General features: G+C 38.6%; 1 protein-coding gene across 1 annotated transcript; it reads left to right on the top strand.

Moving 5' to 3' along the window:
• Positions 1-155,151: 155,151 nt before the first annotated feature.
• On the top strand, positions 155,152-277,601 carry serbp1b (SERPINE1 mRNA binding protein 1b). Its single transcript, XM_079819485.1, has 9 exons — positions 155,152-155,545; positions 159,118-159,295; positions 192,373-192,513; positions 192,593-192,664; positions 192,830-192,904; positions 193,007-193,193; positions 193,272-193,328; positions 261,109-261,333; positions 276,254-277,601. The coding sequence occupies exons 1-9, from the start codon at positions 155,290-155,292 to the stop codon at positions 276,311-276,313; spliced, it is 1,251 nt and encodes a 416-aa protein (XP_079675611.1). The 5' UTR covers positions 155,152-155,289; the 3' UTR covers positions 276,314-277,601.
• The last annotated feature ends 10,757 nt before the right edge of the window (positions 277,602-288,358 follow it).

The following is a 288,358-nucleotide window of genomic DNA, read 5'->3' as shown; positions in this document are numbered from 1 at the left end:
CAATGGCTATAGCAAGGTGATTTAGAAGAGGTACATAGCAAAACACACTCAATAGCCTATAAATCTTAAAGGAAAACTCAAAACTTCACGAAAATTGGTGGGCATGTGTGACATTAGATCCTTAACAAGCATACAAAGCTTTATAGAGATCGGACCATAGGTGGCGCTATAACTTTTAAAAACCATATGTTTCCTATGGTGAATTGCCTATATTGCCTGTAATTTGAGTTTTCCATCTATTATTTCAGTGTTTAAAATCTTGCTAAATAAAACTTAATGTATTTTGATGCTTGTGTGCTTAAAGGCCTTAAAGGCTTGAACCCCGCTAAATGCTGCTTGCAGCTTTAATTATTAGGGGTTCAAGCACGAAGTGCTGAAACCCTATTGTAATTGTATTGATTTTTATTATTATTATTATTATTATTATTATTCTCCGCTAAAACGCATCGTGCAGCCCAAACCGTAAGGGCTGGAACTTTGAAACTTTGTCAGATGGTAGTACACAAATCGAGGAGAGGTTATCAAATTATGAACCAGATTGGCCTATAGGTGGCGCTATAGCAATCAATTGCGCGAAACTGCTCATAACTCCTAAACCGTATGTCGTAGACTCAAGTGTCTTATATCATTGGAAAGGTGAGTCCATGACGAACAAAACGTATATCTCCGATTTCATTTCCGCCATGATGGATTTTCCGCCATTTTGAATTTTGTCAAAAAACTACTTTTGCGAACTAGTCCTAGGTTTTTTGCCCGATCGGAACCAAACCAGTGCAGAAATTTTCTCTGGAGTCTGAATATCAATAATTATCGAAAAAAAGTTGAAATTTCTATTCACGGTTGCCAAGGGGCGGAAAACGAATGTTGTGGGAGGAGCCTATTTTACTAAAATGGCTATAACTCAAGAACAAAATGAGATATCTTCATCAAACTTGGTACACATGTGTATGGGCTCAGTTTTTGGTCACGCTAAAAAAACCGCGATGATTGAACACATGGTGGCGCTATAACACGAAAAAAACATGAAAATGGCTATAACCACCCGACCGCTAGTCCGATTGACTTGAAAAATGGTATGCAGTGTCTTGGTCCAAGGTACCATGTATGTCTATAAGGACATTGGCGTATCTCAAAAAACATGGCCGCCACAGCCAATTAAATTTGAGCACCTATTAGACAAGGTTAACAGAGGCCGATCAGAACGAAACTCAATGGGCATGTTTGACTCATGGCCCTAGAGGTCTATAAGAATTTTGAAAGAAATCAGCCACTAGTTGGCGCTAACGAGTTGTATGGCTCTGTAATCACGTGGTGTTGCACACATCCACAAAATATGCATATCATTTGATAGATCTCCTCATATTGAACAACTTTGCCTCTAGAACCATTGCTGTCAATCAAATTGTTCATTAAATATTTGCAATTATGTTAAAAACCTACTTTTGCAAACTAGTCCCTGGTTTTTTGCCCGATCGGACCCAAACCAGTCTAGGACAATTCTCTAGACTCTCTAGATCATTAATTATCAAAAAAAAGTTCAACTTTTGCATTTGAATGGCTATAGCAGGGTGATTTAGAAGAGGGACATAGCAAAACACACTCAATAGCCTATAAATCTTAAAGGAAAACTTCAGGAAAATTGGTGGGCATGTGTGACATTAGATCCTTAACAAGCATACAAAGCTTTATAGAGATCGGACCATAGGTGGCGCTATAACTGTTAAAAGACTCCTGAACTCAGTCACGTGACTCACTTCACCCCCGCACACACATAAACATCCAGTCTTTTAACATTAACATCCACATACTGCAATTGCACTGCACTTTACGTCCCTATTGTTACTGCGTAACAACCTGTAATAAACCTTGCACATTATACTTCTTTATATATACATATTATATATTTTATGTTAACCACTTATTTTTAAGTCTACAGTTTATCTCACTTATCATATCCACATATTTTTTATATTTTTATTTTTATCTTATTTCCTATTTTTATCTTAACTTGATTTATTTATAATTCTACTTATGTTAATACTTTTTATTCTAATTTTATTCTATTTCTATTTAATTTCTTGTAACTGTTATTTGCACTGTCCATGGAGCGGACCTGTTTACATTTCACTGCCAGTTGTATATTGTGTATATAACTGTGTATGTGACAAATAAAACTCTTGAATCTTGAATCTTGAATCTAAAAACCATATGTTTCCTATGGTAAATTGCCTATATTGCCTGTAATTTGAGTTTTCCATCTATTATTTCAGTGTTTAAAATCTTGCTAAATAAAACTTAATGTATTTTGATGCTTGTGTGCTTAAAGGCCTTAAAGGCTTGAACCCCGCTAAATGCTGCTTGCAGCTTTAATTATTATTATTATTATTATTATTCTGCCGTAAAACGCATCGTGCAGCCCAAACCGTAAGTGCTGGAGCTTTGAAACTTTGTCAGATGGTAGTACAAAAATCGAGGAGAGGTTATCAAATTATGAGCCAGATTGGCCTATAGGTGGCGCTATAGCAATCAATTGCGCGAAACTGCTCATAACTCCTAAACCGTATGTCGTAGACTCAAGTGTCTTATATCATTGGAAAGGTGAGTCCCTGACGAACAAAACGTATATCTCCGATTTCATTTCCGTCATAATAGATTTTCCGCCATTTTGAATTTTGTCAAAAAACTACTTTTGCGAACTAGTCCCTGGATTTTTGCCCGATCGGAACCAAACCAGTGCAGAAATGTTCTCTGGAGTCTGATTATCAATAATTATCGAAAAAAAGTATAAATTTCGCTTCAAGGTCGCAAAGGGGCGGAAAACGAATGTTGTGGGAGGAGCCTTTTTTACTAAAATGGCTATAACTCAAGAACAAAATTAGATATCTTTACCAAACTTGGTACACATGTGTATGGGCTGAGTCTTTGGTCACGATAAAATAATCGCGACGATTGACCACTTGGTGGCGCTATAACACGAAAAAAACATGAAAATGGCTATAACCACCCGACCGCTAGTCCGATTGACTTGAAAATTGGTATGCAGTGTCTTGGTCCAAGGTACCATATATATCTATGAGGACATTGGCGTATCTCAAAAAACATGGCTGCTATCGGCGAATGAAGTTTGAGCACCTCTAAGACAAGGTTAACGGAGGCCGATCGGAATGAAATTTGGTGGGCATCTTTGACTCATGGCCCTAGAGGTCTGTAAGAATTTTGAAAGAAATCGGCCACTAGTTGGCGCTAACGAGTTTTATGGCTCTGTAATCACGTGGTGTTGCACACATCAACCAAATATACACATCATATGATAAGTCTCCTCATGCTGAACAACTTTGCCTCTATAAGCATTGCTGTCAATCAAACCGTTCATTAAATATCCGCGATTATGTTTAAAACCTACTTTTGCAAACTAGTCCCTGGATTTTTGCCCGAAGGGAACCAAAGAAGTCTAGAACAATTCTCTGGACTCTCTAGATCAATAATTATTGAAAAAAAGTTGAACTTTTGCATTTGGATAGCTATAACAGGGTCATTTAGAAGAGGGGCGTAGCAAAATACACTCAAAAGCCTATAAATCCTAAAGGAAAACTCAAAACTTCACGAAAATTTTTATGTATATGTAACATAACATGCTGAAAAAGCATGCAACGTTTCATGGAGATCGGACCATAGGTGGCGCTATAACTGTTAAAAAGCTTTGAAAACCATGTATTCCCTATGGTGAAATGCCTGTATTGGCTGTAAATGGTATTTTCCATCTCTGTAATCAGGTGGGGTTAAAAACATCCACATAATATGCATAAATTATGATAGATCTCCTCATACTGAACAACTTTGCTTCAAGAACCAATACTGTCAATCAAATCGTTATTTAAACATTCACAATTATGTTAATAACCTCATTTTGCAATCTTGTCCTAGTTTTTTTGCCCGATTGGAACCAAACCACGGCAGTATGATTCTCTGGACTCTTTAGAGCAATAATTATTTAAAAAAAAGTTAAACTTTTGCATCTGAATGGCTATAACAGGGTTTTTTCAAGATGTGGCCTTGACCAAGTGTCCCCAAATGCCTATATCTATTCAATGAATGCTCAGATATTCTTAAAAACAAGTCAGAACATGTGTATTATGCCTCTAAACAAGCATGAACAATTTCAGACAGATAGGACAATATTTGCCTCTATAGAGTTAAAAAGCTGAAAATTATGAAAATAATGGTATATTAAGCCAATAAGTGGTCGTTTGCTGCCCCCCGCTGTTCATTTTATTGTACTACACTCTAATATTGATGTATAAGTAATATTCAGACTTTAAATAAATCACTATTTTAACATTTACAATCACATTTAGTTAAAATTAATCTATTAAGTATTACTATTGACAACTGTCACATTGAGAAATGTGAATCTTGAAGGAGACTTGCAGGAAACATTTTGTTTACTGCAACATCATATAGTTAAAATGTCTGTATCAACAACAAAATGTGTTGTGTGTGTGTGTGTGTGTGTGTGTGTGTGTGTGTGTGTGTGTGTGTGTGTGTGTGTGTGTGTGTGTGTGTGTGTGTGTGTGTGTGTGTGTGTGTGTGTGTGTGTGTGTGTAGTCCTATTTTTCTGAATACATTTTTAATAATCTGATTAATAGTTACAAAGAGCTATGTGAAATGATTATAGACCATAGTTTGTGAAAAAGTGTGTCTGTGTGTGTGTGTGTGTGTGTGCGTGTGTGTGTGTGTGTGTGTGTGTGTGTGTGTGTGTGTGTGTGTGTGTGTGTGGACTGGTAATCATCACGTTATGGGGACAAAATGTCCCCACAAAGATAGCAATATCCGAAATCCTCATCCTTGTGGGGACATTTTTAGGTCCCCATGAGGAAAACATCTTATAAATCAGACTAAGTGATGTTTTTTGAAAATGTAAAATTGCAGAATGTCTCCTGTGAGGGTTAGGTTTAGGGGCAGGGGCAGTGTAGGGGGATAGAATATACGGTATGTACGGTATAAAAACCATTACGCCTATGGAAAGTCCCCATAAAAGATGAAAACACTACGTGTGTGTGTGTGTGTGTGTGTGTGTTTGTGTGTTTGTGTGTCTGTGTGTCTGTTTGTGTGTGTGTGTGTGTGTGTGTGTGTGTGTGTGTGTGTGTGTGTGTGTGTGTGTGTGTGTGTGTGTGTGTGTGTGTGTGTGTGTGTGTGTGTGTGTGTGTAAGCATGTATAATGGAATTAACATGGAAGACCAATTTGATATATAAGTGAAGCAACTGTGAAAATACTTTATTAATAGTAGAATGTCCAGCAGAGGGCAGCAGAAGACCACTTATTGACTCACTTTCCTTTTAAAGTTTGATTTTCCACAGTATTTTGCACTAAAGCAATTACTATTATAACACAATCATATTTTGTCAGAGTTGACACTTCACAAAATCACTAGCAATGTGGTAAATCATTGTAAATAATACTAGAACATGGTATATCATGGTAAATTATGCTAGAACAGGGTAAATCATGGTAGACTATGGTAAATCATGCTAGAAACATGGTTAATCATAGTAAATAATACTAGAACGTGGTGTATTTCACAAAAAAAAATTTGACATGCTCATAGACCATTAAAAGATATTTTCACAATTACATATCTCAAAAACATTTTGTGTGTGTGTGTGTGTGTGTGTGTGTGTAACCATGCATAATGGAACAACTGGTTTGAAGCCTGTTTTAGAGACTATTTTACTAAAAGGGCTATAACTCAGGAACGAAATGAGATATCTTCACCAAACTTGGTACACATGTGTATGGGCTGAGTCTTTGGTAACAGTAAAATTAATTGTGAGGACTGAACATTTGGTGGCGCTATAACATGAAAAAACATGAAAAGGGCTATAACCACCCGACTGCTAGTCCGATTGACTTGAAAGTTGGTATGCAGTGTCTTGGTCTAAGGTACCATGCATGTCTATGAGGAAATTGGCGTAAATCAAAAAACATGGCCGCCATTGGCCAATGAAATTTGAGCAGCTATTAGACAAGGTTAACGGAGGCTGATCGGAACAAAACTTGGTGAGCATGTTTGACTCATGGTCCTAGAGGTCTGTAATATTTTTTTAAGAAATTGGCCACTAGTAGGCGCCAACGAGTTTTACGGCTCTGTAATCACGTGATATTTCACATATTCCAACAATATTGATATCATTTGATAGATATCCTCATACTGAACAACTTTGTCTCTAGAAACATTGCTGTCAATCAAATCGTTCATTAAATATTCGTGATTATGTTAAAAACCTACTTTTGCAAATAAGTCCCTGTTTTTTTGCCCGATCGGAACCAAACCAGTCTAGGACAATTCTCTGGACTCTCTAGATCAATAATTATCAAAAAAAGTTTAACTTTTGCATTTGGATGGCTATAACAGGGTCATTTCGAAAAGAGGCGTGGCAAAAAACCCTCAAAAGCCTCTAAATTCTAAGGGAAAGCTCAAAACTTCACGAAAATTGGTGGCCATGTGTGAGATTAGATCCTTAACAAGCATTAAACGTTTTATAGAGATCGGACCATAGGTGGCGCTATAACTGTTAAAAACCTTTTAAAACCATGTTTCCTATGGTGAATTGCCTGTAAATTGAATTTTCCATCTATTATTTCAGCGTTTAAAATCTTGCTAAATAAAACTTAATGTCTTTTGATGCTTGTGTGCTTAAAGGCCTTAAAGGCTTGAACCCCGCTAAATGCTGCTTGCAGCTTTAATTAGGGGTTCAAGCACGAAGTGCTGAAACCCTATTGTAATTGTATTGATTTTTATTAGGGGTTCAAGCATGAAATGCTGAAACCCTATTGTAATTGTAAGGATTCGTAAAACGTATCGTGCAGGCCAAACCGTAAGGCCTAGAGACATGAAACCTGGCCAGATGGTGGGCCTCAGTTTGGGGACAACCTATCAGAGTATGACCCCGAATGGCCCATAGGTGGCGCTACAGCAACCAAAAGTTCAAAATTGCTCATAACTCTTAGACTGTTTGTCCCAGGATCAAGTGTCTTATATCGTTGGAATCCTTGGCTCAGGGCGGACAAAATGGCTATCTCCGATTTTGATGTAGGCAGGGAAAATTTTCTGCTATGTTGAATTTTGTCCAAAACCTACTTTTGCGAACTAGTCCCTGGTTTTTCGCCCGATCGGAACCAAACCAGTCTAGGACAATTCTCTGGACTCTCTAGATCAATAATTATCGAAAAAAAGTTGAACTTTTGCATTTGCGTGGCTGTAACAGGGTCATTTAGAAAAGGGGCGTGGCAAAATACACTAAAAAGCCTATAAATCCCAAAGGAAAACTCAGAACTTCACCAAAATTGATGAGCATATGTGTTAGAACATGATGAGGAAGCATGCAGAGTTTCATGGAGATCGGACCATAGGTGGCGCTATAACTGGCAAAAAGCCTTCATTCTTATTAGGGGTTCAAGCATGAAATGCTGAAACCCTATTGTAATTGTAAGGATTCGTAAAACGTATCGTGCAGGCCAAACCGTAAGGCCTAGAGACATGAAACCTGGCCAGATGGTGGGCCTCAGTTTGGGGACAACCTATCAGAGTATGACCCCGAATGGCCCATAGGTGGCGCTACAGCAACCAAAAGTTCAAAATTGCTCATAACTCTTAGACTGTTTGTCCCAGGATCAAGTGTCTTATATCGTTGGAATCCTTGGCTCAGGGCGGACAAAATGGCTATCTCCGATTTTGATGTAGGCAGGGAAAATTTTCTGCTATGTTGAATTTTGTCCAAAACCTACTTTTGCGAACTAGTCCCTGGTTTTTCGCCCGATCGGAACCAAACCAGTCTAGGACAATTCTCTGGACTCTCTAGATCAATAATTATCGAAAAAAAGTTGAACTTTTGCATTTGCGTGGCTGTAACAGGGTCATTTAGAAAAGGGGCGTGGCAAAATACACTAAAAAGCCTATAAATCCCAAAGGAAAACTCAGAACTTCACCAAAATTGATGAGCATATGTGTTAGAACATGATGAGGAAGCATGCAGAGTTTCATGGAGATCGGACCATAGGTGGCGCTATAACTGGCAAAAAGCCTTCATTCTTATTAGGGGTTCAAGCATGAAATGCTGAAACCCTATTGTAATTGTAAGGATTCGTAAAACGTATCGTGCAGGCCAAACCGTAAGGCCTAGAGACATGAAACCTGGCCAGATGGTGGGCCTCAGTTTGGGGACAACCTATCAGAGTATGACCCCGAATGGCCCATAGGTGGCGCTACAGCAACCAAAAGTTCAAAATTGCTCATAACTCTTAGACTGTTTGTCTCAGGATCAAGTGTCTTATATCGTTGGAATCCTTGGCTCAAGGCGGACAAAATGGCTATCTCCGATTTGCTCGCCCTTCAGGCGCCAATTTCGAGTAAATTGCATTTTTTTGAAAAACTTATTTTTGCAAACTTCTCCTAGGTTTTTGGCCTTATCGGAACCAAACCACTGCAAGACTATTCTCTGGAGTCTGACAATCAATAATCACCCAACAAATTCAAAATTTCAATTAACGGTCGATAAGGGGAACCAAAATCTTTGATGGCACCAGGGCAATTTTTACTAAAATTGTTATAAATTGTCAACGGAAAGAGATTTTTTTGCTAACCTTGGGATACATCTTCGTGAGCTCAATCTGAGATCACTTGAAAAAAATCGCAACAATTGGCCACTAGATGGCACTATAAAATGGTTATAACTTGTGAACGGAAAGAGATATTTTCGCAAAACTTGGGACACATGTTCATGAGCTCATTCTGAGGTCACGTGAAAAAAAATCATGACAATTGGCCACTTGGTGGCGCTATAAAATGGTTATAACTTGTGAACGGAAAGAGATATTTTCGCTAAACTTGGGACACATGTTCATAAACTCAATCTGAGTTGACATGAAAAAAATCGTGACAATTGGCAACTTGGTGGCACTGTAACAGTGGAAAAAATCATGAAAATAGCTATAAGCGCACCCAACCGTTAGTCTACTGAAAATTGGCATGCAGTGTCTTTGTCCAGGGTGCCATGATAGTCTATGAGAACATTGGTGTATCTAAAAAAAACTCTGTATACGTCATTGGCACAATGCCTTGAAGGAGCCTTAGAAGTTTCAAGCCCGTGTTTTTTTCACAGGAGTGACCTCCTAAGAATCTTTGCCGAGTTCAACAATACCAAACATACCAGGTTTCGCCTTATGGTTTTAAGTGTCATTTAGAGCTTTAAAAAATTGTGGTTATCTTCAAAGCCGTTAGTCTGATCGAGACAATAACAAAAAAACTAAGGAAATTTGAAAACATAGGTAAATGGCTAAACAATAATGCCAAAATGTTAAAATTATGATCGGAACTGACAAAAAAATAAATTAAATCCAATCAATTTCACCCATGGATCATTTTGATGCTCTCACATGTTTGAAACGAACAATGATGGATTGTGATGAAATTTGTTTTGAATTGGGACTGGCGAATCCCCGTCCATACTGTCAATAACCGTTTGCAAAGACCCGCCCACTTTAGTTACTGTTGCTATGTCTGACAAGCGACGCCACTCTCACACCACACCAAGTTTTCACGCAGTGAAAAATACATTGCGGATCAGAGAAAAGACTGCGCGCTGACAGACAAGTACTTTTGATATGAAACAAAGTCTCACCTTTCAAATGTAGTCATTTTTTAGAGACATTTAAACAATAAATACCATTTTGTGTCTCTTTAATGTGTCTGAGAGATCGTTGTAGACTCGAGGCTCAGTTAAAGCTGCTTGTGAACCGATCATCTCTTCCTTCTAGTTAATTTATATAATTAAAATAAACATGAAGGAACATAAAAGGAATGTTGTTTTAAAGTTCTAAGACGTCAGTACACTTTGTTTTTCAAATTTAAATCCTCCTATGTTAATCTACTAACTCTCCTGACTGCTTTGTTGGACAAAATGGCGGATTATGATTAGTCAGATCACCTGTCAATCAAACTCCCTGCGAAGGGTCAATTGAGAATGCCCGTGCGCACAATCCTGATCTAATCGACAACTTTGCAGTTGCACATAGTAAAGCCCGGAAAATCCCGCTATATTTTAAGAGAGCATCTTTTTCATGTATTTGGACCTAGGTCTAACAATGTGTTATGGTGCGCTGTCACCAGTGGGGTTTTTTTTGTTGTCTTTTTTTGGTGAGCGTAGGCTCCTCCTGATTTTGTTAGTCATCTCATCTCTTATATGCTGTGTATGATCATATCCTGTCCTATTCATGGTAGACTACTCGCGGACATTGCTTCATCAAGGGGCCCGCCTTGATAATCCTACTTAAGGGCCCGGTGTTGGCTCGTTACGCCACTGAATATAATTGTCTAAACTCCTAATCAAAATTACATATTTACAACAAATTTGACACATATATATGGGCACACTTTGAGTACTACTAATAAAAGTGGTGGAGATCAGGCAAGACTATAAGAAGACTCAGGCAAAACGTGCTATAACTGTAAAAACGCTTTAAAACCATATATTTCCTATGGTAAACTGCCTGTATTGGCTGTAAATTGACTTTTTCATCTATTACGGCAGTTGTTAAATGCTTGCTAAATAAAACTTAATGTCTTTTGATGCTTGTGTGCTTCAAGGCCTTAAAGGCCTTAACTGCTTGAACCCCGATAAATGCTGCTTGCAGCTTTAATTATTAGGGGTTCAAGCACGAAGTGCTGAAACCCTATTGTAATTGTACTGATTTTTAGGGGTTCAAGCACGAAGTGCTGAACACCTATTGTATTTGTGCTGATTTTTATTATTATTATTATTATTATTATTATTCTGCCATAAAACGCATCGTGCAGCCCAAACCGTAAGTGCTGGAGCTTTGAAACTTTGTCAGATGGTAGTACAAAAATCGAGGAGAGGTTATCAAATTATGAGCCAGATTGGCCTATAGGTGGCGCTATAGCAATCAATTGCGCGAAACTGCTCATAACTCCTAAACCGTATGTCGTAGACTCAAGTGTCTTATATCATTGGAAAGGTGAGTCCCTGACGAACAAAACGCATATCTCCGATTTCATTTCCGTCATAATAGATTTTCCGCCATTTTGAATTTTGTCAAAAAACTACTTTTGCGAACTAGTCCCTGGATTTTTGCCCGATCGGAACCAAACCAGTGCAGAAATGTTCTCTGGAATCTGAGTATAAATAATTATTGAAAAAAAGTAGAAATTTCGATTCACGGTTGCAAAGGGGCGGAAAACGAATGTTGTGGGAGGAGCCTATTTTACTAAAATGGCTATAACTCAAGAACAAAATAAGGTATCTTTACCAAACTTGGTACACATGTGTATGGGCTGAGTTTTTGGTCACGATAAAAAAATCGCGACGATTGAACACTTGGTGGCGCTATAACACGAAAAAAACATGAAAATGGCTATAACCACCCGACCGCTAGTCCGATTGACTTGAAAATTGGTATGCAGTGTCTTGGTCCAAGGTAGCATATATGTCTATGAGGACATTGGCGTATCTTAAAAAACATGGCTGCTATTGGCCAATGAAGTTTGAGCACCTCTAAGACAAGGTTAACGGAGGCCGATCGGAATGAAACTCGGTGGGCATGTTTGACTCATGGACTTAGAGGACTGTAAGAATTTTGAAAGAAATCGGCCACTAGTTGGCGCTAACGAGTTTTATGGCTCTGTAATCACGTGGTGTTGTACACATCCCCAAAATATGCATATCATTTGATAGATCTCCTCATATTGAACAACTTTGCCTCTACAACTATTGCTGTCAAACAAATCGTTCATTAAATATTTGCAATTATGTTAAAAACCTACTTTTGCGAACTAGTCCCTGGATTTTTGCCCGATCGGAACCAAACCAGTCTAGAACAATTCTCTGGACTCTCTAGGTTAATAATTATTGAAAAAAGTTGAACTTTTGCATTTACATGGCTATAACAGGGTCATTTAGAAGAGGGACGTAGCAAAATACACTCAATAGCATATAAATCTTAAAGGAAAACTCAAAACGTCACGAATATTGTTATGTATATGTGACATAACATGCTGAAGAAGCATGCAAAGTTTCATGGAGATCGGACCATAGGTGGCGCTAAAACTGTTAAAAAGCTTTGAAAACCATGTATTCCCTATGGTGAATTGCCTGTATTGGCTGTAAATTGAATTTTCCATCTCTCTATTCAATGAATGTTCAGATCTACTTAAAAACAAGTCAGAACATGTATCCTATGCCTCTAAACAAGCATGAAAAATTTCAGACAGATCGGACAATATTTGCCTCTATAAAAGTTAAAAAAGGTTAAAATTACAGAGTTCATTTGATAATAATGGTATATTAAGCCAATAAGTGGTCGTTTGCTGCCCCCCGCTGTTCATTTTATTGTACTACACACAAAATAATATTATTCTGCAGTAAAACACATCGTGCAGCCCAAACCGTAAGGGCTAGAGACTTGAAACTTGGCCAATAGGTAGTACAAACATAGAGGAGAGGTTATCAAATTATGAGCCAGATTGGCCTATAGGTGGCGCTATAGAAATCAATTGCGCGAAACTGCTCATAACTCCTAAACCGTATATCGTACACTCAAGTGTCTTATATCATTGGAAAGGTGAGTCCATGAGGAAAAAAATGTGTATCTCCGATTTCATTTGCGCCATGATAGATTTTCCGCCATTTTGAATTTTGTTAAAAAACTACTTTTGCAAACTAGTCCTAGGTTTCTTGCTTGATCGGAACCAAACCAGTGCAGAAATGTTCTCTGGAGTCTGAATATCAATAATTATCGAAAAAAAGTTGAAATTTCTATTCACGGTCGCTAAGGGGCGGAAAACGACTGTTGTGGGAGGAGCCTATTTTACTAAAATGGCTATAACTCAAGTAAGAAATGAGATGTCTTCACCAAACTTGGTACACATGTGTATGGTCTGAGTCTTTGGTCACGATAAAAGAATCGCGACGATTGAACACTTGGTGGCGCTATAACACAAAACAAACATGAAAATGGCTAAAACTACCCGACCGCTAGTCCGATTGACTTGAAAATTGGTATGCAGTGTCTTGGTCCAAGGTCCCATGTATGTCTATGAGGACATTGGCCTATCTCAAAAAACATTGCCGCCACAGCCAATTAAATTATTTCAGTGTTTAAAATCTTGCTAAATAAAACTTAATGTATTTTGATGCTTGTGTGCTTAAAGGCCTTAAAGGCTTGAACCCCGCTAAATGCTGCTTGCAGCTTTAATTATTATTATTATTATTCTCCGCTAAAACGCATCGTGCAGCCCAAACCGTAGAAGCTGGAGCTTTGAAACTTTGTCAGATGGTAGTACAAAAATCGAGGAGAGGTTATCAAATTATGAGCCAGATTGGCCAATAGGTGGCGCTATAGCAATCAATTGCGCAAAACTGCTCATAACTCCTAAACCGTATGTCGTAGACTCAAGTGTCTTATATCATTGGAAAGCTGAATACCTGACGTAAAAAATTTATATCTCCGATTTCATTTCCGCCATTATAGATTTTCCGCCATTTTGAATTATGTCAAAAAACTACTTTTGCGAACTAGTCCCTGGATTTTAGCCCGATCGGAACCAAACCAGTGCAGAAATGTTCTCTGAAGTATGAATATCAATAATTATTGAAAAAAAATACAAATTTCTTTTCACTGTTGCTAAGGGGCGGAAAACGAACGTTTTGGGAGGAGCCTATTTTACTAAAATGGCTATAACTCAAGAACAAAATGAGATATCTTTACCAAACTTTGTACACATGTGTAAGGGCTGAGTCTTGGGTCAAGATAAAACAATTGCGACGATTGAACACTTGGTGGCGCTATAACACGAAAAAAACATGAAAATGGCTATAACCACCCGACCGCTAGTCCGATTGACTTGAAAATTGGTATGCAGTGTCTTGGTCCAAGGTACCATATATGTCTATGAGGACATTGGCGTATCTTAAAAAACATGGCTGCTATTGGCCAATAAAGTTTGAGCACCTCTAAGACAAGGTTAACGGAGGCCGATCGGAATGAAACTCAGTGGGCATGTTTGACTCATGGACTTAGAGGACTGTAAGAATTTTTAAAGAAATCGGCCACTAGTTGGCGCTAACGAGTTTTTTGGCTCTGTAATCACGTGGTGTGGCACACATCAACCAAATATACACATCATATGATAGGGCTCCTCATACTGAACAATTTTTCCTCTAGAAGCATTGCTGTCAATCAAATCGTTCATTAAATATTTGCAAATATGTTTAAAACCTACTTTTGCGAACTAGTCCCTGGATTTTTGCCTGATCGGAACCAAACCAGTCTAGGACAATTCTCTGGACTCTCTAGATCAATAATTATTGAAAAAAAGTTGAACTTTTGCCTTTGGATGGCTATAACAGGGTCATTTAGAAGAGGGGCTTAGCAAAATACACTCAAAAGCCTATAAATCGTAAAGGAAAACTCAAAACTTCACGAAACTTGTTATACATATGTAACATAAAAGGTTGAAAAATCATGCAAAGTTTCATGGAGATCGGACCATAGGTGGCGCTATAACTGTTAAAAAGCTGTGAAAACCATGTAATCCTATGGTGAAATGCCTGTATTGGCTGTAAATGGTATTTTCCATCTCTGTAATCAGGTGGGGTTAAAAACATCCACATAATATGCATAAATTATGATAGATCTCCTCATACTGAACAACTTTGCCTCAAGAACCAATACTGTCAATCAAATCGTTATTTAAACCCTAACCCTAACAATTATGTTAATAACCTACTTTTGCAAACTAGTCATAGATGTTTCAACCTGATCAGAACCAAACCAGTGCAGTACAATTCTCTGGACTCTTTAGAGCAATAATTATTTTTTTAAAAAGTTAAACTTTTGCATCTGAATGGCTATAACAGGGTTATTTCATGATGTGGCCTTGACCAAGTGTCCCCAAATGCCTATATCTATTCAATGAATGCTCAGATATTCTTAAAAACAAGTCAGAACATGTGTACTATGCCTCTAAACAAGCATGACAAATTTCAGACAGATAGGACAATATTTGCCTCTATAACAGTTAAAAAGCCGAAAATTATGAAAATAATGGTATATTAAGCCAATAAGTGGTCGTTTGCTGCCCCCCGCTGTTCTTTTTATTGTACTACACTCTAATATTGATCTATAAGTCATATTCAGACTTTAAATTTTTTTTACCATTTTAACATTTACAATCACATTTAGTCAAAATTAATCTATTACCTATTACCATTGACAATAATTGTCACATTGAGAAATGTGAATCTTGAAGGACACTTGCAGGAAACATTTTGTTTACTGCAACATCATATAGTTCAAATGTCTGTATCTACAACAAATTGTGTGTGTGTAGTCCTATGTTTCTGAATACATTTTTAATAATCTGATTAACAGTTACAAAGAGCTATGTGAAATGATTATAGACCATAGCATTAAAAAAGTGTGTGTGTGTGTGTGTGTGTGTGTGTGTGTGTGTGTGTGTGTGTGTGTGTGTGTGTGTGTGTGTGTGTGTGTGTGTGTGTGTGTGTGTGTGTGTGTGTGTGTGTGTGTGTGTGTGTGTGTGTGTGTGTGTGTATAAGCATGCATAATGGAATTAACATGGAAGACCAATTTGATATATAACTGATTTTATAGTGTTTATTGCAAAGCAATTGTGAAAAGACTTTATTAATAAGTAGAATGTCCAGTAGAGGGCAGCAGAAGACCACTCATTGGTTCATTCTGTCCACTAAGCATATATATATACTCTAAAAAAACATTATAATAGCATTGAAAATGACATTTTGTCAATGTTTATCAATTAATTTGTTCATTTGATTAATGTTTTTACAATAATTATTAAATTACAATTAAAATAATGCCTGAAAATATGTTTTAAAGGGGAAAACCTGGAATAAGCTATTTGTTACCCATCATTTATTTCAAATATCTATATCTCCAACAAAATGTGCATGTGAGTTAAGCACGTTTGAAGACATTAACTTGGAAAATGTGCCCATTAAATGAAAAACAGACATTTAAAATGAAAATGAGCCAATGAGTGGTTCTCTGCTGCCACCTGCTGGGCATAAATAGTCATTTTTTCATACTATTTACTTATCATGTTCTATAATTCCTATTTATACATTATAAAGTCACTATTACAATATTTACAATCACATTTTGTCAAATAAATTTATTTCAAATATATTATGGCGTATTACCTAAAATTGCCACCAGATGGCAGCAGAAGACCACTCATTGGCTTATCCTCTAAACTAATATTGTTCAATCATATTTAAACTGTGATCGTGCAGACCAAAGCGTAAATGCTAGAGACTTGAAACTTCATCAGATGATAGTACAAAAATCGAGGAGAGGTTATCAAATTATGAGCCAGATTGGCCTATAGGTGGCGCTAAAGCAATCAATTGCGCGAAACCACTCATAACTCCTAAACCGTATGTCGTAGACTCAAGTGTCTTATATCATTGGAAAGGTGAGTCCATGACGAACAAAATGTATATCTCCGATTTCATTTGCGCCATAATAGATTTTCCGCCATTTTGAATTTTGTCAAAAAACTACTTTTGCAAACTAGTCCTAGGTTTTTCGCTTGATCGGAACCAAACCAGTGCAGAAATGTTCTCTGGAGTCTGAATATCAATAATTATCGAAAAAAAGTTGAAATTTCTATTCACGGTTGCTAAGGGGCGGAAAACGAATGTTGTGGGAGGAGCCTATTTTACTAAAATGGCTATAACTCAAGAAAAAAATGAGATATCTTCACCAAACTTGGTACACATGTTTATGGGCTCATTCCTCGGTCTCGATATAAAAATCGCGACGATTGAACACTTGGTGGCGCTATAACACGAAAAAAACAGGAAAAGGGCTATAACCACCCGACCGCTAGTCCGATTGACTTGAAAATTGGTATGCAGTGTCTTGGTCCAAGGTACCATGTATGTCTATAAGGACATTGGCGTATCTCAAAAAATATGGCCGCCACAGCCAATTAAATTTGAGCACCTATTAGACAAGGTTAACGGAGGCCGATCAGAACGAAACTCAATGGGCATGTTTGACTCATGGCCCTAGAGGTCTATAAGAATTTTGAATGAAATCAGCCACTAGTTGGCGCTAACGAGTTGTATGGCTCTGTAATCACGTGGTGTTGCACATATCCACAAAATATGCATATCATTTGATAGATCTCCTCATATTGAACAACTTTGCCTCTAAAACCATTGCTGTCAATCAAATTATTCATTAAATATTTGCAATTATGTTAAAAACCTACTTTTGCAAACTAGTCCCTGGTTTTTTGCCCGATCGGACCCACACCAGTCTAGGACAATTCTCTGGACTCTCTAGATCATTAATTATCAAAAAAAAGTTCAACTTTTGCATTTGAATGACTATAGCAGGGTGATTTAGAAGAGGGACATAGCAAAACACACTCAATAGCCTATAAATCTTAAAGGAAAACTCAAAACTTCACGAAAATTGGTGGGCATGTGTGACATTAGATCCTTAACAAGCATAAAAAGCTTTATAGAGATCGGACCATAGGTGGCGCTATAACTGTTAAAAACCATATGTTTCCTATGGTAAATTGCCTATATTGCCTGTAATTTGAGTTTTCCATCTATTATTTCAGTGTTTAAAATCTTGCTAAATAAAACTTAATGTCTTTTGATGCTTGTGTGCTTAAAGGCCTTAAAGGCTTGAACCCCGCTAAATGCTGCTTGCAGCTTTAATTATTATTATTATTATTCTCCGCTAAAACGCATCGTGCAGCCCAAACCGTAAGGGCTGGAGCGTTGAAACTTTGTCAGATGGTAGCCCAAAAATCGAGGAGAGGGTATCAAAGTATGACCCCGATTGGCCAATAGGTGGCGCTATAGCAATCAATTGCGCGTAACTGCTCATAACTCCTAAACCATAAGTTGTACACTCAAGTGTCTTATATCATTGGAAAGCGGAATACCTGACTTAAATAATGTTTATCTCCGATTTCATTTCCGGTATGCAAATTTTTCCGCCATTTTGAATTTTGTCAAAAAACTACTTTTGCGAACTAGTCCCTGGATTTTAGCCCGATCGGAACCAAACCAGTGCAGAAATGTTCTCTGGAGTCTGAATATCAATAATTATCGAAAAAAAGTATAAATTTCGCTTCAAGGTCGCAAAGGGGCGGAAAACGAATGTTGTGGGAGGAGCCTATTTTACTAAAATGGCTATAACTCAATAACAAAATGAGATATCTTTACCAAACTTGGTACACATGTGTATGGGCTAAGTCTTTGGTCACGATAATACAATCGCGACGATTGACCACTTGGTGGCGCTATAACACGAAAAAAACATGAAAATGGCTATAACCACCCGACCGCTAGTCCGATTGACTTGAAAATTGGTATGCAGTGTCTTGATCGAAGGTGCCATATATGTCTATGAGGACATTGGCGTATCTCAAAAAACATGGCTGCTATCGGCTAATGAAGTTTGAGCACCTCTAAGACAAGGTTAACGGAGGCCGATCGGAATGAAACTTGGTGGGCATCTTTGACTCATGGCCCTAGAGGTATTTAAGAATTTTGAAAGAAATCGGCCACTAGTTGGTGCTAACGAGTTTTATTGCTCTGTAATCACGTGGTGTTGCACACATCAACCAAATATACACATCATATGATAGGTCTCCTTGTGCTGAACAACTTTGCCTCTAGAAGCATTGCTGTCAATCAAACCGTTCATTAAATATCCGCAATTATGTTTAAAACCTACTTTTGCGAACTAGTCCCTGGATTTTTGCCCGATGGGAACCAAACCAGTCTAGAACAATTCTCTGTGCTCTCTAGATCAATAATTATCGAAAAAAAGTTGAACTTTTGCATTTGGATGGCTTTAACAGGGTCGTTTAGAAGAGGAGCTTAGTAAAATACACTCAAAAGTCTATAAATCCTAAAGGAAAACTCAAAACTTCACGAACATTTTTATGTATATGTAATATAACATGCTGAAGAATCATGCAAAGTTTCATGGAGATCGGACCATAGGTGGCGCTATAACTGTTAAAAAGCTTTGAAAACCATGTATTCCCTATGGTGAAATGCCTGTATTGGCTGTAAATGGTATTTTCCATCTCTGTAATCAGGTGGGGTTAAAAACATCCATATAATATGCATAAATTATGATAGATCTCCTCATACTGAACAACTTTGCTTCAAGAACCAATACTGTCAATCAAATCATTATTTAAACATTCACAATTATGTTAATAACCTCATTTTGCAATCTAGTCCTAGTTTTTTTTGCCCGATCGGAACCAAACCACTGCAGTATGATTCTCTGGACTCTTTAGAGCAATAATTATTTAAAATAAAGTTAAACTTTTGCATCTGAATGGCTATAACAGGGTTTTTTCAAGATGTGGCCTTGACCAAGTGTCCCCAAATGCCTATATCTATTCAATGAATGCTCAGATATTCTTAAAAACAAGTCAAAACATGTGTAATATGCCTCTAAACAAGCATGATCATTTTCAGACAGATAGGACAATATTTGCCTCTATAACAGTTAAAAAGCTGAAAATTATGAAAATAATGGTATATTAAGCCAATAAGTGGTTGTTTGCTGCCCCCCGCTGTTCATTTTATTGTACTACACTCTAATATTGATGTATAAGTCATATTCAGACTTTAAATAAATCACTATTTTAACATTTACAATCACATTTAAATACAATTAATCTATTAAGTATTATTATTGACAATTTTCACATTGAGAAATGTGAATCTTGAAGGAGACTTGCAGGAAACATTTTGTTTACTGCAACATCATATAGTTAAAATGTCTGTTTCTACAACAAAATGTGTTTGTGTGTGTGTGTGTGTGTGTAGTCCTATTTTTCTGAATACATTTTTAATAATCTGATTAATAGTTACAAAGAGCTATGTGAAATGATTATAGACCATAGTGTGTGAAAAAGTGTGTCTGTGTGTCTGTGTGTGTGTGAGTGTGTGAGTGTGTGAGTGTGTGTGTGTGTGTGTGTGTGTGTGTGTGTGTGTGTGTGTGTGTGTGTGTGTATAAGCATGTATAATGGAATTAACATGGAAGACCAATTTGATATTTAAGTGAAGCAACTGTGAAAAGACTTTATTAATAAGTAGAATGTCCAGCAGAGGGCAGCAGAAGACCACTTATTGACTCACTTTCCTTTTAAAGTTTGATTTTCCACAGTATTTTGCACTAAAGCAATTACTATTATAACACAATCATATTTTGTCAGAGTTGACACTTCACAAAATCACTAGCAATGTGGTAAATCATGATAAATCACATTAGAAACATGGTAAATCATGGTAAATAATACTAGAACATGGTATATCATGGTAAATTATGCTAGAACAGGGTAAATCATGGTAGACTATGGTAAATCATGCTAGAAACATGGTTAATCATAGTAAATAATACTAGAACGTGGTGTATTTCACAAAAAATTTTAACATGCTCATAGACCATTAAAAGATATTTTCACAATTACATATCTCAAAAACATTTTGTGTGTGTGTGTGTGTGTGTGTGTGTGTAACCATGCATAATGGAACAACTGATTTGAAGCCTGTTTTAGAGACTATTTTACTAAAAGGGCTATAACTCAGGAACGAAATGAGATATCTTCACCAATCTTGGTACACATGTGTATGGGCTGAGTCTTTGGTAACAGTAAAATTAATTGTGAGGACTGAACACTTGGTGGCGCTATAACATAAAAAAAATGAAAAGGGCTATAACCACCCGACTGCTAGTCCGATTGACTTGAAAGTTGGTATGCAGTGTCTTGGTCTAAGTTACCATGCATGTCTATGAGGAAATTGGCATAAATAAAAAAACATGGCCGCCATTGGCCAATGAAATTTGAGCAGCTATTAGACAAGGTTAACGGAGGCTGATCGGAACAAAACTTGGTGAGCATGTTTGACTCATGGTCCTAGAGGTCTGTAATAATTTTTTAAGAAATTGGCCACTAGTAGGCGCCAATGAGTTTTACGGCTCTGTAATCACGTGATGTTTCACATATTCCCACAATATTGATATAATTTGATAGATCTCCTCATACTGAACAACTTTGCCTCTAGAAACAATGCTGTCAATCAAATCGTTCATTAAATATTCGCAATTATGTTAAAAACCTACTTTTGCAAACTAGTCCCTGTTTTTTTGCCCGATCGGAACCAAACCAGTCTAGGACAATGCTCTGGACTCTCTAGATTAATAATTATCAAAAAAGTTGAACTTTTGCATTTGGATGGCTATAACAGGGTCATTTAGAAAAGAGGCGTGGCAAAATACACTCAAAAGCCTATAAATTCTAAGGGAAAGCTCAAAACTTCACGAAAATTGGTGGGCACATGTGACATTAGATCCTTAACAAGCATTAAACGTTTTATAGAGATCGGACCATAGGTGACGCTATAACTGTTAAAAACCTTTTAAAACCATGTTTCCTATGGTAAATTGCCTGTAAATTGACTTTTCCATCTATTATTTCAGTGTTTAAAATCTTGCTAAATAAAATGTAATGTCTTTTGATGCTTGTGTGCTTAAAGGCCTTAAAGGCTTGAACCCCGCTAAATGCTGCTTGCAGCTTTAATTAGGGGTTCAAGCACGAAGTGCTGAAACCCTATTGTAATTGTAAGGGTTTTTATTATTATTATTCTCCGCTAAAACGCATCGTGCAGCCCAAACCGTAAAGGCTGGAGCATTGAAACTTTGTCAGATGGTAGCCCAAAAATCGAGGAGAGGTTATCAAATTATGAGCCAAATTGGCCTATAGGTGGCGCTATAGCAATCAATTGCGCGAAACTGCTCATAACTCCTAAACCGTAAGTCATAGACTCAAGTGTCTTATATCATTGGAAAGCTGAATACCTGACGTAAATAATGTATATCTCCGATTTCATTTCCGGTAGGCAAATTTTTCCGTCATTTTGAATTTTGTTGAAAAACTACTTTTGCGAACTAGTCCCTGGATTTTAACCCGATCGGAACCAAACCAGTGCAGAAATGTTCTCTGGAGTCTGAATATCAATAATTATCGAAAAAAAGTTGAAATTTCGATTCACGGTTGCTAAGGTGCGGAAAACGAATGTTGTGGGAGGAGCCTATTTTACTAAAATGGCTATAACTCAAGAACAAAATGAGATATCTTTACCAAACTTGGTACACATGTGTATGGGCTGAGTCTTTGGTCACGATAAAACAATCGCGACGATTGAACACTTGGTGGCGCTATAACACAAAAAAAACATGAAAATGGCTATAACCACCCGACCGCTAGTCCAATTGACTTGAAAATTGGTATGCAGTGTCTTGGTCCAAGGTACCATATATGTCTATGAGGACATTGGCGTATCTCAAAAAACATGGCCGCTATCGGCTAATGAAGTTTGAGCACCTCTAAGACAAGGTTAACGGAGGCCGATCGGAATGAAACTCGGTGGGCATGTTTGACTCATGGCCCTAGAGGTCTGTAAGAATTTTGAAAGAAATCGGCCTCTAGTTGGCGCTAACGAGTTTTATGGCCCTGTAATCACGTGGTGTTGCACACATAAACCAAATATACATATCATATGATAGGTCTCCTCATGCTGAATAACTTTGCCTCTAGAAGCATTGCTGTCAATCAAAGCGTTCATTAAATATTTGCAATTATGTTTAAAACCTACTTTTGCGAACTAGTCCCTGGATTTTTGCCTGATCGGAACCAAACCAGTCTAGGACAATTCTCTGGACTCTCTAGATTAATAATTATTGAAAAAAAATTGAACTTTTGCATTTGGATGGCTATAACAGGGTCATTTAGAAGAGGGGCGTAGCAAAATACACTATACAGCTTATAAATCCTAAAGGAAAACTCAAAACTTCACGAAAATTGTTATGTATATGTGACATAACATGCTGAAGAAGCATGCAAAGTTTTATGGAGATCGGACCATAGGTTGCGCTATAACTGTTAAAAAGCTTTGAAAACCATGTATTCCCTATGGTGAATTGCCTGTATTGGCTGTAAATGGTATTTTCTATCTCTGTAATCAGGTGGGGTAAAAAACATCCACATAATGTGCAGAAATTATGATAGATCTCTTCATACTGAACAACTTTGCCTCAAGAACCAATACTGTCAATCAAATTGTTATTTATTTATTCACAATTATGTTAAAAACGTATTACCTAAAATTGCCACCAGATGGCAGCAGAAGACCACTCATTGGTTCATTCTGCTTACTAAGCATATTTAAACTTTATAAAATCATTATAATAAATGTTGCAAATGACATTTTGTCAATGTTTATCAATTAATTTGTTCATTTGATTAATGTTTTTACAATAATTATTAAATTACAATTAAAATAATGCCTGAAAATATGTTTTAAAGGGGAAAACCTGGAATAAGCTATTTGTTACCCATCATTTATTTCAAATATCTATATCTCCAACAAAATGTGCATGTGAGTTAAGCACGTCTGAAGACATTAACTTGGAAAATGTGCCAATTAAATGAAAAACAGACATTTAAAATGAAAATGAGCCAATGAGTGGTTCTCTGCTGCCACCTGCTGGGCTTAAATGGTCATTTTGTCATTCTATTTACTTATCATGTTCTATAATTCCTATTTAGACATTATAAAGTCACTATTACAATATTTACAATTACATTTTGTCAAATTAATTTATTTCAAATATATTATGGCGTATTACCTAAAATTGCCACCAGATGGCAGCAGAAGACCACTCATTGGCTTATCCTCTAAACTAATATTGTTCAATCATATTTAAACTGTGATCGTGCAGACCAAAGCGTAAATGCTAGAGACTTGAAACTTTATCAGATGGTAGTACAAAAATCGAGGCTAATGTTGTCAGAGTATGAACTTGATTGGCCAATAGGTGGCGCTACAGCAATCAAAAGGGCGAAATGGCTCATAACTCCTAAACCGTATGTCGTAGACTCAAGTGTCTTATATCATTGGAAAGGTGAGTCCATGACGAATAAAACGTATATCTCCGATTTCATTTCCGCCATGATAGATTTTCCGCCATTTTGCATTTTGTCAAACAACTACTTTTGCAAACTAGTCCTAGGTTTTTTGCCGGATCGGAACCAAACCAGTGTCAAAATGTTCTCTGGAGTCAGATTATCAATAATTATCAAAAAAAGTCGAAATTTATATTCACGGTTGTTAAGGAGCGTAAAAATAATCGTTCAGGGGGGAGCCTATTTACTAAAAGGGCTATAACTCAGGAACAAAATGAGATATCTTCACCAAACTTGGTACACATGTGTATAGGCTGAGTCTTTGGTCACGATAAAAAAATCGCGACGATTTAACACTTGGTGGCACAATAACGTGAAAAAACATCAAAATGGCTTTAACCACCTGACCGCTGGTCCGATTGACTTGAAAATTGGTATGCAGTGTCTTGGTCCAAGGTACCAAGTATGTCTATGAGGACATTGGCGTATCTTAAAAAACATGGCTGCCACAGCCAATTAAATTTGAGCACCTATTAGACAAGTCTCATGGCCCTAGAGGTCTGTAAGAATTTTGAAAGAAATCGGCCACTAGTTGGCGCTAACGAGTTTTACGGCTCTGTAATCACGTGGTGTTGCACACATCCACGAAATATGCATATCATTTGATAGATCTCCTCATACCAAACAACTTTTTCTCTAGAACTGTTGCTGTCAATTAATATGTTCATTAAATATTCCTGAGTATGTTCAAAACCTACTTTTGCGAACTAGTCCCTGGTTTTTTGCCCGATTGGAACCAAACTAGTCTAGGATAATTCTCTGGACTCTCTAGATCAATAATTATTGAAAAAAAGTTGAACTTTTGCATTTGAATGGCTATTACAGGGTCATTTAGAAAAGAGGTGTGGCAACATACACTCAAAAGCCTATAAATTCTAAGGGAAAACTCAAAACTTCACGAAAATTGTTTTTGCATATGTAAGATAACATCTTTAACAAGCATGCAAAGTTTTATGGAAATCGGACCATAGGTGACGCTATAACTGTTAAAAGCCTTTTAAAACCACGTATTTCCTATTGTAAATTGCCTGTATTGACTGTAAATGGTATTTTCCATCTATTATTTCAGTGTTTAAAATCTTGCTAAATAAAAATTAATGTCTTTTGATGTTTGTGTGCTTAAAGGCCTTAAAGGCTTGAACCCCGCTAAATGCTGCTTGCAGCTTTAATTAGGGGTTCAAGCACGAAGTGCTGAACACCTATTGTATTTGTGCTGATTTTTATTATTAGGGGTTCAAGCACGAAGTGCTGAAACCCTATTGTAATTGTATTGATTTTTATTATTATTATTATTATTATTATTATTCTCCGCTAAAACGCATCGTGCAGCCCAAACCGTAAGGGCTGGAACTTTGAAACTTTGTCAGATGGTAGTAAACAAATCGAGGAGAGGTTATCAAATTATGAGCCAGATTGGCCTATAGGTGGCGCTATAGCAATCAATTGCGCGAAACTGCTCATAACTCCTAAACCGTATGTCGTAGACTCAAGTGTCTTATATCATTGGAAAGGTGAGTTTATGACGAACAAAACGTATATCTCCGATTTCATTTGCGCCATGATAGATTTTCCGCCATTTTGAATTTTGTCAAAAAACTACTTTTGCGAACTAGTCCTAGGTTTTTTGCCCGATCGGAACCAAACCAGTGCAGAAATGTTCTCTGGAGTCTGAATATCAATAATTATCGAAAAAAAGTTGAAATTTCTATTCACGGTTGCTAAGGGGCGGAAAACGAATGTTGTGGGAGGAGCCTATTTTACTAAAATGGCTATAACTCAAGAAAAAAATGAGATATCTTCACCAAACTTGGTACACATGTGTATGGGCTCCGTTTTTGGTCACGATAAAAAAACCGCGATGATTGAACACTTGGTGGCGCTATAACACGAAAAAAACATGAAAATGGCTATAACCACCCGACCGCTAGTCCGATTGACTTGAAAATTGGTATGCAGTGTCTTGGTCCAAGGTACCAAGTATGTCTATGAGGACATTGGCGTATCTCAAAAAACATGGCCGCCAAGGCCAACTAAATTTGAGCACCTATTAGACAAGGTTAACGGAGGCCGATCAGAACGAAACTCGATGGGTATGTTTGACTTATGGCCTTAGAGGTCTATAAGAATTTTGAAAGAAATCAGCCACTAGTTGGCGCTAACAAGTTTTATGGCACTGTAATCACGTGGTGTTGAACACATCCACAAAATATGCATATCGTTTGATAGACCTCCTCATATTGAACAACTTTGCCTCTGGAACCATTGCTGTTAATCCAATTGTTCATTAAATATTTGCGATTATGTTTAAAACCTACTTTTGCAAACTAGTCCCTGGTTTTTTGCCTGATCGGAACCAAACCAGTATAGGACAATTCTCTGGACTCTCTAGATCAATAATTATCGAAAAAAAGTCCAATTTTTGCCTTTGGATGGCTATAACAGGGTCATTTAGAAGAGGGGCGTAGCAAAATACACTCAAAAGCCTATAAATCCTAAAGGAAAACTCAAAACTTCACGAAAATTGTTATGTATATGTAACATAACATGCTGAAAAATCATGCAAAGTTTCATGGAGATCGGACTATAGGTGGCGCTATAACTGTTAAAAAGCTTTGAAAACCATGTAATCCTATGGTGAAATGCCTGTATTGGCTGTAAATGGTATTTTCCATCTCTGTAATCAGGTGGGGTTAAAAACATCCACATAATATGCATAAATTATGATAGATCTCCTCATACTGAACAACTTTGCCTCAAGAACCAATACTGTCTATCAAATCGTTATTTAAACATTCACAATTATGTTAATAACCTACTTTTGCAAACTAGTCATAGATTTTTCAACCTGATCAGAACCAAACCAGTGCAGTACAATTCTCTGGACTCTTTAGAGCAATAGTTATTTTTAAAAAAAGTTAAACTTTTGCATCTGAATGGCTATAACAGGGTTATTTCATGATGTGGCCTTGACCAAGTGTCCCCAAATGCCTATATCTATTCAATGAATGCTCAGATATTCTTAAAAACAAGTCAGAACATGTGTACTATGCCTCTAAACAAGCATGAAAAATTTCAGACAGATAGGACAATATTTGCCTCTATAACAGTTAAAAAGCTGAAAATTATGAAAATAATGGTATATTAAGCCAATAAGTGGTCGTTTGCTGCCCCCCGCTGTTCATTTTATTGTACTACACTCTAATATTGATCTACAAGTCATATTCAGCTTAAAATAAATCACTATTTTAACATTTGCAATCACATTTAGTTAAAATGAATCTATTAAGTATTACTATTGACAATTTTCACATTGAGAAATGTGAATCTTGAAGGAGACTGGCAGGAAACATTTTGTTTACTGCAACATCATAAAGTTCAAATGTCTGTATCTACAACAAAATGTGTGTGTGTAGTCCTATGTTTCTGAATACATTTTTAAAAATCTGATAAATAGTTACAAAGAGCTATGTTAAATGATTATAGACCATAGCATTAAAAAAGTGTGTGTGTGTGTGTGTGTGTGTGTGTGTCTGGCCTTGACCAAGTGTCCCCAAATGCCTATATCTATTCAATGAATGCTCAGATATTCTTAAAAACAAGTCAGAAGATGTGTACTATGCCTCTAAACAAGCATGAAAAATTTCAGACAGATAGGACAATATTTGCCTCTATAACAGTTAAAAAGCTGAAAATTATGAAAATGATGGTATATTAAGCCAATAAGTGGTCGTTTGCTGCCCCCCGCTGTTCTTTTTATTGTACTACACTCTAATATTGATCTATAAGTCATATTCAGACTTTAAAAAAAATCACAATTTTAACATTTACAATCACATTTAGTCAAAATTAATCTATTAGCTATTACCATTGACAATAATTGTCACATTGAGAAATGTGAATCTTGAAGGAGACTTGCAGGAAACATTTTGTTTACTGCAACATCATATAGTTCAAATGTCTGTATCTACAACAAATTGTGTGTGTGTGTAGTCCTATGTTTCTGAATACATTTTTAATAATCTGATTAATAGTTACAAAGAGCTATGTGAAATGATTATAGACCATAGTGTGTGAAAAAGTGTGTCTGTGTGTGTCTGTGTGTGTGTGTGTGTGTGTGTGTGTGTGTGTGTGTGTGTGTGTGTGTGTGTGTGTGTGTGTGTGTATAAGCATGTATAATGGAATTAACATGGAAGACCAATATGATATTTAAGTGAAGCAACTGTGAAAAGACTGTATTAATAAGTAGAATGTCCAGCAGAGGGCAGCAGAAGACCACTTATTGACTCACTTTCCTTTTAAAGTTTGATTTTCCACAGTATTTTGCACTAAAGCAATTACTATTATAACACAATCATATTTTGTCAGAGTTGACACTTCACATAATTACTAGCAATGTGGTAAATCATGATAAATCACATTAGAAACATGGTAAATCATGGTAAATAATACTAGAACATGGTATATCATTGTAAATTTTGCTAGAACAGGGTAAATCACGGTAGACTATGGTAAATCATGCTAGAAACATGGTTATTCATAGTAAATAATACTAGAACGTGATGTATTTCACAAAAAAATTTGACATGCTCATAGACCATTAAAAGATATTTTCACAATTACATATCTCAAAAACATTTTGTGTGTGTGTGTGTAACCATGCATAATGGAACAACTGGTTTGAAGCCTGTTTTAGAGACTATTTTACTAAAAGGGCTATAACTCAGGAACGAAATGAGATATCTTCACCAAACTTGGTACACATGTGTATGGGCTGAGTCTTTGGTCACAGTAAAATTAATTGTGAGGACTGAAAACTTGGTGGCGCTATAACATTAAAAAAACATGAAAAGGGCTATAACCACCCACCTGCTAGTCCAATTGACTTGAAAATTGGTATGCAGTGTCTTGGTCCAAGGTCCAAACATGGCCGCCATTGGCCAATGAAATTTGAGCACCTATAAGACAAGGTTAAAGGAGGCCGATCGGAACAAAACTTGGTGAGCATGTTTGACTCATGGTCCTAGAGGTCTGTAATAATTTTTTAAGAAATTGGCCACTAGTAGGCTCCAACGAATTTTACGGCTCTGTAATCACGTGATGTTTCACATATTCCCACAATATTGATATAATTTGATAGATCTCCTCATACTGTACAACTGTGCCTCTAGAAACATTGCTGTCAATCAAATCGTTCATTAAATATTCGTAATTATGTTAAAACCCTACTTTTGCAAACTAGTCCCGTTTTTTTTGCCCGATCGGAGCCAAACAAGTCTAGGACAATTCTCTGCACTCTCTAGATCAATAATTATCAAAAAAGTTGAACTTTTGCATCTGGATGGCTATAACAGGGTCATTTAGAAAAGAGGCGTGGCAAAATACACTCAAAAGCCTATAAATTCTAAGGGAAAGCTCAAAACTTCACGAAAATTGGTGGGCATATGTGACATTAGATCCTTAACAAGCATTAAACGTTTTATAGAGATCGGACCATAGGTGGCGCTATAACTGTTAAAAACCTTTTAAAACCATGTTTCCTATGGTAAATTGCCTGTAAATTGACTTTTCCATCTATTATTTCAGTGTTTAAAATCTTGCTAAATAAAACTTAACGTCTTTTGATGCTTGTGTGCTTAAAGGCCTTAAAGGCTTGAACCCCGCTAAATGCTGCTTGCAGCTTTAATTATTATTATTATTATTCAGACCTAAAACGCATCGTGCAGACCAAACTGTAAGGGCTAGAGACTTGAAACTTGGCCAATAGGTAGTACAAAAATCGAGGAGAGGTTATCAAATTATGACCCCGATTGGCCTATAGGTGGCGCTATAATAATCAATTGCGCGAAACTGCTCATAACTCCTAAACCGTATGTCGTAGACTCAAGTGTCTTATATCATTGGAAAGCTGAATACCTGACATAAAAAACGTATATCTCCGATTCCATTTCCGGTATGCAAATTTTTCCGCCATTTTGAATTTTGTTAAAAAACTACTTTTGCGAACTAGTCCTAGGTTTTTTGTCCGATCAGAACCAAACCAGTGCCAAAATATTCTCTGGAGTCTGAATATTAATAATCATTGAAAAAAAGTCATAATTTGGATTCACGGTTGTTAGGGGGCTTAAAATTGATGTTCAGGGCGGAGCCTATTTTACTAAAAAGGCTATAACTCTAGATCAAAATAAGATATCTTCACCAAATTTGGTACACATATGTATGGGCTCAGTCTTTGGTCACGATAAAACAATCGCGACGATTGGCCACTTGGTGGCGCTATAACATGAAAATAACATGAAAAAGGCTATGACCACCTGACCATTAGTCCAATTGACTTGAAAATTGGTATGCAGTGTCTTGGTCCAAGGTAGCATATATGTCTATGAGGAAATTGGCGTATCTCAAAAAACATGGCCGCCACAGCCAATTAAATTTGAGCACCTATTAGACAAGGTTAACAGAGGCCGATCGGAACGAAACTCAATAGGCATGTTTGACTCATGGTCTTAGAGGTCTGTAAGAATTTTGAAAGAAATCGGCCACTAGTTGGCGCTAACGAGTTTTGAGGCTCTGTAATCACGTGGTGTTGCACACATCCCCGAAATATGCATATCATTTGATAGATCTCCTCATACTGAACAACTTTGCCTCATGAACTATTGCTGTCAATCAAATTGTTCATTAAATATTTGTGATTATGTTTAAAACCTACTTTTGCGAACTAGTCCCTGGATTTTTGCCCGATCAGAATCAAACCAGTCTAGGACAATTCTCTGGACTCTCTAGATCAATAATTATTGAAAAAAAGTTGAACTTTTGCATTTGGATGGCTATAACAGGGTAATTTAGAAGAGGGGCGTAGCTAAATACACTCAAAAGCCTATAAATCCTAAAGGAAAACTCAAAACTTCACGAAAATTGTTATGTATATGTGACATAACATGTTGAAGAAGCATGCAAAGTTTCATGGAGATCGGACCATAGGTGGCGCTATAACTGTTAAAAAGCTTTGAAAACCATGTATTCCCTATGGTGAATTGCCTGTATTGGCTGTAAATGGTATTTTCCATCTCTGTAATCAGGTGGGGTAAAAAACATCCACATAGTATGCAGAAATTATGATAGATCTCCTCATACTGAACAACTTTGCCTCAAGAACCAATACTGTCAATCAAATTGTTATTTATTTAATTATTCACAATTATGTTAAAAACGTATTACCTAAAATTGCCACCAGATGGCAGCAGAAGACCACTCATTGGTTCATAAAGTTTAAATTCATATTTAAACTTTATAAAATCATTATAATAAATGTTGCAAATGACATTTTGTCAATGTTTATCAATTAATTTGTTCATTTGATTAATGTTTTTACAATAATTATTAAATTACAATTAAAATAATACCTGAAAATATGTTTTAAAGGGGAAAACCTGGAATAAGCTGTTTGTTACCCATCATTTATTTCAAATATCTATATCTCCAACAAAATGTGCATGTGAGTTAAGCACGTTTGAAGACATTAACTTGGAAAATGTGCCCATTAAATGAAAAACAGACATTTAAAATGAAAATGAGCCAATGAGTGGTTCTCTGCTGCCACCTGCTGGGCTTAAATTATCATTTTGTCATACTATTTACTTATCATGTTCTATAATTCCTATTTAGACATTATAAAGTCACTATTACAATATTTACAATCACATTTTGTCTAATTAATTTATTTCAAATATATTATGGCGTATTACCTAAAATTGCCACCAGATGGCAGCAGAAGACCACTCATTGGCTTATCCTCTAAACTAATATTGTTCAATCATATTTAAACTGTGATCGTGCAGACCAAAGCGTAAATGCTAGGGAACTTTATCAGATGGTAGTACAAAAATCGAGGCTAATGTTGTCAGAGAATGAACCCGATTGGCCAATAGGTGGCGCTACAGCAATCAAAAGCGCGAAATGGGTCATAACTCCTAAACCGTATGTCGTAGACTCAAGTGTCTTATATCATTGGAAAGGTGAGTCCATGACGAACAAAACGTATATCTCCGATTTCATTTCCGCCATGACAGATTTTCCGCCATTTTGCATTTTGTCAAAAAACTACTTTTGCAAACTAGTCCTAGGTTTTTTGCCGGATCGGAACCAAACCAGTGTCAAAATGTTCTCTGGAGTCAGATTATCAATAATTATCAAAAAAACGTCGAAATTTATATTCACGGTTGCTAAGGGGTGGAAAACGAATGTTGTGGGTGGAGCCTATTTTACTAAAATGGCTATAACTCAAGAACAAAATAAGATATCTTCACCAATCTTGGTACACATGTTTATGGGCTCATTCCTCGGTCTCGATATAAAAATCGCGACGATTGAACACTTGGTGGCGCTATAACACGAAAAAAACAGGAAAAGGGCTATAACCACCCGACCGCTAGTCCGATTGACTTGGAAATTGGTATGCAGTGTCTTGGTCCAAGGTCCCATGTATGTCTATAAGGACATTGGCGTATCTCAAAAAACATGGCCGCCACAGCCAATTAAATTTGAGCACCTATTAGACAAGGTTAACAGAGGCCGATCAGAACGAAACTCAATGGGCATGTTTGACTCATGGCCCTAGAGGTCTATAAGAATTTTGAAAGAAATCAGCCACTAGTTGGCGCTAACGAGTTGTATGGCTCTGTAATCACGTGGTGTTGCACACATCCACAAAATATGCATATCATTTGATAGATCTCCTCATATTGAACAACTTTGCCTCTAGAACCATTGCTGTCAATCAAATTGTTCATTAAATATTTGCAATTATGTTAAAAACCTACTTTTGCAAACTAGTCCCTGGTTTTTTGCCCGATCGGACCCAAACCAGTCTAGGACAATTCTCTAGACTCTCTAGATCATTAATTATCAAAAAAAAGTTCAACTTTTGCATTTGAATGGCTATAGCAGGGTGATTTAGAAGAGGGACATAGCAAAACACTCAATAGCCTATAAATCTTAAAGGAAAACTCAAAACTTCAGGAAAATTGGTGGGCATGTGTGACATTAGATCCTTAACAAGCATACAAAGCTTTATAGAGATCGGACCATAGGTGGCGCTATAACTGTTAAAAACCATATGTTTCCTATGGTAAATTGCCTATATTGCCTGTAATTTGAGTTTTCCATCTATTATTTCAGTGTTTAAAATCTTGCTAAATAAAACTTAATGTATTTTGATGCTTGTGTGCTTAAAGGCCTTAAAGGCTTGAACCCCGCTAAATGCTGCTTGCAGCTTTAATTAGGGGTTCAAGCACGAAGTGCTGAAACCCTATTGTAATTGTATTGATTTTTATTATTATTATTATTATTATTATTATTCTCCGCTAAAACGCATTGTGCAGCCCAAACCGTAAGGGCTGGAACTTTGAAACTTTGTCAGATGGTAGTACACAAATCGAGGAGAGGTTATCAAATTATGAGCCAGATTGGCCTATAGGTGGCGCTATAGCAATCAATTGCGCGAAACTGCTCATAACTCCTAAACCGTATGTCGTAGACTCAAGTGTCTTATATCATTGGAAAGGTGAGTCCATGACGAACAAAACGTATATCTCCGATTTCATTTGCGCCATGACAGATTTTCCGCCATTTTGAATTTTGTCAAAAAACTACTTTTGCGAACTAGTCCCTGGATTTTTGCCCGATCGGAACCAAACCAGTGCAGAAATGTTCTCTGGAGTCTGAATATCAATAATTATCGAAAAAAAGTATAAATTTCGCTTCAAGGTCGCAAAGGGGCGGAAAACGAATGTTGTGGGAGGAGCCTATTTTATTAAAATGGCTATAACTCAAGAACAAAATGAGATATCTTCACCAAACTTGGTACACATGTGTATGGGCTCCGTTTTTGGTCACGATAAAAAAACCGCGATGATTGAACACTTGGTGGCGCTATAACACGAAAAAAACATGAAAATGGCTATAACCACCCGACCGCTAGTCCGATTGACTTGAAAATTGGTATGCAGTGTCTTGGTCCAAGGTACCATGTATGTCTATGAGGACATTGGCGTATCTCAAAAAACATGGCCGCCAAGGCCAATTAAATTTGAGCACCTATTAGACAAGGTTAACGGAGGCCGATCAGAACGAAACTCGATGGGTATGTTTGACTTATGGCCCTAGAGGTCTATAAGAATTTTGAAAGAAATCGGCCACTAGTTGGCGCTAACAAGTTTTATGGCACTGTAATCACGTGGTGTTTAACACATCCACGAAATATGCATATCGTTTGATAGACCTCCTCATATTGAAAACTTTGCCTCTGGAACCATTGCTGTCAATCCAATTGTTCATTAAATATTTGCAATTATGTTAAAAACCTACTTTTGCGAACTAGTCCCTGGTTTTTTGCCCGATCAGAACCAAACCAGTCTAGGACAATTCTTTGGACTCTCTAGATCAATAATTATCAAAAAAAGTCCAACTTTTGCATTTAGATGGCTATAACAGTGTCATTTAGAAGAGGGATGTAGCAAAATACACTCAATAGCCTATAAATCTTAATGGAAAACTCAAAACGTCACTAAAATTGTTATGTATATGTGACATAACATGCTGAAGAAGTGTGCAAAGTTTCATGGAGATTGGACCATAGGTGGCGCTATAACTGTTAAAAAGCTTTGAAAACCATGTATTCCCTATGATGAATTGCCTGTATTGGCTGTAAATGGTATTTTCCATCTCTGTAATCAGGTGGGGTTAAAAACATCCACATAATATGCATATATTATGATAGATCTCCTCATGCTAAACAACTTTGCCTCAAGAACCAATACTGTCAATCAAATCGTTCATTAAATATTAACGATTATGTTAAAAACCTCTTTTTGCAAACTAGTAATAGATTTTTCGACCTGATCAGAACCAAACCAGTGCAGTACAATTCTCTGGACTCTTTAGAGCAATAATTATAAAAAAAAGTTAAACTTTTGCATCTGAATGGTTATAACAGGGTAATTTCAAGATGTGGCCTTGACCAAGTGTCTCCAAATGCCTATATCTATTCAATGAATGCTCAGATCTACTTAAAAACAAGTCAGTACATGTATCCTATGCCTCTTAACAAGCATGAAAAATTTCAGACAGATCGGACAATATTTGCCTCTATAACAGTTAAAAAGGTGAAAATTACAGAGTTCATATCAAAATAATGGTATATTAAGCCAATAAGTGGTCGTTTGCTGCCCCCCGCTGTTCATTTTATTGTACTACACACAAAATAATTGATCTCTAAGTCATATTTAACTGCTCATAACTCCTAAACCGTATGTCGTAGACTCAAGTGTCTTGTATCATTAGAAAGGTGAGTCCATGATGAACAAAACTAATATGTTAAACGAATGTTGTGGGAGGAGCCTATTTTACTAAAATGGCTATAACTCAAGAACAAAATGAGATATCTTAACCAAACTTGGTACACATGTGTATGGGCTTAGTCTTGGTTATAATAAGCCAATAAGTGGTCGTTTGCTGCCCCCCGCTGTTCATTTTATTGTACTACACACAAAAAAATTGATCTATAAGTCATATTTAGACTTTAAAAAAATCACTATTTAAACATTTACATCACATGTAGTCAAAATTAATCTATTAAGTATTACTACTGACAATTGTGTCACATTGAGAAATGTAAATCTTGAAGGAGACTTGCAGGAATGTTGTTATGTTTACTGCAACATCATATAGTTATAATGTCTGTATCTACAACATAATTTGTGTGTAGTCCAATGTTTCTGAATACACTTTTAATAATCTGATTAATAGTTACAAAGATCTATGTGAAATGATCATAGACCATAGCATTAAAAAAGATGTGTGTGTGTGTGTGTGTGTGTGTGTGTGTGTGTGTGTGTGTGTGAGTGTGTGTGTGTGTGTGTGTGTGTGTGTGTGTGTGTGTGTGTGTGTGTGTGTGTGTGTGTGTGTGTGTGTGTGTGTGTGTGTGTGTGTGTGTTTGTGTGTGTGTGTGTGTGTGTGTGTGTGTGTGTGTGTGTGTGTGTGTGTGTGTGTGTGTGTGTGTGTGGGCATGTTTTTGTGAAATATCAGGACACAAATGTGTATAATGACATGGGTATGACATAGGTATTACAAAAAGAGGTTGAAATATGAGGACGTTACCCATGTCCTCACTTTTCAAAATGCTTATAAATCACACAGAACAAGTTTTTTTTCACAGAAAGTGAACTGCACAGTCTCTTGTGAGGGTTAGGTTTAGGGACAGGGGCAGTGTAAGGGGATAGAAAATACGGTTTGTACGGTATAAAAACCATTACGCCTATGGAATGTCCTCATATTTCACAAAAACAAACGTGTGTGTGTGTGTGTGTGTGTGTGTGTGTGTGTGTGTGTGTGTGTGTGTGTGTGTAAGCATGCATAATGGAACAACTGGTTTGAAGCCTGTTTCAGAGCCTATTTTACTAAAAGGGCTATAACTCAAGAACGAAATGAGATATCTTCACCAAACTTTGTACACATGTGCATGGGTTCAGTCTATGGTCACAGTAAAAATAATTGTGAGGATTGAACACTTGGTGGCGCTATAACATGAAGGAAACATGAAAAGGGCTATAACCACCCGACTGCTAGTCCGATTGACTTGAAAGTTGGTATGCAGTGTCTTGGTCCAAGGTACCATGCATGTCTATGAGGAATATGGTGTAACTCAAAAAACATGGCCGCTATTGGCCAATGAAATTTGAGAACCTATTAGACAAGGTTAACGGAGGCCGATCGGAACAAAACTTGATGGGCATGTTTGACTCATGGCCCTAGAGGTCTATAAGAATTTAAAGAAATTGGCCACTAGCAGGCGCTAACGAGTTTTATGGCTCTGTAATCACGTCATGTTTCACATATTCCCACAATATATATATCATTTGATATGTCTCCTCATACTAAACAACTTGCCTCTAGAATCATTGCTGTCAATCAAATCTTTCATTAAATATTCACCATTATGTTAAAAACCTAATTTTGCAAACTAGTCCCTGTTTTTTTGCCCGATTGGAACCAAACCAGTCTAGGACAATTCTCTGGACTCTCTAGATCAATAATTATCAAAAGAAAGTTGAACTTTTGCATTTGGATGGCTATAACAGGGTCATTTAGAAAAGAGACGTGGCAAAATACACTCAAAAGCCTATAAATTCTAAGGGACAACTCAAAACTTCACGAAAATTGGTGTGCATGTATGACATTAGATCCTTAACAAGCATGCAAAGCTTTACAGAGATCGGACCATAGGTGGCGCTATAACTGTTAAAAACCATATGTTTCCTATGGTAAATTGCCTGTAATTTAAGTTTTCCATCTATTATTTCAGTGTTTAAAATCTTGCTAAATAAAACCTAATGTCTTTTGATGCTTGTGTGCTTAAAGGCCTTAAAGGCTTGAACCCCGCTAAATGCTGCTAGCAGCTTTAATTATTATTATTATTCTCCGCTAAAACGCATCGTGCAGCCCAAACCGTAGAAGCTGGAGCTTTGAAACTTTGTCAGATGGTAGTACAAAAATCGAGGAGAGGTTATCAAATTATGAGCCAGATTGGCCTATAGGTGGCGCTATAGCAATCAATTGCGCAAAACTGCTCATAACTCCTAAACCGTATGTCGTAGACTCAAGTGTCTTATATCATTGGAAAGCTGAATACCTGACGTAAAAAATGTATATCTCCGATTTTATTTCCGCCATTATAGATTTTCCGCCATTTTGAATTTTGTCAAAAAACTACTTTTGCGAACTAGTCCCTGGATTTTTGCCCGATCGGAACCAAACCAGTGCAGAAATGTTCTCTGGAGTATGAATATCAATAATTATCGAAAAAAAGTTGAAATTTCTATTCACGATCGCTAAGGGGCGGAAAACGAACGTTGTGGGAGGAGCCTATTTTACTAAAATGGCTATAACTCAAGAACAAAATGAGATATCTTTACCAAACTTTGTACACATGTGTATGGACTGAGTCTTGGGTCACGATAAAAGAATCGCGACGATTGAACACTTGGTGGCGCTATAACACGAAAAAAACATGAAAATGGCTATAACGACCCGACCGCTAGTCCGATTGACTTGAAAATTGGTATGCAGTGTCTTGGTCCAAGGTACCATATATGTCTATGAGGACATTGGCGTATCTCAAAAAACATGGCTGCTATTGGCCAATGAAATTTGAGCACCTCTAAGACAAGGTTAACGGAGGCTGATCGGAATGAAACTCGGTGGGCATGTTTGACTCATGGACTTAGAGGTCTGTAAGAATTTTGAAAGAAATCGGCCACTAGTTGGCGCTAACGAGTTTTTTGTCTCTGTAATCACGTGGTGTTGCACACATCAACCAAATATACACATCATATGATAGGGCTCCTCATACTGAACAACTTTTCCTCTAAAAGCATTGCTGTCAATCAAATCGTTCATTAAATATTTGCGATTATGTTTAAAACCTACTTTTGCGAACTAGTCTCTGGATTTTTGCCTGATCGGAAACAAACCAGTCTAGGACAATTCTCTGGACTCTCTAGATCAATAATTATCAAAAAAAAGTTGAACTTTTGCATTTGAATGCCTATAACAGGGTCATTTAGAAGAGGGGCGTAGCAAAATACACTCAAAAGCATATAAATCCTAAAGGAAAACTCAAAACTTCACGAAAATTATTATGTATATGTAACATAACATGCTGAAAAAGCATGCAAAGTTTCATGGAGATCGGACCATAGGTGGCGCTATAACTGTTAAAAAGCTTTGAAAACCATGTATTCCTATGGTGAAATGCCTGTATTGGCTGTAAATGGTATTCTCCATCTCTGTAATCAGGTGGGGTTAAAAACATCCACATAATATGGATAAATTATGATAGATCTCCTCATACTGAACAACTTTGCCTCAAGAACCAATACTGTCAATCAAATCGTTATTTAAACATTCACAATTATGTTAATAACCTACTTTTGCAAACTAGTCATAGATTTTTCAACCTGATCAGAACCAACCCAGGGCAGTACAATTCTCTGGACTCTTTAGAGCAATAATTATTTTTAAAAAAAGTTAAACTTTTGCATCTGAATGGCTATAACTGGGTTATTTCAAGATGTGGCCTTGACCAAGTGTCCCCAAATGCCTATATCTATTCAATGAATGCTCAGATATTCTTAAAAACAAGTCAGAACATGTGTACTATGCCTCTAAACAAGCATGAACATTTTCAGACAGATAGGACCATATTTGCCTCTATAACAGTTAAAAAGCTGAAAATTATGAAAATAATGGTATATTAAGCCAATAAGTGGTCGTTTGCTGCCCCCCGCTGTTCATTTTTTTGTACTACACTCTAATATTGATATACAAGTCATTTTCAGCTTTAAATAAATCACTATTTTAACATTTGCTATCACATTTAGTTAAAATTAATCTATTAAGTATTACTATTGACAATTGTCACATTGAGAAATGTGAATCTTGAAGGAGACTTGCAGGAAACATTTTGTTTACTGCAACATCATAAAGTTCAAATGTCTGTAACTACAACAAAATGTGTGTGTGTAGTCCTATGTTTCTGAATACATTTTTAAAAATCTGATTAATAGTTACAAAGAGCTATGTGAAATGATTATAGACCATAGCATTAAAAAAGTGTGTGTGTGTCTGGCCTTGACCAAGTGTCCCCAAATGCCTATATCTATTCAATGAATGCTCAGATATTCTTAAAAACAAGTCAGAACATGTGTAATATGCCTCCAAACAAGCATGACAATTTTCAGACAGATAGGACAATATTTGCCTCTATAACAGTTAAAAAGGTGAAAATGACAGAGTTCATATGAAAATAATGACCAATATGTGGTCTTTTGCTGCCCCCCGCTGTTCATTTTATTGTACTACACTCTAATATTGATCTATGGTTATAGATACATGGTTAATCATAGTAAATAATACTAGAACGTGGTGCATTTCACAAAAAAATGTGACATGCTCATAGACCATTAAAAGATATTTTCACAATAACATATCTCAAAAATATTGTGTGTGTGTGTGTGTGTGTGTAACCATGCATAATGGAACAACTGGTTTGAAGCCTGTTTCAGAGCCTATTTTACTAAAAGGGCTATAACTCAGGAACGAAATGAGATATCTTCACCAAACTTGGTACACTTGTGTATGGGATGAGTCTTTGGTCAAGGTAAAAAGAAGTGTGAGGATTGAACACTTGGTGGCGCTATAACATAAAAAAAACATGAAAAGGGCTATAACCACCCGACTGCCAGTCCGATTGACTTGAAAGTTGGTATGCAGTGTCTTGGTCCAAGTTACCACGCATGTCTATAAAGGAAATTGGCGTAGCTCAAAAAACATGGCCGCCATTGGCCAATGAAATGTGAGCACTTATTAGACAAGGTTAACAGAGGCCGATCGGAACAAAAGTTGGCGAGCATGTTTGACTCAGGGTCTTAGAGGTCTGTAATAATTTTTTAAGAATTTGGCCACTAGTAGGCGCCAATAAGTTTTATGGCTCTGTAATCACGTGATGTTTCACATATTCTCACAATATTGATATAATTTGATAGATCTCCTCATACTGAACAACTTTGTCTCTAGAAACATTGCTGTCAATCAAATCGTTCATTAAATATTTGTGATTATGTTAAAAACCTACTTTTGCAAATAAGTCCCTGTTTTTTTGCCCGATCGGAACCAAACCAGTCTAGGACAATTCTCTGGACTCTCTAGATCAATAATTATCAAAAAAAGTTTAACTTTTGCATTTGGATGGCTATAACAGGGTCATTTCGAAAAGAGGCGTGGCAAAAAACCCTCAAAAGCCTATAAATTCTAAGGGAAAGCTCAAAACTTCACGAAAATTGGTGGCCATGTGTGAGATTAGATCCTTAACAAGCATTAAACGTTTTATAGAGATCGGACCATAGGTGGCGCTATAACTGTTAAAAACCTTTTAAAACCATGTTTCCTATGGTGAATTGCCTGTAAATTGAATTTTCCATCTATTATTTCAGCGTTTAAAATCTTGCTAAATAAAACTTAACATCTTTTGATGCTTGTGTGCTTAAAGGCCTTAAAGGCTTGAACCCCGCTAAATGCTGCTTGCAGCTTTAATTAGGGGTTCAAGCACGAAGTGCTGAAACCCTATTGTAATTGTATTGATTTTTATTATTATTATTATTAGGGGTTCAAGCACGAAGTGCTGAAACCCTATTGTAATTGTATTGATTTTTATTATTATTATTATTATTATTATTATTCTCCGCTAAAACGCATCGTGCAGCCCAAACCGTAAGGGCTGGAGCGTTGAAACTTTGTCAGATGGTAGTACAAAAATCGAGGAGAGGTTATCAAATTATGAGCCAGATTGGCCAATAGGTGGCGCTATAGCAATCAATTGCGCGAAACTGCTCATAACTCCTAAACCGTAAGTCGTAGACTCAAGTGTCTTATATCATTGGAAAGGTGAGTCTATGACAAACAAAACGTATATCTCCGATTTCATTTCCGCCATGATGGATTTTCCGCCATTTTGAATTTTGTTGAAAAACTACTTTTGCGAACTAGTCCCTGGATTTTAGACCGATCGGAACCAAACCAGTGCAGAAATGTTCTCTGGAGTCTGAATATCAATAATTATCGAAAAAAAGTTGAAATTTCGATTCACGATTGCTAAGGGGCGGAAAACGAATGTTGTGGGAGGAGCCTATTTTACTAAAATGGTTATAACTCAAGAACAAAATGAGATATATTTACCAAACTTGGTACACATGTGTAGGGGCTGAGTCTTTGGTCACGATAAAAAAATCCCGACGATTGAACACTTGGTGGCGCTATAACATGAAAAAAACATGAAATTGGCTATAACCACCCGACCGCTAGTCCGATTGACTTGAAAATTGGTATGCAGTGTCTTGGTCCAAGGTACCATGTATGTCTATGAGGACATTGGCGTATGTCAAAAAACATGGCCACCACAGACAATTAAATTTGAGCACCTATTAGACAAGGTTAACGGAGGCCGATCGGAACGAAACTCTGTGGGCATGTTTAACTCATGGCCCTAGAGGTCTGTAAGAAGTTTGAAAAAAATCGGCCACTAGTTGGCGCTAACGAGTTTTACGGCTCTGTAATCACGTGGTGTTGCATACATCCATGAAATATGCATATAATTTGATAGAACTCCTCATACCAAACAACTTTGCCTCTGGAACTATTGCTGTCAATTAATATGTTCATTAAATATTTGCGTTTATGTTCAAAACCTACTTTTGCAAACTAGTCCCTGGATTTTTGCCCGATTGGAACCAAACTAGTCTAGGATAATTCTCTGGACTCTCTAGATCAATAATTATCGAAAAAAAAGTTTAACTTTTGCATTTAAATGGCTATAACAGGGTAATTTAGAAAAGCGGCATGGCAAAATACACTCAAAAGCCTATAAATTCTAAGGGAAAACTCAAAACTTCACGAAAATTGTTATGCATATGTGAGATCACATCTTTAACAAGCATGCAAAGTTTTATGGAAATCAGACCATAGGTGGCGCTATAACTGTTTAAAACCTTTTAAAACCACGTATTTCCTATTGGAAATTGCCTGTATTGACTGTAAATGGTATTTTCCATCTATTATTTCAGTGTTTAAAATCTTGCTAAATAAAACTTAATGTCTTTTGATGCTTGTGTGCTTAAAGGCCTTAAAGGCTTGAACCCCGCTAAATGCTGCTTGCAGCTTTAATTAGGGGTTCAAGCACGAAGTGCTGAAACCCTATTGTAATTGTAAGGGTTTTTATTATTATTATTCTCCGCTAAAACGCATCGTGCAGCCCAAACCGTAAAGGCTGGAGCATTGAAACTTTGTCAGATGGTAGCCCAAAAATCGAGGAGAGGTTATCAAATTATGAGCCAAATTGGCCTATAGGTGGCGCTATAGCAATCAATTGCGCGAAACTGCTCATAACTCCTAAACCGTAAGTCATAGACTCAAGTGTCTTATATCATTGGAAAGCTGAATACCTGACGTAAATAATGTATATCTCCGATTTCATTTCCGGTAGGCAAATTTTTCCGTCATTTTGAATTTTGTTGAAAAACTACTTTTGCGAACTAGTCCCTGGATTTTAACCCGATCGGAACCAAACCAGTGCAGAAATGTTCTCTGGAGTCTGAATATCAATAATTATCGAAAAAAAGTTGAAATTTCGATTCACGGTTGCTAAGGTGCGGAAAACGAATGTTGTGGGAGGAGCCTATTTTACTAAAATGGCTATAACTCAAGAACAAAATGAGATATCTTTACCAAACTTGGTACACATGTGTATGGGCTGAGTCTTTGGTCACGATAAAACAATCGCGACGATTGAACACTTGGTGGCGCTATAACACAAAAAAAACATGAAAATGGCTATAACCACCCGACCGCTAGTCCAATTGACTTGAAAATTGGTATGCAGTGTCTTGGTCCAAGGTACCATATATGTCTATGAGGACATTGGCGTATCTCAAAAAACATGGCCGCTATCGGCTAATGAAGTTTGAGCACCTCTAAGACAAGGTTAACGGAGGCCGATCGGAATGAAACTCGGTGGGCATGTTTGACTCATGGCCCTAGAGGTCTGTAAGAATTTTGAAAGAAATCGGCCTCTAGTTGGCGCTAACGAGTTTTATGGCCCTGTAATCACGTGGTGTTGCACACATAAACCAAATATACATATCATATGATAGGTCTCCTCATGCTGAATAACTTTGCCTCTAGAAGCATTGCTGTCAATCAAAGCGTTCATTAAATATTTGCAATTATGTTTAAAACCTACTTTTGCGAACTAGTCCCTGGATTTTTGCCTGATCGGAACCAAACCAGTCTAGGACAATTCTCTGGACTCTCTAGATTAATAATTATTGAAAAAAAATTGAACTTTTGCATTTGGATGGCTATAACAGGGTCATTTAGAAGAGGGGCGTAGCAAAATACACTATACAGCTTATAAATCCTAAAGGAAAACTCAAAACTTCACGAAAATTGTTATGTATATGTGACATAACATGCTGAAGAAGCATGCAAAGTTTTATGGAGATCGGACCATAGGTTGCGCTATAACTGTTAAAAAGCTTTGAAAACCATGTATTCCCTATGGTGAATTGCCTGTATTGGCTGTAAATGGTATTTTCTATCTCTGTAATCAGGTGGGGTAAAAAACATCCACATAATGTGCAGAAATTATGATAGATCTCTTCATACTGAACAACTTTGCCTCAAGAACCAATACTGTCAATCAAATTGTTATTTATTTATTCACAATTATGTTAAAAACGTATTACCTAAAATTGCCACCAGATGGCAGCAGAAGACCACTCATTGGTTCATTCTGCTTACTAAGCATATTTAAACTTTATAAAATCATTATAATAAATGTTGCAAATGACATTTTGTCAATGTTTATCAATTAATTTGTTCATTTGATTAATGTTTTTACAATAATTATTAAATTACAATTAAAATAATGCCTGAAAATATGTTTTAAAGGGGAAAACCTGGAATAAGCTATTTGTTACCCATCATTTATTTCAAATATCTATATCTCCAACAAAATGTGCATGTGAGTTAAGCACGTCTGAAGACATTAACTTGGAAAATGTGCCAATTAAATGAAAAACAGACATTTAAAATGAAAATGAGCCAATGAGTGGTTCTCTGCTGCCACCTGCTGGGCTTAAATGGTCATTTTGTCATTCTATTTACTTATCATGTTCTATAATTCCTATTTAGACATTATAAAGTCACTATTACAATATTTACAATTACATTTTGTCAAATTAATTTATTTCAAATATATTATGGCGTATTACCTAAAATTGCCACCAGATGGCAGCAGAAGACCACTCATTGGCTTATCCTCTAAACTAATATTGTTCAATCATATTTAAACTGTGATCGTGCAGACCAAAGCGTAAATGCTAGAGACTTGAAACTTTATCAGATGGTAGTACAAAAATCGAGGCTAATGTTGTCAGAGTATGAACTTGATTGGCCAATAGGTGGCGCTACAGCAATCAAAAGGGCGAAATGGCTCATAACTCCTAAACCGTATGTCGTAGACTCAAGTGTCTTATATCATTGGAAAGGTGAGTCCATGACGAATAAAACGTATATCTCCGATTTCATTTCCGCCATGATAGATTTTCCGCCATTTTGCATTTTGTCAAACAACTACTTTTGCAAACTAGTCCTAGGTTTTTTGCCGGATCGGAACCAAACCAGTGTCAAAATGTTCTCTGGAGTCAGATTATCAATAATTATCAAAAAAAGTCGAAATTTATATTCACGGTTGTTAAGGAGCGTAAAAATAATCGTTCAGGGGGGAGCCTATTTACTAAAAGGGCTATAACTCAGGAACAAAATGAGATATCTTCACCAAACTTGGTACACATGTGTATAGGCTGAGTCTTTGGTCACGATAAAAAAATCGCGACGATTTAACACTTGGTGGCACAATAACGTGAAAAAACATCAAAATGGCTTTAACCACCTGACCGCTGGTCCGATTGACTTGAAAATTGGTATGCAGTGTCTTGGTCCAAGGTACCAAGTATGTCTATGAGGACATTGGCGTATCTTAAAAAACATGGCTGCCACAGCCAATTAAATTTGAGCACCTATTAGACAAGTCTCATGGCCCTAGAGGTCTGTAAGAATTTTGAAAGAAATCGGCCACTAGTTGGCGCTAACGAGTTTTACGGCTCTGTAATCACGTGGTGTTGCACACATCCACGAAATATGCATATCATTTGATAGATCTCCTCATACCAAACAACTTTTTCTCTAGAACTGTTGCTGTCAATTAATATGTTCATTAAATATTCCTGAGTATGTTCAAAACCTACTTTTGCGAACTAGTCCCTGGTTTTTTGCCCGATTGGAACCAAACTAGTCTAGGATAATTCTCTGGACTCTCTAGATCAATAATTATTGAAAAAAAGTTGAACTTTTGCATTTGAATGGCTATTACAGGGTCATTTAGAAAAGAGGTGTGGCAACATACACTCAAAAGCCTATAAATTCTAAGGGAAAACTCAAAACTTCACGAAAATTGTTTTTGCATATGTAAGATAACATCTTTAACAAGCATGCAAAGTTTTATGGAAATCGGACCATAGGTGACGCTATAACTGTTAAAAGCCTTTTAAAACCACGTATTTCCTATTGTAAATTGCCTGTATTGACTGTAAATGGTATTTTCCATCTATTATTTCAGTGTTTAAAATCTTGCTAAATAAAAATTAATGTCTTTTGATGTTTGTGTGCTTAAAGGCCTTAAAGGCTTGAACCCCGCTAAATGCTGCTTGCAGCTTTAATTATTATTATTATTCTCCGCTGAAACGCATCGTGCAGCCCAAACCGTAGAAGCTGGAGCTTTGAAACTTTGTCAGATGGTAGTACAAAAATCGAGGAGAGGTTATCAAATTATGAGCCAGATTGGCCTATAGGTGGCGCTATAGCAATCAATTGCGCAAAACTGCTCATAACTCCTAAACCGTATGTCGTAGACTCAAGTGTCTTATATCATTGGAAAGCTGAATACCTGACGTAAAAAATGTATATCTCCGATTTCATTTCCGCCATTATAGATTTTCCGCCATTTTGAATTTTGTCAAAAAACTACTTTTGCGAACTAGTCCCTGGATTTTTGCCCGATCGGAACCAAACCAGTGCAGAAATGTTCTCTGGAGTATGAATATCAATAATTATCGAAAAAAAGTTGAAATTTCTATTCACGATCGCTAAGGGGCGGAAAACGAACGTTGTGGGAGGAGCCTATTTTACTAAAATGGCTATAACTCAAGAACAAAATGAGATATCTTTACCAAACTTTGTACACATGTGTATGGACTGAGTCTTGGGTCACGATAAAAGAATCGCGACGATTGAACACTTGGTGGCGCTATAACACGAAAAAAACATGAAAATGGCTATAACGACCCGACCGCTAGTCCGATTGACTTGAAAATTGGTATGCAGTGTCTTGGTCCAAGGTACCATATATGTATATGAGGACATTGGCGTATCTCAAAAAAAAATGGCTGCTATTGGCCAATGAAGTTTGAGCACCTCTAAGACAAGGTTAACGGAGGCTGATCGGAATGAAACTCGGTGGGCATGTTTGACTCATGGACTTAGAGGTCTGTAAGAATTTTGAAAGAAATCGGCCACTAGTTGGCGCTAACGAGTTTTTTGGCTCTGTAATCACGTGGTGTTGCACACATCAACCAAATATACACATCATATGATAGGGCTCCTCATACTGAACAACTTTTCCTCTAAAAGCATTGCTGTCAATCAAATCGTTCATTAAATATTTGCGATTATGTTTAAAACATACTTTTGCGAACTAGTCCCTGGATTTTTGCCCGATGGAAACCAAACCAGTCTAGAACAATTCTCTGGACTCTCTAGATCAATAATTATTGAAAAAAAGTTGAACTTTTGCATTTGGATGGCTATAACAGGGTCATTTAGAAGAGGAGCTTAGCAAAATACACTCAAAAGGCTATAAATCCTAAAGGAAAACTCAAAACTTCACCAAAAATGTTATGTACATGTATCATAACATGCTGAAGAATCCTGCAAAGTTTCATGGAGATCGGACCATAGGTGGCGCTATAACTGTTAAAACGCTTTGAAAACCATGTATTCCCTATGGTGAAATGCCTGTTTTGGCTGCAAATGGTATTTTCCATCTCTGTAATCAGGTGGGGTTAAAAACATCCACATAATATGCATAAATTATGATAGATCTCCTCATACTGAACAACTTTGCTTCAAGAACCAATACTGTCAATCAAATCGTTATTTAAACATTCACAATTATGTTAATAACCTCATTTTGCAATCTAGTCCTAGATTTTTTTGCCCGATCGGAACCAAACCACTGTAGTACGATTCTCTGGACTCTTTAGAGCAATAATTATTTAAAATAAAGTTAAACTATTGCATCTGAATGGCTATAACATTATTTCAAGGTGTGGCCTTGGCCAAGTGTCCCCAAATGCCTATATCTATTCAATGAATGCTCAGATATTCTTAAAAACAAGTCAGAACATGTGTACTATGCCTCTAAACAAGCATGAAACATTTCAGACAGATAGGACAATATTTGCCTCTATAACAGTTAAAAAGCTGAAAATTATGAAAATAATGGTAGATTAAGCCAATAAGTGGTCGTTTGCTGCCCCCCGCTGTTCATTTTATTGTACTACACTCTAATATTGATCTACAAGTCATATTCAGCTTAAAATAAATCACTATTTTAACATTTGCAATCACATTTAGTTAAAATTAATCTATTAAGTATTACTATTGACAATTGTCACATTGAGAAATGTGAATCTTGAAGGAGACTTGCAGGAAACATTTTGTTTACTGCAACATCATATAGTTAAAATGTCTGTATCTACAACAAAATGTGTGTGTGTAGTCCTATGTTTCTGAATACATTTTTAAAAATCTGATTAATAGTTACAAAGAGCTATGTTAAATGATTATAGACCATAGCATTAAAAAAGTGTGTGTGTGTGTGTGTGTGTGTGTGTGTGTGTGTGTGTGTGTGTGTGTGTGTGTGTGTGTGTGTGTGTGTGTGTGTGTGTGTGTCTGGCCTTGACCAAGTGTCCCCAAATGCCTATATCTATTCAATGAATGCTCAGATATTCTTAAAAACAAGTCAGAACATGTGTACTATGCCTGTAAACAAGCATGAACATTTTCAGAAAGATCGGACATTATTTGCCTCTATAACAGTTAAAAAGGTGAAAATTACAGGGTTCATATGACAATAATGGTATATTAAGCCAAAAAGTGGTCGTTTGCTGCCCCAGGAAACATTTTGTTTACTGCAACATAAAGTTCAAATGTCTGTATCTACAACAAAATGTGTGTGGGTGGTCCTATGTTTCTGAATAAATTTTTAATAATCTGATTAATAGTTACAAAGAGTTATGTGAAATGATTATAGACCATAGAATTAAAAAAGTGTTTGTGTGTGTGTGTGTGTATAAGCATGCAGAATGGAATTAACATGGAAGACCAATTTGATATATAAGTGATTTTATAATGTCTATTGCAAAGCAACTGTGAAAAGACTTTATTAATAAGTAGAATGTCCAGCAGAGGGCAGCAGAAGACCACTTATTGACTCACTTTCCTTTTAAAGTTAATAATTTTCAACAGTGACAAAAGCAATTACTATTATAACATACTCATATTTTGTCAGATTTGATCTCTTCATTTGTACTGTCACTTCACATAATTACTAGCAATGTGGTAAATCATGGTAAATCACATTAGAATCATGGTTAATCATAGTAAATAATACTAGAACGTGGTGTATTTCACAAAAAAATGTGACATGCTCATAGACCATTAAAATATATTTTCACAATAACATATTACAAAAACATTGTGTGTGTGTGTGTGTGTGTGTGTGTGTGTGTGTGTGTGTGTGTGTGTGTGTGTGTGTGTGTGTGTGTGTGTGTGTGTGTGTGTGTGTGTGTGTGTGTGTGTGTGTGAAAGCATGCATAATGTAACAACTGGTTTGAAGCCTGTTTCAGAGCCTATTTTACTAAAAGGGCTATAACTCAGGAACGAAATGAGATATCTTCACCAAACTTGGTACACATGTGTATGGGCTGAGTCTTTGGTCACGGTACAAAGAATTGTGAGGATTGAACACTTGGTGGCGCTATAACATGAAAAAAACATGAAAAGGGCTATAACCACCTGACTGCTAGTCCGATTGACTTGAAAGTTGGTATGCAGTGTCTTGGTCCAAGGTACCATGCATGTCTGTGAGGAAATTGGCGAAGCTCAAAAAACATGGCCGCCATTGGCCAATGAAATTTGAGCACCTATTAGACAAGGTTAACAGGATCGGAACAAAACTTGGTGAGCATGTTTGACTCATGGTCCTAGAGGTCTGTAATAATTTTTTAAGAAATTGGCCACTAGTAGGCGCCAACGAATTTTATGGCTCTGTAATCACGTGATGTTTCACATATTCCCACAATATTGATATAATTTGATAGATCTTCTCATACTGAACAACTTTGCCTCTAGAAACATTGCTGTCAATCAAATCGTTCATTTAATATTCGAAATTATGTTAAAAACCTACTTTTGTAAACTAGTCCCGTTTTTTTTGCCCGATCGGAACCAAACCAGTCTAGGACAATTCTCTGGACTCTCTAGATTAATAATTATCAAAAAAGTTGAACTTTTGCATTTGGATGGCTATAACAGGGTCATTTAGAAAAGAGGCGTGGCAAAATACACTCAAAAGCCTATAAATTCTAAGGGAAAGCTCAAAACTTCACGAAAATTGGTGGGCACATGTAACATTGCCTGTAAATTGACTTTTCCATCTATTATTTCAGTGTTTAAAATCTTGCTAAATAAAATGTAATGTCTTTTGATGCTTGTGTGCTTAAAGGCCTTAAAGGCTTGAACCCCGCTAAATGCTGCTCGCAGCTTTAATTAGGGGTTCAAGCACGAAGTGCTGAAACCCTATTGTAATTGTACTGATTTTTATTATTATTATTATTCTCCGCTAAAACGCATCGTGCAGCCCAAACCGTAGAAGCTGGAGCTTTGAAACTTTGTCAGATGGTAGTACAAAAATCGAGGAGAGGTTATCAAATTATGAGCCAGATTGGCCTATAGGTGGCGCTATAGCAATCAATTGCGCGAAACTGCTCATAACTCCTAAACCGTATGTCGTAGACTCAAGTGTCTTATATCATTGGAAAGCTGAATACCTGTCGTAAAAAATGTATATCTCCGATTTCATTTCCGCCATTATAGATTTTCCGCCATTTTGAATTATGTCAAAAAACTACTTTTGCGAACTAGTCCCTGGATTTTAGCTCGATCGGAACCAAACCAGTGCAGAAATGTTCTCTGGAGTATGAATATCAATAATTATTGAAAAAATGTAGAAATTTCTATTCACTGTTGCTAAGGGGCGGAAAACGAACGTTGTGGGAGGAGCCTATTTTACTAAAATGGTTATAACTCAAGAACAAAATGAGATATCTTTACCAAACTTTGTACACATGTGCACGGGCTGAGTCTTGGGTCAAGATAAAACAATTGCGACGATTGAACACTTGGTGGCGCTATAACATGAAAAATACATGAAAATGGCTATAACCACCCGACCGCTAGTCCGATTGACTTGAAAATTGGTATGCAGTGTCTTGGTCCAAGGTACCATGTATGTCTATGAGGAGATTGGCGTATCTTAAAAAACATGGCTGCTATTGGCCAATAAAGTTTGAGCACCTCTAAGACAAGGTTAACGGAGGCCGATGGGAATGAAACTCGGTGGGCATGTTTGACTCATGGACTTAGAGGACTGTAAGAATTTTGAAAGAAATCGGCCACTAGTTGGCGCTAACGAGTTTTTTGGCTCTGTAATCACGTGGTGTGGCACACATCAACCAAATATACACATCATATGATAGGGCTCCTCATACTGAACAACTTTTCCTCTAGAAGCATTGCTGTCAATCAAATCGTTCATTAAATATTTGCGATTATGTTTAAAACCTACTTTTGCGAACTAGTCCCTGGATTTTTGCCTGATCGGAACCAAACCAGTATAGGACAATTCTCTGGACTCTCTAGATCAATAATTATCGAAAAAAAGTTGAACTTTTGCCTTTGGATGGCTATAACAGGGTCATTTAGAAGAGGGGCGTAGCAAAATACACTCAAAAGCCTATAAATCCTAAAGGAAAACTCAAAACTTCACGAAAGTTGTTATGTATATGTAACATAACATGCTGAAAAATCATGCAAAGTTTCATGGAGATCGGACCATAGGTGGCGCTATAACTGTTAAAAAGCTTTGAAAACCATGTAATCCTATGGTGAAATGCCTGTATTGGCTGTAAATGGTATTTTCCATCTCTGTAATCAGGTGGGGTTATAAACATCCACATAATATGCATAAATTATGATAGATCTCCTCATACTGAACAACTTTGCCTAAAGAACCAATACTGTCAATCAAATCGTTATTTAAACATTCACAATTATGTTAATAACCTACTTTTGCAAACTAGTCATAGATTTTTCAACCTGATCAGAACCAAACCAGTGCAGTACAATTCTCTGGACTCTTTAGAGCAATAATTATTTTTAAAAAAAGTTAAACTTTTGCATCTGAATGGCTATAACAGGGTTATTTCATGATGTGGCCTTGACCAAGTGCCCCCAAATGCCTATATCTATTCAATGAATGCTCAGATATTCTTAAAAACAAGTCAGAACATGTGTACTATGCCTCTAAACAAGCATGAAAAATTTCAGACAGATAGGACAATATTTGCCTCTATAACAGTTAAAAAGCTGAAAATTATGAAAATAATGGTATATTAAGCAATAAGTGGTCGTTTGCTGCCCCCCGCTGTTCATTTTAGTGTACTACACTCTAATATTGATCTACAAGTCATATTCAGCTTAAAATAAATCACTATTTTAACATTTGCAATCACATTTAGTTAAAATGAATCTATTAAGTATTACTATTGAAAATTTTCACATTGAGAAATGTGAATCTTGAAGGAGACTGGCAGGAAACATTTTGTTTACTGCAACATCATAAAGTTCAAATGTCTGTATCTACAACAAAATGTGTGTGTGTAGTCCTATGTTTCTGAATACATTTTTAAAAATCTGATTAATAGTTACAAAGAGCTATGTTAAATGATTATAGACCATAGCATTAAAAAAGTGTGTGTGTGTGTGTGTGTGTGTGTGTGTGTGTGTCTGGCCTTGACCAAGTGTCCCAAAATGCCTATATCTATTCAATGAATGCTCAGATATTCTTAAAAACAAGTCAGAACATGTGTACTATGCCTCTAAACAAGCATGAAAAATTTCAGACAGATAGGACAATATTTGCCTCTATAACAGTTAAAAAGCTGAAAATTATGAAAATAATGGTATATTAAGCCAATAAGTGGTCGTTTGCTGCCCCCCGCTGTTCTTTTTATTGTACTACACTCTAATATTGATCTATAAGTCATATTCAGACTTTAAAAAAAATCACAATTTTAACATTTACAATCACATTTAGTCAAAATTAATCTATTAGCTATTACCATTGACAATAATTGTCACATTGAGAAATGTGAATCTTGAAGGAGACTTGCAGGAAACATTTTGTTTACTGCAACATCATATAGTTCAAATGTCTGTATCTACAACAAATTGTGTGTGTGTAGTCCTATGTTTCTGAATACATTTTTAATAATCTGATTAATAGTTACAAAGAGCTATGTGAAATGATTATAGACCATAGCATTAAAAAAGTGTGTGTGTGTGTGTGTGTGTGTGTGTGTGTGTGTGTGTGTGTGTGTGTGTGTGTGTGTGTGTGTGTGTGTGTGTGTGTGTGTGTGTGTGTGTGTGTGTGTGTGTGTGTGTGTGTGTGTGTGTGTATAAGCATGCATAATGGAATTAACATGGAAGACCAATTTGATATATAACTGATTTTATAGTGTTTATTGCAAAGCAACTGTGAAAAGACTTTATTAATAAGTAGAATGTCCAGCAGAGGGCAGCAGAAGACCACTCATTGGTTCATTCTGTCCACTAAGCATATATATAAACTCTAAAAAAACATTATAATAGCATTGAAAATGACATTTTGTCAATGTTTATCAATTAATTTGTTCATTTGATTAATGTTTTTACAATAATTATTAAATTACAATTAAAATAATGCCTGAAAATATGTTTTAAAGGGGAAGACCTGGAATAAGCTATTTGTTACCCATCATTTATTTCAAATATTTATATCACCAACAAAATGTGCATGTGAGTTAAGCACGTTTGAAGACATTAACTTGGAAAATGTGCCCATTAAATGAAAAACAGACATTTAAAATGAAAATGAGTGGTTCTCTGCTGCCACCTGCTGGGGATAAATAGTCATTTTTTCATACTATTTACTTATCATGTTCTATAATTCCTATTTAGACATTATAAAGTCATTATTACAATATTTACAATCACATTTTGTCAAATTAATTTATCTCAAATATATTATGGCGTATTACCTAAAATTGCCACCAGATGGCAGCAGAAGACCACTCATTGGCTTATCCTCTAAACTAATATTGTTCAATCATATTTAAACTGTGATCGTGCAGACCAAAGCGTAAATGCTAGAGACTTGAAACTTCATCAGATGATAGTACAAAAATCGAGGCTAATGTTTTCAGAGTATGAACCCGATTGGACAATAGGTGGCGCTACAGCAATCAAAAGCGTGAAAGGGCTTATAACTCCTAAACCGTATGACGTAGACTCAAGTGTCTTATATCATTGGAAAGGTGAGTCCATGACGAACAAAACGTATATCTCCGATTTAATTTCCGCCATTATAGATTTTCCGCCATTTTGAATTTTGTCAAAAAACTACTTTTGCAAACTAGTCCTAGGTTTTTTGCCCGATCGGAACCAAACCAGTGACAAAATGTTCTCTGGAGTCAGTTTATGAATAATTATCAAAAAAAAGTCGAAATTTATATTCACGGTTGTTAAGGAGCGTAAAAATAGTCGTTCAGGGCGGAGCCTATTTACTAAAAAAGCTATAACTCAAGAACAAAATGAGATATCTTTACCAAACTTGGTAGACATGTGTATAGGCTGAGTCTTTGGTCACAATAAAAAAATTGTGACGATTTAACTCTTGGTGGCGCAATAACGTAAAAAAACATGAAAATGGCTTTTACCACCCGACCGCTAGTCCGATTGACTTGAAAATTGGTATGCAGTGTCCAAAAAACGTATATCTCCGATTTAATTTCCGCCATTATAGATTTTCCGCCATTTTGAATTTTGTCAAAAAACTACTTTTGCAAACTAGTCCTAGGTTTTTTGCCCGATCGGAACCAAACCAGTGACAAAATGTTCTCTGGAGTCAGTTTATGAATAATTATCAAAAAAAAGTCGAAATTTATATTCACGGTTGTTAAGGAGCGTAAAAATAGTCGTTCAGGGCGGAGCCTATTTACTAAAAAAGCTATAACTCAAGAACAAAATGAGATATCTTTACCAAACTTGGTAGACATGTGTATAGGCTGAGTCTTTGGTCACAATAAAAAAATTGTGACGATTTAACTCTTGGTGGCGCAATAACGTAAAAAAACATGAAAATGGCTTTTACCACCCGACCGCTAGTCCGATTGACTTGAAAATTGGTATGCAGTGTCCAAGGTACCAAGTATGTCTGTGAGGACATTGGCATATCTCAAAAAACATGGCTGCCACAGCCAATTAAATTTGAGCACCTATTAGACAAGTCTCATGGCCCTAGAGGTCGGTAAGAATTTTGAAAAAAATCGGCCACTAGTTGGCGCTAATGAGTTTTATGGCTCTGTAATCACGTGGTGTTGCACACATCCACGAAATATGCATATCATTTGATATATTCTAAGGGAAAACTCAAAACTTCACGAAAATTGGTGGGCATGTGTGTCATAACATCATTAACAAGCATGCGAAGTTTTATAGAGATCGGACCATAGGTGGCGCTATAACTATTAAAAACCTTTTAAAACCATATGTTTTCTATGGTAAATTGCCAATATTGCCTGTAAATGGACTTTTCCATCTGTTATTTCAGTGTTTAAAATCTTGCTAAATGAAACGTAATGTCTTTTGATGCTTGTGTGCTTAAAGGCCTTAAAGGCTTGAACCCCGCTAAATGCTGCTTGCAGCTTTAATTAGGGGTTCAAGCACGAAGTGCTGAAACCCTATTGTAATTGTATTGATTTTTATTATTATTAGGGGTTCAAGCACGAAGTGCTGAAACCCTATTGTAATTGTATTGATTTTTATTATTATTATTATTATTATTATTATTCTCCGCTAAAACGCATCGTGCAGCCCAAACCGTAAGGGCTGGAGCGTTGAAACTTTGTCAGATGGTAGTACAAAAATCGAGGAGAGGTTATCAAATTATGAGCCAGATTGGCCTATAGGTGGCGCTATAGCAATCAATTGCGCAAAACTGCTCATAACTCCTAAACCGTATGTCGTAGACTCAAGTGTCTTATATCATTGGAAAGCTGAATACCTGACGTAAAAAATGTATATCTCCGATTTCATTTCCGCCATTATAGATTTTCCGCCATTTTGAATTTTGTCAAAAAACTACTTTTGCGAACTAGTCCCTGGATTTTTGCCCGATCGGAACCAAACCAGTGCAGAAATGTTCTCTGGAGTATGAATATCAATAATTATCGAAAAAAAATTGAAATTTCTATTCACGATCGCTAAGGGGCGGAAAACGAACGTTGTGGGAGGAGCCTATTTTACTAAAATGGCTATAACTCAAGAACAAAATGAGATATCTTTACCAAACTTTGTACACATGTGTATGGACTGAGTCTTGGGTCACGATAAAATAATCGCGACGATTGAACACTTGGTGGCGCTATAACACGAAAAAAACATGAAAATGGCTATAACGACCCGACCGCTAGTCCGATTGACTTGAAAATTGGTATGCAGTGTCTTGGTCCAAGGTACCATATATGTCTATGAGGACATTGGCGTATCTCAAAAAACATGGCTGCTATTGGCCAATGAAGTTTGAGCACCTCTAAGACAAGGTTATCGGAGGCTGATCGGAATGAAACTCGGTGGGCATGTTTGACTCATGGACTTAGAGGTCTGTAAGAATTTTGAAAGAAATCGGCCACTAGTTGGCGCTAACGAGTTTTTTGGCTCTGTAATCACGTGGTGTTGCACACATCAACCAAATATACACATCATATGATAGGGCTCCTCATACTGAACAACTTTTCCTCTAAAAGCATTGCTGTCAATCAAATCGTTCATTAAATATTTGCGATTATGTTTAAAACCTACTTTTGCGAACTAGTCTCTGGATTTTTGCCTGATCGGAAACAAACCAGTCTAGGACAATTCTCTGGACTCTCTAGATCAATAATTATAAAAAAAAAGTTGAACTTTTGCATTTGAATGCCTATAACAGGGTCATTTAGAAGAGGGGCGTAGCAAAATACACTCAAAAGCATATAAATCCTAAAGGAAAACTCAAAACTTCACGAAAATTATTATGTATATGTAACATAACATGCTGAAAAAGCATGCAAAGTTTCATGGAGATCGGACCATAGGTGGCGCTATAACTGTTAAAAAGCTTTGAAAACCATGTATTCCTATGGTGAAATGCCTGTATTGGCTGTAAATGGTATTCTCCATCTCTGTAATCAGGTGGGGTTAAAAACATCCACATAATATGCATAAATTATGATAGATCTCCTCATACTGAACAACTTTGCCTCAAGAACCAATACTGTCAATCAAATCGTTATTTAAACATTCACAATTATGTTAATAACCTACTTTTGCAAACTAGTCATAGATTTTTCAACCTGATCAGAACCAACCCAGGGCAGTACAATTCTCTGGACTCTTTAGAGCAATAATTATTTTTAAAAAAAGTTAAACTTTTGCATCTGAATGGCTATAACTGGGTTATTTCAAGATGTGGCCTTGACCAAGTGTCCCCAAATGCCTATATCTATTCAATGAATGCTCAGATATTCTTAACATGAACATGTGAACATGTGTACTATGCCTCTAAACAAGCATGAAAATTTTCAGACAGATAGGACCATATTTGCCTCTATAACAGTTAAAAAGCTGAAAATTATGAAAATAATGGTATATTAAGCCAATAAGTGGTCGTTTGCTGCCCCCCGCTGTTCATTTTATTGTACTACACTCTAATATTGATATACAAGTCATTTTCAGCTTTAAATAAATCACTATTTTAACATTTGCTATCACATTTAGTTAAAATTAATCTATTAAGTATTACTATTGACAGTTGTCACATTGAGAAATGTGAATCTTGAAGGAGACTTGCAGGAAACATTTTGTTTACTGCAACATCATAAAGTTCAAATGTCTGTAACTACAACAAAATGTGTGTGTGTAGTCCTATGTTTCTGAATACATTTTTAAAAATCTGATTAATAGTTACAAAGAGCTATGTGAAATGATTATAGACCATAGCATTAAAAAAGTGTGTGTGTGTCTGGCCTTGACCAAGTGTCCCCAAATGCCTATATCTATTCAATGAATGCTCAGATATTCTTAAAAACAAGTCAGAACATGTGTAATATGCCTCCAAACAAGCATGACAATTTTCAGACAGATAGGACAATATTTGCCTCTATAACAGTTAAAAAGGTGAAAATGACAGAGTTCATATGAAAATAATGACCAATATGTGGTCTTTTGCTGCCCCCCGCTGTTCATTTTATTGTACTACACTCTAATATTGATCTATGGTTATAGATACATGGTTAATCATAGTAAATAATACTAGAACGTGGTGCATTTCACAAAAAAATGTGACATGCTCATAGACCATTAAAAGATATTTTCACAATAACATATCTCAAAAATATTGTGTGTGTGTGTGTGTGTGTGTGTGTGTGTGTGTGTGTGTGTGTGTGTGTGTGTGTGTAACCATGCATAATGGAACAACTGGTTTGAAGCCTGTTTCAGAGCCTATTTTACTAAAAGGGCTATAACTCAGGAACGAAATGAGATATCTTCACCAAACTTGGTACACTTGTGTATGGGATGAGTCTTTGGTCAAGGTAAAAAGAATTGTGAGGATTGAACACTTGGTGGCGCTATAACATAAAAAAACATGAAAAGGGCTATAACCACCCGACTGTCAGTCCGATTGACTTGAAAGTTGGTATGCAGTGTCTTGGTCCAAGGTACCACGCATGTCTATAAAGGAAATTGGCGTAGCTCAAAAAACATGGCCGCCATTGGCCAATGAAATGTGAGCACTTATTAGACAAGGTTAACAGAGGCCGATCGGAACAAAAGTTGGCGAGCATGTTTGACTCAGGGTCCTAGAGGTCTGTAATAATTTTTTAAGAATTTGGCCACTAGTAGGCGCCAATTAGTTTTATGGCTCTGTAATCACGTGATGTTTCACATATTCTCACAATATTGATATAATTTGATAGATCTCCTCATACTGAACAACTTTGTCTCTAGAAACATTGCTGTCAATCAAATCGTTCATTAAATATTTGTGATTATGTTAAAAACCTACTTTTGCAAATAAGTCCCTGTTTTTTTGCCCGATCGGAACCAAACCAGTCTAGGACAATTCTCTGGACTCTCTAGATCAATAATTATCAAAAAAAGTTTAACTTTTGCATTTGGATGGCTATAACAGGGTCATTTCGAAAAGAGGCGTGGCAAAAAACCCTCAAAAGCCTATAAATTCTAAGGGAAAGCTCAAAACTTCACGAAAATTGGTGGCCATGTGTGAGATTAGATCCTTAACAAGCATTAAACGTTTTATAGAGATCGGACCATAGGTGGCGCTATAACTGTTAAAAACCTTTTAAAACCATGTTTCCTATGGTGAATTGCCTGTAAATTGAATTTTCCATCTATTATTTCAGTGTTTAAAATCTTGCTAAATAAAACTTAACATCTTTTGATGCTTGTGTGCTTAAAGGCCTTAAAGGCTTGAACCCCGCTAAATGCTGCTTGCAGCTTTAATTAGGGGTTCAAGCACGAAGTGCTGAACACCTATTGTATTTGTGCTGATTTTTATTATTATTATTATTATTATTATTATTATTATTATTCTGCCGTAAAACGCATCGTGCAGCCCAAACCGTAAGTGCTGGAGCTTTGAAACTTTGTCAGATGGTAGTACAAAAATCGAGGAGAGGTTATCAAATTATGAGCCAGATTGGCCTATAGGTGGCGCTATAGCAATCAATTGCGCGAAACTGCTCATAACTCCTAAACCGTATGTCGTAGACTCAAGTGTCTTATATCATTGGAAAGGTGAGTCCCTGACGAACAAAACGTATATCTCCGATTTCATTTCCGTCATAATAGATTTTCCGCCATTTTGAATTTTGTCAAAAAACTACTTTTGCGAACTAGTCCCTGGATTTTTGCCCGATCGGAACCAAACCAGTGCAGAAATGTTCTCTGGAGTCTGAATATCTATAATTATCGAAAAAAAGTATAAATTTCGCTTCAAGGTCGCAAAGGGGCGGAAAACGAATGTTGTGGGAGGAGCCTATTTTACTAAAATGGCTATAACTCAAGAACAAAATGAGATATCTTTACCAAGCTTGGTACACGTGTGTATGGGCTAAGTCTTTGGTCACGATAAAACAATCGCGACGATTGACCACTTGGTGGCGCTATAACACGAAAAAAACATGAAAATGGCTATAACCACCCGACCGCTAGTCCGATTGACTTGAAAATTGGTATGCAGTGTTTTGGTCCAAGGTACCATATATGTCTATGAGGACATTGGCGTATCTCAAAAAACATGGCTGCTATCGGCTAATGAAGTTTGAGCACCTCTAAGACAAGGTTAACGGAGGCCGATCGGAATGAAACTTGGTGGGCATCTTTGACTCATGGCCCTAGAGGTCTGTAAGAATTTTGAAAGAAATCGGCCACTAGTTGGCGCTAACGAGTTTTATGGCTCTGTAATCACGTGGTGTTGCACACATCAAACAAATATACACATCATATGATAGGTCTCCTCATGTTGAACAACTTTGCCTCTAGAAGCATTGCTGTCAATCCAACAGTTCATTAAATATCCGCAATTATGTTTAAAACCTACTTTTGCAAACTAGTCCCTGGATTTTTGCCCGATGGGAACCAAACCAGTCTAGAACAATTCTCTGGACTCTCTAGATCAATAATTATCAAAAAAAAGTTGAACTTTTGCATTTGTATGGCTATAACAGGGTCATTTATAAGAGGAGCTTAGCAAAATACACTCAAAAGGCTATAAATCCTAAAGGAAAACTCAAAACTTCACGAAAAATGTTATGTGTATGTATCATAACATGTTGAAGAATCCTGCAAAGTTTCATGGAGATCGGACCATAGGTGGCGCTATAACTGTTAAAAAGCTTGGAAAACCATGTATTCCCTATGGTGAATTGCCTGTATTGGCTGTAAATGGTATTTTCCATCTCTGTAATCAGGTGGGGTAAAAAACATCCACATAATATGCAGAAATTATGATAGATCTCCTCATACTGAACAACTTTGCCTCAAGAACCAATACTGTCAATCAAATTGTTATTTATTTATTCACAATTATGTTAAAAACTTATTACCTAAAATTGCCACCAGATAGCAGCAGAAGACCACTCATTGGTTCATTCTGCTTACTAAGCATATTTAAACTTTATAAAATCATTATAATAAATGTTGCAAATGACATTTTGTCAATGTTTATCAATTAATTTGTTCATTTGATTAATGTTTTTACAATAATTATTAAATTACAATTAAAATAATGCCTGAAAATATATTTTAAAGGGGAAAACCTGGAATAAGCTATTTGTTACCCATCATTTATTTCAAATATCTATATCTCCAACAAAATGTACATTTGAGCTAAGCATGTTTGAAGACATTAACTTGGAAATGTGCCCATTAAATGAAAAACAGACATTTAAAATGAAAATGAGCCAATGAGTGGTTCTCTGCTGCCACCTGCTGGGCTTAAATGGTCATTTTGTCATACTATTTACTTATCATGTTCTATAATTCCTATTTAGACATTATAAAGTCACTATTACAATATTTACAATTATATTTTGTCAAATTAATTTATTTCAAATATATTATGGCGTATTACCTAAAATTGCCACCAGATGGCAGCAGAAGACCACTCATTGGCTTATCCTCTAAACTAATATTGTTCAATCATATTTAAACTGTGATCGTGCAGACCAAAGCGTAAATGCTAGAGACTTGAAACTTTATCAGATGGTGGTACAAAAATCGAGGCTAATGTTGTCAGAGAATGAACCCGATTGGCCAATAGGTGGCGCTACAGCAATCAAAAGCGCGAAATGGCTCATAACTCCTAAACCCTATGTCATAGACTCAAGTGTCTTATATCATTGGAAAGGTGAGTCTATGACGAACACAACGTATATCTCCGATTTCATTTCCGCCATGATAGATTTTCCGCCATTTTGAATTTTGTCAAAAAACTACTTTTTCAAACTAGTCCTAGGTTTTTTGATTGATCGGAACCAAACCAGTGCAGAAATGTTCTCTGGAGTCTGATTATCAATAATTATTGAAAAAAAGTTGAAATTTCTATTCACGGTCGCTAAGGGGCGGAAAACGATTGTTGTGGGAGGAGCCTATTTTACTAAAATGGCTATAACTCAAGAACAAAATGAGATATCATCATCAAACTTGGTACACATGTGTAAGACCTCAATTTGTGGTCATGATAAAAAAATCGCGACGATTGAACACTTGGTGGCGCTATAACACGAAAAAAACATGAAAATGGCTATAACCACCCGACCGCTAGTCCGATTGACTTGAAAATGGGTATGCAGTGTCTTGGTCCAAGGTACCATCTATGTCTATGAGGACATTGGCGTATCTCAAAAAACATGGCCGCCACAGCCAATTAAATATGAGCACCTATTAGACAAGGTTAACGGAGGCCGATCAGAACGAAACTCAATGGGTATGTTTGACTCATGGCCCTAGAGGTATGTAAGAATTTTGAAAGAAATCGGCCACTAGTTGGCGCTAACGAGTTTTATGGCTCTGTAATCACGTGGTGTTGCACACATCCACAAAATATGCATATCAATTGATAGATCTCCTCATATTGAACAACTTTGCCTCTAGAACCATTGCTGTCAATCAAATTGTTCATTAAATATTTGCAATAATGTTAAAAACCTACTTTTGCAAACTAGTCCCTGGTTTTTTGCCCGATCGGAACCAAACCAGTCTAGGACAATTCTCTGGACTCTCTAGATCAATAATTATCAAAAAAAAGTTCAACTTTTACATTTAGATGACTATAACAGGGTGATTTAGAAGAGGGACGTAGCAAAACACACTCAATAGCCTATAAATTCTAAGGGAAAACTCAAAACTTCCCGAAAATTGGTGGGCATGTGTGACATTAGATCCTTAACAAGCATACAAAGCTTTATAGAGATCGGACCATAGATGGCGCTATAATTGTTAAAAACCATATGTTTCCTATGGTAAATTGCCTATATTGCCTGTAATTTGAGTTTTCCATCTATTATTTCAGTGTTTAAAATCTTGCTAAATAAAACTTAATGTCTTTTGATGCTTGTGTGCTTAAAGGCCTTAAAGGCTTGAACCCCGCTAAATGCTGCTCGCAGCTTTAATTATTATTATTATTATTATTCTCCGCTAAAACGCATCGTGCAGCCCAAACCGTAGAAGCTGGAGCTTTGAAACTTTGTCAGATGGTAGTACAAAAATCGAGGAGAGGTTATCAAATTATGAGCCAGATTGGCCTATAGGTGGCGCTATAGCAATCAATTGCGCAAAACTGCTCATAACTCCTAAAGCGTATGTCGTAGACTCAAGTGTCTTATATCATTGGAAAGCTGAATACCTGACGTAAAAAATGTATATCTCCGATTTCATTTCCGCCATTATAGATTTTCCGCCATTTTGAATTTTGTCAAAAAACTACTTTTGCGAACTAGTCCCTGGATTTTTGCCCGATCGGAACCAAACCAGTGCAGAAATGTTCTCTGGAGTATGAATATCAATAATTATCAAAAAAAAGTTGAAATTTCTATTCACGATCGCTAAGGGGCGGAAAACGAACGTTGTGGGAGGAGCCTATTTTACTAAAATGGCTATAACTCAAGAACAAAATGAGATATCTTTACCAAACTTTGTACAAATGTGTATGGACTGAGTCTTGGGTCACGGTAAAAGAATCGCGACGATTGAACTCTTGGTGGCGCTATAACACAAAAAAAACATGAAAATGGCTATAACGACCCGACCGCTAGTCCGATTGACTTGAAAATTGGTATGCAGTGTCTTGGTCCAAGGTACCATATATGTCTATGAGGACATTGGCGTATCTCAAAAAACATGGCTGCTATTGGCCAATGAAGTTTGAGCACCTCTAAGACAAGGTTAACGGAGGCTGATCGGAATGAAACTCGGTGGGCATGTTTGACTCATGGACTTAGAGGTCTGTAAGAATTTTGAAAGAAATCGGCCACTAGTTGGCGCTAACGAGTTTTTTGGCTCTGTAATCACGTGGTGTTGCACACATCAACCAAATATACACATCATATGATAGGGCTCCTCATACTGAACAACTTTTCCTCTAAAAGCATTGCTGTCAATCAAATCGTTCATTAAATATTTGCGATTATGTTTAAAACCTACTTTTGCGAACTAGTCTCTGCATTTTTGCCTGATCGGAAACAAACCAGTCTAGGACAATTCTCTGGACTCTCTAGATCAATAATTATCAAAAAAAAGTTGAACTTTTGCATTTGAATGCCTATAACAGGGTCATTTAGAAGAGGGGCGTAGCAAAATACACTCAAAAGCATATAAATCCTAAAGGAAAACTCAAAACTTCACGAAAATTATTATGTATATGTAACATAACATGCTGAAAAAGCATGCAAAGTTTCATGGAGATCGGACCATAGGTGGCGCTATAACTGTTAAAAAGCTTTGAAAACCATGTATTCCTATGGTGAAATGCCTGTATTGGCTGTAAATGGTATTCTCCATCTCTGTAATCAGGTGGGGTTAAAAACATCCACATAATATGCATAAATTATGATAGATCTCCTCATACTGAACAACTTTGCCTCAAGAACCAATACTGTCAATCAAATCGTTATTTAAACATTCACAATTATGTTAATAACCTACTTTTGCAAACTAGTCATAGATTTTTCAACCTGATCAGAACCAACCCAGGGCAGTACAATTCTCTGGACTCTTTAGAGCAATAATTATTTTTAAAAAAAGTTAAACTTTTGCATCTGAATGGCTATAACTGGGTTATTTCAAGATGTGGCCTTGACCAAGTGTCCCCAAATGCCTATATCTATTCAATGAATGCTCAGATATTCTTAAAAACAAGTCAGAACATGTGTACTATGCCTCTAAACAAGCATGAACATTTTCAGACAGATAGGACCATATTTGCCTCTATAACAGTTAAAAAGCTGAAAATTATGAAAATAATGGTATATTAAGCCAATAAGTGGTCGTTTGCTGCCCCCCGCTGTTCATTTTATTGTACTACACTCTAATATTGATATACAAGTCATTTTCAGCTTTAAATAAATCACTATTTTAACATTTGCTATCACATTTAGTTAAAATGAATCTATTAAGTATTACTATTGACAATTGTCACATTGAGAAATGTGAATCTTGAAGGAGACTTGCAGGAAACATTTTGTTTACTGCAACATCATAAAGTTCAAATGTCTGTAACTACAACAAAATGTGTGTGTGTAGTCCTATGTTTCTGAATACATTTTTAAAAATCTGATTAATAGTTACAAAGAGCTATGTGAAATGATTATAGACCATAGCATTAAAAAAGTGTGTGTGTGTCTGGCCTTGACCAAGTGTCCCCAAATGCCTATATCTATTCAATGAATGCTCAGATATTCTTAAAAACAAGTCAGAACATGTGTAATATGCCTCCAAACAAGCATGACAATTTTCAGACAGATAGGACAATATTTGCCTCTATAACAGTTAAAAAGGTGAAAATGACAGAGTTCATATGAAAATAATGACCAATATGTGGTCTTTTGCTGCCCCCCGCTGTTCATTTTATTGTACTACACTCTAATATTGATCTATGGTTATAGATACATGGTTAATCATAGTAAATAATACTAGAACGTGGTGCATTTCACAAAAAAATGTGACATGCTCATAGACCATTAAAAGATATTTTCACAATAACATATCTCAAAAATATTGTGTGTGTGTGTGTGTGTGTGTGTAACCATGCATAATGGAACAACTGGTTTGAAGCCTGTTTCAGAGCCTATTTTACTAAAAGGGCTATAACTCAGGAACGAAATGAGATATCTTCACCAAACTTGGTACACTTGTGTATGGGATGAGTCTTTGGTCAAGGTAAAAAGAATGGTGAGGATTGAACACTTGGTGGCGCTATAACATAAAAAAACATGAAAAGGGCTATAACCACCCGACTGCCAGTCCGATTGACTTGAAAGTTGGTATGCAGTGTCTTGGTCCAAGGTACCACGCATGTCTATAAAGGAAATTGGCGTAGCTCAAAAAACATGGCCGCCATTGGCCAATGAAATGTGAGCACTTATTAGACAAGGTTAACAGAGGCCAATCGGAACAAAAGTTGGCGAGCATGTTTGACTCAGGGTCCTAGAGGTCTGTAATAATTTTTTAAGAATTTGGCCACTAGTAGGCGCCAATTAGTTTTATGGCTCTGTAATCACGTGATGTTTCACATATTCTCACAATATTGATATAATTTGATAGATCTCCTCATACTGAACAACTTTGTCTCTAGAAACATTGCTGTCAATCAAATCGTTCATTAAATATTTGTGATTATGTTAAAAACCTACTTTTGCAAATAAGTCCCTGTTTTTTTGCCCGATCGGAACCAAACCAGTCTAGGACAATTCTCTGGACTCTCTAGATCAATAATTATCAAAAAAAGTTTAACTTTTGCATTTGGATGGCTATAACAGGGTCATTTCGAAAAGAGGCGTGGCAAAAAACCCTCAAAAGCCTATAAATTCTAAGGGAAAGCTCAAAACTTAACGAAAATTGGTGGCCATGTGTGAGATTAGATCCTTAACAAGCATTAAACGTTTTATAGAGATCGGACCATAGGTGGCGCTATAACTGTTAAAAACCTTTTAAAACCATGTTTCCTATGGTGAATTGCCTGTAAATTGAATTTTCCATCTATTATTTCAGCGTTTAAAATCTTGCTAAATAAAACTTAATGTCTTTTGATGCTTGTGTGCTTAAAGGCCTTAAAGGCTTGAACCCCGCTAAATGCTGCTTGCAGCTTTAATTATTATTATTATTCTCCGCTAAAACGCATCGTGCAGCCCAAACCGTAGAAGCTGGAGCTTTGAAACTTTGTCAGATGGTAGTACAAAAATCGAGGAGAGGTTATCAAATTATGAGCCAGATTGGCCTATAGGTGGCGCTATAGCAATCAATTGCGCGAAACTGCTCATAACTCCTAAACCGTATGTCGTAGACTCAAGTGTCTTATATCATTGGAAAGCTGAATACCTGACATAAAAAATGTATATCTCCGATTTCATTTCCGCCATTATAGATTTTCCGCCATTTTGAATTATGTCAAAAAACTACTTTTGCGAACTAGTCCCTGGATTTTTGCCCGATCGGAACCAAACCAGTGCAGAAATGTTCTCTGGAATCTGAATATCAATAATTATTGAAAAAAAGTAGAAATTTCGATTCACGGTTGCAAAGGGGCGGAAAACGAATGTTGTGGGAGGAGCCTATTTTACTAAAATGGCTATAACTCAAGAAAAAAATTAGATATCTTTACCAAACTTGGTACACATGTGTATGGGCTGAGTTTTTGGTCACGATAAAAAAATCGCGACGATTGAACACTTGGTGGCGCTATAACACAAAAAAAACATGAAAATGGCTATAACCACCCGACCGCTAGTCCGATTGACTTGAAAATTGGTATGCAGTGTCTTGGTCCAAGGTACCATATATGTCTATGAGGACATTGGCGTATCTCAAAAAACATGGCTGCTATCGGCTAATGAAATTTGAGCACCTCTAAGACAAGGTTAACGGAGGCCGATCGGAATGAAACTTGGTGGGCATCTTTGACTCACGGCCCTAGAGGTCTGTAAGAATTTTGAAAGAAATCGGCCACTAGTTGGCGCTAACGAGTTTTATGGCTCTGTAATCACGTGGTGTTGTACACATCCCCGAAATATGCATATCATTTGATAGATCTCCTCATACTGAACAACTTTACCTCATGAACTATTGCTGTCAATCAAATCGTTCATTAAATATTTGTGATTATGTTTAAAACCTACTTTTGCGAACTAGTCCCTGGATTTTTGCCCGATCAAAATCAAACCAGTCTAGGACAATTCTCTGGACTCTATAGATCAATAATTATTGAAAAAAAGTTGAACTTTTGCATTTGGATGGCTATAACAGGGTCATTTAGAAGAGGGGCGTAGCAAAATACACTCAAAAGCCTATAAATCCTAAAGGAAAACTCAAAACTTCACGAAAATTGTTATGTATATGTGACATAACATGCTGAAGAAGCATGCAAAGTTTCATGGAGATCGGACCATAGGTGGCGCTATAACTGTTAAAAAGCTTTGAAAACCATGTATTCCCAATGGTGAATTGCCTGTATTGGCTGTAAATGGTATTTTCCATCTCTGTAATCAGGTGGGGTAAAAAACATCCACATAATATGCAGAAATTATGATAGATCTCCTCATACTGAACAACTTTGCCTCAAGAACCAAAACTGTCAATCAAATTGTTATTTATTTATTCACAATTATGTTAAAAACTTATTACCTAAAATTGCCACCAGATGGCAGCAGAAGACCACTCATTGGTTCATTCTGCTTACTAAGCATATTTAAACTTTATAAAATCATTATAATAAATGTTGCAAATGACATTTTGTCAATGTTTATCAATTAATTTGTTCATTTGATTAATGTTTTTCCAATAATTATTAAATTACAATTAAAATAATGCCTGAAAATATGTTTTAAAGGGGAAAACCTGGAATAAGCTATTTGTTACCCATCATTTATTTCAAATATCTATATCTCCAACAAAATATGCATGTGAGTTAAGCACGTTTGAAGACATTAACTTGGAAAATGTGCCCATTAAATGAAAAACAGACATTTAAAATGAAAATGAGCCAATGAGTGGTTCTCTGCTGCCACCTGCTGGGCTTAAATGGTCATTTTGTCATACTATTTACTTATCATGTTCTATAATTCCTATTTAGACATTATAAAGTCACTATTACAATATTTACAATTACATTTTGTCAAAATAATTTATTTCAAATATATTATGGCGTATTACCTAAAATTGCCACCAGATGGCAGCAGAAGACCACTCATTGGCTTATCCTCTAAACTAATATTGTTCAATCATATTTAAACTGTGATCGTGCAGACCAAAGCGTAAATGCTAGAGACTTGAAACTTTATTAGATGGTAGTACAAAAATCGAGGCTAATGTTGTCAGAGAATGAACCCGATTGGCCAATAGGTGGCGCTACAGCAATCAAAAGCGCGAAATGGATCATAACTCCTAAACCGTATGTCGTAGACTCAAGTGTCTTATATCATTGGAAAGGTGAGTCAATGACGAACAAAACGTATATCTCCGATTTCATTTCCGCCATGATAGATTTTCCGCCATTTCGAATTTTGTCAAAAAACTACTTTTGCAAACTAGTCCAAGGTTTTTTGTCCGATCGGAACCAAACCAGTGCCAAAATGTTCTCTGGAGTCAATATATCAATAATCATTGAAAAAAAGTCATAATTTGGATTCACGGTCGTTAAGGGGCATACAAATTGACGTTCAGGGCGGAGCCTATTTTACTAAAAAGGCTATAACTCTAGATCAAAATAAGATATCTTTACCAAACTTGGTACACATGTGTATGGGCTAAGTCTTTGGTCAAGATAATACAATCGCGACGATTGGCCACTTGGTGGCGCTATAACATGAAAATAACATAAAAAAGGCTATGACCACCTGACCATTAGTCCGATTGACTTGAAAATGGGTATGCAGTGTCTTGGTCCAAGGTAGCATATATGTCTATGAGGAAATTGGCGTATCTCAAAAAACATGGCTGCCACAGCCAATTAAATTTGAGCACCTATTAGACAAGTCTCATGGCCCTAGAGGTCTGTAAGAATTTAAAGAAATCGGCCACTAGCTTGCGCTAATGAGTTTTATGGCTCTGTAATCACATGGTGTTGCACACATCCACGGAATATGCATATCATTTGATATATTCTAAGGGAAAACTCCAAACTTCACGAAAATTGGTGGGCATATGTGACATTAGACTCTTAACAAGCTTGCACAGTTTTATAGAGCTCGGACCATAGGTGGCGCTATAACTGTTAAAAACCTTTTAAAACCATATGTTTTCTATGGTAAATTGCCTATATTGCCTGTAAATTGACTTTTCCATCTATTTTTTCAGTGTTTAAAATCTTGCTAAATAAAACTTAATGTCTTTTGATGTTTGTGTGCTTAAAGGCCTAAAAGGCTTGAACCCCGCTAAATGCTGCTTGCAGCTTTAATTATTATTAGGGGTTCAAGCATGAAATGCTGAAACCCTATTGTAATTGTAAGGATTCGTAAAACGCATCGTGCAGGCCAAACCGTAAGGCCTAGAGACTTGAAACCTGGCCAGATGGTAGGCCTCAGTTTGGGGACAACCTATCAGAGTATGACCCCGAATGGCCCATAGGTGGCGCTACAGCAACCAAAAGTTCAAAATTGCTCATAACTCTTAGACTGTTTGTCTCAGGATCAAGTGTCTTATATCGTTGGAATCCTTGGCTCAAGGCAGACAAAATGGCTATCTCCGATTTTGATGTAGGCAGGGAAAGTTTTCTGCTATGTCGAATTTTGTCCAAAACCTACTTTTGCAAACTAGTCCCTGGTTTTTCGCCCGATCGGAACCGAACCAGTCTAGGACAATTCTCTGGACTCTCTAGATCAATAATTATCAAAAAAAAAGTTGAACTTTGGCATTTGGGTGGCTGTAACAGGGTCATTTAAGAAAGGGGCGTGGCAAAATACACTAAAAAGCCTATTAATCCCAAATGAAAACTCAGAACTTCACCAAAATTGATGACCATATGTGTCAGAACATGGTGAGGAAGCATGCAGAGTTTCATGGAGATCGGACCATAGGTGGCGCTATAACTGGCAAAAAGCCTTCCTTCTTATTAGGGGTTCAAGCATGAAATGCTGAAACCCTATTGTAATTGTAAGGATTCGTAAAACGCATCGTGCAGGCCAAACCGTAAGGCCTAGAGACTTGAAACCTGGCCAGATGGTAGGCCTCAGTTTGGGGACAACCTATCAGAGTATGACCCCGAATGGCCCATAGGTGGCGCTACAGCAACCAAAAGTTCAAAATTGCTCATAACTCTTAGACTGTTTGTCTCAGGATCAAGTGTCTTATATCGTTGGAATCCTTGGCTCAAGGCAGACAAAATGGCTATCTCCGATTTTGATGTAGGCAGGGAAAGTTTTCTGCTATGTCGAATTTTGTCCAAAACTTACTTTTGCAAACTAGTCCCTGGTTTTTCGCCCGATCGGAACCGAACCAGTCTAGGACAATTCTCTGGACTCTCTAGATCAATAATTATCAAAAAAAAGTTGAACTTTGGCATTTGGGTGGCTGTAACAGGGTCATTTAAGAAAGGGGCGTGGCAAAATACACTAAAAAGCCTATTAATCCCAAATGAAAACTCAGAACTTCACCAAAATTGATGACCATATGTGTCAGAACATGGTGAGGAAGCATGCAGAGTTTCATGGAGATCGGACCATAGGTGGCGCTATAACTGGCAAAAAGCCTTCCTTCTTATTAGGGGTTCAAGCATGAAATGCTGAAACCCTATTGTAATTGTAAGGATTCGTAAAACGCATCGTGCAGGCCAAACCGTAAGGCCTAGAGACTTGAAACCTGGCCAGATGGTAGGCCTCAGTTTGGGGACAACCTATCAGAGTATGACCCCGAATGGCCCATAGGTGGCGCTACAGCAGCCAAAAGTTCAAAATTGCTCATAACTCTTAGACTGTTTGTCTCAGGATCAAGTGTCTTATATCGTTGGAATCCTTGGCTCAAGGCAGACAAAATGGCTATCTCCGATTTTGATGTAGGCAGGGAAAGTTTTCTGCTATGTCGAATTTTGTCCAAAACCTACTTTTGCAAACTAGTCCCTGGTTTTTCGCCCGATCGGAACCGAACCAGTCTAGGACAATTCTCTGGACTCTCTAGATCAATAATTATCAAAAAAAAGTTGAACTTTGGCATTTGGGTGGCTGTAACAGGGTCATTTAAGAAAGGGGCGTGGCAAAATACACTAAAAAGCCTATTAATCCCAAATGAAAACTCAGAACTTCACCAAAATTGATGACCATATGTGTCAGAACATGGTGAGGAAGCATGCAGAGTTTCATGGAGATCGGACCATAGGTTGCGCTATAACTGGCAAAAAGCCTTCCTTCTTATTAGGGGTTCAAGCATGAAATGCTGAAACCCTATTGTAATTGTAAGGATTCGTAAAACGCATCGTGCAGGCCAAACCGTAAGGCCTAGAGACTTGAAACCTGGCCAGATGGTAGGCCTCAGTTTGGGGACAACCTGTCAGAGTATGACCCCGAATGGCCCATAGGTGGCGCTACAGCAACCAAAAGTTCAAAATTGCTCATAACTCTTAGACTGTTTGTCTCAGGATCAAGTGTTTTATATCGTTGGAATCCTTGGCTCAAGGCAGACAAAATGGCTATCTCCGATTTTGATGTAGGCAGGGAAAGTTTTCTGCTATGTCGAATTTTGTCCAAAACCTACTTTTGCAAACTAGTCCCTGGTTTTTCGCCCGATCGGAACCGAACCAGTCTAGGACAATTCTCTGGACTCTCTAGATCAATAATTATCAAAAAAAAGTTGAACTTTGGCATTTGGGTGGCTGTAACAGGGTCATTTAAGAAAGGGGCGTGGCAAAATACACTAAAAAGCCTATTAATCCCAAATGAAAACTCAGAACTTCACCAAAATTGATGACCATATGTGTCAGAACATGGTGAGGAAGCATGCAGAGTTTCATGGAGATCGGACCATAGGTGGCGCTATAACTGGCAAAAAGCCTTCCTTCTTATTAGGGGTTCAAGCATGAAATGCTGAAACCCTATTGTAATTGTAAGGATTCGTAAAACGCATCGTGCAGGCCAAACCGTAAGGCCTAGAGACTTGAAACCTGGCCAGATGGTAGGCCTCAGTTTGGGGACAACCTATCAGAGTATGACCCCGAATGGCCCATAGGTGGCGCTACAGCAGCCAAAAGTTCAAAATTGCTCATAACTCTTAGACTGTTTGTCTCAGGATCAAGTGTCTTATATCGTTGGAATCCTTGGCTCAAGGCAGACAAAATGGCTATCTCCGATTTTGATGTAGGCAGGGAAAGTTTTCTGCTATGTCGAATTTTGTCCAAAACCTACTTTTGCAAACTAGTCCCTGGTTTTTCGCCCGATCGGAACCGAACCAGTCTAGGACAATTCTCTGGACTCTCTAGATCAATAATTATCAAAAAAAAGTTGAACTTTGGCATTTGGGTGGCTGTAACAGGGTCATTTAAGAAAGGGGCGTGGCAAAATACACTAAAAAGCCTATTAATCCCAAATGAAAACTCAGAACTTCACCAAAATTGATGACCATATGTGTCAGAACATGGTGAGGAAGCATGCAGAGTTTCATGGAGATCGGACCATAGGTTGCGCTATAACTGGCAAAAAGCCTTCCTTCTTATTAGGGGTTCAAGCATGAAATGCTGAAACCCTATTGTAATTGTAAGGATTCGTAAAACGCATCGTGCAGGCCAAACCGTAAGGCCTAGAGACTTGAAACCTGGCCAGATGGTAGGCCTCAGTTTGGGGACAACCTGTCAGAGTATGACCCCGAATGGCCCATAGGTGGCGCTACAGCAACCAAAAGTTCAAAATTGCTCATAACTCTTAGACTGTTTGTCTCAGGATCAAGTGTTTTATATCGTTGGAATCCTTGGCTCAAGGCAGACAAAATGGCTATCTCCGATTTTGATGTAGGCAGGGAAAGTTTTCTGCTATGTCGAATTTTGTCCAAAACCTACTTTTGCAAACTAGTCCCTGGTTTTTCGCCCGATCGGAACCGAACCAGTCTAGGACAATTCTCTGGACTCTCTAGATCAATAATTATCAAAAAAAAGTTGAACTTTGGCATTTGGGTGGCTGTAACAGGGTCATTTAAGAAAGGGGCGTGGCAAAATACACTAAAAAGCCTATTAATCCCAAATGAAAACTCAGAACTTCACCAAAATTGATGACCATATGTGTCAGAACATGGTGAGGAAGCATGCAGAGTTTCATGGAGATCGGACCATAGGTGGCGCTATAACTGGCAAAAAGCCTTCCTTCTTATTAGGGGTTCAAGCATGAAATGCTGAAACCCTATTGTAATTGTAAGGATTCGTAAAACGCATCGTGCAGGCCAAACCGTAAGGCCTAGAGACTTGAAACCTGGCCAGATGGTAGGCCTCAGTTTGGGGACAACCTATCAGAGTATGACCCCGAATGGCCCATAGGTGGCGCTACAGCAACCAAAAGTTCAAAATTGCTCATAACTCTTAGACTGTTTGTCTCAGGATCAAGTGTCTTATATCGTTGGAATCCTTGGCTTAAGGCAGACAAAATGGCTATCTCCGATTTGCTCGCCCTATAGGCGCCAATTTCGAGTAAATTGCATTTTTTTGAAAAACCTATTTTTGCAAACTTCTCCTAGGTTTTTGGCCTGATCGGAACCAAACCACTGCAAGACTTTTCTCTGGAGTCTGACAATCAATAATCACCCAACAAATTCAAAATTTCAGTTAACGGTCGATAAGGGGAACCAAAATCTTTGATGGCACCAGGGCCATTTTTACTAAAATGGTTATAAATTGTCAACGGAAAGAGATTTTTTTGCTAAACTTGGGATACATCTTCGTGAGCTCAATATGAGATCACTTGAAAAAAATCGCTACAATTGGCCACTAGGTGGCACTATAAAATGGTTATAACTTGTGAACGGAAAGAGATATTTTCGCAAAACTTGGGACACATGTTCATGAGCTCATTCTGAGGTCACGTGAAAAAAAATCATGACAATTGGTCACTTGGTGGCGCTATAAAATGGTTATAACTTGTGAACGGAAAGAGATATTTTCGCTAAACTTGGGACACATGTTCATAAACTCAATCTGAGTTGACATGAAAAAAATCGTGACAATGGGCAACTTGGTGGCACTATAACAGTGGAAAAAATCATGAAAATGTCTATAAGCGCACCCAACCGTTAGTCTACTGAAAATTGGCATGCAGTGTCTTTGTCCAGGGTGCCATGATAGTCTATGAGAACATTGGTGTATCTAAAAAAAACCCAGTATACGTCATTGGCACAATGCCTTGAAGGAGCCTTAGAAGTTTCAAGCCCGTGTTTTTTTCACAGGAGTGACCTCCTAAGAATCTTTGCCGAGTTCAACAATACCAAACATACCAGGTTTCGCCTTATGGTTTTAAGTGTCATTTAGAGCTTTAAAAAATTGTGGTTATCTTCAAAGCCGTTAGTCTGATCGAGACAACAACAAAAAAACTAAGGAAATTTGAAAACATAGGTAAATGGCTAAACAATAATGCCAAAATGTTAAAATTATGATCGGAACTGACAAAAAAATTAATTAAATCCAATCAATTTCACCCATGGATCATTTTGATGCTCTCACATGTTTGAAACGAACAATGATGGATTGTGATGAAATTTGTTTTGAATTGGGACTGGCGAATCCCCGTCCATACTGTCAATAACCGTTTGCAAAGACCCGCCCACTTTAGTTACTGTTGCTATGTCTGACAAGCGACGCCACTCTCACACCACACCAAGTTCTCACGCAGTGAAAAATACATTGCGGATCAGAGAAAAGACTGCACGCTGACAGACAAGTACTTTTGATATGAAACAAAGTCTCACCTTTCAAATGTAGTCATTTTTTAGAGACATTTAAACAATAAATACCATTTTGTGTCTCTTTAATGTGTCTGAGAGATCGTTGTAGACTCGAGGCTCAGTTAAAGCTGCTTGTGAACCGATCATCTCTTCCTTCTAGTTAATTTATATAATTAAAATAAACATGAAGGAACATAAAAGGAATGTTGTTTTAAAGTTCTAAGACGTCAGTACACTTTGTTTTTCAAATTTAAATCCTCCTATGTTAATCTACTAACTCTCCTGACTGCTTTGTTGGACAAAATGGCGGATTATGATTAGTCAGATCACCTGTCAATCAAACTCCCTGCGAAGGGTCAATTGAGAATGCCCGTGCGCACAATCCTGATCTAATCGACAACTTTGCAGTTGCACATAGTAAAGCCCGGAAAATCCCGCTATAATTTAAGAGAGCATCTTTTTCATGTATTTGGACCTAGGTCTAACAATGTGTTATGGTGCGCTGTCACCAGTGGGGTTTTTTTTTTTTTTTTTTGGTGAGCGTAGGCTCCTCCTGATTTTGTTAGTCATCTCATCTCTTATATGCTGTGTATGATCATATCCTGTCCTATTCATGGTAGACTACTCGCGGACATTGCTTCATCAAGGGGCCCGCCTTGATAATCCTACTTAAGGGCCCGGTGTTGGCTCGTTACGCCACTGAATATAATTGTCTAAACTCCTAATCAAAATTACATATTTACAACAAATTTGACACATATAAATGGGCACACTTTGAGTACTACTAATAAAAGTGGTGGAGATCAGGCAAGACTATAAGAAGACTCAGGCAAAACGTGCTATAACTGTAAAAACGCTTTAAAACCATATATTTCCTATGGTAAACTGCCTGTAAATTGACTTTTTCATCTATTACGGCAGTTGTTAAATGCTTGCTAAATAAAACTTAATGTCTTTTGATGCTTGTGTGCTTCAAGGCCTTAAAGGCCTTAACTGCTTGAACCCCGCTAAATGCTGCTTGCAGCTTTAATTATTATTATTAGGGGTTCAAGCACGAAGTGCTGAAACCCTATTGTATTTGTGCTGATTTTTATTATTATTATTATTCTGCCGTAAAACGCATCGTGCAGCCCAAACCGTAAGTGCTGGAGCTTTGAAACTTTGTCAGATGGTAGTACAAAAATCGAGGAGAGGTTATCAAATTATGAGCCAGATTGGCCTATAGGTGGCGCTATAGCAATCAATTGCGCGAAACTGCTCATAACTCCTAAACCGTATGTCGTAGACTCAATTGTCTTATATCATTGGAAAGGTGAGTCCCTGACGAACAAAACGTATATCTCCGATTTCATTTCCGTCATAATAGATTTTCCGCCATTTTGAATTTTGTCAAAAAACTACTTTTGCGAACTAGTCCCTGGATTTTTGCCCGATCGGAACCAAACCAGTGCAGAAATGTTCTCTGGAGTCTGATTATCAATAATTATCGAAAAAAAGTATAAATTTCGCTTCAAGGTCGCAAAGGGGCGGAAAACGAATGTTGTGGGAGGAGCCTATTTTACTAAAATGGCTATAACTCAAGAACAAAATGAGATATCTTTACCAAACTTGGTACACGTATGTATGGGCTAAGTCTTTGGTCACGATAAAACAATCGCGACGATTGACCACTTGGTGGCGCTATAACACGAAAAAAACATGAAAATGGCTATAACCACCCGACCGCTAGTCCGATTGACTTGAAAATTGGTATGCAGTGTTTTGGTCCAAGGTACCATATATGTCTATGAGGACATTGGCATATCTCAAAAAACATGGCTGCTATCGGCTAATGAAGTTTGAGCACCTCTAAGACAAGGTTAACGGAGGCCGATCGGAATGAAACTTGGTGGGCATCTTTGACTCATGGCCCTAGAGGTCTGTAAGAATTTTGAAAGAAATCGGCCACTAGTTGGCGCTAACGAGTTTTATGGCTCTGTAATCACGTGGTGTTGCACACATCAACCAAATATACACATCATATGATAGGTCTCCTCATGTTGAACAACTTTGCCTCTAGAAGCATTGCTGTCAATCAAACCGTTCATTAAATATCCGCGATTATGTTTAAAACCTACTTTTGCGAACTAGTCCCTGGATTTTTGCCAGATGGGAACCAAACCAGTCTAGAACAATTCTCTGGACTCTCTAGATCAATAATTATCGAAAAAAAGTTGAACTTTTGCATTTAGATGGCTATAACAGGGTCATTTAGAAGAGGAGCTTAGCAAAATACACTCAAAAGGCTATAAATCCTAAAGGAAAACTCAAAACTTCACGAAAGTATAAGTATATGTATCATAACATGCTGAAGAATCCTGTAAAGTTTCATGGAGATCGGACCATAGGTGGCGCTATAACTGTTAAAACGCTTTGAAAACCATGTATTCCCTATGGTGAAATGCCTGTATTGGCTGCAAATGGTATTTTCCATCTCTGTAATCAGGTGGGGTTAAAAACATCCACATAATATGCATAAATTATGATAGATCTCCTCATACTGAACAACTTTGCTTCAAGAACCAATACTGTCAATCAAATCGTCATTTAAACATTCACAATTATGTTAATAACCTCATTTTGCAATCTAGTCCTAGATTTTTTTGCCCGATCGGAACCAAACCACTGTAGTACGATTCTCTGGACTCTTTAGAGCAATAATTATTTAAAATAAAGTTAAACTATTGCATCTGAATGGCTATAACATTATTTCAAGGTGTGGCCTTGGCCAAGTGTCCCCAAATGCCTATATCTATTCAATGAATGCTCAGATATTCTTAAAAACAAGTCAGAACATGTGTACTATGCCTCTAAACAAGCATGAAACATTTCAGACAGATAGGACAATATTTGCCTCTATAACAGTTAAAAAGCTGAAAATTATGAAAATAATGGTATATTAAGCCAATAAGTGGTTGTTTGCTGCCCCCCGCTGTTCATTTTATTGTACTACACTCTAATATTGATGTATAAGTCATATTCAGACTTTAAATAAATCACTATTTTAACATTTACAATCACATTTAGTTAAAATTAATCTATTAAGTATTATTATTGACAATTGTCACATTGAGAAATGTGAATCTTGAAGGAGACTTGCAGGAAACATTTTGTTTACTGCAACATCATATAGTTAAAATGTCTGTATCCACAACAAAATGTGTTTGTGTGTGTGTGTGTGTGTGTGTGTGTGTGTGTGTGTGTGTGTGTGTGTGTGTGTGTGTGTGTGTGTAGTCCTATTTTTCTGAATACATTTTTAATAATCTGATTAATAGTTACAAAGAGCTATGTGAAATGATTATAGACCATAGTTTGTGAAAAAGTGTGTGTGTGTGTGTGTGTGTGTGTGTGTGTGTGTGTGTGTGTGTGTGTGTGTGTGTGTGTGTGTGTGTGTGTGTGTGTGTGTGTGTGTGTATAAGCATGCATAATGGAATTAACATGGAAGACCAATTTGATATATAACTGATTTTATAGTGTTTATTGCAAAGCAACTGTGAAAAGACTTTATTAATAAGTAGAATGTCCAGCAGAGGGCAGCAGAAGACCACTCATTGGTTCATTCTGTCCACTAAGCATATATATAAACTCTAAAAAAAACATTATAATAGCATTGAAAATGAAATTTTGTCAATGTTTATCAATTAATTTGTTCATTTGATTAATGTTTTTACAATAATTATTAAATTACAATTAAAATAATGCCTGAAAATATGTTTTAAAGGGGAAGACCTGGAATAAGCTATTTGTTACCCATCATTTATTTCAAATATTTATATCACCAACAAAATGTGCATGTGAGTTAAGCACGTTTGAAGACATTAACTTGGAAAATGTGCCCATTAAATGAAAAACAGACATTTAAAATGAAAATGAGCCAATGAGTGGTTCTCTGCTGCCACCTGCTGGGCATAAATAGTCATTTTTTCATACTATTTACTTATCATGTTCTATAATTCCTATTTAGACATTATAAAGTCATTATTACAATATTTACAATCACATTTTGTCAAATTAATTTATCTCAAATATATTATGGCGTATTACCTAAAATTGCCACCAGATGGCAGCAGAAGACCACTCATTGGCTTATCCTCTAAACTAATATTGTTCAATCATATTTAAACTGTGATCGTGCAGACCAAAGCGTAAATGCTAGAGACTTGAAACTTCATCAGATGATAGTACAAAAATCGAGGCTAATGTTGTCAGAGTATGAACCCGATTGGACAATAGGTGGCGCTACAGCAATCAAAAGCGCGAAATGACTTATAACTCCTAAACCGTATGACGTAGACTCAAGTGTCTTATATCATTGGAAAGGTGAGTCCATGACGAACAAAACGTATATCTCCGATTTAATTTCCGCCATTATAGATTTTCCGCCATTTTGAATTTTGTCAAAAAACTACTTTTGCAAACTAGTCCTAGGTTTTTTGCCCGATCGGAACCAAACCAGTGACAAAATGTTCTCTGGAGTCAGGTTATGAATAATTATCAAAAAAAAGTCGAAATTTATATTCACGGTTGTTAAGGAGCGTAAAAATAGTCGTTCAGGGCGGAGCCTATTTACTAAAAAAGCTATAACTCAAGAACAAAATGAGATATCTTTACCAAACTTTGTAGACATGTGTATAGGCTGAGTCTTTGGTCACAATAAAAAAAATCGCGACGATTTAACTCTTGGTGGCGCAATAACGTAAAAAAACATGAAAATGGCTTTAACCACCCGACCGCTAGTCCGATTGACTTGAAAATTGGTATGCAGTGTCTTGGTCCAAGGTACCAAGTATGTCTGTGAGGACATTGGCATATCTCAAAAAACATGGCTGCCACAGCCAATTAAATTTGAGCACCTATTAGACAAGTCTCATGGCCCTAGAGGTCGGTAAGAATTTTGAAAGAAATCGGCCACTAGTTGGCGCTAATGAGTTTTATGGCTCTGTAATCACGTGGTGTTGCACAAATCCACGAAATATGCATATCATTTGATATATTCTAAGGGAAAACTCAAAACTTCACGAAAATTGGTGGGCCTGTGTGTCATATTATCATTAACAAGCATGCAAAGTTTTATAGAGATCGGACCATAGGTGGCGCTATAACTATTAAAAACCTTTTAAAACCATATGTTTTCTATGGTAAATTGCCAATATTGCCTGTAAATGGACTTTTCCATGTTTAAAATCTTGCTAAATGAAACGTAATGTCTTTTGATGCTTGTGTGCTTAAAGGCCTTAAAGGCTTGAACCCCGCTAAATGCTGCTTGCAGCTTTAATTATTATTATTCTCCGCTAAAACGCATCGTGCAGCCCAAACCGTAGAAGCTGGAGCTTTGAAACTTTGTCAGATGGTAGTACAAAAATCGAGGAGAGGTTATCAAATTATGAGCCAGATTGGCCTATAGGTGGCGCTATAGCAATCAATTGCGCAAAACTGCTCATAACTCCTAAACCGTATGTCGTAGACTCAAGTGTCTTATATCATTGGAAAGCTGAATACCTGACGTAAAAAATGTATATCTCCGATTTCATTTCCGCCATTATAGATTTTCCGCCATTTTTAATTTTGTCAAAAAACTACTTTTGCGAACTAGTCCCTGGATTTTTGCCCGATCGGAACCAAACCAGTGCAGAAATGTTCTCTGGAGTCTGAATATCAATAATTATTGAAAAAAAGTTGAAATTTCTATTCACGATCGCTAAGGGGCGGAAAACGAACGTTGTGGGAGGAGCCTATTTTACTAAAATGACTATAACTCAAGAACAAAATGAGATATCTTTACCAAACTTTGTTCACATGTGTATGGACTGAGTCTTGGGTCACGATAAAAGAATCGCGACGATTGAACACTTGGTGGCGCTATAACACGAAAAAAACATGAAAATGGCTATAACGACCCGACCGCTAGTCCGATTGACTTGAAAATTGGTATGCAGTGTCTTGGTCCAAGGTACCATGTATGTCTATGAGGACATTGGCGTATCTCAAAAAACATGGCTGCTATTGGCCAATGAAGTTTGAGCACCTCTAAGACAAGGTTAACGGAGGCTGATCGGAATGAAACTCGGTGGGCATGTTTGACTCATGGACTTAGAGGTCTGTAAAAATTTTGAAAGAAATCGGCCACTAGTTGGCGCTAACGAGTTTTTTGGCTCTGTAATCACGTGGTGTTGCACACATCAACCAAATATACACATCATATGATAGGGCTCCTCATACTGAACAACTTTTCCTCTAAAAGCATTGCTGTCAATCAAATCGTTCATTAAATATTTGCGATTATGTTTAAAACCTACTTTTGCGAACTAGTCTCTGGATTTTTGTCTGATCGGAAACAAACCAGTCTAGGACAATTCTCTGGACTCTCTAGATCAATAATTATCAAAAAAAAGTTGAACTTTTGCATTTGAATGCCTATAACAGGGTCATTTAGAAGAGGGGCGTAGCAAAATACACTCAAAAGCATATAAATCCTAAAGGAAAACTCAAAACTTCACGAAAATTATTATGTATATGTAACATAACATGCTGAAAAAGCATGCAAAGTTTCATGGAGATCGGACCATAGGTGGCGCTATAACTGTTAAAAAGCTTTGAAAACCATGTATTCCTATGGTGAAATGCCTGTATTGGCTGTAAATGGTATTCTCCATCTCTGTAATCAGGTGGGGTTAAAAACATCCACATAATATGCATAAATTATGATAGATCTCCTCATACTGAACAACTTTGCCTCAAGAACCAATACTGTCAATCAAATCGTTATTTAAACATTCACAATTATGTTAATAACCTACTTTTGCAAACTAGTCATAGATTTTTCAACCTGATCAGAACCAACCCAGGGCAGTACAATTCTCTGGACTCTTTAGAGCAATAATTATTTTTAAAAAAAGTTAAACTTTTGCATCTGAATGGCTATAACTGGGTTATTTCAAGATGTGGCCTTGACCAAGTGTCCTTAAATGCCTATATCTATTCAATGAATGCTCCGATATTCTTAAAAAAAAGTCAGAATATGTGTACTATGCCTCTAAACAAGCATGAAAATTTTCAGACAGATAGGACCATATTTGCCTCTATAACAGTTAAAAAGCTGAAAATTATGAAAATAATGGTATATTAAGCCAATAAGTGGTCGTTTGCTGCCCCCCGCTGTTCATTTTATTGTACTACACTCTAATATTGATATACAAGTCATTTTCAGCTTTAAATAAATCACTATTTTAACATTTGCTATCACATTTAGTTAAAATTAATCTATTAAGTATTACTATTGACAATTGTCACATTGAGAAATGTGAATCTTGAAGGAGACTTGCAGGAAACATTTTGTTTACTGCAACATCATAAAGTTCAAATGTCTGTAACTACAACAAAATGTGTGTGTGTAGTCCTATGTTTCTGAATACATTTTTAAAAATCTGATTAATAGTTACAAAGAGCTATGTGAAATGATTATAGACCATAGCATTAAAAAAGTGTGTGTGTGTGTCTGGCCTTGACCAAGTGTCCCCAAATGCCTATATCTATTCAATGAATGCTCAGATATTCTTAAAAACAAGTCAGAACATGTGTAATATGCCTCCAAACAAGCATGACAATTTTCAGACAGATAGGACAATATTTGCCTCTATAACAGTTAAAAAGGTGAAAATGACAGAGTTCATATGAAAATAATGACCAATATGTGGTCTTTTGCTGACCCCCGCTGTTCATTTTATTGTACTACACTCTAATATTGATCTATGGTTATAGATACATGGTTAATCATAGTAAATAATACTAGAACGTGGTGCATTTCACAAAAAAATGTGACATGCTCATAGACCATTAAAAGATATTTTCACAATAACATATCTCAAAAATATTGTGTGTGTGTGTGTGTGTGTGTGTGTGTGTGTAACCATGCATAATGGAACAACTGGTTTGAAGCCTGTTTCAGAGCCTATTTTACTAAAAGGGCTATAACTCAGGAACGAAATGAGATATCTTCACCAAACTTGGTACACTTGTGTATGGGATGAGTCTTTGGTCAAGGTAAAAAGAATTGTGAGGATTGAACACTTGGTGGGGCTATAACATAAAAAAACATGAAAAGGGCTATAACCACCCGACTGCCAGTCCGATTGACTTGAAAGTTGGTATGCAGTGTCTTGGTCCAAGGTACCACGCATGTCTATAAAGGAAATTGGCGTAGCTCAAAAAACATGGCCGCCATTGGCCAATGAAATGTGAGCACTTATTAGACAAGGTTAACAGAGGCCGATCGGAACAAAAGTTGGCGAGCATGTTTGACTCAGGGTCCTAGAGGTCTGTAATAATTTTTTAAGAATTTGGCCACTAGTAGGCGCCAATTAGTTTTATGGCTCTGTAATCACGTGATGTTTCACATATTCTCACAATATTGATATAATTTGATAGATCTCCTCATACTGAACAACTTTGTCTCTAGAAGCATTGCTGTCAATCAAATCGTTCCTTAAATATTTGTGATTATGTTAAAAACCTACTTTTGCAAATAAGTCCCTGTTTTTTTGCCCGATCGGAACCAAACCAGTCTAGGACAATTCTCTGGACTCTCTAGATCAATAATTATCAAAAAAAGTTTAACTTTTGCATTTGGATGGCTATAACAGGGTCATTTCGAAAAGAGGCGTGGCAAAAAACCCTCAAAAGCCTTGACCAAGTGTCCCCAAATGCCTATATCTATTCAATGAATGCTCAGATATTCTTAAAAACAAGTCAGAACATGTGTACTATGCCTCTAAACAAGCATGAAAAATAGACAGATAGGACAATATTTGCCTCTATAACAGTTAAAAAGCTGAAAATTATGAAAATAATGGTATATTAAGCCAATAAGTGGTCGTTTGCTGCCCCCCGCTGTTCATTTTAGTGTACTACACTCTAATATTGATCTACAAGTCATATTCAGCTTAAAATAAATCACTATTTTAACATTTGCTATCACATTTAGTTAAAATGAATATTTTAAGTATTACTATTGACAATTTTCACATTGAGAAATGTGAATCTTGAAGGAGACTGGCAGGAAACATTTTGTTTACTGCAGCATCATAAAGTTCAAATGTCTGTATCTACAACAAAATGTGTGTGTGTAGTCCTATGTTTCTGAATACATTTTTAAAAATCTGATTAATAGTTACAAAGAGCTATGTTAAATGATTATAGACCATAGCATTAAAAAAGTGTGTGTGTGTGTGTGTGTGTGTGTGTCTGGCCTTGACCAAGTGTCCCAAAATGCCTATATCTATTCAATGAATGCTCAGATATTCTTAAAAACAAGTCAGAACATGTGTACTATGCCTCTAAACAAGCATGAAAAATTTCAGACAGATAGGACAATATTTGCCTCTATAACAGTTAAAAAGCTGAAAATTATGAAAATAATGGTATATTAAGCCAATAAGTGGTCGTTTGCTGCCCCCCGCTGTTCTTTTTATTGTACTACACTCTAATATTGATCTATAAGTCATATTCAGACTTTAAAAAAAATCACAATTTTAACATTTACAATCACATTTAGTCAAAATTAATCTATTAGCTATTACCATTGACAATAATTGTCATATTGAGAAATGTGAATCTTGAAGGAGACTTGCAGGAAACATTTTGTTTACTGCAACATCATATAGTTCAAATGTCTGTATCTACAACAAATTGTGTGTGTGTAGTCCTATGTTTCTGAATACATTTTTAATAATCTGATTAATAGTTACAAAGAGCTATGTGAAATAGACCATAGCATTAAAAAAGTGTGTGTGTGTGTGTGTGTGTGTGTGTGTGTGTGTGTGTGTGTGTGTGTGTGTGTGTGTGTGTGTGTGTGTGTGTGTGTGTGTGTGTGTGTGTGTGTGTGTGTGTGTGTGTATAAGCATGCATAATGGAATTAACATGGAAGACCAATTTGATATATAACTGATTTTATAGTGTTTATTGCAAAGCAACTGTGAAAAGACTTTATTAATAAGTAGAATGTCCAGCAGAGGGCAGCAGAAGACCACTCATTGGTTCATTCTGTCCACTAAGCATATATATAAACTCTAAAAAAACATAATAGCATTGAAAATGTCATTTTGTCAATGTTTATCAATTAATTTGTTCATTTGATTAATGTTTTTACAATAATTATTAAATTACAATTAAAATAATGCCTGAAAATATGTTTTAAAGGGGAAAACCTGGAATAAGCTATTTGTTACCCATCATTAATTTCAAATATCTATATCTCCAACAAAATGTGCATGTGAGTTAAGCACGTTTGAAGACATTAACTTGGAAAATGTGCCCATTAAATGAAAAACAGACATTTAAAATGAAAATGAGCCAATGAGTGGTTCTCTGCTGCCACCTGCTGGGCATAAATAGTCATTTTTTCATACTATTTACTTATCATGTTCTATAATTCCTATTTAGACATTATAAAGTCATTATTACAATATTTACAATCACATTTTGTCAAATTAATTTATCTCAAATATATTATGGCGTATTACCTAAAATTGCCACCAGATGGCAGCAGAAGACCACTCATTGGCTTATCCTCTAAACTAATATTGTTCAATCATATTTAAACTGTGATCGTGCAGACCAAAGCGTAAATGCTAGAGACTTGAAACTTCATCAGATGATAGTACAAAAATCGAGGCTAATGTTGTCAGAGTATGAACCCGATTGGACAATAGGTGGCGCTACAGCAATCAAAAGCGCGAAATGGCTTATAACTCCTAAACCGTATGACGTAGACTCAAGTGTCTTATATCATTGGAAAGGTGAGTCCGTGACGAACAAAACGTATATCTCCGATTTAATTTCCGCCATTATAGATTTTCCGCCATTTTGAATTTTGTCAAAAAACTACTTTTGCAAACTAGTCCTAGGTTTTTTGCCCGATCGGAACCAAACCAGTGACAAAATGTTCTCTGGAGACAGGTTATGAATAATTATCAAAAAAAAGTCGAAATTTATATTCACGGTTGTTAAGGAGCGTAAAAATAGTCATTCAGGGCGGAGCCTATTTACTAAAAAAGCTATAACTCAAGAACAAAATGAGATATCTTTACCAAACTTGGTAGACATGTGTATAGGCTGAGTCTTTGGTCACAATAAAAAAAATCGCGACGATTTAACTCTTGGTGGCGCAATAACGTAAAAAAACATGAAAATGGCTTTAACCACCCGACCGCTAGTCCGATTGACTTGAAAATTGGTATGCAGTGTCTTGGTCCAAGGTACCAAGTATGTCTGTGAGGACATTGTCATATCTCAAAAAACATGGCTGCCACAGCCAATTAAATTTGAGCACCTATTAGACAAGTCTCATGGCCCTAGAGGTCGGTAAGAATTTTGAAAAAAATCGGCCACTAGTTGGCGCTAATGAGTTTTATGGCTCGGTAATCACGTGGTGTTGCACACATCCACGAAATATGCATATCATTTGATATATTCTAAGGGAAAACTCAAAACTTCACGAAAATTGGTGGGCATGTGTGTCATAACATCATTAACAAGCATGCAAAGTTTTATAGAGATCGGACCATAGGTGGCGCTATAACTATTAAAAACCTTTTAAAACCATATGTTTTCTATAGTAAATTGCCAATATTGCCTGTAAATGGACTTTTCCATCTGTTATTTCAGTGTTTAAAATCTTGCTAAATGAAACGTAATGTCTTTTGATGCTTGTGTGCTTAAAGGCCTTAAAGGCTTGAACCCCGCTAAATGCTGCTTGCAGCTTTAATTATTATTATTATTATTCAGACCAGAGTCTGTCTATTAATAATCATTGAAAAAAAGTCATAATTTGGATTCACGGTTGTTAGGGGGCTTAAAATTGATGTTCAGGGCGGAGCCTATTTTACTAAAAAGGCTATAACTCTAGATCAAAATAAGATATCTTCACCAAATTTGGTACACATATGTATGGGCTCAGTCTTTGGTCACGATAAAACAATCGCGACGATTGGCCACTTGGTGGCGCTATAACATGAAAATAACATGAAAAAGGCTATGACCACCTGACCATTAGTCCAATTGACTTGAAAATTGGTATGCAGTGTCTTGGTCCAAGGTAGCATATATGTCTATGAGGAAATTGGCGTATCTCAAAAAACATGGCCGCCACAGCCAATTAAATTTGAGCACCTATTAGACAAGGTTAACAGAGGCCGATCGGAACGAAACTCGATGGGCATGTTTGACTCATGGTCTTAGAGGTCTGTACGAATTTTGAAAGAAATCGTCCACTAGTTGGCGCTAACGAGTTTTGAGGCTCTGTAATCACGTGGTGATGTACACATCCCCGAAATATGCATATCATTTGATAGATCTCCTCATACTGAACAACTTTGCCTCATGAACTATTGCTGTCAATCAAATCGTTCATTAAATATTTGTGATTATGTTTAAAACCTACTTTTGCGAACTAGTCCCTGGATTTTTGCCCGATCAAAATCAAACCAGTCTAGAACAATTCTCTGGACTCTATAGATCAATAATTATTGAAAAAAAGTTGAACTTTTGCATTTGGATGGCTATAACAGGGTCATTTAGAAGAGGGGCGTAGCAAAATACACTCAAAAGCCTATAAATCCTAAAGGAAAACTCAAAACTTCACGAAAATTGTTATATATATGTGACATAACATGCCGAAGAAGCATGCAAAGTTTCATGGAGATCGGACCATAGGTGGCGCTATAACTGTTAAAAAGCTTTGAAAACCATGGATTCCCTATGGTGAATTGCATGTATTGGCTGTAAATGGTATTTTCCATCTCTGTAATCTGATGGGGTAAAAAACATCCACATAATATGCAGAAATTATGGTAGATCTCCTCATACTGAACAACTTTGCCTCAAGAACCAATACTGTCAATCAAATTGTTATTTATTTATTTATTTATTCACAATTATGTTAAAAACGTATTACCTAAAATTGCCACCAGATGGCAGCAGAAGACCACTCATTGGTTCATTCTGCTTACTAAGCATATTTAAACTTTATAAAATCATTATAATAAATGTTGCAAATGACATTTTGTCAATGTTTATCAATTAATTTGTTCATTTGATTAATGTTTTTACAATAATTATTAAATTACAATTAAAATAATGCCTGAAAATATGTTTTAAAGGGGAAAACCTGGAATAAGCTATTTGTTACCCATCATTTATTTCAAATATCTATATCTCCAACAAAATGTGCATGTTAAGCACGTTTGAAGACATTAACTTGGAAAATGTGCCCATTAAATGAAAAACAGACATTTAAAATGAAAATGAGCCAATGAGTGGTTCTCTGCTGCCACCTGCTGGGCTTAAATGGTCATTTTGTCATACTATTTACTTATCATGTTCTATAATTCCTATTTAGACATTATAAAGTCACTATTACAATATTTACAATTACATTTTGTCAAATTAATTTATTTCAAATATATTATGGCGTATTACCTAAAATTGCCACCAGATGGCAGCAGAAGACCACTCATTGGCTTATCCTCTAAACTAATATTGTTCAATCATATTTAAACTGTGATCGTGCAGACCAAAGCGTAAATGCTAGAAACTTGAAACTTTATCAGATGGTAGTACAAAAAGTGAGGCTAATGTTGTCAGAGTATGAACCCGATTGGCCAATAGGTGGCGCTACAGCAATCAAAAGCGCGAAATGGCTCATAACTCCTAAACCGCATGTCGTAGACTCAAGTGTCTTATATCATTGGAAAGGTGAGTTCATGACGAACAAAACATATATCTCCGATTTCATTTCTGCCATGATAGATTTTCCGCCATTTTGAATTTTGTCAAAAAACTACTTTTGCAAACTAGTCCTAGGTTTTTTGCCGGATCGGAACCAAACCAGTGTCAAAATGTTCTCTGGCGTCAGATTATCAATAATTATCAAAAAAAGTCGAAATTTATATTCACGGTTGTTAAGGAGCATAAAAATAATCGTTCAGGGGGGAGCCTATTTACTAAAAGGGCTATAACTCAGGAACAAAATGAGATATCTTCACCAAACTTGGTACACATGTGTATAGGCTGAGTTTTTGGTCACGATAAAAAAATCGCGACGATTTAACACTTGGTGGCACAATAACGTGAAAAAACATCAAAATGGCTTTAACCACCTGACCGCTAGTCCGATTGACTTGAAAATTGGTATGCAGTGTCTTGGTCCAAGGTACCAAGTATGTCTATGAGGACATTGGCGTATCTTAAAAAACATGGCTGCCACAGCCAATTCAATTTGAGCACCTATTAGACAAGTCTCATGGCCCTAGAGGTCTGTAAGAATTTTGAAAGAAATCGGCCACTAGTTGGCGCTAATGAGTTTTATGGCTCTGTAATCACATGGTGTTGCACACATCCACGAAATATGCATATCATTTGATATATTCTAAGGGAAAACTCAAAACTTCACGAAAATTGGTGGGCATATGTGTCATTAGATCCTTAACAAGCTTGCAAAGTTTTATAGAGCTCGGACCATAGGTGGTGCTATAACTGTTAAAAACCTTTTAAAACCAAATGTTTCCTAGGGTAAATTGCCTATATTGCCTGAAAATTGACTTTTCCATCTATTTTTTCAGTGTTTAAAATCTTGCTAAATAAAACTAAATGTCTTTTGATGCTTGTGTGCTTAAAGGCCTTAAAGGCTTGAACCCCGCTAAATGCTGCTTGCAGCTTTAATTATTACTATTCTCCGATAAAACGCATCGTGCATCCCAAACCGTAAGTGCTAGAGACTTGAAACTTGGCCACAAGGTAGTACAAAAATCGAGGAGAGGTTATCAAAATATGAGCCCGGTTGGCCAATAGGTGGCGCTATAGCGCTAAAAACAAAAAACGGCACTATTTTGCTTATATCTCAATAACCATTTGTCCCATATCCAAGTGTCTTACATCATTGGAATCCTTGGCTCAAGCCGAACAAAAAATATAGCAGGTTTTTAATTTCCGGTATGCAAATTTTTCCACCATTTTGGATTTTGTCCAAAACCTACTTTTGCAAACTAGTCCCTGGATTTTTGTCAGATCGGAACCAAACCAGTGCAGAAATGGTCTCTGGAGTCTGAATATCAATAATTATCGAAAAAAAGTTTAAATTTCGATTAACGGTTGCTAAGGGGCGTCAAAACTTCAAAATGGGCGGAGCCCTAATATTTAAAAAAAGCTATAACTTAGGAAGTAAATGAGTTAACTTCACCAAACTTGGTACACATGTGTATAGGCTGAGTCTTTGGTCACGATAAAAAAAATCCCGATGATTGGGCTCTAGGTGGCGCTATAACAGGAAAAAAACATGAAAATGGCTATAACCACCAGACCGCTAGTCCGATTGACTTGAAAATTGGTATGCTGTGTCTTGGTCCAAGGTGCCATATATGTCTATGAGGACATTGGCGTATCTTAAAAAACATGGCCGCTATCAGCCAATGAAGTTTGAGCACCTCTAAGACAAGGTTAACGGAGGCCGATTGGAATGAAACTCGGTGGGCATGTTTGACTCATGGCCCTAGAGGTCTGTAAGAATATTGAAAGAAATCGGCCACTAGTTGGCGCTAACGAGATTTATGGCTCTGTAATCACGTGGTGTTGCACACATCAACTAAATATACATATCATATGATAGGTGTCCTCATGCTGAACAACTTTGCCTCTAGAAGCATTGCTGTCAATCAAATCGTTCATTAAATATTTGCAATTATATTTAAAACCTACTTTTGCAAACTAGTCCCTGTATTTTTGCCCGATCGGAACCAAACCAGTCTAGAACAATTCTCTGGACTCTCTAGATCAATAATTATTGAAAAAAGTTGAATTTTTGCATTTGGATGGCTATAACAGGGTCATTTAGAAGAGGGGTGTAGCAAAATACACTCAAAAGCCTATAAATCCTAAAGGAAAACTCAAAACCTCACGAAAAATTGTTATGTATATGTACCATAACATGCTGAAGAAGCGTGCAAAATTTCATGGAGATCGGACCATAGGTGGCGCTATAACTGTTAAAAAGCTTTGAAAACCATATATTCCCTATGGTGAAATGCCTGTATTGGCTGTAAATGGTATTTTCCATCTCTGTAATCAGGTGGGGTTAAAAACATCCACATAACATGCATAAATTATGATAGATCTCCTCATACTGAACAACTTTGCCTCAAGAACCAATACTGTCAATCAAATCGTTCATTAAATATTCATGATTATGTTAAAAACCTACTTTTGCAAACTAGTCATAGATTTTTCGACCTGATCAGAACCAAACCAGTGCAGTACAATTCTCTGGACTCTTTAGAGAAATAATTATTTTTTTTAAAAAGTTAAACTTTTGCTTCTGAATGGCTATAACAGGGTTATTTCAAGATGTGGCCTTGACCAAGTGTCCCCAAATGCCTATATCTATTCAATGAATGCTCAGATATTCTTAAAAACAAATCAGAACATGTGTAATATGCATCCAAACAAGCATGACAATTTTCAGACAGATTGGACAATATTTGCCTCTATAACAGTTAAAAAGGTGAAAATTACAGAGTTCATTTGAAAATAAGGACCAATAAGTGGTCGTTTGCTGCCCCCCGCTGTTCATTTTATTGTACTACACTCTAATATTGATCTATAAGTCATATTCAGACTTTAAAAAAATCACTATTTTAACATTTACAATCACATTTAGTCAAAATTAATCTATTAAGTATTACTATTGACAAATGTGTCACATTGAGAAATGTGAATCTTGAAGGATGAAGGAGACTTGCAGGAAACAATTTGTTTACTGCAACATCATATAGTTCAAATGTCTGTATATACAATAAAATGTGTGTATGTAGTCCTATGTTTCTGAATACATTTTTAAAAATCTGATTAATTGTTACCGTAAAACTTCAAATAATAGCCCGGGCTTCTATTTACCCAAATCACCGAACTGCACCGGCTTGTATTTGAAACAGGCGTCTATAAGAGACAGGCCTTTAATTTAGTGTTGAGATGTTCAAGCATGACGGTAGGAGGTTACATCATTATATTACGTTTTATTTATTATTAATTCGAATGTGTTTAACAAATCATTTAATGTAAGAAATGTCTTAGATTATTGGCAGCACAAAAAACGAAATGATGTGACAGCAATGGGCAGAACAATATAAGTTACCGCTTAAATCCATTGAGCGTATGAACTTGTTGCCCGAAACACATCAACAAGAAAGAATGAAGGCTACCCTGTAAAACAACTGCAATCATGTGATAGAAAATTACTCTATTCATCACTATCATCATCCCCGCGGTTCTCCACTTCTCTCTCTCCAGCCTCCGCTAACTCTGCCTGCCTTGCTTGCGCTAACAGATCCCGCCCAGATGCGCACGGCTCTCCCTCTTTGAAACAGTGGATAAGGTGATCCTCGCTTCCATCAGAAGCTACTGTCAGGCCACATACCTAAGGATAACATCCCGAAGTTAATGAAATATATCTCCTCCTTCTCCCTCGCACACACAAACACACGCGCACGTCTGCGCGCAAGCATTAAAGGAATTTTTCAGCCGCTCTGTATCCAGCTTTACCCACGCTTGAAATTTGATAACTGTCAGCTTAAATGTCAAATTATACTTTTCTCCATGGTGGTATTGAGAGAATTAAGAAAAACTGAAGACTGAAAGTTCGTTAACCTCTTTGTTATGTTGCCATAGTGATGAGTCGTTCATGAACGGTTCCGTCTGTCACGTGAAATCTAATCAAAACATAGAACAGACGATCTGACGGGTTTGAGAAGATCAAATACAGCCGATACTAAAAAACAGACCAGGCCTCTATTTGAGACCGGCCTTTATTTACCCAAACCTGTCGTCACACCAGGCGTTTAAAAGAGACAGGCGTCTATTTGGGACTCGGCTATTATTTGAAGTTTTACGGTACAAATAGCTATGTTAAATGATTATAGACCATAGCATTAAAAATGTGTGTGTGTGTGTGTGTGTGTGTGTGTGTGTGTGTGTGTGTGTGTGTGTGTGTGTGTGTGTGTGTGTGTGTGTGTGTGTGTGTGTGTGTGTGTGTGTGTGTGTGTGTGTGTGTGTGGGCATGTTTTCGTGAAATATCAGGACACAAATGTGTATAATGACATGGGTATGACATAGGTATTACAAAAAGAGGGTGAAATATGAGGACGTTACCCATGTCCTCACTTTTCAAAATGCTTATAAATCACACAGAATGAGTTTTTTTTCACAGAAAGTGAACTGCACAGTCTCCTGTGAGGGTTAGGTTTAGGGACAGGGGCAGTGTAAGGGGATAGAAAATACGGTTTGTACGGTATAAAAACCATTACGCCTATGGAATGTCCTCACATTTCACAAAAACAAACGTGTGTGTGTGTGTGTGTGTGTGTGTGTCTGTGTGTGGTGTGTGTGTGTGTGTGTGTGTGTGTGTGTGTCTGTGTGTGTCTGTGTGTGTGTGTGTGTGTGTGTGTATGTATAAGCATGCATAATGGAATTAACATGGAAGACCAATTTGATATATAAGTGATTTTATAGTGTTTTTTGCAAACCAACTGTGAAAAGACTTTATTAATAAGTAGAATGTCCAGCAGAGGGCAGCAGAAGACCACTTATTGACTCACTTTCCTTTTATAGTTTGATTTTCAACAGTATTTTGCACTAAAGCAATTACTATTAAAACACACTCATATTTTGTAAGAGTTTATCTCTTCATTTGTACTGACACTTCACATAATTACTAGCAATGTGGTAAATCATGGTAAATCACGTTAGAAACATGGTAAATCATGGTAAATAATACTAGAACATGGTATATCATGGTAAATTATGCTAGAACAGGGTACATCATGGTGCATTTCACAAAAAAATGTGACATGCTCATAGACCATTAAAAGATATTTTCACAATAACATATCTTGTGTGTGTGTGTGTGTGTGTGTGTGTGTGTGTGTGTGTGTGTGTGTGTGTGTGTGTGTGTGTGTGTGTGTGTGTGTGTGTGTGTGTGTGTGTGTGTGTGTGTGTGTGTGTGTGTGTGTGTGTGTGTGTGTGTGTGTGTGTGTGTGTGTGTGTGTGTGTGTGTGTGTGTGTGTGTGAAAGCATGCATAATGGAACAACTGGTTTGAAGCCTGTTTCAGAGCCTATTTTACTAAAAGGGCTATAACTCAGGAACGAAATTAGATATATTCACCAAACTTGGTACACATGTGTATGGGCTGAGTCTTTGGTCACGGTAAAAAGAATTGTGAGGATTGAACACTTGGTGGCGCTATAACAGGAAAAAAACATGAAAAGGGCTATAACCACCTGACTGCTAGTCCGATTGACTTGAAAGTTGGTATGCAGTGTCCTGGTCCAAGGTACTATGCATGTCTATGAGGAAATTGGTGTAACTCAAAAAACAAGGCCGCCATTGGCCAATGAAATTTGAGCACCTATTAGACAAGGTTAATGGAGGCCGATCGGAACAAAACTTGGTGAGCATGTTTGACTCATGGCCCTAGAGGTCTGTAAGAATTTTGAAAGAAATCGGCCACTAGTTGGCGCTAACGAGTTTTATGGCTCTGTAATCACGTGGTGTTGCACACATCCACAAAATATGCATATCATTTGATAGACCTCCTCATACTGAACAACTTTGCCTCTTGAACTATTGCTGTCAATCAATTCCTTCATTAAATATTTGTGATTATGTAAAAAACCTACTTTTGCAAACTAGTCCCTGGATTTTTGCCCGATCAGAACCAAACCCTCTAGGACAATTCTCTGGACTCTCTAGATCAATAATTATTGAAAAAAAATTGAACTTTTGCATTTGGATGGCTATAACAGGGTCATTTAGAAGATGGGCATAGCCTCAAAGACTCAAAAGCCTATAAATCCTAAAGGAAAACTCAAAACTTCACGAAAATTGATATGTATATATGACATTACATGTTGAAGAATCAAGCAAAGTTTCAAGGAGATCGGGCCATAGTTGGCTCTATAACTGTTAAAAAGCTTTTAAAACCATAAGTTTCCTATGGTAAATTGCCTTTATTGCCTGTAAATTGACTTTTCCATCTATTATTTCAGTGTTTAAAACCTTGCTAAATAAAACTTAATGTCTTTTGATGCTTGTGTGCTTAAAGGCCTTAAAGGCTTGAACCCCGCTGAATGCTGCTTGCAGCTTTAATTATTTCTATATTTATGTAATTGTAATGCATTCATTTGTATTCATTTCCCTGTTTATTTGTACATGCATGAAAGACAACAGCATTTACTTTTTAAGAAATCATAAATTATTCTGATTTTAATTCATAAAATTGTCTATGCAGGGGGATAATGAAGGACCATCCATGGATGTAAGTCAATTAATGCGTCAAGAACATGCAGCAGCACCAGAGGGGAGTGACCTGTTTGAATCTGCTGACTAAAGAACCGTTAACAAATACAAAACGTATAAAAATGTAAATTTTTGTTGTTTAATCATAGTTGTTTCTTGAGCAGTTTTTTTTTTTTTTATCATGGTACTAATACAAATGTTTAAAAAAATATATATTCATAGTTGTATTTCATGATGTGCACATTAATGTGTAAAAAGAACACAGCTTAACCACTTTCTTTCTGTTAAAGCTAATAAAGTTTAAAATGTTACACAACATTTGCATGTTATTGAAGCATGAAGTTCGACTCTAAATAAAACTGTCTGAGAACATTTAACAAACTAGAAAAAAAAACTTTATAACATTGTTAGGGCATAATGTTCCAACAATGTTATCACTAAAAACGTGTTTTTTAAAGTATATTATTGTATCTTTTAGGAGAACATTCTGGAAACGTTTTAAGACTGTTGGGATAGAAAATGTTCTAAAAATATTATCACTTAACATTTTAACAAGGATATTCCCAAACTGTTTTAGAATATCTTTTATAGAACATTATCATACCTCTTAGGAGAACATTCTGTGAACTACAATAAAACTTACCACTTTATAAAATGTTAGAGGATAATGTTCTATAAATGTCATGTCTAAACATTTAAGGAATATCACAAAACATTTATAATGTTTTTATAGAATGTTATCCTAACTTTCAAAAGAACATTCTAAGAACAAAAATAAAACTACCCGCTGAAAACGCTATAAGAACGTTATAATGTTATAAGAATGTTACTACTAAACATTTTTAGAATGTTTTCAAAAGAATGTTATCCTAAATTTTAAAAGAACATTCTGGGAACAAAAATAAAACTACCCGCTGAAAAAGTTATAAGAACGTTAGGGAATAATGTTATAAGAATGTTACTACTAAACATTTTTAGAATGTTTTCAAAAGAATGTTATCCTAACTTTTAAAAGAACATTCTGGGAACAAAAATAAAACTACCCGCTGAAAACATGTATAGAACAACGCATGGTAATGTTCTCAGAACATTCTTATAACAAAAAAATTCTAGCTGGGTAGCCGTGGGGCAATGACAGGATGGTCACTTTTTACTTATGGAGGAGTAGCAGCCTCACTGCTGAAAATAAATGGGTTAGCATGGCAAGTGTTAAATTAGCCAACGAAACTGAAGACGCTCTAGATAGCATCAACAGGGAATTGAAGGAAGTTAGGGAAGCTTTAACCCTTGTGCACTGTTCGATTTCTGGTTACACCCCTTATGGTCCGGGTCAAATTGACCCTAATTGGATTCAATACAATTCCCCAAAAATCACACTATTAAAAAACACATACAATCAGGTACAAACAATTAACTTTTAATATCAATACTTTTCACACATTACAAAGAATAAATATCTGAATTTACGATTTATAAAAATACTTTTAACCATTTTTATTTTTATTTTTAAGATTGGCCCTTAGGACACTTGCCTTTATACATTTAGAACAATACTATCTAAGTCTAAACCTAAAGTAATCTTGACCAACTCTATAGCATTTTAAAGCTTTCAGACTCTAATTTTAATATTTGGTGACTGATTTTCAAAAGAGATGACAGAGCAGGAGATAAATAGCGATAGATTCGTCATTTGTGATGCGGTACCAAACTATACACGGGTTTCCTGTTTACAAACATTACAGGGTGCGTGCGCATTCTGGAGGCAGAAAGACAGATCGCTGAGCTGGTCCGCTACTGCAACAACCTTAAGTATTGAAGCTTTCCTTATTGTTTGTATATAACTGCTGACTCAATAAAACGTGATTTTAGTTGGATCTGTTTGTCTGTCTTTAATTTTGCAGTGTTGCTGTGATACATGTATGAATGATCATGTTAGGCTAGTAATGTACTAGCCGCATCTACTGGACAGCGCGAATTTGTTTTTATTTACGTTAAGCTTGTTAACGTTACTTTACGACCTGCCACATTTCATGACTGCACATATATACACAAAATACTAAACTGTAAATAAAATATTTGACAATGGATTACGTGGGAAGCCTTAGTACCTCCGACCGTGCCGATTATATAAAAAAAACTTACTCTCAGCAATGGTGAGATCTTGCCAGATCCTTACGCTATACATGACGATCTGTGGATTGTGGATGACAAAAAATGGCCAGCAATTGAATGGCCTGATATATACAATTATCTAATTCAAGATTCAAGATTCAAGATTCAAGAGTTTTATTTGTCACATACACAGTTATATACACAATATACAACTGGCAGTGAAATGTAAACAGGTCCGCTCCATGGACAGTGCAAATAACAGTTACAAGAAATTAAATAGAAATAGAATAAAATTAGAATAAAAAGTATTAACATAAGTAGAATTATAAATAAATCAAGTTAAGATAAAAATAGGAAATAAGATAAAAATAAAAATATAAAAAATATGTGGATATGATAAGTGAGATAAACTGTAGACTTAAAAATAAGTGGTTAACATAAAATATATAATATGTATATATAAAGAAGTATAATGTGCAAGGTTTATTACAGGTTGTTACGCAGTAACAATAGGGACGTAAAGTGCAGTGCAATTGCAGTATGTGGATGTTAATGTTAAAAGACTGGATGTTTATGTGTGTGCGGGGGTGAAGTGAGTCACGTGACTGAGTTCAGGAGTCTGATGGCCTGGGGGAAGAAACTCCTCCTGAGTCTTTCAGTCTTTGCCATCAGGCTACGGAAGCGCTTACCAGATGGCAGCAGGGTGAAGTGAGAGTTTGCAGGGTGATTAATGTCTCTGATGATTTTAGTAGCTCTACCTCTGCAGCGTTTGGTGTAGATGTCCTGCAGAGACGGGAGAGCTGAGCCTGAGATGCGCTCGGATAAGCGCACCACTCTTTGCAGGGCTTTGCAGTCGTGACTGGTGCTGTTCCCGTACCACGCTGTGATGCACTGAGTCAGGACACTTTCTATCGCCCCTCGATAGAAAGTTTTCAGGATGGCTGGTGAAACCCTGAATTTCCTCAGCTGGCGCAGGTGGTACAGTCTTTGCCTGGCTTTTTTCACCTGTGTCTGGATGTGTGTAGTCCAGGTCAGATCCTCGGAGATGTTCACACCCAGGTATTTGAAGCTGCTCACTCTCTCTACCGGTGTCCCGCTGATCATGAGAGGGGAGTATGACCGATGCTGTCTCTTCCTGAAGTCCACAATCAGTTCTTTGGTCTTGTTAACATTCAGAGAGAGACAGTTGTCCTGGCACCATGATGTCAGTTGCTCCACTTCGTCCAAGTATGCCGTCTCATTGTTGTTGGAGATGAGACCCAGGACAACAGTATCATCAGCAAACTTGATGATCGAGGTGGAGCTGTGTGTGGACAAACAGTCATGGGTGTAGAGAGAGTAGAGCAGGGGACTCAGCACACAGCCCTGTGGAGCTCCAACACTCAGGGTGATGGAGGTGGAGGTGAACTGGTGAATTCAGACACCAAGTGTGTATACTAGAGAAATAGAGCGTACAAATCCCTCGATGCATAGGCAACTACGTACGGTCTTGTGCAGCTTGTTAAATACTTTGATGCTGCACCGGATTTTTGCGTGTTTAGGTCAGGTGTGCTCCCTAGTCAAAGGCAAGGGATTAAAGCCAAGCCTTATGATGCCTGGGTGTATGTCCACAAGGCCCTTGGGTACATCCTCACAGCTAACTGCAAATGCATGGCAGGGTACGTCTACCTATCAAAATGTACCTGCAATAACAAAAATAATTTTTTGGCAAACGCATGCTTCCCCCTAGGTATGTTAAACATCAGGCACCCAGCACTGGCTCTGTTGGTACAATTAACCACGCAGCAACTCCTTGGCATTTTGACTTACAGACACGCCGCTACTAACCTACAACACGAGAGGTCTCTTCTTTCTGCCTCTCGGGTGCGTGCGCAAGCAGTGATGACGTCGCCGAGAAATCCATGTATAACACACGTTTTGACTCTTTCCATGTTTTTTTATATGCATTTTAGAGATTGAATTCAAATCAAATATTAACATTACTGCCCAAACTACTTCTCAATAGGATGTCTACTTCATAGATACTTTGAAAAGTATGAAAATATAACGTTCAGATCACTCAAACCATATATGGAAATCGAAGTGTCTACATGTCATCTAGTGGAAAACGTTGGTACTGCACACAAAAACTTTTTTTTTTTTTTTTAAGATATCAACCTAAAATTTGGTACAGAATTTGTTCAGATATTTAGCTTTGATTTTCATGAGGTTTTAGAATTTAACATGTTTTGTAAAATGTATATTTTATATAAAATATAAAAATATATATGTTATATATTTTCATGTTCATAAACTTCTATAACTTGTTTTAAACTTTACTTTTACGACTTATACAGTGATGGCCGATTTCAAAACACTGCTTCATGAAGTTGTTAATAGTTGAAGAGCTCTGAGATACAACAAAGTGTTTTGTATTTTGTGTCTGTACAGTTGCTTTTGAACAGCTGTCCTATATGGGTCAAATTTACCCACGAACAGCAAGAGTGTATAAAATTTTGATATGCACATTTCACAACGCATTATCATGTTGAAACTTTGCATGCATGTTAATGACCCTAAATGAGAAAAGGTCACACAATTTCAAGAAAAACAATGAAGGTTAGATAGTATTTCAGATAGATTGAAAAAAGAAATTATAGCTCATTTTTACCATTTGTAGCATACAACAAATATTTCTATATTGAAAAAATGGGGAAAAACTATTTTTTTTAGCTTCATAGGTTAGTAAAAAACTAAAATAACAAAATATAACCAAGAAATGTTATTATTTTGGGTCTCTACAATTGCCTTAGAACATTAAAATATGCGGGTCAAATTGACCCGTCAACATCACGAACGTAACAGTAAATGTGTGTGTATATGTCAAAACACATCAGCGTGTTGAAACATGCATGCATGTTCATGACCCTAAATGAGAAAAAGTCACAAAATTTCAAGAAAAAAAACATAGGTTAACTGATATTTCTGACAACTTAAAAATCAAAACGGGTCAAACTGACCCGCAACATAACACAAGGGTTAATACAAAACAGACTGGTCTTGGACATGTTAACCGCTGAGAAAGGAGGGGTATGCAGAATGTTGGGAACATTGTGCTGTTTCAATCTGCCTGATGTCAGCAGAAACGTCAGCAATATTATTAATCACATGAAGAGAGCAATTCAGACCCCACCTGATATGACTAGTCCCTTTGATAGTTGGTTCACTGGATTAAATACATGGGTCAAGAACCTGTTGATGGCATTGTTACCAACACTCTGCATTATCCTCGGTTTAATCATTTTTATCCCTTGCCTGATAAAATGTTGTGGAAAGTTGCTAGAGAGGTTGTTACACAAACTATGTTGAGAATTGAACCTCGAAGATACAACACTATGGGGAAAGAGACAGCTTTAGACGAAATAGAGTCTGATGATGATGAACATGCTTACGATTGAAGTGGATAAGATTTAACATTTAACACTAGGTGGTTGTTACAAGCACGCCAGGCTCCACCCCCTCACTACCACAACAATCCCAATCACCAGAGTACTGAGCACACACACCTGCACGTCATCACCACAGTAATCACCATCTGCACTTAAGCTCCACGCTCACAGTCAGTCACTGTCCGGTATCGTTTGCACATGACCCTACATGCTTGCTTCCTCGGACTCACCTGATACCTCACCTGATCTCCAACGAACCCTGAGTGTCTCCTCATCTCGTCCTGTCTCCTGGTCCTTGTCTCCTTCGATCCATTGTTCCTTTGTTCAAGATTCCAAGACGTATCGTATTACCAACATATCCAGCACTTCCAGATACTCTCACTCTGACTCTCACCGCACCTGCTCACTTCCTGGTTCCGAAATAAACTCTGCTTTCACCTGCCTTTGTTTTCCGTGTCACCTCTGTTTGTAACAGAATACCGGACCGCACCTGCACCTTCACCGGCGAGCATTTCCGGGATCCACACAACCACTTCTTCGCCCCCCGAGTACGGCAGTCCCATGGCCAGACCGGTGCCCTTCTCTGGTTCGGCGGAGGATTGCAACGGATTCCTTCTGCAATGTTCGCTGGTCCTGGAGATGCAGCCTCGCCTGTACCCCAACGATCGCGCTAAGGTAGCGTTCATCACATCTCAACTCTCCGGTAAAGCGCTCCGTTGGGCGGAATCCATGTGGTCCACAGACAGTCCAGTGATCCAGACCCTGTCGGGGTTCCTGTCTCACTTTAAGGAGGTCTTTGGGAAACCATCACGGGATTCGTCGATCGGAGAATAGTTATATCATCTGAAACAAGGTACCTCCACAGTTAATGAGTATGCTCTACAGTTTCGAACCCTCGCTGCTGCCAGTGGATGGAACGAGCAGTCCTTGCTTACGACCTACCGACAGGGTCTGGATCCTCGGGTGCGGCTGCATCTCGCTGCATACGTGGATACCATCGGGCTAGAACGCTTTATCCAACTCTCCATCTGCTTCGCCTCTCGTATAAAGTCGTGCATAGAAGAGCACCAGGGCCAGTCGTCATTGTTCCTCCGCCGACCAGGTGATGTCAGCACTCCAGAACCAAACCCCGAGCCCATGCAACTGGAGAACACCCGACTGACATCAGTTGAACGGCAGAGACGGCTGACCCAGAATCTCTGTCTCTACTGCGGTCTACCTGGGCATTTCATCTCGGAATGCCCAGTCCGTCCTCCTTGACCCATGGTGAGTGCAATCATTCCTTCACTCTCTAAGATGAAGCCACTCACCACAACTGTGAACCTTACTGCTGCTGGAATCTCCCTTTCAGTTACTGCCCTCCTCGATTCTGGGTCAGCCGGGAACTTCATCTCGGGAACCCTCTGCCGTCAGCTCAAGCTCCGCACGTCTGCAGGTAGAGAGACGATCGGTGGATGTCCCTCCTGTTACGCCCCCTTCAGAGACGTCTTCTGTCCCCAACGGGCCTCCAAGCTGCCTCCCCATCGGCCATGGGACTGTGCCATCGATCTGCTGCCAGGTGAACCAGTGCCCAGGGGGAAAATCTATCCCCTTTCTCTTCCGAAGGAGAAGGCCATGGAGGAGTACATCAAGGAGGCGCTGGAGCAAGGCTACATCCTCAAGGCCGAAAACTGCTCATTCCACCAGCCCTCTGTGCAGTTCCTCGGGTACAACATAGATCACAGTGGCATCCGGATGGATGAGAGGAAGGTGGTCTTGGCCAACTCCCACTTCCGTGAAGGAACTACGTTTCCTGGGCTTCGCAAATTTCTATCGACGCTCCATTCAAAACTACAGTTCCATCGCCAGTCCCCTCACCAGCCTACTCCGCAACAAGCCCAAGTCTCTGTCCTGGACCCCATCTGCCACCCATGCCTTCCAGACCCTGAAGGACACCTTCACGACAGCTCCCCTCCTGGTCCATCCTGATCCCGAGATTCCCTTTGTCGTGGAGGTGGACGCCTCTACCACCGGGGTGGGTGGGGTCCTGTCTCAGCAGCAGGGGAACCCCAGCCGTCTCCATCCATGTGCCTTCTTCTCCCGCAAGCTCAGCACGGCGGAGGTTAACTATGACATCGGCAACCGAGAGCTCCTTGCCATCAAGCTCGCACTGGAGGAGTGGAGGCACTGGCTAGAGGGCTCCAAACATCCGTTCTTGGTCCTGACTGACCATAAGAACCTGGGGTATCTCCGAGAGGCAAGACGACTCAACCCCCGACAGGCTCGCTGGGCACTCTTCTTCACGAGGTTCGACTTCCACAATTCCTACCGGCCTGGGGCCAAGAACATCAAGGCGGATGCCCTTTCCCGCATCCACGGCCCAGAAGAACGTTCCGAGGAAGAAGAGGAACCCATTCTTCCCACGAAGCTCTTCCTTAGTCCCATCACATGGTCAGAAGAGACCCTGCCCTCTACCAATGCCTCCACCAATGTGCCGCCGGGCTGTCCTCCGGGCTTGCAATACATCACTCGAGCACGATTGCACATCACTCGAGCACGATCACTCGAGCACGATCATCCCTCTGATTCACTCCTCACATACATCACTGGGCACTGGTCACACTGGGGTCAATGAAACCCTCTCGCTGCTACGCCACACTTCTGGTGGCCACACATGCCAGCTGATGTCAGAAGGTTCATGCGGGGATGCCGGGAATGCGCCATGGCCAAGAGCCCTCGACACCTGCCAGCTGGGAAACTCCTGCCTCTGCCCGTTCCCAACCGTCCGTGGTCACACCTAGGGGTGGACTTCATCACAGACCTGCCCAATTCTGAGAACTGTACCTGTATCCTCGTAGTGGTCGATCGCTTCTCGAAGTCCTGCCGGCTGCTCCCACTACGAGGACTTCCCACAGCCCTAGAGACCGTCGAAGCCATGTTTAACCACGTCTTCCGGTATTATGGCATCCCCGAAGATATCGTGTCAGACAGAGGTCCTCAATTCATTTCTAAGGTATGGAAGGCCTTCTTCGCACTCCTAGGTGTGACCGTCAGCCTCACGTCCGGATACCATCCTCAGACGAACGGACAGACGGAAAGAAAGATCCAGGAGACTGGCCGTTTCCTCCGTACCTTCTGTCACAGCCACCAGGACTCCTGGAACCAGTTCCTAGGATGGGCCGAGTACGCACAGAACTCACTTCGACAACCCACCACCGGCCTGACACCTTACAGTGCGTACTCGGCTATCAACCGCCCCTCTTCCCCTGGTCAGGGGAACCCTCCGACGTCCCTGTGGTTGACTACTGGTTCCAGGAGAGTGAGAGGGTCTGGGACTCAGCCCATCACCAACTACAACGGGCACTCTGCAGACGCAGGTTGACAGCCGACCTTCACCGCTCCAATGTTCCAGGTGGGGCAGAAGGTCTGGCTGTCCACCCGGGACATCAGACTGCGTCTGCAGTGCAAAAAGTTGAGTCCCAGGTTCATTGGCCCCTTCGAGATCCTGCAGCAGATCAATCCGGTGACGTATAAGCTCCAACTACCCCCTCAGTACCGGATTCACCCCAATTTCCACGTGTCTCTCCTGAAACCTCAATACCCCTCTGTTTCTGTTTCCCCAGAGCCTGGCGTTACTCCAGAACCTCCCCCTCCATTTCTTGTTGACGACGGCGCAGCATATCAGGTCCAGGACATCTTGGACTCCCGGCGTCGTGGTGGTCAACTACAGTACCTGGTAGACTGGGAGGGGTACGGCCCTGAAGAAAGATCGTGGGTACCCAGGCATGACATCCTTGATCCGAATCTACTAGAGACATTCCACGCTACCTACCCTGACCCGGAGGGGGGGTAATGTTACAAGCACGCCAGGCTCCACCCCCTCACTACCACAACGATCCCAATCACCAGAGTACTGAGCACACACACCTGCACGTTCTTCCTGGTTCCGAAATAAACTCTGCTTTCACCTGCCTTTGTTCTCCGTGTCACCTCTGTTTGTAACAGTGGTAAAGACTCTACACGTATAGAAACCCATCTAGTTGGATCATACTAAGCATTAAAATGTTTTGTTTTATTTTGTTTTTGGTTGTTAAAAAATTTACAAAAGGGTGGAGTGTTATGGACATTTGAATGCATGCTTTAACATTCATTTTCATTAACCAATGTCTTATTAAGTAAAGCTTCAGAGAACATTAAGTTCTGTTTAGTTTTGATGCCTTATTAAAATAAACTTCAGAGAACATTAAGTTCTGCTTAGTTTCGCCGAAACTAGATAACAAGAAAAAGGTCCTAGTTCAGAGAAACTGTAAAAGAGGAAACTTCTGCCTGGCAAAAGGCAGATACAAAGTGTATTTATATTAAGGAATATGTCATGCTATGGTTATGAGTATTTGATACGTGACTTTTGTGAACCCTCCGTGTACAAGCTGCAAAAATAAAGAGGATGTTGAGAGCTTGTGTGCGCGAGGGTGGCGGGGTATAAAGCTTTCAGACACCAAGGGAAGTTTGCCTTCGCTCTCTGAATGCTCAGAGTGATGAATGCCTTTCTTGCAAGAAATAAACAATTGTTAAACCTTTCAATACTTCTCTGAATCCTAATTACTTTTAAAATAAAATTTCCACGACAGCATCCATACGCAGAGCTCTTCCGTGTCACAGGTGCTGCTCAGATTGTTCCTGCTGATGTCCAGCACCTGAAGAGCACTGGAATGCGAGAAGGCTTGAGGGTTAAACTCTGACAGCCTGGGGTTGTCTGTCAGTCTCAACATCACCAGGCTCTCCAGCGCTCTGAAGGTCTGCTCCTCAATCTTACTAAAGGAATTGAAGGACAAGTCCAGATATGCCAACTTTCTCAGGTTCCCAAACGTGGATTCAGATATGTGTGTGAGAGAGTTATCGCTGCAGTCCAGATACATAAGGTCAGACAAATTGAGCTCGAGCGGAGGTAAATCAGAGATTCGGTTGTTGGACAGGATGAGCTGGCGGGTGGTCAGCGGGAGTCCGGTTGGGAATCTGTGGAGATCCTGTTCGGCACACTGGACAACATGCTGGTCACCACACACACAGCGCTCTTGGCAGCCTGAAGGAATTGAGGACACAACATGCACCAAAAGCACTAGAAATATCTGTGTGGGTTCCAATACACATGCTGTGGCTGCAAGCTTCATGAAGCCTTCACAGGTTATGGATATGCCAAAGAAGTTCCACAGAGAAAACAAGACCCTCTAATGTCCCTTCAGTGTGAGTGAGAGAGAAAGAGAGTGAGCGCTCCGTCGCTGCGCTTCTTCCTTTCATCACTGTAGGACAGACATATTCCTGCTGTGTCAGTATGTAATTATGTGAAGATAACGTTTAAAATAGTTTAATATGCATGTGTCAGGAGTTCTCAAGTAATAATTTCAGGAGCTAAGTGATCAATTTATTTACAATACCATTTTCTACACATGTTTAGATTTAATGACTCTAAAAAATCAAGCTGTACCTTTAACCATCAAGTAAAAAGGATGAGGATGTGAATGCTTTTACAAGTTGAAATCATGTAATTGTGGTAATTACGACATGGCATGAATGCACCTTCCTATTTGTACCATGTGACTGCTGTACCACCTGACACGGCAGATTCATTTAGGCATTGATAATGTTGCAACAGAAATGCATAATTCCCTGTTCGAGGACGTGAACAGCTCCGAATACAACGTCACATGTTGTCATTTACGACATGGTGTGAACGCAGCATCTGACACCCCATTGAATGCGCTGCACATTGTACTTATTTTTGGTTGAAATAATAATTTAAGTCTGAAAATGTATAATGTCCTTTTCATTACTTTTTCATTTAAATTTGTAGTTATTATAGCCTTGCATTATCATGGTAAATGGTAAATTGACTGCATTTATATGGCGCTTTCAACAGCGCCTTACATATTGCCTCACATTCACCCATTCATACACCGACGGCGGTATCAGTCATGCAAGGCGCCATCCAGCTCGATGGGAGCAGCTGGGGTTAGGTGTCTTGCTCATGAACACCTCGACACTTGGTCAGGTGGAACCGGGGATTGAACCACCAACCTTCCGGTTTGTAGACAACCTACATGAACCACTGAGCCCCTGCCGCCCATCATGTTGGCAGCTTTGCAGTTAAAATGACTCCAAAGCACCATTTAGTGTCTAACCTACGCTAATAATGTTCTAACCTGTTTAAACGCAAGTACAGTAACTGCACTGGGGTGAAAATTATGATATGGCCAATCTAAGCCACACCACACCGCTCAGACTGTTCCATGAGTCATTTCTCCATATAGCCTACTGTTGCCAGTTTGGTTGTCTAAAACAATAATGGAACCGTCACTAGACTCTGGTCAGGGGCGGGCGGCGATGTGTGTGTGACACACATAGTAGCAGCCACATAAGGCTAGGACCATCTCTTTAATCCCACCAGGGCAGACAGGAAGGGCAGGTTCTCTCACAGGAACGGACTCAGGAACGGACACAGGAATTTCTCTCACGGGAACATACTCAGGAAGTTCTCTCACACTGGAACAGCCTCTCTCAGTCAGGATCTTCATGAGGTAGTCAAGTCAGGTCACGGCCAGCCAAGTCCAGATGGACTTGACATAACTGGGCATAACCCTCGTAGATGGGCAAATTCCTATATTTTTCCTGGGGCCCCCAAATCACTAAATCCGCCCCATCCAATGTGTGAACAATATGAATTATGCACAAAATCTGTCACTTTTTATGCATTTGATATGTTCCTTTGTTCAATTTCCGACCACTTCTTTGTTTCCATGGTCACTGTTATTATGAGTTCTTTGGTTTTAACTGTGTTTGATTAATTATCTTGTTTCAGTATGTTATTTAAGCTGCACCCTTGCCTGCACTCTTGGTCCAGCCAGTGTTGTGTTTGAAGTGTTTTCAACCTGTCTGCCTGTCTTTTGAATAAAAGTGAATAACATTTGACATTTTAATATATCCTTCTCACTTTACGACTTAAAATAGTCAAAAAATCTGAAAAATATTTGTTGCAGAATGCTGAACACATTAATTTAGTATTAATTCAGTGTTTAAAGAGGTCTATGTTTGGATGAATATTTTGGTGGGGTTCTACCCCACCTGCCCATACAGACGAGCCACGGCTGATACACCATTACAGATGACTGGACCTACCAGAATAAACTAAGAAGAAAGACCATCTACTCTCCCTCCGGCAAGATGGTCATCCTCTGGAGCGGTATGTCCAGCGGTATGGAGTTTGTGGATGAGGAGGTTATTCGGTTTCTGTTCTCTGGGCATTATTTTGCCCTTGGCCGTGTTCGTTGTTGGGTTTGAGTTTGTTGTTGAAGAAGTTAAGGAATATAAGAACAACTCCAGTCCCATCTCGAAAGTGCTTGTGCGCTCCAACTCACCCCAAGCCTGCAACTAAACCCTTCACATCCCTTAACATCGAGACCATCTCAGCTGCTCCAGAGTCCATTCCAGCCTCAGAATCCTCCACATTCTCCCAGTTGAAGACCATACTGAACCCAGCTCAAAAAAGGAGGCCTTAGCAGGAAGAAATCATCCCTTCCAATGTGTGAAATCTCAGAGTCTGTTTCAGTGTGTGAAGTCCCTGAGTCCGTTCCAGTGTGTGAAGTCCCCAAATCTGCTCCAGAGAGTGAAGACCCCGAATCCGATCCAGAGAATGAAGTCCCCGAATCGAATTTCCCCCATCCGCCCTTCCTGTCTGCCCCGGTGGGATAGAAGGAACCATTTATGTGGATGCCGTTATGTGTGTTTGGGCCACACACACAGCCACTCCAGCCACTGACCAGAGTCCAGTTATGGCTCCAGCCCCTGACCAGAGTCCAGTGATGGCTCCAACCCCTGACCAGAGTCCAGTGATGGCTCCAGCCCCTGATCAGAGCCCAGTGATGGCTCCAGCCCCTGACCAGAGTCCAGTGATGGTCCGCTCCAGTCCCTGAGTATGCTCTAGCCCATGTGATGACTTTCCAGGCCATTAACCCAGTCCAGACTCTGATTCAGCCCATGAGCCTGCTCCAGAGTCCCCTCCAGTCAATAAATCCACAGCTCCTCCCAAGAAAATTTTGGGGAGAGGGTGGCTATATACATTCCCGGCCATAGTGGCCAAGCCTGGCGTCCTGGGCATGGCCACTAAGGCCTCCTTGGTCTCTTGAACTTCCAGCACGGCCCTGGCTCCCTGAACTGCTGTCACCATCCTGAAGGCTTTCTGTTCTGCCAAAGCCATCCAAATCCCACAATAACTATGTTGTTTCTTAGTTTTCTCTTATCACAGTGTTTCCCACACATAGACTAATTTGTGGCGGTGCGCCACAGAATCAACACCGGCCGCCACATATTTAAATCTCACGCCAAACCTGCTTTTGATATGAAAATCTAAGCTTTTAGAATTGAATACGAAATTCAAACAATAAATAGCGTGTTGGCGCTAATGCGGCATAACAGTTAAAGTCAGAGGCGTTGAAAAACAGAGTTGCGACATGCTCTCATCTCCCGGCACGCGCGGTCACGTGGTTCACGGAGCTTCTAAACAAACCAGCGCTCTGTCAATGCATTTGAATGGCTTAAAGGGGTCATATAATGGTACATGCACTTTTACAAGTTGATTATACGGAAATGTGTGTTGGCAGTGCCTGTACACAACCATCCTATAATGATAAAAATACATCCAGTGTTTTTTTTTAATCTCCTTATATGTTTTCCCCTGTCTCAAATCGAGCCGTCTGACTGTGTGACGTTACACGGTGTACGCCCCTCCTACGATTGTTGATTGACAGCAGCGTTTCAACACAGACCCGCCCTGAGCGAGCTGTCATCAGTCCGCCATTGTTGATACTCTGGAGCAGAATGGCGTCTAAGTGATTGTGGTGTTGTGTTGATGGGTGTAATAATGAACACAGCAGTCATTTTGATGTTCCTAAATCCGAACCGCTGAAGACCCAGTGGCTGCTGAGTTTTGTTTTAGAAGGGAATATTCCCCCCGATCAACGTCAATGTTTGCGCGAATCATTTCTCAGCAGACTGCTTTATAAACGAGGGTCAGTATAAAGCAGGTTTTGCTAATAAGCTGCTCTTGAAAAAAGGATTATGTTCCTGCTTTACCTCAGGAAGAAGTGAGTGTAACTTTTTATTAACCTTTATATTAATCTTTGCAAATCGCTTGCACGCTTCACGATGAATGAGGCTAAAGTTTACAGGGTAAGTTACATTACGGCATGCTTTCTGTGTATGACGTTCTCAATATACTTCATAATCCCACGTTTATAATGAACAACGCGTTATGGTTGTTATTACAAACTGTGTACTCGGGTGATAAAGTTAACGTGGTAACACTACACTAAGCTTACTTTTGTACATGGTTTATAACGGTGTCTGTTACTGATTAAGAAGTAATGTCAAAAAAAAATCTTATAACATAACATCAATCTGTCAATGAGCTAACATATACATCAGTAAACACATAGCAACTACGCTACTCTGCCAGTACAAAGATAGATCAAAGTGACATGACGTTAATCAACCATTCAGAAACATCCTGTTCGAACTTCGTTGGGTTCGTCATCTTGTTCCTGGTCCGACTCCGCTTCAAATTGATAAGGTTGCTCAGATGCAGTGTTGGGCACGTTACTTTAAAAAAGTAATTAGTTATAGTTACTAGTTACTTCTTACAAATAGTAACTGAGTTAGTAACTGAGTTACATCATTATAAAAGTAACTAATTACCAGGGAAAGTAACTAATGTGTTACTTTTTTATTTTTTTTAAATGTTCAAATATGTGAAATAACTTGGATGCCCCCAATATTAAATATGTTAAATGAATGAATTGGACACTAAATAGAATAGAATATTATTATAAAACATTGTACATTAATGTACACTATTGTAATGTCGCTGTGGGACAATGTGAGAGACACCTATCAAATTCAATACATTATTGTAAATATTATCAGTAGACCTACTATAGTGTAAATATTGTGTAAATATTATCAGTAGACCTACTATAGAGTAAATATTGTGTAAATATTATCAGTAGACCTACTATAGTGTAAATATTGTGTAAATATTATCAGTAGACCTACTACAGTGTAAATATTGTGTAAATATTATCAGTAGACCTACTATAGTGTAAATATTGTGTAAATAGTATCAGTACTTCTTTACTACTCCTCTAGTAGTTGAGCTCACGTTATCACCTGGGTTTTTAGCCACTAGTTTTGTGGCGGCATGTGATGATGTGAGGCTTCATTAGATAAGAATTACTTGCCACCGCCGTGGAGAGATATGGGCATAAGCTGCACGTTACATAAACATTCTTACCTTTCACCTCAACGAGGGAAAAGTAGCGCTTATACTTCCAGTTTGCGAAAGCTACCTTTAAAGTCGTTGGACTGCCATCGTTTACTGTGCATATGCGTGTGCGTCATAGGTGTGTGTGTGTGTGTGTGTGTGAACTCAACCTATCAACCTCAACCTTGTCTCCCACCCACCAATCATCATCAGTTATGTGTACCACCCAACCCAACCCCCAACACGCATGGCTGGCGCGCGTGCACACGCACACACATACACACACACACACACACACACACACACGCACGTTGCAGGTCCGACTGACAGAGAGCCTGTTCGGATGAAAACCGCTTCAGTGAGCTCAATTATAGTAACGCCGCTTTTTTTTCTCAGTAACGCTAACGGCGTTGTAACGGAAGAAACAGTAATTCGTTTGATTACTCGTTATTGAAAAAAGTAATTCCGTTAGTAACGCCGTTTATCTATAACGCCGTTATTCCCAACACTGGTCCTGTGTCCTCAGAGACTCCCGTTGCCATTATTTCTCGAAAATGTACCCTCAACTGAAAAAAAAAAAAAATCAATTTTCATTTGTAAAGCCATGGTTTACCCACTAGGTGCTTGTATGGCTCTTTAATAAATATACATGTATCTAGTCAGGTTGCTCAAAGAAGTATTGCAGATCATAACTTCTTACTTATTTTTAGGTTTTGCATTTTGATAAAACACTAGATTTCTTTAAATGTGAAATTTAAAAAAGTTAATAACTTACATCCTAATATTTTTAATGATATAAGCACACACAAGTGAATATTAATGAATGCAAGCAAATATAATTTAACCCAATTTAATATATATATATATATATATATATATATATATATATATATATATATATATATATATATATATATATATATATATAAACCCAAGAAAAGTTTAAAATAGTGTTAAAAAGACAAACTTATTTTTCCTTATATGTGTACATTAGGATAAATACATGATATATACAAAATCGATATTTGTGCCAATCACATGCCCCCGCCTGCCCGCCACCACAAATTGGTTTCTTATCTGTGGGAAACACTGTATCAGTTATGTACAGTAGGGTTTTATGTTACAGTTAATGTTGTTAAATATTTTTTTTATTGCAGTATTTTAGTGTCATGTGTGTTACCATGATGGTGTTTTTACCATTTGTGTAAATGAGACTGTGCACCTTCTGTGCAAGAGCATTTACTTCCGATTGTGGAAAAGCTCCCCACCAAAAGTTTTTGGTGGTTGTCAATGTATTACAAAGGTACAAACAGATATTATTTTTTTCAACAGGTTGGTATATTAACATTATATCAGTTAGTATTTTTTTTTTTTTACTGTAAATTTAAGTTAAATCTATAAAACCTAAAATGTTGCAATTGTATTTTTTACAGTTCATTTCTGCCAACCACAGCTGCCGTTTTTTCTCGTTAATTTCAAGGAATTTGTTAGTGTGGAATATTTGCCAGCGAATAAAAGATTTTCATCAAGATCAGTGCCTGCATGTGCAACTTGTGAATGACTCGGGTTAAAGCATAGGCAACATGGGTCAAACTCTGTCTTGAAGGCAGGGCCGGCTCTAGCTCTTTGGTTGCCCTAGGCGAGATTGAGTTTTGCGCCCCCCCCCCCCCCCCCCAATTGTTAAGCCCACCGGCAACTATAGTTGCCAGTGTATAGTTGTCATTTTCCTTCTGTAAGTATTTTTCTAGATATTATCCATGTTTTATATCTTAATGACACACAAGCAGACAACCAAATAAAGGATTTCAAGAAAAAGAAAAAAAGTATTAATTTCCTTCCTGTCACATGAGACTGCCCACTTCCTACCCCTACTTCCAGGGAGCACAACGAAGGCAAACCCTCCCAAAGAAAGGATATTTTCATGTTACTAATAAGTATTTTTTGTTGACATATATCAACATAATCATGAAGGTCTCTAGAATCATCCAAACATAACAAATCTTACAACAGATCTATAGTTTTCAGTATACTTAGTCAAGCATAATAAATTTGATTATGAATACAGATTGATCTGTTGAAAGCAGTTATTTTGAGTTAGATGCTAAATGTTCTCCTCTTATACATATTTGACATTGAAGGGGTGCATAGGCTACAACATATTTGCCCATCGGCAACTATAGTTGCCACAGATTCAAATACGATTTTCAAGAAAAAATACAAAAACCTGGGGAAAATAAATGCAGGACATGCCATTCAGAAAAAAATTGGGCACAAATGGGTTAAGTATTTATAAAAACTATACAAACAAAAATGCTCCTATAGTTACTCCAAGACTTAAAAAGCTAATTATGACTTAAATGATACACTCTAATAAATTGCACATACAAAAATGTTACAAAGAACGTTGGAGGATATTTAACAAATTATGACTCAAACTATGGATGAACAAACAAAAAGGCTTTTATAGTCACTCCAACACTTAATCAAGAAAATTAAGACTTGAAGGATCAACTGCAATAAATTGTTCATACACAAATGCTAGAAAGAATGTTCAAGGATATTTACCAAATATTAACTTCATAAACTGTGCAAAAACTCTCTTAAGCACCTGTAAAGACACTTAAGCAAATTATGACCCATAAACTGGATTAACTATACCCTCTACAAACAAAAGTGCTATTATGGATACACTGTACTTACCACAACAAAATTAAAATATATAAGTTCTTGTAGCTCTATCCCTATCTTAAATAATAAAAGATGAACAGTTGTTTCTGGCATTTCTATTCACCTTCAAAATTGACGCAGCATTAAAATTTGGCTCGTCTGGATTTCCTTATTGTCAGTGAAATGCGTAGTAATATGTAGATAACTAGCTAGCTAGTGATAGCTTAATGACAGCAATAAAACGTCCAATGCCGTCCAATATTAGTTGATAATATCGATAATACGAAGTAAATTTATTTCGTTTGACACCTTTATGGCTGAGATGAGAAGACTTACCTCTATACTGGGCTTTCTTGTGATCGTCTGCCTTTCTCTTTTTCCGTCCCTGTGCACTCGAGGGTTTAGACCGCTTCATTTTTGAAGAACGCGCCAGTGATGAGCACATGCCTGACCAACCGCCTGAACGCCTGTGCTCGACAATACTCACTATCAATTCAATCTAATAATCAGGTTAAGTAATTAAACGTGCGGCTGAGGGGGCGCCCAAGGATGATCATGTTTAATAAACAGTATGTTTTATTTCGCTTGTTTTAATTCTATGCTTAATGGGAAGTAAGTTTAAGTGCGCCACAAGAGGGCGCCTGGCTGCGCCCCCAACACATTTGTCGCCCTAGGCAACCGCCTAGCTCGCCTATAGCAAACGCCGGCCCTGCTTGAAGGGTGACAGCAGAGGTGGGTAGAGTAGCCAAAATCTGTACTCAAGTAAAAGTACAAGTACTTACGGAAATATTTACTCAAGTAAAAGTAAAAGTAACAATCGTAATATTTACCTGAGTAAGAGTAAAAAAGTATTCAATGAGAAAACTACTCAAGTAGTTAGTTACTAGTTACTTTCGATCTGATTGATAAGAAGCGAAAACCTTGAATTTCAGACTACTTGGAGAGCTTTCACACACCTCTCTGTAACACTTTAAAACAAGGTTGTATTAGTTAACATTCCCCCTCTTTTGGGTCTGGCCTTGACGTGGCGAAGGGGGCTTGCGTGTTCCAGTGACCCTGGAGAGCGATACTGTCGGGAGCTTGCTCCTGGTAGGGTCACCCTAGGCGGGCCGGTCTACAGGGTAGGTTCCAGACAAACAAAGACCCCAGCATGTCAGAACGCTGTGAGGTGGCAGCCCCACCATCCGACTATCCTGCGGAGGGCTAACAACCCACCCAGGAGAAACCCTTTTGTTAAGAAACTGATCAGAGAAAGTAGCCAACATGGTAACGGACCCCAGCCTGCCCCCGACCAACGAGTACGGATCAACCTTCGTTGCAGGACCAGAGTCGCCACATGGAATGTCCAGACACTCCTTCGCCCCGGAGCAGCCACCCTGCTGTCCCGAGAGCTCTGCCACTATAACATCTCCTTGGCAGGGCTCTGTGAAGTTCGATGGCACGGCAATGGCGAAACAACAGCAGGCGACCATTGCTACTTCTGGAGTGGCCCCGAGAGACAGACAGGCCTTTGTGGCGTGGCACTTGCCATCCCAAAGGCACTCCGCAAGACCCTCATCAGCTGGACTTCAATGAGCGACAGATTACTGCTCCTTCTCTGCCACCATAGCAACCTCTGCATTTCTGATACCTGGTTTCCCCGGAGGCTTATCCATCACTGGACATGGTACAGCCCAGATGGCAGAACCAGGAAAGCGTTAGACCATATCCTCATCTCTCGACGCTGGAAGCTGTTTGTCACCAACTGCCGTGTGTACAGAGGAGCAGAGCTTGGCAACACAGGCCCAGCTCAAGTTAAAGCTGCGAGCTAACCAGCACACCAAGACACAGCCTTGCCTGGATTCCTCCCTACTCAGTGACCCAAACATCGCCACAGACCTCAGTCGCGCCATCCACAGCACCTTTGATAACCTGGCTACCGACAAGGTGAACGACTGGCAGACCTTCAAGGAAAGTGTCATCCAGTCAGCTCACAATGTCTTCGGATGCTTTCGACCTTCCCCGAAAAAGCCTTGGATATCGGAGAGGACACTTAACATCATCGACCGGCGGCGTGAGGCCCGGCTCCGAGGTGACCTGACGGAGTATCAGCAACTGAACTGCCAGCGCAATGTGACTATAGCTGAGGATAGGGAGAAGTTTTGGCAAACAGAAGCTAAACATCTAGAGTCCGCGGCCAATAACAACAATATGAGCCGTGTCTTTAGTCTGCTGCGCAAAGTTCGTAATGGCCCACGCATCAAGACAGCCCTGGTGAAAGATTCTGAAGGCAACCTTATAGCAACTGACGCAAACTGCCTCGAACGCTGGAAAGAGCACTTTAGCCTCCTTCTGCAGCACGGTACCTCCCCGGCTGATCCCGCCATCTCATCGGTCGCTAACGCTGCAGCCCCCAGTGCTGTCTGCAGTACAGACCCTGTCAAACCTGAGGAAGTCAGAGCCTCTCTGAAAAAACTTAACAACAGGAAAGCCCCTGGCATCTGTGCAATAACCGCTGAGATGCTAAAATCAGGCGGTGAAAGCATTGTCGAGTGGCTTACCCACATATTCAATGAGGTGTGGGAGACAGAGAGGCTTTCCAACGACTGGACCAGAGGAGTCATCTTGCCCTTCTGGAAACGTAAGGGTGACAGGCTAGTCTGCGGCAACCACAGAGGCATTACCCTTCTCTCCATCCCCGGCAAGCTCTTTACCAGGATCTTGCTCACTCGTGCTCTCCCAGCCATCAGAAGCAGCCGCTGTCCCCAGCAGGCTGGCTTCATGCCTAACCGCTCCACAACAGACCAAATCTCTACCGTTCACTTGCTGATAGAGAAGACCTATGAATTCCGTAAAGACCGACATATTTACATCGGGTTCATAGATCTGAAGGCTACCTTTGACACCGTTTGCCACACTTCACTGTGGAGTATCCTACATGCCATTGGAGCACCACCCAAGATCGTTGCCCTGTTCAAGTTGCTTTATAGCAACGCTCAGAGCTGTGTCCGCATCAACGGCAGAGACTCAGACTGGTTTCCCATCTCCAGTGGCGTTCGCCAGGGCTGCGTGGCTGCTCCCGACCTCTTCAACTGCATCATTGACCATCTGATGTCCAGGGTTTGTGAGCGGGTCCCCGGAGTGTCCTTCGGCAGTTACACCCTGACTGACCTGGAGTACGCTGACGACACCATCCTGCTCAGCACGTCCTACAGCCAGCTGAGAGACGCTCTGGGCATATACAGTGAAGAGTCTGAGAAGCTTGGCCTCCAGGTGAGCTGGACGAAAACCAAGTTCATGAACTTTTGTGACAGACCGCATCCACCTTCCCTGCGGCTTGGCAATGACATTGTAGAGCCTGTCAAGAACTTTGTGTATCTGGGATCCATAGTGACAGACAACGGGGACCTAAAACCAGAGATTACCCGCAGAAGAGCCCTGGCTGCGTCAGCCCTGCAGTCTCTCTGGAAACCACTCTGGCGGCACCAGACCATCTCACGCAAGACAAAGCTTCGGATTTACGACTCAGCAGTACTCTCCATCCTGGTTTATGGGTCGGAGACTTGGCCCTTAAATAAGACACTGACTGCAAGATTAGATGGCTTTGATAGCAGGGCTCTCAGAACCATCGAGAACATCAAGTGGCCCCAGCGAGTTTCCAATCAAGTGCTTAGAGCCCACATGTGCCAGCCCAGAGCATTCTGCCTAGCTGCGCAACGTCGCACCCGCTGGTTCGGCCATGTCCTCCGCCTCCCTCCTGACCATCCAATGAGAGCCATTCTCCAGTTTGATCCGAGAGCCGCAGGCTGGAGACGACCACGAGGTAATCCCCGCACCCAATGGCTTGACGTCCTTGCGGGCGACCTCCAACAACATCAAGTTGCTGTGGAGGATGCAGAGCAGCTGGCACAAGACCGTCAGCACTAGAAACAACTGCTTCATCTGGTCGACTCAACGCACAGGGATAGGACACCCCCCTACCCATTGCAGGAGCCAAAATAGAAATAGATAGAATAGAATAGAAATAGATAGTTAACATTAGTTAATGTATTAGTTAACATGAACTAACCATGACAGGGCTCGACATCAGTGATGCGCGGGTTGATCCAAAATGAGCGGGTGCCTGCGGTCACCCGCGGTTACCCGCGGTAACGAGTCATCCAAAATAATTTTTAATGATATTCGGGTCGCGGTCGGTCGGGTCATCCTTATTTTCCTTTTGAATGTTGAGCGTTATTAACTTTTTAATAAATACTGACGCGGGACAAAATGCCCGCTTTCCCAACACGAACTGAAGCAATGCCATTAATTGTGCCATTTTAATAGGCTACTTTTAAACGCATATAGCTCAGAAAAGTCAGTTTTATGTATTTTCTGAGAGGGGGCGGGATTTTTGTTGTCAGGGGAGAGACGCACACATCGATTAGACTGGATAAACACATGTAGCATCTTAATTGTAAGAAAATGAAACAAAATAAATGAATAAATCAATCCATTAGGAGCGCAAACTGTTCTTTTTCTGAATGCTGTATGATATAGTCTAGTGTTATGTAATAAACATGTAATTTAGTTGAAGCTTCTATTCAAAAGCAACTACATCACTCAGCTGGCATAAGAAAGTGAAACTAGCTCTTAAGGGCTTTCTCGCAGTTGACCTGCTGATGACCTTCAAGCCGGGTCGAAACATAAACATCGCGTTCATCAATAGTATGCATCTAGACAGCTGAAATGGAAAATGATGGGCCGCCTCAAGAACTGCCTGCTCTCGCCGCTGCACCTCTGAGCGCACCACGTCAGGGCCTGAAACATTTTCTCAAAGGCCCAATGAGCTACGATGAGCATTTATTACTTTAAAAAAATGCGGGTCTGGAAGCGGGTCGGGTACAATATTTTCTTCTTTTTTTTTTGCGGTCCGAGTTGCGGGCGGGTTAGTTGAAAACGTCGGTCGGGTGCGGGTTGTTTATACATTGACCCGCGCATCACTGCTCGACATTAACGCTTGTCCGCTTGTCCGCTTGTCCGGGGCAAGTGGATTTTTTGAAGGGGCAAGTGAAAGAGAATTTTACTTGCCCTACGGACAAGTCTGATAAAACGTCATTAACAAAATATAACTAAGGAATCATCAAAGTGCAAGAATGATTCGGCATTCTTTACTGTAAGTGGAGATCGATAGTGGATAATAATATATAATGTATAATGAACTGACGGTAACTATAACATTGTGCTGTTGACGCTCGCGCAGCCTCTCGAGGAGAAATCCAAACAAATGTGCAAATTAAGTCACATTTTAGATGCACTATTGTGTTTTTGTTCTATTACAGCAGCGAACATAGTTCCAAAAGATCACAGCAGAACCGTGTCACCGCAACAGCGTGTTAGTGAATGATTCAGCAGTTTGAACGAATCGACTCAATGACTCACTCATTCAGACATTCAACTGCGCCACCTACTGGCGTTTTAGTTTCATGTTTAAACATGCTTTCCAACTTATTTGTATATTCCAAAAATATTTAAAACAATCTCATTTTTATTTTATTATTTAATGCAGTTGTAATTTTTCAGTGTAAATTATTTAATTTGATAACAGCCAGTGTCGTCTTCTAATTTAATTTATTGATCAAATTTAAGAATATAAAGGAAAGCTGAAGCATAGCCTATATTTAAAGGGGTGGTAAAGCACATTCTTTTGAAGGCTTGACTGTGTTTGTGGGGTGCACTGTAACATGTGTTCATGCTTCTTTTTAAAAAAAATTGCCTTATTTTTCATATATTTGACCTTTATTCTACACTGCTCTGTCCCTCCTTGTAAAACGGTCTGATGCTTTCCGGGTTGTATGAAGCCCGTCCCTCAAAAATACGCAGTGGGCTCTGATTGGTTAGCTGGCCCAGTGTGTTGTGATTCGCTAACCGCAGTGCACGTCGGAAACGTCACACCCCATACCTGGAGGCTGTGCTTTGGTCTGCGTCAATAAAACCATATGAGAACATTTGAGTGAAGATGATCGAGCAGAACCTGTTCAGTCCTCAAGTGTAAAGACTGCGGATCTATAATGATCGCTACTGAATGGCACTTTAACTTTTGTATTTTTAGAACGATTATAGCCAAATATCTGTCGCAAGAACTATTAACCCAAAACGAACACAAAGCACTGGCTTTACTATAGTAGCCAAATCACACACAGAACCATGTTTAGCATGCCTGAAGATAAACAATACATAAAAGCTATAATCAAAGAATAATTTACACTAATGTCAGGTTCGCTGTTGAGATTTTAACGTTAGTGTTTGTAACGTTAGTGTTTGTAATGTTAGGTGTTCGTCGGATAACGTTAAGTATGAATGAGCATTTAACAGACTGGTTTGCAGAACAGTGTTGTCATCCGTTTACTTCCTTGCTACAACCTATTACAGGAAAACACATCGATGAAAAATAAATCAGACTTACAGGTTGTGGCCCGTAAACAGCTTCTGTTTGTAAATCCAGCTTTCAGGACAAGCCGTTGTGCATATCCTGTATTGAACTCGCGAAGTTTGTGGAAGTTTGTGTTGTCCTCCGTGAAATGTGCAGCGCGCGCGTCGTGCATCCACGCACCGGCAGTGTTTTTTTCACGCAGCTGAAGTTGTGCAAATCCGGCATTGAAATCGCGAAGACGGTTGATGTTTTCCTCTGTTGTGCTGCAGGAGCCCTGCGCGCCTGATTCCCCGCTGACTCAAACACACGTGCATATAACATGCTGTGTGTTAAACGCTCTGCAACGCACCCCCGTCCCTATGAAGGCTGAACAGAGCAAGTACCCCAGACCTGCAATCCGGATGAAAATAACAGCGTTTCCTCGTTATTGCGGCAACAACACTCCAGCCTAACTAACTTATACCACAACAGCGCCGCGATACAAAATGGCCTCACCCTCCCTTATTTAATATTCTCGGAGGAGGGGTTTATGTAAATATTGAGCCTGGTGATGTCAGCAAGCCCTGGAGGAATGTGTGTAGTCGCCTACTGGCCGTTTGCTGTAGTCCTTAGAAACTGATTTCTTTAAAAGCAAATATCTCCCTTTGCTTTAACCTTTGAACGTTGTGACTTTGCAGATGTTGTTTATGCTCAAGCAGCAACATTACACGCTAGCTAAAGTTAGAATAGTGAAATCGTGGTTTACCACCCCTTTAATAAGATTAGGGGAAAAATGGCCTTTATAAAAGGTAAAAATATCACAAATATCCACTGGTGAGAATATTGCTTCAGAATACATTTTATTTACAACACACACAAAAAATCAATTTTTTTTCCGGACAAGCACATTTTTTACTCGGACAAGTGAATGACAGATTTGAATGACAGGTGAACAAGCTTAATGTCGAGCCCTGTGTAGCAGTACGGTTTATTTCTGCCGGGTTATTTAATATGCTGGGGGAGTGCCCCTTTAATTGCGTTCCTTCTGTATATAAGGGTGTCGCTATGGGTGTGCGTTCTCTCTGCGTCATTTGAGCGAGACACCGTGCTTTCCGGCGGGACGCATGACTGTTTGTACGGTAAGAGCTGCTGGCAGTGACTAGTATGGTTTGCTCGTGGGTTTGTCTCTTTGTCTCTTTCTTGTTAAAGGTTGGACAGGGGAACTTTGTGGGATGCTGTCGAGCAGATACCGTCAATTTGATGCGTGTTTAATACAGCTCTGGTGCCGTGTGAATCGCACTACAGGTATGTTTAACAGTGACGAAAACATATGATTGCTAGTAGCTGGGCTGGCCAAATTTATATCTTGCATTATATTTTATATTTAAGGTGCGGGCCAACGTGCTGGGGACGTTACAGTGGGCTCTGGGTTCATCCAAAGCGGATGTTCCTTTTACTGTCTGCATTGTTTTGCTTCCGGTTTCGCCATCATTGGACTTGTCACTGTGACTTTCCTGTTTTCAGTGTTTAGGGACGGGACTACGAGTTTGTCTGTTCCATTGAACCGCCAGACGAGCATCATTAACTCAATTACTCACATTTCAGATCGAGTGTTGTTGACACGCTGCGTCTGATTTCTTTTTGTGATTAGTGTTGGTTGTTTTTGCCCATTTCTGTCCACTCCAGCATTGTCGGGTGACCGGACGCGGCGCCTCGATTCAATGAACCAAATTGCTGTGGCGAACTTTTAAAATTGTTTTAGATTGCCTGTTGCTCTGTTTATGTTTTTGATATACTTGGCTTACTGTGTGTGTTTGTTATTATTCTTATTTTTTTTCTCTCTTCAGTATTGGGGCAGCCAGTTACAGAGGATTAGCGTCTCTTTCCGGTTGTTGTGGTGGGTTCTTTTGCCTGAGTGCTGTGCTCACAGTGAGGTGTGGCGTGAGTGTGCAGTGAGTGTGCACGCATGATTGCTGTATCAATTCTGTCAAGGAGAGCCAGCGCCCCATTCTGAAGAGAGTGTATGTGTGTCATTTTGTGCATAGATTCGTTTTGATTTATTGGTGTTGTCGTGTTAAATAAAATGATATCTTTCTATTACTGAGAACAATAAAGTTTTTTATTGTTTTATACTCAACCCATGTCTGATACCTGACTCTGATATAACGAACCTCTGAGCCTTGCTCGTGGTTAAAGGGCATTGAAAATGAAACATATCCTCTCGCACATTCTCCCGGGAGATACCAAAACAGGATGCTACCCTTTGGTCTATCTCTGGCTCCCCGCACGTTTACGAAGTGCATGGAAGCGGCGCTAACCGCTTCGTTTCTGGGAACAGTGTTAGACTCACTGCAGATGAACGTGCGACTGACATCACAGCATGCGCTCTCTGTTCGGAACCGAGCGGTTTCCCTCAGGTCCGGTGCATACACTCCCCTCAAACACTTTCAGAGGATGTTGGGTCTCATGGCCTCGGCGGCACCAGTTCTCAGACTAGGTCTGTTACACATGCGCCCCCTACAGCGCTGGCTGAATCGCCGTGTTCCAGCTCACGCATGGCTCTCGGGCCGATTAAAAATCAAGGTAGACCACAGCTGTGTGTTGGCTCTGGCTCCTTGGAAAAATCCTGTCTGGTATCAGACGGACGTGAGTTTGGGCACTGTTACGAAGTGGAAAGTCATCTCAACAGATGCATCCAACCTAGGTTGGGGAGCCCTTCAAGAGGGCAGGCCAGTCTCCGGTCTCTGGTCAGACTCGGAAAAGAGCCTTCACATAAACTGTCTAGAGATGAAAGCGGTCACACTATCGCTAAGAGCTTTCCTTCCGTACATAAAGCACCACCATGTCCTGATCTGAACGGACAGCAGGTCAGTGGTAGCCTATGTAAAACGCCAGGGCGGTCTAAGATCTATTGGTCTACACACACAATGGTGGAAAAAGTCCTAATATGAGCGGTGCACAACCTGAGCTCGCTGAGAGCGACTCATGTGCCAGGCATTCTGAATTTGGGTCCGGACATGCTGTCCAGGGGCAAAGTGTCCCCAGCAGAGTGGTCTTTTCACCCACAAACGATTCAGACAATTTGGGGCATGTTTGGAGAGGCAAAAGTGGATCTTTTCGCCTCGCAAGACAATGCTCAATGCCTAATATATTTCTCCAAGCACAAGGATGCGTTGGCCCACGAATGGCCCAACCTTCCTCTTTATGCTTTTCCCCCAATCTCAATGTTACCTCAGGTCATAGAGAGGATCAGGGAGAGCAAATGCGCTGTGCTTTTAATAGCCCCGCTTTGGAGAAATCAACCATGGTTCTCACTGCTAAGTCGGATGTCAGATACAGCTCCGTGGCCAATACCGCTGAGGAGAGACCTCCTCATGCAGGCGAAACGGCAGATCTGGCATCCCCGTCCCGATCTATGGGCGCTTCATGTCTGGCCCATCAACGGGTACATGAGAACCTATCTGAAAATGTATTAAACACTATTTCTGAAGCTAGAGTCCCCGCAACCAGGCGGCTCTATTCAGGCAAATGGTCAGTCTTTTCGGACTGGTGTAACGCACAAAGCCTGACCCCACATAATTGTGAAGTGTCAGAAGTGCTCACTTTTTTACAAGAGCTAATGGACGCGGGTCGTTTCCCCTCCACGCTCAAAGTTTATGTGGCTGCTATAGCAGCGTACCACATTCAAGTGAATGGACTGTCACTGGGGAAGAACGATCTTATCGTGCGCTTCCTCAAAGGGGCTAGAAGGCTTCACCCACCTCGCCCCCCTTCAGTCCCTTCAGCGCCTCTTGTCTGGAATTTCGGCCAAACGACTCTAAAGTCGTCCTCAAACCAAGACCTGGATATGTACCTAAGGTGCTTTCAACTCCGTTCAGAGCACAGGTCATTTCACTTTCAGCACTCTCATCATCGTTAGATGAGGAAGATGCTAATTTGCTCTGTCCTGTCAGAGCGCTGAGAATATACATAGAGCGTTCCGCTGCTTTTAGGCAAACTGAACAGCTCTTTGTGTGCTTTGGCGGCCACACCCACGGGTGCGCGGTTACAAAGCAGACCTTGTTACGATGGATAGTGGATGCTATCTCGCTGGCTTATGAGTCTAAAGATCTCAGCTGCCCTATAGGCTTCAAAGCCCATTCTACTAGAGGCATGGCCTCATCGTGGGCTTGGTCTACTGGCATTTCTCTGAATGATATCTGTGCAGCAGCAGGCTGGGCCTCCCCGTCCACTTTTGTCAGGTTTTATAATTTGGATGTCCCTGCCTTACAGGCTGGGCTTCTCGCTGTGTAATACATATTAACCCCTTAAGGCTCGATAGTCTGGTCTGGGTTAAGTATTTGTATAAGTCATAAGCACATTCCTTATATGACTCGAATTGTCTGGTCATTCTATATTCTTTGGCCCGACTATGTCTGGTCTATACATACATATATATATATATATATATATATATATATATATATATATATATATATATATATATATATATATATATATATATATATATATATATATATATATATTAGGGCTGGGCAAGTTAACGCATTAATTAATTAACGCCGACAATTATTTTATCGCGCATTAACGTAGTTATTTATTATTATATTGAAAGCCCGTTGCTCACTGCCTCTGAATACACATACAGACAAACCATTGGTCACAGGAGTGGGATGTTGATCAGTACTGGCTTGGGATGGGCGTCATCACGTGTCTCAACCAATCAGAGCATTCGCGGTGAGCGGCAGCGCGAAACTAAAAATATCTGGTGCAGACAGAAAAATGGAAAAAGGTACCGAACTCTTAAATGGGCATTTTCATTTTAAATCTCTTCCACAAGGCGGAGATGATAGAACTAAAGTTATTTGTAACCACTGCAAAGCTGAATTTTCTTATCACCAGAGTACTTCGAGTCTGAAGTATCACCTAAATGCAATGCACACTGTCGATGCCAGCAAATCACTCACCCAAACAAACAGTGGAGGGAGGCTTCGGCAGACTACGTTGGATGCAGCGTGTGGGAGAACTATAGATAAGCAAAAGAAAGACAAGCTAACAAATGCCATAGCGAAGTGGGTAGCTACAAACTGCAGGCCGATTAGTATTGTGGAAGATGTCGGTCTGAAGAACGTTCTCAGGATCGCCACGAATGACGGCACGTATGAGCCTCCCCCAAGACGCACCATAACAAGAAGAATACATGAATTGTATGAAAAGGAGAGGACTATAAAGGCGACGGTGTTACAACGTGCACCAACTGTTGCCCTCACCGGAGACTACTGGACATTGCTGGGCAACCATAATTACCTCGGAGTTACAGTGCATTATATTGATGAACAGTGGGAACTGCATTCACATGCTCTGACTGTAATGAAAACACAAGAGAGACATTTTGCTGAAACGTGCGCTGAACATTTTATTTATGTTGCACAGCAGTGGAACGTTTCAAATAAAGTCAGCACACTTAGCACAGACAGTGCAAGAAACATGATCGCTGCTGCGCGACATCTGCCTTTTGAACACGTCCCCTGCGCCGCGCACAGTCTCCAGCGTTCTGTCACAGTATCTCTGCACAACAGTGCATTTGACAATGTCCTGGCCAAATGCAGAAAAGTAGTGGGCCATTTTAAACACAGTCCAGCGAGTGCTGCAGAATTAGAACAAAAACAAATTGAACATGGACAAAACAAGGAGTCGCTTATACAAGACATTCCAACCAGATGGAATTCGACTCTGGACATGATAAAAAGTGTCCGCAGAAACGAACAGCCACTGAGGGATGTCCTCACCACACACAACACCAAGATCGCCATGCCAACTACAGCTGAAATGGACAAACTGCAGCGGTTGGAAATGCTACTGGAGCCCTGCAGGTATATTTTGCGTCATATATTTCTCACTGTCCTGTCTGAGTGCATGTGAGAGAGAAATAGTGTGTCTGTATGTGTGTGTGTTTAAATAAAGCATGAATATGTAGAGGACATTTTTTTGTGTGTGTATAAGTGAATGCAAAACATGTGAGTGAAATGGGTTTGATTTTTTTGTAGGTATGTGACTGAACTTCTGGGCGGAGAAAAGTATGTTTCATGCTCTGTGGTTCTGCCTGCTTTATGCCATCTCTTTCGGGTGATGGAGAGCTCAGATGATGACCCTGCCCATGTGGTCAAATTCAAGTCTTCAATCAGAACAGACCTGGAGACACGCAAGGAAAATGCCAACATTGCATATCTGAAGATTGCTACCGCATTGGACCCGAGATTCAAGGACCTTAAGTGCATACCCAGAGCTGAGAGAGGTGAGGTGTGGGCCTCAGTCACTAACTTACTCAAGGAAAAGAGGGTTGTTGCAGAGAAACCTGTGGAAGCAACAACATCAAAGCCACCAAAGAGAAAGTTTGCCCTATTGGCTGCTTCATCAGAGTCTGATTCTGAACACGAGGAAGACTAAGTTGAGAACAGTGTGCGTCGATACAGAGCAGAGCCCACCATCAGTACAGAGGCCTGTCCGTTACAGTGGTGGTCCAAACACGCAGGCTCACACAGCAAGCTGGCCTCCTTTGCACAGAAGTACTTGGCCACACCTGCAACATCCGTACCCTGTGAAAGGCTGTTTTCTCTTGCCGGTCATATTGTACAGAAGAAGAGAGTTTCCTTATCATCTGAAAATGTGAATAACCTTGTGTGTCTTAGCAACTGGCTTGGTGCAGATGAGTAAGTAAAGTTATTTTACATACATTTTGTCATTGTATAACTACTCAACATGTATCACTGAAAGTGAAAGGGTTTACTTTTTTTTTTTTTGACTGAGAATGTCCAAAGGAGAATGCTGCTCCCTGATAAAAGAAAAATGTTTCTGCTGGTACCGGTTCAGAAAAACTCCCAAAAAAGATTTATGCTGTTGCTTGGAAGGGGCCTGTTATAATGTTATGATTGATGCTCTAGACATAACTTTTTTTTTTTCTTTTTTTTTTTTATACCAAACAAAACAAAACGTTAATGCCCTGGCAGTGGCAAATAGTTTTGGTTTTATATTTAATTTGATTACATTAATGTTTAAGTTGATATTTACAAGAAATATTGTAACTGTTACTAACTTTTAACTGCTGTAAAAAAGCACCTTATTTGTTTAAAGTGTTTGCAAACCATGTTATTGCACTTTTGTTCATACAGCAGCACTTTTAAAATAAAAGTATGCAATACACTACTTTTTTATTCATTATTGAATTTTGCGCACACTGCGTTTAATCACGATTAATCACAGAAAATCATGTGATTAATCGCGATTAAATATTTTAATCGTTGCCCAGCACTAATATATATATATATATATATATATATATATATATATATATATATATATATATATATATATATATACACTACACGTATCTTTGCGTGTTATTCTCATTAAATGGCCCGACTCTGAGGTCTGGCTCATATTGGGGACTTCTATAATATCATATTTACGGGCCCACTTAGGTCGGCCTGGGTATGGTGTCTCCAGGCTTTCAGAGCCGTTAAGCGAGCACGGCATTTTGCATTGGGTCCCCTAGCGTCTAGCTAAACGCAATACGAGAGTACTCTCGAAAGGGAACGCTTCGGTTACTAACGTAACCTCGGTTCCCTGAGAAGAGGGAATGAGTATTGCGTTTGCTTACCGTGCTTCAGTTGCTCAGGGAGTCGCTTCAGTCGATTAACCTGACGAACCTGGCGAGACAGGGTCTTTTATACCCTTGGCTATGCAAATTCTGCTGCCCCTTGTGGCAGGAATATTAGAGGGACCTGATTGGTCCTTCCCGCCCAGCGGGCTCGCCATAGGTTCCTACAGTTGCAGCGGCACAGCCAATCAGCACGCAGCTGCTTCCTGCTGACAGCTGTGCAGTTGCACTGCATTTTACATGGTATTTTAAGGATAAAAATTTGCTTCAAAATCTCGGGGAAAGGAAATACCCCTCTTTTCAGGGAACCGAGGTTACGTTAGTAACAGAAGCGTTTTTATTTGTATGTATTTTCTACACTTCAGACAGGTGTCTGTCCGGATTTGTGTATACATGTAAGACGTCACATTAGGCCAGGGGTGTCGAACTCCGGTCCTGGAGGGCCACTGTCCTGCATAGTTTTGCTTCAACCCTAATCAAACACACCTGAACAAGCTAATCATGGTCTGAAGGGTTACTAGAAAGCTACAGGCAGGTGAGTTTTATCAGGGTTGGAGCTGAACTCTGCAGGACAGTGGCCCTCCAGGACCGGAGTTCGACACCCATGCATTAGGCTATTCAATTTGTTTCGTTTTTTGAAGAAAAGGATATGTAAAAGTGCAAATGTGAACGTTTGTTCGTGGACGTGTGTTGTTTGGAGGATTCAAACGATTTGTCATTGCTTGCAGAAGAGCGCATATGAGGAAAACACTCGGACAGTGTGTGAAATAGTATTATAATAAGGGAAAATTTCCCATAGTTACCAAATGACCATTAATAGTGTTCAAATATAGGCATCATTGTGACACTTACCGCTACTATGTTCTTTTCAGGCGGTGGTGCTGGAGCGAGTTCCGGTGGGACGGGAGCTCGCTGCCTTGCCCCTGGGTCGAGGTGGGGTGGCTGCCGTCCTAGAGGGAGTGGAGGAGTTGCCGGCGTTCGCCGTGGGCCGGAGCCTGCGTCCATCCGCCGTGTAGGGGAGGAGCAGGGAGCGCGCGGGACTCGCTGCTGGCTGCCCTCGACAGGAGGAGCCACCGCCGGCCGCCAGGGGGCGGAGGAGGATCGACCCGTCCACCGAGCGTCCAGTAGTGATGTTACGTATGACACTGAAGCGTCGATGCGCGTATCGCGCATGCAACACATTTTGTAGTGAAGCTCCGTATCGGGGTGTGTATTGGTTTCCTAGAGTCACGTGATCGATGACAAATGAAGCCTCACTTTCTGTCCAATCACGTGCGCGTTTCACTTTGCGTGTCAGAAGCTTCGAACCCCCAGATCTTACTTAACAAGTCCTTGTTGCCTCAGTCTGGTTGATGGTTTTGTGAGGAGAGTGCTGTACTTTGAAAGTTAAACAATATTACATTTAGATAAAATGTATTCGTCACTATTTATTATTTTTTATTTGTTGGAGTTGTGTCTTTGTATTTTGGTAAAATATTTGCCTTACTGTCATTACTGTTACACAAGCACTATCACTGCCTAGTGTCATAAGCACATTTAATTACAGATGATCCTATCACACAATGTCCTTATTTTGTGTGTGTGTGTGTGTGTGTGTGTGTGTGTGTGTGTGTGTGTGTGTGTGTGTGTGTGTGTGTGTGTGTGTGTGTGTGGAGAGAGAGAGAGAGAGAGAGTAGGCTTACATTACATCTTATTGAATCATATAAGCTTATATTATATTTTATTGACACACTTTAATGGGTAAATTAATTTATTTACTGGACACATTAAACACAAACATATAAAGCTTTTATTTGTACACATAGCATTGAAACGATGGAGTGTGTTGTGGTTGCTTCATCTGACAGAGCTTCTTCCACAGACTTCTGCCTGCTTTATTTTAAATAAGCACCAGATGGCGCTGTTCTTGACACTCTCGAAGCTTTGAATCTTTTCCCGAAACAGTCAGGGTAAAGCCTCACTGCTTCATGAGGCTTCATTTCCACATCCCTAGCGTCCAGTGCCAGAACACACTTTCATTTTGTGTTCATTTATTTTATTAAAAGTATGTTGAATGTTCGCCGGTTCCCACCTCCTTCTTCCCACACGAACAGACATTACTACAACGTTTTTTGGATATGTACCAGAAAATATCATATTTTATTTAAGCTGAGTGTTATGTGGGAGTGTTTAATCTGTGTTTCATTGCAGTTTCCCTGATCCTCACCTGCAATCAACCGGCTAATTGGTGTCACCTGAAGGGAGCCTTTTTCAATCTAGGACCCATGCTCTCTCGCTCTCTCTCGTCTTGCAGCAAGCACTGCAGTAGCAGTGGCACTGTTTTGTCTCTACAGTCCCTTTTTTCTTCTTATATTTAATAAATTTACTTTTGATTGACAGTTTTCTGTCTTTGTGTCCTTTATGTTGCATCCCTAGAGCCAGGGTTGTAACATAATGGGGGCTCGTCCAATTTGGTTGGTAAAAACATTTGGTTTTTTTTTTTTTTTGATACTTTGGGACTGTAGGCTTATTTGTTTATTCCCTTTGGTTGAGATATTTTGGTGAGTATGGTTGTTTGAGTATTTTCGAATATATGCATGAGTTTTCCCGGTTAGGTAGGGTGAGTTCCAGCTGGGTTGAATATTCAATCCTTCCATCGGTTCACTCTTTTGTTATTTTTCCTTTTTTGTTTTCGAGGTTATTCTGGGTGGAGACTTGTTCTCTGTTGGGGGTAAGCATTCAGAACTGTGACCATTTGGTTCAGTTGCTGAGTTTTTGCTTTTAAAGTCGCCTCGAGCCCAGTACACATCAGAAGATAGATAGGAGTTAGAAATGTTAGGCAGGTATCCGGGGGTATCATGTGTTTTGTAATGTGTTTGGGCTCAGCAACCATGCTCACTTTTTTTTTCTGATGGGAGTGAAAGGGGAATACTTAAGTTAGGTGAGTTAAATTTGAGGTATATTCATGTTTATTTGATCCATGATCCTAGCTTTAGTCTGTTAGCCGTATTTGTGTGAAGTTCCTTAATGGACTTTAGTGTAGACTAATGCCAGAATTGTCTACGGTGAGTAGTCTTCTGTGTTTGGGTTAGTTCTACTTCTGTGTTATAAAGACTTCGTTTGAGGGTATTTTTGCTGCTATTTTTGTCATTTTTGGTTGCTGTGCTTCTGGGTCTGTTGTTTGGCTGAACTTCTGTGTAGGAAGTAGTGTTACTGCTTAAGTGTAGTTAGTGTTGAGTTTAGTAATGGCTTCTTTAGATGATTTCTTAGAGGAACCTTCAGAAGTTACTTGAGGGTTTCCCAAAAGATCAACTTTTGCAGTTGTGCTCTCATTATGATATCCCTATCACGAGTAGTGAGAAGCGACTGAAGGATAGTGTAAAGGAAATCATTAGAAGTGTTTTGATTGACAATGGTACTTTGAAAGTTAAGCAGATTTCCTCAAAATTCATGACTGCTCCTTTGTCTGAAGCTGCAATTGAGCTTAGGCTCAAAGAGCTAGCGTTTCAGGAGAAACAGCTAGAGGTTGATAGAAAATTAAGAGAAACAAATGGATCGTGAACATGAACTGTCTCTTAAAGAGTTAGAATTGAAAGCTGCTGCTAGAACTCCAAGAGGTGACGTTTCTCTATTTGATGTTGGCAGATATATTAAGTTAGTTCCTCCCTTTTCTGAGAAAGATGTGGAGAGCTATTTTTCTAATTTCGAACGGGTGGCAACCACATCAGAGTGGCCTAGGACTGTGTGGACTTTGCTTTTACAAAGTATCCTGGTAGGTAAAGCTCAAGAAGCTTATTCTGCTCTAAGCCTTGAGAAGAGTGCTAATTATGATGAGGTGAAATCCGTTATATTGAGGGCATATGAGCTGGTTCCTGAAGCTTACCGCCAGCGCTTTCGAAGTTGTACCAAATCTCCTCATGACACTTATGTTGAGTTTGCAAAACCGAAAGATCATCTGTTTGATCGATGGTGTACATCTCAGAAGGTGGAAAGTAAGGAACATCTTAGACAGCTCATTTTGCTTGAAGAATTTAAAAACTGTTTGCCTGATGTAGTGTCTGTTTATTTGAATGAGCAGAAGGCAGTGACTTTAGAACAAGCTGCAATCTTGGCAGATGAGTTTGTCTTAACCCATAAGGTAAAATTTGGTGACAGACCAACTGAGGTTCAGATCCAGAGTAGGCATAATAGGTCTCTGTTTGTAAAGTCTGTGCCCTTTGCCTCATCACCTGCCAATAAAACGAATATTGATGGTTTGATTACAGAGAGGGCTTGTTTTTATTGTAAGAGACCAGGTCCTCTTATCGCAGACTGTCCTGTTCTAAGTAAGAAACAGAAATCCGCAAATACTTTAGCATTTGTAAGTCCTGTGCCAAGTCTTCCTCTAGCATATTCAGTTGCTAATGTTTCATGCAAGAAAGATGAGTTGGCTGGCTCATCATCATTCTTGTTGGATGGTTTTGTGTGTTTGTCTTCCGATCCTGAAAACAGGCAGGCTATCAAGATCTGGAGAGATACTGGAGCTTTTCAGTCTGTGATTCTATGTGATGTCTTGTCCTTCAATGAAAAGTCAGATCAAGGTTCAGAGGTAATTGTGAAAGGGTTTGGTGGAGGTTTTTTGTCTATGCCTTTGCACAGCATTAATTTCCAGTCAGATTTCATCTCTGGGAATGTTGTTGTTGCACTTTGTTCCCAGATTCCCATAGACGGTGTGTCCTTTATTCTAGGGAATGATTTAGCTGGTGGGAAAGTGCTAACTGTTCCTGAAGTATCCTCTACGGTCCTCAAGTCAGATGGTCCAGATGAACTTGAGTTGGCATTTCCAGAAACTTTTCCTGTTTGTGCAATTACTCGTGCAATGTCGGCTAAGAGGCATGCTGATGATAAACCTTCCGACAGTAAATCTGTGATTCCACTTTATGATACCTTCATGGCCCATGGTGACCTCAACTTGGCAGGGGGTGGAAAGATGTTCCCATCTCGGGAAAAGTTAATCCTTGAGCAACAACAAGATCCCACTTTGTCACCGATGTTGGAAGATGTAGTGTCCGATGAAGTACTATTGAATGTTGCTTCTGGCTATTTTGTTAGTGATGGGGTTTTGATGAGGAAGTGGACAGGTCCAAAAATCTCATGTGAGGATGACTGGAGTAGTGTTTTTCAAGTAGTGGTTCCAGAAGTTTATCGATCTGACATAGTATCTTGCCCATGATCATTGCCTGTCTGGCCACTTGGGTGTTGGGAAGACTTTGGATCGTGTGTTAAAGCATTTTTTCTGGCCTGGGGTGAGGTCTGATGTGGCTCAGTATTGTAGGTCATGTCATATTTGTCAGGTTGTAGGTAAACCTAACCAGTGTATTCCTGCAGCTCCACTGCATCCTATTCCTGCCATTGGAGAACCGTTTGAGCATGTTGTGATTTGTGTTGGACCTCTTCCCCGTACCAAGTCAGGTAATCAGTATCTTCTCACAATTATGTGTGCTGCCACTAGATTTCCTGAAGCTGTCCCTTTGCAGAAGGTCACAGCCTCTGCCATTTCCAAGGCCCTTATTAAGTTTTTTACACTGTTTGGACTACCGAGAGTTGTTCAGTCTGATCAAGGGTCTAATTTTATGTCTCGCCTTTTCTCCCAGGTGATGAAGCAGTTGTCTATTCAGCATAACATTTCCTCTGCGTATCATCCAGAGTCTCAAGGGGTACTTGAGAGATTCCATCAAACTCTCAAGACTATGTTGAAGACCTACTGCAAAGAGTTTGAAAGAGACTGGGATGATGGCATTCCATTACTACTCTTCGCAGTTAGAGAGGTGGTTCAGGAATCCCTTGGTTTCAGTCCTGCTGAGCTTGTTTGGCCATACTGTGAGGGGGCCCTTGAAATTGGTAAAAGAGAAATGGTTAAATGTTGAGCATTCTACTCCTACTAACCTCTTGGACTGTGTCTAACTTTCGTTTCAGGCTTAGTAGAGCCTGTGAACTGGCCAAAGAGAATTTGAAAGTGGCTCAGGAGAAAATGAAGACTTGGTATGATCGAAAGGCTAAACATCGTGTGTTTTGTTCAGGAGACCAAGTGCTTGTACTCTTACCAATACTGGGTTCTGCATTGCAGGCTCAATATAGTGGTCCATATATCATTGATCGGAAAGTTGGTGAGTGTAACTATTTGGTTAAGACTCCAGATCGTAAAAGGAAAACCCGCATGTGCCATGTGAATTTACTCAAGCCTTACTTTGACCGTAATCAAACAGCGTTTACAGAGGTCAAGGCCTTGGCTGTGCTGAATGCTCCATCTGAGACCGGAGAAGGAAGTGTAGCTGTTCCTGAGATTGCTCAGAGCAGATTGCCAAATTCTGAAATTCTGGCTGATTTAGACTTTCACTTGTCGTATCTAAATCTTTCGGAGCGCCTTGATGTTGTTCAGTTAATTGGTCAATATTTGGCCTTGTTTTCTGATGTTCCTTCTTGCACCAATGTGCTTGAGCATGATATTGATGTGGGTCAAGCTAACCCCATTAAGGGGTTAAACGCCAACTCTTACGTAAAGAGGTAGAATATTTGTTAGAGCATAACCTCGCTGAACCAACTTCTAGCGCTTGGAGTTCGCCATGTTTATTAGTTGAGAAGCATGATGGTTCATTTCGGTTTTGTACCGATTTTCGTAAGGTAAATGCCATCACTAAGCCTGACTCCTATCCTCTTCCACGCATAGATGACTGCATTGATCAAGTTGGTTCTGCATCCTTTGTTTCCAAGTTAGATCTTTTGAAAGGCTACTGGCAGGTTCCACTTAGCCAGCGAGCCTGTGAGATCTCTGCTTTCGTGACACCGGATAACTTCTGCCATTATAACGTCATGGCCTTTGGAATGCGAAATGCACCTGCGTCTTTCCAGCGTCTAGTGAATAAGGTGTTGGAAGGAGTTGCAGGGTGTGAGGCTTATCTTGATGACTTGGTCATCTATAGTTCTACCTGGTCTCAGCACTTGGCCCAGCTTGAGGATGTGTTCAAGCGGTTAAAGGCTGCAAATTTGACCCTGAACCTTTCCAAGTGTGAGTTTGGGCAGGCCACAGTAACTTACTTGGGCAAAGTTGTTGGCCATGGTCATGTGTCTCCAGTAGGAGCAAAAGTGGAGGCCATTGTGAATTTTGCAGTACCATCATCTTGCTGGGAACTAAAACGTTTCCTGGGTATGGCAGGATACTATAGGAGTTTTTGCAGGAACTTTGCCACTGTTGCTACACCTTTAACTAATCTGCTTAGTCCCAATGTTCTTTTTGTTTGGACTGAGTCATGTCAAGCGGCCTTTGACAATCTGAAGGCATTGAGCAGTTCTCTTATTCTTGCTGCCCCTGATTTTAATAGACCTTTCAAGCTAGCTGTGGATGCTAGTGATTTCGGTGTGGGTGCTGTTCTGCTCCAAGATGATTCAGTGGGAGTTGAGCATCCTGTGTGCTATTTTTCAAAGAAATTTGATATCCATCAAAAGCACTATTCTACAATTGAAAAGGAAGCTTTGGCCCTTGTTCTTGCTCTGACTCATTTTGAGGTGTATGTCTCATCCAGTGTTCCGCTTATTGTGTACACTGACCATAACCCCCTAGTGTTCCTCCACAGTATGATAAACTCAAACCATCCCTTAATGCGATGGAGCCAGTTTTTGCAGAGATATGATCTTGCAGTCCGCCACATTCGTGGGAAGGATAATGTTTTGGCGGATGCTCTGTCAAGGTCGTAAGTGCTTGTTTGTTTGCCTAGTTCATGCACTTGTAGGTTTTGCCATAGGTCTTCCTATAGCAACACTTTAAGGGTGGGAGTGTTATGGGGGAGTGTTTAATCTGTGTTTCATTGCAGTTTCCCTGATCCTCACCTGCAATCAACCGGCTAATTGGTGTCACCTGAAGGGAGCCTTTTTCAATCTAGGACCCATGCTCTCTCGCTCTCTCTCGTCTTGCAGCAAGCACTGCAGTAGCAGTGGCACTGTTTTGTCTCTACAGTCCCTTTTTTCTTATATTTAATAAATTTACTTTTGATTGACAGTTTTCTGTCTTTGTGTCCTTTATGTTGCATCCCTAGAGCCAGGGTTGTAACACTGAGTCTACTGTGAATGTCATGAATAATCATCAGAAACATGTTTTTTTGTGCATGTACCATGGTAGGCTATTCTTTGAACCAAGTACAATGTAAATAGCATGATACATATACGGTAACTATTGAGTAGCATAGCCTATTAAAGCAGCGTTGACAGTCCTAGGGACCCACCTACCAGAATACTTTAATAAAAAATACCTGATTCAGCTAATCAGCTTCTTGGTGTCTGGAATAGGGACACATCTAAAACATTAAAACATATATGTTTTGTGATTACCTAGTGCGTAAAGCAACCTCCAACAACACTCCCAAAATGTCCTCAGTCCACAGAAGGTGGAGCTCCTTCTGGTTACGTCTGCTTCTGCAACCTCACCTGTGGTGTTTTTACATTATTTTTTTGAAAGGTATTTGGACACTTCGTCTTTGACATTGTGCCTTTTGTATAAAATACTTTATATCTTAAATTTAGCAAACTTTGGTCTTGTTTGGCCTAGCTTGTAGCTCTTTTTTTTGTTAGATTTTCATTATTTTGTATTTCATCTTTTGTATTTTAATTAGATACATTTTTGATTATGTTGCCTAAAAATTATGTAATTTTGTGACATTAGCTACATCAGTTCCACATTAAAGCTACACTGTGTGATATTTTCCCCCATCTAGTGGTGAAAAGGTATATGACCATCCAGTGAATTTTAGTTTCTGTTCCTCTCAATTCCGATTTCGTTTTAACTCCTACGGTGGCCGATTTAGACCAAGATTAAAATGAATTCCAGCTCGACCTCGTCCACATTCGACACGGTGCCTGTGGGATATTCTGTGCGCAGTGGGACCGTTGGAACTCAACTGGCCTAATTATTCGGCTAGAAAGAACTGCAGCTAATCCAGAGTGAACTTTGATGATAGTAATGTTTATTCAGTCATCCAATTGCAAGGCATAAACAGGTTTGCGTGGATATGTACATAAATGTGGTTTCTGTGAGAGAACAAATAAGGATGGTAAATATACATACACAGTTAAGAACTGTATAACTACCGGTATACTTATAAGTTACATTTGTATAATGTAACCGTAAACCAGAGCTTATTGTACCATTTATAGGCGCTAAATGCAGCTGCATTAAAAGGAGCGGAGCTGCAGCTGCAGCTGCTAACAAGCGGTGTCCGGTTACAAAAGTGTGTGCGCCGCTTTAACGTTAGCACTGCAGTGCGCTCTGTATAACAATTGTTAATAAGCCGATCAGACCTGATGCATATTTCCATCAACATACATTACAAGCAAATATTTTCTATAAACGAATAAACATTGTTGATAACAAAATAGGTGAGCATTATGCTATTGTATGTTGACACAAAAATACTTCTGAGGTGACATCAACTGAATTACGTGATGACACACTCTGAAACACATCTACAATGACAATAACTATTATTACTTACGGAGTTATTAACGCACAGAAATACCACACAAGGAAAAACAGACTTTTGAGGAATAAACAAGCCAGGAAAACTCCATATAACTCTGTTACTGGAGCTGCTGAGATGAAAACTCTCTGCACATGCACCAGACAAGTCTGAACAAGTTGACGCGCATATGCGCGAGGCAGAGAATTTTGTATAGTGCCATCAAGTGTTAAAACCGGTTAAAACGCCAAAGGCGAAGCTTGAATTTACGGGTATGTCCCTCTTTGGCTAATGTACTTTCAAGATGGAGGGGCAACATGGCGACCACCGTTAGATCCCATTACCTTATGTATTTTCAATGGCATATTATAAACTTACGAGAATACTTTATTACTTGAAAGAAGTAAATATACATTAATGAGCACATATATTTTTGAAAGAACTAAGTGTTTTTAGCTTAGAATAGACTAAAAAAGTTACACAGTGTAGCTTTAAGATTTAATGATCTTTAGGTTCAAAATTTAGTTCAGCATGATCCTTTTCCTGGAGGCCCCCCATGCACGGCACCAGATTTTTCTCCCTACCGGTTTCTCTACCAATATGTGGGGGGTGCTAAGAAAATATTCGATATTCATGACGTCAGCGTTACTTCATAAAGAAATTGTCTGTTTGTTTTTTTTAAATAAAAGCAGCTATGGTACACACCACAATCATCAGAAGTGTAGTTTTAAATTATATTTGGCCAAAGAATAGCTTAATTTAGCTTAATACAACTGGCCACAAGACAACGACAAAAACCTTTTACATGCAAAGGTGAAAGACTTCAGCACATATGTTGCCTATGCATAATCAGAACTGTGCATACTTTAGAATTAAATTAAACGAACACCACATCACAATCTTTATGTAATGGATTAAATGTAGTCTTTTAATGGATTTAAGCGTTTTTTCACACGGCTGGCATATCCAATTGTTTTCAATGGGAGTGCCATTTTTAGAACGCCATGAGCGCAACGATGCGGTGAGCGCCTATTTGCTCAACGTTTTTTACTGGTCACAGAGAGTTGAAGAATGTTCAACTTTGAGTAAAAAGCAATGCTCATCTGTAGCCGCGTTTCCATTACCCTTCAAATTGCGCAAATTGAAATTGCGAATTGAAAATATGCCCAATGGAAATGCGTCAATTTCGTAAAAACTCCCATATATCGCAAAAAAGTTTTTACGCTCGTATGAGGTGGTTTTTCAGGCAATTCGAAAAAGGAAATTTCCGCAAAACTGCAATGGAAACAGTTTTTTTCGCATTTACAGGTCACCTGGTACGGTCACGCTTTGCTCTCACATAAGGCCTACATATAATTTTTTTTCCACTCAAGTATGTACGAGATCTTATGTCGTTAAGACAACATATATTTTTCCTAATAAGGAAAGTGGCGTAACTTTATAATGACGGACCCCGGTGCAACCACAAATATCATAACTATCTATAGGCCTGTAATTATGACATATATTCAAGAAATGTATTAAAACAGAAAGACGCTATAGTTTCAGCCTTGCTCAAAGACTAGGTCAATCCATTCCCAACGATCTTGGTTTGCTTCTTATTTATTAAATATAGCCTACAGCCAAATAGTTGATTAAACATTGATCAAAATTAAAATACAATTTATACAAAACGAAATTCATTTTAAAGAAAGACTTTCTAGAAAACAATTCAATTGTGCTCAAAATCCATGTCTCCAGACATATGCGCATCTGATTTGCCTTAGGCTACTCATGCATGCTGCTCACTTTTCATAATCAACATATGAAATATAAAATATAATATAAAATATATAGATTCAAGAGATTCAAGAGTTTTATTTGTCACATACACAGTTATATACACAATATACAACTGGCAGTGAAATGTAAACAGGTCCGCTCCATGGACAGTGCAAATAATAGTTACAAGAAATTAAAATAGAAATAGAATAAAATTAGAATAAAAAGTATTAACATAAGTAGAATTATAAATAAATCAAGTAAAGATAAAAATAGGAAATAAGATAAAATAAAAATATAAAAAATATGTGGATATGATAAGTGAGATAAACTGTAGACTTAAAAATAAGTGGTTAACATAAAATATATATATATGTATATATAAAGAAGTATAATGTGCAAGGTTTATTACAGGTTGTTACGCAGTAACAATAGGAAAGTAAAGTGCAGTGCAATTGCAGTATGTGGATGTTAATGTTAAAAAACCGTATGTTTATGCGTGTGCGGGGTGAAGTGAAGTCACGTGACTGAGTTCAGGAGTCTGATGGCCTGGGGGAAGAAACTCCTCCTGAGTCTTTCAGTCTTTGCCATCAGGCTACGGAAGCGCTTACCAGATGGCAGCAGGGTGAAGTGAGAGTTTGCAGGGTGATTAATGTCTCTGATGATTTTAGTAGCTCTACCTCTGCAGCGTTTGGTGTAGATGTCCTGCAGAGACGGGAGAGCTGAGCCTGAGATGCGCTCGGATAAGCGCACCACTCTTTGCAGGGCTTTGCAGTCGTGACTGGTGCTGTTCCCGTACCACGCTGTGATGCACTGAGTCAGGACACTTTCTATCGCCCCTCGATAGAAAGTTTTCAGGATGGCTGGTGAAACCCTGAATTTCCTCAGCTGGCGCAGGTGGTACAGTCTTTGCCTGGCTTTTTTCACCTTACTTACTTTACTTACTTTACTTTATTTTATAAAAGGACCATGTACAATTTTTAACATAAATGTTTCCATTTCATGTATTGTACCGGATTTAGCTCAAAGCTAATTTTCACCCGCAGTCCTTCAACATAAACAATAAAATAACATACCCAATACATATATACACAAATACACAAAACAAACAATTAAACAGCAACCATGTCAATGTTTACAAAGCTGATTACATTCTAAAAAAGATTTTAACTGCATTTTAAAAATTCCAATAGATTTACACCCTTTTATATCTTCTGGCAAAGCATTCCAGTTATTCGTCGCTTTCACAGCAAAAGACGATTGTCCAAAAGCAGAACGACGAAAAGGAACAGCACAATTTCTCATAGATGATCTAGTAGATCTTTCAGAAATATTAGGACGGAAACCAACAAAATCATTGAGTACCGAAGGAGCCAAACCATTTACAATTTTATAAACCATACACAAATTTTTAAAAAGCACATAATTTTCAAAACTCAATAATTTGTATTTCTTCAAAATGCTACAATGATGAAAATGTTTAGGTTTTTTATCGAGAGTTTTTAAAGTTTGTTTATATAGGGATTTTAAAGGCTTAACCACATTTCCACCAGCTTGACCCCAACATGTGAGACAATACGAAATATGAGACAGAATTGTGGCATGCATAAAAGTGTTGGCTACATCAACAGAAAGACAATTTCTAATTTGTCTGAAATTTGCTAAATTATATTTAATATTCCTCACCATTTTCTTTACATGTTTTTTAAAGCTAAGATTTGAATCCAATATTACACCAAGATAATTGAACTCATTGACTAATTCTATCTTTTCACCATTTATACAAATATCCACTGGTGTTTGAACCTTTGTTTTTGAAAAAAACATTCCTTTAGTTTTACCAATATTCAAGGTCAAACATGAATTCTCCAACCAGTGTGTAATTCGTTCCATGGCAACATGTAGCTTTTCAGCTGCTAGCTCTGCGGTTTTTGCATGCGTAAAAATAACAGTGTCATCAGCATACATTTGCACTTGTATCCCATCACACTGAAGCGGGAGATCATTTACATAAAGACTGAATAATAAGGGGCCTAACACTGATCCTTGGGGTACTCCCATTGTATAATGCAAATTACTAGACTTAACCCCTTTAATTTTTACACATTGTTCTCTGTTTGATAGATACGAGGATATCCATGCTAGGGCATCAGATGAAAAGTGGAAATTAGATAATTTCGAAAGTAGAATTTCATGATTAACGGTATCAAAGGCTTTACGCAGATCTAAAAATATGGCACAAACTAATCCCCCTTTGTCAACTTTAGATTTTATTTGCTCTATTAAATGTAATGTAGCTGTTTCAGCAGAGTAATTAGCTCTAAAACCAAACTGCATACAGTGTAACCCAGATTTCACTGTTTTCAAATAGGATGTCAGTTGTTCAAAAACAATTTTTTCTGCTACCTTTGAGAGTACTGGTAATATACTTATCGGTCTATAATTACTAACTTCATGATGATCTCCAGATTTAAAAATAGGAGTAACAACAGCTTGTTTCCATGTATTGGGAAAAACACTATGTTCAAATGACAAATTAATTAAATGAGTAATAATAGGAGTTAAAATATCTTTATGAGTTTTTACAAACATAGTATCCAATTGATGAACATCTTTACATTTTGAATTTTTTAATGAACTAATAATTGTGTTAACTTGCATTTCATTAGTCTTAATGATATCAAAACTTGGACTCCCAACATCATTCGGAAACATATTTATTTCCCCCTTTACAAATTTTTCTCCTAATTCACTAACAGAATTAATAAAAAAGCTATTAAAAATAGTAGCAATTGCATAATTATCTTCAACGGTCTTTCCCTTAACTCGTAGCTTAAAATCTTCTTTAAAAGTTGGCTCCCTCCGACAAAGCGTGTTTACATTTTTCCAAATTAGCTTACTATTACCTTTTGCCTCACTCATTAAATGAAGATAATAATTAGATTTAGCTACTCTCATTTCTCGGATAACTTTATTTCGCAAACCTTTATAACAAAGCCTATCTATATATCTTCCAGACTTAATAGCTTTCTTTAAAGCTGAATCTCTATGTTTCATCAGCTTCCATAATGTCTCATTAAACCATGGTAAATTATTTGTATGCTTTAATTTTTTCTTAACTCCAATAGTAAATTTCTCTCTTACAGAATTAATTTTATTTAAAAAAGTATTGCAACCATAATCTATATCCCTAGAAGCTAATATGTCGTTCCACTTTAAACCCGCTATTTCCTCATTAAATGCTATTAATTTTCCTTTAGGTATACAATGAAAAACATTGGAAGAAGTTACTATAGAATTTTTAAACCTATTTTTTGTTAATTTCCGTGCAACCAAGGTTAAATTATGATCAGATAACCCAGTGATCAAATTATAACTCTTAATTATCCTTTCGGGTCTGTTGGTAAATATTAAATCTAACTGTGTCTTAGAGGTTTTAGCAATTCTTGTTGGCCCTTTAATTAATTGACTTAAGTTAAATTTATCTGCAATATTTTTTATTTTTTTCCTTTTTAATTTGTCTTCCCAGTTCAAATTAAGATCACCCATAATAATTATTTCTTTACCACGATCACATTCTTTTAAAATTCCTGTAAGTTGATCATAGAAGGTATCTTTTGCTGAGGGAGGTCTATATACACATAAAACTATGAATGACATTTGAGGTGATAGAACAATTTTCAAACCCACCAGTTCTAGATCATTAACGTAGTTAAACATAAGACGTTCACACTTAATGCCATCTTTAACGTATATTAATACTCCTCCTCCCCTTCCCGAAGATCTATCCCGTCTAAAACATTGATATCCTGGAATTATAAATACACTAGAAGAAGATGACTGTTGCAACCACGTCTCCGAAATACAGAGAAAGTCCAAATTTGAGTTCGATAATAAATGAGACAATTGTTCACTCTTTGAAACCATACTTCTGATATTTAGATGTCCACCGAAGAGTCCTCTTGGTTTTACTTTCGGGTCCCACAGGACCTTTGCATGATTAACAGTCTGAAAGATCTTACATAGCCTCTGCTTTCTTATAGCAGGATTTCGACACAGAGAAGTAGTAGCATTACACGTTGGTACCTCAATAGATCTTCTTGTAGAATCTCTGGAAAGTAGAGTAGAAGTATCATACCTTGGAGCGTTGTGTACGTTGTTAATTAAGCTCACTTCGTTGTTTGGGAGGCCAGGCAGATCTACAGAAAATCCCCAGGCACCCTCCTCATTATGAGGCGCCACCATGGTTGTTGCCAGATGATACTCAGCGCCAGACACTGCATGAAAAAAGGTGTATCCGGACCAGGATACTCCTGTATACACTGCTGAAATTCGGAAGAATCCAGGAGTATACTGGCCGGATAGGTCAAATTCCATGGATCCGTATATGTCCGTATTCATCCAAAATGGTACCAAATCGGATGTATGTTGTGGCCGTATACTCCCATGCTACAGCCATTTGTTGCCATGGCAAATAATCCCATCAAGTTTTTCCCAGGAGACATTTTCACACCTCTAAACAGCTTTGCCTTCCATCCCCTATTGGTCCTTCATCTCATACTGGATTGGTTGTTTTTTTTAAAACCACTCCCAAAACCCAGACTGCTATTGGAGGACAGGACGCATTGAAAACCCAGTCAAGTGACTTTATTGGTTACTTCTAAGGCTAAGGGTGGGCTAGGTTTTGTAGCATAGGGACTTGATTGGTTATAGGCCAGCTATGCAGATTTTGCTAATTAATATATAATATATATATATAAAAAATAATCCCCTCTCCCTCCCAAAAGAAAAATACACACAAAACAATTTGAGAAAGTCTGAAATATTTATTAAAAAGGTATAAAAAAAAAAAAAAACATTCTTAACAGCATTATAAACGAACATTAAAACAATGGTGAAACAAAAACAAGTGAACTAAATGTATTTAAAAGGGATGAAAATGTAAAGGAACAAATGTAAAAATATAAACAGTCCAAAGAACATAAATATACGTTAAATTGAATTGGTAAAGAAACAAAAAGGGAAAACAAATTAACAAAATGCATTTAAAAGACAGATGTAAAGGAATAAAATACACAGTGAACATAAAAAGGAAAAGAATAAATATACAAATTAAACAATATAAAATGAGAACAATACATTTATAAGACAAAAAAAAGTGTATATAAAATACACATAAATATTCCAAGTAAACAATATAACCAAATAAAAAGAACAAAGAGCATTATAAACATACATTCAAATGAATGGGGGAAAAGATAAGTGAACAAAATGTTTCTAAAGGAAGGCGACGTAAGAGGAACAACAATACAAAACGTGGAGATCAAAAGCAACATGGACATCTAAAAAGGAACAAACATACAAAGTGTACAATATAAAACGAGACAAAGAAATCTATAAATTAAAAAGTGTATATAAAATATATGTAAATGTTCTATATATGGGAACCAATAAAAGTATAAGTATATAAACATAGGAATAAAGAAAATATAAAATGGAACAATTGAATATTAAAATTATAATTATAAAATAATTGTGACCAACTCTAACACAATGTTGTTTGAGCTAGCCAAACCATCCACACTGGCCTTCCATCAACAACAGCATCATCTTCATCAGACATCAGGTCTATAGTTGCGGTCTTCCACAGGTTCTGTGTTGGTTTGTGCAACCCTGGACCTGGTCTCCAGCAACTGCAAAACATGACAGTAAATTAACCACTAAAACTCAGAGAGGAGTATAGTAACATTCTGGGGGGGAAAAAGCTTAACCGGTTTCTTAACTTACCCGTCTCTTTCTCTGACGGTTCTGTGTGATGTTCTTCATAGTGTTTCTTTTCTGGGCCTTTTCAGACTGAGCCAAAGAATACTTCCTCAGCAAAGTCTCACAAAATAAAATACATCTTGCGACCTGCCAAATAATACATTAATAATATATAGTTAATGCCTATAAAAGTAAGTAAAACAATTCAATTAAAATGTATTTGTATAGCGCTTTTCACAATACATATTCAGGGTTTTTCCTGAGTCAAAAATGGTCTTCGGTGGTGGCTGACAGACATGGTCATCCACACATACATACACACACACACACACACACACACACACACACACACACACACGGTAAAAAAAAAAACCCTACCCACTTGATCTGCAAGCGCAAAACTGACAATAAATTTGAAATAAGCAAAAGTTACAAACTTTCTTTGAATTTATCTTATTTTGATACCTTGATGTTTGTTTTTTTCCCCTCATTTTTACACTATTTACTGATAATTGTTTGTTTTGGTAATCATATCAATATTAAAAAAATGAACAAATAGCCTAATTTTCTGCCATATACAATCAGCTAGCTAACAACAACTTTGTTCTGGGAACCAGTCGTTAAAATGATTCAGTTCAAAGGAGTCATTAGGTGGCGAATCGGACATTAGCAGACGCGTTGTGTGTGAATCCCGTCTTTAGAACATCGCGAAAGATTTGTCAACACACAGAAAACACTTCATAACCGGATAGGATTTGTTTCCTGTTTATTTAAAGTATGCTTTATGTCAGCTGGTCAGAGAATCAGTCAATGTTTTTTGAGCGCATTTCACACCCAGCAGTAATTAAAGGAAGACGTCTGATAGCGCCACGTGCAACATGGATTCGGTCTTCCGACCTTTTGATTTTGATTAACGTAATATGTGAAACATTAGAAAGCTAAGAATGCTTATTTTGAAGACAGAGAGCGTGCGAGCGGGAGGAGCTCTGGTCGTTCTCTCTGTCACTCAGTTAACTCAAGTGCAGCAGTCATCTATTCTACATCACTCATAAATCACAATAACTGATCAAATAAGGCTTTGGCGGGACAAAAATTTGTTTTGGCGGCCGGCAAAAAATTTTCAATGTAGGAAAAACCCTGATATTGTTTCAAAGCAACTTCACAGAAAATGCATGTGTCTACATTACAGAAAAAAACAGAGAACATTAAAATAATTTTTAAGATTACCTTTTACACATTCAGGGTCAACATCTGTAAAAGTTCTTCAGGATCATGGATCCAAAACTTCTGGATGATGAGGGGGGAAGAAACATGCACACACACAAATGAATATTAATTTGTTTGATAAAACATTAATATTAATTATCAACTTACGGACAAGGACTTGCAAAACATACTCACCAGGCCCATACAAAAACTTCACAGTAGATCCAAAATCCTGGTTTGCCTATAATTTTTCAGAGTCCAAGTATGGTGGTTCCCTGTCCTCTCTGTTGAACAAGTGTACATGACAGTGTTCTCTGATTACTCATTCCAAAACTCTGTTACATCTTATGACAAGCTTGATCTTAAAACTAGCTGACAGTAGGGATGGGCATTATGACCATATAATTATACATACATGAGAAATTATATTTTACAATAACGATATCACAATATATTTATTTTGATGGATATTTTATTAAAATGCTACAGAATAATACTGCTTTAAAAGTCTTCACTGTATGATATTCAATTAATTAATATCACTTGATTCTTAAAGAAGCAGAAGGTCTTCTCTATTCTTTTGTTTTATTAAAATGATGACAAAGCTGCAGCCCCTTTAAGAACGGATGCACAGAATGACACGCATCCGGGATTCCCCACGTTAACTTGAACTGTTTGACTTTACTTAAGACATAACTGACTGTTTAAATCAAGTGAATACCTCACATGACAAGGTTTCTGAGATAATTGTGTGCATTTTACAGAAAGATAATTGATTTCGGGATCGCCTGCTGTCTGAGAGAGGCTTATTTTAACACATGCATGTCCCGTTCATTATTCTACATTCATGCATGTTTCCTTGTCAAAATGTCAAAAAGTTTTAGTACAGTCAGTGCTGCGTTATATAGGCTACGCTATATTCCCATTCCGCAATATAAAACGGTAATGTTAACGTTTACAGCAAAATCACTAACAATAGTCAGTATCATCAGATCGCCATAACACCCAGCCCTATCTTAACAATATCACAACAAAACACAGAAACAGAATATGTAAGTTAATCACGATTAGCATATGACTTTAATGCACTAACGTTATATCTTGATGAGCAGTAGAACCAATATAAAGGGATTTACGTTACCTTCTGCCGTCTGCTGTCCGCCATTGGAAACTTAGTCTGTTCGTATTCATGTTTTTTCGTTCTCAGTCGACATCCCACCATCAAAATTCGTCCAAAATAAGATTTTAACAGGTTTAAATGGTCCATGCAATGCCATTAATAGACCGACGTGAAGATTAGAAGCCGCGATCGCGTCGCGTCCCCGCGAGCCACGAGCAACTCCAACGGCAACGGGTGTATAATTCAAACTGAAGGCGGGCACTGTCATTGGCCAGATTTCTGGATGACGTTCAGATTGACCAATCACGCTCAAAAGAACACGGAAAGACAGCAAATAGCCTTGCAAATATAGAAAAAAACTTGTTTTAAACAACAGTTAGAAAATGTGTATATTTATTTTTATTTGCTGTTATATTTAATTAATTGGTCAAATGGTGTTTTGTGGTGTGGGCAGAGGCCTGGAAGTTTCAACCTGGAGAGCAGTGCAGATTTGTACTCTTTAAAAACAATTATTGTTTGATATTTAGTTTGCTATATATTTTGTTATATTTGTATCCAGCATTGAATGTAAAAATACACCTTCACTGTAAAACAGAAAATTAAAGTAAAATATCTTAATTTAAATAAGGAAAAATCTGTAAACTAATAGTGTTTTCTCTAAAACGTTTAATGTAAATTTCTGTGAAGTTTTTTAACTTTATTTGACTTAAGATATTTGACTTTAATTTTACGGTTTTTGTTTTGCAGCTGTAGCTGCTGTTTTTTTAGGTTTTTATTTTTACAGTGTAAATATAAAACTAATAAGATTTACTTTAAAATGACAAAGAATAATGTTAAATTGTTAGTATGGACATAAACATAAACCTTTAATATAATGAGCTAAATATTGTAATACCGTTGTTAATTTACAGATATTGTTTGTAATTTTGCATGAATTTGTTATTTATGAAAACAGAAAAATAATACAGTGATGTTCCTGTAAAAAATGAGAATTACTGTAGTTTGTCATTAATGATATAATCCTTAAAATAACAGTCAAGTTGTTTATTTAGATATTGTTTGTAATTTTACATCGTTTTAAACGTAATTCAAAATTAGTTTTTTTCTGTAAAATTAGGATTCTTTTTATTGGTTGCCTTATTTTTATTGGTAACCTTATTGGTTGCACCTACATCTATTGTGAGTGGTGGATTTCAAACCTCAAAACGCCCCTCTTTTGCAGCGTGTTAAAGTTAAGAATCTTGGAGTGACACTTTTTGTGAACAGTTGCAGAGCTGAAAGATCTGCTTGTGTTTCTGTGTTTCTTGAGCAAGTGAATCCCTGCTCTTTTTTATTCCATATTTTTATTTTGAGCATATCAGTTTTTGGTGTTTTTAAAACAAACTTTTTCATTTTCCACATTTCATCTCCTTTTTATTTAATTCTATTATTGCCTACAATTTGTAAAACTTTGCAAAAATTGTTTGGGGATAGTCTAAAATGTTTGGTTAATTATCCTTTGTTAATTCCATTACATTTCTTTGTTTATTTCATTACATATTCAGATTTTTTTGTGAACGTATATGTTCAGACAGGGTTTTTATTTTGTACTGTTTTTATAAAAAAATATTTGATTAAGAGACTCTTTTCATGCATTGGTTTTAAGGCCCTGACACACCATTCTGATGGTTTGGCCCAGACCCAGGCAACGTGAACCAACCCCACAGTCGGCTTTAGTCATTGCTAGTTCAGTTTAGTGTTTCAGGGCCTTAAGAATTCTTTTTTCTGTGCAAAAAGCTTGTTTGCTGTAGCCTACAGTAGACCAGAGATAATTCTCAATCCTGAAGTCCTCCCCTGCCCCCCCTCCCTCTGAGAACAGCCAGCACAAGTGTCAGTCATTAACATATGAAAGGTCTTCTTCACACCTAACAGTCTTCAGTCCTAGCACACCCAGCAGTGTTTCAGCTGTATATGTCCGTGAAATTTCACGGATTCCTGTATACGTCCGCATACGTGAGGTTTCCGGGTTTTTCTGGAAATATACTGTTCCGTGTTACTCTGATCCGCTTTTTCCCACATACATCCGGTAAACATCAAATTACACAGGAGTATACCATGCCCGGATAGTGCCGGATTTCAGTGTTTTCATGCAGTGAGAAACCTGTTGTATCCCCGAGCAAACCGGTCCCGGATTTAATTGAACGTCCCCGGAGAGCAAAAGCAAGATGAGCAAAAAACCATGAGTCTTTCGATTGGACGCAACAGACACCCGCTGTCTAGCGGTCTGTTTGCAAATCACCGCGCGTCCATAATCCAGAACAGATGAGTAAATTGTATAATAGCCGAGAAGATTTTGATGAAAACTCCCTGCATGGGTAGTTGGCAGCAGAAAACCAAAGTATAGACAGCTCCTTCCTTGCTCAGCATAACAGCTGCTTGAATTCCTGAAGCATATCTGATCCGCGTAGAGAATTCCAACGCGTGCCGGTAGTGCGATGATGGAAAAAAGTAGTAGCGTGAAATACACACCACAAAACGCAGATTTGATTTTTTCATAATTGCAACGATTAGCACTACTCATAAGATTTGATACAGCCTCTGACATGTATACACTAACACAAAGAAGACGGCCAATTATTTGTAAAAACAGTGAAATCGCAGCACCTGCCAAGGTGCGACAACACACCGCCGCCATCTTCAAAATGCGTTCGAACCTGTGTCTGGATGTGTGTAGTCCAGGTCAGATCCTCGGAGATGTTCACACCCAGGTATTTGAAGCTGCTCACTCTCTCTACCGGTGTCCCGCTGATCATGAGAGGGGAGTATGACCGATGCTGTCTCTTCCTGAAGTCCACAATCAGTTCTTTGGTCTTGTTAACATTCAGAGAGAGACAGTTGTCCTGGCACCATGATGTCAGTTGCTCCACTTCGTCCAAGTATGCCGTCTCATTGTTGTTGGAGATGAGACCCAGGACAACAGTATCATCAGCAAACTTGATGATAGAGGTGGAGCTGTGTGTGGACAAACAGTCATGGGTGTAGAGAGAGTAGAGCAGGGGACTCAGTACACAGCCCTGTGGAGCTCCAACACTCAGGGTGATGGAGGTGGAGGTGAACTGGCCTACTCTCACCGCCTGGGGTCTGCCAGTGAGGAAATCTTCAATCCAGAGGCAGAGAGAAGAATTCAGGCCTAGATCCAGGAGTTTGTGTGTTAGCTTAATGGGAACTATGGTGTTAAAGGCTGAGCTATAGTCAATAAATAGCAGCCTGACATAGTTCCCACTTTTGCTGTCGATGTGAGTGAGGCAGGAGTGAAGGACGTGAGAAATGGCATCTTCAGTCGATCTATTGGGACGATAGGCAAACTGAAGAGGGTCCAAAGTGTCAGGAATGGAGGAGCAAATGTTGTTTTTAATGAGTCTCTCAAAGACCTTCATGACTAAAGATGTGAGAGCCACTGGACGATAGTCATTTAGGCAAGAGGGTTTACTGATCTTAGGTACAGGGATGATGGAGGATCGTTTGAAGGAGGTGGGGACAACAGATGTAGCAAGGGACTCGTTAAATATGGATGTAAAGAGCCCTGCGAGCTGATCAGCACAGGACCGCAGAACACGACCTGAAATACCATCCGGCCCAGCAGCTTTCCTGACATCCACACGTTTGAGTGCCCTCCGAACCTCGTCCTCCGAGACAGAGATCACGTGACCGTTGCTGCTCTGAGGGACTCTCTCTGACGCGTCACTCGCCGGAGTCGCGCTGCCGCGATTACCATCAAAGCAAGCGTAGAAAGAGTTTAACTCGTTCACCAGTAACGGATCAGCTCTCACCTCTGCAGAGGATTTAGTTCCAAAAGCACAGATGGTTCTCAGTCCCTGCCACATCCGCCGGGAGTCGTTGAGTTGGAAATGAGATTCCACTCTGTCTTTATAGCGGAGTTTTGCGGCTTTAACGGCGCGCCGGAGGGCGTAACATGAAGCTTTGTACTCCCTCATATCCCCCGTTAGGAGACCGGCATATATAATATAATATAAAAGATTATAATAAATATTTAGATATTATAAACAAATATTATTATAATATTTAGACATAGCCTAACTAGCTATATATGAAACTAAATAGGCTCTTTCCGACGAAGTCGTTGGCAACTTTTGATGGATTTTTTCCTTATTCCAGGAAACTCTCAATATTCAGATTCATTTTTAGCCATACAGATGTGCAAGACATAATTATAAACTGTAAATTCTCTACTTGTAATTGTGTACACTCACGATAACAGCAAAGGCCGTGGACTCAGGGAACAGATTATTTTGCACTCCACTCCAAACGCTGTCTTCATTTCAAAAATATATTTTGTTTATTAAACGCAAAGTTTTTCATTTCAAAAGCATTTCAAAATTCAGTTTATATTTCCAAAAAACGAAATTCCGAGCCAAAATAACGAAGTGGTAAAAAAAACCTATGAGTTACCACCATGCAAATTCAAACTTTTTGCTTGTCTCTGTATGTGGCAATGCGTCACAATAACCTGGCGTATGTAAAAGTGGATCATTCTTTACAGATGATGGTGTGTTTGGACAGAAGACGAGTTCTTTATTAAACTCATAAAAAAACAATAGAATACAAAATGCCACAATTTATCATAACACCTCATATGTGCCACTCAAGTATAAGGTGCTTTCTTTGCCATCAGTGCTTGGATAACATGCACGTCTCTTACCAGTAAAAATAATGGCGTGCGGTGGCTGGGATATACATAAACCTAACAACATACGTAGCATGATTTTTGGAATGATTTATCACGAGAGGGAAAAGATGGTTTTAGTCGCATAACATCAGTTAATGGAAACGCTGTCATTTCGAAATATTTTTTTGTCGACTTTTAGAAAATATCGCAAAAGTTTTGCGCAAATCTGTAATGGAAACGCGGCTACTGTCAGTTGTCGTTGTTGATACTAACACTTCCACGGATATTATCATAGCAAACAAAGCATCTCAACTGGGAAAAAAAACCCCTGCACTGCCGAAGCGCTCTCAAGCACCCAAAGTTAGGTGTTTTCAGCTTGCTAAAAATGCTGTGGTGGACATGCGGCCTAATAATGCAGGAAACAGCCCTCACATGACGCGGAGGTTATGGCAGTGTGTCAGGAGTTTCTCTCTCAAACCTTTCTTTCTTAGACTCCTCTTTCTTTTCTCCTTCTTTGGCCCCATCACAGACAGGGTTTTCTACCTGCACTCTGTCTTCATAAAAAAAATTAAACTGGCTAAACTGGGGCTATTCAAAATGCTGAGGGGCTATAGCCCCCCCTAGCCCCGGTGTAGCGCCACAACAATACACATATATGTGTAAGTCCGATAAGTCCGAAATCGCATACTCTCTTTAGTAGGTATTTATTTTAAATAAGTAGTTACATCACGACTGCTAAAAAAGTATGTTCTACATAGTATAAGTGCGTGTAGTATGAATGTAATCTGGACTTAGGCCCTGTCCCGGTCTTGTGGACTTACAATGGCTGCTGCGTGCACATGTCCGTTGAGTCCACGAGACCGTAGGTGTCCCATTTGTCATTTTAGGTCTTAGAAGGGTGCTCGCGAGTGCCCCCTTTGCGGTCGATATGCGCCCTCGATGCGCACTGCATGGTGCGGGTTCCGCAGCGGACTTCTTCCTGACAGTCAAAGCGGCGTTACGTCATGAAAGAGTGGATGTAGGGTGCCATTTTGGACAGGGCCTCACACTGCCATTCACAAATCCTCTCCTGTGGCCTCATGGGATAGTAAAGTGTCCATCATATGCACACTTCAGAATCTCACTGGAAGAAGTAGGTCAGCCAGGTACTTTTTGCCAAGGGGGTAATCCAGCACCCGGAAAGCGTACCTTCCATAGGGGCAGCCATTGCTAACCAAGCCATCACCTGCTGTTAGCATTCCATTGACTCCCATTCATTTTGGCGTCACTTTGACAGCGAATAATTTTACATCTGAGGCGTTTAAAGACTCAATTTGTCCATTGTTTATTTATAAAGAAACACGACAATGTATAAAAGGCTCCATTACCTCTTACACTATCGCCCTGTAGAAGCCGTTTTTGTAAAAATAGGCTAACGATTGCATAACCATGCGACAACAGTCGCACAGTAGAGAAATTACTGTATAGACAGGAGGAGAAGCTTGCAGGAAATCTTTTACTGTCTATGAGGCAATTTATTAAAATAAATAAATAGCCTACTATGCAAAATGGCAAAACATTTAATAAGAATACTTACCAAAAGTTGCTCCTGCTCACGCTCTTCGTTTCTGCAAGATTCTGTGATTCAGATTTCCCTTTGCACAACTAGCTACTGGAAGACTTACAATCGTCAGGCAGGTTGCTCACGTCACATCTACGTCGTCAAGCTCAGTCTGAGGCTGCGCAGTATGCTCAGCCATCAGTAAGTGAGTGCTTCTAATTGACTTCACTTTTCTCCGTGGAAGTCTATGGGGTCGCTGTGTCCATTTCTTTTACTGTCTATGCTTTTTGCCCACTCTTTTATGAGTAAGGCCTACTGTGAATTCAGACTTCTTTTGTCACATACTGATTTTTGCCTTCTATAGAGAAATAGCTATGTGATTTTGGATGGGAAAACCTTAGCTACTAGATCATGTGACAACTTTTGGGACATCAAACTGTGTTTTCTGTATATTAGCCTACCAGTCTTTGCACAACACTCAATTTTGGTTCAAACTTCTATTATGATGATTGGCTACATTTTTCAACGTGGAAGTCAGCTTTATTTATAGCTCCTTTTACAATACAGATTGTTTCAAAGCAGCTTTACAGTAATAAACAGGAAAATAATTAGGCTATTAACTTTTAAACAGAGTTAAATTCTGCTGTTATGCAGCTCTAAAAAAGACAACAGTGTACTTTTGACATAGCTATAAACGTTTGACATCCAGCATACCAATCTCAAATACTTTGACAATAATGTTCGAGTGAACTGCACATAGAAAGAATAGTAGGCTACACTTGGAAAACTACACCCCCCATATGACGCGAGAGCGGTAATGTCCCGGATATTGAGAGCGCCGGAAGAGAAGCAGGTGTCTTCCTTGGCCATCTTGTGGTTGTCCACCGTGAGCCGTTCGCTCGAAGCCTCGAAGAATCGGAGGAGAATCCCGTTGTTGGGGCGCCATCATGCCCGGGCATCTGCAAGAAGGCTTCGGCTGCGTTGTTACCAATCGGTTCGACCAGCTATTGGATGACGAATCCGATCCGTTCGAGATATTAAAGGCGGCCGAAAACAAGAAGAAAGATGCGGCCGCGTCGGGCGCCTCGAAGACGGCAGCTCAAGCCGCTAAGCAGCTGAAGAAAGAGTCCCAGAAAGACAGGAAAAATACAACACAAGAGAAGAAAGAAGACATCCAGGCCCCTGTGCCACTTAAGAAGGAGGGTATGTATTAGTTTCAGTACTAAACATCGGATGGGTTTCAAAACCTAAGAACCGAGAAATTATTTGGACATTATAGACACGTTCCAAACGCTGGCGAGTCTGAACGCGCATAAAAAGGCTGACATGAAACTCTCAAACGCGCATGTGGTGCCCAAAAATGCTGTGTAGGTAGGCAGCTCAGTGGGTTATGGGAAAAGGTAACAGACGATGTGCTAGTGTCCATATAAACACAGCAGTGAACTCAACATGGAGCTGCTGGTGTTGTCGACATCTGATGTGCCCTAACACAATATTTTGAGTGCGAAATGCCCCTAGTGACGTTTCATTCACCTGTTGTCTTCCTCAGACATGTCAACATCTCTATTTGATCATGATTTTATCAACCTCACATTATTTATAACTGCGTAACGTTAGCTGCCATAGCTACATGCTAATGTGCTAGCCTCGTGTGAATAATGTGATGTTTTGTTTCACTGTATGCATGGAGAAAAGGTCGGCGTGTTTTGATGTAATGCAAATATGTATGAGAGCACTTTCAGTGTGTCGTGATAGTAACGAAGGTCTTTGCAGTAACTCATTCAAGTTGTCAAATTTAGGCTAGTGTTGACCATGTGTCCGATCCAGAGAGTCTGATGTGTAATTTCATATTGTCATATTTAATTTTTTTTCTTACTTGCTTAAATGACAATATCTTTAGCCTGGTGCTTTTAAGATCTTTAAACATAATTAGGATTGATTCATGAACTTGTGTAAGGCACTAAAATGTAAAACTCACCCAAATGTTATAATGTATGGACCCTTGTGTGCTTGCTCGTATATTATGTGCATGGTGTCTTTATTTTTTACATACAGTGGAAGTGAACTTGTAGACTACTTTTATGGTACCAGCCCACATGCGCACAATATGCTTAAATACTAGCTAAGTGCTAGTAGAACTTCATTAAAGGGTAACTAAACCCCTGCTCAGAGCTCCACCCACTGGCAATTTTTAAAAAATGCTGGAAAAGTGGGCAGAGCCCAGCGGAGACAGAGGGGACGAACCGAGGGCGGGGCTGAGCGGAGGGTGTGCACCTGAGACCCGCAGTGACGGGTTGATTGACAGCTGTCTGACTCGCGAGTCGCAAAGACGGAGAATGACTGGAGTGACGCCAGCTTTGCAACTGAGCGGTCATTCTCCTACCTTCACCTGAAGTGGAGGAGGGTGAAAGGTCTGTAGACACAAACCCAGAGCCTTATCAATGCGAGCCGCTGGCTCAAACTGCGTCAACTCCCGATGCAGACGATGCTAGTGAAGCAGCAGCGCAAGAGAACTGACCTAATCTATGAACAGTCAAATCCTTAAACTGAATGCCACTAAAAATAGATCAGATATCTGATATACATACGATGTATTTTCATTCAAATTAACTGAATCAATAAGTTCAGACCTAAAAGCCTATTATAAACGGATTTCCTCAAATAAGTTGGACTATATACGCCAGCACGTAACGGTATTGTTGTTCGTTACCGAGGCAACCACTTGCGTGTCAGGGTTTGAAAGCGCGTCTCATGTATGAAAATGATTTGTACACATGACAGGCGGCAATAATATCACAAGAAAAGCCTGACGTGTACTGACAACTACATTATTTAACCGTATTTTCTTCATTACAATGTTAAAGCAAGTGTCAAGTAGGGCTGCTCGATTATGGAAAAAATCATAATCACGATTATTTTGGTCAATATTGAAATCACGATTATGTAACACGATTATTTCACATGACTTTGGGAATGTGTTGTATTTATTAAAAATACACCTTTCAACAATTCAATTGAAATTGTAACATTTGTTGTACTTTTTGAACTATTAAAATAAATAATATAACATATATTCGAATCAAAGTATAAAAGTATTCACGTAAAAATGATAACCACAAATAAATAAGATCAACAATATGGTTCGGCTATGCTTTTCATGTACGTCTAACATTAGTTTTCAGGTACAGAAATGTATCAAATGTAAAATAACATTGCATATTTGAGTGCATAAATTAAAGATTAATCCTATTAAACTTACAAAAGCTATTCAATCAAGAGCGGTGAGTAATGTCCTTGTCTTTTGTTGTTTGACATTAAACAGACAGCAGTAAAGGCTACTGCCCCTTTAAGACCTCGCGTCTTCTTTATCGACTGTATAAAGTTCACTTAAGGCATATACAGACTATGTCAGCTAAGATACTCATCAAGATGGACATGTTGACATACGTTTTGTGTGAGTTTGTCCGTTTAAGAGCAAGACTTGAAAGAGAACTCAATATTTGCGCGCTGAGAGACGTGTGCGCGCTCTCGGATGAACGCACAGAGACACATTTCCTCACAGCGCGCGCGGCTTCTCATTCTAAACCTAAACCCTAAAGCACTAAACCCGGGTGATGACGGTGAAAACGACTGGTCATATTCGAAAATATGGCAGCACTCGCAATCTCGCATGCATTGAACAAAGTTTACAAAGAGAGAATTATTTGAAAAATATGAAGGAAAAAAAGGACGTTTACACGGCTCCCCTGCTCTCGTCAGTTTTTGTTTCTTTATTAGATTGTCATAGGTCACTCTGTTTAATTTTCAAGTGGTTAAACTAATTCGTGGTGTTCCCTTGCGTTGCAGCCACTACCATGTAGCAAATCTTAGCATGTTTCTGCTCGTCGTCTGATTCCTCGAAGCCAAACTGTTCCCAGACAACGGAGTTGGTTTTGCCTTTTTTGCTCACCAAACGCTGCTGTAACTGCCCTCCTTCTGCCATCTTTACTCGCGCCGAGTTTTTAAATTCCAGCGGATGATATGCACACGAGACTCACGAACTGAGAGAGATTTGTGGGTTCGGGAGGGGCGGATGTGCGCGTGCGCGTTTCATTCAGAACGCAAGGCAAAATAATCGTTTTTTCTCGATTGTACTATTTTGGTGATCGTTGGGAGGCAAAATCGAAATCGAAATTCGATTAATTGCACAGCCCTAGTGTCAAGTGAGTTTCATTCATAATGTTTCTACTTCATGTAACATGACAGTTCATACTGGAGTGAAGCAGTTCTCATCGTGTGATTGGGGGAAACATTTCTGAGGGCGTGGTGAGCTCGTGCCAGGGGCGCGGATAGTGAGCCGTTGGAAGTACCATCCTACGTCACGATGTACCACAACGTCCAATAGGAAAATTCAACAGCAGTAGCCACCGTTCAACCTTAAGAGGGCAGCACTTTGGCGTTTTACACCATATTTTATAGAATTAAAACACTTTATACTCAAATGTCAAGACATTTACTCGAATCAATGAACAGCATTAATAAAGCCCCAGTATTACAGATCATTAACTAAAAAAAGTTGGTTTAGGGTTTAGTTACCCTTTAATAGAAGTATCAACTACGTTTGGCCACCACATGCAGCAGGCAGATCTAAGAGCATACATTTCATAAAAGCAGTTCTCATTTGCTCTGAATGAAGTATGAGTTATAATCAAATTTAATTAATTCACAGGTTCTTAGAAATCTCAGTGTTGGGCTTTTTCACCCGTGTTTAATGAATGTCTGAATATCTGTTTTAGGAATGAGGCGGGTTGGTCGGAGGCCAGAGCAGCAGGGTCAGGCCAGCTCCCAACACCAAGGAGGTCAAGGAGAGGGTCGGCCCGCCGACAGGCGGCCAGACAGACGACCTCCTCGTGAGCGCCGCTTTGATAAACCAGCTGATGAAAAGCCAGAGGGTGGCGAGTTCTCTGTGGACAAGTGAGTTTTGTTCTAATCGAAACAATGACAACTGACAGCATTAGGGCTGGGTTTATAATATCGGTCTACCATCATTTTTATTGAACCTATATAGATTCTCGAATCAATATTTTAGTCTATGCTGTTTTCAGTTGATTCATGAACAACTTCACTAAGCATTTATTTATAGCTTGCCTTCTATCCTAATCCCAATAAGCTTAGTTTTTTTTATATAAAACAAAGTCTCAGCTTTTAAACTCTATTCGTTTTATCATGGAATTCAAACGGTAAACATTTTGAAGATAGATCGACCGATATTGACCTTATATAACCAATACTAATTACATTCATGTGTATTTGCTCAATAACCGATGTATATATTTTCTGTTTTTGATGACAACTGTTTATACTATAATTTCACTCCCTCCTTGCATGCATAACAAAACACACTTCAACATCAATAAATAAAGGGGTCTGAAAGAGTGCAAAAAATAAGTAATTGAAGTCTCTTTTAAATGAAAGCTTTGATCAGGTGAACAAACCGATGACAAATATAGCATGTAAAAATAACAAATAAATAAAGCATAAATTTGATAAAAAACATTAATGCTTCAGTGTAGCTTTGCACTCACAGTTTCTTTTTATTTATAACAACAGCAGTTATATTAACAATAAGCAAAATACATTTGTCAAATTAAAGTCTAATGTTTTCAAATGTAGAACATAAATAAGTGACGGGATTCTGTCAACTTTGCATGACATACGGCGGCCATGCTGGAGTATTCCTTAGCCTCGACCCGGTTAGTGAATGGACTGAACGTGACTTTAGAAAACGAATGATGAGCATAGACAACACAGAGATAATTAAATTCAGATTCAAGATTCAAGATTCAAGAGTTTTATTTGTCACATACACAGTTATATACACAATATACAACTGGCAGTGAAATGTAAACAGGTCCGCTCCATGGACAGTGCAAATAACAGTTACAAGAAATTAAAATAGAAATAGAATAAAATTAGAATAAAAAGTATTAACATAAGTAGAATTATAAATAAATCAAGTAAAAGATAAAAATAGGAAATAAGATAAAAATTAAAATATAAAAATTAAAATATAAAACGCTTTTCCAACATGCAAGTGCCAAGTTAGTTAGTGCCATGGTTAAACTACATATCAAGCATGTACCACATTAAATTTGTGCATTAACCTCTTAACTATGCACCGCATCGTGGGCGAGGGGTTGACGGAATTGGGCGTGTTTGTACTTATATTTACTTTTGTTATATATATATATATATTATATATTTTTTTTATTTATTTTTTTGTTATATGTATATATACAAAATATTCAATCAAAATATTCAATCAACTATCACAAACTATGCATCATTTGAAAGCTAAAACACTCAAGATTCATGTTCTGAACTTGTTTTTTCAATAAATACACCAGAGAGGAAAGGGTTAAATGAAATGCTGAAGGACCGGCCATTTAAACATTAGCATAACAAACGCAGTACTCATCTTTCATCTCCTGTCGATCGGACGAAACCATGAAACACACGCATGCATGTCCTTGTAAGAGTCCACTCTTCAAAATGCATCCCACTTTTTAATCCAAAACAACGAAAAAAATAAGGAAAATTGTTGTATCCCCTGTTGTTTGCATGAGCGTTTTGCGTTAGAGTAATCCATCATGTCCATTTTCAATTAAATATCGATTCTAAGCAGTTTCTGGTGATATCCCCTGCAAGAATAGTCTCTTCCGCATAATATAAACCCTCCCAGGTCTCTCTGCTTCTGCTTCAATCACAGCCTTTCTGAGGAGTCAACATATAGAGGAACAAAGGTTTGATTGATGGACGTAGTAACCAATTAAAAGGCATTGTCTTGTGCAGTGTTTGTAAGCAGTATTGTTGAATATTACTCTTGCTCACGGTCTCCATGACACCGGCGTGTGCCTGGCAGTTTAGCGCACACACGCAGTGGAGCGCGCAGACTCTTATGACTGACACATCTTATCAACTAAATTATTTTTTTACATTTTGTAATTTCTGTAAATAGTTGCTTTAGTTTTTCAGTAACTGTATATCCATTATAATTTGCAGTTTATTGCAGATTTATTTGAATGAAAAACTACTCTTTACAATTACAAAAGTTCTGAAATAAATGGCCTTTTTGAAAGGACGCCTAGACTTTTTTTTTTTTACATAAAAGCTTACAGAAGCTACATTTCTGAGAGTATCATCCTCAAATTTGAATCATAACATTAGACATTCAGTTTTATATTTAAGTTATTTTCAGGCTCTTAACATTAAAGTCTCATAATTTTTTCATTTTATATATATATATATATATTAGTGCTGTCAGTTAAACGCGTTATTAACGCCGTTAACGCAAACCTATTTTAACGGCGTTAATTTTTTTATCGCGAGATTAACGTTCTTTTTGGTCTAACAAACTTTGTAGTTTTTTCACATGCTGTTGCAACAACTAGTAACGTTAGAAAAACTAGCTAGACCGGAAACAAAACATCAGGCACGCTGCGGCTGCCCACACTTGTTTGGGCCATTAAAAGAGTAGACGTGGATGGCAAGCGTGAGATGCCGAAATGAGAAACGTATTAAGCCATGGTTTAACTCAGGGGTCTTCAACTAAAAGTGCTTGTCTTGAGCGCTGCTTTCTGCTCTGATGGTGCGTAGCCTACACACCGGACGCGAATGAAGCGTTTTGCGCGAGTGATTTAAGTCAATGCAAAGACGCAAATAGACATTCTGCGGCGCGAATTAAGCGGCGTGCATGTCGCGTCATTCGCGTCCGGTGTGAGCGCACCATCAGTCTCTTCTTCACTGCATGCTTGACCGCGCGTCTGGGTCTGAAGTGAACGTAGTAACAGTGAGCATTGCAACGTTAACTGTTTCATTATGTCAAAAGGCTTCGCGGTCCGGATGGACGCATCTCGCGGTCCGGATTCGGACCGGAGTTCACTAGTTGGCGACCCCTGGTTTAACTGCACTATAGGCGGAGTCCTAGTTTACCTTGCATGTGCACTTTGTAATTTTATTTTGTATCACCCTGTTTTGATCCCTTAGAAAGGGCTGTTGAAGGGGCTGTTTGTGCAACAAAGTATTTTTTTCACCCTTTTATTGATGGACAGTGCTACATTGTGTGAGCGATTATTTGCTCCAAGTGTGAATGACTGCTTCAAGTGAGAATGTTGGTGTGAAATCGAACACTACAGTATGCCAATGTTGTTTTCAATAAAACAAACATTTGAACAAAGCAAGCCGATCCACTTTTCTATGTTGATAAGAGCATTAAAATAAGAAAAAATAATGGGACAAAAAGAAATCAAGGGCCATTTAGAATAAATAAAAATATGCGATTAATTGTGAGTTAACTATGGCATTAATGCGATTAATCGCGATTAAATATTTTAATCGTTTGACAGCACTAATATATATATATATATATATATATATATATATATATATATATATATATATATATATATATATATATATATATATATATATATATATATATATATATATATATATATATATATATATATATATATATATATATATATATATATTTAACCCTTTAAGACCTAAGGGTATTTTTACAATTAATTTTCCGCCTGGTGTTATTTACTAAAAAAGCTTGTAAAACATCAACCCTGTTGAGCACAGACAATTGACACACCTCTTTTTTTTCAAGACAAGTAGCACTGTCAGAATTTTTGTGTTGCATTGATGTCACCTGAATGTAAAATAAGTTTAGGGGACCATAAAGACAAATGAAAACATAAAACAGAAATTGAATCACTCAAATATTTATTGAAAACACACACAAATAAATAAAAGCTAAGCATATTTCCTCTGGAAAACAGTTTGTTCAAGTCTTTGGAGTCCTGGAACTCAGGAATAAACATGATAACTTATACAGAACCAAAACTATTTACATTTTTCCAAAAAAAGTCCAGGCGCTTTTGGCCTCTTTGGATTTTGGATATTTACTGGTGCCAAGCCTCAAAACAGTTCCTATCAGGAACTTCTCCACAAACTTTCTTCTCAAACTTTTTCCTCAAACTTTCTCCACAAAACTGCAGCGCGTCTCTCTCTCTATCTCCTCAACACTGGCCGTGCGCCTCTCTCTCTCCACAATAACAGAGCTGTGGTAATGCGTAATGACGCACACCAACGTGGATGACGGATCAGCCTGTCATTGGTCAAACCCTCATCCAAAATGGCAGCTAGCATCGCGCTAGCGGCAAAAATGACGGAAAATGTATAAATTATGGACATCAAGTGGATATATCTTGGATGTAAGCGTTTTGATTTATTGCTGAACAACTCCAAAAAGATGCACATGTTCCAGGCTGGATAGAAAACCTTCTGTAAAGGCTACAAAGACACCAAAGACACCCCCGTGATGGCTAGCTCGTTAGCTTTCTGCTGGAAAAAACGGTAAGAAAATCGATAAAAGTTTCATGAAATAATATAGATATTTATCGGAGGTGCCGTGTGACGTCGTGGGCGATGCCGTCGGGCTCTGAGGGTTAAATGAAAAAATTATGAGACTTTAAAGGAGCTGTATGTAGGACTGTGGCCAACTGGTACTGCAATCACTTTCAAATTACTGTAGAGCGGTGTATCCCCTCTCCCCCTCCCCCTGACTCGAGGCTGCCAGATAGGCTGCAGGATGCAGCAGGAACGTAGGCTGCTACACGGAGCTTTCAATGGCAAGTGACGAGTCGTACACAGTGCGGTTTTTTTTCTTTCTGTTAATTATGTTTATGCTTCAAGAGCGATGTTTTGTGAAGTAATTATGAATCGCAAAAATGTACTAATGGCGATTAGCCAAATATAATCGTAAATATGAACGCTCGTATGTGACAGTACATTCCCACATGAAAAAATACTATAGTAAAATTACAGCAAAGCTAAATAACATTAGCAATGGTCATACAGGTCAACTTGCAGCATGTTTTGTCCACTATATATGCGAAGAACGAATGAGGAATCATTTTTACTGAGGTAACGTTAGGCTACTGTCTCAAATACGTTTACACAGTGCTAATAGGCGTGCTAATGTTGTTTTCCTCAGCGTCCCAGCATAATGACAGAGAAACGGGCTCTGATAATGCATTACTAATGTTAGCAACATAGACTGTAAAAAAGGTTAGCAATGACGACTCGCCGTTTTTATTTACCAAACAATTCCTTAACGTTACCTTTTCAATTCAATGACCCACCTCCTCCATCTGCGCTAACCTAACGTTACTTTGCACGAACATGCACATCTTTGTTCGACTGTCATGAATATTTGAAATGTCCATTTACATTTAGTACAAGTTAGCCAAACATAGATGAACCTTACCTGTCCAGGAGAAAATTAGCAACGTTGGCATCAGTCTTCAAATTATTCTCCGTTTTCAGCCGTCTCTATCTTTCAAAGGCATCTCAAATCCTTGTTTTATTTCGGACACTGTCACAACGTTTTTCTGATTCATAACGAGGTCGTTTAGGTTTCGTAAAGTTAGACATTGTTTATCCAAAAAGTTTGTAGCTGCAGCTGTGGTAACTAGAGCAGAGCTGGCAACCCGAATGCAGAAACACTACTGACTTCGTGATTGGTAGATAGGTGCAGGGTGGCGCTTCAGGCCAAAACACAATATGTCAACATCAGTTGAGGGCTGCAACTTCACTTTTAAAATGACAATATCTTGGCCGGACAACCGTTGTCAGTGATATAAATATTTGAAATTAACATGATTTCTTAATGTCTAATGACATATCAGGGCCATTTTATGATTAATTGAAATACATTTCTTACATACAGTTCCTTTAATGTTTTATATATATATATTTATGTATATATATACAGTGAGGAAAATAAGTATTTGAACCCCCTGCTATTTTGCAAGTTCTCCCACTTAGAAATCATGGAGGGGTCTGAAATTGTCATCGTAGGTGCATGTCCACTGTGAGAGACATAATCTAAAAAAAAAAAAAATCCAGAAATCACAATGTATGATTATTTTAACTACAGTACTGAACCGCGTCTCGTGTATTGCAAATCTAGTTAGGGGGCAACGTGGAGGCAGGGTGGGGAGTCGCAATGACAATGACAGTAGTCCGAACTGTGCACACTTTGGCGCGCGTGTCTGTCTCTCTTTGCCTTGCCGTGGCGAGTGATCTTTTGAACTAAACAGGTCTTGTCTACTTGTGTTTGTGTGTCATATGAATAATATATATGTGCCCCATATATGGAATCAGAGTGCCTACTACTGTATGTAGTAAATGGAAAGTCTCTACAGCAAAAGGCCAACCGTTACATGCATTTGGTTTGTTTCTACCATTTATTGGTAACGATTTACAGTTTGTTAACTATTTACCTGAGCATTCAGTATTGTGCAATATAGCATACAGAAGGTGAGGGACATTTTGGGGGGAAAGAAGTGCTGCATTTTATCATTTAAACGTGACTTTTCATGAAAATTCCATAATCCAAGGTGACCACCACCATATGACGTCATATGCAAATTAGATGGGAAAATGTAATCCCTACATAAACTTTGGGTAATTCTTAATATTTCTCTAATTTACAGAAAGTCTCTATCTTTTATCACTTTTAAGATATAGCCTTTTGAAATTAAGATGTCAAAATCAAATGTTTTAGGAAAAAACCTCTGGCGCCTAAAGGGTTAAAACATACATGAGGTTATATTGTGACCGTTGGCGGTGTGTGCGTAGAAAGAGCGGTAATATTTCCTCCAGTGGAGAGCGCCTTTGTGAAGATTCTGTTAGTTTCTGAATAGGGGTGTGACGGTTAGTATATAACCGTGAGACCGACGGTTATAGTTAAACACCGTCATTAGAACTCTATAACCGCCAAAACCGTGTTATTCAAATATTTTTTACAAACATAAAAAAAAAATCATTTTTTAGATAGGTTCCCTCAGCTGACGAGGGAAACGGAGGCGGAGTTAGTGGTGCTTCTGAGGCTGCTACTGCTGGAGATGATTCGGGAGAGGTCTGTGCACCACCCCCTACCAAGAAGAGAAATCTTGGAGATCTCCTTAATAAACGGAGGTCTGAAATCTCTGCCACTTTACCGATCAGAGCGCGCGTTAACCCGCTATCTCCAAGAACAACCAAATGACTCTACGGCTAATCCACTAGCATGGTGGAGAGACAATGAAACACGCTATCCGCTCTTAGCAAAATTGGCACGTAAATACATGTGTATTTGTGCTACAAGCACAGCATCAGAGAGAGTTTTTAGCACTGCGGGGAACATACCCCTGTCAGATCGTCACTAAAACCAAGTAAAGTGAACATGGTGTTCCTGTCACGGTAATTAGGTAAATCGGTAGATAATATACTATATCTCTTTACATAAATACTATTTTCTACTTAAAACTATAATTTCGTTATTTTTACTAACCCAAATAATGAATCTATTATAACTATTCACATCCTTTACTGTGGGAAAGTATAACAAAAAAAACACTGTGGGACGAATACTTTTTTACTTCAAATTGTATTTAACACAGTTTGTTCTTGTTATTAAACTTAGCAAGGCGCGTCAAGTTTGGTTTTTGAATAGCGCATTTCACACACGCGCCGGTGATTTTAGTTTCGTTTTCTCTGGCAGTGAATAATCAAACATTGCCTAAATGTCTTGACCCTGTGGAAGATAAAATCCGCTCTTCAGACATTTTACAAACAGTGTTGCCTTGCAACATCAGGAGAAAATATGAAGATGAAGATATTCGAGAAGGTGTCTATCCAGCTTGTGTCCCATTCATCTCAAAACGCAGAGCGGTAGACGCATCTTTGCGGGGAAATAGTAATCAAATATTTTTCTAATAGTATATATTTAACTAATATTTAATTTTCTTATATTCTTGAGGTAACCATTATTTACTGAAAATCGTTTAAATATTTTATAGGCTGTGTTGGTTCACTAACGGAAGTGCTAAAATAAACACGCATGGATGTTTCAGCCTCAAATGATTTTCAAAATGTAGGCTATATATATCTGGCATAGACTACAGTATTTAAAATATCATATGCATTAGTTACATTCTCAATTTAATTTACAGAGCAATCCCTGCTAAGTTTTTAGTTTAACTAATACTATAGAAGCGGATTAGTGTGTCGCACTCGCAACGGGGCCGTGTGGTGGCGCTCCATCATGACGCCCCCCCCCCCCCCCCCCCCCCCGACGACGGTTATGTTACGAACCGTCACATTTTACTCACATCATAACCGTCATCACCAATTCTGAAACCGGCACACCCCTATTTCTGAAGCTCATTCCGCTCAGCATTGCGCACTCAACCCAGAACTCCCTTTGTGACATGCTGGATCAAATATAGGTCTATCTGAAATAAATAGTAAGGGCTGCCCCTGACTAAGGTTTTTTTTTCTTTTCTAGTTGTTCATTTAAGCCGTTGATCACGCTGCGCCTCCATGTCATTGTCTGTTATAGGCTATTTGCTTATTATTTATTAAATCCGGGCAATTTGGTTGATTAAACATAGATTAAAATTAAGATACAATTTGTACAAAACGAAATTCACTTTAAAGAAAGGCTTTCAACAAATCAAACGTGTTATTGAACTTATTGAAGACCCCCGTCTTCTGACATTATGCATCTTATGTGTCCTGTTCACTTTTCAACGTAAATGAAATTAAAAAATAACATTATAATATTTAAACTGAAACTAATTACGTGTTTTAATGACTACAAGTATAGTAAGCTACAGTACAGAGAAATGCTATGTCGGAGCGGGATTTGAGCGCACGTCATTTTACCGGTGAGCAGTTCATGAGTGAAGCTCCGCTTTGCTTTGCTGACATGCTCTGGTAAGGTAGGCAGGTTTATTGCATTAATTTTTTATTTCCTGTCGCTGTGCAAGCTCGTTTATTGTATATGACTGTGTAAACCTTTTATTTAAAGGTTTAATGTAGGCCACAGTCCATTGCATTACGATCCAATATAACAAAACCCCAATACCCGATTATGGGGAAATGCTTAAATATCGGGAAACTTATCGGTAAACCCGATTATCAGCTGATCGCTAATTTTGAAGTTCTTTAATGTGGCATGACAGATCGCTGTCATCTCTTCGACTTTACTACTAGTTATAGCATGAAAAACATGAATGAACATCAGAAGGAATGTTGAAAGAAACGGTAAACTTACTGAAAAGGATTGTCACTCAATCTACACTCAAAGTGTTTAAACCGCGGAAAGACGTCAGTGAAACAGCTTGTAAACACTGTCAGGTAATATTTGCTTCAGGATAGCCATGCAATATCAATTGCTCGTTAGTCTGCTAGGGGGAAAAATAAATACAGGAGAGGATTTTGCTTGTAATTTGCATGTAATTTTTTTCCAAATGAATAACATTATATGAAAATACCATATTTAAAGGTAAGGCAGGATTTAAAATGTTTTAAAAGGACATAGGAGCACAAATTTAGTAGATAAAGTGGCCGTTTCGTTGGCCACTTGTAAAAAGTGCTTTTTTTTTTCAACATTGCATCATATTACGTCACGAGAGGGAATCGCTTGCCGAGCTCTGCGTTGGCTCAGTGCAGAATAGGTCTGTATTCAGTTCGAGTCTGTGTATTTTCGGTAGTCTTTCTATTCCAATTTATCATTGCCATGGTGAATTATTGTGTCTAGTCCAGTGTTTCCCCTACAATGTATTCACAGCGGCGCAGCGCCGCCGCTGGATTTTCAGCGCCACTGCAAAATTTTCACATGATCAGTAATATCACGACATTCACTTACACACTGTAAAGGAGAGAGAAAGATTGACGATGGCAAGAGAACTAAACAAAAATGTAGTCTGCTTACACTTTCACAATATCACAGGTCTGTGATATTAATCTTCTTTTTTTTAATCCTTGGAAGCGAAAATAAAATAAGATATGAGGTAAAACTATTATAAACTATGCTCAACTTCCTTCCCTTCACAGCGTGCACTGTCATTTCTCCCCAAACATGCATTTAACGTCAGATTCAACACAATCCGTGATTGTTGTCAAATGCACTCTCCACTTTGGCTAAATTGCAGAACGTGTTTGATTAAATGAAAAGCACAATAATCCGCGCAATAGACGCTGTTTCCAAGTTCAAGGCGTGTGTGTGTGTGTGTGTACGCACGCTGCGAAACGGACCGCCTTGCACATGCTTCGCGTGACTAAACCATCAAATAGCCTACACAACAAAATAGCCTATATCTCAAAATGACAGGCTTGGAGAGTATTCACTTAAACACAGTTTAGCTTAAATGGGCGTAAAAGGGAGAATGATATTAGATCTGCGTCTTAAAGGGGCAGCATCTAATAAACCTGCTGACGATTGAGCCATTAATGTGAATCAAACAACAAAAGGCAAAGAGAAAATTACTTGCAGCTCTTGTATGATATGTGATGCTCTTAAAAAAAATGGTTTTTTTTTGTTGTTGTTTTTTATATTTGATTAATAAAAAGGTAAAAAAAAATATCATGCAGGCTTGATAAGCATGAGACTTTTTGCAAAAACATAAAATAGTATCCAAACATTTTTATAATTTTTTTTTTATTTTTTTACATATTGCCCCTTTCTTACATTTGAGCCCTTGCCCCTTAGGAACTTTCTGCACGTCCCTGCAGGTTATTGAAGTAAAATAGGCTATAAGCTAGTCACCTTTTAAACTAATGAATAGCTTAATTTGGATTTTAATGTTCAAAATGTCTATTTCTATCCACAAAACTTGCCAGAAGTCATGGTTTAAGTTTTTTTTTTTTTAATTATTATTCCGGCGGTGCATGCCCCCGGACCCCCCGACGAGTGGCTTGGTAACAACCTCCGGCACGTAACAGCAACGCTGCTGGAAAAAATTCTAGGGGAAACACTGTAGTCTGTCAGGTCATCAAGTCCACAGGTTTCCTAAAAAATTCAGCATGGTGGCGGTTTGTGCAGGTGAAGAGACGGGACTTCTCTTCTGCATCTACCTCGAAACACGTGGTGGTGTGTATAGTGCTTTAGACCAGAGGATTATCATCCTGGCAATATGATGGAGTCAAACATTGTTATACTCATGTAAGGCCGGCTACACACTGGCTGCGTGGCGTTTTCTGTCTTTACACACCAGAAGCGTGTCTGACGCGGTGCTGCCGCTTCATGTTAAACATAAATATATAGCCTACTGATACCAGTGTTTCCCACAGATTAGAAACCAATTTGTGGTGGCGGCGGGCGGGCGGGCTGGGGCATGTGATAGGCACAAATATTGATTTCGTATATATCATGTATACATCCTACTGTACACATATAAGGATAAATAAGTTTGTCTTTTTAGCACTATTTTAAGCTTTTCTTGGGTTTATATTTTATATTTATATATATATATATATATATATATATATATTTTTTTTTAAATGGGGTTAAATTATATTTGCTTGCATTCATATTCACTTGTATCATTAAAAATATTAGAATGTAAGTTATTAACTTTTTAAAATTTCACATTTAAAGAAATCTAGTTTGATCAAAATGCAAAACCTAAAAATAAGTAAGTAGTTATGATCTGCAATACTTCTTTGAGCAACCTGACTAGATACATGTCTATTTATTAAAGAGCCATACAAGCACCTAGTGGGTAAACCATGGCTTTACAAATGAAAATTATTATTTTTCCAGCCACAAAATTACTCTAATTTACCTCTTTGCATTGGAATTCTCTCTTTTAACCTTGATTACTGCACCAATTGTAATATAAATAATACAAAATATTTTAAGTGGTCATTAATGGACCATAATTATTGCACATAGTAGGCCTAAAAGATATCCTCAAACTATTAAATAAATATTAAACTAAAATGTAGAACATTTATTTAATTGAAAAATAGTTAAGGTGTGGTCACATTTGACAACCATTGAGTATGGGTGTGACCAATTAGTAGGCTAAGCAATGAGGGCTAAATACAAGAAAAACATTAATGTTAACAATGTTCAAGATTCAAGAGTTTTATTTGTCACATACACAGTTATATACACAATATACAACTGGCAGTGAAATGTAAACAGGTCCGCTCCATGGACAGTGCAAATAACAGTTACAAGAAATTAAATAGAAATAGAATAAAATTAGAATAAAAAGTATTAACATAAGTAGAATTATAAATAAATCAAGTAAAAGATAAAAATAGGAAATAAGATTAAAAAAATAAATAAAAAAAATATAAAAAATATGTGGATATGATAAGTGAGATAAACTGTAGACTTAAAAATAAGTGGTTAACATAAAATATATAATATGTATATATAAAGAAGTATAATGTGCAAGGTTTATTACAGGTTGTTACGCAGTAACAATAGGAACGTAAAGTGCAGTGCAATTGCAGTATGTGGATGTTAATGTTAAAAAACTGTATGTTTATGTGTGTGCGGGGGTGAAGTGAAGTCACGTGACTGAGTTCAGGAGTCTGATGGCCTGGGGGAAGAAACTCCTCCTGAGTCTTTCAGTCTTTGCCATCAGGCTACGGAAGCGCTTACCAGATGGCAGCAGGGTGAAGTGAGAGTTTGCAGGGTGATTAATGTCTCTGATGATTTTAGTAGCTCTACCTCTGCAGCGTTTGGTGTAGATGTCCTGCAGAGACGGGAGAGCTGAGCCTGAGATGCGCTCGGATAAGCGCACCACTCTTTGCAGGGCTTTGCAGTCGTGACTGGTGCTGTTCCCGTACCACGCTGTGATGCACTGAGTCAGGACACTTTCTATCGCCCCTCGATAGAAAGTTTTCAGGATGGCTGGTGAAACCCTGAATTTCCTCAGCTGGCGCAGGTGGTACAGTCTTTGCCTGGCTTTTTTCACCTGTGTCTGGATGTGTGTAGTCCAGGTCAGATCCTCGGAGATGTTCACACCCAGGTATTTGAAGCTGCTCACTCTCTCTACCGGTGTCCCGCTGATCATGAGAGGGGAGTATGACCGATGCTGTCTCTTCCTGAAGTCCACAATCAGTTCTTTGGTCTTGTTAACATTCAGAGAGAGACAGTTGTCCTGGCACCATGATGTCAGTTGCTCCACTTCGTCCAAGTATGCCGTCTCATTGTTGTTGGAGATGAGACCCAGGACAACAGTATCATCAGCAAACTTGATGATCGAGGTGGAGCTGTGTGTGGACAAACAGTCATGGGTGTAGAGAGAGTAGAGCAGGGGACTCAGCACACAGCCCTGTGGAGCTCCAACACTCAGGGTGATGGAGGTGGAGGTGAACTGGCCTACTCTCACCGCCTGGGGTCTGCCAGTGAGGAAATCTTCAATCCAGAGGCAGAGAGAAGAATTCAGGCCTAGATCCAGGAGTTTTGTGTTAGCTTAATGGGAACTATGGTGTTAAAGGCTGAGCTATAGTCAATAAATAGCAGCCTGACATAGTTCCCACTTTTGCTGTCGATGTGAGTGAGGCAGGAGTGAAGGACGTGAGAAATGGCATCTTCAGTCGATCTATTGGGACGATAGGCAAACTGAAGAGGGTCCAAAGTGTCAGGAATGGAGGAGCAAATGTTGTTTTTAATGAGTCTCTCAAAGACCTTCATGACTAAAGATGTGAGAGCCACTGGACGATAGTCATTTAGGCAAGAGGGTTTACTGATCTTAGGTACAGGGATGATGGAGGATCGTTTGAAGGAGGTGGGGACAACAGATGTAGCAAGGGACTCGTTGAATATGGATGTAAAGAGCCCTGCGAGCTGATCAGCACAGGACCGCAGAACACGACCTGAAATACCATCCGGCCCAGCAGCTTTCCTGACATCCACACGTTTGAGTGCCCTCCGAACCTCGTCCTCCGAGACAGAGATCACGTGACCGTTGCTGCTCTGAGGGACTCTCTCTGACGCGTCACTCGCCGGAGTCGCGCTGCCGCGATTACCATCAAAGCGAGCGTAGAAAGAGTTTAACTCGTTCACCAGTAACGGATCAGCTCTCACCTCTGCAGAGGATTTAGTTCCAAAAGCACAGATGGTTCTCAGTCCCTGCCACATCCTCCGGGAGTCGTTGAGTTGGAAATGAGATTCCACTCGGTCTTTATAGCGGAGTTTTGCGGCTTTAACGGCGCGCCGGAGGGCGTAACATGAAGCTTTGTACTCCCTCATATCCCCCGTTAGGAGACCGGCATTGTAAGCGGTGGTGCGCGAGTTTACTGCAGTGCGAATTGAACTGTCCACCCACGGTTTCTGATTAGGGAAGGACGTTATAGTTATTGTTTGTGTGGCTTGCTCTGTCAGTGTGTTAATAAAGCAGAGCGCCACTTCTGTGAACTCGCTGACGTCTTCAGAACTCGCGCGGAACATGTCCCAGTCGACGTCATCAAGAGCTGCCTGTAGCGTGATCTCTGAATGGGATGACCAGCGTTTGACTTCCCTCCTCACCGGGGGCTCTTGAACGAGCCTTTGTTTATATTCCGGTGTGAGGAAAATGGCGGCATGGTCCGATTTGCCAAAAGCTGGCTGTGAACGAGCTTTGTAGGCGTTCTTAAACGGAGAGTAGCAATGATCCAGTGTGTTTGCTCCTCGTGTGGGACAGGAGACATGCTGGTGAAAGTTTGGCAATACTTTCTTTAGGTTTGCTTTGTTAAAATCACCCGCGACGATGAAAGCAGCGTCGGGGTGTTTGTTTATGAAGCCGCTGGTCACATCATGGAGGGCAGATAAAGCCAGCCCCGTGTCTGCTTGTGGTGGAATATAAACGGCAGTAGCGATGACTGAGGAAAACTCCCTCGGCAGGTAGAAAGGCCGGCACATGAGAGTTAAATGTTCCAAGTGAGGCGAGCAGGATCGCGAAAGAATGGAGATGTTCCTAGGATCGCACCATTTCTTGTTTATCATGAAACACACTCCACCGCCTTTAGATTTCCCGGCCTCGGCTGTTCTGTCCATCCGAAAAACAGAGAAGTTCTCGGACGGCGTCACGGCTGTATCCGGGACCGCTGGCGTGAGCCATGTTTCGGACAGACAATAGATGTTGCAGTCTCTCATGTCCCGTTGAAAACTTATCCTGGCTCTAAGATCGTCCATCTTATTCTCCAAGGATTGGACATTTGCGAGCAAAATGCTCGGGAGAGGAGGACTGAATGCTCTTTTTCTCAGTCTGTTGCGGATCCCAGCGCGTTTCCCGCAGTGTTTTTTGAATCTTCGCCGTCGACTCGAGTGGCCATTGTTCAACTCGGCGTCCCGGCGAATCTCAGATGGAAGATTGGAGAAAGTGTCCTGAAACAGGTCAGTGTAGCGGTAACCAATTTCCAGAAGTGTTTTGCTGTCGTAACAGATCAAAGCAGATGATCCGTTGGAAAAAATAGAGAGTAAAAGAGAGTAGAATAATAAATAAAAGCAAAGTCTTAGCGGAGCGACCTGAACGGCGACCGAGCACGGCGGCGCCATCTTCGTAACCAATGTTGCATCTCCATCACTCTCCATAATACAATGATCCTGTAAATATTGTTGACGTAATAAAAAAATTGCTGAAAATACCTGTATAGTAAAACTGTTGTGTATCCGCTTAAGCCATTCAAATGCATTGACAGAGCGCTGGTTTGTTTAGAAGCTCCGTGAACCACGTGACCGCGCGCGCCGGGAGATGAGAGCATGCCGCAACTCTGTTTTTCAACGCCTCTGGCTTTAACTGTTATGCCACATTAGCGCCAAAACGCTATTTATTGTTTGAATTTCGTATTCAATTTTAAAAGCTTAGACTTTCATATCAAAAGCAGGTTTGGCTGTTTGGCGTGAGATTTAAATATGTGGCAGCCGGTGTTGATTCTGTGGCACACCGCCACAAATTAGTCTATGTGTAGGAAACACTGGATACAGCAAAGACAACGTCGTCAGTATTGACAGCAAAATAGGCTACAGAATATTTAGTTCTCTATTGACAGGTGCAATATTTGAAAATCGAGAATGTGTGTGTGTATGTATATATTTTATATATATATATATATATATATATATATATATATATATATATATATATATATATATATATATATATATATATATATATATATATATATATATATATATATATATATATATATATATATATATATACACACAGGGTTTTTCCTGGGTCAAAAATGGTCTTCGGTGGTGGCTGACAGACATGGTCATCCACACATACACAGTAAAAAGTACCCTACCCACGTGATCTGCGATCGCAATACTGACAATAAATTTAAAATAAATTCAAAGAAACAGTTTGTAGTTTTTGCTTATCTTATTTCGATACCTTGATTTTTGTTTCTTTTGTTCCTCATTTTTACACTATTTACAAATAATTGTTTTGGTATATAACCATATCAATATTAAAAAATAGTATTAAAAAAATAACAAATAGCCTAATTTTCTGCCATATACAATTTCTTAAAATTATCAGCTAGCTAATAACTTTGTTCTGGTTTCACCTCACTCCAGTCTAAACTAAATGATTTTAGGCTATTTATTTACTACACATTGTCAACAGAAATAAGCTGAAAGACTGTGGATAATTCAAACTAATTCTTACTATCCACTCTTGCTAAATTGGGTGAGCACACTTGTGTTCTCATTTCAGATGTTCTGAGTAAATGATTAAACTGATTCGTGAGTTCAGTGTTGGACAGTTCAGTTGTTCTAACCAGTCGTTAAAATGACTCGGTTCAAAGGAGTCATTAGGTCGCGAATCGGACACCAGCAGACGCTTTGTGTGTGAATCCCGTCTGTTAGAACATCGCAAAAGATTTGTCAACACACAGAAAACACTTCATAACTGGATAGGATTTGTTTCCCGTTTATTGAAAGTATGGTTTATGTCAGCTGGTCAGTGAAGAGTTAGCGTTTTTTGAGCGCAATTCACATCCAGCGGTAGTTCAAGGACAAAAATGTCCGAATCCACCACGTGCAACATGGATTCGGTCTTCCGAACTTTTGATTAACGTGATATGTGATATATTAGAATGCTAAAACGGTGCTTATTTTGAAGACCGAGAGCGTGCGCGCGGGGTAGGGCTCTCCGCTCGTTCTCTCTTCGTGCGCGCGGGGTAACGTTAGGGCTCTCCGCTCGCTCTGTCATCAGTTAACATGCGCCGATCACAAGCGCAGTAGATCTACATCACTCATAAATCACAATAACTGATCAAATAAGGCTTTGGCGGGGCAAAAATTTGTTTTGGCGGCCGCCAAAAAATTTTCAATGTAGGAAAAACCCTGATATATATATATATATATATATATATATATATATATATATATATATATATATATATATATATATATTTATATTTATATTTATATTTATATTTATATTTATATTTATATTTATATTTATATTTATATTTATATTTATATTTATATTTATATTTATTTATTTATTTATTTATTTATTAGGGGTGTAACGGTTCGCGTATTCATACCGAACGGTTCACGGGGTGAGTTCCAAATGGAATCAGTATTCCCTATTTGATCATCCCTATGTGAGTAGGACACGCGTGTGCCGTGCCGTATGTAGCAGTTTGGAATGCACTTGGCAAAGGGAGCGGCGCAATTTCCTCATTATCTTCAGCTGGGATTTTCAAACATTTTCGGCTTCAGTTTCGGTTTTCGGCCAAGTGCATACTAAATTTTCGGTTTCGGTCCAGAATTTTCATTTTGGTGCATCACTAATCTGCATAATTCTTTTCTTTTTTTTAGCTAACTGTTGCAAATAAAAATATTTTTTTATTTTAAAGAGTTTATAAAAATATGCTTTGTAATAGGCTGCTGTATATAAAAAGTAATATAACTCTTAAAAATATGAATTATATATTTATGCCGGCGCTGCGTTGTCACAGGAAAATCCCAGCTGAAGATAATGAGGAAATTACTCCGCTCCCTTTGCCAAGTGCATTCCAAACTGCTACATACGGCATGGCACACGCGTGTCCTGCTCACATAGGGATGATCAAATAGGGAATACTGATTCCATTTGGAACTCACCCCGTGAACCGTTCGGTACGAATACGTGAACCGTTACACCCCATACAGGGAGTGCAGAATTATTAGGCACGTTGATTTTCTGATCATATTTTTTTTCCAGGCACATTTGACCAATTCCAAACCACAGTAATCCTAATAACTACTATTGATTTAGTATTTAATAATGTATAAGTGATATATAATTGTTCATGAAGGCTGGAAATGAAAAACACCTTATATTCAGGTGTGCAGAATTATTAGGCATGTTTTCTTTTACAGATAAATTGAGCCAAAAAAGAGATTTAACTCAGACTGAAAAGTCAAAAAGTATTAAATGCCCATGAGAAGGATGCAATACTAATGCAATACTAGACATTGCAGTTAAGGCATGACCATTGGACAGTGAAATGCTCGTTGGGTCAGCAGGATCTGACAAAAACAGGTGGTGAAGAAAAGACACCTGTTAACTGCAAAAGAATTAAGAATTAAGGTGAAGAATTGAGGGTGAAACCATCAGGAACCCTTTAGTCTCCAGCGCCACCATTTTCCAAAGCTGCAACCTACCTGGAGTCTCCAGAAGTGCAAGGTGTCAGGATCTCAGAGACTTCAGTTAGGTAAAGAATCCAGGATGGACTAAAATGAACTCCCAAAACGTACTGCCAGATTCTGGAAGATGAATTCTTCAAACAGTGGTACTAGAGGATGTGGTGCTGGTCCTTCAAGAGTCATTCTCAACCTATCTGTCCATAAAGCCTATAAAAAAACTTTCTTCATGTATTTTACAACACTTCAGCTTATGATTCTTATTTAGTGGGGGTCATTTTTTATGATTCTTTACCTAACTGAAGTCTCTGAGATCCTGACACCTTGCACTTCTGGAGACTCCAGGTAGGTTGCAGCTCTGGAAAATGGTGGCGCTGGAGACTAAAGGGTTCCTGATGGTTTCACCCTTAATTCTTCACCTTAATTCTTAATTCTTTTGCGGTTAATAGGTGTCTTTTCTCCGCCACATGTTTTTGTCTGACCCTGCTGACCCAACGAGCATTTCACTGTCCAATGGTCACGCCTTAACTGCAATGTCTAGTATTGCATTAGTATTGCATCCTTCTCATGGGCATTTAATACTTTTTGACTTTTCAGTCTGAGTTAAATCTCTTTTTTGGCTCAATTTATCTGTAAAAGAAAACATGCCTAATAATTCTGCACACCTGAATATAAGGTGTTTTTCATTTCAAGCATTCATGAACAATTATATATCACTTATACATTATTAAATACTAAATCAATAGTAGTTATTAGGATTACTGTGGTTTGGAATTGGTCAAATGTGCCTGGAAAAAAAATATGATCAGAAAATCAACGTGCCTAATAATTCTGCACTCCCTATATATATATATATATATCTATATATGGGATGCCACAATTCTCAATATAATATTGAACCGTTCGGTACGGCATTCACGGTTCAATACGTGCTTGTGAATTGCGTTTTTTTCGGTTTCGCATTTAATTAATTCTTTTTCTACAAATTCTATAATTTGCTTCCATCCCAATACTGAACAACGCGACATACATTGACATCACACGTTAGTGGTAGTTATACTCACGGAACATTATAGTTATTCACAATCATGAAAGTTCATTATTTGCATGCGTTTTAAAGCCTTGCCGGTTTCATTCGCGTGCGCGGTTTTAACATGCGCTTTTCAGAGTGCGCGCACTAAAAGCCTGTCAAACACGTGAATACTGAACTAAGTAGTCGTCTTACTGCGTTAATACTGTCAAATACACACAAGGTTAACATAAACACAGTCGGTTATGTCTAAAGTGAAAGTAAAATCGCAATCGTGTCTGTATATTAGATGTGTAGAGGTCTTAAAATGACAGCAGCTTAGACAGTGAACACGCGATCCTTAAAGGGACAGTTCACCTATAAAATTGTCATTATTTACTCACTCTAATATTGTTTCAAACCTGTATTCATTTCTCGATGACAGAATTTTCAGTTTTGAGTGAAACATCCCTTTAATGTTAATACAACAACAAAAGAGAGAAAATCACTCACTGCTCTTGACTGAAAAACTAATACAGTAGCTAAGAATCAGTGTATATTTTATAGTGAAGTCTATGTAGTGTTTTATTTTGTCATTCATTCATTCAATTTCATACTTAAATGCTGCTGTACAGCTCTGAGCTGCCAGTGTAAATCTTTATATACATTTATTTTATATTATCCAATACACTAGGAATGTGTACAAGGTTTTTTTTAAGTAAAGTTTTAAGTTTAAGTAAGGTTTTTCAATTCTTTTAAGTAAAATAAAGAAAGAGTATTGCAATAAAAAAAGTATTTTTTCTCTTTAACCTCTTGCGGTTCCTGTCGCCTAAGAATAGAATAACAAAAAATGTATGTGACAAGCCATCAGAACCGAACCGAACCGAAAACCGTGGTTAAAAACCGAGGTATGTATTGAACTGTGGACTAACTGTATTGTTGCATCCCTAATAAATATATATATATATATATATATATATATATAATCGTTGCTGTCCGATGAAAACCACGTATGCCCATTTTGCCGATTTTGAGATTTTTCGACGGATTGAATGTCCAGGTTAATTTCCGTATACAGTATGCTTCACATATCTAAATGGCCAATAAAAAGTTGTGAAATCATGTCATCGGATTTTCACGTATATCCATTTGGTGTCAAAGCTGTCAATCACGCCGCGGATCTCCCGCCCTGTGGAAGCATCTCGCCGGTCTTGTGAAGTTGTTTCATCGAAGCTCAGCACTGGATAGCCGAAAGTACGACATTGAAGCTCTCCAGTTTAGTTCTAATCTAGTTCTTCACAGATTAGTTTGCTTGCTAGTATGTAGGGATGAAACGGTATGGAAATTTAACATCACGAATCACGATTATAGTGACCCAAATTATCACGGTTATCAATATTATCACGGTTTTGTTCAAATGAGATGAAAGTGTTCAAAAAGAACAGATGCACACACTTAAAACATTTAAACAAGTTTTATATTTGAAATCAACAAACAAATAAATCAAGCAGCTCTATGCACTTTTTTAAGATAGATTCTATTCTGTGGGATTTCCTTCCTTATAATGGCCGTCGTCAATAGCAACGCATGACGCATAAATAATAATAATTTGTCGTTAATATAATCTCTAATATTATCTCTGTAAATATATTAAAGCAATATTCTCATCAGTGTTCAGCAATGATGCATTTTAATCTAGCATATTTTTGTGTAAGAGCCCAAACAGTATCCTAGTGAAATAATGCATATCCATATTTCCATATGATTTGACAGTTTATTTGATTAAATATCAAAAGGTGTATATCACACCTGACACCTAGATGAACACTTTAAAGTCAGTTTTATGACTGTCATTCCCTTCAAATGCTATTGAAGTCAGAAACGTGTATAACGTTACCAATGTTGTATGTAACTTTAGAGACGGTCCCTAAATTCGACAGCGTTATGCCAGTCATTTCAGATGCGCTGTGGTTCTGCTGTGTTTGTTTGAAACCATTTTCGCTGCTGAAATAGAACAGAAACAGTCAACCACTGTATGATGAGTTAATCTCCTGCGTACATCGCACGTTTATCTCTGCTTTGAGTGCAGATCTCGGTGAGAGCGGCGCGCACACTCAACAAAACTCCGGCTAATCTGAACGCCTCTGATTATGAGACGACGTCGCTTTCATAAACTTAATAGAAACACGTGTAACGTTAAGTGGTTATAATGCGCAACGCGATTATAACAGATGCCTTTTGAGAAGACTATAATAAGTTCAACAGCCAGAGTGGCAATAGTGTGCAGCCGAAATAACGTTACACCCGCAAATGGCGGTTGTTAATGTCAAGCCCTGATTATCCCTTAAATGTCACCCTAGTCTTGTCTGAATTTGTTCGTTCGCTTCACGTTATTATTTCCCAGACGTAACGTTAGTTTTGGTATTGAGGTCAAAGTCCACTTGCCTTGCGTTCGTAGTTTTGAAGTGTTTCCCCTATTACAGTGACTTTCTTCTGGCATGTTCTGCAGACAGGGTGACCATCTTCGATTAAGTTTCCCTCAGGACTTTTGTAAAAGCCAAAATATGACCACACCTCAGATTTGGTCCTTTTAGAAGTCTGAAAAATCTCCCGGCGCTGTTACTGCCTCCTGCCATTTCTTCTCATTCAAAAGACAGCAGTGCGCTGCGCCAGACTGACGCTGACTGGACAAGATTTACCGCAAGTTTTCACAATCGTGATAATCACACGCGGTTTTAATGATAATTAAATTTTATACGATATTACTAACGTTCACTAAATTTTATCGTGAAACCGGTAATCGTTTCATCCCTACTAGTATGTAAATAAACTCTCTCATTGATAAGATTCAGCCTTTTTTTTCTTAGTCAAACTGATCAAATTATAGCCTGTAATGCTACTGTCATGATTGTCACTAGAACATGCCTCACTCATACTGCTATCACCGCTTGCCAGAGGCTGAGAATGTCCAGCACGTATTCCTCTGTCAATATGAAACGCGACTTGGCCATTCTAATTAATGATCGGAAGAACGCGTATCGACCACAGTTACTGTAAAATATGCACGTATGTCCATTTAAACTCAATTTTGGTCAAATGTGGATTATATCATTACACTGGCAAGAATATGGTTACATGTAAAGATGCCGTACCAAATATGAAAACGCTACATTCAACTGCTTTTGAAATAGTGTTTTTTTCACTTCCTGAAAAGTAAGCGTTTAGTTTCATCGGGCAGCGACGATATATATATATATATATATATATATTAGGGCTGGGCAAATTAACGCGTTAACGCGGGCGATTAATTTTTTCAGCTTAACGCAATTAAAATATTTAACGCAAATAACGCAGCGTCCGTTTTTTTATCCATTTTTGCTTAGCGTTACATGATCATCACGCTCCTATTCATGTAAATGCTTCCAAGCGTGACAAGACACAAGCGAACGCGCTGTGTGTGTGTGTGTGTGTGTGTGTGTGTGTGTGTGTGTGTGTGTGTGTGTGTGTGTCCTGTCTGTGTGGATGCGTCTCATGTCAGCTAATCAAGGGACACACACACACTCTCCACGCATATATAGACTCGCGTCAGTTTCCTGCTCACATCGAGTTCTCTTTTGCTCTTGAACAAACAATAACACAGGATTTTGAGTATTCTCATATTAGGAGTCTTAAATTAGTTAAATAACGTCTTAAATGAACTTAAAGAGTTGTGAGGAAATGAGATGCGCGGGACAGCGCGTGAGATCCGCGGCTGTTCTTAAAGTGACAGGAGCACTGATGATGTCATTAATGTTCATCAAAGAACAACGGGAACAGAGAAAATTTTTGCTTTAATGATGATTCATCTATATTTAATTTATTATTTATGCAGTTAAGAAAGATAACTATTACATTTCTGTATATGTATAACAGGGAAGGCCATGGGTAAATATAACATTTATTATTTTGGGTTTATGTAAAGATTGTTTTAAGTTCACCTAAATTAAGTTGTTTTTTTTAAAGCCTAATAAATGTTGAAATTGGGAGCTTTCAGTTATACTGTGTAACGTCATTAATGTTTCATAGACACTTTAGTATCAGTGATACTGGCCTTCATTCATAAAAATATGACAATACAACACATATTTAAAATATGCGGTCTTTAAATTGTTTATACATTAATTTGGAGAGTAACTGAAATTATTACAATATCAAAATATTAAAAACTTAAAATATTAAAAACTTGCGATTAATTACAGAAAAAAGTGCGATTAATTAGTTAATTTTTTTTAATCGATGCCCAGCACTAATATATATATATATATATTTGTCTTAATTACAATTATATCTGCATTTATGTCAACCTAGAGACTTTCAAACATCAAAATGTAATTTATTAATATGTACAAACAGCTTTTCCTATTCTATTTTGCCTGGAAACGCTTCCAACACGCGTGTCGTGAAAAAAATGCATCGGTTCTATTTCTAGCTTGCGCTTTCGGCTCGAGCCGCGGGTCTCACAGCCAGTGTGTAGCTTGCCTAAAGGATGATATTAAATGAATAAACATCCACACGCAATGCTTCTTTGCCATCGTGTTTACATTGATGAATACAAAGTATGTACATTAACACAAATTAATACAGTCTCACACTTTTTCGAAAAAATACATACTCATAACGTCATGTACATCCTCACACTATCGGTGAATCGGCACAAAATAAACCCATAATACTGAATTACTGAATAAAGGATAAACAATAACACTAGTGCAGGGCTCCAGAGTGCGACTAAATGGTCGCATTTTGCGACTAAAATTTGAGAGCGTGCGACTGAATTTGACATCCAGTTGCACATGTGCGACCAGTAAATTTGCCTGCTGTCGGTACTGGAGAAATTAAGAAAATACACTTACTAATTATAATTGATAGAAGTTATGTCTGGCAAATTCTATCTTTCTATATGAGATAATATTAAACCATTTGTCCGTGATGCATTTTTGCTATTCGCAATCCAGAAGAGAGAGAAAGCAAGCGAGCTACAGCGAACACAACACCACAGTCAGCTTAATGAGTGACAATGGCCAAGAACTAAACAAAAGTTTAGTCTGCTTAAACTCTTGGGATATGCTGTGATATTAATCTAATTTTATTTTCGATTTCGGCTTCCAAGAATTATACAAAGATGGAATGAGGTAAAACTATTCCTATAGCCGTGTTCCGTCGAGCTCATCCTTCCCTTCACAGCTGCGCTGTCATTTCTCCTTAAACCTAAACTAAACGTCAGAATCAGTGATTGTTGTAAACTGCAGTCTCTACTGTTGCTAAACTGCGGGATGTGTTTGATAATAAACAGCTATTAAATGCACAATAATCCGCGCAAGAGACGCTGTTTCCAACTTCAAGGCGGTTTATGTGTGTGTGCTGCGAAATGGACCGACTTGCACTTAATATTTTAGGCTTTGTGTGCGCGTCTAAACCATCAAATAAACAACAAATAGCCGGTGTCAAAATGACCGGATTGGAGAGTAGTTATTTTAACAGTTTATATCTTAAATGGGCGTAAATAGTTTGGAGAAATAGGAGAATATGATATTATTAGTTCTACATTTGATCGGTCTTAAAGGGGCAGCGTCTAATAAACCTGCTGACGATTGAGCCATTCATTCGAATCGAACAAAAGGCAAATAGAAAATATTCACATCTCTTGAATTAATAACTTTAGCTTTTATAAGCATTAATCTATCAATGTATACAGTGAAAACTATGCAGTGTTATTTTACATTTCATTACTTTATTAGATTTCTTTGTAGGTTTGTTCTTTACTGTAATATTAATGTTAGCAGACCTTCCGAATGCCTGCACACTGGTCCATTTACACATAGATGTTTTATATTTTTGTTCAAACTTTGCGGTTTCTTTTGCTATAGATATTTTACTTTTCAGATTATAAAGCCATATTAATTATGTTCTTAATTATGCTTTTTTTTTTTTAAATAAAAAAAATAAAATGTTTAATAAAAAGAACCGGTAAGAATACTGTTAAAGTACTGGATCGATAAGCAGTATCGGTAAGAGTAGCAATACCATTAAAACCTTAACGATACCCATCCCTATTAGTAATACAGTGGAAATTAGTAGATTTGGTTAGCATGTTGATTTACGGTGTGCGCCCTTGTGCCCCTAAAATTTTCAGTTGGGGGCCACTGTGCTCCTAGTGAAAACAAGTTAGTCTGGAGCCCTGTAGTGTCTGTGGTTCGGCCGCCGGCGGGAGATGTCACGGTCACGGATCTGTCAGAGATGCAGCTCGGAGAAAGTGGCCCTCATTTAACAAAAGTGCGTACACCAAATTTCCAGCGTACACCTGGCGTATACCCAAAATCACGGTGACTTTGAGATTTATCAATATGGACGTTGGCGTACGGCACGCTCAAATCCTACGCCAGCTCAGGAGGTGGTGTACGCACGTTTTGAGTTGGTGCGAAAATGCAGAAAAACAATTCCTAACACCACAAAACGCACTGACAAAGATATGCTATATTATGACCCACTGTAAAAAACAACAACAACAACTAAAGCCCTATTCACACGGGATAAGTAGGCTATTATCTGGGGACCTCGTGTGATTTAGAAATTACTCCCCCACATCTGAGTTTTGCGTGGCGCATTCGCACGGGATAAGTTGTGATTTTACTCGAATTTACTGACTTATCTCCCGGATATGATGTAAAGACTTGAAAAAAATGTTTTTTTCGTTATAGATATAGCTGTATGAAATTATAAACAGTCATATCGATATCATTTTTATTGTTTTATAGTAATAAAAATAATTTCGTTCAGTTAGAGAACAGACGCAATTAAAAACGTAACTGAGCAATATAACAATATAACAATATTCAGTTTCAAAGCTAAATGTAAAAGTGCCCATTTAAGCGAGTTGTCATGTACTGTTCTGTTTTTGTGTTTTTCATTAAGAATAATATTAAACACACCATTCAAGCAATTTACACCCAAATTGGTGATCATTCTAAAGTGAAAGTATAATCCGCGCGGCCGCACGGAAAGTCATAACGGTTCGCATTATATGCAGCCTAGCTCCATTCTTCGTGAAAGATAAAGATAGAAATGCGCACAGGACACAAAAACCTTGCAAAAATGATATACGATCCGCCTAATCCCGGCCAAATCACAGAGATGCCGATTCGCACGGGACTATATATTATCACAGGACCTCTGTGTTTGGCGAAATATGGTAGGTAGCCTAATTTGCAGGGGAATACATTACATATTACAGACATGGCCGATTCGCACGGGATTAAGATCACAGACATTCTCTGCAATTATTACAAATCACCAGAGGTCCCCACATAATAGGCTAATCCCGTGTGAATAGCAGGGTTCCCGCGGGGTCTTAAAAAGTCTTAAAATGTCTAAATTTTATTTTTTAAATTTAAGGCCTTAAAACGTCTTAAAAACGGCCAAATTTTCACCTGAGGTCTTAAATTTAATTTAGTTAGGTCTTAAAAAAGTGTTATCCTTGTTCATTTCCAGAAATGCTGGCTGCAGAAAGTTATTAACGTTACACTGTAGCAAAAAAGTATCGAATCGCGAAAGCGGAGCTCTAGAGTCTTTGCTGCGCCGCCCTCAGAGCGTTCGTTCGGTGTGTTGTAGTTCTTTCTGGGGGTGTTGGTACACGTACTCGGTGATAAAACTACAAATCTCGTGATAAATGCAATTACCTGCCCGCAAAATACGTCTACATTTAATAACGTTGTATTTTTCTGGACAGAATGAGGCAGACATGCATTGTTTTATATTATTCTATACAGTGATAAAGTCTGCACTCAATCAGCACTGCATACCTTATTATTATGACAATAGTGAAGGCTTGAAGAACTCAAATACACTATAGCTTGATGCAGTCGTGTTTATTGTCTTCGTTTCATCAGTCAAAGCGTTTCTATCTTCAGTTTATCCTACATCGCTAGCTTCACGTTAGGGCTAAAGGCCCATTTATACTTCTGCGTCGAGTGTACGCCGTAGTGTACGCCGTAGGCTACGCGCGTAGCCGACGCCGTCGTGAGCATTTATACTTCTGCGCTGTTGTCTGCGTCAATGTGCAATTCCACATGCAGACGCTAGAAGGCAGTGTCCTCGGGCATGTTGGTGTAATCAAGACAACAGCCGAAGAAGAAGCAGCTTGATGTGTAGAATCTGTACATTCATGTCGGAATATCAGCAGCAGTGAGAGAGCGGCTTTTCTTGCAGCTTGAGTTGTTGTATCTAATACAAATTAAGCATCTCTAGTTGATTAGTAAAGTTAAATAAGGCGATCTGGCGCTGGAATGCATTTGTGAAATCATGCGGAGCTCGTGGCCGCTGTTTTCACTAGCGGTGGCTCAGCAAGCGATTGTTGTTGTGGAGACTTCATTCACGAAATATACCCTAATGTGTCCCTGTTCTTGATATACAATTACTGATTAACATCTTTGGATTTAATGAGAAAATAAATAAACTATATTCAGCGGATCTATGTATTTATTTACTACCATAAAGAATCGCTGGACTGCAAAATAGTGTGTTATAGCAGACGTAAGGAACTATCATCCAATTTCTGGACACACACACACACACAGTCTCCTATCGCAGATTTTTTATTTATTTATTGACCTGAGGGAAGGGTTCTGGCAGACCAATCACAGCGCTTGCGGTCCGCGTAGAATTGACGCGTTGTTACATTTTTGGAGAGGTGCGCGTCAGGCTACGGCGTAGGGTACGGCGTAACCAACGCGTCTATGCGTAGGGTACGCCGTACCCTCTGCGTGCACTCGACGCAGAAGTATAAATTGGCCTTTAGGATTACTTCTCTGAGGGAAATGTGGAGTTTCTGCTCGAGGGCGCCCTCTGGCTTCCAGTATGAATGAAAGTTTGGGTAACAAATATGAAAAATAATACTTCTCTCTAAATACATTTATATGACAACCCATATGTTTTTCTCCAATGTACAGTTTTCCCCCCACAGTGGATGCATAAGAGGCTCATATTTCATATTAAATACATAGACTTTAAGAAATTTATATCACAGATAAAAAGCACAGAATTTCTTTATTTTTTTATTTTATTTTTTACAATAAATCTTTAGACCTTTCTAATGATTTTTAGTCATAGGCTGTCTGCATATTAACAGGTAACCCAGCAGGGTTTTTTGTAAAATAAGTTTTCTGTAAAATATAAATGTTATTTTTTTATTATTATTATTATATTGTTATATTTATTCTTAAATACTCTATTTTTAATTTTTTAATAATTAAAATGTTATTGTAATAGTAGTATTTCTAATTTTGTTAAATATTTATATTTATTGAATATAATCATTATTATTAGTCTCGTTAATATATAAACATTAATATATAAAATATTATATGCATACACTTTTCATTTGTAAAAAAAAACTAAGCAAAAAATTTGCATTTTAACCAGAATAATAGCAATTAGAAATCTTCCCCAAATCGTGCATCCCTAGTTTATCCTATCTCCCTAGTGCATCCCCTGTTCAATCTCTATTAGGCTATTAATATGCTGTTTTGTAATCTATTCTATTTGAGGGCAAGTTTGTTTTAGCCTATTTTCATTTTGGGCCTAAGGTTTTGGGCATTTGGCACGTTGTTGGCTGTGGAGGGTTACTAATGTCATTGCTTTATTGCTTTTTTTATTGTTTCTTTGATTTAAATAATTTTGGTAATGCGTCATATAGGTCTTAAATTTCAATCTTTATGGTCTTAAAATGTCTTAAAAAGGTCTTAAATTTGACTTTCTGAAACCTGCAAGAACCCTGGAATAGGGATATAGTAATTATAAACTTCAGTGTTTATTTTTGTGCAACATGGACTTCAATGTTTAATTTGTGTGACTTTATCAAAGCATTTGATTTGTAGGCATTTGTATTCCTCCAGTTGCGAGCATGTGCGCTTTACCTGACATTGGTTAGGCCCGACAGCTGCGCATGGACTGGGACTGAAAATAATTCAGACTGACAAAATAATAAAAATGACATTCTTCTTCTTTTAAATAATAATAAAATAAATAATAATAATAACGACATTCTTCTTCTAAATAGCAATAAGCGTCATTAATAATACAAATAATAATAATAATAAGAATCTTACAAATTGTCATGCAATTATTAATGTGAATGAATGGTACTCCACATCACATCATCACTATTGTACACCCCAATACATGTGACGTGATACGAAATTAAATGCTAATTATTTCAAAACACCTGCTGTAAAATAATGAATTGTGATAGGTAATTTCTCATCCAAACAGCTATTTAAACTGGATTTCCACCGTACACGTTTTTGTGGACTCTTTTAAAGGGGTCATAGAATTACATTTTTGTACAAGTTAATATGATTCTTTAGTGTCTAAATGAAAAGTTTGTAATATACTTTAATTAAAAATTCTCATTAGTATTGTAAGAAAACACTCATTTTACTTGGTCAAAACCAGCTCAGTTTTCAGCAAGTCATTTCAGTGTATGTGACTTTAAATGATAATGAGCTTTGCTCACCCCGCCCCCTCTGCTCTGTGGGGCGTTCGGTTCGACCCGACACAACACCACAACACATGTGGAGTGTTGCCTTGACAACAGTTGAGGGTATATTTTCGAGAAATAATGGCAACGGGAGTCTCTGAGGACACATCTGAGCAACCGTATCATTTTGAACCGGAGTCGGACCAGGAATAGATGACGAACCCATCGAAGTTCGAACAGGACGTTTCTGAATGGTTGGTTAACGTCATGTCACTTTGATCTATCTTTGTACTGGCAGAGTAGCGTAGTTGCTATGTGTTTACTGATGTGTTAGTTCATTGACAGATTGATGTTATGTTATAAGATTTTTTTTTTTACATTACTTCTTAATCAGTAACAGACACCGTTATAAACCATGTACAAAAGTAAGCTTAGTGTAGTGTTACCACGATAACTTTATCACCCGAGTAAACAGTTTGTAATAACAAACATGACGCGTTGTTCATTATAAACGTGGGATTATGAATTATATTGAGAACGTCATACACAGAAAGCATGCTGTAATGTAACTTACCCTGTAAACTTTAGCCTCATTCATCGTGAAGCGTGCAAGCGATTTGCAAAGATTAATATAAAGGTTAATAAAACGTTACACTCACATCTTCCTGAGGTGCAGCAGGAACACAATCCTTTTTTCAAGAGCAGCTTATTAGCAAAACCTGCTTAATACTGACACTCGTTTATAAAGCAGTCTGCTGAGAAATGATTTGCGCAAACATTGACGTTGATCAGGGGAATACTCCCTTCTAAAACAAAACTCAGCAGCCACTGGGTCTTCAGCGGTTCGGATTTAGGAACATCAAAATGACTGCTGTGTTCGTTATTACACCCAACAACACAACACCACAATCGCTTAGACGCCATTCTGCTCCAGCGTATCAACAATGGCGGACTGATGACAGCTCGCTCAGGGCGGGTCTGTGTTGAAACGCTGCTGTCAATCAACAATTTTAGGAGGGGCATACACCGTGTAACGTCACACGGTCAGACGGCTCGATTTGAGACAGGGGAAAATATATAAGGAGATTAAAAAAAAACACTGGATGTATTTTTATCATTATAGGATGGTTGTGTACAGGCACTGCCAACACACATTTCCGTATAATCAACTTGTAAAAGTGCATGTACCATTCTATGACCCCTTTAATCCCACTCTTTAAACTCTCCAATAAAACAATTTAGTTTTTTTTCCACTTCCCTGGTGATGGTCTCGATCTCCACGTTAGAGAAGTTTCGCTTCTTTGCCATTTTCCGTGTGTCCATGGCGTAAAATGAGGGCGTGGGGGAGGCAGAGACTTGAATATATAGGGGCTTGTTATTCTAATGACGATCGTTTTCAGCCGCGGCATTTATCAAGGGCAGGTTTTGCGTACGCCTGGATTTCAGAGGTGCGCACAGCTTCATAAATCAGGCGGTGAGAGGAGTGTAAGCATAATCTTACGCCAATATATACGCCCGTTTCTACGCAAGATTGATAAATGAGGGCCAATGTGAACTGTGCACCGTGACGTGAGTCTTGTTTGTTTAAATATTTGCTAATTACAAAATCAGTCGTGATGAGAAACCGCTAACGTTATATCACATAACGTTTAGTGTGGACGGATATTAACGAGTGTGACTTTTCCTGATGGTCAACGCATATTAGTTTCTGTTATTGGTAAGTATCAATACTAGATGACAGCTATTGCCTGATACATGACAATAATCTGTAAAGTATTGTGATCTGAGCACAGTGTTCATATCGTTAGCTAGCGTATATCTATCTCTATCTATCTCTATCTATCTCTATCTAATCATCTCACCGAGACACCTGCCGCTGTTCTCCACTGTTTCTCCTCACACAACAACTCAATTTGTCTCCTCTGATCGTTGTTCTGTCTAATCCTGGCCTGTCCCTAATTGTGTGTCAATATTGTATGGCTTTGGTCTGCCATATGAATATTAATACACATTTATAATTTCCTCAGCGTCCGAACTGTCATTGCGATCCATTGTTTTCCTATCGCTGAAATTCACAGCACTTCCTCTCGTTATGTCACGTCCGGTTTTGGCATTTTTAGATGCGGAAGTAAAATTTTCTCACAAAAACGACTCAAACCCTTAATAGCGTATTTATAAGTACATTTTATAGAAAATCTAGTTCCTACATTATTTTTCTATACATTGACTCACTGGAGTCTCTAACCTGCAATATGCCCTTTAAATGTATATATTTCAACAAGGAATTGAAGTAGAAACAATTATATAATTTAAAGAGTTAATATAAAAAGTAGCAACTTCTAAGCATTTGAATTTGGATGCTGTTATTAAAGGGTACATAACACAAAGTTTCTGCCAATCTCGTGTTAATCTTGAGTACCTATAGAGTAGTATTGCATCCTTGATATCTCCAAAAAGTCTTTAGTTTTATCATATTTATAAAAGACAGATGCACTGTACCGATAGTTTACGACAACAGCCAAACTCGTGGAGGAGTGCAGTTGAAACTTTGGCTATGTTTAGCACGAGAATCCAACTCTTTACCAGTGTAAATAAGTCAGAATGCATGAAATAGCATTAGACATCCCATTTAATCTTGGACTTTTATTATTATAGTGTATAATGTACTGACAGACTAGTTTCCTTGTATAGTTTACAACATTAGTTGAGAGATTGTTCTAGCTGAGTGAAGGTTATTTCATTTTAAAAACCTTTCAGCAACGAACTTTAAAACAACTAACATTATTTTTTAAATTCTGATTGGTGATGCCTGTTAGTCTTGCATCTGCCATAGGTTAGACAGACAGGTAGTCCTCCCCAAACTCATCCCAGTGTGGCTGTGATTTGGTTGAGATTCTCAAAGTTGTAGAACCACCATGGTAATAAATCCACTGAAAAGCCATGTGATGAATAGCTACATTCAAGCATCTTTATATTATTATTATTTATTTTTTTGGTTGCCAGTTGTCTTTGTCATAAAATGTGCATGTTGTCCTCAGGCCAATTGGGGATAAGCCATCTCGAGGGCGTGGAGGAGGACGTGGGGCCAGAGGTGGCCGTGGACGAGGCATGGGACGTGGAGATGGTTATGATTCCCGGGGCAAACGTGACTTTGATAGACACAGCGGCAATGACAAATCGTAAGTGAGAAGCCAGCAATAACAAATGCTTAAAGCTGTTTTTTGCACTAGTCTCACTGGAATGTTCTTTATGTCTTAGTCGACAGAAAGGAGAGGAGAAGCGTGGTGGGAGCGGCCCGCACAACTGGGGCAATGTGAAGGAGGAAGCCAGGTAGGATTGTAGATGTGAAGAAATGAGAAATGTAACATTTTAGATTTAAAAAATATATATTTTTGAAATTTGTGAATCGATGCAAATTGGCTAATGATTGAATCCCGATTCATATGTGAATCGATTTTCCCCCACCCCTTCTAATAATAGTGTCTGATTTGACAGTGAGCTCGATCAGTCCGCAGCCCCTGAGCCTGCTCCTGAAGGTGAAGAGCACGCCCCTGTCGACTCCGAAAACAAGTGAGTGTCAAGTGCACTTCTATTCGCAGTAAGTTGATGTGAAAAAAATTAAAATGCTCGATGTGCAAAGAGCATGCCATTTGGACTGTTGTGTCTGTGTAGGGAGAATGAAGTGGAGGAGGTGAAGGAGGAAGGTCCTAAGGAGATGACACTGGATGAATGGAAGGCCATGCAAGACAAAGAACGCTCCAAAGTCGAATTCAACATCCGCAAGCCCAACGAAGGTAATGACGGTCAGTGGAAGAAGGGCTACGTACTGCACAAGTCAAAGAGTGAGGAAGTTGGCACGGTAGGTTCAATTAGTCAGTTTTGTAAATTTCATTTTTTTTTATGGTTTCAATGCTAATTTGTGATTTTGTGTTTCCAGCGGCATGCTGGAGCTGTGATTGAAGCTGGAGATGTTGATCCTGACTCGTTCCACAAGGTATTTGTCTATATTTGTGTTTGGATTTGTGTTTTTTAATTGACCCTTTAGGCACTCAGGTGGTCACCTTTAAAGTTGTTTTGCAGTTTGTATATGGTTATCCTAAACTAAAGTTCAGTTAAACTAGTACATTCCTCCCAACCGCTCCTGCTTAATTTAGTTTCCCTACCCTGATGACAGGACGTCCATGCTTTGCCCTGTCATTGCTCTAATGGGCCACCTGCTTAGCCTGCTTTAGCCCTATTGGGACGGTAATTGTTTCTCATGGGATCATAAGGTATTTTCAACATTTATAGAGGCTAGTCTGTGATTTTATTGCAGTCCAAATCCAGAATGGCTGTTTTCTTCCACCACCCATGTAAAAATCCCTGGCCGAATTACCTACTGTTTTTTTTGTTGTTGTTGAAAAACACCAAGGGCATGTGGTCATTTAATTGCCGTCCAAATCCACATCTCTGAGTTTACAAGAGATCACTTCAAAATTCACTGTTTAAATCCTTTTTGACCGTTGCAGAGCACCGTACAATAACTGTTGCGCTTCACTGTAATTTGCATGCATTTATAAGATGGACACTTTTTATTACTGAAATGCTGGAAAGTATATTTCATCACCCCTCCACCTCAGTGAGTGCGAGCTATTAAGAACAAAAAGGAGAAAGAGAAGAAAAACATTTTAAATGGGCCGTTATTGTGGCATCAATATATGCAATACATTTTTTAAATGTATTATATACAATTATATACATTACAAATATAAACCAAGCAGCTTTGTTTACCTTATGTAAGAGGCTGCATTAACTTCTGCATTAACTAGCTAATTTCCATATTTTTAAAGGTCCCATGGCATGAAATTTTCATTTTACGAGGTTTTTCAACATTAATATGAGTTCCCCTAGCCTGAAAATTGTCCCCAAGTGGCTAGAAATTTTGATCAGTGTAAACCGAGTTCTGGCTGTCTTTCTCTGCATTTGAGAAAATGACAGCCTAGACGAGCTGATCTTAAATTCTCCTGTTATGAGTCATAACATGAACAGTTACCTCCCTTTCTTGTTATGATGTCATAACATGAACGGTTACCTCCCTTTCCTCCGCCCAGAGAATTTGGCACGCCCATGCGAGCGCCATATTTGTTTGTCCTCGAGAGATCATGGCTTGTGAACGAGTGAATGCTGGCAGTTTCTCAGTGTTTGGATGTACAAATGAAAACAGAAGTCTTTTTTCAGTTCCTTCTGATCTGTGATCAGTGATTTCTGATGTGTAGCTAATTATTCAAGTTCACACAGAACTTTATTATTCGTACACACGCTGCGGCTTCTCTCTACCGACAGAACGGTGTTTTCGTGTTTTCTATCTTGTGAGTCAGTGTTTTTTACGTCGTTCCTTCTGATCTGTGATCAGTGATTTCTGATGTGTAGCTAATTATTCAAGTTCACACAGAACTTTATTATTCGTACACACGCTGCGGCTTCTCTCTACCGACAGAACGGTGTTTTCGTGTTTTCTATCTTGTGAGTCAGTGTTTTTTACGTCCTCGTCGCGTCTATCTGTTCTAAAATGTGCATACAGTCGTGAGTTTCTGCTCAACATCGGCAGAGCCTCATCTTTAGAGATAAACCTCACGCACGCCGAAGCTTGGGCTGCACTGGCCGGTCGGCCTTCAACATCACCGACCCCCAGTACTGCATCTGGCCCACAGCGGAGGCACCAAACGCGGAGCGAGATTAAGCAGACGGGGGGTAAGCGTGAGCGTATCCGGGCTAGCCAGCCTAGCCCCACAATAAACTGGATTACATTCGATTACTCCCCTGTTGTGTCTTTTTTTGCGCTGTGTACTCAATGCGCGTCACTGACGCTTTTCATATGATAGGAAAATATCTAAAAATAATGCTATAATCAACACTTACTCGTACCTCGTTCATCTCCTGTATCTCCGTACATTACATATGTTACAAAGTTGGTAATAAGGAAGAAGGCTGGCTCGGCGTGACTGGGACTCGTGTTTATTCAGAACTCTCAGATACAAACAAAATAATCTTGCGCTGACAGTGCTCTCATAACTCAGTACAATATCACTATAGTTAGCAATCTCTCCGACTGCGGTCCATTGATGTTCGGTTCGCGAACAAATCGTTCTTTTTGAACCGGTTCTTTTTAGTGAACCGAACCAGTTCACCAAATCGGACTGAAACGCGTCTCGAGTCAGCGCTTATCCATCATTTACCAGGGTACCCGCGGGATCTTAAAAAGTCTTAAATGTCTTTAAATTTCAAAATCAAAATTTTCTGCCTTAAAAAGTCTTAAATTCGCTGAAGTATTGAGTTCTAGGTCTTAAATAATTTTAAACGGGTCTTAATTTTCCTACGTCCATGTAAAGCTACTTCTTGCTCATTGAAATGCTCCGGCAGCGCTTTAGTGTGTGTGTGTTGTAGTTCGTTCTTTCGCTAGTCCAACTATAGTTCGCTGTTTTACAACTACAAATGAGACCAGCATGCATCTTATATAGCAGCCAATCAGCTTTCGTGTTATTGGCGCGAGGCTCTTTTGGATTGTACCACAGACACATCAAACAGATTCTTCAGCTTCAGTTCTTCCAGTTCACGCGATTGTGAAAGCGAAGGCGAATCTTTCTTACCTGCCATCTCGCATAATGGCCAAATAAAAGTATGATAGCACTAGAAAAGCGATGTAAACCCCGAACTGATTCGCTACTGACACACGGATCGATGTCAGACTGGCTGCGGATTCTGTGCACGCGTTTGCCGCGTCAGCACTCGCGCGAGTGTACTACCGAATGTGTTCTATTTCTAGGCGCATTACTGTAGGTCTTATAGTGAAAGCAACCCAATATAGCCTAGCCCAGGGGTCTCCAACCTTTTTGTGAGCGAGGGCTCCCTGAAGGGATAAAAAAGTCTTGAGGGCTACTTGTTTAATATAGGCACAGACACGCACGCGCACACACACACACACACACACAGGGCCGGCCCTGACCAATTTGCTGCCCTAGGCAAGATTTTATTTGGTGCCCCTTGTATCAAGGTTTAGCACTACACGTTATCAGTCTAAGTTGTGGAAACACTCGTACAGTTTTATTTTTGTAATGCATTGATGTTTTATTAGGGGTTCAAGCACGAAGTGCTGAAACCCTATTGTAATTGTATTGATTTTTATTATTATTATTAGGGGTTCAAGCATGAAATGCTGAAACCCTATTGTAATTGTAAGGATTCGTAAAACGCATCGTGCAGGCCAAACCGTAAGGCCTAGAGACTTGAAACCTGGCCAGATGGTGGGCCTCAGTTTGGGGACAACCTATCAGAGTATGACCCCGAATGGCCCATAGGTGGCGCTACAGCAACCAAAAGTTCAAAATTGCTCATAACTCTTAGACTGTTTGTCTCAGGATCAAGTGTCTTATATCGTTGGAATCCTTGGCTCAAGGCAGACAAAATGGCTATCTCCGATTTTGATGTAGGCAGGGAAAGTTTTCTGCTATGTCGAATTTTGTCCAAAACCTACTTTTGCAAACTAGTCCCTGGTTTTTTTTCCGATCAGAACCAAACCAGTCTAGGACAATTCTCTGGACTCTCTAGATCAATAATTATCAAAAAAAGTCCAACTTTTGCATTTAGATGGCTATAACAGTGTCATTTAGAAGAGGGATGTAGCAAAATACACTCAATAGCCTATAAATCTTAATGGAAAACTAGAAACGTCACTAAAATTGTTATGTATATGTGACATAACATGCTGAAGAAGTGTGCAAAGTTTCATGGAGATTGGACCATAGGTGGCGCTATAACTGTTAAAAAGCTTTGAAAACCATGTATTCCCTATGATGAATTGCCTGTATTGGCTGTAAATGGTATTTTCCATCTCTGTAATCAGGTGGGGTTAAAAACATCCACATAATATGCATATATTATGATAGATCTCCTCATGCTAAACAACTTTGCCTCAAGAACCAATACTGTCAATCAAATCGTTCATTAAATATTAACGATTATGTTAAAGACCTCTTTTTGCAAAATAGTAATAGATTTTTCGACCTGATCAGAACCAAACCAGTGCAGTACAATTCTCTGGACTCTTTAGAGCAATAATTATAAAAAAAAGTTAAACTTTTGCATCTGAATGGTTATAACAGGGTAATTTCAAGATGTGGCCTTGACCAAGTGTCTCCAAATGCCTATATCTATTCAATGAATGCTCAGATCTACTTAAAAACAAGTCAGTACATGTATCCTATGCCTCTTAACAAGCATGAAAAATTTCAGACAGATCGGACAATATTTGCCTCTATAACAATTAAAAAGGTGAAAATTACAGAGTTCATATCAAAATAATGGTATATTAAGCCAATAAGTGGTCGTTTGCTGCCCCCCGCAGTTCATTTTATTGTACTACACACAAAATAATTGATCTCTAAGTCATATTTAACTGCTCATAACTCCTAAACCGTATGTCGTAGACTCAAGTGTCTTGTATCATTAGAAAGGTGAGTCCATTATGAACAAAACTAATATGTTAAACAAATGTTGTGGGAGGAGCCTATTTTACTAAAATGGCTATAACTCAAGAACAAAATGAGATATCTTAACCAAACTTGGTACACATGTGTATGGGCTTAGTCTTGGTTATAATAAGCCAATAAGTGGTCGTTTGCTGCCCCCCGCTGTTCATTTTATTGTACTACACACACAAAAATTGATCTATAAGTCATATTTACACTTTAAAAAAATCACTATTTAAACATTTACATCACATGTAGTCAAAATTAATCTATTAAGTATTACTACTGACAATTGTGTCACATTGAGAAATGTGAATCTTGAAGGAGACTTGCAGGAATTTTGTTATGTTTACTGCAACATCATATAGTTATAATGTCTGTATCTACAACATAATTTGTGTGTAGTCCAATGTTTCTGAATACACTTTTAATAATCTGATTAATAGTTACAAAGATCTATGTGAAATGATCATAGACCATAGCATTAAAAAAAATGTGTGTGTGTGTGTGTGTGTGTGTGTGTGTGTGTGTGTGTGTGTGTAAGCATGCATAATGGAACAACTGGTTTGAAGCCTCTTTCAGAGCCTATTTTACTAAAAGGGCTATAACTCAAGAACGAAATGAGATATCTTCACCAAACTTTGTACACATGTGTATGGGCTCAGTCTTTGGTCACAGTAAAAATAATTGTGAGGATTGAACACTTGGTGGCGCTATAACATGAAGGAAACATGAAAAGGGCTATAACCACCCGACTGCTAGTCCGATTGACTTGAAAGTTGGTATGCAGTGTCTTGGTCCAAGGTACCATGCATGTCTATGAGGAATATGGTGTAACTCAAAAAACATGGCCGCTATTGGCCAATGAAATTTGAGAACCTATTAGACAAGGTTAACGGAGGCCGATCGGAACAAAACTTGATGGGCATGTTTGACTCATGGCCCTAGAGGTCAATAAGAATTTAAAGAAATTGGCCACTAGCAGGCGCTAACGAGTTTTATGGCTCTGTAATCACGTCATGTTTCACATATTCCCACAATATTGATATCATTTGATAGGTCTCCTCATACTAAACAACTTTGCCTCTAGAATCATTGCTGTCAATCAAATCGTTCATTAAATATTCACCATTATGTTAAAAACCTAATATTGCAAACTAGTCCCTGTTTTTTTGCCCGATTGGAACCAAACCAGTCTAGGACAATTCTCTGGACTCTCTAGATCAATAATTATCAAAAGAAAGTTGAACTTTTGCATTTGGATGGCTATAACAGGGTCATTTAGAAAAGAGACGTGGCAAAATACACTCAAAAGCCTATAAATTCTAAGGGACAACTCAAAACTTCACGAAAATTGGTGGGCATGTGTGACATTAGATCCTTAACAAGCATGCAAAGCTTTACAGAGATCGGACCATAGGTGGCGCTATAACTGTTAAAAACCATATGTTTCCTATGGTAAATTGCCTGTAATTTAAGTTTTCCATCTATTATTTCAGTGTTTAAAATCTTGCTAAATAAAACCTAATGTCTTTTGATGCTTGTGTGCTTAAAGGCCTTAAAGGCTTGAACCCCGCTAAATGCTGCTTGCAGCTTTAATTAGGGGTTCAAGCAAAAATGCTGAAACCCTATTGTAATTGTAAGGATTCGTAAAACGCATCGTGCAGGCCAAACCGTAAGGCCTAGAGACTTGAAACCTGGCCAGATGGTAGGCCTCAGTTTGGGGACAACCTATCAGAGTATGACCCCGAATGGCCCATAGGTGGCGCTACAGCAACCAAAAGTTCAAAATTGCTCATAACTCTTAGACCGTTTGTCCCAGGATCAAGTGTCTTATATCGTTGGAATCCTTGGCTCAAGGCAGACAAAATGGCTATCTCCGATTTTGATGTAGGCAGGGAAAGTTTTCTGCTATGTCGAATTTTGTCCAAAACCTACTTTTGCGAACTAGTCCCTGGTTTTTCGCCCGATCGGAACCGAACCAGTCTAGGACAATTCTCTGGACTCTCTAGATCAATAATTATCAAAAAAAAGTTGAACTTTGGCATTTGGGTGGCTGTAACAGGGTCATTTAAGAAAGGGGCGTGGCAAAATACACTAAAAAGCCTATTAATCCCAAATGAAAACTCAGAACTTCACCAAAATTGATGACCATATGTGTCAGAACATGGTGAGGAAGCATGCAGAGTTTCATGGAGATCGGACCATAGGTGGCGCTATAACTGGCAAAAAGCCTTCCTTCTTATTAGGGGTTCAAGCAAAAATGCTGAAACCCTATTGTAATTGTAAGGATTCGTAAAACGCATCGTGCAGGCCAAACCGTAAGGCCTAGAGACTTGAAACCTGGCCAGATGGTAGGCCTCAGTTTGGGGACAACCTATCAGAGTATGACCCCGAATGGCCCATAGGTGGCGCTACAGCAACCAAAAGTTCAAAATTGCTCATAACTCTTAGACCGTTTGTCCCAGGATCAAGTGTCTTATATCGTTGGAATCCTTGGCTCAAGGCAGACAAAATGGCTATCTCCGATTTGCTCGCCCTTCAGGCGCCAATTTCGAGTAAATTGCATTTTTTTGAAAAACCTATTTTTGCAAACTTCTCCTAGGTTTTTGGCCTGATCGGAACCAAACCACTGCAAGACTTTTCTCTGGAGTCTGACAATCAATAATCACCCAACAAATTCAAAATTTCAGTTAACGGTCGATAAGGGGAACCAAAATCTTTGATGGCACCAGGGCCATTTTTACTAAAATGGTTATAAATTGTCAACGGAAAGAGATTTTTTTGCTAAACTTGGGATACATCTTCGTGAGCTCAATCTGAGATCACTTGAAAAAAATCGCTACAATTGGCCACTAGGTGGCACTATAAAATGGTTATAACTTGTGAACGGAAAGAGATATTTTCGCAAAACTTGGGACACATGTTCATGAGCTCATTCTGAGGTCACGTGAAAAAAAATCATGACAATTGGTCACTTGGTGGCGCTATAAAATGGTTATAACTTGTGAACGGAAAGAGATATTTTCTCTAAACTTGGGACACATGTTCATAAACTCAATCTGAGTTGACATGAAAAAAATCGTGACAATTGGCAACTTGGTGGCACTATAACAGTGGAAAAAATCATGAAAATGTCTATAAGCGCACCCAACCGTTAGTCTACTGAAAATTGGCATGCAGTGTCTTTGTCCAGGGTGCCATGATAGTCTATGAGAACATTGGTGTATCTAAAAAAAACTCAGTATACGTCATTGGCACAATGCCTTGAAGGAGCCTTAGAAGTTTCAAGCCCGTGTTTTTTTCACAGGAGTGATCTCCTAAGAATCTTTGCCGAGTTCAACAATACCAAACATACCAGGTTTCGCCTTATGGTTTTAAGTGTCATTTAGAGCTTTAAAAAATTGTGGTTATCTTCAAAGCCGTTAGTCTGATCGAGACAACAACAAAAAAACTAAGGAAATTTGAAAACATAGGTAAATGGCTAAACAATAATGCCAAAATGTTAAAATTATGATCGGAACTGACAAAAAAATTAATTAAATCCAATCAATTTCACCCATGGATCATTTTGATGCTCTCACATGTTTGAAACGAACAATGATGGATTGTGATGAAATTTGTTTTGAATTGGAACTGGCGAATCCCCGTCCATACTGTCAATAACCGTTTGCAAAGACCCGCCCACTTTAGTTACTGTTGCTATGTCTGACAAGCGACGCCACTCTCACACCACACCAAGTTCTCACGCAGTGAAAAATACATTGCGGATCAGAGAAAAGACTGCACGCTGACAGACAAGTACTTTTGATATGAAACAAAGTCTCACCTTTCAAATGTAGTCATTTTTTAGAGACATTTAAACAATAAATACCATTTTGTGTCTCTTTAATGTGTCTGAGAGATCGTTGTAGACTCGAGGCTCAGTTAAAGCTGCTTGTGAACCGATCATCTCTTCCTTCTAGTTAATTTATATAATTAAAATAAACATGAAGGAACATAAAAGGAATGTTGTTTTAAAGTTCTAAGACGTCAGTACACTTTGTTTTTCAAATTTAAATCCTCCTATGTTAATCTACTAACTCTCCTGACTGCTTTGTTGGACAAAATGGCGGATTATGATTAGTCAGATCACCTGTCAATCAAACTCCCTGCGAAGGGTCAATTGAGAATGCCCGTGCGCACAATCCTGATCTAATCGACAACTTTGCAGTTGCACATAGTAAAGCCCGGAAAATCCCGCTATAATTTAAGAGAGCATCTTTTTCATGTATTTGGACCTAGGTCTAACAATGTGTTATGGTGCGCTGTCACCAGTGGGGTTTTTTTTTTTTTTTTTTTTTGGTGAGCGTAGGCTCCTCCTGATTTTGTTAGTCATCTCATCTCTTATATGCTGTGTATGATCATATCCTGTCCTATTCATGGTAGACTACTCGCGGACATTGCTTCATCAAGGGGCCCGCCTTGATAATCCTACTTAAGGGCCCGGTGTTGGCTCGTTACGCCACTGAATATAATTGTCTAAACTCCTAATCAAAATTACATATTTACAACAAATTTGACACATATAAATGGGCACACTTTGAGTACTACTAATAAAAGTGGTGGAGATCAGGCAAGACTATAAGAAGACTCAGGCAAAACGTGCTATAACTGTAAAAACGCTTTAAAACCATATATTTCCTATGGTAAACTGCCTGTAAATTGACTTTTTCATCTATTAAGGCAGTTGTTAAATGCTTGCTAAATAAAACTTAATGTCTTTTGATGCTTGTGTGCTTCAAGGCCTTAAAGGCCTTAACTGCTTGAACCCCGCTAAATGCTGCTTGCAGCTTTAATTATTATTATTATTATTATTATTCTCCGCTAAAACGCATCGTGCAGCCCAAACCGTAGAAGCTGGAGCTTTGAAACTTTGTCAGATGGTAGTACAAAAATCGAGGAGAGGTTATCAAATTATGAGCCAGATTGGCCTATAGGTGGCGCTATAGCAATCAATTGCGCAAAACTGCTCATAACTCCTAAACCGTATGTCGTAGACTCAAGTGTCTTATATCATTGGAAAGCTGAATACCTGACGTAAAAAATGTATATCTCCGATTTCATTTCCGCCATTATAGATTTTCCGCCATTTTGAATTTTGTCAAAAAACTACTTTTGCAAACTAGTCCCTGGATTTTTGCCCGATCGGAACCAAACCACTGCAGAAATGTTCTCTGGAGTATGAATATCAATAATTATCGAAAAAAATGTGAAATTTCTATTCACGATCGCTAAGGGGCGGAAAACGAACGTTGTGGGAGGAGCCTATTTTACTAAAATGGCTATAACTCAAGAACAAAATGAGATATCTTTACCAAACTTTGTACACATGTGTATGGACTGAGTCTTGGGTCACGATAAAAGAATCGCGACGATTGAACACTTGGTGGCGCTATAACACGAAAAAAACATGAAAATGGCTATAACGACCCGACCGCTAGTCCGATTGACTTGAAAATTGGTATGCAGTGTCTTGGTCCAAGGTACCATATATGTCTATGAGGACATTGGCGTATCTCAAAAAACATGGCTGCTATTGGCCAATGAAGTTTGAGCACCTCTAAGACAAGGTTAACGGAGGCTGATCGGAATGAAACTCGGTGGGCATGTTTGACTCATGGACTTAGAGGTCTGTAAGAATTTTGAAAGAAATCGGCCACTAGTTGGCGCTAACGAGTTTTTTGGCTCTGTAATCACGTGGTGTTGCACACATCAACCAAATATACACATCATATGATAGGGCTCCTCATACTGAACAACTTTTCCTCCAAAAGCATTGCTGTCAATCAAATCGTTCATTAAATATTTGCGATTATGTTTAAAACCTACTTTTGCGAACTAGTCTCTGGATTTTTGCTTGATCGGAAACAAACCAGTCTAGGACAATTCTCTGGACTCTCTAGATCAATAATTATCAAAAAAAAGTTGAACTTTTGCATTTGAATGCCTATAACAGGGTCATTTAGAAGAGGGGCGTAGCAAAATACACTCAAAAGCATATAAATCCTAAAGGAAAACTCAAAACTTCACGAAAATTATTTTGTATATGTAACATAACATGCTGAAAAAGCATGCAAAGTTTCATGGAGATCGGACCATAGGTGGCGCTATAACTGTTAAAAAGCTTTGAAAACCATGTATTCCTATGGTGAAATGCCTGTATTGGCTGTAAATGGTATTCTCCATCTCTGTAATCAGGTGGGGTTAAAAACATCAACATAATATGCATAAATTATGATAGATCCCCTCATACTGAACAACTTTGCCTCAAGAACCAATACTGTCAATCAAATCGTTATTTAAACATTCACAATTATGTTAATAACCTACTTTTGCAAACTAGTCATAGATTTTTCAACCTGATCAGAACCAACCCAGGGCAGTACAATTCTCTGGACTCTTTAGAGCAATAATTATTTTAAAAAAAAGTTAAACTTTTGCATCTGAATGGCTATAACTGGGTTATTTCAAGATGTGGCCTTGACCAAGTGTCCCCAAATGCCTATATCTATTCAATGAATGCTCAGATATTCTTAAAAACAAGTCAGAACATGTGTACTATGCCTCTAAACAAGCATGAAAATTTTCAGACAGATAGGACCATATTTGCCTCTATAACAGTTAAAAAGCTGAAAATTATGAAAATAATGGTATATTAAGCCAATAAGTGGTCGTTTGCTGCCCCCCGCTGTTCATTTTATTGTACTACACTCTAATATTGATATACAAGTCATTTTCAGCTTTAAATAAATCACTATTTTAACATTTGCTATCACATTTAGTTAAAATTAATCTATTAAGTATTACTATTGACAATTGTCACATTGAGAAATGTGAATCTTGAAGGAGACTTGCAGGAAACATTTTGTTTACTGCAACATCATAAAGTTCAAATGTCTGTAACTACAACAAAATGTGTGTGTGTAGTCCTATGTTTCTGAATACATTTTTAAAAATCTGATTAATAGTTACAAAGAGCTATGTGAAATGATTATAGACCATAGCATTAAAAAAGTGTGTGTGTGTCTGGCCTTGACCAAGTGTCCCCAAATGCCTATATCTATTCAATGAATGCTCAGATATTCTTAAAAACAAGTCAGAACATGTGTAATATGCCTCCAAACAAGCATGACAATTTTCAGACAGACAGGACAATATTTGCCTCTATAACAGTTAAAAAGGTGAAAATGACAGAGTTCATATGAAAATAATGACCAATATGTGGTCTTTTGCTGCCCCCCGCTGTTCATTTTATTGTACTACACTCTAATATTGATCTATGGTTATAGATACATGGTTAATCATAGTAAATAATACTAGAACGTGGTGCATTTCACAAAAAAATGTGACATGCTCATAGACCATTAAAAGATATTTTCACAATAACATATCTCAAAAATATTGTGTGTGTGTGTGTGTGTGTGTGTGTGTGTGTGTGTGTAACCATGCATAATGGAACAACTGGTTTGAAGCCTGTTTCAGAGCCTATTTTACTAAAAGGGCTATAACTCAGGAACGAAATGAGATATCTTCACCAAACTTGGTACACTTGTGTATGGGATGAGTCTTTGGTCAAGGTAAAAAGAATTGTGAGGATTGAACACTTGGTGGCGCTATAACATAAAAAAACATGAAAAGGGCTATAACCACCCGACTGCAAGTCCGATTGACTTGAAAGTTGGTATGCAGTGTCTTGGTCCAAGGTACCACGCATGTCTATAAAGGAAATTGGCGTAGCTCAAAAAACATGGCCGCCATTGGCCAATGAAATGTGAGCACTTATTAGACAAGGTTAACAGAGGCCGATCGGAACAAAAGTTGGCGAGCATGTTTGACTCAGGGTCCTAGAGGTCTGTAATAATTTTTTAAGAATTTGGCCACTAGTAGGCGCCAATTCGTTTTATGGCTCTGTAATCACGTGATGTTTCACATATTCTCACAATATTGATATAATTTGATAGATCTCCTCATACTGAACAACTTTGTCTCTAGAAACATTGCTGTCAATCAAATCGTTCATTAAATATTTGTGATTATGTTAAAAACCTACTTTTGCAAATAAGTCCCTTTTTTTTTTGCCCGATCGGAACCAAACCAGTCTAGGACAATTCTCTGGACTCTCTAGATCAATAATTATCAAAAAAAGTTTAACTTTTGCATTTGGATGGCTATAACAGGGTCATTTCGAAAAGAGGCGTGGCAAAAAACCCTCAAAAGCCTATAAATTCTAAGGGAAAGCTCAAAACTTCACGAAAATTGGTGGCCATGTGTGACATTAGATCCTTAACAAGCATTAAACGTTTTATAGAGATCGGACCATAGGTGGCACTATAACTGTTAAAAACCTTTTAAAACCATGTTTCCTATGGTGAATTGCCTGTAAATTGAATTTTCCATCTATTATTTCAGCGTTTAAAATCTTGCTAAATAAAACTTAATGTCTTTTGATGCTTGTGTGCTTAAAGGCCTTAAAGGCTTGAACCCCGCTAAATGCTGCTTGCAGCTTTAATTAGGGGTTCAAGCACGAAGTGCTGAAACCCTATTGTAATTGTATTGATTTTTATTAGGGGTTCAAGCACGAAGTGCTGAAACCCTATTGTAATTGTATTGATTTTTATTAGGGGTTCAAGCACGAAGTGCTGAAACCCTATTGTATTTGTGCTGATTTTTATTATTATTATTATTCTGCCGTAAAACGCATCGTGCAGCCCAAACCGTAAGTGCTGGAGCTTTGAAACTTTGTCAGATGGTAGTACAAAAATCGAGGAGAGGTTATCAAATTATGAGCCAGATTGGCCTATAGGTGGCGCTATAGCAATCAATTGCGCGAAACTGCTCATAACTCCTAAACCGTATGTCGTAGACTCAAGTGTCTTATATCATTGGAAAGGTGAGTCCCTGACGAACAAAACGTATATCTCCGATTTCATTTCCGTCATAATAGATTTTCCGCCATTTTGAATTTTGTCAAAAAATTACTTTTGCGAACTAGTCCCTGGATTTTTGCCCGATCGGAACCAAACCAGTGCAGAAATGTTCTCTGGAGTCTGAATATCAATAATTATCGAAAAAAAGTATAAATTTCGCTTCAAGGTCGCAAAGGGGCGGAAAACGAATGTTGTGTGAGGAGCCTATTTTACTAAAATAGCTATAACTCAAGAACAAAATAAGATATCTTTACCAAACTTGGTACACATGTGTATGGGCTGAGTCTTTGGTCACGATAAAAAAATCCCGACGATTGAACACTTGGTGGCGCTATAACACGAAAAAAACATGAAAATGGCTATAACCACCCGACTGCTAGTCCGATTGACTTGAAAATTGGTATGCAGTGTTTTGGTCCAAGGTACCATATATGTCTATGAGGACATTGGCGTATCTCAAAAAACATGGCTGCTATCGGCTAATGAAGTTTGAGCACCTCTAAGACAAGGTTAACGGAGGCCGATCGGAATGAAACTTGGTGGGCATCTTTGACTCATGGCCCTAGAGGTCTGTAAGAATTTTGAAAGAAATCGGCCACTAGTTGGCGCTAACAAGTTTTATGGCTCTGTAATCACGTGGTGTTGCACACATCCCCAAAATATGCATATCATTTGATAGAACTCCTCATACCAAACAACTTTGCCTCTGGAACTATTGCTGTCAATTAATCTGTTCATTAAATATTTGCGATTATGTTCAAAACCTACTTTTGCAAACTAGTCCCTGGATTTTTGCCCGATAAGAACCAAACTATTCTAGGATAATTCTCTGGACTCTCTAGATCAATAATTATCGAAAAAAAGTTGAACTTTTGCATTTGGATGGCTATAACAGGGTCATTTAGAAGAGGGGCGTAGCAAAATACACTCAAAAGCCTATAAATCCTAAAGGAAAACTCAAAACTTCACGAAACTTGTTATGTATATGTGACATAACATGCTGAAGAAGCATGCAGAGTTTCATGGAGATCGGACCATAGGTGGCGCTATAACTGTTAAAAAGCTTTGAAAACCATGTATTCCCTATGGTGAATTGCCTGTATTGGCTGTAAATGGTATTTTCCATCTCTGTAATCAGGTGGGGTAAAAAACATCCACATAATATTCAGAAATTATGATAGATCTCCTCATACTGAACAACTTTGCCTCAAGAACCAATACTGTCAATTAAATTGTTATTTATTTATTCACAATTATGTTAAAAACTTATTACCTAAAATTGCCACCAGATGGCAGCAGAAGACCACTCATTGGTTTATTCTGCTTACTAAGCATATTTAAACTTTATAAAATCATTATAATAAATGTTGCAAATGACATTTTGTCAATGTTTATCAATGAATTTGTTCATTTGATTAATGTTTTTACAATAATTATTAAATTACAATTAAAATAATGCCTGAAAATATGTTTTAAAGGGGAAAACCTGGAATAAGCTATTTGTTACCCATCATTTATTTCAAATATCTATATCTCCAACAAAATATGCATGTGAGTTAAGCACGTTTGAAGACATTAACTTGGAAAATGTGCCCATTAAATGAAAAACAGACATTTAAAATGAAAATGAGCCAATGAGTGGTTCTCTGCTGCCACCTGCTGGGCTTAAATGGTCATTTTGTCATACTATTTACTTATCATGTTCTATAATTCCTATTTAGACATTATAAAGTCACTATTACAATATTTACAATTACATTTTGTCAAATTAATTTATTTCAAATATATTATGGCGTATTACCTAAAATTGCCACCAGATGGCAGCAGAAGACCACTCATTGGCTTATCCTCCAAACTAATATTGTTCAATCATATTTAAACTGTGATCGTGCAGACCAAAGCGTAACTGCTAGAGACTTGAAACTTTATTAGATGGTAGTACAAAAATCAAGGCTAATGTTGTCAGAGTATGAACCCGATTGGCCAATAGGTGGCGCTACAGCAATCAAAAGCGCGAAATGGATCATAACTCCTAAACCGTATGTCGTAGACTCAAGTATCTTATATCATTGGAAAGGTGAGTCCATGACGAACAAAACGTATATCTCCGATTTCATTTCTGCCATGATAGATTTTCCGCAATTTTGAATTTTGTCAAAAAACTACTTTTACGAACTAGTCCAAATATACACATCATATGATAGGTCTCCTCATGTTGAACAACTTTGCCTCTAGAAGCATTGCTGTCAATCAAACCGTTCATTAAATATCCGCGATTATGTTTAAAACCTACTTTTGCGAACTAGTCCCTGGATTTTTGCCCGATGGGAACCAAACCAGTCTAGAACAATTCTCTGGACTCTCTAGATAAATAATTATCGAAAAAAAGTTGAACTTTTGCATTTGGATGGCTATAACAGGGTCATTTAGAAGAGGGGCTTAGCAAAATACACTCAAAAGGCTATAAAACCTAAAGGAAAACTCAAAACTTCACGAAAAATGTTATGTATATGTATCATAACATGCTGAAGAATCCTGCAAAGTTTCATGGAGATCGGACCATAGGTGGCGCTATAACTGTTAAAACGCTTTGAAAACCATGTATTCCCTATGGTGAAATGCCTGTATTGGCTGCAAATGGTATTTTCCATGGGGTTAAAAACATCCACATAATATGCATAAATTATGATAGATCTCCTCATACTGAACAACTTTGCTTCAAGAACCAATACTGTCAATCAAATCGTTATTTAAACATTCACAATTATGTTAATAACCTCATTTTGCAATCTAGTCCTAGATTTTTTTGCCCGATCGGAACCAAACCACTGTAGTACGATTCTCTGGACTCTTTAGAGCAATAATTATTTAAAATAAAGTTAAACTATTGCATCTGAATGGCTATAACATTATTTCAAGGTGTGGCCTTGGCCAAGTGTCCCCAAATGCCTAAATCTATTCAATGAATGCTCAGATATTCTTAAAAAACAAGTCAGAACATGTGTAATATGCCTCTAAACAAGCATGATCATTTTCAGACAGATAGGACAATATTTGCCTCTATAACAGTTAAAAAGCTGAAAATTATGAAAATAATGGTATATTAAGCCAATAAGTGGTTGTTTGCTGCCCCCCGCTGTTCATTTTATTGTACTACACTCTAATATTGATGTATAAGTCATATTCAGACTTTAAATAAATCACTATTTTAACATTTACAATCACATTTAGTTAAAATTAATCTATTAAGTATTATTATTGACAATTGTCACATTGAGAAATGTGAATCTTGAAGGAGACTTGCAGGAAACATTTTGTTTACTGCAACATCATATAGTTAAAATGTCTGTATCTACAACAAAATGTGTTTGTGTGTGTGTGTGTGTGTGTGTGTAGTCCTATTTTTCTGAATACATTTTTAATAATCTGATTAATAGTTACAAAGAGCTATGTGAAATGATTATAGACCATAGTTTGTGAAAAAGTGTGTCTGTGTGTGTGTGTGTGTGTGTGTGTGTGTGTATAAGCATGCATAATGGAATTAACATGGAAGACCAATTTGATATATAACTGATTTTATAGTGTTTATTGCAAAGCAACTGTGAAAAGACTTTATTAATAAGTAGAATGTCCAGCAGAGGGCAGCAGAAGACCACTCATTGGTTCATTCTGTTCACTAAGCATATATATAAACTCTAAAAAAACATTATAATAGCATTGAAAATGACATTTTGTCAATGTTTATCAATTAATTTGTTCATTTGATTAATGTTTTTACAATAATTATTAAATTACAATTAAAATAATGCCTGAAAATATGTTTTAAAGGGGAAGACCTGGAATAAGCTATTTGTTACCCATCATTTATTTCAAATATTTATATCACCAACAAAATGTGCATGTGAGTTAAGCACGTTTGAAGACATTAACTTTGAAAATGTGCCCATTAAATGAAAAACAGACATTTAAAATGAAAATGAGCCAATGAGTGGTTCTCTGCTGCCACCTGCTGGGCTTAAATGGTCATTTTGTCATACTATTTACTTATCATGTTCTATAATTCCTATTTAGACATTATAAAGTCATTATTACAATATTTACAATCACATTTTGTCAAATTAATTTATCTCAAATATATTATGGCGTATTACCTAAAATTGCCACCAGATGGCAGCAGAAGCCCACTCATTGGCTTATCCTCTAAACTAATATTGTTCAATCATATTTAAACTGTGATCGTGCAGACCAAAGCGTAAATGCTAGAGACTTGAAACTTCATCAGATGATAGTACAAAAATCGAGGCTAATGTTGTCAGAGTATGAACCCGATTGGACAATAGGTGGCGCTACAGCAATCAAAAGCGCGAAATGGCTTATAACTCCTAAACCGTATGACGTAGACTCAAGTGTCTTATATCATTGGAAAGGTGAGTCCATGACGAACAAAACTTATATCTCCGATTTCATTTGCGCCATTATAGATTTTCCGCCATTTTGAATTTTGTCAAAAAACTACTTTTGCGAACTAGTCCTAGGTTTTTCGCTTGATCGGAACCAAACCAGTGCAGAAATGTTCTCTGCAGTCTGTATATCAATAATTATCAAAAAAAGTAGAAATTTCTATTCAAGGTCGCAAAGGGGCGGAAAACGAATGTTGTGGGAGGAGCCTATTTTACTAAAATGGCTATAACTCAAGAAAAAAATGAGACATCTTTACCAAACTTGGTACACATGTGTATGGGCTGAGTCTTTGGTCACGATAAAAAAATCTTGACGATTGAACAGTTGGTGGCGCTATAACACAAAAAAAACATGAAAATGGCTATAACCACCCGACCGCTAGTCCGATTGACTTGAAAATTGGTATGCAGTGTTTTGGTCCAAGGTACCATATATGTCGATGAGGACATTGGCGTATCTCAAAAAACATGGCTGCTATCGGCTAATGAAGTTTGAGCACCTCTAAGACAAGGTTAACGGAGGCCGATCGGAATGAAACTTGGTGGGCATCTTTGACTCATGGCCCTGGAGGTCTGTAAGAATTTTGAAAGAAATCGGCCACTAGTTGGCGCTAACGAGTTTTATGGCTCTGTAATCACGTGGTGTTGCACACATCAACCAAATATACACATCATATGATAGGTCTCCTCATGTTGAACAATTGTGCCTCCAGAAGCATTGCTGTCAATCAAACCGTTCATTAAATATCCGCGATTATTTTTAAAACCTACTTTTGCGAACTAGTCCCTGGATTTTTTCCCGATGGGAACCAAACCAGTCTAGAACAATTCTCTGGACTCTCTAGATCAATAATTATCGAAAAAAAGTTTCATTTAGTCATTTAGAAGAGGAGCTTAGCAAAATACACTCAAAAGGCTATAAATCCTAAAGGAAAACTCAAAACTTCACGAAAAATGTTATGTATATGTATCATAACATGCTGAAGAATCCTGCAAAGTTTCATGGAGATCGGACCATAGGTGGCGCTATAACTGTTAAAACGCTTTGAAAACCATGTATTCCCAATGGTGAAATGCCTGTATTGGCTGCAAATGGTATTTTCCATCTCTGTAATCAGGTGGGGTTAAAAACATCCACATAATATGCATAAATTATGATAGATCTCCTCATACTGAACAACTTTGCTTCAAGAACCAATACTGTCAATCAAATCGTTATTTAAACATTCACAATTATGTTAATAACCTCATTTTGCAATCTAGTCCTAGATTTTTTTGCCTGATCGGAACCAAACCACTGTAGTACGATTCTCTGGACTCTTTAGAGCAATAATTATTTAAAATAAAGTTAAACTATTGCATCTGAATGGCTATAACATTATTTCAAGGTGTGGCCTTGGCCAAGTGTCCCCAAATGCCTAAATCTATTCAATGAATGCTCAGATATTCTTAAAAAACAAGTCAGAACATGTGTAATATGCCTCTAAACAAGCATGATCATTTTCAGACAGATAGGACAATATTTGCCTCTATAACAGTTAAAAAGCTGAAAATTATGAAAATAATGGTATATTAAGCCAATAAGTGGTTGTTTGCTGCCCCCCGCTGTTCATTTTATTGTACTACACTCTAATATTGATGTATAAGTCATATTCAGACTTTAAATAAATAACTATTTTAACATTTACAATCACATTTAGTTAAAATTAATCTATTAAGTATTATTATTGACAATTGTCACATTGAGAAATGTGAATCTTGAAGGAGACTTGCAGGGAACATTTTGTTTACTGCAACATCATATAGTTAAAATGTCTGTATCTACAACAAAATGTGTTTGTGTGTGTGTGTGTGTGTGTGTGTGTGTGTGTGTGTGTGTGTGTGTGTGTGTGTGTGTGTGTGTGTGTGTGTGTGTGTGTGTGTGTGTAGTCCTATTTTTCTGAATACATTTTTAATAATCTGATTAATAGTTACAAAGAGCTATGTGAAATGATTATAGACCATAGTTTGTGAAAAAGTGTGTCTGTGTGTGTGTGTGTGTGTGTGTGTGTGTATAAGCATGCATAATGGAATTAACATGGAAGACCAATTTGATATATAATTGATTTTATAGTGTTTATTGCAAAGCAACTGTGAAAAGACTTTATTAATAAGTAGAATGTCCAGCAGAGGGCAGCAGAAGACCACTCATTGGTTCATTCTGTCCACTAAGCATATATATAAACTCTAAAAAAACATTATAATAGCATTGAAAATGACATTTTGTCAATGTTTATCAATTAATTTGTTCATTTGATTAATGTTTTTACAATAATTATTAAATTACAATTAAAATAATGCCTGAAAATATGTTTTAAAGGGGAAGACCTGGAATAAGCTATTTGTTACCCATCATTTATTTCAAATATTTATATCACCAACAAAATGTGCATGTGAGTTAAACACGTTTGAAGACATTAACTTTGAAAATGTGCCCATTAAATGAAAAACAGACATTTAAAATGAAAATGTGCCAATGAGTGGTTCTCTGCTGCCACCTGCTGGGCTTAAATGGTCATTTTGTCATACTATTTACTTATCATGTTCTATAATTCCTATTTAGACATTATAAAGTCATTATTACAATATTTACAATCACATTTTGTCAAATTAATTTATCTCAAATATATTATGGCGTATTACCTAAAATTGCCACCAGATGGCAGCAGAAGACCACTCATTGGCTTATCCTCTAAACTAATATTGTTCAATCATATTTAAACTGTGATCGTGCAGACCAAAGCGTAAATGCTAGAGACTTGAAACTTCATCAGATGATAGTACAAAAATCGAGGCTAATGTTGTCAGAGTATGAACCCGATTGGACAATAGGTGGCGCTACAGCAATCAAAAGCGCAAAATGGCTTATAACTCCTAAACCGTATGACGTAGACTCAAGTGTCTTATATCATTGGAAAGGTGAGTCCATGACGAACAAAACTTATATCTCCGATTTCATTTGCGCCATTATAGATTTTCCGCCATTTTGAATTTTGTCAAAAAACTACTTTTGCGAACTAGTCCTAGGTTTTTTATCCGATCGGAACCAAACCAGTGCAGACATTTTCTCTGGAGTCTGACTATCAATAATTATCAAAAAAAAGTTGAAATTTCTATTCACGGTTGCTAAGGGGCGGAAAACGAATGTTGTGGGAGGAGCCTATATTACTAAAATGGCTATAACTCAAGAACAAAATGAGATATCTTCACCAAACTTGGTACACATGTGTATGGGCTTAGTTTTTGGTCACGATAAAAAAACCTGAAAGATAAAAAAAAACATGAAAATGGCCATAACCACCCGACCGCTAGTCCGATTGACTTGAAAATTGGTATGCAGTGTCTTGGTCCAAGGTACCATGTATGTCTATGAGGACATTGGCGTATCTCAAAAAACATGGCCGCCAAGGCCAATTAAATTTGAGCACCTATTAGACAAGGTTAACGGAGGCCGATCAGAACGAAACTCGATGGGTATGTTTGACTTATAGCCCTAGAGGTCTATAAGAATTTTGAAAGAAATCGGCCACTAGTTGGCGCTAACAAGTTTTATGGCACTGTAATCACGTGGTGTTGAACACATCCACGAAATATGCATATCGTTTGATAGACCTCCTCATATTGAACAACTTTGCCTCTGGAACCATTGCTGTCAATCCAATTGTTCATTAAATATTTGCAATTATGTTAAAAACCTACTTTTGCGAACTAGTCCCTAGTTTTTTGCCCGATCAGAACCAAACCAGTCTAGGACAATTCTCTGGAATCTCTAGATCAACAATTATCAAAAAAAAGTCCAACTTTTGCATTTAAATGGCTATAACAGTGTCATTTAGAAGAGGAATGTAGCAAAATACACTCAATAGCCTATAAATCTTAATGGAAAACTCAAAACGTCACTAAAATTATGTATATGTGACATAACATGCTGAAGAAGTGTGCAAAGTTTCATGGAGATTGGACCATAGGTGGCGCTATAACTGTTAAAAAGCTTTGAAAACCACGTATTCCCTATGGTGAATTGCCTGTATTGGCTGTAAATGGTATTTTCCATCTCTGTAATCAGGTGGGGTTAAAAACATCCACATAATATGCATATATTATGATAGATCTCCTCATGCTAAGCAACTTTGCCTCAAGAACCAATACTGTCAATCAAATCGTTCATTAAATATTAACGATTATGTTAAAAACCTCTTTTTGCAAACTAGTAATAGATTTTTCGACCTGATCAGAACCAAACCAGTGCAGTACAATTCTCTGGACTCTTTAGAGCAATAATTATAAAAAAAAGTTAAGCTTTTGCATCTGAATGGTTATAACAGGGTAATTTCAAGATGTGGCCTTGACCAAGTGTCTCCAAATGCCTATATCTATTCAATGAATGTTCAGATCTACTTAAAAACAAGTCAGTACATGTATCCTATGCCTCTTAACAAGCATGAAAAATTTCAGACAGATCGGACAATATTTGCCTCTATAACAGTTAAAAAGGTGAAAATTACAGAGTTCATATCAAAATAATGGTATATTAAGCCAATAAGTGGTCGTTTGCTGCCCCCCGCTGTTCATTTTATTGTACTACACACAAAATAATTGATCTCTAAGTCATATTTAACTGCTCATAACTCCTAAACCGTATGTCGTAGACTCAAGTGTCTTGTATCATTAGAAAGGTGAGTCCGTGATGAACAAAACTAATATGTTAAACGAATGTTGTGGGAGGAGCCTATTTTACTAAAATGGCTATAACTCAAGAACAAAATGAGATATCTTAACCAAACTTGGTACACATGTGTATGGGCTGAGTCTTTGGTCACGGTAAAAATAATTGTGAGGATTGAACACTTGGTGGCGCTAAAACATGAAAAAAACATGAAAAGGGCTATAACCACCCGATTGCTAGTCCGATTGACTTGAAAGTTGGTATGCACTGTCTTGGTCCAAGGTACCATGTATGTCTATGAGGAAATTGGTGTATCTTAAAAAACATGGCCGCCATTGGCCAATGAAATTTGAGCACCTATTAGACAAGGTTAACAGAGGCCGATCGGAACAAAACTTGGTGAGCATGTTTGACTCATGGTCCTAGAGGTCTGTAATAATTTTTTAAGAAATTGGCCACTAGTAGGCGCCAACGATTTTTAGTGCTCTGTAATCACATGATGTTTCACATATTCCCACAATATTGATATAATTTGATAGATCTCCTCATACTGAACAACTGTGCCTCTAGAAACATTGCTGTCAATCAAATCGTTCATTAAATATTCGTAATTATGTTAAAAACCTACTTTTGCAAACTAGTCCCGTTTTTTTTGCCCGATCGGAGCCAAACAAGTCTAGGACAATTCTCTGCACTCTCTAGATCAATAATTATCAAAAAAGTTGAACTTTTGCATTTGGATGGCTATAACAGGGTCATTTAGAAAAGAGGCGTGGCAAAATACACTCAAAAGCCTATAAATTCTAATGGAAAGCTCAAAACTTCACGAAAATTGGTGGGCACATGTAACATTAGATCCTTAACAAGCATTAAACGTTTTATAGAGATCGGACCATAGGTGGCGCTATAACTGTTATAAAACCTTTTAAAACCATGTTTCCTATGGTAAATTGCCTGTAAATTGACTTTTCCATCTATTATTTCAGTGTTTAAAATCTTGCTAAATAAAATGTAATGTCTTTTGATGCTTGTGTGCTTAAAGGCCTTAAAGGCTTGAACCCCGCTAAATGCTGCTCGCAGCTTTAATTAGGGGTTCAAGCACGAAGTGCTGAAACCCTATTGTAATTGTATTGATTTTTATTATTATTATTATTATTATTATTATTCTCCGCTAAAACGCATCGTGCAGCCCAAACCGTAGAAGCTGGAGCTTTGAAACTTTGTCAGATGGTAGTACAAAAATCGAGGAGAGGTTATCAAATTATGAGCCAGATTGGCCTATAGGTGGCGCTATAGCAATCAATTGCGCAAAACTGCTCATAACTCCTAAACCGTATGTCGTAGACTCAAGTGTCTTATATCATTGGAAAGCTGAATACCTGACGTAAAAAATGTATATCTCCGATTTCATTTCCGCCATTATAGATTTTCCGCCATTTTGAATTTTGTCAAAAAACTACTTTTGCGAACTAGTCCCTGGATTTTTGCCCGATCGGAACCAAACCAGTGCAGAAATGTTCTCTGGAGTATGAATATCAATAATTATCGAAAAAAAGTTGAAATTTCTATTCACGATCGCTAAGGGGCGGAAAACGAACGTTGTGGGAGGAGCCTATTTTACTAAAATGGCTATAACTCAAGAACAAAATGAGATATCTTTACCAAACTTTGTACACATGTGTATGGACTGAGTCTTGGGTCACGATAAAAGAATCGCGACGATTGAACACTTGGTGGCGCTATAACACGAAAAAAACATGAAAATGGCTATAACGACCCGACCGCTAGTCCGATTGACTTGAAAATTGGTATGCAGTGTCTTGGTCCAAGGTACCATATATGTATATGAGGACATTGGCGTATCTCAAAAAAAAATGGCTGCTATTGGCCAATGAAGTTTGAGCACCTCTAAGACAAGGTTAACGGAGGCTGATCGGAATGAAACTCGGTGGGCATGTTTGACTCATGGACTTAGAGGTCTGTAAGAATTTTGAAAGAAATCGGCCACTAGTTGGCGCTAACGAGTTTTTTGGCTCTGTAATCACGTGGTGTTGCACACATCAACCAAATATACACATCATATGATAGGGCTCCTCATACTGAACAACTTTTCCTCTAAAAGCATTGCTGTCAATCAAATCGTTCATTAAATATTTGCGATTATGTTTAAAACCTACTTTTGCGAACTAGTCCCTGGATTTTTGCCCGATGGAAACCAAACCAGTCTAGAACAATTCTCTGGACTCTCTAGATCAATAATTATTGAAAAAAAGTTGAACTTTTGCATTTGGATGGCTATAACAGGGTCATTTAGAAGAGGAGCTTAGCAAAATACACTCAAAAGGCTATAAATCCTAAAGGAAAACTCAAAACTTCACCAAAAATGTTATGTACATGTATCATAACATGCTGAAGAATCCTGCAAAGTTTCATGGAGATCGGACCATAGGTGGCGCTATAACTGTTAAAACGCTTTGAAAACCATGTATTCCCTATGGTGAAATGCCTGTTTTGGCTGCAAATGGTATTTTCCATCTCTGTAATCAGGTGGGGTTAAAAACATCCACATAATATGCATAAATTATGATAGATCTCCTCATACTGAACAACTTTGCTTCAAGAACCAATACTGTCAATCAAATCGTTATTTAAACATTCACAATTATGTTAATAACCTCATTTTGCAATCTAGTCCTAGATTTTTTTGCCCGATCGGAACCAAACCACTGTAGTACGATTCTCTGGACTCTTTAGAGCAATAATTATTTAAAATAAAGTTAAACTATTGCATCTGAATGGCTATAACATTATTTCAAGGTGTGGCCTTGGCCAAGTGTCCCCAAATGCCTATATCTATTCAATGAATGCTCAGATATTCTTAAAAACAAGTCAGAACATGTGTACTATGCCTCTAAACAAGCATGAAACATTTCAGACAGATAGGACAATATTTGCCTCTATAACAGTTAAAAAGCTGAAAATTATGAAAATAATGGTAGATTAAGCCAATAAGTGGTCGTTTGCTGCCCCCCGCTGTTCATTTTATTGTACTACACTCTAATATTGATCTACAAGTCATATTCAGCTTAAAATAAATCACTATTTTAACATTTGCAATCACATTTAGTTAAAATTAATCTATTAAGTATTACTATTGACAATTGTCACATTGAGAAATGTGAATCTTGAAGGAGACTTGCAGGAAACATTTTGTTTACTGCAACATCATATAGTTAAAATGTCTGTATCTACAACAAAATGTGTGTGTGTAGTCCTATGTTTCTGAATACATTTTTAAAAATCTGATTAATAGTTACAAAGAGCTATGTTAAATGATTATAGACCATAGCATTAAAAAAGTGTGTGTGTGTGTGTGTGTGTGTGTGTGTGTGTGTGTGTGTGTGTGTGTGTGTGTCTGGCCTTGACCAAGTGTCCCCAAATGCCTATATCTATTCAATGAATGCTCAGATATTCTTAAAAACAAGTCAGAACATGTGTACTATGCCTGTAAACAAGCATGAACATTTTCAGAAAGATCGGACATTATTTGCCTCTATAACAGTTAAAAAGGTGAAAATTACAGGGTTCATATGACAATAATGGTATATTAAGCCAAAAAGTGGTCGTTTGCTGCCCCAGGAAACATTTTGTTTACTGCAACATAAAGTTCAAATGTCTGTATCTACAACAAAATGTGTGTGGGTGGTCCTATGTTTCTGAATAAATTTTTAATAATCTGATTAATAGTTACAAAGAGTTATGTGAAATGATTATAGACCATAGAATTAAAAAAGTGTTTGTGTGTGTGTGTGTGTATAAGCATGCAGAATGGAATTAACATGGAAGACCAATTTGATATATAAGTGATTTTATAATGTCTATTGCAAAGCAAATGTGAAAAGACTTTATTAATAAGTAGAATGTCCAGCAGAGGGCAGCAGAAGACCACTTATTGACTCACTTTCCTTTTAAAGTTAATAATTTTCAACAGTGACAAAAGCAATTACTATTATAACATACTCATATTTTGTCAGATTTTATCTCTTCATTTGTACTGTCACTTCACATAATTACTAGCAATGTGGTAAATCATGGTAAATCACATTAGAATCATGGTTAATCATAGTAAATAATACTAGAACGTGGTGTATTTCACAAAAAAATGTGACATGCTCATAGACCATTAAAATATATTTTCACAATAACATATTACAAAAACATTGTGTGTGTGTGTGTGTGTGTGTGTGTGTGTGTGTGTGTGTGTGTGTGTGTGTGTGTGTGTGTGTGTGTGTGTGTGTGTGTGTGTGTGTGTGTGTGTGTGTGTGTGTGTGTGTGTGTGTGTGTGTGTGTGAAAGCATGCATAATGTAACAACTGGTTTGAAGCCTGTTTCAGAGCCTATTTTACTAAAAGGGCTATAACTCAGGAACGAAATGAGATATCTTCACCAAACTTGGTACACATGTGTATGGGCTGAGTCTTTGGTCACGGTACAAAGAATTGTGAGGATTGAACACTTGGTGGCGCTATAACATGAAAAAAACATGAAAAGGGCTATAACCACCTGACTGCTAGTCCGATTGACTTGAAAGTTGGTATGCAGTGTCTTGGTCCAAGGTACCATGCATGTCTGTGAGGAAATTGGCGAAGCTCAAAAAACATGGCCGCCATTGGCCAATGAAATTTGAGCACCTATTAGACAAGGTTAACAGGATCGGAACAAAACTTGGTGAGCATGTTTGACTCATGGTCCTAGAGGTCTGTAATAATTTTTTAAGAAATTGGCCACTAGTAGGCGCCAACGAATTTTATGGCTCTGTAATCACGTGATGTTTCACATATTCCCACAATATTGATATAATTTGATAGATCTTCTCATACTGAACAACTTTGCCTCTAGAAACATTGCTGTCAATCAAATCGTTCATTTAATATTCGAAATTATGTTAAAAACCTACTTTTGTAAACTAGTCCCGTTTTTTTTGCCCGATCGGAACCAAACCAGTCTAGGACAATTCTCTGGACTCTCTAGATTAATAATTATCAAAAAAGTTGAACTTTTGCATTTGGATGGCTATAACAGGGTCATTTAGAAAAGAGGCGTGGCAAAATACACTCAAAAGCCTATAAATTCTAAGGGAAAGCTCAAAACTTCACGAAAATTGGTGGGCACATGTAACATTGCCTGTAAATTGACTTTTCCATCTATTATTTCAGTGTTTAAAATCTTGCTAAATAAAATGTAATGTCTTTTGATGCTTGTGTGCTTAAAGGCCTTAAAGGCTTGAACCCCGCTAAATGCTGCTCGCAGCTTTAATTATTATTATTATTATTATTATTCTCCGCTAAAACGCATCGTGCAGCCCAAACCGTAGAAGCTGGAGCTTTGAAACTTTGTCAGATGGTAGTACAAAAATCGAGGAGAGGTTATCAAATTATGAGCCAGATTGGCCTATAGGTGGCGCTATAGCAATCAATTGCGCAAAACTGCTCATAACTCCTAAACCGTATGTCGTAGACTCAAGTGTCTTATATCATTGGAAAGCTGAATACCTGACGTAAAAAATGTTTATCTCCGATTTCATTTCCGCCATTATAGATTTTCCGCCATTTTGAATTTTGTCAAAAAACTACTTTTGCGAACTAGTCCCTGGATTTTTCCCCGATCGGAACCAAACCAGTGCAGAAATGTTCTCTGGAGTATGAATATCAATAATTATCGAAAAAAAGTTGAAATTTCTATTCACGATCGCTAAGGGGCGGAAAACGAACGTTGTGGGAGGAGCCTATTTTACTAAAATGGCTATAACTCAAGAACAAAATGAGATATCTTTACCAAACTTTGTACACATGTGTATGGACTGAGTCTTGGGTCACGATAAAAGAATCGCGACGATTGAACACTTGGTGGCGCTATAACACGAAAAAAACATGAAAATGGCTATAACGACCCGACCGCTAGTCCGATTGACTTGAAAATTGGTATGCAGTGTCTTGGTCCAAGGTACCATATATGTATATGAGGACATTGGCGTATCTCAAAAAACATGGCTGCTATTGGCCAATGAAGTTTGAGCACCTCTAAGACAAGGTTAACGGAGGCTGATCGGAATGAAACTCGGTGGGCATGTTTGACTCATGGACTTAGAGGTCTGTAAGAATTTTGAAAGAAATCGGCCACTAGTTGGCGCTAACGAGTTTTTTGGCTCTGTAATCACGTGGTGTTGCACACATCAACCAAATATACACATCATATGATAGGGCTCCTCATACTGAACAACTTTTCCTCTAAAAGCATTGCTGTCAATCAAATCGTTCATTAAATATTTGCGATTATGTTTAAAACCTACTTTTGCGAACTAGTCTCTGGATTTTTGCCTGATCGGAAACAAACCAGTCTAGGACAATTCTCTGGACTCTCTAGATCAATAATTATCAAAAAAAAGTTGAACTTTTGCATTTGAATGCCTATAACAGGGTCATTTAGAAGAGGGGCGTAGCAAAATACACTCAAAAGCATATAAATCCTAAAGGAAAACTCAAAACTTCACGAAAATTATTATGTATATGTGACATAACATGCTGAAAAAGCATGCAAAGTTTCATGGAGATCGGACCATAGGTGGCGCTATAACTGTTAAAAAGCTTTGAAAACCATGTATTCCTATGGTGAAATGCCTGTATTGGCTGTAAATGGTATTCTCCATCTCTGTAATCAGGTGGGGTTAAAAACATCCACATAATATGCATAAATTATGATAGATCTCCTCATACTGAACAACTTTGCCTCAAGAACCAATACTGTCAATCAAATCGTTATTTAAACATTCACAATTATGTTAATAACCTACTTTTGCAAACTAGTCATAGATTTTTCAACCTGATCAGAACAAACCCAGGGCAGTACAATTCTCTGGACTCTTTAGAGCAATAATTATTCTTAAAAAAAGTTAAACTTTTGCATCTGAATGGCTATAACTGGGTTATTTCAAGATGTGGCCTTGACCAAGTGTCCCCAAATGCCTATATCTATTCAATGAATGCTCAGATATTCTTAAAAACAAGTCAGAACATGTGTACTATGCCTCTAAACAAGCATGAAAATTTTCAGACAGATAGGACCATATTTGCCTCTATAACAGTTAAAAAGCTGAAAATTATGAAAATAATGGTATATTAAGCCAATAAGTGGTCGTTTGCTGCCCCCCGCTGTTCATTTTATTGTACTACACTCTAATATTGATATACAAGTCATTTTCAGCTTTAAATAAATCACTATTTTAACATTTGCTATCACATTTAGTTAAAATTAATCTATTAAGTATTACTATTGACAATTGTCACATTGAGAAATGTGAATCTTGAAGGAGACTTGCAGGAAACATTTTGTTTACTGCAACATCATAAAGTTCAAATGTCTGTAACTACAACAAAATGTGTGTGTGTAGTCCTATGTTTCTGAATACATTTTTAAAAATCTGATTAATAGTTACAAAGAGCTATGTGAAATGATTATAGACCATAGCATTAAAAAAGTGTGTGTGTGTCTGGCCTTGACCAAGTGTCCCCAAATGCCTATATCTATTCAATGAATGCTCAGATATTCTTAAAAACAAGTCAGAACATGTGTAATATGCCTCCAAACAAGCATGACAATTTTCAGACAGATAGGACAATATTTGCCTCTATAACAGTTAAAAAGGTGAAAATGACAGAGTTCATATGAAAATAATGACCAATATGTGGTCTTTTGCTGCCCCCCGCTGTTCATTTTATTGTACTACACTCTAATATTGATCTATGGTTATAGATACATGGTTAATCATAGTAAATAATACTAGAACGTGGTGCATTTCACAAAAAAATGTGACATGCTCATAGACCATTAAAAGATATTTTCACAATAACATATCTCAAAAATATTGTGTGTGTGTGTGTGTGTGTGTGTGTAACCATGCATAATGGAACAACTGGTTTGAAGCCTGTTTCAGAGCCTATTTTACTAAAAGGGCTATAACTCAGGAACGAAATGAGATATCTTCACCAAACTTGGTACACTTGTGTATGGGATGAGTCTTTGGTCAAGGTAAAAACAATTGTGAGGATTGAACACTTGGTGGCGCTATAACATAAAAAAACATGAAAAGGGCTATAACCACCCGACTGCCAGTCCGATTGACTTGAAAGTTGGTATGCAGTGTCTTGGTCCAAGGAACCACGCATGTCTATAAAGGAAATTGGCGTAGCTCAAAAAACATGGCCGCCATTGGCCAATGAAATGTGAGCACTTATTAGACAAGGTTAACAGAGGCCGATCGGAACAAAAGTTGGCGAGCATGTTTGACTCAGGGTCCTAGAGGTCTGTAATAATTTTTTAAGAATTTGGCCACTAGTAGGCGCCAATTAGTTTTATGGCTCTGTAATCACGTGATGTTTCACATATTCTCACAATATTGATATAATTTGATAGATCTCCTCATACTGAACAACTTTGTCTCTAGAAACATTGCTGTCAAACAAATCGTTCATTAAATATTTGTGATTATGTTAAAACCTACTTTTGCAAATAAGTCCCTGTTTTTTTGCCCGATCGGAACCAAACCAGTCTAGGACAATTCTCTGGACTCTCTAGATCAATAATTATCAAAAAAAGTTTAACTTTTGCATTTGGATGGCTATAACAGGGTCATTTCGAAAAGAGGCGTGGCAAAAAACCCTCAAAAGCCTATAAATTCTAAGGGAAAGCTCAAAACTTCACGAAAATTGGTGGCCATGTGTGAGATTAGATCCTTAACAAGCATTAAACGTTTTATAGAGATCGGACCATAGGTGGCGCTATAACTGTTAAAAACCTTTTAAAACCATGTTTCCTATGGTGAATTGCCTGTAAATTGAATTTTCCATCTATTATTTCAGCGTTTAAAATCTTGCTAAATAAAACTTAATGTCTTTTGATGCTTGTGTGCTTAAAGGCCTTAAAGGCTTGAACCCCGCTAAATGCTGCTTGCAGCTTTAATTATTAGGGGTTCAAGCACGAAGTGCTGAACACCTATTGTATTTGTGCTGATTTTTATTATTATTATTATTATTATTATTATTATTCAGACCTAAAACGCATCGTGCAGACCAAACTGTAAGGGCTAGAGACTTGAAACTTGGCCAATAGGTAGTACAAAAATCGAGGAGAGGTTATCAAATTATGACCCCGATTGGCCTATAGGTGGCGCTATAGCAATCAATTGCGCAAAACTGCTCATAACTCCTAAACTGTATGTTGTAGACTCAAGTGTCTTATATCATTGGAAAGCTGAATACCTGACATAAAAAACGTATATCTCCGATTTCATTTCCGGTATGCAAATTTTTCCGCCATTTTGAATTTTGTCAAAAAACTACTTTTGCGAACTAGTCCTAGGTTTTTTGTCCGATCAGAACCGAACCAGTGCCAAAATGTTTTCTGGCGTCTGACTATTAATAATCATTGAAAAAAAGTCATAATTTGGATTCACGGTTGTTAGGGGGCTTAAAATTGATGTTCAGGGCGGAGCCTATTTTACTAAAAAGGCTATAACTCTAGATCAAAATAAGATATCTTCACCAAATTTGGTACACATATGTATGGGCGTGGTCTTTGGTCACGATAAGACAATCGCGACGATTGGCCACTTGGTGGCGCTATAACATGAAAATAACATGAAAAAGGCTATGACCACCTGACCATTAGTCCAATTGACTTGAAAATTGGTATGCAGTGTCTTGGTCCAAGGTAGCATATATGTCTATGAGGAAATTGGCGTATCTCAAAAAACATGGCCGCCACAGCCAATTAAATTTGAGCACCTATTAGACAAGGTTAACAGAGGCCGATCATAACGAAACTCGATGGGCATGTTTGACTCATGGTCTTAGAGGTCTGTAAGAATTTTGAAAGAAATCGGCCACTAGTTGGCGCTAACGAGTTTTGAGGTTCTGTAATCACGTGGTGTTGTACACATCCCCGAAATATGCATATCATTTGATAGATCTCCTCATACTGAACAACTTTGCCTCTTGAACTATTGCTGTCAATCAAATAGTTCATTAAATATTTGTGATTATGTTTAAAACCTACTTTTGCGAACTAGTCCCTGGATTTTTGCCCGATCAGAATCAAACCAGTCTAGGACAATTCTCTGGACTCTCTAGATCAATAATTATTGAAATAAAGTTGAACTTTTGCATTTGGATGGCTATAACAGGGTCATTTAGAAGAGGGGCATAGCAAAATACACTCAAAAGCCTATAAATCCTAAAGGAAAACTCAAAACTTCACGAAAATTGTTATGTATATGTGACATAACATGCTGAAGAAGCATGCAAAGTTTCATGGAGATCGGACCATAGGTGGCGCTATAACTGTTAAAAAGCTTTGAAAACCATGTATTCCCTATGGTGAATTGCCTGTATTGGCTGTAAATAGTATTTTCCATCTCTGTAATCAGGTGTGGTAAAAAACATCCACATAATATGCAGAAATTATGGTAGATCTCCTCATACTGAACAACTTTGCCTCAAGAACCAATACTGTCAATCAAATTGTTATTTATTTATTTATTCACAATTATGTTAAAAACGTATTACCTAAAATTGCCACCAGATGGCAGCAGAAGACCACTCATTGGTTCATTCTGCTTACTAAGCATATTTAAACTTTATAAAATCATTATAATAAATGTTGCAAATGACATTTTGTCAATGTTTATCAATTAATTTGTTCATTTGATTAATGTTTTTACAATAATTATTAAATTACAATTAAAATAATGCCTGAAAATATGTTTTAAAGGGGAAAACCTGGAATAAGCTATTTGTTACCCATCATTTATTTCAAATATCTATATCTCCAACAAAATGTGCATGTGAGTTAAGCACGTCTGAAGACATTAACTTGGAAAATGTGCCCATTAAATGAAAAACAGACATTTAAAATGAAAATGAGCCAATTAGTGGTTCTCTGCTGCCACCTGCTGGGCTTAAATTGTCATTTTGTCATACTATTTACTTATCATGTTCTATAATTCCTATTTAGATATTATAAAGTCACTATTACAATATTTACAATTACATTTTGTCAAATTAATTTATTTCAAATATATGATGGCGTATTACCTAAAATTGCCACCAGATGGCAGCAGAAGACCACTCATTGGCTAATCCTCTAAACTAATATTGTTCAAACATATTTAAACTGTGATCGTGCAGACCAAAGCGTAAATGCTAGAGACTTGAAACTTTATCAGATGGTAGTACAAAAATCGAGGCTAATGTTGTCAGAGTATGAACCCGATTGGCCAATAGGTGGCGCTACAGCAATCAAAAGCGCGAAATGGCTCATAACTCCTAAACCCTATGTCGTAGACTCAAGTGTCTTATATCATTGGAAAGGTGAGTTCATGGCGAACAAAACGTATATCTCCGATTTCATTTCCGCCATGATAGATTTTCCGCCATTTTGCATTTTGTCAAAAAAAAAATTTGACAAAAACTTTTGCAAACTAGTCCTAGGTTTTTTGCCGGATCGGAACCAAACCAGTGTCAAAATGTTCTCTGGAGTCAGATTATCAATAATTATCAATAAAACGTCGAAATTTATATTCACGGTTGTTAAGGAGCGTAAAAATAATCGTTCAGGGGGGAGCCTATTTACTAAAAGGGATATAACTCAGGAACAAAATGAGATATCTTCACCAAACTTGGTACACATGTGTATAGGCTGAGTGTTTGGTCACGATAAAAAAAATCAGAACGATTTAACACTTGGTGGCACAATAACTTGAAAAAACATCAAAATGGCTTTAACCACCTGACCGCTAGTCCGATTGACTTGAAAATTGGTATGCAGTGTCTTGGTCCAAGGTACCAAGTATGTCTATGAGGACATTGGCGTATCTTAAAAAACATGGCTGCCACAGCCAATTAAATTTGAGCACCTATTAGACAAGTCTCATGGCCCTAGAGGTCTGTAAGAATTTTGAAATAAATCGGCCACTAGTTGGCGCTAATGAGTTTTATGGCTCTGTAATCACGTGGTGTTGCACACATCCACGAAATATACATATCATTTAATATATTCTAAGGGAAAACTCAAAACTTCACGAAAATTGGTGGGCATATGTGACATTAGATCCTTAACAAGCTTGCAAAGTTTTATAGAGCTCGGACCATAGGTGGCGCTATAACTGTTAAAAACCTTTTAAAACCATATGTTTCCTATGGTAAATTGCCTATATTGCCTGAAAATTTACTTTTCCATCTATTATTTCAGTGTTTAAAATCTTGCTAAATAAAACTTAATGTCTTTTGATGCTTGTGTGCTTAAAGGCCTTAAAGGCTTGAACCCCGCTAAATGCTGCTTGCAGCTTTAATTATTATTATTATTATTAGGGGTTCAAGCATGAAATGCTGAAACCCTATTGTAATTGTAAGGATTCGTAAAACGCATCGTGCAGGCCAAACCGTAAGGCCTAGAGACATGAAACCTGGCCAGATGGTAGGCCTCAGTTTGGGGACAACCTATCAGAGTATGACCCCGAATGGCCCATAGGTGGCGCTACAGCAACCAAAAGTCCAAATTTGCTCATAACTCTTAGACTGTTTGTCCCAGGATCAAGTGTCTTATATCGTTGGAATCCTTGGCTCAAGGCAGACAAAATGGCTATCTCCGATTTGGATGTAGGCAGGGAAAATTTTCTGCTATGTCGAATTTTGTCCAAAACCTACTTTTGCGAACTAGTCCCTGGTTTTTCGCCCGATCGGAACCGAACCAGTCTAGGACAATTCTCTGGACTCTCTCGATCTATAATTATCAAAAAAAAGTTGAACTTTGGTATTTGGGTGGCTGTAACAGGGTCATTTAGAAAAGGGGCGTGGCAAAATACACTAAAAAGCCTATACATCCCAAATGAAAACTCAGAACTTCACCAAAATTGATGAGCATATGTGTCAGAACATGGCGAGGAAGCATGCAGAGTTTCATGGAGATCGGACCATAGGTGGCGCTATAACTGGCAAAAAGCCTTCATTCTTATTAGGGGTTCAAGCATGAAATGCTGAAACCCTATTGTAATTGTAAGGATTCGTAAAACGCATCGTGCAGGCCAAACCGTAAGGCCTAGAGACATGAAACCTGGCCAGATGGTAGGCCTCAGTTTGGGGACAACCTATCAGAGTATGACCCCGAATGGCCCATAGGTGGCGCTACAGCAACCAAAAGTCCAAAATTGCTCATAACTCTTAGACTGTTTGTCCCAGGATCAAGTGTTTTATATCGTTGGAATCCTTGGCTCAAGGCAGACAAAATGGCTATCTCCGATTTGGATGTAGGCAGGGAACATTTTCTGCTATGTCGAATTTTGTCCAAAACCTACTTTTGCGAACTAGTCCCTGGTTTTTTGCCCGATCGGAACCAAACCAGTCTAGGACAATTCTCTGGACTCTCTAGATCAATAATTATCGAAAAAAGTTCAACTTTTGCATTTAGGTGGCTATAACAGGGTCATTTAGAAAAGGGGCGTGGCAAAATACACTAAAAAGCCTATAAATCCCAAATGAAAACGCAGAACTTCACCAAAATTGATGAGCATATGTGTCCGAACATGGTGAGGAAGCATGCAGAGTTTTATGGAGATCGGATCGTAGGTGGCGCTATAACTGGCAAAAAGCCTTCATTCTTATTAGGGGTTCAAGCATGAAATGCTGAAACCCTATTGTAATTGTAAGGATTCGTAAAACGCATCGTGCAGGCCAAACCGTAAGGCCTAGAGACATGAAACCTGGCCAGATGGTAGGCCTCAGTTTGGGGACAACCTATCAGAGTATGACCCCGAATGGCCCATAGGTGGCGCTACAGCAACCAAAAGTCCAAAATTGCTCATAACTCTTAGACTGTTTGTCCCAGGATCAAGTGTCTTATATCGTTGGAATCCTTGGCTCAAGGCAGACAAAATGGCTATCTCCGATTTGGATGTAGGCAGGGAACATTTTCTGCTATGTCGAATTTTGTCCAAAACCTACTTTTGCGAACTAGTCCCTGGTTTTTTGCCCGATCGGAACCAAACCAGTCTAGGACAATTCTCTGGACTCTCTAGATCAATAATTATCGAAAAAAGTTCAACTTTTGCATTTAGGTGGCTATAACAGGGTCATTTAGAAAAGGGGCGTGGCAAAATACACTAAAAAGCCTATAAATCCCAAATGAAAACGCAGAACTTCACCAAAATTGATGAGCATATGTGTCCGAACATGGTGAGGAAGCATGCAGAGTTTCATGGAGATCGGATCGTAGGTGGCGCTATAACTGGCAAAAAGCCTTCATTCTTATTAGGGGTTCAAGCATGAAATGCTGAAACCCTATTGTAATTGTAAGGATTCGTAAAACGCATCGTGCAGGCCAAACCGTAAGGCCTAGAGACATGAAACCTGGCCAGATGGTAGGCCTCAGTTTGGGGACAACCTATCAGAGTATGACCCCGAATGGCCCATAGGTGGCGCTACAGCAACCAAAAGTCCAAAATTGCTCATAACTCTTAGACTGTTTGTCCCAGGATCAAGTGTCTTATATCGTTGGAATCCTTGGCTCAAGGCAGACAAAATGGCTATCTCCGATTTGGATGTAGGCAGGGAACATTTTCTGCTATGTCGAATTTTGTCCAAAACCTACTTTTGCGAACTAGTCCCTGGTTTTTTGCCCGATCGGAACCAAACCAGTCTAGGACAATTCTCTGGACTCTCTAGATCAATAATTATCGAAAAAAGTTCAACTTTTGCATTTAGGTGGCTATAACAGGGTCATTTAGAAAAGGGGCGTGGCAAAATACACTAAAAAGCCTATAAATCCCAAATGAAAACGCAGAACTTCACCAAAATTGATGAGCATATGTGTCCGAACATGGTGAGGAAGCATGCAGAGTTTCATGGAGATCGGATCGTAGGTGGCGCTATAACTGGCAAAAAGCCTTCATTCTTATTAGGGGTTCAAGCATGAAATGCTGAAACCCTATTGTAATTGTAAGGATTCGTAAAACGCATCGTGCAGGCCAAACCGTAAGGCCTAGAGACATGAAACCTGGCCAGATGGTAGGCCTCAGTTTGGGGACAACCTATCAGAGTATGACCCCGAATGGCCCATAGGTGGCGCTACAGCAACCAAAAGTCCAAAATTGCTCATAACTCTTAGACTGTTTGTCCCAGGATCAAGTGTCTTATATCGTTGGAATCCTTGGCTCAAGGCAGACAAAATGGCTATCTCCGATTTGGATGTAGGCAGGGAAAATTTTCTGCTATGTCGAATTTTGTCCAAAACCTACTTTTGCGAACTAGTCCCTGGTTTTTCGCCCGATCGGAACCGAACCAGTCTAGGACAATTCTCTGGACTCTCTCGATCTATAATTATCAAAAAAAAGTTGAACTTTGGTATTTGGGTGGCTGTAACAGGGTCATTTAGAAAAGGGGCGTGGCAAAATACACTAAAAAGCCTATACATCCCAAATGAAAACTCAGAACTTCACCAAAATTGATGAGCATATGTGTCAGAACATGGCGAGGAAGCATGCAGAGTTTCATGGAGATCGGACCATAGGTGGCGCTATAACTGGCAAAAAGCCTTCATTCTTATTAGGGGTTCAAGCATGAAATGCTGAAACCCTATTGTAATTGTAAGGATTCGTAAAACGCATCGTGCAGGCCAAACCGTAAGGCCTAGAGACATGAAACCTGGCCAGATGGTAGGCCTCAGTTTGGGGACAACCTATCAGAGTATGACCCCGAATGGCCCATAGGTGGCGCTACAGCAACCAAAAGTCCAAATTTGCTCATAACTCTTAGACTGTTTGTCCCAGGATCAAGTGTCTTATATCGTTGGAATCCTTGGCTCAAGGCAGACAAAATGGCTATCTCCGATTTGGATGTAGGCAGGGAAAATTTTCTGCTATGTCGAATTTTGTCCAAAACCTACTTTTGCGAACTAGTCCCTGGTTTTTCGCCCGATCGGAACCGAACCAGTCTAGGACAATTCTCTGGACTCTCTCGATCTATAATTATCAAAAAAAAGTTGAACTTTGGTATTTGGGTGGCTGTAACAGGGTCATTTAGAAAAGGGGCGTGGCAAAATACACTAAAAAGCCTATACATCCCAAATGAAAACTCAGAACTTCACCAAAATTGATGAGCATATGTGTCAGAACATGGCGAGGAAGCATGCAGAGTTTCATGGAGATCGGACCATAGGTGGCGCTATAACTGGCAAAAAGCCTTCATTCTTATTAGGGGTTCAAGCATGAAATGCTGAAACCCTATTGTAATTGTAAGGATTCGTAAAACGCATCGTGCAGGCCAAACCGTAAGGCCTAGAGACATGAAACCTGGCCAGATGGTAGGCCTCAGTTTGGGGACAACCTATCAGAGTATGACCCCGAATGGCCCATAGGTGGCGCTACAGCAACTAAAAGTTCAAAATTGCTCATAACTCTTAGACTGTTTGTCCCAGGATCAAGTGTCTTATATCGTTGGAATCCTTGGCTCAAGGCAGACAAAATGGCTATCTCTGATTTGGATGTAGGCAGGGAAAATTTTCTGCTATGTCGAATTTTGTCCAAAACCTACTTTTGCAAACTAGTCCCTGGATTTTTGCCCGATGGGAACCAAACCAGTCTAAAACAATTCTCTGGACTCTCTAGATCAATAATTATCGAAAAAAAGTTGAACTTTTTCATTTGGATGGCTATAACAGGGTCATTTAGAAGAGGAGCTTAGCAAAATACACTCAAAAGGCTATAAATCCTAAAGGAAAACTCAAAACTTCACGAAAAATGTTATGTATATGTATCATAACATGTTGAAGAATCCTGCAAAGTTTCATGGAGATCGGACCCTAGGTGGCGCTATAACTGTTAAAACGCTTTGAAAACCATGTATTCCCAATGGTGAAATGCCTGTATTGGCTGTAAATGGTATTTTCCATCTCTGTAATCAGGTGGGGTTAAAAACATCCACATAATATGCATAAATTATGATAGATCTCCTCATACTGAACAACTTTGCTTCAAGAACCAATACTGTCAATCAAATCGTTATTTAAACATTCACAATTATGTTAATAACCTCATTTTGCAATCTAGTCCTAGATTTTTTTGCCCGATCGGAACCAAACCACTGTAGTACGATTCTCTGGACTCTTTAGAGCAATAATTATTTAAAATAAAGTTAAACTATTGCATCTGAATGGCTATAACATTATTTCAAGGTGTGGCCTTGGCCAAGTGTCCCCAAATGCCTATATCTATTCAATGAATGCTCAGATATTCTTAAAAACAAGTCAGAACATGTGTACTATGCCTCTAAACAAGCATGAAACATTTCAGACAGATAGGACAATATTTGCCTCTATAACAGTTAAAAAGCTGAAAATTATGAAAATAATGGTATATTAAGCCAATAAGTGGTCGTTTGCTGCCCCCCGCTGTTCATTTTATTGTACTACACTCTAATATTGATCTACAAGTCATATTCAGCTTAAAATAATTCACTATTTTAACATTTGCAATCACATTTAGTTAAAATTAATCTATTAAGTATTACTATTGACAATTGTCACATTGAGAAATGTGAATCTTGAAGGAGACTTGCAGGAAACATTTTGTTTAATGCAACATCATATAGTTAAAATGTCTGTATCTACAACAAAATGTGTGTGTGTAGTCCTATGTTTCTGAATACATTTTTAAAAATCTGATTAATAGTTACAAAGAGCTATGTTAAATGATTATAGACCATAGCATTAAAAAAGTGTGTGTGTGTGTGTGTGTGTGTGTCTGGCCTTGACCAAGTGTCCCCAAATGCCTATATCTATTCAATGAATGCTCAGATATTCTTAAAAACAAGTCAGAACATGTGTACTATGCCTCTAAACAAGCATGAACATTTTCAGAAAGATCGGACATTATTTGCCTCTATAACAGTTAAAAAGGTGAAAATTACAGGGTTCATATGACAATAATGGTATATTAAGCCAAAAAGTGGTCGTTTGCTGCCCCCCGCTGTTCATTTTATTGTACTACACTCTAATATTGATCTATAAGTCATATTCAGACTTTTAAAAAATCACTATTTTAACATTTACAATCACATTTAGTCAAAATTAATCTATTAAGTATGACTATTGACAATTGTCACATTGAGAAATGTGAATCTTGAAGGAGACTTGCAGGAAACATTTTGTTTACTGCAACATAAAGTTCAAATGTCTGTATCTACAACAAAATGTGTGTGGGTGGTCCTATGTTTCTGAATACATTTTTAATAATCTGATTAATAGTTACAAAGAGTTATGTGAAATGATTATAGACCATAGAATTAAAAAAGTGTGTGTGTGTGTGTGTGTGTGTGTGTGTTTGTGTGTGTATAAGCATGCAGAATGGAATTAACATGGAAGACCAATTTGATATATAAGTGATTTTATAATGTCTATTGCAAAGCAACTGTGAAAAGACTTTATTAATAAGTAGAATGTCCAGCAGAGGGCAGAAGAAGACCACTTATTGACTCACTTTCCTTTTAAAGTTAATAATTTTCAACAGTGACAAAAGCAATTACTATTATAACATACTCATATTTTGTCAGATTTTATCTCTTCATTTGTACTGTCACTTCACATAATTACTAGCAATGTGGTAAATCATGGTAAATCACATTAGAATCATGGTTAATCATAGTAAGTAATACTAGAACGTGGTGTATTTCACAAAAAAATGTGACATGCTCATAGACCATTAAAATATATTTTCACAATAACATATTACAAAAACATTGTGTGTGTGTGTGTGTGTGTGTGTGTGTGTGTGTGTGTGTGTGTGTGTGTGTGTGTGTGTGTGTGTGTGTGTGTGAAAGCATGCATAATGTAACAACTGGTTTGAAGCCTGTTTCAGAGTCTATTTTACTAAAAGGGCTATAACTCAGGAACGAAATGAGATATCTTCACCAAACTTGGTACACATGTGTATGGGCTGAGTCTTTGGTCACGGTACAAAGAATTGTGAGGATTGAACACTTGGTGGCGCTATAACATGAAAAAAACATGAAAAGGGCTATAACCACCTGACTGCTAGTCCGATTGATTTGAAAGTTGGTATGCAGTGTCTTGGTCCAAGGTACCATGCATGTCTGTGAGGAAATTGGCGAAGCTCAAAAAACATGGCCGCCATTGGCCAATGAAATTTGAGCACCTATTAGACAAGGTTAACAGGATCGGAACAAAACTTGGTGAGCATGTTTGACTCATGGTCCTAGAGGTCTGTAATATTTTTTTAAGAAATTGGCCACTAGTAGGCGCCAACGAATTTTATGGCTCTGTAATCACGTGATGTTTCACATATTCCCACAATATTGATATAATTTGATAGATCTCCTCAAACTGAACAACTTTGCCTCTAGAAACTTTGCTGTCAATCAAATCGTTCATTTAATATTCGAAATTATGTTAAAAACCTACTTTTGCAAACTAGTCCCGTTTTTTTTGCCCGATCGGAACCAAACCAGTCTAGGACAATTCTCTGGACTCTCTAGATTAATAATTATCAAAAAAGTTGAACTTTTGCATTTGGATGGCTATAACAGGGTCATTTAGAAAAGAGGCGTGGCAAAATACACTCAAAAGCCTATAAATTCTAAGGGAAAGCTCAAAACTTCACGAAAATTGGTGGGCACATGTAACATTAGATCCTTAACAAGCATTAAACGTTTTATAGAGATCGGACCATAGGTGGCGCTATAACTGTTAAAAACCTTTTAAAACCATGTTTCCAATGGTAAATTGCCTGTAAATTGACTTTTCCATCTATTATTTCAGTGTTTAAAATCTTGCTAAATAAAATGTAATGTCTTTTGATGCTTGTGTGCTTAAAGGCCTTAAAGGCTTGAACCCCGCTAAATGCTGCTCGCAGCTTTAATTATTATTATTATTCTCCGCTAAAACGCATCGTGCAGCCCAAACCGTAGAAGCTGGAGCTTTGAAACTTTGTCAGATGGTAGTACAAAAATCGAGGAGAGGTTATCAAATTATGAGCCAGATTGGCCTATAGGTGGCGCTATAGCAATCAATTGCGCAAAACTGCTCATAACTCCTAAACCGTATGTCGTAGACTCAAGTGTCTTATATCATTGGAAAGCTGAATACCTGACGTAAAAAATGTATATCTCCGATTTCATTTCCGCCATTATAGATTTTCCGCCATTTTGAATTATGTCAAAAAACTACTTTTGCGAACTAGTCCCTGGATTTTAGCTCGATCGGAACCAAACCAGTGCAGAAATGTTCTCTGGAGTATGAATATCAATAATTATTGAAAAAATGTAGAAATTTCTATTCACTGTTGCTAAGGGGCGGAAAACGAACGTTGTGGGAGGAGCCTATTTTACTAAAATGGTTATAACTCAAGAACAAAATGAGATATCTTTACCAAACTTTGTACACATGTGCACGGGCTCAGTCTTGGGTCAAGATAAAACAATTGCGACGATTGAACACTTGGTGGCGCTATAACACGAAAAAAACATGAAAATGGCTATAACCACCCGACCGCTAGTCCGATTGACTTGAAAATTGGTATGCAGTGTCTTGGTCCAAGGTACCATGTATGTCTATGAGGACATTGGCGTATCTTAAAAAACATGGCTGCTATTGGCCAATAAAGTTTGAGCACCTCTAAGACAAGGTTAACGGAGGCCGATGGGAATGAAACTCGGTGGGCATGTTTGACTCATGGACTTAGAGGACTGTAAGAATTTTGAAAGAAATCGGCCACTAGTTGGCGCTAACGAGTTTTTTGGCTCTGTAATCACGTGGTGTGGCACACATCAACCAAATATACACATCATATGATAGGGCTCCTCATACTGAACAACTTTTCCTCTGGAAGCATTGCTGTCAATCAAATCGTTCATTAAATATTTGCAAATATGTTTAAAACCTACTTTTGCGAACTAGTCCCTGGATTTTTGCCTGATCGGAACCAAACCAGTATAGGACAATTCTCTGGACTCTCTAGATCAATAATTATTGAAAAAAAGTTGAACTTTTGCCTTTGGATGGCTATAACAGTGTCATTTAGAAGAGGGGCGTAGCAAAATACACTCAAAAGCCTATAAATCCTAAAGGAAAACTCAAAACTTCACGAAAATTGTTATGTATATGTAACATAACATGCTGAAAAATCATGCAAAGTTTCATGGAGATCGGACCATAGGTGGCGCTATAACTGTTAAAAAGCTTTGAAAACCATGTAATCCTATGGTAAAATGCCTGTATTGGCTGTAAATGGTATTTTCCATCTCTGTAATCAGGTGGGGTTATAAACATCCACATAATATGCATAAATTATGATAGATCTCCTCATACTGAACAACTTTGCCTCAAGAACCAATACTGTCAATCAAATCATTATTTAAACATTCACAATTATGTTAATAACCTACTTTTGCAAACTAGTCATAGATTTTTCAACCTGATCAGAACCAAACCAGTGCAGTGCAATTCTCTGGACTCTTTAGAGCAATAATTATTTTTAAAAAAAGTTAAACTTTTGCATCTGAATGGCTATAACAGGGTTATTTCATGATGTGGCCTTGACCAAGTGTCCCCAAATGCCTATATCTATTCAAAGAATGCTCAGATATTCTTAAAAACAAGTCAGAACATGTGTACTATGCCTCTAAACCAGCATGAAAAATTTCAGACAGATAGGACAATATTTGCCTCTATAACAGTTAAAAAGCTGAAAATTATGAAAATAATGGTATATTAAGCCAATAAGTGGTCGTTTGCTGCCCCCCGCTGTTCATTTTAGTGTACTACACTCTAATATTGATCTACTAGTCATATTCAGCTTAAAATAAATCACTATTTTAACATTTGCAATCACATTTAGTTCAAATGAATCTATTAAGTATTACTATTGACAATTTTCACATTGAGAAATGTGAATCTTGAAGGAGACTGGCAGGAAACATTTTGTTTACTGCAACATCATAAAGTTCAAATGTCTGTATCTACAACAAAATGTGTGTGTGTAGTCCTATGTTTCTGAATACATTTTTAAAAATCTGATTAATAGTTACAAAGAGCTATGTTAAATGATTATAGACCATAGCATTAAAAAAGTGTGTGTGTGTGTGTGTGTGTGTGTGTGTGTGTGTGTGTGTGTGTGTGTGTGTGTGTGTGTGTGTGTGTCTGGCCTTGACCAAGTGTCCCAAAATGCCTATATCTATTCAATGAATGCTCAGATATTCTTAAAAACAAGTCAGAACATGTGTACTATGCCTCTAAACAAGCATGAAAAATTTCAGACAGATAGGACAATATTTGCCTCTATAACAGTTAAAAAGCTGAAAATTATGAAAATAATGGTATATTAAGCCAATAAGTGGTCGTTTGCTGCCCCCCGCTGTTCTTTTTATTGTACTACACTCTAATATTGATCTATAAGTCATATTCAGACTTTAAAAAAAATCACAATTTTAACATTTACAATCACATTTAGTCAAAATTAATCTATTAGCTATTACCATTGACAATAATTGTCACATTGAGAAATGTGAATCTTGAAGGAGACTTGCAGGAAACATTTTGTTTACTGCAACATCATATAGTTCAAATGTCTGTATCTACAACAAATTGTGTGTGTGTAGTCCTATGTTTCTGAATACATTTTTAATAATCTGATTAATAGTTACAAAGAGCTATGTGAAATGATTATAGACCATAGCATTAAAAAAGTGTGTGTGTGTGTGTGTGTGTGTGTGTGTGTGTGTGTGTGTGTGTGTGTGTGTGTGTGTGTGTGTGTGTGTGTGTGTGTGTGTGTGTATAAGCATGCATAATGGAATTAACATGGAAGACCAATTTGATATATAACTGATTTTATAGTGTTTATTGCAAAGCAACTGTGAAAAGACTTTATTAATAAGTAGAATGTCCAGCAGAGGGCAGCAGAAGACCACTCATTGGTTCATTCTGTCCAATAAGCATATATATAAACTCTAAAAAAACATTATAATAGCATTGAAAATGACATTTTGTCAATGTTTATCAATTAATTTGTTCATTTGATTAATGTTTTTACAATAATTATTAAATTACAATTAAAATAATGCCTGAAAATATGTTTTAAAGGGGAAGACCTGGAATAAGCTATTTGTTACCCATCATTTATTTCAAATATTTATATCACCAACAAAATGTGCATGTGAGTTAAGCACGTTTGAAGACATTAACTTGGAAAATGTGCCCATTAAATGAAAAACAGACATTTAAAATGAAAATGAGCCAATGAGTGGTTCTCTGCTGCCACCTGCTGGGCATAAATAGTCATTTTTTCATACTATTTACTTATCATGTTCTATAATTCCTATTTAGACATTATAAAGTCATTATTACAATATTTACAATCACATTTTGTCAAATTAATTTATCTCAAATATATTATGGCGTATTACCTAAAATTGCCACCAGATGGCAGCAGAAGACCACTCATTGGCTTATCCTCTAAACTAATATTGTTCAATCATATTTAAACTGTGATCGTGCAGACCAAAGCGTAAATGCTAGAGACTTGAAACTTCATCAGATGATAGTACAAAAATCGAGGCTAATGTTGTCAGAGTATGAACCCGATTGGACAATAGGTGGCGCTACAGCAATCAAAAGCGCGAAATGGCTTATAACTCCTAAACCGTATGACGTAGACTCAAGTGTCTTATATCATTGGAAAGGTGAGTCCATGACGAACAAAACGTATATCTCCGATTTAATTTCCGCCATGATAGATTTTCCGCCATTTTGAATTTTGTCAAAAAACTACTTTTGCAAACTAGTCCTAGGTTTTTTGCCCGATCGGAACCAAACCAGTGACAAAATGTTCTCTGGAGTCAGGTTATGAATAATTATCAAAAAAAAGTCGAAATTTATATTCACGGTTGTTAAGGAGCGTAAAAATATTCGTTCAGGGCGGAGCCTATTTACTAAAAAAGCTATAACTCAAGAACAAAATGAGATATCTTTACCAAACTTGGTAGACATGTGTATAGGCTGAGTCTTTGGTCACAATAAAAAAAATCGCGACGATTTAACTCTTGGTGGCACAATAACATAAAAAAACATGAAAATGGCTTTAACCACCCGACCGCTAGTCCGATTGACTTGAAAATTGGTATGCAGTGTCTTGGTCCAAGGTACCAAGTATGTCTGTGAGGACATTGGCATATCTCAAAAAACATGGCTGCCACAGCCAATTAAATTTGAGCACCTATTAGACAAGTCTCATGGCCCTAGAGGTCGGTAAGAATTTTGAAAAAAATCGGCCACTAGTTGGCGCTAATGAGTTTTATGGCTCTGTAATCACGTGGTGTTGCACACATCCACGAAATATGCATATCATTTGATATATTCTAAGGGAAAACTCAAAACTTCACGAAAATTGGTGGGCATGTGTGTCATAACATCATTAACAAGCATGCAAAGTTTTATAGAGATCGGACCATAGGTGGCGCTATAACTATTAAAAACCTTTTAAAACCATATGTTTTCTATGGTAAATTGCCAATATTGCCTGTAAATGGAATTTTCCATCTGTTATTTCAGTGTTTAAAATCTTGCTAAATGAAACGTAATGTCTTTTGATGCTTGTGTGCTTAAAGGCCTTAAAGGCTTGAACCCCGCTAAATGCTGCTTGCAGCTTTAATTATTATTATTATTCTCCGCTAAAACGCATCGTGCAGCCCAAACCGTAGAAGCTGGAGCTTTGAAACTTTGTCAGATGGTAGTACAAAAATCGAGGAGAGGTTATCAAATTATGAGCCAGATTGGCCTATAGGTGGCGCTATAGCAATCAATTGCGCGAAACTGCTCATAACTCCTAAACCGTATGTCGTAGACTCAAGTGTCTTATATCATTGGAAAGCTGAATACCTGACGTAAAAAATGTATATCTCCGATTTCATTTCCGCCATTATAGATTTTCCGCCATTTTGAATTTTGTCAAAAAACTACTTTTGCGAACTAGTCCCTGGATTTTTGCCCGATCGGAACCAAACCAGTGCAGAAATGTTCTCTGGAGTATGAATATCAATAATTATCAAAAAAAAGTTGAAATTTCTATTCACGATCACTAAGGGGCGGAAAAAGAACGTTGTGGGAGGAGCCTATTTTACTAAAATGGCTATAACTCAAGAACAAAATGAGATATCTTTACCAAACTTTGTACACATGTGTATGGACTGAGTCTTGGGTCACGATAAAAGAATCGCGACGATTGAACACTTGGTGGCGCTATAACACGAAAAAAACATGAAAATGGCTATAACGACCCGACCGCTAGTCCGATTGACTTGAAAATTGGTATGCAGTGTCTTGGTCCAAGGTACCATATATGTCTATGAGGACATTGGCGTATCTCAAAAAACATGGCTGCTATTGGCCAATGAAGTTTGAGCACCTCTAAGACAAGGTTAACGGAGGCTGATCGGAATGAAACTCGGTGGGCATGTTTGACTCATGGACTTAGAGGTCTGTAAGAATTTTGAAAGAAATCGGCCACTAGTTGGCGCTAACGAGTTTTTTGGCTCTGTAATCACGTGGTGTTGCACACATCAACCAAATATACACATCATATGATAGGGCTCCTCATACTGAACAACTTTTCCTCTAAAAGCATTGCTGTCAATCAAATCGTTCATTAAATATTTGCAATTATGTTTAAAACCTACTTTTGCGAACTAGTCTCTGGATTTTTGCCTGATCGGAAACAAACCAGTCTAGGACAATTCTCTGGACTCTCTAGATCAATAATTATCGAAAAAAATTTGAACTTTTGCATTTGAATGCCTATAACAGGGTCATTTAGAAGAGGGGCGTAGCAAAATACACTCAAAAGCATATAAATCCTAAAGGAAAACTCAAAACTTCACGAAAATTATTATGTATATGTAACATAACATGCTGAAAAAGCATGCAAAGTTTCATGGAGATCGGACCATAGGTGGCGCTATAACTGTTAAAAAGCTTTGAAAACCATGTATTCCTATGGTGAAATGCCTGTATTGGCTGTAAATGGTATTCTCCATCTCTGTAATCAGGTGGGGTTAAAAACATCCACATAATATGCATAAATTATGATAGATCTCCTCATACTGAACAACTTTGCCTCAAGAACCAATACTGTCAATCAAATCGTTATTTAAACATTCACAATTATGTTAATAACCTACTTTTGCAAACTAGTCATAGATTTTTCAACCTGATCAGAACCAACCCAGGGCAGTACAATTCTCTGGACTCTTTAGAGCAATAATTATTTTTAAAAAAAGTTAAACTTTTGCATCTGAATGGCTATAACTGGGTTATTTCAAGATGTGGCCTTGACCAAGTGTCCCCAAATGCCTATATCTATTCAATGAATGCTCAGATATTCTTAAAAACAAGTCAGAACATGTGTACTATGCCTCTAAACAAGCATGAAAATTTTCAGACAGATAGGACCATATTTGCCTCTATAACAGTTAAAAAGCTGAAAATTATGAAAATAATGGTATATTAAGCCAATAAGTGGTCGTTTGCTGCCCCCCGCTGTTCATAGGTGGCGCTATAACTGTTAAAAACCTTTTAAAACCATGTTTCCTATGGTGAATTGCCTGTAAATTGAATTTTCCATCTATTATTTCAGCGTTTAAAATCTTGCTAAATAAAACTTAATGTCTTTTGATGCTTGTGTGCTTAAAGGCCTTAAAGGCTTGAACCCCGCTAAATGCTGCTTGCAGCTTTAATTAGGGGTTCAAGCACGAAGTGCTGAAACCCTATTGTAATTGTAAGGGTTTTTATTATTATTATTCTCCGCTAAAACGCATCGTGCAGCCCAAACCGTAAAGGCTGGAGCATTGAAACTTTGTCAGATGGTAGCCCAAAAATCGAGGAGAGGTTATCAAATTATGAGCCAAATTGGCCTATAGGTGGCGCTATAGCAATCAATTGCGCGAAACTGCTCATAACTCCTAAACCGTAAGTCATAGACTCAAGTGTCTTATATCATTGGAAAGCTGAATACCTGACGTAAATAATGTATATCTCCGATTTCATTTCCGGTAGGCAAATTTTTCCGTCATTTTGAATTTTGTTGAAAAACTACTTTTGCGAACTAGTCCCTGGATTTTAACCCGATCGGAACCAAACCAGTGCAGAAATGTTCTCTGGAGTCTGAATATCAATAATTATCGAAAAAAAGTTGAAATTTCGATTCACGGTTGCTAAGGTGCGGAAAACGAATGTTGTGGGAGGAGCCTATTTTACTAAAATGGCTATAACTCAAGAACAAAATGAGATATCTTTACCAAACTTGGTACACATGTGTATGGGCTGAGTCTTTGGTCACGATAAAACAATCGCGACGATTGAACACTTGGTGGCGCTATAACACAAAAAAAACATGAAAATGGCTATAACCACCCGACCGCTAGTCCAATTGACTTGAAAATTGGTATGCAGTGTCTTGGTCCAAGGTACCATATATGTCTATGAGGACATTGGCGTATCTCAAAAAACATGGCCGCTATCGGCTAATGAAGTTTGAGCACCTCTAAGACAAGGTTAACGGAGGCCGATCGGAATGAAACTCGGTGGGCATGTTTGACTCATGGCCCTAGAGGTCTGTAAGAATTTTGAAAGAAATCGGCCTCTAGTTGGCGCTAACGAGTTTTATGGCCCTGTAATCACGTGGTGTTGCACACATAAACCAAATATACATATCATATGATAGGTCTCCTCATGCTGAATAACTTTGCCTCTAGAAGCATTGCTGTCAATCAAAGCGTTCATTAAATATTTGCAATTATGTTTAAAACCTACTTTTGCGAACTAGTCCCTGGATTTTTGCCTGATCGGAACCAAACCAGTCTAGGACAATTCTCTGGACTCTCTAGATTAATAATTATTGAAAAAAAATTGAACTTTTGCATTTGGATGGCTATAACAGGGTCATTTAGAAGAGGGGCGTAGCAAAATACACTATACAGCTTATAAATCCTAAAGGAAAACTCAAAACTTCACGAAAATTGTTATGTATATGTGACATAACATGCTGAAGAAGCATGCAAAGTTTTATGGAGATCGGACCATAGGTTGCGCTATAACTGTTAAAAAGCTTTGAAAACCATGTATTCCCTATGGTGAATTGCCTGTATTGGCTGTAAATGGTATTTTCTATCTCTGTAATCAGGTGGGGTAAAAAACATCCACATAATGTGCAGAAATTATGATAGATCTCTTCATACTGAACAACTTTGCCTCAAGAACCAATACTGTCAATCAAATTGTTATTTATTTATTCACAATTATGTTAAAAACGTATTACCTAAAATTGCCACCAGATGGCAGCAGAAGACCACTCATTGGTTCATTCTGCTTACTAAGCATATTTAAACTTTATAAAATCATTATAATAAATGTTGCAAATGACATTTTGTCAATGTTTATCAATTAATTTGTTCATTTGATTAATGTTTTTACAATAATTATTAAATTACAATTAAAATAATGCCTGAAAATATGTTTTAAAGGGGAAAACCTGGAATAAGCTATTTGTTACCCATCATTTATTTCAAATATCTATATCTCCAACAAAATGTGCATGTGAGTTAAGCACGTCTGAAGACATTAACTTGGAAAATGTGCCAATTAAATGAAAAACAGACATTTAAAATGAAAATGAGCCAATGAGTGGTTCTCTGCTGCCACCTGCTGGGCTTAAATGGTCATTTTGTCATTCTATTTACTTATCATGTTCTATAATTCCTATTTAGACATTATAAAGTCACTATTACAATATTTACAATTACATTTTGTCAAATTAATTTATTTCAAATATATTATGGCGTATTACCTAAAATTGCCACCAGATGGCAGCAGAAGACCACTCATTGGCTTATCCTCTAAACTAATATTGTTCAATCATATTTAAACTGTGATCGTGCAGACCAAAGCGTAAATGCTAGAGACTTGAAACTTTATCAGATGGTAGTACAAAAATCGAGGCTAATGTTGTCAGAGTATGAACTTGATTGGCCAATAGGTGGCGCTACAGCAATCAAAAGGGCGAAATGGCTCATAACTCCTAAACCGTATGTCGTAGACTCAAGTGTCTTATATCATTGGAAAGGTGAGTCCATGACGAATAAAACGTATATCTCCGATTTCATTTCCGCCATGATAGATTTTCCGCCATTTTGCATTTTGTCAAACAACTACTTTTGCAAACTAGTCCTAGGTTTTTTGCCGGATCGGAACCAAACCAGTGTCAAAATGTTCTCTGGAGTCAGATTATCAATAATTATCAAAAAAACGTCGAAATTTATATTCACGGTTGCTAAGGGGTGGAAAACGAATGTTGTGGGTGGAGCCTATTTTACTAAAATGGCTATAACTCAAGAACAAAATAAGATATCTTCACCAAACTTGGTACACATGTTTATGGGCTCATTCCTCGGTCTCGATATAAAAATCGCGACGATTGAACACTTGGTGGCGCTATAACACGAAAAAAACAGGAAAAGGGCTATAACCACCCGACCGCTAGTCCGATTGACTTGGAAATTGGTATGCAGTGTCTTGGTCCAAGGTCCCATGTATGTCTATAAGGACATTGGCGTATCTCAAAAAACATGGCCGCCACAGCCAATTAAATTTGAGCACCTATTAGACAAGGTTAACAGAGGCCGATCAGAACGAAACTCAATGGGCATGTTTGACTCATGGCCCTAGAGGTCTATAAGAATTTTGAAAGAAATCAGCCACTAGTTGGCGCTAACGAGTTGTATGGCTCTGTAATCACGTGGTGTTGCACACATCCACAAAATATGCATATCATTTGATAGATCTCCTCATATTGAACAACTTTGCCTCTAGAACCATTGCTATCAATCAAATTGTTCATTAAATATTTGCAATTATGTTAAAAACCTACTTTTGCAAACTAGTCCCTGGTTTTTTGCCCGATCGGACCCAAACCAGTCTAGGACAATTCTCTAGACTCTCTAGATCATTAATTATCAAAAAAAAGTTCAACTTTTGCATTTGAATGGCTATAGCAGGGTGATTTAGAAGAGGGACATAGCAAAACACACTCAATAGCCTATAAATCTTAAAGAAAAACTCAAAACTTCAGGAAAATTGGTGGGCATGTGTGACATTAGATCCTTAACAAGCATACAAAGCTTTATAGAGATCGGACCATAGGTGGCGCTATAACTGTTAAAAACCATATGTTTCCTATGGTAAATTGCCTATATTGCCTGTAATTTGAGTTTTCCATCTATTATTTCAGTGTTTAAAATCTTGCTAAATAAAACTTAATGTATTTTGATGCTTGTGTGCTTAAAGGCCTTAAATGCTTGAACCCCGCTAAATGCTGCTTGCAGCTTTAATTTTTATTGTTGTTGTTTTATATGATGTCCAGTCCATTCTACCCCATCATTATGTTCATGATATTATTATTATTATTTTATTTTTTAAAGGCTGATGATAGTTAAACTATACAAAAATAGCACCTACGCCACATTACAGCCTAAACACAGAGCAAGAGTAATAGCATCTAGCATTCATGCACAAACTATTCATTGAGAACTAGCAAAAGTGTTTGTTTTCCAGTAGATGGCAGCAATCTTACACTTGACTATGAGCATTCATGTTTTCACCAGGAATTAAACTGTGAAATTTAGATATTTAATGTGAATTTTACCTAAAATGTTGCTATTTTGTTATTCTGTTGCCTCTGGCTTGGCGTGCTCAGTTGGGGACACTAAATTTTTCAACTAAACATCGAAATAAATCTAAATAATAAACTTAATTAACCATTTAAACTAAATTACTGATCGAATTATTGATCTAAAGCCCACACTGTCACTGTATGATAATTGAAATGAACTGATGACATCAGCGTTTTTTCCAGAATGGCTATACAGCTGAATAAAATTGTTGCATTATTTTCCTGTTTAACACTGTAAAGCTGCTTTGAAACAATCTACATTGTTAAAAGCGCTGTATGAAAAAAGTTGACTTGACTTGACTATTTTAAATGAACCTGTATATAAATATCATTACTAATTTTGGCAAATACATTTTAAAATTGCTATATATCCCCTTAAAACTGCACAACTGCAGAGTAAAAACATTAAGCTATTAAAAAAGGTGATATTACATGCGTTTAATATTATATATATATATATATTTATTTATTTATTTATTTATTTATTTATTTATTTATTTTTTTTTTTTTAACAAAATCACACTGGCTGTGTGGCCTCTGGAGAACCCAGAACAGCTGCTTGCATAGTTTAAGGTAAAAATAACGAATTAAATTGGCGAACATTAGTATTTTACCACTATGCAATTAGATACACTGTTCATTCATTAGCCTACATCACTTTACTTCGGTCTTTACACTGCAAAAAATGCTCTTCTTATTTAGTATTTATTTATTGTTTCCAGTATAAAATCTAAAAATGCTTAAATCAAGATGCCTTTACTAGATAAGTAAAATAACATTAGATATTTTTTCTTATTTTCTGGGGGAAAAAAATCAAAATGAAGTGAGTTTTTTGCTTAAAACAAGCAAAATTATCTGCCAATGGGGTGAGAAAAATAATCTTATTTCTGTTTGGGAAAGAAACAAGATTTCAATCAGGAACAAGATTATTTTTCTCACCCCATTGGCAGATCATTTTGCTTGTTATAAGCAAAAACTCACTTCATTTTGATTTTATTTTCAAGAAAACATATCTTATGTCATTTAACTTATCTAGTAAATGCATCTTGATTTAAGAATTTGTATATATTTAGACTAGAAACAAGACACAAATACTAAGTAAGAAGAGCAGTGTATTCCTTATCTTCCCATCATCAGAGGGCTTCTGTCTTTTTTGACACTACAATTCGGCCATCCGTCATAAATGATCAGGCAACTTTCACTGAGTCTACACCTGGCGCGAGCGGCCAAGCACCCTAAAAAATAAAAGCAATCCTGTCTGCTTTGGATGCGGCGAAAGGCGGCGCGACACAACAAATTCTCCTAACGTTAAACTGATTGCACGTTATATTTCTGACGCACTTCAAGTAGCTCGGTGGGGGGAGATTGATGCGGCGGACTGGGAAGAGGCGGGGGACGCTTTTTTTGCGCTTTATTTGGTAATATTTCAAATGAATATTAATAAAATATCTGTAATACATTTTGGCGCCCCTAAGGATGAGTGGCGCCCCTAGCATTTGCCTATTCCGCCTATGCCACGGGCCGGCCCTGTGAAGAGGAATTCTGTCTCCCACTCCTCATTGAAATAATAAGTCTTTCTTTTTTGCATGACTTGCATCATCAGCCATAATTAATCTTTTTTTCTTTTTATAGTTCAATTTATCTCATGTAGAGTATGTATACCGTCTGCCCGCGACCAACTCAACTAACAGAAGTGACGTTTTTTTTGTTTTTGCACAAAGTAATGTTGCCTATGGCAACGTACGTTGACTCGACGTGCAGATTCAAAATATTTTAAATTATTGAATTATTTTATTATGTTTTAATGGTATATGATATGTCACCAATAGTTATTTTCTCATTTTATGCCATAATAATCTCATTTTATCTGACATAATGATATGGTAAATGTGGCATCCTAATCATGAAAAAAAAAACATGCACATTTCTGAAAATGACCACCACCACAAAATCAGTAATTTTGATCTCACAAAAAAATATTTATATATATATGATAGCAGGGTTTTTCCTGGGTCAAAAATGGTCTTCGGTGGTGGCTGACAGACATGGTCATCCACACATACACAGTAAAAAGTACCCTACCCACGTGATCTGCGATCGCAATACTGACAATAAATTTAAAATAAATTCAAAGAAACAGTTTGTAATTTTTGCTTATCTTATTTCGATACCTTGATTTTTGTTTCTTTTGTTCCTCATTTTTACACTATTTACAAATAATTGTTTTGGTATATAACCATATCAATATTTAAAAAAAATAGTATTAAAAAAATAACAAATAGCCTAATTTTCTGCCATATACAATTTCTTAAAATTATCAGCTAGCTAATAACTTTGTTCTGGTTTCACCTCACTCCAGTCTAAACTAAATGATTTTAGGCTATTTATTTACTACACATTGTCAACAGAAATAAGCTGAAAGACTGTGGATAATTCAAACTAATTCTTACTATCCACTCTTGCTAAATTGGGTGAGCACACTTGTGTTCTCATTTCAGATGTTTTGAGTAAATGATTAAACTGATTCGTGAGTTCAGTGTTGGACAGTTCAGTTGTTTTAACCAGTCGTTAAAATGATTCGGTTCAAAGGAGTCATTAGGTCGCGAATCGGACACCAGCAGACGCTTTGTGTGTGAATCCCGTCTGTTAGAACATCGCGAAAGATTTGTCAACACACAGAAAACACTTCATAACTGGATAGGATTTGTTTCCCGTTTATTGAAAGTATGGTTTATGTCAGCTGGTCGGTGAAGAGTTAGCGTTTTTTGAGCGCAATTCACATCCAGCGGTAGTTCAAGGACAAAAATGTCCGAATCCACCACGTGCAACATGGATTCGGTCTTCCGACCTTTTGATTAACGTGATATGTGATATGTGATATATTAGAATGCTAAAACGGTGCTTATTTTGAAGACCGAGAGCGTGCGCGCGGGGTAGGGCTCTCCGCTCGTTCTCTCTGCGTGCGCGCGGGGTACGGCTCTCCGCTCGTTCTCTCTGCGTGCGCGCGGGGTAGGGCTCTCCGCTCGTTCTCTCTGCGTGCGCGCGGGGTAGGGCTCTCCGCTCGTTCTCTCTGCGTGCGCGCGGGGTAGGGCTCTCCGCTCGTTCTCTCTGCGTGCGCGCGGGGTAGGGCTCTCCGCTCGTTCTCTCTGCGTGCGCGCGGGGTTGGGTGTCTCCGCTCGTTCTCTCTGTCATCAGTTACATGCGCCGATCACAAGCGCAGTAGATCTACATCACTCATCACAATAACTGATCAAATAAGGCTTTGGCGGTGCAAAAATTTGTTTTGGCGGCCGCCAAAAAATTTTCAATGTAGGAAAAACCCTGGATAGGGCTGTAGCGATACACTAATCTCACGATACGATACACGATATTCAGCTCACGATACAATATATATCACGATATTCAGCCAACGATACGATTCGATATAATTCGATACACTTACATCATTTTCTGAAAGATTTAAAGGGGACAGAGTGATTTTGTTGACATCTTGTGAGTTTCATTTACTTGGATTGAATTAACTGAACTGAAAACTAAAATCATCAATTACACAATATGTCTCTGACGGGACAGAGAGTCTACAGCTTGCAAATGCTGGACAAAAATGAATCAAAGATGTGTTGAGAAAATTTGTTCCATTTTTTGAAACAGTGCAAACTGTAGCTTACAAGCCTTTGAAAGTAAATAAAGTGCAGTATTGCAATTAACAATGGAGTTTTAAAAATTGCAGCAAGTGGCCTGTTCTGGACAGTTTCTTTGACAGCTTTTTTAGCTTGACACTGACATTTGGTAGTATTTCCAGAGTATTTCACGTTTGTGTCACACAGCTTGCAAACCAACCGCGATGCTTTGTCTAAGTCAAGGGTCTCCAACCTTTTTTCATTTGAGGGCTACTTTTTAAAAAAGAAAGTCAAAGAGAGCTACTCATGTTATATAATACTTAAAACTCTTAAATAATGCATCATAATTCTCATATTAACAACTATCCAAACTGTTTTACACCTGAAAGAGTATAGTAGTAGTTCCAGTAGTCGGTACAATACCACTATTTTTTTTTAAATAAATGTTTTATTATATATGATGATAATCATAAGTAAATAATACATAAACATGTAAAGGCTGTATGCTGTTTAAAAGTAAACATTGTTTATAAATGAAAGATCAAGTGAAAAATAAGCAACCATTAATAATTATATAATTAGTATTATTTATTTCATAATTATTATTATTAGTAGAGACGTATTATTATTACATAGATACGTAGCTAAATTTACTGTAGGCTACAATCTGTAGTCAATCTCTTCACGTTAAACCGAACTTTTATTTTGACAGGTTGCCGTGATTACCAGTGTCTGTGTTCATGATATGACAGTGGGTTGCGTCTCAGTCATTCAGCTCCCTAGTTCAGTCAGGGCACTGATCAGGGATCAGCCCATTGACTCGTGTCCTGATCAGTGCCCTGACTACTGAACCAGGAGCAGAATGAGACGCACCCAGTTTTCTCAAATGAAACGGTAAATTCTCATGAAGTGACGGTTTATGCGTTCATGTCGGCAGAGACTACAAGAGCGAGTGCGCGCGCGGCGCTCGTCATCCACACAGACGCAGAACATGCAGGAGTAATATTTAAATAGTATTTTGCAGTTTATTATTTACAGACACTAGTATATATTCGGCTTCAGTCTGGAGCCCTGCGCTTAAATGAACACGGAAGCGACTGAACGCAGCTGCTATGGGGAGCTATTTTTAGAACAGACCCGCGGGCAACTCGTGTGGTCCTTGCGGGCGACTCATGTTGTTGACCCCTGAGTCTAAGTCGTCGCTTTACTTCTTCTTTTTAAACCCAAAGTGCTCCCACACATCTGCTTTTAAGCATGAAGGTGCTGGATTTATATTCGCCGCCATTTTTTTGAATCTCCTCGCTCCGACTCAGTAAACAAGAAGATGTAGACGTCGGCGTTTTTGTAAAGTTAGTAGTACGGGTAACTTGCTCTACAGCGATACTAGCGGCTGGCTGACCAAATCGCTCTTCCTGCAACGCAAATGGGGGTAGTACGGGGATTTGAATGGGACTTATGTATCGATACTCGCGGCTTAAAAATCGATACTTTCTTGGGAGAAAAAATATCGATTTATATCGCAGAATCGATAAAATTGCCCAGCCCTAATATATGATATATACATGAGTGACAGTCCCTCCGACTAGAAATAAACTAATAACCTGAAGTATATGCTAGTAACTACAAAAGTTCACTGAACTGAGACGTGCTGAGAGAACTGATAAGTGACATCCGTCTCTCTGGCTGCAGGCTTGTGCCTCGGCTCGTAGACTTCTTTAAACCGCGCCCCCTCTGCTCATTTCAAATGCAAAGATGTCAGCCAGTCACAACAGTGGGCGTTTATACTGAAGTCTCACAGCAGACACGTTCCTTGAAACAGGGCATTCAGTCACAGGGCAAACAACAGTATACAGGGCTCTACGCTAACATTTTTCTTGAGGAGCACTTGTGCTCCTAATTTAAAAAAATTAGGAGCACAGTCAAAAATTTAGGAGCACTTTCTGATCAATAACACGTATTCCAATTATAACTTTCCCATTACAGGACGATCTTTGTCCCTTTAAATTAATGTCCAGGGGCATTTTTACCATTATAAGAGCAATGTTTTCTAATCTTATTAAATGTATGCATCATCTTTTGTCAATTTCTTCAATTAAAATAGAAAAGTTTTTTTTAAAATGTTAATTTAAACAATAAATTCAGTTAGAGCAATAAGACACAACCAGACTGTTACCAATCTAATTAAATCAGCATCAAAAGTAGAAGTGGCACAGAAGCTTTATCTGAAGTGGTGTTTAGATACATTTACATGCAGCTCATGGGTAAATAATGTTGTATAAATGTTTTAAATTTTTGAATTTAGAAATAGGCTATGTACAAGTTAAACTTAAACTTAGTTAAAATATTTATTAGGGGTGTAACGATTCGTTTTAACAACGATTCGATTCGTATCACGATTTGAGGTTGTCGATACGATTCAAGGACGATGTTGGTTCATTTAGAACGATACGATCCGAAACGATTCAGTGACTTGAAATCGATTCAGTAACTTTTTAGCCAAAAATTGTGTGACTGAAATAAATATCTGGATACTGGTCAGTGCAGGTGAAGTTTCCTAGATTCCTGTTGTTTCTTGTAAGGGAATCCGGTATATCAATTAATTATGGATATAAACAAACAAGTAAACAACAATTAATGGCAAATGCATTCAAATTTTATTTGAATAAAGTGCAACCAACAGTTTAGGTTGAATTAAAAGGAAGTTAACCTTCTCTGCTCTCATTTTCAATTTTCAATACATTTTCAATAAAAGCACAGTAAGTGCAACCAACATTTCAACAGTAGGTTAACCTGCTACTTCTGCTTTTGTTTTCCAACATAAAAATATTACAATATTAATATCAAAAATAAAGTGCAACTAACTTCTCTTCAGGTTTAATTAATAGTAGGTTTACCTGCTACTTTTGCTGTTGTCTTACAACATTAAAATAATACAAATACAATATTAATATCAAAAATAAAGTGCAACCAACATTTCTTCAGGTTGAATAAACTGGCTGAACCTGCTACTACTCTCAGTTTAATAAACAAACAATATTTAACAAAAGATAAAATGTAACCAACTACTCTTCAATGACTCTACAGATTTCTTTTTCAAAAATATCAACATGATCTGACCTCAGAACACTTCTCTGTGCGTTCACTATGTCGCCAGCAGTACAAAAACTCGCTCTGCAGGCACACTGGTGTCAGGAATGCACAGGTAACAAGCAAGGGTTGAAAGTACAGGTAAAACGTTACTAACTTAGCTCTTTCTCCTGGTGGCTTGATAATTTCTCGCACGTTGGCTTCTCTGCCATCCGCCATGCCATGTTTTGTTTTCTTAGCGCTGCTGCTGGTGCGTGCGTTGCGATGATGTCACAGATAGGCAGACTTAATCGAGTCACGTTTAACGGCTTTATCATTAAAAGTGCTAAGAAAAAATATCCATATAAAGTATGACGTGCTTAAATCCAATGCGTTATTTCCCATGATCGATTCAATCGATTGATTACCTTTTAAAACGATGTTAGATCGATTATATGTCGTCCGGAAGGCCATCTTGCCGAGCACAGATCGATGTAGTTAGATCATAGGAAAATAAATCGATACATCGATGTAGTAGATTAATCGTTACACCCCTAATATTTATATTTTAAATAAAGTCCATGCAAAGTATAAATATGAAAATAAAACAGCCAGTAGGTGGCGTCAAGTCTATGTCGGAGTCATTCATTCAATCGTTCAAACGCAGATTCATTTGATCGAACCGCTTGGAGATGCATAACTGGTGTAGTTTTGATTTTCACGAAATAAACAGTATTGTGGCTAAAACGTTGTTACTTAATATCAACTTGTCTATTGGACTTTTTTACAAGATCAGTATCACATTTGCAATACACTTGGAATCCGGATACACTCCGGATACACTCGGATACACTTGGAATCCAAGATGGCGGCGCGAGTAGTTCGCGAGGCTCTGGGTCTCTCCAGATTCTGCAATTTTGCGGTATTTTTCCTGCTCATCTCCCGTCTGTTCGTTCAGAATAGTTGTGCCTTAACATCGTACACCCGTGGTGAGATTTTGGATATTGGTTTGCGAATTTCCGACAGTTTTATGGACAATCTTCGACTCCTTCCTGAGATCGCTAGGGCACCCGAGGCTATGCACTCTACCCGGCCGGGCGGAAGTGCTCGCAGGCGGCGCCGAGATCGTAAACAAAGGCGGGGAAAACGTGGAGGTCTGAGAGCTAAGCTAAGGCTAAAGCTAAGGCTAACCCCACATCGGCTCTCTTTACCCAGTATTTTCCTTGCCAATGTACGGTCGCTAGTGAACAAAATGGAGGAGATTCGACTCAGCATCACACACAGCAAGAAACTTTTGAACTGTAACGTCCTAATCTTCACGGAAAACTTGCTAAACGGCGGAATACCGGACACCGCTATTGAGCTAGCGGGATGCCACACGCTCCGGGCGGATAGAACATTAGATGGTTCCGGTAAGACCAGAGGTGGTGGATTGTGCATTTACATTAACAAACTCTGCTATTGTTGGGAGTCATTGTTCAGCTAACCTCGAGTTTCTCATGGTTAAATGTAGACCGTTTTATCTACCGCGGGAGTTCACTTCCACCATTATAACTGCAGCCTATATTCCCCCGGATGCTGATGCCAAGCTTGCTATGAAAGAACTTCATGCAGCCATCAGTAAACAACAGACTGATCACCCGGAAGCTGCTTTTATTGTTGCAGGTGACTTTAATCATTCAAACTTAAAGTCAGTGCTACCCAAGTTTCACCAGCATGTTTCCTGCCACACCAGAGGAAACAAAACCTTAGACCATGTTTACACAAACATGGCTGGTGCTTACGTTGCGACACCCCTCCCCCACCTGGGACAGTCAGATCACCTTTCTTTGTTCCTCATCCCCAAATATGCACCCCTCATCAACCATGTGAAGCCATCAGTGAAGACCATCAAGGTGTGGCCTGCGGGGGTTGATTCCACACTCCAGAAAAGGTTTCTACACACAGACTGGAGTGTGTTTGCTTCTCAAGCCACCAGTGACGCTCACACGGACATTGACTTCTACACCTCCTCTGTATTGGATCATATCAATACCACCATTGACAGTGTTACAACCCTGAAACAGATCACCACATACCCAAATCAGAAGCCATGGATGAACAGGGAAGTGCGACTCCTGCTGAAGTCACGCAATACTGCCTTCAGATCAGGTGATGCACAAGCCTACAGTACATCCAGAGCAAACCTGAAGAGGGGCATCAAAAAGGCCAAGCACTGCTACAAGCTAAAGATAGAGGGTCACTTTTCAAACTCTGACCCTTGTGGCAGGGCATCCAGGCCATCAGTGACTACAAACCCCCCCACTCCACCCCCGCAGCCACTGATGTCAACTTCCTGAACGAGCTAAATCACTTTTATGCTCGCTTTGAAAGAGACAACAGAGAAACTGCCACCAAGCTCAAACCCTCAGCTGACCCACCAATCACACTCTCCACCACAGATGTCTGCAAGTCACTGAGCCGGATCAGCGCGCACAAGGCTGCTGGACCAGACAACATCCCTGGTCGTGTTCTCAGGGCATGTGCGGAGCAGCTCGCTGAGGTTTTTACAGACATTTTCAACCTGTCTCTTGCCCAAGCAGCTGTACCATCATGCTTTAAACGCACTTCCATTGTGCCAGTGCCAAAACACTCTAACCCGAGGTGCCCTAATGACTACCTGACTACCGCCCTGTAGCACTCACACCCATCGTCATGAAGTGCTTTGAGCGGCTGGTCCTGGAACACCTAAAAGACTCTCTACCATCCACATTGGACTCACACCAGTTTGCCTACCGCAGCAATAGGAGCACAGAGGATGCCGTTTCCATGGCACTGCACTCTGTGCTCACTCACCTGGACAATAAGAACACTTACGCACGCATGCTGTTTGTTGACTTCAGCTCAGCATTCAACACTGTCATCCCAACCAAGTTAATAGCCAAACTTGGAGACCTGGGCATCAATACCTCAATGTGCAACTGGATTTTGGACTTCCTAACTGACAGACCCCAGAATGTTCGTTCAGGATTCACCTGCTCCACATCCATCACTCTTAACGCTGGTGTACCACAGGGCTGTGTGCTAAGCCCGTTTCTCTACTCCCTCTTCACCGCCGACTGCAAGCCTGTTTATGGATCTAATTCTATCGTCAAGTTTGCGGACGACACTACGGTGATTGGTCTCATCAGCAACAACGATGAGACTGCCTATAGGGAGGAGATCCAGCACCTGGCCACATGGTGCACCGAAAATAACCTGCTCCTCAACACCACCAAAACGAAGGAGCTCATCGTGGACTTCAGGAAGGAGTCAAGAGGCACACACGACACCATCCACATCAATGGAATGGCTGTTGAACGTGTCTCCAGTTTCAAGTTCCTGGGGATCCACATCTCGGCGGACATGTCGTGGACGACCAACACCTTCAGCCTGGTCAAGAAGGCTCACCAGCGCCTCTTCTTCCTGAGGACACTGAGGAAGAATCAGCTCTCCTCGGCTATCCTGGTGAACTTCTATCGCTGCGCAATAGAAAGCATCCTGACCAACTGTGTGGCAGTGTGGTATGGGAGCTGCTCTGTTGCGGAGCGCAAGGCACTGCAGCGGGTGGTGAAAACTGCCCAGCGCATCACAGGGACTCCACTACCTGCCATCGAGCACATCCAGAGGAAACGCTGTCTGCATCGAGCTCGCAGCATCCTCAAGGACTCCTCTCACCCAGCCCACAGACTGTTTTCTCTCCTGCCCTCCGGCAGGTGTTTCAGGATCCACCGGACCAGGACCAGCAGACTAAAGAACAGTTTTTTCCCCAGAGCTGTCTCCTTACTGAACTCAAACCCCCGTTGATCCACTCCCCTCTTATACTGATAACTCTCCTACCTCACATCCACCTTCACTTTGTTATTTGCACTACCGACTGTTTATTACAGTAACAACTGTTTACATTTGTATTTTGCACCGTACTTCTAACTGTAATATGCAATCACTTCCACTGCACTTTTACACTTTTTTTTCGGATAGCTTCTGTCCATAATTTATTGCACTACCTTAATCCACTGCCATATTCCTCATTTTAGCCTAACATATCATTGTATACCTCTATCTGTAAAATTCTGTTTATAGTAATAGCCATCTGTATATTATATTATATTCATAGTACATATCCACCTGTAAATTCTGTTTATAGTAAAAGCCATCTGTATATTATATTCATAGTACATATCCACCTGTAAATTCTGTTTATAGTAATAACCATCTGTATATTATTCACTGTACATATTCACCTGTAAATTCTGTTTATAGTAATAACCATCTCTCTATTTATAGATATATTTATATATACCCAGTACATATCCATGTCCTGCACTTATGCAAACGTTGTATATCCTGCACTTGCTGCTATTGCACTTCTGGTTAGACCTAAACTGCATTTCGTTGCCTTGTACTTGTACTTGTGTAATGACAATAAAGTTGAATCTAATCTAATCAATCATGCCAATACTTGGAGCAATATCAATCCGTAACTTTTGGCGCTCTGGCGCTAATGAACAGAAATGCCAGAGTCTTGCGGAAGAACACTGCAGCCGAAGCTACTTCTCTCTGTTTATGTCTATGGCGAGTCACACAGGGACTGTGCTCCTCCGCAGCGCTGCGACCCAAACTGGAATTGAATAGTCAGAATATAAACACTTATTATATGTGTACCGTAGTGATTCAGGGTAAGATAAAACACAGTTTGGAAAATGGATTCATGATGTAATCACTCATATGCATCTAGTCATTTTTAAACACAATACATGTTATGGACTGCAGCTGATAAAGATTAAATCAAGAACTCCTACAGGAGCGTTTTTAAATTATTTTTTATTAATTCATTTTTGGTGGCATTTTTGCCCCAAGCCCCTGTTAATTTCCGACCTTGTTTATGATAATCCTAATGTGGTATTTCTAGTTAAGTTTGGCTGCAAAGAAACCTATGAAAGAAACATCAGCGCGAGCCGTCTGGTAAGTGCATGGCCGCGTCACACCCGTTTCACTCATAGACCGTGGTTTCACCTTTTAATCTGTGAAGTGTTAGTCCGTCGCACACGTTTTTTGCACATGCTCCGCTGACAGAAGGCATGAAAAGCAGTTGATTGCAGCACGAAACGTAACAGTTGCTCAGTCAGTCAGTGTTTCTAGTTTTTATTCCGATTATACATATTCATGAGAAGCAATCGGGTCACTCGCACCGGTGCGCCTAAATATTTTTCCGCAGTCGCACGCAGTAATTTTCAGGCGCAAATGCGCCCAAAATGGTCGCTATGTAGAGCCCTGGTATAGAAAAAATGCCTTTTATTTCAAAATTATGACATTTTATGATGTAAAAATCATACTAACAATATAAGTACACCTCAGAAAACATTATAAAATAAAGTAAAAAATCCATGCCATGGGACCTTTTAAAATGTCACCCATCATTTTAAGAAAAAATACAAGACATAAAACCAAGTATAGCGTGTCTAGCTTCCTACTTTTAAACAGGAGATTTAAAGGTCCCATGGCATGAAATTTTCATTTTATGAGGTTTTTCAACATTAATATGAGTTCCCCTAGCCTGAATATTGTCCCCAAGTGGATAGAAATGTTGATCGGTGTAAACCCGAGTTCTGGCTGTCTTTCTCTGCCTTTGCGAAAATGACAGGCCAGACTAGCCAATCCTGAAGTCTCCTGGTTTGACGTCCAAGCAGGAACGATTACCTCCCTTTACCCCGCCCAGAGAATCTAGCACGCCCATGCAACCGCTCAAGAGATCATTGCATCATTGCTTGTGAACGAGTGAACGCTGGCAGTTTCTCAGTGTTTGGATGTACAAATGAAAACAGAAGTCTTTTTTCAGTTCCTTCTGATCTGTGATCAGTGATTTCTTATGTGTAGCTAATTATTTATTATTCGTGCACACGCTGCGGCTTCTCTCTCTCCCGACAGAACAGTGTTTTCGTGTTTTCTATCTTGTGAGTCAGTGTTTTTGTACGTCCTTGTCGCGTCTATCGGTTCTACAATGTGCATACAGTCGTTACATCTTTAGAGATAAACCTTACACACGCCGAGGCTCGGGCTGCACTGATCGGTCGGCCTCCAACATCCCCGACCCCCAGTACTGCATCTGGCCCACAGCGGAGGCACCAAACGCGGCGCGAGATTAAGCAGAAGGGGGTAAGCGTGAGGGTATCCGGGCTAGGCTAGCCAGCTTTCCCCACAATAAACTGGATTACATTCGATTACTGCTGTTGTGTCTTTGTTTGCGCTGTGTACTCAATGCGCGTCACTGGCGCTTTCCATATGATAGGAACATCTAAAAATAATGGTATTATCAACACTTACTCATAACTCGTTCATCTCGACAGCTGTAATGGTACTTTGCATGTGTTACAAAGTTGGTAATAATGATGAAGACGAACTCGGCGTGACTGGGACTCGTGTTTATTCAGAACTCTCAGATACAAACACAATAAACTCGCGCTGACTGACAGCGCTCTCATAACTCAGTAGTTACTATAAATAACTTTGTTAGCAATCGCTGAGCTCAGTCTCTGGTAACATTAGTGATGTCCGGTTCGCGAACGATCTTTCTTTTTAACCGGTTCTTTTTAGTGAACCGAATCAGTTCACCAAATCGGACTGAATCGTTCTAAACGGTTCGCGTCTCCAGTCAGCGCTGATCCATAATTTACTAAAGTTACTAACTTTCTGACATGAGTGACAGCCCCTCCGACTAGAAATAGACTAATAACCTGAAGTATATGCTGTAACTGAAACAGTTCACTGAACTGAGACTGACAGAACCGATGTGAAGTGAACTCCGGTCCATCCGTCTCTCTGGCAGCAGCTCGTGCCTGCTCGTGCCTCGCAGACCTCGTTAAACCACGCCCCCTCCGCTCATATCAAATGCAAAGATGTCAGCCAATCACAACAGTGGGCGTTTTTACTGAAGTCTCACAGCAGACACGCCTCTTGTAACAGGGCCTTCAGCCACAGGGCAAACTGCAGTATAGAAAAAAATGCCTTTTATTTCTAAATTATGATATTTTATGATGTAAAAATCATACTAACAATATAAGTACACCTCAGGAAACATTAAAAAATAATAGAAAAATGCCATGCCATGGGACCTTTAAGTAATTAAACAATAAATAGGACATTATTTTCCTATTATTAAAAATAATTATGAATGTATTATTCTTTTTTCCAAGCATATGACATTTTATTTACAGCAGACAATCATGCGACTGACCATGTGAGCAGTGCGTTCTCGGGTTTGTAGGATCTCAAAACTCGCTCTTCCACTGTGAATGAATTGCCATCCGAATGCATGAGTTTTATCACTGAGATGCCATGCACATGTATTTTACAGACGTCCACATGAGAATCAATTACCATCTGAATAGGGCTTTTGAGGATTTACTTGTGTCCTGTGATACTATCCATTTGTCATAAAATATACAAATTAGTTCATGTTCTCAGTAAAGCTGTATTAATCCTTCAAGTTGGATTGAGGGGTCAGCTCTGTGGTTAAAGTTTCTTTGCAGAAATTCTTATTGTGAAATTGGGAATGATAGATTTGTTTGCTGAAGCTGATCCCGTAATATTATTTCTTAAAGGCTGAAGAAGGTGGAGATCACCACTTCCGTAAGCCAGCCAATGACATCACCTCCCAGCTGGAGATAAACTTCGGAGACTTGGGTCGACCAGGACGTGGTCGTGGAGGTTCTCGTGGAGGACGTGGAGGACGTGGTGGTGGTGGTGGTGGTGGTGGTGGTGGTGGTGGAGGTGGCGGCAGCGGCAGTGGTGGACGGCCAAGCCGAGGCGGAGGCAGATCTGAGAAGGTAAATAACAGAGACAAGTATTCTATTTTTAGATACTAAGATACTTCTTAGATCAAATAAAACTCCAATCTGCCCCTGATAGCGTTATCACTGTGCATTATATCAAAGTTTTACTTAGAAAATACTTATACCCAAACAAAGAGCTACAGTAACTTTTTATGATTACAATTATGGTTTAGGCATACATCTTCCGATGCTACTTGGACGCGTGTTCATGCACTAATGAACTTTAGTGATTTATGTTGGATGGTTACAAATTATTCTTTCAATTACACTTTCAATACTTAAAAAAAAAAAACTAATTAAAACCATAATTGCTTTATAATCTGAAATGTAAAATATCTATAGTAAAAGAAACTGTAATGTTTGAACAAAACAAATATCTATTTGTAAATGAACCAGTGCAGGCATTTTTGTGTTTTATAAGCATAAGATTAGGGCTGGGCGATAAAACGATAAAGATAATTATCACAAAATAATTTTCCTCCATAAAATGATAACAACAGTTCTATAAATGCTCGATATAATGCTTACGCGCTATGCGTAATGCTGCGTATGCGTTTTGCAGACCGGGCTTCTGGGTGCCGCACGCGGTGTTGTTGACAGTCACAGTGGCTGAGTGGAGTGGAGTGGAGCGAGAAAAATTAGCGATAGTGACAAATTGCTATTAGCAATCCGACATAAAACAGAGCGACGTGCACTGCTGATCATAGGTTCACCACATGGTAATATAATTATTAGGGTATTCGCGTATTCGTACCAAACGGTTCACGGGGTGAGTTCCAAATGGAATCAGTATTCCCTATTTGATCATCCCTATGTGAGCAGGACACGCGTGTGCCATGCCGTATGTAGCAGTTTGGAATGCACTTGGCAAAGGGAGCGGAGTAATTTCCTCATTATCTTCAGCTGGGATTTTCCTGTGACAACGCAGCGCCGGCATAAATATATAATTCATATTTTTAAGAGTTATATTACTTTTTATATACAGCAGCCTATTACAAAGCATATTTTTATAAACTCTTTAAAATAAAAAAATATTTTTATTTGCAACAGTTAGGCTAAAAAAAAGAATTATGCAGATTAGTGATGCACCGAAATGAAAATTCTGGACCGAAACCGAAAATTTAGTATGCACTTGGCCGAAAACCGAAACTGAAGCCGAAAATGTTTGAAAATCCCAGCTGAAGATAATGAGGAAATTACGCCGCTCCCTTTGCCAAGTGCATTCCAAACTGCTACATACGGCACGGCACACGCGTGTCCTGCTCACATAGGGATGATCAAATAGGGAATACTGATTCCATTTGGAACTCACCCCGTGAACCGTTCGGTATGAATACGCGAACCGTTACACCCCTAATAATTATTCAATTATCTTGCTGCTTTGAAGTTCTTCCATATAGCATTGAGCTCAACACAGCGGTAAATCTACATTAGCCTAATAGCAGTTCACGCATAGGCTTATCGCCTTGTTATTTGTAGTGGGTGACTTACAACAAGCTAACGTTACCAAACTATAATCACTAAAACATCGGACTTATGGAAAAATACATCTGTATCATAATTTTTGTCTTTGGTGATTTATTAATAACTCAGCATCACCTGTATTAAAAGAGAAATAAAATCATTTCATCCGATGTTTAAAGTGAATAAAATAGACTTGACAGCCCTTACTGGAGTTCCACAACTACTGATCTTTGTACTCTCTCCCAGCCCACCGCAGTTGTGTGTCGGTGAGGTGCGCGGTGGACCAATCCACTGTAAGGCAAGAGAGGGGGGACTCAATGTTTCTAAACTTAAAATAAATTTTTTGCCCGTGTGTGTTTTGTTTTACTACTTGCACAATATTTTTTACGTAGATGTAATTATTAGGGCTGGGCAAATGAACGCGTTAACGCGGGCGATTATTTTTTTCAGCTTAACGCATTAAAAATATTTAACGCAAATAACGCAGTGTCCGTTTTTATATCCATTTTTGCCTAGCGTTACATGATCACTCTCCTATTCATGTAAATGCTTCCAAGCGCGACAAGACACAAGAACGCGCTGTATGTCAATGTCCTGTCTGTGTGGCTGCGTCTCAGCTAATCTAGGGACACTCTGACACACACACACACACACACTTGACGCACAGACAGACTCGTGTCAGTCTCCTGCTCACATTGAGTTCTCTTTTGCTCTTGAACAAACAATAACAACAACACAGAATTGAGTATTCTCATATTAGGAGTCTTAAATTAGTTAAATAACGTCTTAAATGAACTTAAAGAGGAATGAGATGCGCGGGACAGCGTGTCAGATCCGCGTCTTGTTCGCCAGTGGTCATTCTAAAAGTGAGAGGAGCACTGATGATGCCTGTCATTTAATGTTCATCTTCATCAAAGAACAAAGAGAACAGAGAAAGTTGTAGCTTTTTAATGATGATTAATCTATATTTCATTTATTATTTATGCAGTTAAGAAAGGTGTTTGATAACTATTACATTTCTGTATATGTCTAACAGGGAAGTCCACAGGTAAAAATAACATTATTATAATGGGTTTATGTAAAGATTGTTTTTAAGTTTACTTAAATTAAAAGTTGTTTTTTTAAAGCCTAATAAATGTTGAAATTGGGAGCTTTCAGTTATACTGTAATGTAACGTCATTAATGTTTCATAGACATTAGTATCAGTGATACTGGCCTTCATTCATAAAAAAATGCGATTACAACACATATTTAAAATATACTGTCTTTAAATTGTTTCTACATTCATTTGGAGAGTAACTGAAATTATTACAATATCAAAATATTAAAAACTTAAAATATTAACTTAAGATTAATCGAGATTAATTACAGAAAAAAATGTGATTAATTAGTTAATTTTTTGCAAGCGATTCCCAACACTAGTAATTATATTACAGGGAGTGCAGAATTATTAGGCACGTTGATTTTCTGATCATATTTTTTTTCCAGGCACATTTGACCAATTCCAAACCACAGTAATCCTAATAACTACTATTGATTTAGTATTTAATAATGTATAAGTGATATATAATTGTTCATGAAGGCTGGAAATGAAAATCACCTTATATTCAGGTGTGCAGAATTATTAGGCATGTTTTCTTTTACAGATAAATTGAGCCAAAAAAGAGATTTAACTCAGACTGAAAAGTCAAAAAGTATTAAATGCCCATGAGAAGGATGCAATACTAATGCAATACTAGACATTGCAGTTAAGGCATGACCATTGGACAGTGAAATGCTCGTTGGGTCAGCAGGATCTGACAAAAACAGGTGGTGAAGAAAAGACACCTGTTAACTGCAAAAGAATTAAGAATTAAGGTGAAGAATTAAGGGTAAAACCATCAGGAACCCTTAAGTCTCCAGCGCCACCATTTTCCAAAGCTGCAACCTACCTGGAGTCTCCAGAAGTGCAAGGTGTCAGGATCTCAGAGACTTCAGTTAGGTAAAGAATCCTAAAAAATGACCCCCACTAGATAAGAATCACAAGCTGAAGTGTTGTAAAATACATGAAGAAAGTTTTTTTATAGGCTTTATGGACAGATAGGTTGAGAGTGACTCTTGAAGGACCAGCACCACATCCTCTAGTACCACTGTTTGAAGAATTCATCTTCCAGAATCTGGCAGTACGTTTTGGGAGTTCATTTTAGTCCATCCTGAAGTCCGTTTTGCAGAGATGGACTAAAAATTATTCTCCCCTTTAAGACTGAATGCAGATCTAATAATACACATATTTTGTCCCAACTATTTAGGCCCATTTAAGACATAAACTGTGTTTAGTAAATACTCTCCAAGCCAGTCATTTTGACATAGGCTATTGGTTGTGTGTTTTAATGGTTTAGACGTGCAACACAAAGCCTAAAGTATAATGTACAAGTCCAGTTGTGGTTTGTTTCGGAGCACACACACATAACAGGGCTCCAGACTAACTTTTTTCACTAGGAGCACAGTGGCCCCCAACTGAAAATTTTAGGGGCACAACCAGAAATTTTAGGGGCGCACACCGTAAATCAACATGCTAACCAAATCTACTAATTTCCACTGTATTACTAATAGGGATCGGTATCGTTAAGGTTTTAATGGTATTACTACTCTTATACCCCTTTTCCACCAAGGCAGTGCTAGAGCTAATTCAGAGCCAGAGCTAGTCCCAGTTCATAGTTGGTTCGACTGATACCCCTTTTCCACCAAGGCAGTGCTAGAGCTAATTCAGAGCCAGAGCTAGTCCCAGTTCATAGTTGGTTCAACTGAGGAGCCTTCTAAGAACCGGTTTGCTTTTCCACGGGCTGAGAGCCACAACAGAGCCATGTCTTATGTCACTGTATACGTCTCATCTCTCTCAGCAACGCTAGCGAGGCAGCGGCAATGTTGCCAAGTATATGGTTTTGCCGCGGGCTATTTTTTCATGTCCGCGGGATGAAGCGACCCCAATTATGTGATTATTTAGCCCCGGGAATGCGAATTTTAGTGCCAAAAAACACATATTTTACCCCCAAATGTGATTTTTACTGGGGAATCCCCCCCTGGAACGCGATTGGGCTTGTTTTGAGTAGCAATTGGGAGGGTTTGTTGTGAAAACCTGGCAACCCTGGGCAGCGGGAAACACAAACACACAAGGCTTGTTCGAGATGCATCGTCCTTGCGCAGACCGATCCACGTATGAAATAAAAAAAAACGCATGAGTGAATCAAACGCATAAGGAGTCATATGCTCTCGCTGGACTCGTTATCATACGGCGATCGGTCTCTGCACAGCACCGCTGCGAACAAGCCTTCCATCAACAATGCAAACGTTGCGTTACTATTCATTCACATGGCTTTACGATCCTACATCGGCATCAAAACACAACGCAAACACAGCGAATCCAACGCATTCATGTAGTTCGCCGTAATTTGTATAGACGGAGATTACAAACGAACAGCAGCTGTTAGCTCCATTAGCTGCTATTTCAAAAATGGTGGATCTAAAGTTTGTGTTCGTCTTGTTGACCCCGCCCCCAGCGCCTGACGTAATCGGTTCTTACTTCTAGCCCTGTTCTAGCCCAGCAATGTTTTGGTGCTACTTAAGAACCACTTTTCCTGGCTCGGAGCTGGGATTTTGGGTGTGGAAACACAAAGAACCGATTTGAAACTAGGCTCTGGCTCCGATCTAGCTCTGGCTCTGCTTTGGTGGAAAAGGGGTATGAGGAGCCTTCTAAGAACCGGTTTGCTTTTCCACCTGCTGAGAGCCACAACAGAGCCAGGTCTTACGTCACTGTTTACGTCTCATCTCTCTCAGCAACGCTAGCGAGGCAGCGGCAGTGTTGCCAAGTATGTGGTTTTGCCGCGGGCTGTTTTTTCATGTCCGCGGGATGAAGCGACCCCAATTATGTGATATTTAGCCCCATATTGCGAATTTTAGTAGGCAACCATGCCAAAAAACACATATTTTACCCCCAAATGTGATTTTTACTGGGGAATCCCCCCCTGGAACGCGATTGGGCTTGTTTTGAGTAGCAATTGGGCGAGTTTGTTGTGAAAACCTGGCAACCCTGGGCAGCGGGAAACACACACACACACCAGGCTTGTTCGAGACGCATCGTCACTGCGCAGACCGATCCACGTATGATATAAAAAAAACCGCATGAGTGAATCAAAAGCATAAAATCGTGTGCTCTCGCTGGACTCGTTATCATACGGCGATCGGTCTCTGCACAGCACCGCTGCGAACAAGCCTTCCATCAACAATGCAAACGTTGCGTTACAATTCATTCACATGGCTTTACGATCCTACATCGGCATCAAAACAACGCAAACACAGCGAATCCAACGCATTAATGTAGTTCGCCGTAATTTGTATAGACGGAGATTACAAACGAGCAGCAGTTGTTAGCTCCATTAGCTGCTATTTCAAACATGGCGGATCTCAAGTTTGTGTTCGTCTTGTTGACCCCGCCCCCAGCGCCTGACGTAATCGGTTCTTACTTCTAGCCCTGTTCTAGCCCAGCAATGTTTTGGTGCTACTTAAGAACCACTTTTCCTGGCTCGGAGCTGGGGCTTTGGGTGTGGAAACACAAAGAACCGATTTGAAACTAGGCTCTGGCTCCGATCTAGCTCTGGCTCTGCTTTGGTGGAAAAGGGGTTTTACTGATACTGCTTATCGATCCGGTACTTTAACAGTATTCTTACCGGTTCTTTTTATTATACTTTATTTTTATTTTTTTATATAAAAAAAACATAATTAAGAACCTAATTAACATGGCTTTATAATCTGAAAAGTAAAATATCTATAGCAAAAGAAACCGCAAAGTTTGAACAAAAATATAAAACATCTATTTGTAAATGGACCAGTGTGCAGGCATTCGGAAGGTCTGCTAACATTAATATTAAAGTAAAGAACCAACCTACAAAGAAATCTAATAAAGTAATGAAATGTAAAATAACACTGCATAGTTTTCACTGTATAAATTGATAGATTAATGCTTATAAAAGCTAAAGTTATTAATTCAAGAGATGTGAATATTTTCTATTTGCCTTTTGTTCGATTTGAATTAATGGCTCAATCGTCAGCAGGTTTATTAGACGCTGCCCCTTTAAGACCGATCGAATGTAGAACTAATAATATCATATTCTCCTATTTCTCCAAACTATTTACGCCCATTGAAGATATAAACTGTTAAAATAACTACTCTCCAATCCGGTCATTTTGACACCGGCTATTTGTTGTTTATTTGATGGTTTAGACGCGCACACGAAGCCTAAAATATTAAGTGCAAGTCGGTCCATTTCGCAGCACACACACATAAGCCGCCTTGAAGTTGGAAACAGCATCTCTTGCGTGGATTATTGTGCATTTAATAGCTCTTTATTATCAAACACATCCCGCAGTTTAGCAACAGTAAAGACTGCAGTTTACAACAATCACAGGTTTAGGGAGAAATAACAGCTCAGCTGTGAAGGGAAGGATGTCGCGCTCGACGGAACACTGCTATAGGAATAGTTTTACCTCATATCATCTTTTTATAATTATTGGAAGCCAAAATCGAAAATAAAATTAGATTAATATCATGGCACATCCCTAAAGTTTAAGCAGACTAAACTTTTGTGTAGTTCTCTTGGCCATCGTCACTCATTAAAGCTGACTGTGGTGTTGTGTTCGCTGTAGCTCGCTCGCTTTCTCTCTCTTCTGGATTGCGAATGGCAAAAATGCATCACGGACAAATGGTTTAATATTATCTCATATAGAAACGGCTGGCAAAGATAGAATTTGCCAGACATAACGTCTATCAATTATAATTAGTAAGTGTATTTTATTAATTTCTCCAGTACCGACAGCAGGCAAATTTACTGGTCGCACATGTGCGACTGGATGTAAAATTCAGTCGCACACTAAAATTTTAGTCGCAAAATGCGACCATTTAGTCGCACTCTGGAGCCCTGCATAAGCCGTCTTGAAGTTGGAAACAGCGTCTCTTGCGTGGATTATTGTGCTTTAAATAGCTCTCTTTATTATCAAACACGTCCGGCAATTTAGCAGCCGTTGATACTGCATTTTACAACGATCACAGATTGTGCTAAATCTGACGTTAGGTTTGGGTTTAGGTAGAAATTACACCGCACCATTGTGAGGGAAGGGAGTTGTGCTAGACAGAACACAGCTAGTTTTTAACAGTTTTACCTCATAACTTTTTATAATCCTTTGAAGTGGTGTTCATTTTGTTGACCTTTTTTCCATGACTAAAGCCCTATTTGGACGGGATTAGTTTTACATGGAGAGGTGGGGGTAAAGTAATTATTACCAGAGGTTCTCTGTAGGGCTGAACGATATATCGTTATCGTATCTATATCTAGATATGAACTTTCAAGATATTACTATCGAAAAAAGCAACGATATAGATTTCCCCTCTCCGCGCTCGCCCCGCATACAACTCTGGCAGTCACAACAAACATCAGTTTTACGAGTGCCCTTGAATGCACCGCTAAAGCCAGCGTGCGCACACTACCAGGGACGTGGGAACTATATTGTGAGAGGGGGGGCGGCGTTTCCATGGTGACGCGTCATTGCTTGTCACGTGACACACCGCAGCAGCAACAGCGCTGAATGAATGATTGAATGAATCTGCTATGTCATTTTTTCCTTTTTTATTTAGAATATTCGGAAATGTGTTAGCTATGGCATGAAATATCTGATATTCCGATTGTCAAATACATGCAAGTGGAAGTATATTGTTGTTTAAACACCTTTATAACGACCGCGTTAGTTGAGCTGTATGCGCGATGGGCGCCGCCGTGTTAGTTTGTGCCGCAGACGCAGTTCAGAGAATTGGATCTGTTTTTACAACCTCTATGTTTACAACACGTGAATTCATTCACTTCTCCCGAAATACTTAAAAGTAAGTGGCTGGTGAACTGGGAATAGAATAGAGTAAACATTGAAGTTACTTACACAATGTGTAAGAATATAAATGTTGTTGCACTTCAATGCACTTTCAATGTTCCACCAGCTGCTGCATTTGTTATTTATTGTTAAAGCAGAGCTGCAGTAAAAGGTTTGATTTGTAATTTATTTTTTGGTAATTTATGTTAATGTTGATGACTTGTTCTTAAAAATAAAACTACTTTCCACATTTTTTTGTATTATGATCTTTTAATTTTTCTGAGAAATGCTTGGTTTTCACCGAACACGTAGTCATATCGTATTATCTCGATTTTCATGCCAGACATCTTGATATCGATACATGAAATTTTGTCCATATCGTTCAGCCCTAGTTCTCTGTGATTTTAGTCCCGTCACAATGTGCCATCTCGGTAATGATTACGGACAATGTCAGTAAAGATTACGGAGACTTTTACCTTCTGTAAAAAGGTCTGGAAAAATGACCTTGGGTAATACTTATCCCGTTCGAATAGACCCGCTGTAAAAATGTACGGTACAATTCCATCATTTCCTGTTTAAAAGTAGTTTTTGGCGCGTTTTGCAAGCATAGAGGCGTTTGAAGAAGCACTCGGTTGCGTTGTAGGTGGTGGGACAACTCTGTGGCAAACCTCCAGTATTTTCCGCATACCATTTAAAGCAAAAAGAAGATTGAAAGCACTTGTTAGAGGCACAACACTTCTCAATAAATCTGTTCCCAAATTGCGTGATTATGCACCATGGTCTCAAACTGCCTCTGAAACCAACGTTCTCCCCAAACCGAGATTAAACATAGCGTTTCCTCCCTGCTCCAGTTTCGCGTTTTTCTTGTTGGCGCCATGTTGTGTGTTTGCTCACGTGATAACAGGAAGCAACGTCATACGCACATGATGACAAGGAGGTTACTGTGGTGCGTAAAGCGAGTTACCCCTCCCACTTCTGTTAGTTTTACTGAGATGTCTTAACCCGTTCAAATTGGCCATTAATATTACAGACGTCCTGAGGTAAAATTACTTTACCCCCACCTCCTTATGTAAAAGTAATCCCATCCGAATAGGGCTTTTGACGAGATGACACAAATGTCCTTAAACGATAACTGCGACTATCAACATGCAATATTGTTTGCAAAATAAGCCGAGACTAAAATGTACTTTAAAAAAAAATTCTGGAACGAAATCACTTTTTTATTGGGGGGAAAAAGAGGAATGTTCGAGCGTTCATGCTTGCGGTTGCCAGATTTCAATAATTTAGATCCCTCAATCTTTGTGCTTTTCTCTCAAAAGAACACGTATTCTATCCGCTGTTTTACTTGCCCCTTGTGCTGTTTGTGCGAGTAAATCTGCCATCTAACGTTCTCGGTGATGAACTGCAATAAATCCAAGCTCTCGATAAATCTCTTGACTATTTGCGATTTGTGTTTTCTGAATAACTGAACTTACACAACCTCTGTGTGACAATACTAAGTCTTTTTTTGCTGTTGTTTTAACCAAAAAAACATTAAAGTAATGTGGAATTTCACTATTTAAAATTGAGAAGTTTCTTAATTTTCTATTAGGCCTAGGGCTGTGACGGTATGGGATTTTTGTCTTACTGCGGCGAAGAAGCAAATAATCTTGCAGTTTGCGGTTAACCACACACCCCCGCCCCCCAAACAACTAAAGACGCGATCAAGAACGCATGTAGCTTGTAAATAACAATATAAATGAATAATTATAAAGCAGTTTTCTTTATTAAAACAGCAAATTAACATTAATATTAAATTGTAAATATTAATAATTAACTATTAATTAGGCTAAACTTAAACAACCTTTTTTAAAATGCAATATAAAAGAGCTAGCCTAGTAAATGTTCGGCTGTTGGGGCGCTTAAGTGAATCAACAAGTCCTGCTGCTTTATTTTTCGGTCTTCATGTTTCGTGACAGGAAAACCAACATGTTCACTTAGTCTGGTTTCAGCGAGGATCTTAACAAAGTGAAAATGTTGCCAGCCGCACTGAATATAGACTCCGCGGGAGTGCTCGTAGCACATAGTCATATATTTTCTGGTAAATTTCGTCCTATGCAAAATGTATTTATTTCTACACCATGCCACTACCTCCTTTTCGCGACCAGTGCAATGTTCACATCAATTTGTATTTTGTAGCCTATATTATGCTCTTATTCTCAATTTCTTTATTTTTTATTTAATGTGTATTTTTGCCTTCTGTTGTGTTGTATCTGAAGCTGCTATAACAAGCGAATTTCTCCAGCTCGGGATCAATAAAGTCTTATCTTAACTTGATCATGTAAATGGGCAGCAGAAATTCAGTGCATTGATTGGCATTTCCATACAAGTTTTGAAATTTCGTTATTTCGTTTCGTGTTTGCCTTAAAAAAAATCGAATTATTAACATAGGCCGGATAGACATATTAACAACAATAATATGAAATAACATTTATATAACTTTTGTTTTTTTCGATATCTTGAGTTTAATTGGAATTATGGAACAGTTTTTGTCATCGTTTGCAACCCATTTTTTGTAGAATAAATTATTCAAAGTTTCAACAAGTTGCATTTGGACGAGTGTGTTTATATCCACGGACTGTTACCTGAAAAACAATGTCTAAACAAAGTTTAGCACAACTCATCAGAACTAAGCAATGTTAGGGCAGGTTGAGCTCGACTTGTTTTTTCTGCAGCCTTCTCTTCTTTTCTCAACGGTAGCCTACGGAATGGCTCCATTTCTTCAACCAAATAGCGAGTCATGAATAATGTCATCTGGTGCTAGCGCCGTCAACTATTGCCTAAACCACATATGAGAAGGATCGCTACTTGCAATTAGGGCTGCAGCTATCGATTCTTTTTGTAATCGATTAATCTAGCACTTACTCGATCGATTAATCGGATAAAAAATTCTGTTTTTAAACAACCAAAACAAATAATGCATAACGAAAATGAAGAGGAAAAGCTATTTAATTTATTAATATGCACAACAGGTTTCATGCTGTAATCTAGCCCTGACATCAAAGTAAATATCTTTTATGTAGATTTCTACACCTACCATTAGGCTACTAACAAATAATATATCATTTCTGGGGTGAGCCTATTTGCTATGGTAACCTAGCAACCTGTGTGTGTGTGTGTGCGTGTGCGTGAGGCTTCATTGCAGTTTGGTACAGCAGAAATACATACATTCATTTTCAATAGAACGCTGCATTTGGCTTGCATCAATTGCATTGCGGTGCATTTTAGGTGAAGCATCCGTTCGAAAAATCGTGTCCCGGTGTATACAGTGAATGCTGAAATTGTTGCGTGGCTACATAAGTTTAAGCATATGTGATGCATTGCCACGATTGGTCTGACTGGCGCGAGAGAGAGGAGGGTGCATGCGTGTGTGTGTTACTGATTTTCTACTATTAAAGTTGTAATTTTTCCAACAAATGCAAAAAGTGCATTTCTTTGTGATTTTTAAATACTTGAAGGAAACGGTTCACTTTCAGCAGTTATTGTCTATGTATGGGGCAGATTTATGTTTGTTGTACATCAGATACAGATACATTAACACAGTAGTAGACCTACATTACATTTATTTGGATGCATTAATGAGAGCGTGATTGTGTGTGTGAATTACTCATATCGTCTCTATTAATTATGAAGCTGTGGTTTGTACTTACTTCAAAGGTATTCAAATGTATGCCTATAACGGTTGAGTTGAGTTTCTAAGCTACTTTAATGACTTTACTTTAGTCACAGGACGGCGTTGACACTGCGTTTCTGCGCTGCACTCTGCGCGCGATCTTCACGTGAAAAGAGGTCTGCCTTTAGGGCGCGCGCGTTGTCAGAGACGTGACACGGCTCAACTCTCCGTGTCACAGAAAAAAGCTGAGCACTGAACGGATAAGTTTTCCGTATTGTTGTTTTTGAATAGTGCACCATCGCTTCAATGTTCAAACTGGCAAGGCTTTAAAAGCATTTACTTGACAAACTTTATAAGGACGAAAGTGAAAGCGATCTGGCGTGTGTGTGTGTGTGTGTGTGTGCGCGTGCGCGTGCGCGTGCGTGTGCGTGTGCGTGTGCGTGTGCGTGTGTGTGTGTGTGTGTGTGTGTGTGTGTGTGTGTGTGTGTGTGAGAGAGAGAGAGAGATATTCTGGCCATCAAGAATCTAAACTTAATTCAAAATGTATCACGCGCTATGGTGTGCTTCCTGAACATTTAACAGCGGTCCGTGTGAATCAGATCCCTGCGCGTCATTGGAATTTAACGAGGCTTCGAGGCAGAATTTTTGTAATCGAGTTAACTCGATGAATCGTTTCAGCCCTACTTGCAATTAAAATCTAACTCCAACTCTTTACGTTATACTTTTGTCTTTTATGCCTGTGTTTGTGTGCATTTACTTTAACACTATCTGTAAACATCACACGTAGCCTAGGGATGCTCATTCGGTTAATTTTCCCGACCGACAACCGCTGCTCATTATCCTATTAACCGTTAGCTGAAAAGAATTGGCATTAAATAAATATACAATTAATGAATGTCTGTGACCTGTTAAAAAGACGGGTGTGTTTTACTGTGCAAACAGCAGCATAGGCTACAGAACAGATCAACAACAACAGAACCTGGATTCACATTATTCACATTGGTGGTGGTTGAGGAGAATCCCCCTTCTATATGTAAAGCGCTTTGAGTGCCTAGAAAAGCGCTATATAAATGTAACAAATTATTATTAATTATTAAATTATTATTATCATATGTTCACGCACATTCAGCGTTTCTGACAACAAATAAAAAAAATTGAATAAAATATAAATAAAAAGCATAAAATAAATAGGCCTACACCAAATATTTTTCACTTTAATAATTACCAAATTAAGATGACAAAACAAAAATACATTGAATCCGTTTGAAGCTTTGAAGAACCGGAATTGTTTTTTTCTGTCAAATAAAAATAGCAGGCCTACCCCAATCCACACCTTGTATGTTTTTTATTTTTTTAAAGTAACATGTCTAAGTGATGGGTTAGTCTGGAGCACAGCCTGTTGACAGTTAGACCCGCAGCAGAAAACACCCTCTCAAGCCTTGCTTTCGTCTGGCTCCGCAGCGCGAGCCTCCGCTGACTGCGCAGCGTGCGCCTTCTCCGAAAAAAATCTCGGTCAAAAACGGTCAATATGAGTATCCCTAATCACAAATACGGAAACCTAGCAGTTAATTAATAATAGGCTAATCAGACACACAAACAAAATAAATCCCCCATATGTTTAATGGACTGTCCCTCCCTTGCTCAGAAAGGTTTTTTCTCCAGAAGCCCTTGAACATATAGGGCTCACGGAAGACCGTAAATTATAAGCAATGATTATTGTGTTTATAGTTCATATCAAACACCATAATATGGTGGATAATATGGATATATTATATGCACTCCTGTAACTTTCACCACAGCAAAAAAAAAAAATTGCGGTGATGACCTCACACCGCGGTAGACATCTCATTACCGCCATATTGCGGTGATGCAGTTATCATCACACCCCTAATTAGGCCTATATGATAAATAGCCTATAATAAATAAACTAGATGAGGTAAAATAAACCATGTATGATTCGACATTCTCTTGATTTGTGCTTATCGCTGAAAGTGCAACAATACATAAATGACAACATTCATTGTGATTTATAATTGAGAAAAATAATCGGCTTTATCAATGCAGCATGACAAAGATGTGACTAAGTTTTCATTGAAGAAAACTAGACTAAAATGCTCAGACATTTAGTCTAAAACTTGACTAATCAAAAACAGGACAAGGTTGACTAAATATGATAACTAAAAGGCACATTGAACACAAGACTAATAAAAAAAAAGCTGATGAAATTAACACTACTTGGAAGCCAAATTAGATTAATATCACAGGCCTGAACAACCAGTAACCAGACATGACAACTTTTGTTGGCCATCGTCACTCATTGAACTGAGATTGTGTTGTGCGGCTGTAGCTCCGTGTGAGAGAGATCTTTCTCTTTTCTGCATTGTGATTTGCAAAAATGCATCAGAGACAAATGGTTTAATATTATCTAAGTTAGAAAGGGCTGGCAAGATGAAGTCTATATAGCATTAATAAATAGTAAGTGTGTTTTCTTAATTTCTCCAGTACCGACAGCAGAACCGATAGTGCCGGAGCTCATCAATTCTGCAGTCTTTCGTAATTTTGCACCGGGGCTCATTTAATACCAGGTTTCGGTACCCATCCCTAATCATACAACACTTCCAGAGAGATTTAAACAAGTCCAACAAGCAACAGGTGTCTGTCATGAAAACCCTGTCTCAAACACACACACACACAGCCTAAGCCGTGACCTCACAGACTTTAGAAAGTCGAATGCTTGTGTAATTCAGTGTTTTATATTTCCCAGATTTCACTAATTTAGTAGGTGTTCGATTTACATTGCATGCAGGAAAAAGAGCAGTACATGTACTACTTTTAATAAATGATTGTTTCTCCTTATTGGCCTTACTTCTGTGTAGTCCTGAAGTCTGTTGCTTTTGAATTCGACAGGGTGGAGGTGTTTCTGTTCCTAATGTGGATGACCCCGAGGCTTTTCCGGCCCTGGCTTAAACCTCAGCTCCGCCACCTAACCTTCTTCCAGGCTCCCCTCCTCTTTGACGCTTGCATGCTTATGGATCGTTCGACCATAGAAACCGGAAAATAGAAATACATGAGACTGTCATCCATACATACACTGAGAACTGACTTTTACCTGCGGAAAAAAACACAAAAAGGACTTCTTGTTACACTGAAGCAAATTATGGGTAGAGGTTTTGTATTTAGAGACATGATAGCAGGGATGTTCATACAGTATTTTTTTCCCTTTTTTCCAGAGATTATGCATTCGCCATAAATATTTTTTTATTGCTGCTTGAATGTATGCATTTTCAAGATAGAAGTTAAAGTGTGTTGTGAACGCTTAAGCTTCCCTCGGGACACTGCGGTGTCTGTGTGTAATTGAGTACACTCACTCTCTCAATGGCTTTACCAAAAGCAGATCTTTTTTTCTCTCTCTCCACTAAGTGAGAACACAAGACTTGTAGTGATGATTTTACTATTAACATATACATGAGTAATGTATATTGACTATTTTAAATGTTTTGAAAGAAAGCTCTAAGGTCAAGCTACCCTCCTGTTATTTGGAATTGTTTTTCTTGACCGGTAGCAAGAAGCAAATGCGTCGTCTTGATCTTGCTTTGGTGTTTTGTCGTCCTCTGCTGGACCTGTGATATTAGTATGCATAGTTGTTTTTGTTCCTCAGAGAAATTACTTCCTCGTCTTGTTAAATCACCCAGGGCTTAATGTAGATCCAGGCTGGTCCTTAAGTCATAAAAGTTCATGTCTTAGAAACCTTAGGACCACTTTTGGAAGAACTGTATACATGCGTGATTTGTTGTGCGTGTGTATGAGAGAAAGATGACCTGTTTTATTTCATCTGCCATATGTTTATTTTCCTGAGCTTGGATGGTAAGTTTCAGCAAGTCATGTTCTTAACATGAGGTTTTATTGACTTTTTAGTGAGTTTTCTCTAGCTAAGGTTATTGAAATATCTTGCACTTAGATTTTTGGTGACATTTGAAATATAGCTACTAAGCACGTGGTCTATTTGCATCAGTACCATTTGTTTTGTTTTTATTCCTTCTGTGATCTTTGCTGTGTTTTTATTTTTAATTATTACTATGATGGCACTACTGCTTGCATTTTCTGAAAAATGTATAATTCAGGGTGGGACAACAGTGTGCTGCAAAAGAAAAGTTGGAACCAGCTTCTTATGTATGTGAAATAGCAAGACCTCCAAGTGTGATGGCCGATGTACTCTGTATTCGTAGGAGGGACAATAAAATGGAAGACGACACTATATTTGAGTCCATGCTTCCAGTTTGTTAATGCTTTTCTTTTGTCTTTCCTTCACCCCTCCCTGTTATCTGCTTGTCTGGTACCAAAAATATCTGCAAATATCTGCAGGATCAATTGATCAGTATCAATAGTAAAAAAAAAAAAAAAAGTAATTACAGTTCCTTATGAAAATGTTAACCAAAGCCAGTTAACCAATAGGGTATGTTGAATAATAGTTTGTTTCTTTGCCTGTCTTTGAAGTGCACAATGCCTCCTGCCATTTAAAGTCTGTTTAGTAAAGCGATGCTATTCTGCTGCTTTTGGTTGGTTTTCTTGTTTGAATTGGCAGTGCACTACGTCTGCCAATTACATCAAGCCACATTGCCACTTAAAGCTTTAGGCTTCAACCTGTCAGAGAGTTGCCACCATGATTGATAAAAAATGTGCTTCAGTTCTGGTAATTTAAAAATCATTTCATCCAGAAATTTTTCATTTAACCTCAAAATGATCTCAAAGTAAAAAGCGGTGCTAAAGATTTTGTGGGGGCTGTGCTTGAAAATGAAATCTTAAAGGAATTGTTCACCAAAATGTTTTAATTATCCCATAATTAAAGTAATAAAAAGTAAAATATCTAGTTTCCACCAGACCGCCTTCCATATTCAACTTACGACGCCAGTTTCACTAGGTTGAATATGGAAGGCGGTCTGCCGAAAGCTAGATATTTTACTTTTTAAAGTGTTAAATATGGATACTTTTCTTACAAAAATCCATTGATTCGCTTCAGAAGGCCTTTATTAACCCTCTGGAGCCGTGTGAAGCACGTTTATAATGGATGGGTGCAGTTTTTTGAGCTTCAAATTTTGGGCTGCCATTATAAAGCTTGGAAGAGCCAGGATATTTTTTTATATAATTTAGATTGTATTCGTCAAAAAAAACAAAAAGTCATATACACCTAGGATGGCTGAGGATGAGTAAATCATGGGGTAATTTTCATTTTTGGGTGAACTATCCCTTTAATTCAATTGATTTTGAAAGTCTGACAGTAATCAGTGTAACCCTATCTGGTTTAAATGTTTGAAAATGATGAACAGTTTAGAAAAGTAATCAAAAAGTAATAATTTACATTAATAAAGTATTTGAAATAGTTACACTACTTAATACATTTTAAATAGGGTAACTTGTAATCTGTAACCTATTACATTTCCAAAGTAACCTTCCCAACACTGCCAGTACCATATTCTAAATAACCCTTTTCTTTAAAAATTTGAAGAATGACTTGAAGTTTGGGTTTTCTTAGCAGTATTATACACACTTCACATTCACAATTAATTTTTTTAGTAGTGTTTCATCCAGAAATACTTTTCCATAGTTTAGCACCCAACTGCATTAAACTAGCGCTCTGTAGAGAAGTTTGTCCGTTTAGGGCTACTGTAGAAACATGGCGCAAAATGGTGATTTCACAGTAAGGGGACCCGTGACATATGTCGATAGAAATGGCTCATTCTAAGGTAATAAAAACATAACAGTACATTAAGTTCTTTATACTCCACTGAAAACATAGTTATGTATATTATATTGCCTTTCTTTCAATAGATCCTCATAAATACTACACACTGAACCTTTAAATCAACAATAAAATGTTTTTATATAGTTTGCAGACTTAACATTTTGTAGATATGTTGTTTGAGTGCAGTGAGTTCTAAAACACTGTACGCAGCATATGTGTGTCTTTATCAGTCAGGGTGTGGCAGTTAAACAGTGACACATCTTGAAAGCACTGGGACTGGTTGCGAGGTATTGCTGTCAGGCAGAGGCAGCTCTATTTTACCCCATCCTAAGCAGATGGTAACACTGTCAAATATCCATCCAAGGGAATAGCAGATGGGAAGCTGGTGGAGGACGTCCCAGAGGAGCTGCATAGCAACAAGGAGAGGTGTTTGAGGAGGTCTAAATGGCCGGGTGGTCAACAGAACCTGCACTAAACCACGGCACACCTATCACAATGGATTGCAATCTGGATAGCTTGCTATCTTGGCCAAGTAGCACCAGCATGGTTGGGATAGTCACCTGTAGATTTAGTGTTTTGGATGCTACCAGAGGCCTTCTTGCTTGTATGACTTCTGTGTAGGCCTGAAGTCTGTTGCTTTTGAATTTGACAGCGTGGAGGTGTTCCCAAATGTGGATGACCCCAAGGTTTTTCCAGCTCTGGCTAAAACCTCCGCAACCTAACCTTCTTCCAGGTTCCCCTCTTTGACTCTTGCATGCTTGGATCATTTGACCATAGAAACCGGAAAAGAGATATACACTATATTGTCAAAAGTATTGGGATACCTCTCCAAATCATTGGATTCAGGTGTTCCAATTACTTCCATGGCCAAATATAAAATCAAGCACCTTGGCATACAGACTGCTTCTACAAACATTTGTGAAAGAATTGGTCGCTCTCAGGAGCTCAGTGAATTCAAGCGCGTCACCGTGATAGGTTGCCACCTGTGCAATAAGTCCATTTGTGAAATTTCCTCACGACTAAATATCCCATGGTCAACTGTTATTGGTATTCTAACAAAGTGAAAGCAATTGGGGACAACAGCAACTCAGCCACGAAGTGGTAGTCCACGTAAAATCACAGAGCGGGGTCGCACAATGCACACAAGTTTCCTCACTACTATATATTCTACGGTCAACTGTTAGTGGTATAATAAAGTGGAAGCATTTGGGAACAACAGCAATTCAGCCACAAAGTGGTAAGCCACGTAAAATCACAGAGCGGGGTCACAGTGCAGAAGTTGCCAACTTTCTGCAGAGTCAATAGCTACAGACCTCCAAACTTTGTGTGGCCTTCAGATTAGCTCAAGAACAGTGTGTAGAGAGCTTCATGGAATGGGTTTCCATGGCCGAGCAGTGCAATGCAATGCAAAGCAAAGCATGCCGCCACTGGACTCTAGAGCAGTGGAGACGTGTTCTCTGGAGTGACAAATCACGCTTCTCTGTGTGGCAAGCCGATGGACGGGTCTGGGTTTGGTGGTTGCCAAAAGAGCAGTACTTGCCTGACTGCATTGTGCCAAGTGTAATGTTTGGTGGAGGGGGGATTATGGTGTGGGGGATTATGGTTTTTCAGGGGTTGGGCTTGGCCCCTTAGTGAAATTAATTCTTAATGCTTCAGCATACCAAGACTTTTTGAACAATTTCATGCTGTCAACTTTGTGGGAACAGTTTGGGGGTGGCCCCTTGCTGTTCCAACATGACTGTGCACCAGTGCACAAAGCAAGGTCCATAAAGACATGGATGAGTGAGTTTGGTGTGGAGGAACTTGACTGGCCTGTACAAAGTCCTGACCTCAACCCGATAGAACACCTTTGGGATGATTTAGAGCGGAGACTGCAAGTCACAAATGCACTTCTGGAAGAATGGTAAAAAAATTTGAATAAACACACTCCTAAACCTTCTGGAAAGCCTTCCCAGAAGAGTTGAAGCTGTTATAGCTGCAAAGGGTGGGCCAACTCCATATTAAACCCTACGGTATAAGAATGGGATGTCATTAAAGTTCATGTGCATGTAAAGGCAGGCATCCTAAAACGTTTGGCAATATAGTGTACATGATACTCTCATCCATAAACAGTCAATAAACGCACAAAACAAATATTAACACAGCATACCTCGCTCCGTTTGCCAAAGGAGTACCAAACAGAATTAGGCATGAACCACTTCACGCCATGTGGACAAAATTAGTTGCTCTTCACTTTAACGTGAATACTGACTACCATACACTACTTCTTTTTAATGTAGTTACGCAAAGTTACATAAATACATTTAAAGTAGGCAATTTACAGATCACTGAGAACGACTCGGTTATTAACATAACCTCGGTTCCCTGAGAGTAGGGAACGAGTCTTGCGTTAGCATAACGCAGGGGGTACTCCGTATTTCCTCGAGACTGAAGTCAATTTTATCCTTAAGATTTTCCATGTAAAACGCAGTGTAGCTGCACAGTACACCTAGCAGAGCGCAGGTGCGCACTGATTGGCTGTGCTGCTGCAACTGCAGGCAACCTATGGCGAGGTGGCTGCGTGAGGGGAGCCAATGAGATGCCCTCTTTGTTCCCGCCCGCAAAGCTCACCTGAATTTGCATAGCGAGCCTATAAAAGGCCCTGCCTCGCCATAGGGACTCAGTTCATAAAATCGACTGAAGCGACGCACTGAGCTAGCACTAGCACGGCATGCTACGCAAGACTCGTTCCCTACTCTCAGGGAACCGAGGTTATGTTAATAACCGAGTCGTTCCCTTTCGAGAGAGTCACTCGTCTTGCATTAGCATAACGCAGGGGGACCAGTGTAAAACGCTGTGCGTGCAGATCTCCGTAGCCAAGGCTTAAGCCTTAACCGAATGGAGATAGTGAGCCCCTAAAAACCGACATAGTGGGTTTTCTAGGGGTTAATTGTGCATATGCTGGCCAGACATAGTCGAGCCTTATAGAATGTAACCAGACCGTGTCGGGCTATATGATGCTTGTGAACACATAACGGGTGATACCCTTATTATGTAGAAAACACGCCTGCTTGCAGGGCAGGGACATCTAGGTTATAGAATCTGATAAACGTGGACGGGGAGGCCCAGCCCGCCGCCGCGCAGATATCTTCTAACGGTATGCCATTAGACCAGGCCCATGAAGAGGCCATGCCTCTCGTGGAATGAGCTCTGACGCCTATAGGGCAGACGAGACCTTTGGCTTGATAAGCCAGCGCGATACCGTCTACTATCCATTGTGATAATCTCTGCTTCGTGACCGGGCTACCTTTAGTGCGGCCTCCGAAGCAGACAAATAGCTGTTCCGACCGCCTATAGGCTGCGGAATGTTCTATGTATATTTTGAGTGCCCTGGCTGGGCAGAGCACGCTCGCGCCATCCTCGTCCTGTGAGGACGGCAGCGTTGATAGAGTGATGACCTGTGCCTTGAATGGAGTGGAAAGCACTTTAGGTACATATCCATGTCTTGGTTTGAGGATGACTTTGGAGTCATTTGGCCCAAATTCCAGACAGGAAGCGCTCGTAGAGAGGGCGTGTATGTCGCCTACTCTCTTGACGGACGCTAGAGCCAGCAGAAACGCAGCTTTGAGTGAAAGGTGCTTTATGCTTGCTGACTGTAGCGGTTCGAACAGGGATTCCTTCATAGCTTTTAGGACTATAGAAAGATCCCATACAGGAACTGTGAGGGGGCGGGGCGGGTTCAGCCTTCTGGCTCCTTTAAGGAAGCGTGCTATGAGATCGCATTTTCCTAATGACTGCCCTGCCACCTGCCTGTGATACGCTGCTATTGCAGCCACGTATACTTTGAGCGTGGAGGCGGAACGACCCGCGTCCAATAGCTCTTGTAAAAACCGCAGCACTTCCGTGATCTCACATGTAAGTGGGTCCAGGTTTCGTGTCTCACACCATTTTGAGAAAACCGACCATTTCAGGGCGTATAGCCGCCTAGTTGTGGGGGCTCTGGACTCTGAAATGGTGTTCAGTATTTCGACCGGGAGGTTCCCGTGTAGCCATTGATGGCTCATGCATGAAGGGCCCATAAATCCGGTCTGGGGTGCCAGATCTTCCCGTTCGCCTGACTGAGGAGGTCTTTCCTCAGTGGTGGGTCAGATCCGCATACCATAACTGGCTCCTCCACAGTGGAGCTATCAATAGTATTGTATGTTTCCTCTCCGCGATTCTTCTGATTACCTGAGGTAACAGAGCGATCGGGGGAAATGCATAAAGAGGGAGGCTGGGCCATTCGTGGGCCAGCGCATCCCTGTCCTTGGAGAAATATATCGGGCAGTGGGTGTTGTCTTTCAACGCGAAAAGGTCTATTTCCGCTTTCCCAAAGACACTCCATAACAACTGAACCGTTTGTGGGTGAAGTGACCATTCCCCTGGGGGAACGTTGTTCCTGGATAGCATATCCGGTCCCTGGTTCAGTATTCCCAGCACATGTGCTGCTCTCAGTGAGCTCAGGTTGCATGCTGCCCATATCAAGAGGCGTTCTGCCATGATATGTAGGCTGCATGAGTTTAGTCCACCCTGGCAGTTTATATAAGAGACTACTGTCATGCTGTCCGAGTGGACCAGGACATGCTGTCCCTTTAAGAACGGGAGGAAAGCTTTGAGCGCTAAAACCACCGCTCTCATCTCTAGACAGTTTATGTGTAGCCCTTTCTCCTCTACTGACCACAGGCCGGAGAGTGGCTTGCCCTTATGTAGGGCACCCCAACCTAAGTTGGATGCATCTGTCGAGACTACTTTCCACCTCGTGGTGGTGCCTGTGCTCACCCCTGACTGGTACCAGTCCTCCACTAGCCAAGGGGCCAGGGCTCTGATGCAGCCGTGGTTCACCTTGATGTTCAGCCGGCCTGAGCGCCATGCCCAGGACGGGACACGGTATTTTAGCCAGCATTGTAAGGGGCCCATGCGCAGTAAGCCCAGCTTGAGCACAGCTGATGCAGAGGCCATCTGGCCTAGCATCCTCTGGAACTTCTTGAGAGGGACGTACGAGCCCATCTTGAACGAAGCTGCCAGACTCTGAATGGCGCGCGCTCGACGTGACGTCAGCCGCGCTCTCATCAGTATAGAGTCTATGTGCACTCCCAGAAAACGTGTTCTGGGACGGGGATAGAACACTCTTTACGGTATTGATCCTGAGACCCAGGCCTTTCAAGTGGCTGAGGAGCCAGGATCTGTGCGACACCAGCTGAGCCTCTGATTGGGCTAAGACTAGCCAATCGTCGAGGGAGTTGAGGATGCGCATCCCTTTTAATCTCCGGGGAGCTAGTGCTGCGTCCATGCATTTCGTAAAAATGCGGGGCGCGACAGATAGGCCGACGCTTGCCCTGACGCTAGTGGCGGCCTGTGTCGAAGCGGAGCACTCCGAGGCAGACTCCGACCACTCACTGGATGAAGCTGGTGGGGAAGCGTCGCTGGTCTCCACCTCCTGGTCCTGACGGGGTTTGCCAAAGGAGACCGAACAGGACATAGGAATGGATGGCCGCTGTTCCTCCTGTGTGAACGTAACAGGAGGGTGCGCTGCACGTTCTAAGGATATAGAACGCCGGATAGCGTAGCTGGAACACGGCGTCTGAAGGCGGATGGCTCCGACGTCCTCAGAAGATGCTCGGGTTCCGCTAAGGTGCTTCTTCGACGGCGACTTCAGGTCCGGAGATCAGCGAAGTGAAGAGTCCCTATGGCGAGGCAGGGCCTTTTATAGGCTCGCTATGCAAATTCAGGTGAGCTTTGCGGGCGGGAACAAAGAGGGCATCTCATTGGCTCCCCCCACGCAGCCACCTCGCCATAGGTTGCCTGCAGTTGCAGCAGCACAGCCAATCAGCATGCACCTGCGCTCTGCTAGGTGTACTGTGCAGCTACACTGCGTTTTACATGGAAAATTTTAAGGATAAAATAGACTTCAGTCTCGAGGAAATATGGAGTACCCCCTGCGTTATGCTAACGCAAGTGACTCTCTCGAAAGGGAACTAACTTTTACCTGTGGTACAGCAAAAGGTGGGACTTGGTTATTTTGCCCTGCTTCAGGGTTCCAACTCCCAGCATGCACCACAGGACCCAGCACACCTGGCTGTGCATTGTTGTTAAAAACATATCTGCTGAAGATAGTCCTTTTGTCTTTTGAAAATACCTCTATTTTTTTACCTATGTGATATGTTGTGACTTAGCCTACCAGACTCTCGTACATTTCATTTGTACAGAGAGTCTGGCCACTCTCCATTGACAAGCGTTTACTTCCTTGAAGGCGGGTACTCTGTTGAAGTTTAAAACTATTGGATCTGCCCAGAGCCAAACGGGATCTGCCATAACCAATCGCTAACGTTTGGTTGTGAGGTATGTCATCTCAAACTAGCACACAACATCAACGTCATCGTTCTCAGCCACTCCCCCTGTTTGCTGATTGGACCAATTCAAATTTGACCGGAGAAAACCAGAGAATATACAGCAATCCCAGAAGGAGTACTGAAGGAAAATGAAAATTGAGCGGAAGTACGTAGGAGGATGGAGCCAGGCTAGTTGTGATTAACCTGGGGTGTGTTTCCCGTACAACGACATAACTCGCGGCTGAACTGCATATGATGCATCGTTGAAAAAATCAACTAGCTAGTCAACTGTTTCCCAAAACTATATTGTCGCAAATATGTCATTCAACCATGTTAATGATGTCACATACATGGTGGAGTAATAATTATTTGAAGGAATCTGTGCTGAATGAATGCTAGAAATGTTGCTATAAATTGCAGACATGGCATCTAATGGACTAATTCCAATTTTTCTCAGTCATTTTGTTTACTTTTCAGATTCAATCATAGGCTCATACGCACATGCACACTCACATATCTTGACAAACTAAAAGACAAATGAAATTTGTATACATTCAAAATAAAAGATATATATTGTACTGAATGTCAGCTTGTTTAATTTGCTCAAGTCCACGTCATGCAAACAAGAAACTATGCTTCTAACCACAGGTTGAGAACTGTCATTCCAACCACACAACTTTGCGATGCTGTTTGCGAATCTTTGTTGGAACTATGGTTTTTGGGAAACACAGACTCGTTGAACTATGCTGATAATGACAGAACTTTTGACCATAGTTGACTAACGATACTTTAGGGAAACACCCCAGAATGGTCAGCCTCATGAAACAGTCGTTGAAAGCATCCAAGACTACCTGCAGGTCTGTTGGCAGTGTCTTTACCGTTGGGCCTCCTTCAGTGGTGGGTCAACAGCTGAGGAATTTGTCCCTGTCAGCATCCTCACTGCTTAATAAGGGATAGGTGCAGATGCTGTTGAGCCCTATTACAATGGCTATGACCCCAGTTTTTTACTTTGGCCTATGGAGCCTGCAGGGTCTCTGGAGGGTCATATAAATTGCCTGACTTTACAGTGATTGACAATATTTCATGTTTTCAGTGTTATGCTGTTGAGGGCACTGCTACAGATCTTCTGAAAGAGTGCAGCACCCCAAATCAAGTGGATAGAGCAGATAGAGGTCGCTTACGGCCCTTAACATGATTTAGCTAACATTCAACAGCATATACAGTACCTTGCAAATGTATTCATACCCACTGTACTTTTCCTCATTTTGACACGTTACCAACACAAACAAAAAAATATTTTATTGGGTTTTTATATGATAGACCAACACAAAGTGGCATATAATTGTGAAGTGGATAGAAAATGATAAATGGTGTCCAATTTATTTATTTTTTTACAAAAAATATATGAAAAGTGTGGCGTGCATTTGTATTCAGCCCCCCTAAATCAATACTTTGTAGAACCACCTTGCGCAGCAATTAAAGCTGAAAGTCTTTTGGGGTATGTCTCTATCAGCTTTGCACATCTAGTGAGTGAAAATTTTGCCCATTCTTCTTTGAAAATAGCTCAAGCTCAGTCAGATTGGATGGAGAGCGTCTGTGAAAAGCAATTTTCAAGTCTCGCCACAGATTCTCAATTGGATTTAGGTCTGGACCATTCTTTGACTGGGCCATTCTAACACATGAATATGCTTTGATCTAAACCATTCAATTGTAGCTCTGGCTGTATGTTTAGGGTCGTTGTCCTCCTGGCAGGTGAACTTCCGCCCCAGTCTCAAGTCTTTTGCAGACTTGAACAGGTTTTCATCTAAGATGGCCCTGTATTTGGCTCCATCTATCTTCCCATCAACTCTGACCAACTTCCCTGTCCCTGCTGAAAAAAAGAATCACCACAACATGATGCTGCCACCACCATGTTTCACGGTGGGGATGGTGTGTTCAGGGTGATATGCAGTCTTTCCTCCACACAGCGTTTTGCATTTAGGCCAAAAAGTTCAATTTGATCCTTCTTCCACGTTTGCTGTGTCACCCACATGGCTTGTCGCAAACTGCAAACTGGACTTCTTATGGCTCTCTTCTTGCCACTCTTCCATAAAGGCTAGATTTGTGGAGTGCACGACTAATAGTTGTCCTGTGGACAGATTCTCCCACCTGAGCTGTGGATCTCTGCAGCTCCTCCAGAGTTACCATGGGCCTCTTGACTGTTTCTCTGATTAATGCTCTCCTTGCCCGCCTGTCAGTTTAGGTGGACGGCCATGTCTTGGTAGGTTTGCAGTTGTGCCATACTCTTTTCATTTTTGGATGATGGATTGTATAGTGCTCTGTGATATGTTCAAGGCTTGGGATATTGATTTATAACCTAACCCTGCTTTAAACTTCTCCACAACTTTATCCCTGACCTGTCTGGTGTGTTCTTTGGTCTTCATGATGCTGTTTATTTACTAATGTTCTCGAATAAACCTCTGAGGGCTTCACAGAACAATTGTATTTATACTGAGATTACACACAGGTGGACTCTAATTAGGTGACTTCTGAAGGCAATTAGTTCCACTGGATTTCAGTTATGGGTATCAGAGTAAAGGGGGCTGAATACAAATGCATGCCACACTTTTCAGATGTAAAATGTCTTGAGACACTTTTGGGGAATGAATACACTGCCATGCTGAGGGGAATGCATTGCCAAAAATGACTGTGACAAAGCACAAGAAAAAATTACCTCCATGGTCTGAAATACCAGGGTTAAATTCCCCAAGGCATGAACCAGTCTTTGCTGTCGGTGACAAGGGGGAAGTACCTTCATAATTCCAGAATGGAAGGACTTGACCCAGAGCCAAGTTCAAGGCTTGGAAACCACCACCTTATTCTTCAATGTAGATTTCTATAAGGGAGTATGTCCCAGGCCGTAGGGACCCTAGCCTGTCACCTCAT

This window comes from Gobio gobio (assembly GCF_949357685.1).
Source record: "Gobio gobio genome assembly, chromosome: 6".
Classification (NCBI taxonomy): Eukaryota; Metazoa; Chordata; class Actinopteri; order Cypriniformes; family Gobionidae; genus Gobio; species Gobio gobio.
Note: the sequence above shows the minus strand (reverse complement) of the source record. Positions and strands in the feature narration are given on the sequence as shown.

Excerpts from the sequence above, each read along its gene's own strand:
- serbp1b (XM_079819485.1), top strand. The coding sequence starts at position 155,290 with ATGCCCGGGCATCTGCAAGAAGGCTTCGGCTGCGTTGTTACCAATCGG. Across the intron at positions 193,194-193,271 it reads AGAGTGAGGAAGTTGGCACG|CGGCATGCTGGAGCTGTGAT; the intron begins GTAGGTTCAATT and ends TTGTGTTTCCAG. Across the intron at positions 193,329-261,108 it reads ATCCTGACTCGTTCCACAAG|GCTGAAGAAGGTGGAGATCA; the intron begins GTATTTGTCTAT and ends TATTTCTTAAAG.